This window comes from Pristis pectinata, chromosome 16 (assembly GCF_009764475.1).
Source record: "Pristis pectinata isolate sPriPec2 chromosome 16, sPriPec2.1.pri, whole genome shotgun sequence".
Lineage (NCBI taxonomy): Eukaryota > Metazoa > Chordata > Chondrichthyes > Rhinopristiformes > Pristidae > Pristis > Pristis pectinata.
The window spans coordinates 21,699,372-21,987,729 of NC_067420.1; the positions used below are offsets into that span (position 1 = coordinate 21,699,372).

General features: G+C 39.0%; 2 protein-coding genes and 1 long non-coding RNA gene across 3 annotated transcripts; 2 read left to right on the forward strand and 1 right to left on the reverse strand.

Moving 5' to 3' along the window:
- Positions 1 to 1,063: 1,063 nt before the first annotated feature.
- gdap1l1 (ganglioside induced differentiation associated protein 1-like 1) lies at positions 1,064 to 46,547 on the reverse strand. Its single transcript, XM_052031095.1, has 6 exons — positions 46,234 to 46,547; positions 33,608 to 33,800; positions 22,032 to 22,205; positions 10,521 to 10,615; positions 7,304 to 7,418; positions 1,064 to 4,072 (listed from the first exon to the last, which is right to left on the reverse strand). The coding sequence occupies exons 1-6, from the start codon at positions 46,429 to 46,431 to the stop codon at positions 3,729 to 3,731; spliced, it is 1,119 nt and encodes a 372-aa protein (XP_051887055.1). The 5' UTR covers positions 46,432 to 46,547; the 3' UTR covers positions 1,064 to 3,728.
- LOC127578728 (uncharacterized) lies at positions 46,513 to 50,230 on the forward strand. Its single transcript, XR_007957565.1, has 3 exons — positions 46,513 to 46,557; positions 49,429 to 49,507; positions 50,024 to 50,230. It is a non-coding gene; the product is annotated as an uncharacterized LOC127578728 (long non-coding RNA).
- A 12,010-nt stretch (positions 50,231 to 62,240) lies between these two features.
- jph2 (junctophilin 2) lies at positions 62,241 to 141,588 on the forward strand. Its single transcript, XM_052031087.1, has 6 exons — positions 62,241 to 62,770; positions 72,066 to 72,861; positions 121,773 to 121,891; positions 128,991 to 129,937; positions 135,189 to 135,281; positions 135,425 to 141,588. The coding sequence occupies exons 1-5, from the start codon at positions 62,392 to 62,394 to the stop codon at positions 135,267 to 135,269; spliced, it is 2,322 nt and encodes a 773-aa protein (XP_051887047.1). The 5' UTR covers positions 62,241 to 62,391; the 3' UTR covers positions 135,270 to 135,281; positions 135,425 to 141,588.
- The last annotated feature ends 146,770 nt before the right edge of the window (positions 141,589 to 288,358 follow it).

A 288,358-nucleotide genomic window follows, 5' to 3' on the forward strand; every position in this document is an offset into this window, starting at 1 on the left:
AGTTGTTATTTGTGAATGAACAAAACTAGCCTAAAATTTGAAACAAAGTTGTAAGGACATTTTAGTTCTGGCCTCATGAATCTACATGTTCAACACTTTTGGTGCCTAATTCTATGGTTTAATGTTGATTGAGTAATGATTCAGAAATGTACGAAGGATATCACACATTTCATCAACCAGCTTTCTGTTAATTGAAACACAGGAGGCTGCAGGTGCTGGAAATATGGATCAACATATAAAGGAGCTGGAGGAACTCAGCGGGTCAGGCTCAGGTTTGTTTCAATTGTGCTGGCAAGTTAATCTTCCATAATGGACATTAAGCTTGAATTTACTAAAACACTAGAATGGAGTTAGAACTGATAGATTCTTGTCTTTTATGTGTGAAGTGAATGGTTTTTTTCCAAAAGTGAAGCTAGAAAACTAATTGGACATTGAGCTTATTGTGAATTATTATTACATTATCTTACCTTACCTTATAACAATTACCCTATTAAGTGGAATACACCAATTGGACAAGGTGTATTTACCACTATGATTATTTGTTCTTTGTTAATTTTTAAACTTTAAAGAAAATTTATGAGGCATTTGACTTAATATCTTCAATACCTAAATTAGGTAAATACACTGTGAGTGTGATACTGAACTGTCAGGTTAATAGATCTATGCTGGCGCCTAATTTTCTGTTGGGGCAGTAGTCACTCATCACATGTGGCCACTGTAGCTCTGGACTATTCAGTCATGGTTTCTGTTTCTCTTTGTTACACCTGGACATCAAATGAAAGCAAGATCAGACTTGGCTGTGATGGACCATGGTTGAACACTCTGGTAAGATTTACTATTTAGCTTGTACATCAAAACCGTACCCCATTATTAGTTATTGCTTTCAAAGGAAGTGTGCGTGGGCATCACAGGGATAAAGCAGATAAAATATGGTGCATGTTTAAAAGAAAGGAAAATATAATGTCTGTAAACTTCACAAGATCACAAGACAAGGGAGCAGAAGCAGGCCATTCGGCCCATCGAGTCTGCTCCAAGGAAAAGGGAAAAAAAGAAATGGGGAATGGGGGGGGGGGGGGAAGAAAAAAAAACCTATTCTAATCCCAATTTCCGGCCTTATCCCCATATCCCTTGATACCCTGACTATTTAGATATCTATCTATCTCCTCTTTGAACGCCCCCACTGATCTGGCCTCCACTGCTGTACATGGCAAAGAGTTCCACAAATTCACCACCCTCTGGCTAAAGAAATTTCTCCTCATCTCTGTTTTGAAACTGTGCCCTCTAATTCTAAGATTGTGCCCTCTGGTCCTGGACTCACCCACCAAGGGAAACAGCCTAGCCACATCTACTCTGTCCTTTCCTATCAACATTTTAAATGTTGCTATGAGGTCCCCTCTCATTCTTCTGTACTCCAGTGAGTACAGTCCAAAAGCCGACAAACGCTCATCATACGTAAGCCCTTTCATTCCTGGAATCATCCTCGTAAATCTCCTCTGAACCCTCTCCAACGTCAGCACATCCTTCCTAAGATGTGGGGCCCAAAACTGCGCACAGTATTCCAAATGAGGCCTCACTAGTGCCCCATAGAGCCTCGTCAACACTTCCTTACTTTTATACACTATACCTCTCGAAATGAATGCCAACATAGCATTTACTTTCTTTACCACCGATCCGACCTGGTGGTTAACCTTTAAGGTATCCTGCACGAGTACTCCCAAGTCCCTTTGTACTTCCGTACTTTGAATTTTCTCTCCTTCTAGATAATAATCTGCCCGCTTATTTCTGTTTCCAAAGTGTACAACTGCGCATTTCTCAACATTGAATCTCATCTGCCATTTCCTTGCCCATTCTCCTAAACTGTCTAGGTCTCTCTGCAACCTTCCTATCTCCTCAATACTCCCTACTCCTCCACCTATCTTGGTGTCATCCGCAAACTTAGCCACAAAACCATTTATTCCATCATCCAAATCGTTAATGTACAAGGTAAAAAGGAGCGGCCCCAACGCTGACCCCTGCAGCACACCTCTAGTAACCGGTGGCCAACCAGAACTAGATCCTTTTATTTCCACTCTTTGCTTCCTGCCAACCAGCCAATGCTCCACCCATTCTGTTATCCTACCCGTAATTCCCTGACCTCTCATCTTATTAATCAGTCTCTTATGAGGCACCTTATCGAAGGCCTTTTGAAAGTCTAAATACACAACATCTACCGCCTCTCCCTTATCCACCCTACCTGTGATTTCTTCAAAAAAACTCCAATAGGTTGGTCAGGCAGGATCTTCCCTTCACAAAACCATGTTGGCTAGGACCTATCTTGCCTTGCGCCTCTAGGTATTCCGTAACCCCATCCTTGAGGATAGATTCCAATAACTTTCCCACCACTGACGTCAGACTAATAGGTCTGTAATTTCCTTTATGCTGCCTCCCTCCTTTCTTATACAGTGGAACTACATTTGCGACCCTCCAGTCCTCCGGAACCATGCCGGAATCTATCGATTCCTGGAAAATTTTCACCAATGCCTCCGCTATCTCTAATGCCACCTCCTTCAGAACCCGGGGATGCACCTCATCCGGTCCGGGAGACTTATCAGTCTTTAGTCCATTTAGTTTTCCTAGCACCTTCTCCCTAGTAATCTTAACTGAACTCAGTTCCATTTCGTGAGACTCCTGACTAACCGGCACATTGCTGATGTCCTCCACGGTGAAGACTGATGCAAAATATTCATTCAATTCCTCTGCCATCTCTCTATCATCCATCATAATATCTCCTGCACCGTTATCACTTTCCTGAAGAAACTGCACACTGATTTAGCAAATTACAGTACAAAAAACAGGTAAGGACCCAACACATGAAACTCCCAGGATGGTCAACTCCTGAAGTTAGCTGGTAGGTATAATATAGCTGCCAAGTGGAAGCAAGTCCCACAGAGAAGGAACGCTGAATAAAACACTTTGATTATCAGCTAACTCCAAAATAAGTGAACATGGACTGCAAAAGGCCAGAGTGCAGGTGGTATAATTTCTGTCTGAACAAGAAAACGATACTAAAAACCCTGACGGGGGATTATGCTCATTGTTTTCAAACTAAATTTACCTTTTAATTATAGTCAAATAAGTGCACTTTATTTTGTTCATTCATGAATGTTAACTTCATCATGTTCCAGTACGAATTGAGTTTACAATTCATTCAATGGTTTAATGAAATGTGTTGGCCTGAAGTAGACTGAAGGTGATCCACTAACATCCATTAAAGCAAACTTCAATGAGAGAAATAAAATGTTTCCAGTGTGGTCTTGAATATATTTGATCACATAATGAACAGAGTGACTTGGTAGAAGTTAATAACGTAGCTAATGGAAATTAAATTTAAATTTCAGTCCAACTCACCACAGCCTGTTTATTTCTAAATTCTGTCAATAGGACAGGGCTTTGCTGGATTTTCTAGATCTTAGAATGTAGTATACAATGCACTTTCCTGTCACTTGATTAGCTGTCTGGTGTTATTTATGCAGCTTAGTGAAGTGCTGGCCTAAAGTTTGCATGGAAAATAAAAACCAATTATTTTTTTAAAGAAACAGCAGTTAAAGTATATGTGCTGTATAATATACCATCCTATTGCATGGAATGTTAACAGTACTACAGAATTCACCTAGTGAAATTATTCACATATTTTAAAACATTCCATAATATCACACATTACACAGGCCACAGAATTACATTTACTATTGTTACATATACTTTTTCTTGAGATACCAATAAGCAAAATATCCCATTCCGCCTAGGGTTCCCATTAAAAATGAGGCACCAAAGAAAGAAGGTGGTTTTCTTTTCACAAGGCGGAATGCATTAGGTAAAACAGCTGACAGCAGTGTAGTGTGTATGTCTCCTAAAACCTTTCGAAATGCAGTACGTTTCTGCACTCTCTCAAAATATACTTGCAAATTGGGTCGATCTGCATTTCCCCAGTACTTTTTTGCGAGCCCCAGGAACCTGAGGCGATGTAACGTTGCTCCAAGGGAGATATCAGCTAAGGTAAAATCTGATCCACACAACCAGGTTTCACACTTCTGGCCTAAAATACAAAGGGATACAAAATATTGCAAGAAATCTTGCCTTTCAAACTTCAACATTACAATTTGCTTATCATTTCATAGAACAATAATATTTGAATATGAAAGAGCATAAATAACATTTTTAAAGATAATGCTAAATAAACAAATCAAGCAAACTTTCTGGCATTGTACCTTATCTTTTTTTTAAGAATGACACATGTGCAATACCGAGAAACTTGTTTAAATCTAAATGATTGCCAATTGAAGTCAAATGAAATTGTTAAAGAAAATATCTCAGCTCCTGAAATGAGTGAGTCATATGGTGCAAGAATGCAGTTTACTCATTTGTCAGGGTTGGTAATGCATTATATATGCAAATTCAGTGCAAAAGGCACAATTAAACTATAATGAACAGCAAATACTGAAGCTACTGAATTTAAAAAAGCATATATTTTATTAAACAAAATCATGATGTGCTTTTGTCATCAGTTTATAAAATGTGGTAAAGTTAGCTGCTTAGATTCAAACATAATACAGAGATGATATATTGTATAATTTACACTTAAAAAGGGTGAGATTTAAGTTTTGATTATTCTGCACAATTGTTGAGCATTTTTTCTGTATGGTCTTGTAAATCATTCTACAACCAACATAACCTGCCAAATCAATCTTTTCCAATTGTTCTTTTCCACTGAGTTCCTCCAGTTTTTGTGTATTGCTCCAGACTCCAGCATCTGCAGTCTATTTTGTCATCACTTTTCTATTGCTAAGCTTAGAGAGACTGTCCTCGGTTGGGGTTAATCTTTTATTACAAAAAGTAAATGGTAATGGTTCTCTCACCTCCCCTATACCTTTCTCCACAGAGGTGTCCCAATGACCTAACCCCAACAGTTTTTCTGTGTTATTCCCTGATTTCATGACCTTCGGGTATGGGGTCAACTTCCTTGTGGTAAGTACCTCTACCTATACAGCCTTTATTACAACCTTTATTCTCTCGGATTAATTGTCCAACATTTAATCTTTAAATAATTATTTTCTCCAGCTAGATGAACAAAGCCATCACTGTAGCCACTTGGTAAATACTTTATTCCTTTCCAGAGGCACTATTCTGTTTTCTTTCCTCAGTCACTGAAATACTCAATTTGTAATGTGTCTACTAAACATCACATTAGCCTTTATTCCCCTTAGAAAAAAGGGCTTAGTTCCCCAATCTTTATTTTCCTAGTTAGAATTTTACTCCTCTAAAATTTAAGTAGGTCTTTTGTACATTCTGTGGCCCTGAAGTTTTATCTTCCTGGAAGAAGGCACCAAGAACTTCCCATAAAGGCCAAAACAATAAATTTTGTTTGGCATTACTTCAAACCAAGAACCACATACTTCTTATTGTAACAAAATTGTAAGTGTGACAATATCAGTTTTTACTTAATTGACTACTTTGGCCAATAAAGCTATGTTATATTAGACCACTTTTGTCATAAGAACAAGCAACTCTTACAGCTAGTGATAAGACTGGAGTAGTTTGTTTTCTTTTAATAATGGAATTGCTTTTTTGAAAGTCAATAAAATAATGGACATGGTGCTATGCATGGTTCATTCTGAGGGCTAATGTGATTAATATGGCTGCAATAAGCTTAGAAGATGCAAATAACAATACAGCATCATCTTTTATTCTTCCTTGAGGGCACAGAGAACCCCCTTGTTTGGATTATAACTATAAAACTGAGCAATAATAAGAAAAATCTGAATATTTGTTAAGAAATTGAAATTTGAGTGAAAAGCAATAAACTGCTGGTGCTGGAAACCTGACATCAAACTGACATGTTTTATCTGCTCCACTCTCCACCTGTACTGCATGACCTGCTGAGTATTTTCTGGTTTTATTTTAATTATAATATGATCAATTTTAAAGTTATATTTATTAAATGGAAATACTAAATTTAGCTGGTATAATTTTTATGTTCTGACACCAGGAAAGTACTGCAATTTCAATATTGATTTAAAAATGTTACTCTATTAAATTTAAATCAATTATTAGACCAATCTCAATTTACTCTTGGTTTTATCTTTGAATTGTATATATTTGAATAATGCAACTTCTGTACTATTGTCATTAACTGCCGTGTGAATTTCAATCTTTGCAACTTTAATAACTTGTGTAAGCTTTTTTTAAAAAAAGTGGTTAAAGGATTCAACAGAAAGAAAGAAGAGAAAATAAAACTACTTGAAAGAACAGCAAAGGAGAAATGGAGATGTTCTTGTACATTTTCCCAAATATGGTTAGTTGTTTATGCAAGATTAAAGCTTCATATGGGCAAATCTGGAGTATGGAATATGACAAATTAATAAGCACATATAAATTTAATGATGCTGATCTTGAGTATGCTCTTAAAAACAACTATGTTAAAATAGATCTATCTAGTTTTTATAAACTAAGAGCTTGCAGATACAATCAGCATTGGAATGTTGAATCCCAGACATCCAGACTTGAAGAATTTCACCATGGAAAGCTGAATCCCTTTCTGGCTGGTTTAAAATCACCTCTCGTAAAAGGTACATTCTATGTAACGTCAATCAGTGACAGGATGGTCTCTCAGTTTTGATTTCCCTGGGGAAGAGAGTGGAGTGGGGTGGGGGAGTGCTGGTTGTGGTGGAAGTGGTGAAGTGATGGTGAAGGTCTCAGGATCTCCCAGGAGATTGACAGTTGACGTTTCAGGTTGAGATCCTTCATCTGGACTGGCGGGCCTCGACCTGAAATGTCAACTGTCCATTTCCCTCCACAGATGCTGACTGACCCACTGAGATCCTCTAGTATCTTGTTTGTTGCTCCAAGTTCTATCATTTCCAGTCTCTTGTGTCTCCCAGGAAACTGCATGATTTTTATGTGGGATGGTTTTGTGTATATTATAATACACAAGATATCACAGTTGCACAGGATGAGCAGAGCATACCAATGGGTCTTTTCACATCTGCCACTGCTCATAAGAACATGGCCTCTTTTGCTATATTTAATAGATTACTAAATAACTTTACTGGCAAATTGTGTGTGTGTTTTGTGTTTGAAACAAAAGCAAGAAGTGATCTTTGCCAGTTAAGACAATTATCAGATAGAATACTAAAGTACATTGAAGTGCATTTTAAAAACAATTGCTGTTCGGAAATATTAATTTTATGTTTCCTATTTAAATATACTTAAACTTTATTATTTTCATATTATCATTTAACTGCAAATACTCCTTTTCACAAGGTCATACCTGCAAATTCATGCTTCCTCTGTTCAAGCTCTGCTTCCACTTGATCTAAAACTTTCCCTAACTCAGTAAGAATTTTCTTCAAATTGTTCACGTCATCATGGTCCAATATCTTGGCCTACACAGAATGTGAAAGAAACTGCTGTTACTGTGATTCAACCTTATTTGGTAACAACTAAACTATTTGTTTTGTTCATTTTGACCAGTGGCGTGGGTGAGCTGTATGACATTATCCAACGAGTTGATAGGACTGTTGAATTGGGCAAGGCAGTACATTTGCCCACTCTCACAAGTAAGAAGCTCTGGTTACTGGCCTCAAACTGTTGATAGCATCTTAATTAAAACATTTCTAATGATACAGTCAGTTATTTTCCTTTATTACTATTATCTGATGGGAGTGTTTGAATGAACCCCTGAGTTCTTTTCTTGTTCAAATGTTAAAAGTTTCAAAATATAGCTTAGGAGTATATGCATTGATGGGTGACGAGTCACTGATGAGTCACGAGTCTGTTGATTCCAGTGTGCAATCCATGCAGAGGTGAACAACATGGATTTGGTGTAAATCATGCTGCCAAACCACACATAAATGGAGCAAACTCATAAAATGCATCTATTATACAGAGGGGCGCACTTGAAAGGAATACTTGGGAGAGTGAGTACCAAGGCACAAAGGATCCGTTTTATGTTACACATGCTTGCTGTGTAACATATAGCAAAGCCCAACAACTATATGGTGAGCAGCTCAATTGCAGGAATAGGTGGTGAAGGAAACAGAGGAAGGAAGGCTAAATCCTTCCTTTATCCCAGGGTGATCCATGAAGAATGACTGCAGCTCTAGTAAACAACACAATTCACCCTCGTACATAACCACATTGAAGCAAGTGCCACGATATTGCCTGTCTACTATTCCTGCATTATCACTTCAATAGCTATATCATGTCTAGTAGTGGCCTCCTGATTTTTAGAGTGGGAGACAGAGATGGCTTTAGAGGATGAATTTTGGCAGCTTTGGGCATAATAGGCCCAAGTATGACTGTACTCTCTTAGTATAGGTGACAGCAGTCGGCGTGGTTGGTTGATAATTGGAATAACAGCTGTGAGAGAATGAATGATATATTCCTAAGAGAGGGTACCAGGTTTGTGCTCTGTGGAGCCACTGCCATAAGTTATCCTCGACTTGAGGGGACTGCTAAGAGAAAAGAAATGCCCCAAGAGCTGTGCCACTTGTATGCTAGTAATCTGTGAGAGGAAGGTTTGCTGGGCTGCTGTGACACTTTGCACAATGCGATTCACAGACTTTGTCTGTGGTTTGATGTAGTGTGGCAGTACTCTGAGCTTCCATGGTAGCGTTCTCCTTGTGCAGCTATGGAATCTGCAACATTAATCATTAGTCACTCCATCATGGTTGGGTCCATGTCAACACCTAGAGTTGTCTGTGGTTTCCCAGCTTGATAGGAGAGGGTTCAAGTTCTGCATGTTCAAGGTGCTGTGCCAATTTGCTCCCAGGTTCCTCTGTGCTCCTTGGCTTTGAAAAGTCTGCAAAAAAAAATCTGCATCCAATGGACCAAGCTTTACATTGCACATGTCCAATGGCCTATTCATAGGCTGCTCCATCTAGGTTTTCATCTGAGAAGCCGTAAGCAGAACTTGTGTATGACCCATGCATCTGGTGAACTGGGACCCAAGATATCTTTTTGCCTTTCTCCATGTTCAGATTCTCACAGCTGATCCCACCTCCTAACTTACCATTACATTATTTTTCTCAGAATCTGAACTGGTATCAGAAGAATAAAATTGAATTTGATATAATAAGTTAGTATTATAACATTACTGATTGCAGTTTCTGCATGTTAGTTTATTTTCCTATTGTCTTGGTAATTGTAGTTTATGACAATTCCATTTTGCTGAGAATAAGGTCTGCTTCACTTTATGCTGATCCAGTGACAGGTTGAAATGTGACTTGTGTCTCATGTTCAAAAAGTAGCTGAATGTGCATATAACAACATAACTGCAGGCTTGTGGCCCAGTCAAAATACTGCACCTGGGGCCGACCTGAAGTGATTTTAAGTTGAATTAAGATGAAGGAGCTGTGTGGAAACTCCCCATAGTCATTTTTTAAAACAAATAACTATCATAAATCCTGGGTTCATCCTGTCCAACTGGGTGGAGAGATCCACCAGAGGGGGCAGCCCTGGGAGTCCACAACATTGACTCCAGACCACAAGAAATCACATGACACCAAGTTAAACATGGGCAAAGAAACCTCCTTTTGATTATCACTTACTGTCTTCAATAACTGCTCTTCTAAGGTGTCATAGAGTTAGAGAGCATGGAAGCAGACCCTTTGGCCCAGCTTGTCCATGCCAACCAAGCTGCCAATCTGAGATAGCCCTATTTGACTGTGTTTGGCCCATATCCCTCTAAACCTTTCCTATCATGTACCTATCTGAATGCCTTTAAAACATTGTAATTGTACCCAGATCTACCACCCTTTGGCAGTTCGTTCTACAAAACATACCATGCTCAGTGTGAAAAAGTTGCCCCTCAGGTCCCTTTTAAATTCCACCCCCCCCCCCCCCCTCCACCTCCTCACCTTAAAACTATGCCCTTTAGTTTTAGATTCCCTTGCCCTGGGGAAAAGACTGTGACCATTCACCCTACCCCTCATGATTTAATATACCTCTTTAAGGTCACCCCTCAGCCTCTTATGCTCCAGGGCAAAGCCCAACCTATTCAGTCTCTCCTCAAAACTCAAGTCCTCTAGTCCCAGTAACATCCATGTTGGACAACATTGGGAAGAGGCCTTAAAAGTGGCAAGGATACAGAATGAACTAAGTAGAAGGGATGTTCTCAGTAGAAGGAACATTCATCACCAGGAGTTGCTTGGTAGCACCAATGTGTTGGCCATCCCGAAGGCCGTAGATGCTAGAGTGGATCTAAGGAAGGAAGTGAGTGAACCAACAGGAGGTATAAACTTAGTAAGCATCCTCACCCATCAAACAGTGCCAGACACATCGGTCCATGAATAGTGCTGGTAGAAGTCACCATCATGCAGTCCTTGAAGAAACAAGGTCCATCTTCACACTGAGGACACCCTTCATCATGTTGTGTGGTACTACAATTATGCTAAATCGGATAGACTCAGAATAGATCTACTTAACCTGAAAAGTGATAGGTTTATTTCCAAAAACATGCTGAAAGAAAACTTGGTTTGTATTACCATTAGTTTTTTTTGTTTGGAAAGATATGGCTCTGTGAGTTGAGGTTGTTCTTGGTCGAGCTTCAACAATTCTGCAGCAGTGTTTACTAAATGCCCTGTGAAAAGGAAAGAAAATAATACTTTTACCTATCACACCTTGTGCAGTACAGTTAAAAAATAGTACATAATAGTATGGGTAACCATTCCCTCAGCAGATACTCTTATTTATCTACTAAAACAGGTGCTTAATTACTACTTTATCAATTAGATTCTACAGAGGTTTGAAATCCTAACAATACCAGGGAAAACTGTGGGAAAATACTAATATAGTTATTATTTCATTTTTAAGTTGATTATATCAAGTGCTGTGCTTTGAAGCAAAATCTTGGAGCATCTTTTCCCAAAACTAAAATTGCTTGAGAGAAATCGTTCCAGTGGAGTTTATTTGACTATCTGATGTTCAAATTAATTGCAGTGAACTTTGGCTATTTATCCACATTGTATAATATGAATGAAAAATATCAACCTATGTCAAATGAAACCATAGCAGAATCATATGGCTACAAAATTTAGTCTTCTATTTAAATTAATGCTATTTTTACAATAAGCTTTGTTCTTTCATCATTGCATTATATTTAATGAAAAGCTTCTGACACAGCAAATGCTGCAACTATACAAATAATTGAAGTCTTTTAAGCAGTTGATAGGATCATCCAAACATAACAGCCCATTTTCACACCAACAGCATTTTATATGCATTGAAGTAAATCAAGACTACTGGACAATCTGGATTAAGTAAAACAAACACAGAAATTACTTTAATGACATGAATTATTTCTGAAAAAAATTGGCAACAAAGCCAAACTAGAGTGCTGTTGATGGTCAATGAGGATCGAGAGCGAGGGTACACAAATCCATGTGTCAGATTTTAAAGTACTAACAAAAAAAATGAGTAAATAAATAAGAATAGAATAATGGCTGGAAGAAGCTCAATTGCAAAAGCAAAGTTGGGCAAGATCAGGTTCCATGCTGGATAACATGTTGGGAAAAGTCTGCCCAAAACCTGTATGTATTCTACATGGAATATGTAAATAATTATTTACAGGCTAGGTCTGGTAAAAGTTGATTTTTTAAAACTGGATATTGATTTGAAAATATTGTTACAAACTTATTTTTTCAATAATAACTGATATTCAGTTAAGTTTTAAGTCTTTCATTTGTTTTTTTGATGTAAAGGATGTCAGTTTTGCTTTTTAAGATGTCTTTACTCTTTAATTGCTTGAGTATTGTTAGTAGATTCTGCATTACAATGTTCCATCAATCAAAGTGATGAAGGCAGAAAGTGCACAGGGAGTTCCCAAAATCTTCACATTTTAAAAGGGAAGACATACATGTGAGAGTACACCTACAGTTATGTGGCTATTGTTACCTCCCTGCCAATCACATTAACTGGCCCAGGTAGTCCTTCCCACACATCTCAGGAATTTGCATCTCAGTTTCCAATTCTCTCTTTGGCAGAGGAGACTGGCACTGAGGAACAGACAGCTTGTAGGACAGAAATAGCTCCTCGCGTGGGTGTGAAGGTCATTATGAAATCAAATTTCTATGTTGCAGAATCGTTCCAATCCCACCACCAGTGACAGACATCACGTCAGGCAGTCCATCAGTTATCCATAAAGCAAATCTGTAAAGTTATGCAAATTGAGCCCCTTGCTGAATAGAGTTTTTTGGACTGGTCTGCCCATGCACATCATTTTCTCTGTGGAAAGGAGACATCAAGTCCAGAGTATAACTGTTGTCACCCATGTATCTTTATACATCACTGAGCTTAACAGTTACCTTTTACTAACAGAGTGGACTGTTGTTGTTTTGGGGAGACCTTAGAGTGCACAACCATACAATCCTGTTCGATTTTCAGACAAGAAACCTGGTCCCCAACATTTATAAGGTAGACACACACTTCATGAGAAGGGAGGTGTAACTAGCAAGGCAAACTAGAATTCATGTCACATTTACAGATGGGTCACATTGAACTTTTTTTTTGTGAAGCTTCATATCTTGGCCAGTAGCCATTCAGATTAAAAGGTCAAATGTCTGTTGGCAATGGATGTGGAGTTAGTGATTGTGGGAGAGTCAGAGAAGATACCTGAGGGGTATGTAGAAAGGATTGCAAGCTTTGAAATGATCGGGGATGTCCAATCTCAGGTGGCGGTTGAATTAAAATTCATATCCCTACTTCCGCCAAAATGAGATGCTTCGCTATTCCATCGTGCCCACAGCCTTCAGTTCATGCCTTAACATTGGGTTTCTTTTACTTATGGTGGACATTCCATTCCCCTTCTCTTTTCCTGACCCCGACCCACTTGGTAAAAGCTAATAAATATGTAAAATTGATTTTGGATCTTCATATTGTTTGGAACAAAAACTTATATTCAAGCACATACATAAATGTCCCACCAGGGAATGTAATTACCTAGAAAGATAATTGATGACATACTTATTCTGCTGTTATGGAATTCAGTTCCTGAAGTTGGATTGATTAGTCCAGAAACTATGCAGGAGGCAATACTCTACTATTATACTACACCACTTAAGGCTTTCTATTAGACCATCAACATAGTGCATACAAATGTCGACCCTAGACTAAAATACCAATCTAAATGCCAGCCCCTCTCTACCACATAAGAAATGAAATGGAATTGTGCTTCATTTAACTCCCACAGATAAAAAGGGCAATTAACAGCTAGAAGTAATAAAGGACAAGACTCCAAGATCACCTTGCACTTATATTTATGCTGAAGAAAACATTCAGGGTCCAATAAATGAAAACTTAAAAAAAAAACTGCAAATGCTGGAAATCTGAAACAAAATCAGAAAATGTTGGAAGAACTCAGCTGGTCAGGCATCATCTGTGGATAGAAGAACAGTTAATACTTCAAATGAGACCTGCTGCCATTCTGATTGTGTTCCATTGCTGATTCCTGATTCCAGTGGGAGAAGTGCCTACTTCCTGCAGTTCCCCCCAGCAGTGGAATCTTTTAACCGAATCTGCTCCACTTTAGACCCAATGCAAGTTCAATGACTTCATTCATTTTAATAGAAAGGAATGGCTCCAGGGACATAGGAACATTTCAGATAATTTGCATATTTTGAATGAATTAAGTTAAAGTCACTGAGAAATACAGCACGGAAACAGGCCTCTTTGCCCATCAACTCTGCACCGACCATCAGCCACCCATTTTGCACTAATCCTACATCGATCCCATTTTCTATTCTCCCCACATTCTCTTCAACTCCCCCCAGATTCTACCACTCACCTGCACACAATGGGCAATTTACAGGCAACAATTAACTTACTAACCCACGTCTTTGGGATGTGGAAGGAAACCCAGAGCACCGAGGGGAACTGTACACGGTCACAGGGAGAACATGGAAAATCCACACAGACAGCACTTGGATTAAACCCAGTTCTCTGGCACTGCAAGGCAGCAGCTCTACCAGCTGTGCCACAGCACTGCCCACATTTCAAAGGGTTTAAATGGTGATGTAAATCCATTTTATTGTTTTAATCATTTTCTCGTATTTCAAATATGTTTAACTTTGTTAACTTTTTCAGTTGTTTATGTTTTTCATTTTTTTTTAATGCTGACAAAGAAGGGGGACATTTGGCCCATTGGGTCCATGCTGCTTTCCAGGAGAGCAATCCCATTTGTCCCATTCCCTCTCCCTATATTTCCTGGCACTTCTGCAACTTATTCGCTCTCACACATGCCCATCAACTCCACCTTGATTCTTTTTGCCTACTCTAAAGAATAATGTACAGTGGTCCATTAACCTATCAACACATTTTTGGAAAGTGGGAGGAACCCAGGGGAAACACACACAGTCACAGAGATAACACTCAAACTGCACAAACTGTGCCCGAGTTCAGCATTTGACTGGAGCCATGAGGCAGCAACACTAACTGCTTTGTCCGCCATACTGCACTGTGATTATTTTTAAATAGGTTTTGAATATTTTTCAATATTTGTGTGTATCAGATATATTTGCATAAATTCCAAACTCTTTGATAGTTTTGATAGCTGCTAAGCATGGGGCTGAACTTGCATTTTTGTTACAGAGTCCCTCTGCACAGATGCCTGGACAGCCACAGGTTTATCTTTGTGCCCATATATCCAGGGAGTGTGGATCATTGCAACGTTGACCTCAGTGTCTTTCAAGCAGCAACTAACTGCCTATTGATTCTGTGGTAATTGTAAGTACAGTGCTGTGGTGAGCTCCTTGGCTTGTCTTTTGATGAAAGGGCCATGTACAGGGCCTTGCTTTCTTCAGAGACCAACATGAAGGTTTGCATAGACAAGTTGAGCAATTGGTGGGAAGTTGTCTGAATCTGTTTCGGGCAGGCCCTTAAAGGTGAAGCACTATATTTTAATTTTAAATTTGTTCTCGCCCATCCCTAGATACCCTAAGGCCATGAGCATTAAACCACACAGTGCAAGAAGGGAGTCACATAGGCACTACAAGTAGAGGAGTACATTCCTCCCATGAAATATATCACTTGGGTTGTTGAGACAAAGCAACAGTTTTGGTGGAGCCCTTTGAAGTTTCCCAACTTGCAGTATGGTTGGGATTAGAAAAGCAGGATCTCTTATCGTTCAAGTTCCTTCAAAGATCTTTTTATTTGCAAAGATTATCTGCCTTCACCTGGGTCTCCAGCCTTAAGTCTGTAATTCTGTCTCTTTCTTCCTTTTGAGATCCTCCCTGAAACCCAAGCTTTTGACTATGCTTTTATAAAATTCCAGACATTTTATTTCAACTAAGGTCCTGGATCCTTTAATAGCCAGGAGAGTAGAATCTTCCAGTGTATGGAATTTCCAAACTATAGTGATCGGCACGGTAGTGTATGGCAGGCACAGTAGAGTAGCGGTTAGCATTACGCCATTACAGCGCCAGGGACCCGGGTTCAATTCCGGCTGCTGTCTGTAAGGAGTTTGTACGTTCTCCCTGTGTCTGTGTGGGTTTCCTCCGGGTGCTCCGGTTTCCTCCCACATTCCAAAGATGTACGGGTTAGGAAGTTGTGGGCATGCTATGTTGGCGCCGGAAGCGTGGCGAATCTTGCGAGCTGCCCCCAGAACACTCTACGCAAAAGATGTATTTCACTGTGTGTTTCAATATACATGTGACTAACAAAATATATCTTATCTTTTTGTCATGGTTAGTCTTGTCCAGTAGTCTATAAGGGAGGGCCAGGCTGATATTCTAAATAAATTCTATATGTGTAAAACATATTTTAAACACACATAGCCAGATACTGATATTCCCCATCACATATGAAAACACAAACGCTAACATTTATTAGTTGTCTAATTTCTGTTCACAGTGCTACTGAGCAATAGGAGTGCAATAATGCTTATTTAAATTGCAGGGAACTCTTCCTTGTGGTTTTATGTGTTTGACAGCATAGTGTGCTAGTAATCCTTTTTAGTCTTTATCTCTCTGCAGACTCATGATATTAATGTAGGCCTGTACTCAGAAAGCAATTCAAATATAAATTGGTTTACAATTTACACTAAGTTTCAATTATTAAAAAAAACTGCTTGACATCTTATTCTTGTCCTCCCCCTGAATATGCTGCCCAAGGGCAGCAACATGCCTAGATGGAAAATAGGGTGCTGTTCCATGAGTTCTGGTAATTCTTTTACAGAATATTTCTGTTCAGTCTGCAAGGGTGACCTGAGCTTCCAATCCCCTGTCTCTTAATTTTCTACCCCACTCCCCCACCACCCCCAGGCCCTGCCTTTGGCCTCCTATACTGTTCCACTGAAGCTCAACAAAAGTTTAAAGAATGGCACCTCATTTTCATGCTGGGCATGTTGCAACCCTTAGGATTTAATATTGAGTTCAACAATTTACAATAACTTGCCTTTTCTGTTTGTGTTAGAATTGGTCAGTTCTAATAAAAGGTCATTAACTCCGTGTTTTTCCACAGATGTTGTCTCAGCTGTTGCGTGTTTCCAACATTCTCTTTTGTTTCAGATTTCCAGCAAGTGCTATGTTCTGCATCTCACATTCAGCATGTTCTTTTGTCTTCCCCTTTCATTTACCTATGAACTAGATGACAGCAAGAACGTTGTGTCTCCTGGGCAACCTTGGCCTCTACCCAATCACAGACATCCCGTTTGTTCTCTCTGTCTCTTCCCTTCTCTGCAAATTAAGAACCACTTGATTTTACTTTTCTAGTTCTGATTGACCTGAGATGTGTACTTTATGTCTTTCTCCAGATACTGCCTGGCCTGCTGAGTATTGTAAAAATCTTCTGATTTTATTATGAGGGCAAATTACCTGGCTAAGGGATTGAATCTGACAGAATGGGGTAATATTTATGTTAAGCAAGAATTTCTAACTTTCCAAAATAGAATGGCATATCATTTTTAAAAATGGATGACTCTCATAATTAATCAGAATGGAGTAAAGATATTTAGATTCCTATGAATGGGAGCATATGCTAGAACAAAAGAAAATCTGATGTTAGCAATAATTAGAACATGACCTACAGTTATTGTGAATTTTGGAAAAGGCATATGAAACAGCCCTGTAGCATTTGGATGTCTTAGTTATGGAAAATATCCTGTGGGTGGGTTGAAGAATAGGAAAAGATATGTCATATTAACAGATTCATCTAGACATGCAGATATTTTAGGAACACTTCTGTAGAAGCAAGTTCAATTTATCTAAAGAAACCATGAGAAAAATATCTAGTACCCATTCTGGTTCAAAAATAGCAAATTAAATTATCATCAAATCTAGAAAGAAGTGACCAGCTAACATAATTAATAGATATGTTTGGTAGAACATTTTAATTAGCAATGGTGGCACTTTGCTAGACTCTAAAGATATCCACAGATTATTAAGTAAAGAGGCATGTTCGTGGCAGAAGACATTCCTCTATCCTTGTATGGCAGTAGTGAATTAGAAACTTCAAGGGGATAAACACAAAAGTTGATCCTTCTGAGTGACTTCACTGCATTGGAATTTGTGCTATTTACCAACTAAGCCAAAAAAGCATATTACGTTTCAACTTGAGATATATCTCATGGTTGAAAATCTATTAATTCTATTAAATATAGCCTGTTATTGCATGCAAAGAATTCCCATTACAAGTTCTCTCCACCAATAATTAATTCTATGACAAAGGATTGAAGTTTTAGAACATTAACCTTTAAAAATTTTCTTTTCCAGTCACACTAAGTGGAGAATGTACAATGGCCTCTCCTTGTCTTAATGCTCAAAGGTTTGTTTATGTTTCTATGGTTCTCATTCCACTTCCTTTTCTTTGTTCTCTCATAAATTACCTAACTGGGAGATGATTGTTAAGTATTCACTGCTTTTACTTGGCAATCCATATTGATTATATGATGCAACCTTGAAAGCTAAGGACTGCAGAAAAAAGCACTGCAGAAAGGCTTGATCAGGCTGCAGTTTTAAAGATGACATGAAAGGAGAAGAGGGAACTGGAGGGAGGTGGATTTAAGGAGGCAACTTCACACAGGTTGCCATAAAAAGGAGTTGGAACATTTGGAACATGGAGGAGGACATTGTTAAAGGACAGAGTTCTGCAAAGGTTGCAATGGTTAAAAAAATGATTAAGGGAAAAGCCTTGAATGGATTTTTTTTTAGAGGCACACAGACCTGAATCCACTAGACGGCAGCAAATTTAGGCATTGACCTTATCTAATATTGGTGTGTACTCCTTTAAGAAACGTACAAAGAATCTGGATGGTTATTTTTGGATGTTTGTTTTCTTTTTTGTTTACTTTATTAAATACGGGATTTAACATATATGGCTTTTGAGATATTGGATGTGTACCCATTTAAGAAATGCACTATATGACAACTGCCCTCCCTCCCTCCCCTCCCCCCCACATTATTAGTATTGAACAGACTGGAACCATTGTCTGGTGGGTATGCACACAAAAAAGCACTAATGCTCTCTTCCTTTCTACAAGTTCTTTTGTTTAATAAAATACTTTGTTTAATTTAATCCTTCAGTATCTCTGGGAGACATACTGATAGAAAAAACTTGGTGTGGAATAGAATATGGAGGGCAAAGTTTTGGATTAGTTAAATTTGCCAAGGATGGAGGATGGAAGATCAGCTAGGAAAACTCTGGGAAGTTGAATATAAAGGTTTGGACAAGGCTTTCCACAGCAATTAGAACAGAATGTCAGAAATTTACAGCATAGAAAGAGGCCCATCATCGCTGGGTAGGTTGAAGATAAGCAGTACACAGCCTAGTTCCAGTTTTCAAAAATAAGTATGTAACTATCTGTAAATGGCCTGGCTCTGGGGTAGATAAATAATGGGGTCATTCTACATAATTGGAAACAGTTAGGCTTTGCAATGGGCAAGATATAGGACTGGAAAAGCAGTTCAAGTCTGAACCAGAGGTCAAAGTTGTAAATATCCTGTTTCAACTGAGAAAGTGGTTGGGGGTGAGGTGGAATAAATCAATACCGGTATGGAAATATTGGTCAAGGTGATAGATGGTGACTACGAACTTACAATGCTTAGCTGAAGGAAGTGATTGGAATCTGACAACACAAACAATGGCTGATGAGATGGAACAATGCAGGATTGCTGAGCCCATTCATTTGAATAGAGAGGATGGGCTATGAGAGGGAAAGGGTAATATAGATCTTTTTAATTAATTGTTTTCTCTACAGTTTTTATTTGTTAAGTATTTTTACATATTTTTAAGTATTTTAGTTATTTATTTTTTAATATTTGCAAAAAATGTTTAACTGATTTTTAACAGTATTTGAATGTCAGGAATATTCAGAAACTTTATATGACCTTAAGAGGTTTCACAGCTGGCAAAGTCTGGGGTATGGTTTTGCCAGCTGTTTGAAGTTACCAATGGGCAAGCCACAAAATGTTAAAAAGTCCATAATTGATTTCAAATGATAATTTCCAGAAATGTGTGCTGTCCTTACTTAGTCTGAAATGAATATGTATATAAGTCATCCATGTGAATTGTACAATCTCAACCAACCCCAAGAATTTTGCAGATAATCATTTTCATGTATAACAAAAAAATGTAGGTGGATGAGACAGCCAATTTCCACAGACATCATGAGATAATGTGTAGTTAATTTGTAGTGGCAATATATATTCTGGAATAAATGTTGGTCAAAAAATTTAGAGTAACTTCCTGTTCATCTTCGAATAGCACCAGGGATCTTCTATATTAATTTGAACAAGTACATTAGATTCTGCTTTAATGTTCCATCTACTATGGTTACTTTTAACTTGTGCTGTATTGATGTTAAGAACAGCTCATTTTGGATACACAAGGGCTCCACCAAGGGCTCACCAGAACAGTTGGAGCATCACAAAGTTGGTTGCGAGGAGCTGTCAGTGCATTGTGGTTGATGGCAAAACGCCCAGGGTAGGGGAAATTGTTGACTCTGCTAGCATGTCCCAGGAGGAGAGAAGTCCAAATGAGAAATAGAAATCAATAAAGCCATCTTAAAAAAAACTGAATACAATTTGCACATCATTTAATGGATTAGCACTTTTGGAAGACAGGCACAGAGGCAAACAGGGAGACTGAGAATTTCACAATTATTAACATCACGTAAATTGGAATTATGATTATGTCAGGGGAGCGGGAAGGTCATAGTGACAAATCTCTAATTGCAACTTTGTGGACTGGATTCATTCGACAAGAAGACTATTGGTTATTTTTTTCCAAATTAACTGTGATAAATAAAAAAAAATATACACTGTGCAGCAATGATTTTGTTAACAGAGTAGTTATACAAGCAAATTTACTACCTCTTCATCTCTTTAGCATGTCTGTGCTTTTAATAAATGCAGAACATTGCACCAAAACCAAAGTTTGAAATTTGACTGTGTAAATATTCTGAGAACAAAGTATTATTTTGGGAGTTTTAGTTTTGTCAAGCTATGTTTTGTAGTTAAGCCATGGAAAGCTGACTGCTTCTCACAATAACTTGGTATATGTACATGCATATGCACATAAGTACATACATACATAAGTGCTATAATCATGATTTCAGAATTATTTCTGTCTGCAGTCTTTGTTGAAGGTTAATCGAAGGACATTTTGATCTATTTACGGGTCATCAGCATGAATACTTTGATGCATAATAGATAATCTAAGATGACAAATCAAAATGCTCAGATATCAACCTTCAATATCCATTAAGGCAGAAAATAATATATGATAATTCAAAGCCTTATCAGGAGTAAGAGGAATAGACTTATAGTCGTAGGGGATTTCAATTACCCCTTTATTAGTTAGGATTGTCTTTGCATTTGACATTATTACTCTAATGAAAGAATTTAAAATGATGGCTATTTCAAAAAGATTCTATATTTGGTTCACTGTGTTCTAACATAAGCAAGCAATAAAGTAGTATTGCCAAATTTGTCAACTTACCATGACATTGTCCAAAAGTATTTTGAAGTATTTAAGCCTGGGAATTTTCTTGGAGAAGCTGTCATAATTTTGGAGGAAGCACTGGTTACATTACTTGTGTAAATAGTGTTAACTGCTGCACTTCTAGCACAGTAATGATGTTAAGTTGGAAGGATATCCTGGGCACATGTTATTTTGAATTGATCATAACATTTAATAATGCAGCAACTATTGTTTTTTATATTTGTTCTTGTGTGTCGGGAAAAATTATCAAGAGAGTATTTATCTCCAATTCTTTGTTGCTCTGAGTATACAAAATAATTAGTATAATGTGTTGTGGAACTGAGGGAGATAGAATCATAAAGCAGCAAGATCAGAAGATGGCCTTTAGCATTGGCTCTATAAAAGAGCAACCCAATTTGTCACAGTTCCCTATTTCTTCTGCTCATAAATTCAAGATACCTTGTGCTTTATGATGTGCTTTGCTAACTTGTTCCACCACCTTCAAAACATTTTCTACAAACATGCCAGGTTTGCACAAACATGCAAATGTGTGAAGTTGGAAACTGGAGTACATGTGGAAAACCCATGCAGTCACAGGATGAACATACAAACTCCACACGGACAGCACCGGAGGTCAGGATTGAACCTGTGTTGCTGGAGCTGTGAGATAGCAGCTCTATTAGCTGTGCCGCTGTGCCATTTATTACGGTTTTGACAAAATCCTCCTTTAGTATCCTCCATTAAATATTTATTTTGTCTTTTAATCAGGCTATAAACTCTTCTGTTTTTTTTTACTGTTAATATACAATAGAAGACAGAGCCCAATCCACACAGAGGTATCAGAATCAATTTGCTGAAGAATATTAATAAAAGAGTGAAGACATTTTTGAAAGCAGCAAACTGATAAAATGACATTTTCTGGTTCTAGCCCACCAATTACCAAATGTATTTATTTCAACACCTTCGAAATTAGCACTTGCTCCAACAATTGTCAATTACCAACCTTGTACAACTGCTAGACAATTGTACTTGGAAGCCAGTCTTTTTCCAAAGTGTTTACATTTTGTGCTTGTGCATTAACTTACTGCGGATTTCAGCTGTGGCATACTTTGGGATCATGGATTCCGTGGTCAATTCTGGATGAAGAATACAACCATGAGTGTAGGCATCCATTGGAAGGGAATCAAGCAGGTCTTTAAAGTGTTGCATTCTGGAATATGTAAGGCTTCCTGCTTCTGGAATTAACCTTGCATAGTTTTCTGTAAGTGAAATAACATAAATCAGGCATTGCCAAAAAAAGATTTTGGTCCTTCTATTTCGTTAGGATTATATAATTACTAAAGTCTGCAACTATGTAATTACACTGAACATTTCAATCAAGTAACTTTATTAAATAAAATGCATTTCAACAGCAATTTAAAAATGCACCCACACAAAATAATGTTCTAATAACTTAACTCTGTCTTGGTAAGTAACAGCTAAACAGATCTCACATAATTAACACCCACACATAAAAGTTAAACCAACACTCCCCAAAACCCCTAGCGGTTTCCAGCCTTTAGAATTTAATACATGATTATGTGATGTTCTTAAAGGCCAAATTAAATTTAGCCCTTCTAAATCAATCAGCGTTAGCAAAGCACTGTAATTAAACTATCATTTTTTATTTGTATTTCTTGGTTAATCATATGTAGCTTGCATACTTCAGAATGTATAGCAATACTCTATAGTACAATAATATATCTGAATATATCTGCAAGATATATTGAACTGTTCATTATGAGTGGTAAACATAATAGATTGAATGCCGTTAACTCAATTATTTTTTTTCCAGTCTATATTTATCTACATTTAAATAAGACTATTTCCTACCTCGCACTGATGAATAAATATAAAAAATATAATATTGATTGTAATTACTTAGAACCAGTAAACAAATTACAATTATCAACAGATAAAATCATCAATGTAGAAAAATGTTTTTACTATGTTGTTTCCTAATACTTTTTAACTTGAGCTGTTGTAGCTTGTATAGGTATTATTTTATATAGGTATTATTATATAGGTACAGTATATATAATATAGGTATTATTATTATATAGGAAATTTCTATATTGACTTATTGACCTAGAAATTGCAGTGTATAATATTGGTGCTTGATGCTTATAACAATGCAAATGATGCAAGTTTGGATTTTACGGTCTGGAGTACATGCATGAAACTAACTAATGATAGTGAATAAAACTACCCATGAAGATTGACCCTATTCTTTGTAAACAGGTGCCTTTTATATGGGGTCACTGGAGTTTAGCAACAATGACATTTATAAGCTAAGTGAGCAGCCAACCAGAATAAAGAATTCTGACAGGCATCAATGAAGAAAGTAAAGATCACTAACTTTATTTAGCTTTTAAAACAATTTGTAGAAGGCAAAATAAAGATTGGGATATACTCACTGAATAAAGATAGGAGCTGAAATATAATAAACACTTTAGGAAACTTACTGAACTTGCGAATGTTGCTCTAAAGAAATAATAATACACACATAGAAAATTAGATTTTTTTTCAGGGCCAGAGAGATTGTTCAGCAGTAGTTATGTCTTAGAGCATCATTAAAAAAATATAGTTATAGTTCTTCAAAAAGGCTCAGCATTTATTCTAGGTTCTTTATTACAATCAAAGTAGTGGAGAAAGAAGTTGAAGTTTATGTCCACTTGCTAATTCTGAGTTGATTGCTTCTGCAAAACCAAAATATGCTGCTGAAGAATACAGTATTATTGGCAGCAATTTCCAGATTTCCACATTTAACTTTGAAATTTTAAACACCAAAAATTGTTGGCAGTTTTACAGAATAGTTGTCTCCCCATCATTATACGTACAAATTCAGGGCTATTATTTTTTACACTCTTGTCAACTGTAGTTTCTAGGTTATTACATTCAAATGAATTTCTTTCATTTCAATGTGAGGATGATTTTCACAGAACTGGTTAGGTGCAGTATTAAAAAAATGGCTGTCTAAATGTTCACTACAAACTTGCATATGTAAACATTTTCCCCATTGAATCTATGTTACATAAAGTTCCTTGAACTGCATTTTCTTGACTTTGGTAAAGCAGATTCTCAGATGAGTATGAAAAACAGTCATGTTTAGTCAGAATAACAAAGTTCTAATGACAAATAAACATGTACAATAATTCAAGCTTTCGATTTAATTAATCAGCTAAAATGAAGTCATCACCAGCGCTGGTGCACATAGAAGTCTCAGACTATTTGCTCTTGTCAAAAAGTATTTTTCTTCCATGTGACTGTGTCCCAGTAAAGTCTCTTCAATCACAATAAAAGATGAACCCGAATTTAACAATGAATAAGAAGCTGTAAAATTCAACAACATTTAGCACAAGTTGCAATTGCACATTTACAAAAAGGATAAATGGAAAACTATCAGTGTAATGGAGGTAACAATCTTGGTGCTCTAATGACCATAACCTATTTGAGAGTTTCTCAAAATATTTGTGATATTATCACACTTGTTCAATTCTGTAAATTTGTTGACAAAATAAACCAGGCAAATACCAAATGCAATCATCCATTAAGCTGTAATATTGATACAAACTGATTTTTTTTCATTGTACTCAACTTCAAAGGCAGGAGACAACTTGAGAATTCATCTTCAGTTGTTAAATAAATATTTCATTAACAACAGAAAAATTACAAAAAATAGATCATTACAAAATTCAGCAGGAAATGAGTTAAACAAAAATAAAATTTGATTTAAAATAAATACATTGTATAAATAGGAATGATAAATAGGAATGATAAAGAGGAAAAAAAAATAGAAAAATGAGTTACATACAGGCAGCATTGCCAATATGGGAATTTCAGCTTTACAAATGGGGAAAGGCATTGTTAGCAACTTTGAGTGGAGTATTAGTGAAAAGAAACAGCTTGAGGCAACTTTCAGTTAATGTTTCAAACCTTAAATAGAACCAAATGTTCCTAATAAAAGTAAATATGAATGATAGAATTGATATTAATAAACTTCAGACTAAGCACATGTCATTGACATAAAAATTTTAATAGATATAAGAGATTTGATTTTGATACAAAAAATGTTATCCCATTTTACTTAGAAAATGAGAAAAATTTAAATGAGGAAGATGAACAAAAGGATTTTGAAGTATAAAAAGCACAAATTACTAAAGAAGGCAGAGGGTAGGTTGAGTGCAAATCCTGTCTAAACTCTTCAAAATTATATAAACTTTATAGAGTAGATACCAAAGGAATGTTTCCACATCTGAGGCATAGCAAAATTACATACCACAGATAACCACCTAACCAGCAAATAGGGAATTTGAACAAAACCTCTGCCCAGATGGTGAGAATGTGGAATTTGCTGCCACAAGAAGTGATGGAGGTGAATATTATGCATATATTCAAAAGGAGGCTAATTAAACAAATAAAGGGAAGAGAAAGGAAAGGAGAGTTATGCTGTTTGAGTTAGATAAGGAAAGAAGGGAGGAGAGTCAAGTAGAGCACAAATGCCAGCATGGACCATGTGGACTGAATGGCCTTCTTCTGGGCTGCATATTTCTATCTAATTCTAAGTAAGTTTAAAGAATTAGCAGGGAAAGAAAGGAAAAAAGTCACCCAGTAGAGGGGGTGGCCTGAGTACACAGTGAAAGATCCAATAATCTGTTCAACAGTCTCCCCAGCTTTCCCTATTGGTTTCTTCATTTAACTGGCTGCTTCTTGTTAAGTGTTGCTCCTCCTCCATGTTGTTGCTGTATCTCCTGGCTCTTCAGATAATGAAGACTAGGCCAAATTCCCTTCTCGTCCATTTCTTCTGTTCCAGCCTTCTTGCCTTTTGATCCCATCTCCTCTGCATCTCTATACCCCAACTGTTGTGTTTCCACAGCAATTCCAGTTCTCATCTCATTTCTTTTACCATATCTGATTTCTATCACTGAAATCCCACCCAATGTAAGCTTATACTCACAATGACACAGAGGAAGACCATTCGGCTCAATAGGTCCAAGCCAGCTCCTAGTGAAGCTAGGAGCACTGTTTGAGAATAAAGGGTAGGACATTTAGGACTGAGATGAGGAGGAATTTCTTCACTAAGAAGGTGGTGAACCTTTGGAATTCTGTCCCCTGGAAGGCTGTGGAGGCTCAGTCATAGTGTTCATTCAAGAGAGATTGTTAGATTTTGGGGTATTAAGTAGCTTAAGGGATTTAGGGATAATGCTGGATAATGGTGCTAAGGTAAAAGATCAGACATGAATTGTGGGACTAGTGTCCCACAAGGATCGGTTCTGGGACCTCTACTTTTGTGATATTTATTAATGACTTAGATGAGGGGGTGGAAGGGTGGGTTAGCAAGTTTGCAGATGACACAAAAATCGGTGGTGTTGTGGATAGTGTGGAGGACTGTCGAAGCTTACAGAAGGATATTGATAGGATGCAGAGCTGGGCTGACAAGTGGCAGATGGAGTTCAATCCGGAGAAGTGTGAAGTGGTACACTTTGGAAGGATAAGCTCCAAGGCGAAATACAGGGTAAATGGTAGGATTATGGGCAGTGTAGAGGAGCAGAGGGATCTGGGGGTTCATATCCACAGATCACTGAAAGTTGCCACACAGGTGGATAGGTTAGTTAAGAAAGCTTATGGGGTGTTAGCTTTCATAAGTCGTGGGATCGAGTTTAAGAGCCATGAAGTAATGATGCTGCTTTACAAAACTCTGGTTAGATCACACTTAGAGTACTGTGTCCAGTTCTAGTCACCTCATTATAGGAAGGATGTGGAGGTGTTGGAGATGGTGCAGAGGAGATTTACCAGGATGCTGCCTGGATTGGAGAGTATGGATTATGAGGAGAGACTATAGGGCTTTACTCATTGGAGAGCAGGAGGATGAGGGGAGACATGATAGAGGTGTACAAAATATTAAGAGGAATAGATAGAGTGGACAGCCAGCGCTTCTTTCCCAGGGCACCAATGCTCAATACAAGAGGGCATGGCTTTAGGGTAATGGCGGGGAAGTTCAAGGGAGACGACAGAGGGAGGTTTTTCACCCAGAGAGTGGTTGGTGCATGTAATGCACTGCCTGGGGTAGTGGTGGAGGCTGATACATTGGTCAAGTTCAAGAGATTGTTAGATAAGCATATGGAGGAATTTAAGATACAGGGATATGTGGGAGGAAGGGGTTAGTTAGTCTTAGGAGTGGTTTGAAGGTTGGCACAACATGGTGGGCTGAAGGTCCTATTCTATGGTGCTATGGAATTGATGAATGGTGGAGTAGGCTCAAAGGACCGGATGGATTACTCCTGCTCCTGTTTGACATATTCCAATGAAAGAGAATTTCTTTTTTGGAAAGGACCTTTGTTCAAAGTATTGCATGGAGCAAAAAATGGACAACAAAATTTTGTCAGATAAATTAATAAAGACATTTTTAATGCTATGGAAAGAAACTCTTGATCTAAAGTCTCCCTACATTAATCTGTTGATGCCTTTGCATGTCCTGTTGTTTCAACTGGCTGGGAATATCCACCTGCTGAGCTAGTCAGAATACTGATGTTGTTCCTAAACATTAAAATAAAACTAGCACTGGACTTTCTTTCTTTTGAGTTTTTTTGTAATGGCTAATTTTCATAAGGCACTAATTATGTCATTTGATATGTGGGTGGCTGTTCTGATTAATCATTAGAAAAGAGAAATGAAATAAAAAGGCAGTATAATGACAGGGCATTTAGGGCTGCTGCCGCATAGCTCCAAGAACCTGAATTTCAATGCTGTGGGAAATTTGCATGTTCTCCCTGTGACCATGTGGGTTTTCTACAGGTGCTCTAAAGACAGGCTGGTAGGTTAGTTGGCTTTTGTAAATTGCCCCTAGTGTAGGTGGTGGTGGGAGAATCAGACGGAGTTGATGGGCATGTGAGAAAAAATATTGTCTCAAAGAAATATGAATATATTAATCTATTATATGGTGGTAGGAAAATATTTAATTTTTAATATTTGTGCAAAGGAAAGGAGAACATCCCTCTGAACATTCAAAGCTTAGTTGCTGGGTCTTCAGTGGAAAAGGATACTGAGCAAGATGTAAAGTAGTCTACTGATTTAGTATCTTTCTTTACATAGCAACCTAGCAATAATTATTAAAATTGCACACAGTGTATGGAAAAAAAGTTCAAGTTCCATTTTGGGTAGCTGTGGACACTGGATTGCCTTGTTTTACTAGCTTTGAATTGCTCCTATGGTGAGTACAGAGTTTCCCTGATGTAGAGCCAATGAGCAAGGGGAAGTGCAAAACTGGGTCAAAGGACAACCAATATGTGGATCCAGCATTCAAAGTCAAGGGTCAAAGTCAGAGACAAAGTTCAGATCAAGATCTGGGATCGGTAAGTCAGGTCCAGGAATTGTGGAGCCAAGGATTATGGTGGTTGGGTCTCGAGATAAAAGGCTGGAGTGGAAGTCAGATGAGTGAAGTTGGTTATGAAGCTGTAGCCTGTGAGAGGAGGCTAGAAATTGGGGATTAACTTGAATTTCTGTTGTTTTATAACAAGTGGGAAACACTCTATAACCCTTTATTGAAAGCAATCCCTTTGATGATCTCGATTGGGCCACCTTCAAATCTTTTCTCACTACAACTAGGAAATTAACCTTCGTATGCTTCACTCTTAACAACATGCTAGCTTCTATTAAAATGAGACAAATATCCCAAGAGATGAAAAGAAGTGTGACCAACTAATTTAACTGAAGTTCTTTGATAAGATCTGGGTAGTTATTTTTCAAATTAGACTTTATCCTTTCAGTCTCTGGAATTCTGAAGCCAAAAACAATTTTGTACAAACTAGTTTAAAAATTCTTTTCACGTATCAAATATCAGCAATTTAGATGAAATTATTCACTGAAAGGTGTTCTCCTTTAAATAATTCATTTTGTCTGCTGCTATTCATGTATCTGATGCAATTTAGTGCTTCATTTAGAGTTTATTTCCTTATCTATTGATTTCTGTTTTTCAGGTTTCAGATGTCAGTGAAAGAAATTGTATCCTGATCTTCAGGAGGGTAATTCAGCCAATGGTCTTGCCTTGCCAAGGAAAAATGGGAACAATTAAACTCTGCAAATTTTGCAGTTTCAAAGGTAGTTCAATGCTGTTGTTTTAATGTTCATTGTATATTTGAATATCATGAAATGAGATTATGCTTGATCACCCATTGGCCCATTTTAAAATTTATTTAAAGGTGGTATCTTTAAATCAGTATTAGTAGCAGAGCTCCCAATATGCATCAGGATGAACTTTAGTAGCTTTGAAGTTTGGAATTGTTTTGTGAAATTGAATTGATACATGATATGATATTGGGCTTAAGTATATTTACCTCTGGCCAGCAGTTTGGTAGCAAACAACACATGGCGATGCCCCCCTCATGGGTCAGATTGTCCCTGACTTGTATATCTGCACATTGAAATGGGGAAGACAGGTTCAAGTTGGGGGTCAGAGTTTAGCACTTCCAGTCTCCTGCTCTGCTTGGTGATGACTCCAGCAACAACACACAAACACACTTGAGTTGAAGAGCCTGGATGCAATTCCACACTGGACCCTCCACTTTTATAATTTATTCCTCAGCCATAATTAAAAGGTATGTGCAGTTAACTTAATTGTTTATTTTTCTTTGTACTTTTTAACTAATCTCTAATAGTATAAGGGTTTTCTGACCAAGTGTATTATTTTTTCAATAATTTAATTTTTTCTACTTATTTAAATCTACTGTTCTGAAATATCTCTGACAATTAAACATTGCTTCCACCTTGCTAATATTAAAAGCCATCAGAGCAATCCAGAGGCAGGATCCAGGATCTACTGCCTGAGGTCTAGTCACTGCTCACTGTCCACTCAAGACTTGCCAGATAGCTGAGGTATCTAGGCCTCCAGCTCAAGTGGTTTCACAGCATCATGAAAGGTGTGATTGGGCTGGGGGAGTGGTGCTTGGAGGGCTTGGAGGATTGGGGGTAAGGGTTGGGGAATGCAAGCAAGTTTTGGTGGTGGGCTGAATCAAATTCAGCTTTGGCCTTTAAACTAATCCACTGCTGCACTTGCTAAATCTGTACCTTTATGGATTTTTTGCCAAAAAAACAGAGGAATAAATTCCCAAACTCCCTGTTTGAAGGGAGTCATATTGGTTGGCTATTAGAAATTGATATGTTTTTATTTAATTTGTTTGGTTGAAAAGTGAGGGAGGGAGTTGGGGGGTGGGGGGGAGTTGGGACCCAAAGTAGCAGTCTAACAGATGAGAAAGTTGAAGCAAATATTGAAGTTAGATCAAACATGTCCAAGTTGGCAGGGGCAGGACAGGGAGTGTGGAAGGTCTGATAGGCTAAACAGCATTTACTTTACTCCATGCTCTGAATTTATCTACATTACCTCACAAGTAAGTTAGACAAATTCAGAGCAATGGACTGGCACATGGGATTGTGATATTATAGCTATTGCTTAAACATGGTTGAGGGATGGGCAGGACTGGTAGCTTAATGTTCCAAGGTATCAATTCTTCTGGTGGGACAGAGGTGGAGCTGAGAGAAGAAGAAGAACATCACAGCAGTACTTGGAAAGGATATCCTGGGCGAACATCCAGTGAGGTCATATGGGTAGAACTTAGAAATAAGAAAGGGGTGATCACTTTGATAGGATTATACTAAAGGCCCTCCAATAGTCAGCGGGAATTAGAGGAGCAAATATGTATGGAAATTACAGGTAGGTAAAGGGATAATAGAGTTGGTGATATTAACTTCCCTAATATTGACTGACACTATCTTACTGCTAAAGAATTTGGTGAAGCAGAATTTGTTAAGTGTGTCCAGGAAAGTCTTCTGAAGCAATTATGTAAATGGCATCAGCAGAGAAAAGGCAACATTCAACCTCCTCATAGGAAATGAGGCTGGGCAAGTGGTTGATGTGTCAGTGGGGGACTACTTTGGGACCAGTGACCGCAATTCTATTACTTTTAAGATAGTAATAGAAAAAAATATGACTGGTCCTCAAGTTGAAGTCTTAAATTGGGGGAAGGCTAATTTCGATGGCATCAGGCAGGAATTCGCAGAAGTGATTGGGAGAGGCTATTTGCATGCAAAGAGATGTCTGGGAAGTAGGAGGCTTTCAAGAGTGAAATAGGAAGAGTTTGGGGCCAGCAAGATTAGGGAATCTTTGTTGATGAGGGATATCAAGGGTCTGGTCAGGAAAAATAAGGCATATGTCATGTTTACACAGCTGGGATCAAGCAAGCCTCTTGGGGAGCATAAGGGATGTAGAAGTACACTTAAGAAAGAGATTAAGAGGCATAAAGGGGCCATGAGATATCCCTGGTAGACAAGATGTACAAAAATCTTAAAACATTCCATAAGTATATTAAGAGAAAAAGAGTAGCGAAAGTATAGGCCCCTTTAAGGATCTGTGAGGCAAACTATGTACGGAACCACAGGAAATGAATGAGGTCTTAAATGAATACTTCTCTGTATTTACTGTGGAGAAGGACATGGAAGCTAGTGAGTTTAAGGAGGTGGTGTTGGAGGTCTTGAAGCGCATAAAGGTGGATATATCCCCCATGTGTCACCCGCCTGACCAGGTGTATCCTATGATGTTATGGGAAACAAAGAAGGAGTTTGCTGGGGCCTTGGTAGTGATTTTTGTATCTTCGTTAGCCACAGACTTGAAGATAGCTAATGTTCTGCCTTTATTTAAGAAGGGATAAACCACAGAACTATAGGCTGGTGAGACTCATATCAGTGGTGAGATAGTTATTGGAAGGGATTCTGAGAGACAGGAATTATTTGTATTTGTAAAGGCAAGGACTGATTAGGGCTTTGTTTGTGGGAAATTCATGTCTTATGAATTTGATTAATTTTTTTGAAAAGGTGACCAAGAGGATTGACAAGGGCAGGCAGTAGACATTGTAAGAATTAAGACATGTTACAGTTGTACAAAACATTTTGTTGGGCTAACTTGGAGTATTGTGTACAGTTCTGGTTACCATACTATAGGAAGGACATAATTAAGCTAGAGAAGGTGCAGAATAGGTTCACACGGATGTTGCTTGGAATGGAGGGCTTGAGTTATCAGGCGAGATTGGATAAGCTAGGTGTGTTTCCCATGGTAGGAATGTCTTAAACTAGGGGGCATAGGTTTAAGGTGAGATGGAGGAAGTTTGAAAGGGATCTTAGGGGTAAATTTTTCTAGATAGTATCTGGAGTGAGCTGCCAGAAGAGGTGGTGGAGGAAAGAACAGTAACAACATTTAAGCAGCCTCTTGATAGATACTTGAATGAGCAAAGCATAGGTGGGTATGGAATTAATGCAAGCAAGTGGGATTATTATGGATGGGCATGACAGCAGCCACAGATGCAGTGGACCGAATGGCCTGTTTCTATGCTGTACAACTCCATGACCCTATGTCCAAATTTCTGGCAAGCTCCCAAGCAGTTCACCATTAGTAATGTTAAGTTTGCACCAACAGCCTTCACATTTTCAAGAACGAGTAAGTTGTTCTGATTAATAAAAGGGTTTTTGAATTGTCTTCAAATTCGGAAGATCATTTATTTACACTTTCTTGTTAAAACCAAAAATATTTGAATTTATTTTTCCCATTCCAAAACTGGTAAAGCCACTGAAAGAAATGGAACAAGCAAATTCAAGAGGATGGGAATCAATGCAGAGGCAGAAGGGGAAGGGGTGCAGTTATCCTACATAGCTATTGGTCTGGAATATCCCTACATTTAGCCATGGCATGGTAGACAACCGCCAGTGAAGTATATGTGAGTCAATGCATTTCTGGCATCAGTGCCTGTACTTTGCACTGCAGAAGTGCTGGACGTCAGATTGCAACTGACCTCCTAGTCCCCTGCTCCACTCCGGACTGAGTCCAAGAGTAGAGCTCAGTCACGTTGAGTAGAGGAGTCAGATACATTTTGGATCTGATAAATACCAGTTGTAGGCACACAAATTAACTTACACAACAATGCACTCCTCCTCACCTCCAGAAACAAGCATTGTTGAAGGAAGCATTTTATGTACATTTGATCAAGTTGATCACAATACTATTCTCCCTTCATTAGTGTCCCTAATTTATTTTTAAGGAAAATAGAATTAATGTTTATTAACATTCTCTGAGTTCAAAGATTTCTGTAGACTTTGTTGTATATGAATTAAAATGCAATTTATAATATCACTGGGCAACTATCCACACATGACTGAAACTATTTAACAAATAAAACTACAAGCAAAAGGTGAACTCCCTAATTTCTGTCAAATATATTGTATATAAAAGTGTTTTAAAAATGTAAGAGGATGATTTCTTACATGTACTGACCATGCAGCAGAACAGGAGGTCAGTTGTCTCCAGTACTTACCAAACCTCTGTGGTGCAATGTGCAGGCATGGAAAGTCAAAGATAGGCTGACTCACAAAGAACACTTTGCTGCCAGCTCTCCACTGAGACATCAGCTAAAGGTAAGGATATCTCAGAGCAATACCTACATGTGGTTACTGTATACCTCCTCTTTCCTCCTCCACACTGATTGTCATGTAGTTATTACACTTACTATTAATGGTTTAAAAAGAATATTTCATATTCTGTTCTCTAAATGCTGTTATGTAATGATGAGTAATAAGATTTTACCTCCCACAAAGGTCTTCTCCAGATAATCAATAATTTGGTTGTAATCACTGATGATATTGTCCCCATGGATTACCACTGGCACTTCTTCACCTAAGTTCAGCCGCATAAACCATGGTTCTTTATGTTCAGTTAATGGTAAACTAACATCTCGTTCATCACACTGCACGCCTTTCTCTGCAATCAGTAAACGAACCTGAAACAAAGAGACAGTTTTCAGATGTCTTGTTAATGATATGAAACAAATGTAAATCGATACTGAATTAATGATGAAGTTAGGGTTAGTGTATGTATTCACTGGAGATTTGAGAGACTTTGCAATGACCTCTGTCTAATTCATCTCATTGTCTCTACTGGTGGTTCCAATGATTTGATTCATTCTTCTCATCCACAGTTCCTCTATTGGTGCAGCTTCCATCCCCGGGTCCTTTCCACGTCATTGATTCTAATAAAGAATATTGGCATCAGAAGTGAATTCTGAATCATATTTCATGCTGAGATAAATAATACATTGCACAAATATGCACAGGGCTAATTTCTTCAGGAGGCAACTTGGATAGTTTGAATACTTTAATTTGCGTGGCTAGCATGTGCTTCACAGGAAGGTTATTACTGGCACAGTGGGCTTTATTTTTGAAACTAATAGTAAATTTGTGAAAGTAAAGCCCGAGTAGAGATAAGCCGTTTCACTGTACTCTGAAAATAATGAGATTGTTACTAAAATTAACCAGTTGAGTAATATAGTCAGCATGTTACTACATCCTCCTAATATCTTTCGGGGTAATGTAATTAACTTGATCATTTCTTACCTTAGCCACTCTAGCTCCTCGCTCCAAGGTAACTTAACTTTCTGGTTGTACCTTCAGCAATCCCATTAAAGACCACTTTACCCACTTCAAGTATTCAGAAGACTAATCACATGTGGGTGTATTGTGGTAGTCACATGCCATCCAGTTCAGTAACAGAGTCAGGCAAAGTTCTTTTCAGGTAGGGGACTGGAACAATTAAGTAATTTTTTTTATCAACATGGCAACGTATATTTGATTGTTATTAACATTGGATTGATTGTGGATTCATTTCTGTGCCATGAAAAGCAAGTTCAAATTGACTGGTTGAAACTCTCTATATATCACCATATCTTGGTGTAGTAGACAATATTTTTCTAAAGGTTCGGCTATGTATTTCTATTTTCCACACAATACATCCTTTATAGGGGAGTTGTGATGATGAAAATAATAATAGAGCAGGTGCTGGAAGTCTGAAATAAATCAGAAAATGCTCAAAATACTCAAGAGGTAAAGCAGCATCAGTGACAAAAAAAAAGCGTTAATGCTTCATCAGAACTGGGAAACAAGGAAACACTTCAATTTTAAGCTGCAGAAGAGTGGGGAGGGGATGGATAGGATAAAGGGAATACCTCTGAGGCCAGAGTTGGCATGGGGAGAGGCTCCAGATGGTCAATTGGTTGGTAGGTTATTGAGGAGAGTGAGCAAGCAAATCTGAACCAAGGGACATAAAAGCTATTAGATGAGAGCAGTCAGAGATGATACTCAGTTAGATGACCTTGGATGATGGTCAGAGTAAAGCAGATGATGATTAGGGTTGTTCTGACAATGGGAGGAGGGATAAATGATTCTGAGAAGCGTGTGTTACTGAATAGTTAGTTCCTGGAGGATACACCTTCTAGAGTTGTAAGCATATCTCACTCAGAGATTCAGACCTTCTTGCCTACTGTCAATTAAAAGATTTCACATGGCCAGTGGCCATAAATAGAATGACTTTTGAAATGATGGCAGGCAGCCTTGTTACACCGACATTTTTCCTCCAAGCAGATTGACCAGAGGCCGTTCACCCAATTCTACTTAAACCAGAAATGGGGTTGTAAGACAATTGTTTCCCATTTAAATTCTTACATGCTCCCAATGCATCCTTTCTTGGGAGTTTAGATTCAGCCCTACATTTCAAAAATCCTTCACTAGCTACGAAGCACTTTAGGATGTCCTGAAAATGTGAAGGATGCTACATAAGAGCAATTTTATTCTGATGTTGCAATTTTTAAAATGGCATTGATTCATAATGGTTTTGAATACATGTAAAACATATAATGTAAATGTAGCCTTAATGCTCTGTCTCATTTCTGTATCACAAAAAAGAGAGGCATTTATTAGAATAAAGTACAGTGAGAAACAAAAAGTTTAACTATAGAGGTCCTCTCCAGGTTACGAACACTCGATTTATGGACATCTCGTACATATGAACGAACATTTGAGAGACCGGCGGCATGGAAAGGAATAGATTTGCCAGCTGCTGTGGGGTTGCAGGCATCTTCTGCCAGGTGGGAGCAGGGCATTTCTGTGTGCCTTTTCTCCGCTGCACCCCCCCCCCCCCACCACCTCCCCCCCACCGAGCCACAACAATCTTGGGCTGGGCCAAACCAAGCAGAGCTGGGGGTACTGAGCAGACTCACTCCTCACTCACTGAGTCAGTGAGGCCAGCTAGCAGCTGCTCTTCCTGCAACTGCTCGCTCTCCTGTGACTGCTGTTTGCATGATCCTCTCCCACACACTGTTTTACTGCTTTCGTTCATTTCCAATTTACAAATAGTTTGAGTTATGAATAGTTCTCAGGAACAGAACCCTGTTGTAACCTGGGGACTGTCTATAAAGTGGGTAACTAGGAAGTAGGATTAATGAGGCTCTCAGCAAAGTCTATTGCATTATCTGATCTTGCATAAACTTACTGCTGACTTGTAAATGTTATACTGACCTCTAAAAGTAACATGATATTTGTTAGGCATTTTCAGAGCAAGCAGATCAGTTGCACAAATTTGAGTTCATTTATTAATCTCAGAAATCATGCAATTAGGGTTATTTGACCCATCAACCTGGTATTTCCACAGACCACATAGAATATGTGCAATGGGAGGAGGAGGCTCTATTAATATCCCCAACCCAATGATGGCAAGGCCCAGCCTGTGAGTGCTGAAGACAAGGATCAAGCATTCACAGCCATGTTCAGTAGTGCCAAATAGATGATCCATCTTGGCTACCTCCTGAGGACACCACTTTCACAGAATCCAGTCTCCAGCCAACTTGGTTCACTTCATATGATTTTGAGAAACAGCTGAGAGCACTGGTTATGGCAAAGACTATGCGACTGAATGACATTCCACCTGTAGTACTAAAACCTGTGCTCCAGAACAAGTTGCACCTCTCTTTCAGTACAATTACAACACAGGTGTTTACCTGACAATGGTAGAGTCCACAAAAAGCAGGACATATCCAATTCTGCTAATTATCACCCAATCATCTACAAGATGATGGAAGCTGTCATCAACAGTGTTTTCACTGCAGGAGTTTCATAGACAGTGTTCCAGGTCTAGCCATCTTCAGCTGCTTCATCAATGTGTTCTTCCCGATATCATAAGGTCAAAAGTGGGGTGTTTGCTGATGATCAAATAATGTTCATATTCATTCTCAACTCCTCAGCAAATGATACATCCAAGTCTGCATGCAGCAAGACCTAGTCATATTCATGCATGAGATGATGAGTGGCAAGCAACATTCCCACCACAGAAGTGCCAAGCAATGACCATCTCCAACATGAGTCGAACCACTCACGCTGACAATCAATGGCATAACCATTGTTGAGTCTCTCACCATTAATATCCTGCAAAGTCAAAAGTCAAACTCAAAGTCAATTTTATTGACATATGCACAGCTATGCACAGGTGCAATGAAAAACTTAACTTGCAGCAGCATCACAGGCCCATAGCATCATATAAGCATCATTCACAAGAAAAACATAAACATAAATGATGCCCAGTTCTTATAAGAAGATCGCCATTGGCCTGAAACTCAACTAAACCAGCCACATTAATGCTGTTTCTACAAGAGCAGATCAGAAGTTGGGTGCACTCTGGTGATTGACTCACCTCTTGACAACCTAAAGCATTTTCACCATCTACTGCAAGTCAGGACATGATGGAATATTCTGCACTTGCCTGAATGAGTGCAGCAACAACATCCTAAGAAGCTCAACACCATCCACGACAAAGCCCCCCACTTTAATTTGCAGCTTATCCACCACCCTAAACTTTCATTCCTCTCATAACTTGGCACATTGTGGCTGCAGTATGTACCATCTAAGAATGCACTGCGATTACTCACCCAGGCTACTCCGACAGAACCTCCCAAGCTAATGACCTCTACCACAAAGGACAAGGTCAGAAGATACATGGGAACACCAACATCTGCTGAGTACCCTCCAAGTTGCACACTACCTAGACTTGGAAATATATTGCCAGTCCTTCACCATAAGGACCACCACTTTCTCAAGGAGAACTAGGGATGGGAAATAAATGCTGGCCTCGCCAGCAATGCTCAGATCACAAGAATGAATTAAAACAAACGAGAAGTCCTATTAGGGATTCTATTCATCTTATTCTCTTAAATGAAAATTACTCATAAGATTAACACAGAATATCCATCAGTCCACATTTCCACCAATCAGCACAGGCTGGCTTCCATGGGCATCACCTTTCACTGCCCAAACTTTACAATACAATGCCAAAGAACCAGTTAGACCCTGAATTCTTCAACCCTGATTCCTCCCCAAAATGTTATTCAATTCAGTGATATAAAACATGATTGATGCAAGCTGTGATATTAACCAATGGTCTACAACACAACCATTTACAATGAAGACTAGTGTCAAATAAGGTTGAGTCATTGCTCTATACTCTTATCAATATTTCTTGCTGCAGCATTGTACTCACCTCCAGCAACCTTTCTCCAAGTGTAAAGCACATCTTCAGAACTAACGTGAAACTGTTCAACTTATAACAACTACTCTTTAAAACCAAGTTTACATGAAACTCAGTAGGTGAGCTTCAGTATGCAGATAACACTTGCATTTGTGAAAGCTGAGCGGCCGAGCCCCAAGCCATTGTCGATGCATACAAGAGGATGGACCTCACACTTAATATTCACAAGACAAAGCTCATCCACCAAATTGCCCCCGACAAGAAATGTTTATGGCAAGACTCCGGAAAACATGGACCACCTCCTATATCTTGGAGGCCACTTCTCAATGAAGGCAGCCACTGATGATGAAGTTCATTGCACCAGCACAGCCTTTGGTTGACTGAGGAAAAAGGTATTTGAAGATTAAGATCTCAGACCTGGCACAAATGTCAAGGTCTACTGGGCATGTAGGAAGGCAGCAGTGATCCGAGACTTGGATTACCACTAGCAAGCATCTCAAAGCCCTGGAAAAATACAACCAAGGCTACCTCCACAAAATCCTCCAAACTCATTGGAAGAACAAATGAACCAATGTCAGTGTTTTTTCTAACACTGACATTAATTCCAACATCCCCAGCATTGAGGCCCAGGTTACCCACAGTAAGCAACATTGGGTAGGCCTGATCGTTCACTTGCTTGAGACAAGACTCCCAAAACAGAGGGTAGACGAGGATAGTGCATTTGATACTGTTGATTTGGAGTTTAGCAAGGTCACATGTAGCCATGATCAAACATAATATATAAAAGCCCATAGAGTCAAAGGAAAGTTTGGAAAATTAATCCAAAATTGTCAGAGTAGTAGGAAGCAAAGAGTAAGTATTGATGGTGTTTTAAAACCTGGAAGGCAGTCTATAACAATGTTCCATAGGGCTTTGTGCTAGGGCTCATGCTTTTCATGATATATGTTAAAATTTTGGTCCAAAATGTAAGTAGCATGATTAGGAACTTTGTGGATGATACTAAATTTTACCATGTGGTTGTAATGAGAGAGTAAGGTATGGACTTTAGGAAGGTATCAGTTGGTTGCTCAAATGGAATTTAATTCAGAAAACTATAACGTAATCTATTTGGGGGAGCTCAATCAAGCCAAAGGAATATAGAAAAAATGGTAGGATACTAAGAAGTATAGGCGATCAGATAGTAGTGCACATTTATAAATTCCTGAAGATAACAGGACACGTAGATAAAATGCTAAGGAACCAGGCAAGGTATTTTCACTTATAGGTCTGAGCAATGAGAACAGGGATTATGTTTTCATACCTTTAGCTAAAGCTTCTGGATTACACATCCAGTAACATAACCACTTTAACCATAAATCACTGGCCAGCCTATAGTCACCACAATTCAGCATGGATGTGACAGCACTCATGTGGGTTCAGAAAAGATTGATAAAGATGTCAAGAGGACCAGAAAATTGTAGTTTTTAGGTTATAGGTTGAGGATTTTTTTTCAGAAGAGAGGAGGATCATGCTTGAATTAATTGAATTTTGTAAAAAAATGAGACCCCCCATATAGAATGGGTCGGAAGTTCTTCCCTTAGCGTATAGGTCAGTAACTAGAGGTTATGGACATAAGGTTTTTTCTGGAAGGAATAGAAAATAAGTTCAAGATAATTTGTTTCAACTATGGGGTGATAGGTGTCTAAACTCAACAACTAAAAGGGCTGGTAGAGAGAAAAACCTTCATCACTGTAAAAAGTACTCATTTGAGTATTGTTTGAACTGCTGTGCCAACAAGGCTTAGGAGCAAGAAAGTACTAATTGCCTTGATATTCCTTTTTCAGTTAGGATGAACACATTGATATAAGCAGTCACCATCCATGTCACAAATTTCTATGATTCCATTATATAGATTTCTAATTATTGTCTCTGAAACCAGAGTTGCATAGTTGTAGGCACAATGTGCCTCATGCAATCTACATTCAGATAATGATCATCATTACTGAAGCAAGCCTATTTTTTCAAAAAAGAATTAGTTATATTTAATTGAATTTAAATGTTCCAGCCAGTAGGGTGGGGTATAAATATCTCCATCACATTAGTCAAGGCTGCTTGCAAGTTCAGTGAAACAATCATTTTTGTTAAAGAATTGCAACAGTATTAATCAGTTTGGCCAATACCTCATGTACTCCTATTTTAAACAGTGTGTGCTGGAATAATGGTGAAAAAAAATTACATTCAGGTTAGCCATAGGAACATCTGAATAGAATGAACAGAATGATATTTTGAAATGAACATTATTTAAGAACAACACCTTGATTAAGCAGTCACCTTCAAATAGGATATTGTTGAGTAAACTGGTCATACATATCTAATGTGCAGTCCACAATATGAAGTTTAGGACCTGGAATATCAGACCCTCATGGACAATCTCAAAATTGACAGATCTGAACGCTAATCTGCTATCATAGTTTGGGAGCTCATACGCTTTGACACTGACATCACCATCATCACACTGAATGAGAAACCACAGGCAGGAGGTGACCAGTTTAAAGAACAAGGCAATGGGTACACCATCTTCTGGAGAGGAAAACAAGAAGAGGAATCCCATTAAGAATGAGCTGGTCTGTTATCTCAGCAATTCCCCAGTTGCCTTATGATCCATTGGCTCACTCTAACATGGAACCAACATGCTCCTGTCATCAATGTGTATGCCATAAACCTGGAAGCTTCAGATGAAACCAAGGAAGACTTCTACTTTAACTGACAAAACGGCCTGGTCCATTTCATAAAGCGAGAGAACCAATCCTCCTGGGTAACTTCAATACCAGGGTGAAAATGGACTCAACTTGTTGGTAAGGCATGATCAGCAAGGAAGAAGTAGGGAAGGATAACTTCAACAGGGTCCTTCTCTTGACAAAATGCTTGGAGCATGACCTCATAATTACAAACACCCTGTTTTGTCAGAGTGAGAAGCAGAAGATATAATGGCAACACCTGAGTCAAGGCACCACTTCGATTACTATCATTATCTGAGCCACAGACTGCAAAGATGTTCACTTCACCTGTGTCACGACAGGCACCATTGACTGCTGGATGGACCACCACCTGATCCGCTCTCTTATCTCCATCAATCTGACCCCAAAACATGAGCAACAACAGAAGTGTTGCTGCAAGAAGATCAATACCGAAGTTCTTGTGCACCCAACAAAGGCAACTCTTCTCAGACAGCACCTCACAGACACCCTGTCAACTGCCAGCCAACATGAGTTACAGAACTCCCACAGCTTATGGGCTGACCTGAAGTCTGCCATAATTGTTATCTATGAAGAGACTCTTGGTTTCTCGACCAAAAGGAACCAGAATGGGTTTGAGGAGATCAAGGACCTAGCCAACCACAAATGTGAGGCATTCCTGGATTAGAAGCTCCATTTTTACTCAAGAGAAAAGAAACAGTTCTACAGGCACCTGAAGGCAGTCCAACAGAAACCCCATGACCCAATGAACAGATGCTGGATGGAGAGAGTACAAAAAGCACCGCACTGATGGCCGAGGTTCTTAAGTGCTGTAATACCATTTACAGTCCAAACACCAAAGGCCCTATGCTACTGAGGGTGATGAACAGAGGTCTAGTCATCAGGGGTATAGAGGCCAACAATGCCTGCTGACAGGAACACTTCAAAGATGTCCTCAACCACGACTCTGTCCTTGACGTGAACACCCTAGACTCCATTGCACAGCAACCTATTCCACCAACCTTGCTGCTACCCCTGACCAACAGGGAGTCGAGAATGCTATACTTGAACACAAAGATAACAAAGCTTCAGAAGTGACATTATCTCTGCTGAAATCCTAAAACTTAGTGTAAAGTGCTCCAGGCACAAATACATAATCAGGGAAGAGGAGAATATACCAGGAGATCTCAGAGCTGCCATAATTGAAACCATCTTCAAGAAAGGAGACAACTGAATGTTGTAAGCACTATGGGGTCTCCCTGCTGATTGATACAGGGAAAGTGATCTCAGCTGCCTCCTCCCAAAGCTGCTCCCTAAATGACAATGAGGATTTTGTGGCTCTATAGACATACCCGACGTGATCTTCACTGAGCGGCAATTTCAAGGAAAATGCATGGAACAAGCACCGTCCACTACACTTGGCCTTCTTCAACCTTACTAAAGTCATTGACTCCATTAGTCTGCCCAGAGAAATTTATCTACATCTTACGTATGCCTCACGATGGCATGCAAGCCATGATACCAACTGTCAGGAATAATTTTGAGAACCTTGAAACTATGCATCAGGAGCCCATCAGTATCCTGCATAAGTGGTGGAAGGAATAGCCCACTGCACAAACTACTTACCTACCTGCTCCATCAGCCACCTCCTGCCCCATCTGTGGAAAGTTTGTGCTTCCCACATTGGCCTCGTTACTCACCTCAGAAACCACAAAAATCAGAATGGAAATAAGTCAACTTCAAGCCCAAGTAGTGGCAAAGAAGGAAATAATAAGACCAACAGAAAGTATTTTATAAAGCTACACATATAGATGAATGAACCCTTCAGGTAAACACTAACCACATTGATGTTCAAAACTTGCATTCATGTTTGGATTGGGAATATACTAAACAATACATGCCACTTGGATTTGGCAGCTATCCGAATACAAAGGGGCAGTGTAGTACAATGGGAGCAATTGGTAGAGGTTGTTTTGCAGATGTTTAGTGTAAAGCCCATTCTCTCATATGCTTCAATGATATCTTGGAGTTTGGCCTCGGAATATGCACAAATATTAGTACTGCCTGTGCACTGAAGCTTGATATCAGTGGTCAGAGTGACCTTGGTTCTGGAGCGGTGGTGAAGTGGTTGAACAGTTTCCCATTAGTCCCATAGATTAACCACTTCAACAGGAAGTTTGTCAGAGATGCAATGCAATATTGAAGTGAGAAAGATTGAGAAAAGGATTGGAGCAATGACACAGCTTGCATCTGAATAACTCAATGGTAAACACATTAGTCCGAATCATAGCTTGCATCCCATCGGATGATAGATGTTGAAAGGTAACCAATTTCTGAGGGCTGCCAAATTTGAGAAGGAATCTCCAGTCTTTCTCAGTTGATAGGCAAAGTCTTTTGTCAGAGTAAAACATCTGTAATATAGTGGTTGGTGCTGCTCCACATGTATTTTTCTTGGAGGAATCATGCAATTCTGCCTCTTCATGGATGGAATTAACATCAGGACCATGGAGTTGCACTTTGGCCATTGTGAGGAGATGATTGAGAAGAACCTTTGCAGTGACTTTATTTATAGAAGACAGCAATGAGACCCCTGTGTAGTTACTACAATCATATTTGTCTCCTTTCTTGGTCAAGAGGTCCCTGGATGTAAGTGATGAAGCTGTAATTTGTATCCAAAAGTTTCTCTCTGAGGTTACTCTTGTGGGTATTTCTTCTCGTAGAGAGTGGTGAATCTCCGGAATTCCCTGACCCAGAGAGTTGTGGAGCTGAGCTTATTAGAAGTATTTAAAGTGGAGGTAGATACATTTTTGAAAGATTGTGGGGGGGGGGGGGGAATTGAGGGGAGCTGGGATTTGTTACAGAGAAGGAGTTGAGGTCTGGGGTGGATCAGCCATGATTGTATTGAACAGTGGAGCAGGTGTGGTGGGCTGAATGGCCTACTTCTGCTCATATTTTCTTTTGTGCTCCTGTGTGTTAAGTTTTGGAACTTCAGCAGAGATTCTTCAGCTCTTGGAAAACCTTTTTTCTAGCCCAAGCACCCTAGGGTCCACCTTACTGAGAGCCAGATTGGAGGAGAGTTTACCAAGGACAGAGAGTCAATCAGCAACTGCTGAAAGGAGCATTTTGATTAACTCCTCAACTGAGACTCTCTATTGACACAATTGTCCTCGATTCTTTCCCACAAAATACCATCTAGCCCAGTGTCACTCCCAATCCAGACTAGCATGAGATTGAAGAGATTCTATGTCAACTGAAAACATCTGGGCTTTTTAAATCCGGTCTTTGTACCTCCTCATGTCAAACTTCCAGGTTAATATATGTTTACAGTGATGCAAAATTTCAAAAAAGAAAAAAAATGTAACAAAAACTGGGGTCTCCCTGGTGATTGTGGTGGATAGCACACTGGGTCAATATAAAAAGGCATGTATTATCTTTAAAAACTTGGTTTAGGAAAACGGCTATGTATAGTTTTTGATTAGAAAACATAGCAAACATATGACTGATAAAATGTTAAAAATGTCAAAAATGTCTACTTTGGTTTCAGAGAAACCACTTTATCTTACAATTTGTAAAGTAAATATTTACTTAGTCTGACTAATTTTAAGTTATATGTAGCATATTGGAGAGTTGGGTTAAAGTACATATATGCGAGTAATTTCATATTGGTTTTGATACACCTGACTACAGGTGCAGTATTAGTTATTAAACAGGTCTTTAGTAATCAAAGAACCAAAGGAATGAAGGCCACATTGGTGAAGATTAATGATATGGATGTGTCAGAGAAAATGACATTGGCATATTTCAGGAACATAATTTCCATGATCCAACACAACAGTAGAGGATAAATCCCCTTGTTAACAAATAGTTCACTGCAGTATTGGATCAGTAACATTAAAAACTTAGGGCAAGGCTTGTATGTAACATTTCCGGTCAAAGCTCAATACAGCAGAATCAAATTTTAATGTGTATGCGGGAGAAGTGCATATTGGTGAAAATGATGTGTGCATTGATACTTCAAGGTCCAGTACAAGACAGAATTCCAGTCAATGTTCAAATGACCTCAAAAGACAGAAGAGCTGTTCATATTCAATATCTGAATGTGAGATTGGATTCATTTATACTCTTTCAGTCACATAAAGTATGCAAAATTGCTTCTTTTTAAATTGCCGTGTTTCCTAATAAAAATGTTTGTCTGCTGTACCAGCACTTGTTCATATTGCACTCAAAGGCAAAGGAAAATCCCCCTCATACCAGTGTTACCGATCAGGAACTATGCTTGATTTTAAAATCTTATACGTGTGTTAAAAATGTCGTGTGCAGACTTCTTTTACTTCCTGCAATTCTGCCAATGTTGGGGAACGAATGGAATTCTCCCGTGCATCCCAATGATCAGGTCAAACACCTTAAAGGACGTTTTTAAATGTATCTAAATTAGCCAACAAAAACCGAGAGCAAGTCAGAAATCTTTATACATGTCCTAGAAAGCAGATGTGGACACGGCAGGGGTCAACATTTGAGAGAAAATAATGGAATGACATTCAGAATCAACCTGCACCGGAAGATCTAATGTCGCTTGATGAAATCTAATTGCAATGCCTTATTGTCTTATAATGCGAGACGTACGGAAGTGTTTACATTGCCTCGTTCTTCTCACGGTTTTACCCGTATGCTGGTTCCACTAGCACGACCATCCAAATGCCACACACGATCATCTAAGGAATTACTAAACCTTTGTCTGCATTATGCAACAATGCGATTGTGTACAGGTGCTCCTGTGAAGAGGGGAGCTCTCTACATTATCCCATGCTTTTATTTTTCGAGACATGTTTGGGCATTGCTGCAGTTTTCCTCCAAATGACATTCCTCAAGTAAAACGAAAATCAATGATCAGTTTCACCATCTTCAGTAAAAATCTTTCACATTACCTCCTACGAAGCATCAGCATATTGTAATGAAAGCAACAAGGCGAAATCTGCAGATTGTAAGCACGCGCTGTTGGAAATAATCAGTAAAAATTCTGGTATTTTCTTCTTGTGAATAAAAACAAAGTAAGTGTATTAAATAAAGAGTGTCAACACATACAACGTTATAAGGGTATTCCAGCTCTATTGTTGTGCACCCTTGTTACCTACAGCGAACTACAGTGTTTACCTTCTGTGAGCTGAAAGACTGAGTCCAATGATACAAGACGATACCGTCGCCGTCTTTTTCGTTTTTATCGGAGAGAAACCCCGCCTGTTCTTGAGCCGGGGTGCTGCTTTGTTCGCCCTCGTTGATTTTCCCATCGTTTTCAGTTGCTGAGATCGGCCACCAGCTACAGTTCGAGGCAGGAGAATTCTGAGACGCCATGACAGAAGGAAAAAGGGCGAGAAACGAGGTGGGGAAGCATCAGCCTCAGCATCAGCACCAGAACCAGAAACAGGAAGAGACCCAACAACCTCCAACCTGTCACAGCATTTGATATGTATAGAGTGTGTACGTGGGCGTGCATGTTTCTGTTTATTTTAGAGTTAAGATAATCTAAGAACTTACATTAGAAAGTAATAATTGTTGATAATTATAGTATATTTGCAATCATTGGGATAGGCTGCCTAAATACTACATTGCAGAATGGAACATCCAATGGCTGTGTGCAGTTCAGTAGATTTCCATTTAATTATGCTCATACTTGTGGATAACTTGCAGATGAAAGCCTATCATTGATGCTTGAAGAGTCCAATAGGAGCACCCTGCCAGTATAGGTTCAAAAAGAGCTAACCAGACCAATGTCACTTTTGCCTTTTAATCCGTCACCTTGTAGACTACAGCAGATTAAATGCTCTTCCAGGTGCTTTTTGAATGTGTTGTAGTTTTCTGCCACTACCACCCTCAGGTAAGGAATTCCAGGCTCCCATCACTTTTAGGGTGACAATGTTTTATATCATCTCTCCCCCAAATCTTCTACCTATTGCTCCTATCTATGACCTCAATGCTAAGAGGAATAACTTCTTCCCATTCACATTATTCCGCGTAATTTTATACTTTCTTCTAAAGAAAACAGCCTGAGACAAGCCAATCTCTCTTCATTACTAAGTATTCTCAGTCCTGCCAACATTATCACAAATCTTATCTGTATTTTTTTCTAATGCTATTGCATCTTTATTGTCACAAATGTGTAGAAAGGTGGGGCTGAGTGTTGAGGGTGGATGGCTGAATGCAAACAAGGACATAGGTACCTCCATCCATAATTATCAAAAAAACTCATGAGGCCATTGACATGTACTCATCAGTTTACCCTTAACATTAAGGGCATGCCTGCATCATGTAACATAGTGCCAGAACCATTCACATTGCTATAGTAGCAGCCTAGTAGTCTGCACGGTTCTAGCTTGGCCTCCCTACACACGTATTCAATGGCCCATATCTTGCACCTGCTGAATGAAGTTCAGATTTACCTGTTGTGATTCCCCAGAGAAAACTTGTGGTCAGAGCTAGCTTGATTCCTGTACATAGCCTTGTGCATTGATTAAACTTCCTTTGATATAATGGGATCATATGTTAGGGTAAGAAAAATACTTGTTTATGAAAATGGTGAAAACACTCCTTAGCTGGCGGTCAAAACTGAAATTCAACGTATAAATGAATACTAAAACTATTTACAAAATCAAAGATGTAAAAAACTAAAGAAATAATAAAGAACTTTATGCACTTAAGTACTTCTTTTTCCCTTTGCAGATGATTACAGCAAGTGAGCAGTTCTCCAATCCCCTAGGTAGAGGACAGAGAGATATGGAAAATGACAGCCAGCACTTCTGCCATTTCCTTCCTTGTTTCTCTTAACAGCCAGAGATACATTTTATCCAGGTCTGGACTCTTGAGCTCACGATCTACTGTATCTCATTGTGACCTCGCACCTTACTGTCTACCTGCACTGCACTTTCTCTGTAGATGTGACACTTTATTCTGCTCTCTGTTATTGTTTTACCTTGTACTACCTCAATGCACCTCATTGATCTATATGGACAGTATGCAAGACAAGCTCTTCACTGTACCTCAGTACATTTGACAATAATAAACCAATCTACCAATATTAGTTTTGTTTTAAATATACAATATTCTAAAATAATTTTCTCCATATTTTATATAATTTCTAATATTTCACACATCATTAATTATAATGCCTGTACCATTTCCCTCTTTTATGATGCAAAGTATCAAGTTGGAACCAAACCCATGTTTTCTATTTCCTCGTGATTACCTTTTCCCTCTCTCCAATAGATTCTAGACTTCCTTTTATAATCCTATAATAAATAACTGAACTTAATTACTCAATTATGCACATACTGGCTGATTATTTTTATTGTCTCTAGTATTAAATATTAACAACAAGGGAGTATTAGAATGAATTAATTTATTTGTATCTCAGGCATATTTTCTGTTTGTCATTTAACAGTGACAACCTTTATGTTTGTAAAACACCTCTGGGTCTTGCTTGCCAATATTTTTTTTATGTCCTCTCTTTACCTTCCTCTTTCTTTTGATTTTATCTTCCTCTCTTGCAATTCCTATACTCCTCTGAGCCCGCTGCAGAATTGAAGCCTCAGAATTTGGCTTCCCTTTTAAGCATTTTCCTCTCCTTTATGCTTCTTGACATCCAGGGAGTCAGGATTTTGGAATTCTACCCTATTTCTTAGTAGGAGTCTCACCTCTTTTTTCAAACAAACAATTGTAATTTTTTTGTCCTGGCATTCAAAATGGTTGATGGTGTTCAACTTTAGCCAAATGCAGCATATTATCTGTGGTAGTGTGGACCCTGTAACAATACTTTTAATTGTATGTATGATTTTGTTTGAGTATAAATGTTCTGACATTATCCTTCGCTTTATCATTCAAGATATACGTGCATGCAGTAGAAAAGAACTGCATTAGAGGATGGAATCTCACAACATAAGAATATTGCCATGATCAGCATAGCACAAATTTTACCAAAATAAGAACAAACATTTGAAACTTAAGAAAAGGACTAAATCTGTGTATTAAGTGTCTTTGTAACTTCTCTATCTGGCACGTATTAAGGCAAACCAAACCTTATTGCGACCCTCGGTCTTTATTACATTAGTCAATAACTAATAGGCCAACGATCAAACATCATAATTAACCTCAGTCTTTTGGGTCATAGATGGAGAAAAAAGGGTCAAGGTTTCCATTCTAAATCTGTATTCAGTGTCTCCTATTCTAGGCATCAGGTGGGGGCTAGAGTGGACACAAATGTGTTCTGCATGGATATGGCACTAAAACTTCAATTCTGCAGAGTCAGAGTCAGCCTGATACACTGAGTATTCTGTTATTTTTTTGTTTGCATTTCAGATTTCCAGCATCTGCAATATTTTATTTTTGGACACAAATATGGAAGAATTTGTGAGCGGCTTTGAGCAAGTCTCATTTGGTATGTTTCTAATTAGTCTGCAGATTTAATATTATTCTCGACCTCATACATTTATCCTTTGAGTCAGCTACTGTAAAGTTGACTTTCCAATGTCAATCTGCAATGCTTGAGTTATTTTGGAGGAGATCAGTATGATAATCATTCATTTATAAACATAGACCAGGACTTAAAACTTTAATGGGTTGTGAAGGAACAAGTATTGGATCATCTGACCATTAGATACACAGCATGGTTTTCTTTTACATTGTCTTCAAAGCAAAAAAAGGATTTTGCAATGTGATCAATCTAATATTTTAATTATATGTAATTCATGTTGAATTTTTTGACAGAGATGTTTATTCCCTCTTAAGTTATCTCTTTTCTTCCCTGCAGATCTAATCTTGCATGCCTGTGATTGTGCCTGGACCATGGTTAATTTCAATTTTTGTTCCTTTCTCCATTAAGTAAGATGATCTATTAAATGATGATAGGTCCTCCATCAGCAACTTAAATTTAAATTTTATATTTTATTTACAGTGTGATAACAGGCCCTTCCGGCCTAACGAGTCCACGCCGCCCATTTTTTAAACCCAAATTGACCTACCCGTACGTCTTTTAGAATGTGGGAGGAAACCGGAACACCTGGAGGAAACCCACGCAGACATGGGAGAACGTACAAACTCCTTACAGACAGCGACGGGACTCGAACACCAATTGCTGGCGCTGTAATAGTGTCGTGCTAACCGCTACGCTACCGTGCCGCCCACTCTAAACTTTATTTCAATACCTTCACATTCCTTAGAAGATGTGCCTCTTAAACACATTTTTTTTAAACGTTCCATTCACTCCTCCTTAATAAACCATTTCTTTGGGCCTCTGAACATCCTCTGAACAGTTTGGGTGTCAAAAATAGTCTGTAATTTTGCTAAGTGAAACTTCTTTCATGCTCATTTCAATATGAACTTAATCAGGGTAAGTCATTACTGATTTATTGCAAGGATTATTTTTGGTGTCTTATATAAATATATATCAAGAATGCATAATAAAAACGTTTAAATTACTTGATTTTACAACAATTGCAAATAAGTTAATAAAATCCTTGCTGCTGTCTCGAATCTTAAGTAATGGCAACAGGAGAGTGATAGATTCAACTTTAATGATCTTTTGCCTCAGCTCAGGTTCTTTTATTTTTCATTAGATACAATAACCTTCATTTAACCTTGATGAACTTAGGTGTTCCCAGTTCCAACCAGAAATAAGAGCCAGGGCCCGAACATGAAAAAGTAGTCTGTTCTGACTCTCCAATCACAGATATCTACATTTCCCTGCAATAAATCCTTTTGAAGTGAAGTGGAACAGGAATCATTTTAGATTTCATTTACAACTGTTATGTCCTCTCATTGTCAGATAAGTTACAGATACTCACTACTAGGCTTCTTGGAGGATATACTGACACCACTCAGAGAAAACTGATGATAAGGGGCAGCACAGGATAATAAAGCATGTAAACTAATGCATGTTCATTCAGTAAAAATTTATAGACAATTAGTTTACCTTTCAACTCTTGTTTAAAGCTATATTTTGTATTGGTCGATGGTAACAAAGAAATAATTAACCTAGATTTTCCAGTGGCAAAATGACACTGATGGATATTGACCACAGAGAACCAGTGGTCTATGTGGGGTATATGTGACTTTTTCCAATTTGCTCTCAGGTGCCAATTCATTGGAAATGTCTGGCATTCAGCATCCATAATGTTGTTCATCTGACTGAGCAGTTAATCAGATTAAAGAAATCTCACAGACAACAAACCAGGAAGGAAGAGGCACAATTATTTGCCAATATTTTAAAGATTTTATAGAGAACTGAATGAAAGCTGCAACATATATATCATGGATTAAGCTGTTATATATATTTTTAGAAATGTTGTTATTTAAAATAAATCGTGTTTTTAAATAATTATCTGAGAGAATTAAATTGAGGTAGATAAATAATATATTTTAGAATTATAGAGATCGTTAAGCAGTGACTATGGCTTAATATAGCATTAAGAAAATTACCGTGGCCTCCTGTTATCAAGATATTTTCAAGTTCTTAAATACCTCAAGTTCACACCAATTCAACTGATTTCTCATTGTAGGGGTAATAAAATAGCACAGTCTGCATAGGACTGCTGAATTATTGACAACAACTTTGTGATTTCTATGTTAAACTGTGCCAGCATGGAAATCCCAAATAAAAACAGAAAATGATGGAAAAATTCAGCAGCATCTGTGGAAATAGAAACAATTAATGTTTCAAGTCGAAGATCCTTCATCAGAACTGAAGTTTTGATCCCAAAGTTTATGTCAGTTTCATAGTTTAATCATGCTGAATGTCAATAGTTTTACCATTATTAAAACTGCAAAACCTAGGTCACATTTTCTCAATTTATCACATTTTGGTACATCATCCTTGGTGACGAAATTCACATTCCCATATTTTTAGAATTTTTAAAATGTGTTAAGTGCTATTAACATCATTACTCAAATGGCTTATTGAATCTGTTTATAACAAGAGCATATCTGAAGAGAAAAGAGAGTAAATTCTGTAGCTTAGTGGTTTCTGATGTATACATTGAAGTGTCCTTGTTGGAATAAGTATTTGATGCAAAAAGCTATTTGGCCTATAACCAAAGATAAAATTTGCAGGATGAAATAATTATGTAACATTTCCCTACTCTCAAAAATAATTTACAATCATTTCCAGGTTATTGTTATATTAAAGTCACCACTAGAGATAAAAATCTCGTTTTTTTTTAACTGAAGTCAAGTCAGATACAGCTGGAAACACAACAAGTGCATTAATATCAATAGAGGAAAAACAGAATCTTATTTTAGGGCTGACCTTTTCTCAGGAGGAAAAGAAACAACAGCTCAAAGTGTCTGATTAGTGGGTGACACATAAAAGGTCCAGGAGGTGAATGCCCATTTTCATGGATATTACCCTGTTCTCAGGCCAGATTACATCAAGCTTGACAATATAAGCTTACTGCACAAAATGCCACAATTGATAAAAGCATTGGCATGAGCATAATTAACATTTGTTATCAACATTCAAAACTGATAGATCATGATTTCAATCAGCATAAAGGATGTTGAATCCAATTCTGCTAATTTGGACACCACACTCTGGACTGTACTCTCTTTTAACATGTTACAGGTAATGATGCAGTCAATAGCATGAAGGACCACTCACTCCCACCCAACTGCATCCTGTAAAGGATTATCAGAATTTACATATTAGTTGCTGGGTTATTTCTTCTGAAGGTTGCCATAATTGATTCCGGTTTCAAAAATCTGGCATGTACTACAGTGCTTTACTGATGACTTCAAGCTTTTTGCAGAAGCCAGCCACTCCAAGACATGGGTGCACAAATAACCTTCCTTTTAGCCTTGAATTTGACTAGAAGAATGAAGAGAAGTCAGGCAGAGTAGGACAAATCGCTAGAAGATAGGGGAGAAAGAATGGAAGGAAGGCTTTTGGCCCATATCTACCTACGGTTTGCCAATGTCTCGGATCCAAACTTTAGTAGACAATATTTGTGTTCCCTGTGTCTTAAGGAAGACAAATTAGAAATTTAGACAATTCAGGAAATTTAGCATCTGCTGCAAACACACCTCCAAGCAGGGTAAGGATCACATTGCTAGTGGATCAGAAAACCAAGTTGTTGCCACAGGGAACAATATAACTGACGACTCTTCCACTAGATTACCTTGGCTATGAGCAGTTATAGAACCATAGAACCATAGAACAATATAGCACAAAACAGGCCCTTCAGCCCACCATGCTGTGCCAACCTTCAAATCACTCCTAAGACTATCTAACCCCTTCCTCCCACATATCCTTCTATCTTAAATTTCTCCATATGCTTATGAGTTTGGCTACATTGAGGCTTATGTAGAAGATGTTAGCAGATGCAATATACTGCTGCAAGATTGGAGATCATTAAGAAAATGCCACATCTCATAAAGAAGCTGACAGACCAAGTTTAGGATTTTACAAGGATTACAGCTTTTTTTGTGCACAGTGCTAATGAATGTACATTGTGTTGTGTGCACCTCCTGTATCTGAACTAAACACAATTTGACTTCCTCACCTTCATACTGGTGTATTTCCAAAGTCACCATATCATCCATTTCAGTGCCTGGTAACCTGACAACAATCACACTGCATTCATTCTAGAGGTCCTCTCTGCCACCTTTGCTTCTATAACCTCAGAAAACCAAGTTGTTGCCATAGGGAACAATATAACTGACGACTCTTCCACTATCTTGGCAAATATGCACATCAGGCATGCGATGAAAGCCAAGCTGCCACAAGAACTCTAACAGAGCAGGCCTTTGAAATCCTAAAGCAAATATTTTTCAGTCTGGAGACCTCTAGAGGCTGACGGGGTCTCAAGTTTTAAACTATAATAAATTGCTGTAAATTACACAACCTCATCATGAGGGAACTCCTATCAGGTAACAAGTCAAGGATGGAGAGTATGAGGAAGAGGAGGAGGAAGAGGAAAATGGAGAGGGAATGGTGGAAATGAAAAGGTGGTTGTAACCCAGACAGCACCAACCTTCTCGAGGTGCACCCTATCATATAATTCAAGAGGGATAACAGAAAGCTTCACCTAATACTCTCTTCAACAATAGATTCATACTCTACATCTTTTCTTTGGCATTGACCTTCGAAATGTCCACTTGGTCATCAGTGCAAAATTAAAAGACAACACAAAATACACATTCCAATTCAAAATTATAATTTAAAAAATCCCATTTTGCATACATAAGTGATTATCCTTATATATTCCCTTAATGTATCTTTCATGTGTCTTGGTCTTCCCACCAAATTAAACCTGGTTACACATCTCCTTCCCCAGTTAATTCCTGCTGTTTCTATTTATACACTACTTCTGAAGCAAGAAAGACAGTGCACCAAAAACAATATGTAAGGTGATTGCATGATTTGGCTGTCATGAGCAAACAGCTACCAGTGTGTGCATCTTGCGAGATGTGGGTTTGAGGCTTGTATCAATGATAATTGTGTGAGAATAGGGTTCAGCATATGGGTTCTGTTTGATAGAGATTAGTTATTGAGCAATGAAAATGTGATGAAGTGAAGAGTTTCTGAGGTTAATTGTGCAATTGGTAGAATATAACATTCAAAGATACATTCACTGACCATAACAGTATGTACGGCATTATATCCAGATTCTTGGAGCTATATTCCAGGTATCGATTTCCATCCTTAATGTTTCCCAGTTCCTTATCATCATGTATCTACAGGGCCTCCTATCCCCACAGAGATAAGATATTGATCCCCATGTCCACTTCCTTCATTCAGCAAAAGCTGGTTCCAAACTGTCCCAGTTACTCTTTCTCAGGTCAGATCCATTTGTAGAATAAATCCCAGCACCTCCTCTAGTCACATTTCAGATCTCCTTTAAAATGATATAGACTAGCTTGAAGTGATGCAAATGAGAAACCATGTAGGTGCTCCTGCTGATGTACACAATTAATTAACAATTATCATGAAAAGCACTGGTTGAATACTGTCATTATAATGACCAAGAGGTGTGCAGTTGCCATGCTGTCTGCCCTCCACTTCATGCCCCTAGGAATTTGGGAAATACCCAACTCAGCGTGCAGCTCATGTGTCAATTGAGGTCAATGATTAGAGCCAGGATAAATATGTATACGGGTAACTAGGACAGAGAAAAGCAATTTGCGAGTATGAGTTGAAGACTTGGGGCAACTCACCAGTTCTAAGCAGTGGTCTATAAATGAAATTGCTTGAATGCCAGCTGAAGACTTCTAAAGATTGCATCGGAAGGTGGAAATCAAGGAAAGGGTGGGCAATGGCCAATAACAGTCCAACAATGTGCAGCAGACAAGAGCACTCCTACTCTCTTGAATCGGTAATAAGGTATTTAAAAGACACGTCTAGAAATTCACTTGTCAGTAGTGTTAAACACAGACATACGGCATCTGTATATTGCGCTCTGCCTGTGAAGTTCAGTTCTATTGATTTCAATGGATTGATTTTCAGAGGCACAGTACAATGTGCTGATGTTAATTCATAGGGGGCCAGAAGTTCATTCCAGCAACTCTGCTGAAAATTGGCTTAACTGGACGAGAGCAGCATTACACATATTTCTGGGGGTTTTATCACCTATTGAGAAAGTTATCTCCTCATTATTTTGTTGGATTTTCATTCTCCCTAGCACATTATTTCTAGCATAACCCTAGCAAAATATATTTATAGCATGACTTGGTCAGGTTAGTGAAGAATGATGCCTGCAGAAAAACATGCTTTCTGTAGGTACTGCTCTTCATCAACCTGTCCAGGTTCACTGACACTCACTCGCCACAGCTCCCACCTCACCCTCCCACTATTTTAGCATTCATTCATTCAGTAGCAATATTCCCTTGGAAGAGTGTTGCTCGTATTGTAGGTTTGCATCTGCAGACTAACAGTTGTGAGAATCTGCCACACATCAGTTGACAACAATACACTGAGTGGTGTTGCATAGGGAAAGCTGGCAAAATTGTTCTGTGAACTTTGTATACAAACTACATGGTCGTATTATGACTTTCACAAACTCTAGTAGGGTAACCCACAATGCTGTTTAAGGCAAGAGGGATCCAAGGCAACCTGGATCCAAAACTGGCTTGGTGATAAGAGGCTGAGAGTAGTGGTGGAAGGATTTTTTTTCTGATTAGAAGTTTGTGACTTGAGGTGTACCTCAGGGACCAGTGCTGGGATCTTTGTTGTCTGTGATTTGCTATTGGATAGGAATGTAGGATGACACGAATATTAGCAGTGCTGTGAATAGCGAGGAAAGTTGTCCAAGGGTATAGCAGGATATAGATCAATTGGAAAGTTGGATGGAGTGTTGGCAGATGGAATTTAAATCCAGATCAGTGCGAGGTGATGCATTTTGGGAAGTCAAATAGGGGTAGGACTTACACAATACATGGTAAGGCATTAAGGAATGTTGATGAACAGAGGCACCTTGGTGTCCAAGTACATAGTCCCCTGAAAGTGGTAACACAGGTGGTAAAGAAGGCATAGGGCATGCTTGCTTCATAGGTCAGGGCATAAAATACAAGACTTAGGACAATATGCTGCAACTTTCAAAAACACTGATTAGGCCGCACTTGGGAGTATTGTGTGTGATTCTGTTCGCCACATTATAGGAAGGATGTAGATGTGCTGGAGATAGTGCAGAGGATGTTGATTGGAGTGAAGGACTTTAGTTATGGGGAGAGATTGGATAGATTGTGCATATTTTCCCTGGAGTGAAGGAGGCTGAGCAGTGGCCTGATAGAAGTATATAAGATTATGAAAGGCATAGATAGGGTTGATAAGTCAAAATCTTCTTCCCATGGTAGATTTATCAAAAACAAGGGGGTATGGTTTTAACGTGAGAGGCAGGAGACTTAAAGGGAATCTTAGGGGTGTGTTTTACCCGCTGCCTGAGGATGTGGTGGAATCAGGTACAATTATAATGTTTAAGAGTCAGTTAGACAGACAATTAAATAGGCAAGACAGAGAAGGATGTGGTTCTAATGTGGGATTAGTGTAAATGGGCAAAAACATCAGCATCAGCATGGTGGGCTGAAGGGCTCATTTCTGTGCCATACAACTCTCTGACTACAACACCAAGCAATGACATGGAGCTATTTTCAGGCCAGCAGATTTCATTGCCACTGACCAAGGAAACACTTCTTGGGAACCACTGAACTTGAGCACCAGAAATATAAGAAATTTCAAGAACTAATTTCACAAAAATACCGTGCACTGATCTTAACTCCTATTTCAGAATGTCAATTGAATAACTGATTCAATATGGTTACACTATTCCAACAAAAAATGAGGTGTGTATGGCAGCCTCCATATTTTATCCTGAAGCACCTATTTTATACCTGCAGACTGGTGACAGTCTCTGACTCTTTTCAACCTACAGGCATTAACGTGTCTTTGGTACTTAAACAAAGTTAATATTTTTAATGTTTCACTCAGTATTTATCATAACTTAAACATCACAATGCAGGTATGATATCAGATATACGGAGATATACTGTGGTTCCACAGTCTGCCAAAATTTGCTCAGGCTAAATTTGCTGCAGGACTGAATTACTCTGCATTATGTTAACTGGAGCTGTTCCTGAATCATTCACAATATAACCAGAATACAGAGCAGTAAAGAGTGTCCAATGCGTCCATTTGGACCTTGATTCTTGATGCTTGTCTGGTATGTGTGAATAAAGCAATTAAGATTCAAGCTAAAAATTAAAAGGTAGTTAAAATGTTCCAAAAGCAAAAGTACAAGATTGTTATTGGACAATAATGCTATGAGAAATATTTTAGGATCTCTAAACTGCTGCCTAATCTGATATTTTGTCAGACCATGACTTATTTATTGCTAGCATCTTTAGAAAATGTGTTAGAAACTGAAACATTGCAATATCTGACTGATCCATGAAAGCCTTCTGTCAAATTAAATAACAAAAGTTTAGTTAAACATATATGTACCTTCTGAGTTAACAGGCTACTGCTTTTGTTGATTTACATTGATATTTATATGTAATGTTAATTGGAGGTGCATATCAAACCATTGACAGAAGAGAGTTAGTGTTATAATTGTCCCATACATCACTGTAATCCCCCTGTTACAGTCAGAGCATTCACCTTGCCATATCAGAATGGGTAACTATGGGGTGTCAAATGCACATATAATTATGTATAAAGCACAAAAACTTATTTAACTTAGGGTCTCATTCTTCTCAGTCATTGCGATATGGATACCAATGACATGGTAATGGTTGAAATAACCAGCAGCTTATTATTTTGACTGTGCAGGGAAAAGATAAATCAGAAAGTAAAGGATTAGGTAAAAGAAACATCATCCCAACAATGCAAATCTCTGTGGCTGCAACATTTGCCAGGCTATGATCATTACTGAGTTGGAGAGATCTGTCTGAGTTTCTCATTTGTGTAGCATGCTTTTTAGAATCAAGCATAACTTATTTTGGAGTTAAGCATATTTTATCCAGGAAAAAAGAAATCCATTAATGAGAGACCCTGTTGTTCTTTCTCCATAGATGCTGCCAAACACTCTGAGAATTTCCAGAATATTCTGCTTTTATTTCGTAGTTTATGGGTTTTGATCATAATACTTACAGTTCATTTCATCGAGATCTCTGAAATTTCTCTCTTGAAACATTGTGCAACCTTTAATTATAATCATATAGTACTAACTTCACCAACAAATTCTTAATAGCATGAATGCAGTAATCAAAGAGCATTGGGAACAAGTGATCAGAGAAAAGACCCATGATGCCTGGTCTCTATCCCGTTACTGCACTTTTGGCAAACCGGGTCAGATGAACCTTTGCTTAAAACAGATGGTAGCTTAATTATCCTGTATAAATGATTTAGCAACACTGTTCTGTCACCTCCTGCATCTTTTTTACAGGTCAATGCTGCTTTGCATCAACAGCCATTGAAGTGACTTCCAGGGCTGCCAAGTCCTCATTAATACAGTTGCATGGACATAGAAGTCAAAGAAAAGACACATAAATTTTGACTACGTATGATCTATGTTTTATTTATCTTTTCTCCTTGACAGATTCTTTGGCTTTATTTTTGCTAATATTTTTATATAAATGTATAGTAGATGATCAATCGATAATTTCCCTGAATGGCTTTCAGAGGCCAGGTAAGAATCAAACATATTATGGTGGAGCTATATGCAAGTCTGGCTTCCTTCTCTTCAGAGATTTTCTTCATCTAGGGCTATTCATGAACCAGTTGGGTTTCAACAACATTACAGCAGGTTTATGCTCACAATTAACAGGAATGTTTCAACTGCAGAATTCCTCCCATTAACTGAATTTAAATTCCACTGCAGCTGTGGTGGGATTTGAACTTATGTCTCAGAATCATCAACCCGGGCCAATGGATTGTTAGACCAGTAAACTCATTCTGAAAAAATTCTAACTAAGGGTCTTCAACTTGTAACATTGGCCTCAGGTCTGACGAAGAGTCTTCAACTTAAAACATTAGCTCTGTTTCTCTTCCCACAGATGTGGCCTGATCAGGATTTTCTGTTTCATTTCAGATTTTCAGCATCTGTATTTTTTTATTTTCAGTAAATTAATCACTATGTTACCATTCTGCTGTTTCTAGTGATAATTCCACTGGTTGAAATCTAGTGAAAGGACCAGCAAAAGGATTTCAATAAATGCTATGTTCCTTCACTGGTATTCATATTGCAACATCTGCAGTAAAAGAAAAACTGGTCAGATTTCACATTAGTTATTGTACATGGAGAACTCCAGTTCTCAAACTGTTGTAACACAGCATGTCTGATACCAGATGTATCCAAAATCCTGACTAACAAATATGCTGTTTAGTTCTTTTTTTTCGGGAGAAGCAGCTGTTGTCAGAAAGTATAAATTGTATACAAACAAGAACTAACCTTCAAACTGTCTCCATATGTGAAGTACAAGCAGTAATCAGTTTTGAAATTCCAAAGTCAACTGCATTAACAAACACAGTGTATTGCATTAATCAACCGCATTAAAAAAAACCCTCTATGAAGAGGGTAGGCTACTGGCTCACAGTAGGAGGCCACTTAACAGATATGCTTTGGAAACTGACATGACCATGAGACATTTTAATATGCATCGGTCAAATGTACAAACAATAGGGCAATGTAAATTGCCCTAAATCAAACCAGGCATCAGACATCTTGAACTAAGATATTTTGTACCATCATGACAGAGATCAAGGAAAATTCCAGACTGGTAATTTTGCCACCTAGTACATCAGAGTTGGCATGTGCTAAGATGTGCTCCCATTGTAAATGTATAATTCTATGGAACCATTTGTCCACACCCAAAATATTGAAGTAAACTATGTAGTGGAATCCATTGAAATGGTATTAAATTATCTTTGTACGTAAAGAGTATAAAAACTCAATGTACTTCAGGGAGATTCTAACAAGCAGGATAATCCCACCAGAGCTGCCCTGAATCTCTGCTTTACTGAAACTACAGTTCCAGTTTCCATATGGTTCTTTCAAAGTTATGTTTTACTTCATGAAAGAAGTCTTGTGAGGTTGATTGCCAGCTATCTAAGGCTGACTGGACCACTGAGCAATGTCCTGACAGTCATACCTGCAGGCAATGTCAAACTTACCTGATGACAACTGTGGAAAAAGTGCTTTCACACGTTCTGGCCAAGAGAATACCAAGTCAAAGTTTTACATCTCCCTTAAAAACGACTAGAGCTAACATGGATCAGAATCAGCCAGCTAGACTGTTCTATGGTTTCCTTAGTGTTTGTTATGCCACACAACGATTTTATTTTTTTTAAATAAACCCATCACATTTTATATGGAACAGTGCACAACTGCTGAAGCTATTTTAATATATGTCTATATAGTATTTAATTTTGTATCAATACTTATTTTGTTGCTGGATTACTGAAATTCGGATGTAATTTTCTCTGTTCGCGAGAGGGGGCTCCTTGCCTGGCGATCTATATTAATAAAAACATCCACATTTGTGCTCATACTGGGTTCCTCGCCCTGAAAAGAACAAAATCGTAATGAGCTAGCACTGCGTGCGGCAGAAGCAAAATATTAGTACGTGAACTGCTTGCATACCTTGGGAATGTATATGTAATATAACTGGTAATATACTCTACAATGCACAAGACACCCACTTACATTTTAGTTTATTACCTCTGGAAACGACAGTTCCACCACATTACTCACCGGTGCACCCTAATAAACCATTTAAGGGTTGAAGCAAACATGGTAATTGCAGGAAAACGCACTTTTAAAATGTAATCTAATTTTGAAAATTTACAATAATGTTGTTAAAACTGGAATTATAGCATGCGGAAGATTACGTGACTGGGGGAAATTAATTATACTTTGATTGGAGCATGAGTTATCACCCCGCCTTGCAGTGACCAGAATTGCAGGATCCTCCCACTCGCGATTCGGGACAACCGTTTACGTCTCGAACACTTGAAAGCTATCTGATCAACGTGTTTAGCATTCACAACCACTTCAAAATAGAAAATGATTATTTCAAAACACGTACAATGAAAAAAAAGATTTAATTGGGAGAGTGGGAAATTGACAGGAAGGCTTTGGAAACAGGCATGTCAGTGCAAACTATTCCCAGGATATTTAATTGGTGCTAATTTTCTGGGAAAACCGAATAGAAAACAAAACAGAGTTGCAGTGCTACGTTCTGAAAATTACAGTGTATTGTGATCTAATAAAACATGTCTCAATTAAAACCCAATAACGGGAATGGTGCGATTATTTATGAATCTACAAGGATACAATTAATGGAATTGTACAAGGCATGAAAGGCACCGATGGGGAAGACGACGCTTTTAATATCACCATGTATGTTTTTTTTAAAAAAGTAAATAGAATTACACTTTTTGCATTGTAAGCTCACTGTTTGAAATATTAATCCAGCCCCTTACGGTGCTGTTGGTAATGTTTTAAAAAAAGCGTTTGCGGAGATTGTTGATTGGGCTTTATTTTTGGAACCGAATGTGATCTGATAGCCTTGTTAGGTATGTTATAACATTCCGGTTGTGTGGTGAGATGGAGAAGTGGGGTCAGCCACTCAGCTGCCTCCCGTTCCCCCAATGACGTCTGGCTGTTCGGTGGGGAGAGGCGCCGCACACTCGGCTACCAGGTGCACGGAGCCCCCGTCCCCGTCTCCTGCCCCACTGAACATTCATCAATTCGAACACGATTCCTGTCCTTGCATACATAAAGTAACCCCTTTCTGATTCTTTGCTGCTGGCGGCGGGCGGCATCCGTTTCATGCATGAGTGGAGGAAGATTTGATTTCGACGATGGAGGGGCGTACTGTGGAGGATGGGAAGGCGGCAAGGCGCACGGCCACGGCATCTGCACCGGCCCCAAGGGCCAGGGCGAGTACTCGGGCTCCTGGAACTACGGCTTCGAGGTGGTCGGCGTCTACACCTGGCCCAGCGGCAACACCTACGAGGGTTACTGGTCTCAGGGCAAAAGGCACGGCCTGGGCTTGGAGACGAAGGGGCGCTGGGTGTACAAAGGCGAGTGGACGCACGGCTTCAAGGGCAGGTACGGGGTCAGGCAGAGCCAGGCGAGCGGCGCCAGGTACGAGGGCACCTGGAACAACGGCCTCCAGGACGGCTACGGTACCGAGAAGTACGCGGATGGAGGTAAGATCGCCCCCCCCCAATATGTGTTGCCGGTCTCAAATTCTATCAAATTCCAATTTACATTAAAAGAAGCAACGCATCTAACACTAACACGCCTGCATGCTGTGTTATTATCATGATACATCTACATGTTGCACAGTGTTAGGAACATTGCCGTTTGAAATTTTATTTTTCACGTTCTTTTCCCTTCCTGTGGGTTCAGATGTTTTCTTTTGAATTGCTTGCTGGCCTCCTGTCAACGTTATTTGTGATTTCTTTTCCCCCCGGTTGTCATGGTAACGGTATCAACACGAAACACGAGTTCAGAACTGAATGTAAACTAAATACTTTTCTACAAATTAACAGACCCAATAGGTTATTGTGAAGATTGTTACTTAACTCATGTGGTGTATCGCCGCTTCCAGATATCCAGAAATCAACATTTTAGAAGATAACATTTTATTTATATGGACGTTAATATATTTTTGAAGAAATAGGAATTGATGTCTAGGGGAAAATTAATTCTTGTCACTTGTTAATCTCCAATTGTGAGAGCGTAGCTTTGAATTTTGGACAGACAGTGTGATGGGCCCTTACAGAAAACTGGGATGAAAAAAAAACTTTATCAGTAGGTGTCGATTTATCATCCACTTAATGCAGATATTTGTAAATATGATCATGATGAGGAGGAGCGAATTCTTGTATTTCATATTTCTCCTTGGCAACTAGAGATCAATAACATTAAAAGGAAAATAGGCCATTCAGCCCATCTTTTGTCAGCATTTGACCTTCCTGATGGCAAATAGATAAGAACACAAGAAAATAGGAGCAGGGGTAGGCCACCCGCCCACCTAAGTGCGCCCCACCATTCAATATGATCATTGGCTGATCTACCCTGCCCCCCCCGCCTTAACTCCTCCTCTATGTCAGATCCCCACGTCGTCCTAATTATATTAATATCCCTCCAAGCACCTTCCGTCATCAACCTATCCAATTATCCTTACATACATTTGGTCTCAGTTAGAAGTGAATTCCACATTATCTCCTACAATGGTATCAATAGATTTCTTATGCACCCTTCTTTGTATTTCTTATGTTTAATTTTTATCCTTTGCCTCCATTTTTGCCATCTTGTCCGGTGGAAATTCAATTCCGTACATTTTTATACCAGCTGATAAACTATGTTGTTCTTATGAATAAAAGTGAGTTTTTTTTTCCAGTTCTTTCATTATACATAATAAACACCTTTGTGAATCTGTGATATATTCTCTCTAAAACCTCAACATATGCAGTACCGTATGGAGCACAATAGTGTACAGAGTATTTCAGCTGAAGTGTTATTAATATTTAATTAAGGCTTAAAATTACCTCTAAATCTTAATATTTTCTCTTTCATTATCAAATATAGCATTTCTTTGTCAACTTCCTTTTCAACCTGGGAAACTGTTTTAGAAGTTTTTTGCAAAATCTCTCTACTTGTCCACAGAACTGAGACCGTATATATAGTTTAACCACTGTCATATATTTCCCAAAATATATCATTTCACACTTAATGGCACAGAGTTCCAATTGCCACTTTTTAAACTTTTTCCATTTCATCAATATCCTTTCATTGTTTCCTTTGGTTTTCTAAGTACTTATCAGTGTCCCCTACAATGGTATCATCTGCAAATTTTTAACACCACTTAGACTTGTATCCAAATCATTATGTATACACTAAAACTAATTGGCCCAGAACTGAATCTTGTGAGATTTGATTCATCATTATGATTCATTATGAAAATCTGTCCATTACTGCTTGTCTGTTTTCCCCCTTTCTTCCCTCTGATTCCATATTCCTTAATCTTCTCTCTAAATGTCACCTTGTCAAATGTTTTTCTACAGTCCATATACACAGTAGATGGCTGTTATTAAAGTATGCAGCACTGAGTAATTTGTTTTGTAAGGAGTTCTTCATTGGCTATTCTCCTGCAATATCTGAAGGATCTCCCCTCCTCTTCTCTGAATTGAGTGAATTGACCAAATTTTTACTATTTCTTTCAGCAAGAAGCATTCTCAAAGTACATCAAAATTATTAAACAATTTTATTCTAGGGAAAAAAGTTTATTCACTTCTACGAAACACATGTCTTAATCTTGCATTTTCTCCTGACTTTCTTGTCCTGATCAGAAGAGTTATTACCCTAATAGGAGTTTTAATGGAGCTACAGTGGGCTGTCTTTCTGCCAAGTCTCTAGCTTGCTGTTTCTATATTGCATAAATGTTTCCTCTTGCATCTTGACCTTTTAACCTAATCTCCTAGGCTTTGCGTGCATAAAAATGGTCCATAAATACATTTATATTTTTCAGTAATTAATTATATTTCAGTAATTTCTAATCCTCTGAAATTCCATAATTAAATAGATAGTGATAGGGGAAAATTTACAGTTGATATTTTCATTTAGAACTTGGGTTATTTATTAAAGTCATCATTGACAGCTTGGAAGATGAGTACAAAGCTTTTAGTTAATATATAGCCAAAAACTAATGCACAATGGTCATCAGGTGCAATAATGATTCAAAGTGAGGTGATACTGAATCAACATGAAATAAATTCTCAAGTAGCTACCTTGATTTAATCTTTTTAAATCAAATTATTCTCAAACCAACATTTCAAAATGTATTAGAGGTATTAAGGTTTGTAATTCAGACTTGCAATTTAGACCTGGCATCAAGGAAATAACAAATACTGAGCATCAGAGTCTATTAAATATCTGGTAATCTCAATCAGAATTTACACATTTGGTATCAGATATTAGTTAAAATAGTTAAAAGGAAATTCTATTTTTCCCATTAATAAATCACAATTATTGAATCTGTAAATATTTAAAATTTCTTCTCTTTGTTATGAGCGAATCAACATTTGCTCTCATACTATTGTAATAGCTAATCAATGCATCTAAATTTGTTAAATATTCCAACTTATGTAACAAATTTGCCATTGTGTACTGTGTGCACTAAACAGTGATACTGCTAGAGGTGTTGGCCAGTTTCCATGGTAACTATCGAAACCATACTGCATCAACTCCAACTGCAATATTGTACTGCAGTAAATGACTGTCTTTGAAAGAAATTATTAATTTATATTTTAGCAAGACTGAAAATACTGCAATAAATGATTCTTCAAGTTACTACACATATAATATAAAATTTTGAAATCAGTATAAGCACTTGGTGATAGAAAAGGACAATTTTGGTTATCTAAATCAGTTCAGCAGATGCTAGATTACACTTTCATTCTCATTTCAACAACGTATTAAAAACCTGCATTCTGAAAATTCACAACTTAAACTGAAAACCACAATGAATAATGTATCAGATGAATTAGAGCCCTTCCAAACTCATTCCAGATGTTGTTTAGTTTTCACACTTTATAATAGACATCAGAGAAGTAACAAATTCTATTCATTATCTATTAAGTAGTTGTTAATATCATCCCTAATGTACAGGGAGCTGCTAGTTATACAAAATCATGGCAATCAAACATTAAATAAGCATATCTTGTTGGTGTTAATATAATCAATTTACAGATGTATGGTTTCCCTATTATAGCATCACAGAGAAGACCTTTATTTCTTACTTTTGTTTATGCAGTATTCTTTAGTGTATTAAAACCAATCAGCTGTCAGGCTTCATTATTGATATTACTCTGGCATCTGGAACATGGAATACAAGGGCGCAAGATTTAGTCCTTCACCCATGCCCAATGAGTTCATGGCTAATCTGTGGCTTAACTCCATATACTTGCATTTCCCGAATATCCCTCAATATCTTTAATTATGAAAAATCCATCATTCTCAGATTTAAATCGACTACACATCATTTGCTGTTTGCAGGAGTTCCAAGTTTCTATTACCTGCTGACAGAAGAAATGTTTCCAATCTCACCTAGTTCTTATTAATATCTTGGCAATGTATCAACCCCTAACCAGCTAATTTCCTAAGAATACAGCCTGGTTTGTATGATTTTTCCTCAGAATTGAACTTTGAAGTCCTGATTTTATTTAGGCAAATTGATGCTGCTCAAGCTTGTATATCCTTCCCAAGATATGGTGTGCAGAACAGTACTTCAGGTATGGTCTAACCATGGTTTGTATAACTGTAGTATAAATTTTGCCCCTTTGTACACCAGTCTTCTAGATATAAAGCCTAGCATTCCATTAACCTTGTTAGTTATTTTCTGTATCTATCTGTGGCAATTTATTGATCTCAGTACATGGACCTCTAGTCTCTGGATCTCCACTGGCTCTAACTGTTTACCATTTGTAAAATACTCCGTTCTAACCTTTTTGGATATCAAGAGGATAACCTCACATTTGCCACAGTTTAGTTCATTCATTTCTTTTGTTAATTTCTGTTTGTAATTCAAAACTTCCATCTATGCCTACCTATCCATCTATGACCACCTGTCTTGGTGTCATCAACAAACTTGGGATATTTTGCTTTATTGATTTACAAATATAGGTGATTTATAAATATACTGAAGACAGATAAAGATTTATAAATATACTGAATACAGATAATTATTTGTAAATATACTGCATAGTTGTTGCCCCTACACAGATCTGAGTTGGAAGATGGTGGTTTCAAGTCCCTGTCTAGAGATTTGAGTGCATAATTTATATTGACACATGTTGAAATTGCAGCTTTTCAGATTAGTCTTTAAACACCTGTGGATTATAGGAGATCTAATGCTACACAAATTGTGCACATAAGAAAAGAGTGTCCTTTTATTCTAGACAATATTTATACTTCAATCAAAAGCACCGAAAAATTATATGGTCATCGTTATCTTAGAATCTTGCTTTGAGCAGATAGTTGTTGCACTTCTTCATCACAACAACGGCTACACCTTAGAGTAGTTGCAAAGCACTTTGGGATGTCTGGAGATTATTAAAAGTCCAATGTAAATGCAAGTTTTTTTTCTTCCTTTCTGCTGTTTGCATCATTCCATCTTGCACCTTATATTATTTTTAAACAGTATGAGTTTCTGGTTATAATTAGTCAGATTGAATCATGCTAAAGAGATGTTAAAATGACAACCAAAGGATACAGTGCTTTATTTTAGAAGAAATAGTACTAATTTAAATTTGATTCAAAGTAAATATGCTGTAATAGAGTATGTAACCACCTTCAGGAGTTTGCACTTTCTCATGCATAGAAGTTTAGTTCAGGATTTTGTACCTACAATATGTTGTGTCAAACAAACGGGTTAATCTCTGATCTCCAATTAAGAGAGTGAGGCAGAATTTGTCTTGGGCAATATTTCTCAACATCCTATCAACAGCTACCTTTCATTACATCAAAACAACTGAATATAAAGGGGTGTAGCATGTGGCTTTTGAAGTACTGCCTGTTTTCTGCTGGCATCCAGAGCATTTTTTCTACGTAGGTAGGCTTGCATCTTATTTATAAGAGTCTGTGACAACCAGGCCTTTCTCCTCAAGTTACTGCTTTTGTAAAAATCCTTGTTGATTGTAACAATATATTGTTAGGGACAGCTTTCAAGGCCAATTTTTGTAGCTCAAACATGAGCAGACACCAAGGTTTGATATTGTGACACCATCAATTCCCATTCAATTATAAGATAATTTTAGACTTCCATAAACATCTGACAAAAGTTAATCAACTTGCATCATTAACTCAGTTTTTCTTTGTCCATTGTTGCCAACTGGGCTGCTGAGTATGTCCAGCAGTCACTTTCACTTCAGATTTCCAGCTACTGCTCTGTTCTGTATCTCAGTTACAGCAATGTTTTCTTTCTTCCTTTGCCTCCTCTATTTACACCTCCCCCAAACAACAGTTCAACTATGACTAACAAACTTTCACCACCCTCTCTCTGACAGCACCAATAGCATCTGTACCACCTGGATTCTCGTAATTTCCACCCTATTGCAAATATGCCTCTTGTTCCTTCCACTACTCCTCTTCTCTGGAAAACTAGAATGCACTTGATTCCTTATATTTCCCAGTCCTGATGAAAGGTTGGACCTGAAATGTTTACCGCCTTTCTTTCCAGAACTGCAGTCTATCTTGTGGAGTATTCCTAGCATTTTCTGTTTTCATTTCTAGTTTTGTTGCTTTTAAATCATGAACATCCAGATTTGTGGTCTATTGCCATATTAAATGTTGTCACACAATCTTCCATAAGTAAAATAGTTATTATCATTGCAAGGGCCTACTGGACAATGTTCATGATTCAACACTGGCTACCTTTGTTCTTTTCTCAAGTGGACTATTTTAAATTTTAATATTTCTTACTTTTTCAATTTGTATAGCCATTGTTAACCTTGTACTAAACAGCTCATCATTTGCCACTAACTTCCAAATTAAAAGTCACAGTATTTACTTTGCAATATTTTGGATGGTTTTTTTTTACTTGTAAGAGTTTATAACCATCTCTTGTTTCTACTTTATGATGATTGAATATATTGTAAAGGTTAAGTTGGGCAATGTTGGGAACAGCCACAACTGACGCTTTATTAATAAGCAAATGAATCATTGGTCTCTACCCTGACACCTGCCTGACCATGCAGAAATGGAGGTAGTTAAGTCAGGAACTTGCACACTTCCTTTCTGACCTGATCTGACTGCTTATAATTTTAAACTGCTGGCAGAAAGAACACATACCAAACCACAGAGGTCTTATTAGATACAAAAGGCAATCAGGCTGTGATAAAACTGGGGATATCTGTGTGTTTTACTTCTAGAAGAGTGACCAATTTTAGAGAATTGAAGTGGGGATAATAAACTACTGTTCACAGGTGATGACTCCAGACGTATTAGGGCATTTCTGATCTCCTCTAATTTCTGCACTTCTGTTCTAACTCTCTCTCCTCCCAGCAAGAAAAAGGCAGGCAGGATTTCCCTCATTTTCATCTTCCATTGCACCAGTCTCCACATTCAATGGATTATTCTCCATAACTTCTACCACCTCTGATAGGATTCTACCATCTGATACTTCTTCTCCCTACCCCTTTCAGCATTCCAAGGAGAAAATTCTCTTTACAACTCCCTGATTCACTCCCTTCCCGAGGTGTTTTCACATACTATCATAGGAGATGCAACACCTGTCCATTTATCACTTCCTCTCCCATCATCCAGCGACCCATCTTCTGGATGTCACAGCAATGCAGTTGCAATTTTTCCAATTTACTCTATTCATTGCTTTGTTTAAAATATAGATTGGGGGAAAAATAAACACATTGGGTGACTACCTTGCCGAACGTTTCACGTCACTTTGATTTTGGGTCCCACTCCTACTCTGATCTGTTTTTGGCTATTGTACGCTTATGGAACAACACCTCATCTTTCATTGGGGTACACTGCAGCCCATGAAACTGAACCCATTTTCAGGTAACCTCCCATGTCTTCCCTCCCACTTCACAGATGCAGTTGAACTTTTCTGTTTCAATTTTTTATCTTAATGTCTCAGATTGCTTTTTTTTTAAAAGAGTATCTGTTACCTTCACAACTTTGGTCTGCACCCCGTCTGTACTCTCCACAACGTTCCCCTGCTGACCCCCCCCCACCCCCCACAAATTAAAATGCACCTGTTTGCTCACTTTCCCCGTTCTGAAATATCGATTCTGTTTCTCTTCTCATTGATGTTGGTGGACCTGCTGAGTGCTCCCAGTATTTTAAATTTTTGTCAGAGAATTTCTGGTTTTCTCAGTTACTAAATTGTATTTTCTGCAAAAATCAGTTTCCACACTTATAAATTCAAAACCAACAAATAATTGAACCTATTGGGCTTTAAAATAATAATATAGTTCTGGAATTTGTGTGATGCTGATTTATTCATTTTTCAATTTTTTCTCCACCCTATTCATTCACTTGCCTTTAAAGAAACTTCACACCATTTGATTCAGCTAAGTTAACATTAAGTAAATTGAGATGCCATTTAAATTACAATAAGGACTAAGCTCCAGAATTACATGGACATTATAGCACAGAAATTTAAAACAGGCTTTCGCCCACTAGTACAGGCAAATGTTGATGCTTCTCAAATGCATTACCTCATCTTAACATCATAAACTGTTTTTCTCTTTTATCTTCTTAATAAACTCCCCCATTTGAAAGTATCTATGCTACTTGCATTATCTACTTTAAATAGTATAGAGGTTTCGCATTCTGATTGAAGAAAAATCCCCCGAATTCCCTATTGGATTTAGTAGTATCTTGTCCTTAGCTGATCCTTAGTTTTGGCTTCACATATGGAAATATTATCAATACATCTACCTTGCCAAATCCCTTTATCATTTTAAATATCTTTGTTAAGTTAGCCCTCATCCTTCTATTTCTTAAAAAGGATTCCAACCTATTTAGTCTTTACAGATAGTTAACATCTGACTTCATCCACATAAGTCAATGGTCTAGATTTTGATGTTAACAACGAGCTACCTGTACTTCACGCTGACTTGTGTATATACTTACGTAATTCTTATTTAGGATCTTAAACTTGCTGGGAAAAAAGACATCCAGATCCCCAACGGTGTGACCCAAAGTGATAATGGGATCTAGGATGTGTTTGAAGCATAATTTAGGAAGTCTTGGGCCAAGCCATTAGTCAAAAAGTTGAATAAAAATTTGACATGCCACTTGGCTTGGCCAGCCGTCAAACCTAGCAAAATGATTTGAATATTTCCAATAAAAGCAATAAAATGTAAAATTCCAAAATATTAAAAATAAACAACAAATACTAAAGTCCGGCCCGAAACATTTGACCAAAACTAAATGTGCAGTAAAATGGAAATTAACCTGATACTTTTTTTCCGTTCCTCTAGCTGGCGCTGCATCAAGAAATTGGCGGCAAAGAGCAGCTAGCAAATTTGGAACGTTGCATTCGCCCGGACATGTGCTAGGATGCTGTGTGCTGTCACTTCGCTGGGGAAATGCTGCATTTGCACATTGGGCTTCCTCGCTTATTGTAAAACTTAGGTTATTGTTTTGCACCTTAAGCAGAGGCCCCACACCCTTCAAATAATTTGGGAACCAATCAAGAAGGGCGTCTTGATGTTCCATTTTAATTGTTAGATTAATGAAAAGATGCGCTTCCAGAGCAAATTTCACCCTCTTTTAACAAATTTTATAAAAACATATTGGCAGGTAAATTGCGAGCAGCAAGGGCGTGCAATGAGGTATACACCAAGATACATCTGTTTTGTTGGTTGGCAACATCATCCACATACGTGGGCTACCTGATCAAATGTCTTTTATTTGACAATAGTTGAGGCTGTTGAGTAAACGGTGTTGTTATCTGTGTGGTTGCATTTCCAGGTACATACCAGGGCCAGTTCACAGGAGGGATGCGCCATGGCTATGGAGTGCGCCAGAGTGTTCCGTATGGGATGGCCACCATGATCCGTTCGCCTTTGCGGACCTCGCTCACCTCGCTGCGCAGCGAGCACAGCAACGGCGCGGTGCTGCAACACGAGCCTCCCGCCGACTCACTGGCGGTGGCCACACCCGCCGCCGCCGCCACCCTGGGGCCGAGCCGCGGCGGCTTCGCGCTCAGCCTGCACAGCGCCGGCGACGCCGAGCAGAAGCCCAAGAGGAAGGGACTGTTCCGAAGGGCCTCGCTGCTCGGCAAGCTGAGGAAGAGCGAGTCCAAGAGCTCCCTGGCCAGCCAGAGGAGTAAGCTGAGCTTCTTGAAGAGCGACGCCGGCCTCAGCTCCGCCGCCAGCGACGCCAACTCCACCGTAAGCCTGGGCGAGGGCGGCGCCGACGACTTCCCGCCCATCGAGGCCGACATCGACGCCACGACCACCGAGAGCTACATGGGCGAGTGGAAGAGCGACAAGCGCTCGGGTTACGGCGTCAGCGAGCGGTCCAGCGGCCTCAAGTACGAGGGCGAGTGGCACGACAACCTGCGACATGGCTACGGCTGCACCACCTTCCCGGACGGCCGCAAGGAGGAGGGCAAGTATAAGAACAATGTGCTGGTCAAGGGCAAGAAGAAGCACCTCATCCCCCTGAGGACCAACAAGCTGCGGGAAAAGGTGGAAAGGAGTATGGAAGGAGCGCAGAGGGCAGCGGCCATAGCCAGGCAGAAGTCAGAGATTGCATTGTCCAGGTAAGTCTCTCAAAGCTCTTGTGCCAAATTCATTGCCAGCCATTGCAGTAGTTCATTACAGATAGTTCAGGTGTCAGAACACTACAGAATGCCCCTGGAACAAGTGGCATCAGCAGTGATGCTAAGGTTTGGGATGGTAAGCAGCGGTAAGTTCACTACTGAGGGTATTTCTTTTCCAGGATGTGAGTGTCACTGGCAAGCCTGGCATTTATTGTGCATCCCTAACTGAGAACATGGTGGTGAACCATCTCATTGAACAAGTGTAAATTCTTCTGTGTGGAGATTCTCTCTCACTTCTGTTGAGTAGTGAATGCTAGTATTTGGATCCAGTGATTGTGAAGGATTAGTGATACTGTTCTAATTAAAGTGGCGTGCTTCTTGGAAGAAAACCTTTGGGTGCTGGCATTCCCATTATAGTAGGAATCTTAAACAAATTTAAGCTAATAAATGTTCCAGAAGGCAGTATTAACTTTGCTCCTCATTTTTCACCATTGTTATGGCAAAAGTTTAAAAATAAACTTCATTATTGCATTGTGTACCTTCTTAATATTTGAGCTAAAGACAGAATATTTCTGAAAGGTGGAAATTTGAAATAAAACAGAAAATGCAGGAAATATTCAGCTAGTCGACTAGCATCTATAGAGAAACAGTGTTACGTTTCTGATTGATCTTCAGAGCTGGAAAAAATAGAACACACGTTTCGAGGTGCAGAAGAAGTGGGGAGGAATGAAGCGAACAAAAAGGTGTCTGATCTGGTGCCTGGCAGATGGGATTGAATGACAAAAGTGGTGATGGAGTTGGGTGAAAGAGGATGGTAAATGCATTAATGGATAACAGGATGCAGGTCTAGAAGAGGTAGGTGGAAGCAGAGAAATAACATCTGAAATTACCAGAAGAAAAAGAAGCCGTGAATGTTTGAAATGTGGCATACAAAGGCTGGAATTGCTGTTTATTTGGAATTGTTGAATTTATTGCCAAATCCAGAAGGATGTAATGTGCCTAGTAGGATGATGAGGTGTTCATTGTTCTGACAAAGACTGATGTAAGCTCAATGTGGGAGGCTGAATACCTTGTGTATATATAATTTTATATATGAATTGTTTCTAAACTGATGTCATGAATGGAACATACAAAGAAGTGTATGATTAGAAATTAGATTGTGGAGTGTGCTGTTTTTAGATGTTCTCTGAACATTTTTGTGCAAAAATCTTCATACCTGGTTATTATGTAAGGATAGCATACCTTGGGAAATACAACTGACCTTTGTGATATTCTCCAATGTGCATCAGAAATTTGACTTCATGGTATGCAAATGAAGTAGCATGTCTTTCAGTCCTTGTGTATTGGGTGCTTCCATGGTGGTCCCACTAGGAGTACTGCACAAATTGGATGGACATTGGAGGCAGTGCATACGTGATTGGTAACCCTGAAGAAGGAGGAGAAAGGTTAATATTTTTAGACTAAATCTCCCAAGAGTGCTCAGGGAGCCACGTTCTCATCGTCAGCTCACTTGGTAGCAAAGAGTCCAGTGACTAAGGTTTTCTAAGTCAATGTAACAAAGCAGATCTATAGCTGTGCACCTCCGGAACTGATCTGCCCACAGAGGGTATTGCCACCCTCAATTTCACATCATCTGAATCACTCCAGACAGTTGTGGCCGATCCATACCAGTTAGCTGCACATTGTTGCATTAGGGAGGTTACTGATGCTATTCGACCCAAGGAAAATGGACTTGGTATTGAGACAATTAGACTGAACAAGGTCATAGTATTTTAGACCATTTTTTGCCTCCTGAAGATTTATTGATTGATGTGCTTGGGGTTGTCCTTCAGATATCTTCATCTGCAGAGGCTATCAATCCTTGACTCTGCAATTTATGTTGATCGTGAAAAAAAGTTCTCATGGCAATACTATAATTGGGTGAATTTGCATTATGGTCTGTGTTGCTTGACTTATTTCAGGTACTGCCTGCTCAAGAAGCTGGATCTTGAGATGAGCCCCATCTCCTCCTTCCTCGGCTTCTGATTCCTGTCTATACTCCAGCAAGTTCAACTAAATTGTATTTTAGTGAATCCCAAGGCTCATATGGACCCAGCCAAGAAAGTCGAGGAGGAGAAGGAATAGCAGGTGATCTTATTAGATGAGAAAGGGGTAGTCTCTCAGAGCATAACACCAGGACCAGTTTATTTACTGGCATTATGATCTGAGAGATTCTCCCTTTGTTATTTAACAAGATCATCTGCTATTCCTTGAGAACCCCACTAGAACTCCACTTCACTATCTTAGAAAATGAGTGGAAATGATGGGTCACATTCACTTCACTTGCTTTTGGTATTCTCTTGGCAAACATGGAAAGAGATTATTGACTGATTTCTAATCTGCACTTCAGCTGGTGTATTCATCACCTGTTGGTTCTGAAGGTCTTAACCATTGTTACACTGAAACCTTAAAGATGCTTGCACATTGGGCATCTTCCACCAAGAGCATTGCTCGTCCACCTCTGTTAAGCAAATAACAGGGATTTAAAAGCAGCTTCAATAAGATTCTCTGCCTCAAGCAGCCTGTCATTCCTGATGCTCATAGTTACAGAGATTCAGCACATGTGGTTTCATCATTAGCATATGGAGTCAATAGGATTTGTGAGAATACAAAGAAGAATCATTCATTCCAATAAAATGGAATTGTTAAAAAGTTTTGACTTTTTTAAAATCTGTGTAGCTGAGAAGACAATAATAGAAGTATAATTGGTAATATCACTTGTCATATCATTTCAAGGCTAAACAAGATTGTATCACAATGCCATTACCAGACTTGACAGCTGGACATCCATGTTATTTAACAGAGTATCAGGAATAGCATTGAGGCTTTAGGAAACTGTTATTTGAGAGACCAGCAAGGAACCATACATTGTGCTTTCCAGTGCCCTTGGAAAATCAATATCACTGCATGGTTCACTGTTACAGAAACGCTGTGCTTTATAGAGCATGAGACCAAAATATTGATCATCAATGGTGCAGGCAATGCCGATTAATGAATGGTGCATGACATTGGATATGCTCATCCATTGTTATGAGTAACTTGCCAAGGTTCTCAGCATGATGTGGTAAATGTCTGAGCTAGGCGAGTACAAGAAAGGCATCTATTCCATTCATACGTTTCAGTTTACAGTTGAGAAATTCAATTAAAGTGATCTCTGAAATGTGCAAAACAAACAATTGATCTTTATCTCACCAGAAAGCCTCAATAATTGTGCTTCTGATTATATGAGTGAACAAATCTACTACTTGTCTTAAACCTTTACTCATATGCCGGAGATTTGGCTGCACATCCAGCCTTCAGGATGCTTTCATCTCTCAGTTATACATAGGATTATTGTTTATAACTTACTTCAGCAGAAGCTGCATTAATGGGTTAGTGACAAAGATGAGCTCCCTCTGGATGGTCTAATGGAATCTGCTGTGACGTGATGGGCAGCAGGAATTTCATCATCAGTATTTGCCTTCATTCAGTGGTGGCTCCTGAGGTATGGAAAGTGGACCACATTTTCCGGGGTCATGTTGTGGATATGAATTGCAGATGAGGCAGTGTTGCGCAGCAGGAGCAGTACAGTACAGCATGTGTAGATTGGTAGAGGATCTTTGTTTAGCAAATGTTTGATATAAGGCTCATTCTCACGTGACTGAGGTGGCGATGTTCAAGTATGTGTATACACACAAGTTTCGCATAATTATTACAGATTGGTGATCAAGTTGACTGTTCCTGATTCTGGAATGGAGGCAATCTGGTTCAGTGGGTTTCCATTGATCCTGTAGATTCACTCCACTCCAGGGCGTTTGTTGGAGGTGTCCTGCAATACAGGTCCCCCCAAGCATATGAATGCCTGATTTATGGACAGCTTCAGATTATGAATGGTTCACAGGAGTGGAACCCTGCCATAACCTGGGACTGTATTGCAGCAAGAAAGATGGAGAAAAGAATTGGAGCAATGATGCAGTCTTGTTTCACTCCAGTATTCAGTGAACCTGTTGGTGAGAATTACAGATTGCATCTCATCATGCAGCAGAGGTAGAAAGGTAACACATTTTTGAGGGCAGGCAGTTACGAGGAAGATTCTCCCTAGTCTTTTTCACTTGACAGTAATGTCAAAAAAAAACTTGCCAATGATGGTTGATACTGTCCCTGCATTTTTCTGGGAGTTGTTGCTCAGTGAATATCATGTCCATTGTGCCTCTTAATGGTCACAATCCACATTGCAATTTTCAGATCAATTATTTTGCCACTAGTAGGAGGCAGTTGAGAACCCCGGTAATAACTTTCCAGGTGGCTGATCCCAGGGAGACCTCTTTATAGCTACTGCAAACAAATCTGTCACCTTTTGCGAAAGTTGCCATCATTGAAGGTGCATTGGCATGTCCTCCTCTGCTCACCAGTGGGAGGTGAATTTGTTTCTGAAGTTCCTCTGTAAAGTTTCAGAACTTCACTCTCCTGAAGGCCATGTTAATGTTCAGTTGGTGCATTGCCTTTTCAGCCCCTTTTGTGTTAGGGTAGTTAGTTCCTGTATCTTGTGGTTGTTCTCATCAAACCAGTCGTGATGTTTTTGGGTAGAGGACTCAAGAATGCCTTCACATCTACTAATTATGCTAAACATCAGGACAGTCATGCATTGTGGATACTCCGTGGCTCTTGTGGGTTGGGAATTGTTGGGTTGTCTCTCAGGTCCTATCTGCGATGAGCTACCTTTGTGGGGACCTTAACTTTCAACATTGATTTTCTTTGGTGGATTTTTTTGGGGCTATGTTAATGAAGGTGAGAGTGGATTAGGCAGTAGTGTGGCAATCATTGGTACCTATCGTGGCATGAGTGATACAGACATGCTCGTGGCATCTTGCTTGGACAATGGTATTATTGTGATGAGGTCCAATGCCTGAATCGTGGGTGTTGCCATGAGGTCTTGTGCTCATATCTCTGATGAAATGGTCAAGCATTTTGTCCAGAAGATCCACAATGCCAATATAACATTCTCATGACCAGGAAGACAATGGGCAGTGTATCTGCAGTAACCCAGCTGCGTCAAAGCCTCCAAACCATTACCAATACTGTCTGCTCCCTGATATCAAAATTGTGTTCCTGGTCAGTTCTTGAAGAATAGCAGTCTTCTCCCAGATGGCAAAAGTGGCCTTCTAAGATATGTATGATGTTCAACTGAGGCTTGAAGACTTTTGCTACATTTTGTGTCTTGATGGAAGCAGACAGCTCCATCAGCCTGTAAGTGAAAATGCCAATGCCATCTGGTATTGAGTCGTGCAAAAGTTACCAATGGAAACAGCTATATAATTTCCTATGCATGAACTGTGGCAAGTGATTGCATATAAACTCCTGCATAAGCTGACTTAAATTTGCTCATGTATCCATAATAGCCTTTTTTGTTTGTTATCTTTACCAAAATCTTTTGGGAGAGTAGTGAAGTGCAATCTCTTCATTTGTGGAATTAGCACTATACTCTCTGGCCTAATTAATGCCAAGTGTTACTCCATGCAAAAGATGTGCTTCTAAACTAGCTTGTTCAGCCTTCAGTATTATTATCTGAATTGGTGTTTTTTTTATATATAGTATCAGATGCAGTGAAAAGGTGTCTTCATCTTTCTGCAAAGTGGTGCTCCTTTCCAGATAGTTGGGATGGCTGGGTGGTGTGGAAGGGTGGGAATCCTTGGGTGTTAAGAGTCAGTAGGGCGTTAAAACACAAAATATTTTCTGGTCTTTGCGAATGAATGGCCAGGACATGTGCATGTAAATATAGACACAACACATTTTGCTGTGATGCAGTTCAAGCAGATACTTTCATACCAAAATATCCAAAACATCGTCATTAGCTGTGCCAGGGTCTAAGTTATTCCAGTGTCTGAAAGAAGAAGAACACTATTCTTTGACCTGGTGTGCTACTGTCTCTGAAAGGTTCTCCCTCTGTTTGATGTTAGAGATGCTTGTTTTGAACAGTGTGTGTATGCATGAGGTGGGTGTATGTAGGAGGGTTGATTACAGCATTTACCTCTACATAGCTGCTCAGATCATGGAATTTAATGCACTATTTCCCCTGGCTGTGGGATGATTCATCTCCTACTGTCATTTCTTACCTGCTCTGGGTGACCTCCAGCCATAGAGGATCTATCTCCTACACTCTTTCTCCTGTGTCAGGTTGTGTAGATCACTATGAAACAGAGGGCATGATCCCTTCTCTCATGTTTTTTTTGCTGCTATTTGAGAGGAGGTTTAAGGAACAAATGCTCTGATGTGTTTAGTGGAGAATGCCCTTTAGGAGATGGAGCCTTGACACCAATTAACTTAGGAATGGGTGACGGGTGCGCTAATTTCAAGTACTAATTGTTGACATGTTTGCAGATTATCATTTCAGTTGTGTTGGACAATCCAAACATTTACTTTAGGACTGACTCTCGTGACCAGGCTGTGTTGGTCTGATGAGTCATGAGAGTAGTGCAGAATCAATACTTTTTAGAAAGTCAGAGAGCTGAGGGGAGTAGAGTCCCAGCCATATCTTCAGGAGGTGGGGGGAACTGGAAATATTTCATAAAACAGCCTTTCTATGCACAAGATTTCTTTGAGTATTACAGCATGCCCCAGTGACTTAGCTGTTAAAATGTACAATAGGATCCTAATAACATAATTGGATATCAGTTTGCACTTATCCATAAGTCAGGCAGATGTCTTGGTCACTTAAAAAAAAAACTTAATGTGATGACATACTGATGAAGTGGGAACAGGACAGAAAGCCCTACTGACTCTTGTTTGACTTCTACCTTCTCTCACCTTGCCCTGTGCTCTGTTTGTCTTGGTCAGCTGTTGAACTGCAAATACTTTTCCAAGCTCACCCAATTAATCTTTTCTCTTTCTATTCTTTGTGATGCTATTAACTGGGACACTGTTTCCTCTGGTACCATTTTCGACTTGTTTGCAGCTATGCCTTATTTTATTCCCCAACAATTCTATGAAATGAGGCCATTTTGCTGATCGGCTGGCTTTTGGAGAGCAACCAGATCAGTTTCATTTCTCTATTTATTTTCCCATAGACCTACAAATTATTTTCACTCAAGGGCCTACCCATTTCCCTCTTGAAAGCTCTGGTTGATTGTTTCTTTCACCCCTGACAGGCAGTGAGTTTCAGACCATAATTAACTTCTGCAGAGCAAAATAAAAACAAATTTTCTTGTTTTTCCCCTTTTTATCTTTTGACCAAATTTTTAAATTTGTGCCCCTTAGTTCTTGAAGATGTCTACCAAACCTTCTGTCAACTTTCTTACCTGTGAAAGCACTGCTGGTTGCTCTGGTCTGACCTTCTTGTTGAAATTCCTCATCCCTGGAACCATTTCAGTAAATCTTTTCTGCACCCTCTCGAGGACTTTTCCATCCTTCAAAAAGCATGGTGAGCATAGTTAGGCAGATTACTCCACTTGTGGCCTGGCCAATGTTTTATAGAAGTTAACTTTCCTCCTTTTGTACCATATGCTTTATATTTATCCCAAGATCTTGTACATTTTTGTGCACATATATATCCCAATTCCTCTGTTTCCACACAACCTTTAGGACAGTGTCATTTAGATAAGATCTTTATTAGTCACATGTATATTTCTTTCATTCTTTGTGCCACAGTGTATAGTTTCAAACTTCTCTAAATTTCATTTGCGACACATCTGCCTATTCTGTTAGTTTATCGAAATCTTCTTGCAAGCTGTTACTGTTCTGCTCACTCTATCACACTTTCACAGTTTTGCATAAGATAAAATTTGCACCATTGGAGAAGATCACTGTCCATCACCTTCCAGTTTTAAAAGTAACTGCTTGCCACTTCTCCCTGTTTTCTGCCTTCTGAAAGCCAATTTCTTATCCATGTTGTTACTGATCCTTTAATTCCATGGGCCTCCATTTTCTGTGGAATTTTAATGAATGCCTTTTCAAAATCCAGGTGAATGACATTTACTGCATTCCCCTCATCAGCCTTCTCCATTATCTCATCAAAAAATTAATTCTCCCTAAGTCTTTTCCCACCTATTTTCATATCATCATTAGGACTGAGACAAGGATAAAGTTCTTTACATTTTAAATAGTGGAATTCTCTCTTTCAGGGCTGTGAATCCTCACTTGTTGAGTACATTCAGTGCTGATGTAGTAGACTTTTGGATACTCTGGTTGTAGGTATGGTCAGGAAAATGTATGTGGTACAGGATCAGCTTTTGAATGGTGAAGGAGGTTTCAGGAGTATATGGCTACTTCTTCCTTCTGGTTTGTACACTTTTCTCTGATTTCTTAGCAGAATTACATTATATCACCGTTTTCAGTCTATATAATTACCAAAATCAAACTTGACTTCATAGCCAATATAGTATTCTGGAGTACTAACATATGACAGTAGAGAGTTTGGCGAGGTTTAATATTTCCTTTAAATTATAATGCTGCTTTTGGTGGGAAAATCATAGAAAGTACTGTCTGGACTGAACTCACCATTTTCTAATGGCAAATTAGTGCGCTTTTGGGAGTATGGTCTATTTGGTCTACTCCCAATCAGGGTATTTAATAGACATTATTCTTAAAAATGTTGTAGCAGGTGTTAATATAATTTATAGGAAAAATATAAAACATCAAGACTAAACTGACATTTTTCACAACTGTTTGATCTGACACTTTGGTTATTTATTTCTGGTGTGTAGATTTGTAAAGTTCTTTGGATGCCCCATGGAACATTTAGAAATGTTCAAAGTAAAGTTTTGTTCCAAGCTTAAGTTCTGCTGTGTACAATGTAAGATTTAAGAGTTTTTGAAACTCCCTTCCTATTACTGGATCCCCTTAGAATGTTTGGGTAAGGGTTTTGATGTGTTTTCTCAGTTACTGTTGTCACTTTTACATCAATATAAAACAATTTTGCGTAAAATTGGCAGAGTTTACTACCTTGAATACACGTTAGATCAATCTTTTTCTGGAAGATAGTCATGTTAGGAAAGTCACTGACAGAAATGAAAGACTCACACTTCAAGTACTTGTTGAAGCCAGTTATTTTTCTCTGTAAAGACAGTTCCTTAGGGATCTTGACATTTATGTGCTGAAAAATATTTATTATGTGTGTAAGTGTATATCTTCAATGGAAAAGAAAATAGAATAAATTGGCTTCCGAGTCACTACCAGATACTTGTGCTCTGGCAAATTTCATCCCAGTGTGTTTGGGTGAGGAGGCAAGAAACTAGGCAAAAGTGCTTAATTTTTTTTGGTATCTGGAGTGACTTATTAATGATTGTCGTGTGGTTACCAATGACCACTTTGGTCATGGAACTAGTGCTTGCGAATTAATTTGTACCTAACATCCAAGACATCAGGAGCTAATGGATTGGCCCTGAATCAGGAAATATGTTTCCTTTGCATTCTGTGTTTAGTGCAGAGCAAGTAAAGGAAAATTGCAAGGTTGAAGCCAGGTCCAGGAGATCATAGAGGAGAAATGGCAGGGGCCGGGTGGAAGAGGGTTGTGGATTTAAAAGGATTTTGGGCAAAGGTTAGATGCTGACAGTCAGTGAATACTGTTGAGCTGTCTTGAAAGATGCAACCAGACCTGCTGAGTATTTCCAGCATTTTCTATTTTTATTTTTAATTTCCAGCATCTGTGGTGTTTTCTTTTTGGGACTCACTTACTTGGAAAATGTGTGGGGATTTATTACTCAGTTAACATAACAAATTTGGGTTGTCTGGTACCATGTTATTGTTTGTGGAGTATGTTTTGTGCAAATTAGTTGCTGCATTTTCTATATTCCAATGTTTTTTTAAAAGTTATTGTCTGTGAAGTGACTGGGATATCCTGTTAAGTACAACATAAAGGCAAATTCCCATTTAGTTAAATCTCTCCTCTCCTGAAAAAAATGTGAAATGTTAATAATTTGCAGCTCCTTGTTGTTGAGTTTTTTACTTATTTCTACCAGGCACAACAGTACAATCCAAACATGATTGAAGAAAGGACCACAAAAGTTTGGGGAAATTTTAAATGTGCATTACTATCTAGCTTTGTTTAGCCACTCCTTCACTGCTCTGTACAAAATTGACCATGCTCTAGAATCAAATTTGAGAATTTGGATTCGAAAGGCTCTTTAAATTGTGTTCATTTTTGGAGATGTGTAGTGATTGTTGGGCATCTTTTTAACACGTTTTCTTTGTATTCAAAAGTAGTTACTTAAAAATACACAGGTCCAACAATGAAATAATTTAAATGCTATTAAAGTTATTTTCAGCAATTTAATAATCAGACTACTCCCGTCGAACTGAAACTCATTAAAGGAGTTTATTTTAGTTGATCAATTTTCAATTTTACAAATAAAACTGCATCGTAACCACTCTTAAATACATCAAAGAACAATTATAATTGACAATTTACAACAAGAGACAATGATATTCTGTGACATTGCTTAATCATGTTGGATCATGGAAGATTTTACATTTGTGACAATGGAAGTTTGAGGCTGAACCTTACTGGTCTGATATCTGATGAATTTTGATTACCTTTCCCAATCCTGGTCCAACCTTCACCACTGATGGTATCTATTCTTTGGGTGAATTTATTTGATTTTCACTTTTCCTTTCAGACAGAAAAAAACCTTTATTGGATTCAGTCCTGATGCAGGGTTTTGACCCAAAACAACATCAACAATTCCTTTTCTCCCCCCCACTGGGCTCCTCTAACAGAATGTTGCTACAGATTCCAGCATCTGTAGTCTCTTGTGTCTCCTCTTTGGATTCATTTTAGCTTCTAGCTTTAGCATTTGGTGAGTCTTTCAACCTTTCTCTTTGGATACATCTGTGTTTCCAGCCAAGGGTTTTGGTTAAGATGTTGCTTTCCTCATATTGTGACTTCCTACTTTTTTTCTAGGTGACACCAAAACTGCACATATTACTTCAGGTATGGTCTCATGAAGGCCCAGTAACATGACACCCTTGCTCTTGTATTCAAAACCTCCTTGTTATAAAGGCCAACTTAACATTTGTTTTGCTACATTAAAATCCTTTTAATACATGCAGTTTTCATTAGAAAGGCTACTATGGAAAAACTTGCTTGGTTCCCCACCCCCCACCATTCCCTCCCCACCATATCCCATTCTCGCTGCATCCTCTTACCATTTCCTTTACTAGCAGAGAAGCACAAACATGGCTGCAGAGATTATCATGACCAACATAATTCCAAAATTTTTATTTGCACCACAAAACTAGATCCTTGACTGTTTTGGAATATTTCTCCTGTTGTGATTTTTTTTGTGTGAAGTCAAATCTCTGCATTGCAAATTTTATCTAGCAGACGCTCTTTATTATCCTCCTCTTGGGCAACCTGCAAAGATACTGTCAGGCAGCTCTTTGAAATGCCAATTATATTCTTTTAATGCAGTTATTCAGCTGTAGAAGAATGTACTGCAGTATGTGTTATTAAAAATAACTGCCATTTCAAGCTTAGTTCAACTTTTGTTCTTCAGTTTTGCAGTTGAGAAAATAATTAAAATCTATGGTGATCCATGGAAGAGAACAAGTCTAGTTAATAGAACAAAGCAGATAACTCTCATGTAAATTTCTGGCAACACAGTGTTTTGTTGGCCAAGAATGACATCGATGTCTTACAGCATAGTTATGTATAACAGTAAATTTTGACAAAAATATACACTAAAATGATAGGCTTAAAAAAATTAAAATGCTGAAGCCAACAGTAAAATCCTGGGATTGTTTTTGCCTAAACTTTGGCTTCAAAATAGCTTTTAAGAAAAACTAATGCACATCCTGGCTTGAAGATTGAGTCTATAAATTAGTTCAAATTTTAGAAATCAAATTATTCTTCCAAGTCTGCAAGGGTATTGAGTTTTGAAGCAGGAGGAAATCTAAGGTTCACTATCTAAGGATAAGACACACTTTGCTATTATTGGAGAGTAATAGATTGTTTTCAAAAAGGAAAGCTTGCAATTTCATGAAATGTGAAGGCTCTGTGATCAAAGGTTTGTGAGAGTACAAATAATTCTGTAATTGCATATTTTAGTAAAACTCCTGATAACAGTTGATGTTAAGGATATTACAAAAATGTGTCCTTGGATATAATTGGTACTGTAGTGTTTTTTTATATATATGGCTGTTTGGGTAATGGAAATTTGCCCTTACAGAATTCACAAATAATTACCCAAAAATTTGAGGTATGGAATATAATTCATTCTCATGGAATTTACGTGGGGGGAGAAAGGTAAATAATTTTTTTAATATCACCTTGTGTTTCTTGATACATGCGCAGATGATGTGGCTTGTTGTTATAGACTGTTTTTTTTAGGAATGCAAGGCCCCCCCATTACTTGGAGGCTTGGAGGTTGCCTGTATTGTAGAGGGAGTTATATAAATGCACATTATTGTTGAATTCTATTCAAGCTGATTTAATTAAGACTTGACAAAGTGCAAAGTGGTAACTAAATTTAACTAGACAGCCTGATGCAGACAAAGAATGCACTGAATCTTACCAAGAAGGACTCCCTCCACACCACCCCCCCCCCCCCCCCCCCCCAATTCCTAGTGATTATCATGCAATGTCTTTTGTCTCAGACAGGAACACCTGGGCAAAGCAAATCTTTTAAACATAAAACAAAAAAAAATCCTAATTATTCTTAGATATTTAATTTGAAGTTCATGCAAATGGAAAAAAGAATAACTTTTGCATAAGGTTGAGTTACTGAGGTGACTCGTTTTTTTTCAGAAATCAGTAACTTGACAGATGACTGCAAGTCAAAAGATGTATATTTGGTTGAATGGCTTTGTAGCACTTTGTGCACTGCGCAATCTCAGTGGCAGTTTGTTTTTACCTCTTAGCAGAAGTAAACCTGAACTGTGAACTGTCACATTGGCACTGCATTGTTTGATTGATTCACCAATAAATTGGTGGAGAGTTGCTGAAGGCCTGACTGCAACATATGGTCTAGCTGGCTTTTGTCAGTCAACAGCTCCATCTGTGGAAGCATTCAGATAAAGATTAAGTTGCCTTTTTTTTTCTTCTGTATTATCATATAATTTCTGTTTATGGTGCAGATTGCCACTTGGTGCAGTAACAGCTGCCATGTTGCCACTTGCTGTGTGAACAAATTGTTAACAATTTTATCTATATTTTCTGTATCCTTGGTCAGTGTGCATTGGAAATTGGAGATAATTTACTGTGATTTTCTGATATGCTACGGGAAAGAATGAGAAACCTTGACATAGATGAGAAAAAAAGTGTTATTGTCTACCATTATTATATGGCTGGAAACTGCCGATGGAACCAGAGGCAGATGCAGTTCACACTCCCATTTTATTATTGTTCTTGTGATGGTGTCTAGATGGTATCAAATGAATTGTTGGATTTCTGCAGTGTCATTTTGTGAGTGGTTAATATCGGTTAAGCTGGCTATCTCTATTAAAACTATGGTAATACCTTTAAAGGGGAAGAATTCATTATCTGCAATTGATGGTGGAAGTGGTTAGAGAGGTTTCATCTTGGAACAGGACAGAGTTGGCATCCTTATTTTTAAACATTTCATTGGATAAGGAGGAAAGGAAGAGAAGTCTTCACTTGAATGGGACTGGGATTACTGGTATTATGATTTTAGATAAAAAGCCTTTTGACACTATTTGCTGCTGCAGAGTAACAGTTCTACACATTGTTTCTTCCTGCTTATCATTATTTAAATTGTGATACTACCCTCACTTGACCCCTCCCTTCCCACTATTTAGTTTAAAACTTTCTCTATAGCCGTAATGACTTAATGAGTTTATTTTCTATTGACAAATGAAGAATTAGTGGGGAAAAGTGATCCATCCATGGCTATTTAAAGAAGCTGATGGTAGTATTAGATTTAAGGAAAAGGTTTAAAAGTACTGTGATATTGGCATTGCATTGTCTGATTGATTCACCAATAATTGGTGGAGAGTTGCTGAAGGCCTGACTGCAATATATGGTCTAGCTGGCTTTTGTCAGTCAATTATTCTTAGAATAATTTTTAATTTGAAGTTCATGCAAATGAAACAAAACACTTTTGTATAATAAATGTTAAGTTACTAAAGGGATTTAGATGCTGATTCCTTTTTTTCAGAAAGCAGTATTTTGACAGACGAAGGTTGAATGGCTTTGTTGCACTTTGTGCTCTGGGCAATATCAGTGGCAGTTTTTGCCTCTCAGCAGAAGTAAAGCTGAACTGTGAACTGCATTCTGATTCACCAATAAATTAGTGGCAAGTTGTGTATTTGGTTGAAATATACTAGTAGTAGTAGATTGGATGATTGGGAGAGCTTTAGAAAACAACAAAGGATGACTAAATGCCTGATAGGAAAGGAGAAAATGGGTGTTCAAGCATGTGGGTGATTAGTTGTTAGGAGATTAGTTGATGTGCATATGATTTTGGCCCTGACTAGATTATAAATATTGTATGGAATGATTTTTGTTTGTCCTATAGTCATGAATTGATTGGCAGTACTGAAAAAGTAAATGGGACCTTGGTAGAATGAGACACATTAGTTTGTTCTGAACACTAATGGATTGTGGATGTTGCTGGAGGACAACATTGAATGATCATCCTTAATTACCCACGAGGATGTGATGGTAATCTTTATTACTTGTGGCTAAGGAACTCATATACTGCTGTTAGGTTGGAAGTTGCAGCATTTTATCACAAAAGAAGTGCCCTTGGAGTTCTGACTGAAGTCAGGAGCCAAGTGTTTTGGGGTTAACACTTGTTGCCCAACAACTATCTATTTGTTTGTTGCGATTGTAGGGTTATGGCAGGCACAGCAGCCTGATTAAGTATCTAGGAATCTCACATTCTTTAATGCCTTGTATTGGCCATGATGATTTTCTAGCGATGGTCACCATAGTATTTGTGCATTAAGGGAATGAAATCCCCTGCCGTCCAACTTTCTAGTTAATATCTGGTTTATTTGGTGGAACTCCTAAGGCTATGTGGGTCAAACCATCACTCCCTTGCACCATAGTGAGGCTGGGTTGTCCACAAAGCTGCAAGCCTTTGCTGCCTGGTGCTTTACTTGAAGAGGATATGAATCCTCCTCTCCTTGAATAAAATGTCTTTGTCATCTTCCTTGTGCAAACATAGATCCTGCCTGGAAGGTGCTGGTAAGGGACACTGTCACCTTAACTGAGGCAGGCAGGGCATTGTTGTGGAGGTCTCCATAAACACCACCTCAGAGAAGGATAGTCTCCTTGCCATCTCTGCTACTGGAATATTGTGGCAGGATGGATCCTCCTGCCTTTTCTGAGAGTTTTGTCTTTGAGCTCTCTCTTCCCTCTTGTCACTTCAGAATCACAGTAGGTGACCAACTCAGCTGTAAATTCCAGCTTTTGCCATAGCTGCACCCATACACAATAAGTTTTTTGATAGAAGCTTCTGTATAGAAGGGACAGAATATATAAATGCTGGTGGGTCACTGGTGTTGGATGCTTGCTGTGTCAGCCATGTACTTGTCTGTGGCTTTAATTTGAGCCCTGGAGGGAGAAAAGTGAGTGTCAACATCAAATTGGATAAAAATAGGCTTGCGTAGAAAACATCTTCATGTTGTTTGCCCTCTTAAGTAAAGATTAGATATTGCAGCTTTGGGCAGAATGAATGTGGAGAGGCAGGATTGGATTTGAGGAAATTTAGATTGTTTGTGTAGTACTGTCATTTCCCTTGCTTGTAACACAGTGCACTCTGTAAATGTTTTACTAAAGGGTCACAAGGAATAATGCCAAATAAAGACAAGAAGCAGACTGAGTGCAGCATTGTGATAAATCACAGTCAGCCTGATAAATTTTAGGATTGCAAGAAACTTGTATGGACCAGTAGACCATTGTTTGTAATTTGCTTTTTGGTTATCACTAAATAGAATGTTAAAAACAGAGAATATTTTAAAGATCTAACTAATTCTTTCAAGTAAAGTTATTGTTGCTGATATGTCAGGATTACTCGGTAAATTTTAAACTGTGTTGATTGCCAAGTCCTCTTTTGGTAGGACAAGGTTTTGTTAATTTCACTTATTTTTGATTTGAAATTTAGTTTTGTTTTTAAAAACTTTTAACTTTTGGAAATAAAATAAATGCTATCCTGTGGTAAAGTTTGACCAAAATAACATGATATACAGCACTCTCGTCAGCTCCTTCAAACCACTGTAATCCCTTCCCAGTTGATTCTCTGGTTGCAATCAAATGCTTAGTGCTAGTACATGCTTTATACAGCTAGAAATGAGTGTCTCCTTCGGCTAGTCAAGCAGGGTGAAAATGACGCACAAAATTCCTAGAGTCAGCAGCAAGCCCTTACTAAATAAGGCAATGCGCAAGCTAGTTTATCATAGCAAAAGGAGAATGCAACAGCTGATAGTCGACATCTGCTCCTATTTCCATTTAGTACTTAGATCCACACAGAGGCATTTCTCCTTTGTAGCTCTGGTGATCAGACTGGGGCACACATCAGAATGCAAAGCACTCAAAAGTTAGAGCCAAAATCAAGCAGTTACATTATATTGATTCTGTTTGACCTCTTTCCCCATTTATTAAGCAGAGAGCAACATTCATAATAAAATTATTTTTTTCAAGTAATGTTATTTCCCATTTGTTTACACTTTGGAAAGGTTATAAACATTCATAAATTTATTTACTCACTAGATGCAAAAACCTAAAGCATCTTAAAGTTTGAAAGTCAGTTGCAGCTAGACCTGTGTGTTTCTAGCATTTTCTGTTTTCATCTTAGATTTGCAGTATCTGCAGTTTTTTAGTTTTGAAATGGATTTTTTAGCTAATGGTACATTTGAAAAGTACGTTTGCAGCTGTGTTACTTTAATATGGCAAGACTAGCCTCCAAAAATGCTTCCTTTTAATGAATTAATTAATGTTGTATATCCTTGTATGGAACAGATATGTCAGTTGATAAATCAATAATGTTGATGCTGCATTAGATTTAACTAAATTTTTAGGTTTTTGTTTGTATAAACCAGCAGACTTTTCTACTTCTGTTTTCAGTTTGTGGATCAGAATGTAATGATAGTACCCATGCAGCAGAGTAGCTGATGAAGAAGGGGAAATACTGATCCTCTTGAAATGCAACTTGTTAAACATCTGATACAACTCGGTGCTGAAAATCTAGCTGCAGGAAGAAATCTAAGTGGTGTGTAATTTTTAAAGCACTGATGATCACACTCTAGCCCAGAATCAGCAGCTATACAATATGTGGTGGAGCCTGCAGAAAATGGTTAGCAACCAGAGTGCTTGGATTGCCACACAATGCACAACTCAAATAGATCTAGTGCTGGTAGATTCTCAGCAATCTCTTACTGAAACAAAACAATACACGTATGTTTTGCTTCAGATCATGTATTACTTGAAGTAACGCATGATCTGAAACAACACGTGTATTACTCAAACTGCTGATGTCATTTGTACCCTACCCACTAGAGGATGCATGACTCATGCACTTGAACAGAATTTATCATTGTAATCTTTGTAGGAGCTCAGCACAAATTGATAATGGATAACATGTATAATCCTATATGTTTTGGAGACATGGATTCGAAGCACTAGAGAGGTACCAGCAATTTAGTCTCTGGAAAACCTTCCAAACCTATTGTTAGGATAAATGAACCAATGAAAGCAAGCTCTCCCAAGCCAGCATCCCAACTTCAAAGCCATAAATAGGCTCATCCAGTTTCGATGGCTGTATCATCTGCATGCCCAACACTAGACTGCTAAAACATGCTATGCATTCTGAGTTTAACAATGGTAAAAGATTTACAGGACCCCAGAGAAAACTCGTCAAGGATGTTCTCAAAGCCTCATTGGAAAAAAAAATGTAACATCCTGATTAACAGTGGTCAAAGCAAAGCCAAGGAGGGAGTAGAAAATCTCCCAAGCAACTGACCTACTTGCCCTGTCAAACACCTTTTCTTCACCTGTGGCAGAGTGTAATGGATCCTGCCAGGTCTTATCAGACATCTCAGAACCCACAGAAATGGAGTGGGAGCAAATCATCCTTTACTCTGAGGAATGTCTATTAAGATGAAAATACTATTACCTATTAGTATTATATATTCTAAAATGGACCCTGCATTTAGGGTCTGTGTAGGGTAAAAAGGGTAAACAACAAAATTAAAGGCGGTTTAAATGAATTCACATAGGATTCATAGCTAGATTGATGAATTGATGGCCCAAGTAGAAGTAAATGGATGTTACAGAGATGTGGTTGCAAAGTGACCAAGACTGGGTGTTGATTATTCTGGCATACATTACAAAGGGAAAGGAGATGGTGTAGTTCAATTAATAAAGGTGAGATTTGTGAAAATTGATCTTGCCCTGAAAGATCGAGAAATGAAAGATCATGAATGGAGAAGAAATAGCAGCCCACCCCAGTGTTAGCTGTACAGAAGGGCAGCATATAAATCAAGAAATAATGGGGGCTTTGTAAGAAGTCATCTTCAGTCTCCACATTGGCAAAAATGATCTGGAAGATAAGCTCATGGACTCTCATTCTAAGAAAGTGTCTTGAAAAATGTTATGGAATCAACCAGTGAACAGGTTGATTCTATAGCTGATCATGTGTAATGAAACAAATTGATTTGTGATCTCGTAATAAGCAATCCCCTGGGGAAGAGTGGTTGTAATTTGATAGAATCTCACATTCAGTTTGAAAATGAGACACTTGGGTCTAAAACTGTGTGCCTTGATCATAAATAAAGGTAATTCGAGAAGTCTGAATGAAAAGGTAGATTAGGAAAATAGATGAGAAGGTAAGATGATGGATGATGAGCAGTGAGGCTTACAGGAGTGAGATAGATTGGCTGGCTGAGTGGTGTCGCATCAACAACATCACACTCAACATCAGCAAGACCAAGGAAGTGATTGTGGACTTCAGCAAGGAGAAGTCAGGTGAACACACACCTGTCCTCATTGAGGGGTCAGCGGTGGATAGAGTGAGCAGCTCAAGTTCCTGGACCTAACACATTGATGCAATCACAAAGGCACACCAGCAGCTCTACTTCATTAAGAGTTTGAGGAGATTTGATATGTCACTAAAGGCTCTTTATAAATTTCTACATATGTACAGTGGAGAGCATCCTGACTGGTTGCATCACAGTGTGGTATGGAGGCTCCAATGCACAGGATCGCAAGACGTTGCAGAGGGTTATAGACTCGGCCATCTCCATCGTGGACACTATCCTCCCCACCATCAAGGATATCTTCAGGAGGTGGTGCCTCAAGAAGGAGGCTTCTGTCATTAAGAACCCTCACCATCTGGGACACACTCTCTCCTCGTTAATACCACCAGGGAGGAGGTACAGGAGCATGAAGACCCAAACTCAACAATTCAGGAACAGCTTCTTCTCCTCCACCATCAGATTTCTGAACGATCCATGAACCCATGAACACTACCTCATTATTCCTTTTTCTCTGCACTATATTTATTTTTGTAATTTATAGATGTTATGTCTTTTGCACTTTACTCTTGCTGCTAAACAACAAATTTCACATCCTATGTCAGTGATAATCTGATTCTGATGTTGATGGATAGTTAGGGAAATATTTCATAATGTTCATCAAAGTTTCTATTATTAAAAGCTCATTTTGGGGAAAATATTATAGAAATCACAAAAAGATGAAAGTTTTTTTTCTTGCACATACAGTACGTGGTTTTAAAAACCACTGGATTTAATGCGAGCACCAGTGCCCACTTATTTTCTGTTTGCTCAGCTGTTCATGTGTAAGCTCACTGTTTACTCTTGTTTTCACCTCTCTTCTTCCCACTGTGTCCATCTACTGCCATCTACCCAACTTGAATTTGGTACAGAAATTGAAAAAATGAAATGTCTGCATAGCTGAGAGCTTGGATTTTATTTTCAAAACAATGAAAACATAATTGATAAAAGATTGCTATGGTACAACAAAACCAGGAGAGGGAAGTGATGCATGGTTAAACTAAACAAAATAGAAGTTGCTGTTTAGGATGAATAGCTCCATCATTCATTGTATGAAAACAATTCAGAATTTCAACACTGCATTCCTACCTATTCTCCATTACCCTCAATTCCCATATAATCCAAATATCTGCCTACCTCTGCCTCGAATATGTTCAGTGACTGACCTCTGCAGCTCTTGGCATGGAGAAATCTAAAGATTCACAACACTCTAGGGGAAGAAATTCCCTTCATCATCATATTAAATATGTAATCCCATATTCCAAAACTTTTTTGAATGTCTGCCACATCATTAAAACTCTTTGAGCAATATGGGTTGGTATATTGAACCATCAGTGTCATTTATTGCATCCAGTGTGGCCTCCTCTACATTGGTGAGACCCAATGCAGATTGGGGGATCACTTTGTTGAGCACCTTCGCTTTGTTCACTGGACCAGCTGGGATCTCCTGGTGGCCAGCCAATTTAATTCCACTTCCCATTCCCACACCGACATGTCTGTTCATGGCCTCCTCTCTTGCCAAGTTGAGGCTAGATGCAGATTAGAGAACAGCACCTCATATTCTGCCTTGGTAGTCTCCAATCTGACGGCATGAACTTTGATTTCTCTAACTTCCGGTAACCACTCCCCTCTGTCCCCTTTTTTCCCTTTATCCCACCGTCACCCCATCTCTTTCCCCTCCCCTGTCCTTTCGATCAGCCCATCACCCACATATTCCTCTCTCTGGTTCCCCTCCTCACCTCCTTCCCTTTTATTCTATGGTCCACTGTCCTCTCCCATCAGATTCCATCTTCTTCAGCCCTTTGTCACTTCCACCTACCACCTCCCAACTTCTTGCATTATTCCCACTCTCCCCCTCCCTCACCTATCACCCCCCCCTCACCTGGATCCACCTATTTCCCCCCCACTAGCTCTTGCTCCACCCTTTCCCTTTCCTCCTCCCCTCCCCCCACCCCCTCACTTTTTTGTACTGGCTATCTCCCACTTTCTTTCCAGTCTTGATGAAGGGTCTTAGCCTGAGACATCAACTGTCCATTTCCCTCCAGAAGTGCTGCCTGACCCGCTGAGTTCATCCAGCATTTTGAATCATTCTTTCAGGTTTTAATTGTTGAAAATATTGAAATGCAAGCATTTTCTTTTCTATTTTTTTCCTTTGCATCCTTTATTTCTCTTCTGCTCTTATTTCTTGTGCAGTGTGAGATTTGGTATTGATTCCTTCTCTGTTCGTGTGTTGTTCATTTCATAATTCTTCAATCTCATTAGTTTTTATGCTTATTTATTCGGGTTCCAGATGCCTATTTATCACCCAATGATGATATCAACAATTTACTAAACAAACAATTGAAGTTATATTTTGGAAGGGGATAGCTAACAAATGGCAACACCTTTGGAAGGGTTGCTCCAGCAAAACCTGACTTAGAGCCAAATACTGATCTTAGTTCTAATTTTGGTGAGAATAGAAGAAGATTTATAAGAAGGTTAAGTTAGGATTTGCAAAGATTATGTGGAGCAACCACAAAATGGTAAAATTCTTACCAAATATTACTGATTTACTCCTGCTTGACATTATAAGGGTACAAATTAGCATATCTATAATAATTGGAAGATATCTCTATTCCACATTATTAAAAACAACTTGCTGTTGCAACTCAGCAAATGCTGGATTGAATATTTTATAGCACTTTGGGCTTGAAATTTGCCCTTGACAATGGACAAATGTGAATAGCTGCTAATTTTATACTTTGTCTAATTTTCCCTTCTTGTAAAAAAAACTAAGATCAAGTGGCAAATGAAATGAACTTTGAATTTGCTATTTGTTCTGAGATTATATAGAATGAATTAATATTCAATTCAGTTACCTGAAAAATTGCCTGAACATTTGAAAATGCCTGAACATTGTAAATGAGAGATAATTGATAGTTAAATCTTTTTATTGTAAAACGTATTTAAATTTCCTGTAATAACGATCCAAGTATACAAAAACATCTCAAACTAATGTTTGCATGATTTCCATTCAAATGAATAATTTGAATTAACTACAATATTAAAAAAAATAAGCAGTAGCTAACTTGTAATATTACTATATGTTTGTTGGATGTCCAGTCTAAGAACATACTGTACCTAATTTAGTCCCTGTGGACATATTAGTAAATTCTTGTGCCGTTAGTGATGCTATTTATGCACTGTGTGAATGCAAAGATGATGTTCTTCAGCTTGATTCCCATAGACAAAAACGTACAGAAAGAATAGATGCACCGTAAACATATCAGATCAAAATTTCCTCTTGAGTTTTTTTTATCAACTTATCTTGAGAGACAGGATGACTTTAAATTAATCTTTGATTTGACACAAATTAGCTGATCTGAATTGAAGTGATCCAGTGTTACCTCACATGGCCAAGGGTTCGAGGTTAAGTGTGGGAAAATTTACTGGAGTTTTTTTTCTCTTAAGCACCATTCACTACCAGAAGATAAAATGTAAATATCAGCTGAGATCAGAATTAGGTTTGTAGTTCACACTTGTGCACTTTATTGCAGTTAAGACCACACAATTCATGTAGGCCTTCTGCTTCATGAAATTATTTCCTGGAAATAATTGTTGATAGAACCTAAATTCTTAATGTTCCAAACCATTGCAATTCAGCATGCACTGTGACTTGTGTGAATTGAACAATCAGAAGGCCAAGGTTAAATTTGTTTTCTTGGTTTCCCTGACACAGCTGATCTTCTGGAGCTAACTTGTTTTCTTCTTTGCCAAGACCCCAAAGTGAATATGGTTCGGGTGGGAGGTGGCTGTCAGGAGGGGGAAGAGTGTGGACCAATAATGATCCAGAAGCATACAACAGCTATATTTTAATATCACAATCAATTACTAATGATCACTCTAAAACATTTCAAATATTGTTTCTTCCAGGCTCAGCAACTTTTTAAAGATTTTGGGTTTTTTGTTTTTGGCATTCTCCAGTGACCCCATGAAGGACTATTGGTTCAGCTGCTCAAGATCCAGAAATGGCAGTTGGAATATGTGGAGTGCTGCAACCAGGGAAAAGATATTTAGGAATTTAAGTAACTTTGCCGTTTATCCGAAATGAGTGACCTTATTTCAGTATGGAAATGAGGCTCCTGCATTGACTTCAATACAAAATTACCAAGTTAAAGACCCTGACTAATTCGGCATTGGCCAAACTACCATGGAGATTGGGTGCAGTTCCCAATACCACCTATATGGTTTACTTTTATCGCAAGACCATCAAAGTGGGTGGAATAATACATTTAGATCCTGACACCTTTGAAGGGGAAAGGATGAAATGTTTAGGGTTGTGGTAGGTGCAGGGAAAATGCCTACTATGAATTAAAATTTGTATTTTAATTGAACAATTCCAATCTCATCAGCTATGGCTCCCAGTTCTAAAGTGTTATTCTTGCTCTAGATAGTCATAATGGAACGATTTCTTGAGTATTTGTTCGAGGTGATAACGAGGTTGTGTAATTTATTACCACCCTCAACATGACAGTGGCTTTGGGCATCATCTTTGGAATGCATGATTTTGTTTCGTGTTTCCTTGATTTTTTTTTGCTTCCAAGTTAAGAGTTGTTTCTGTGATGATGTTCAGTTTCAGCAGCAGTAGGTATCCAGAATATATCCAGAAAAGTAGGAAAGGTCTGGATCAGTAGACAGCCAGAAAATGTAAGACCTGTTGATTGCTCCTGTGGGATATATCGTTTACTAGCTGATCTAAGGGTGCTCTTTTACTTATGGACATGTGTAATGTTACAATATTTGAAACATTTGCAGAGTAATCACTAGTAGTTCACTGTGGAATTAAAATATAGCTGTTCGATGGTACATGTTTAAAAAAAAAGTCTGGATCACATTCTATCATGTCACTGATGCAAGATCTTTCAGCTTATTCATTTTTGATAATATGTTGTCAGTGTTTTATCACAAGAGATTTTAGTTAACTTCTAAATTTTACGAATAGACTTTTGGTTTAATTGCATGTATTCTCAGCCTTTAATTCTAATTGACAATTCCAGTCCATGTCCTCACTACTAACTGTGAAGATGCTGTGTGAAATACAGTTTAAAAAATATTGACACAGTTGGTACTGGCCAAGAAGAAATTAAGAATGGGGAAAGGATTGTTAGAAACAAAGAAAAACTGTTCATGGAGGCTGAAGACATTGGTATATCTCGAAATGAATACCCTTTGGTCATTTTTCACAAAAGGTTGATGAAAAAGACATCGTAGTTGTGTTGTTATGTAATTATAATAAAGAACTACAGTTCCCAGCAGGCAATGCAAGGGGTCACATGGGGGAACAGGAAGTGGCTGGAAAGAGCGGGAAAAGCCAGCCAGCCTGGTGTTGTAAGTCTGTGCAGTCTGTTATCTTGTTGTTTTTTCAATAAATATTCCGATTTTAAACCCACGCCAAGTTCGTCTTGTGATGAAGAACAAACATAACATGGTGTCAGAAGTTGGTGTGAGGTCTGAACAAAGAAAGTAAATGAATACTGTGTGCAATTGAGAAAGAGACTCAGTGAGTATGAAAGAAAAGGTGTAAAAAGACAGAGAAAAAGCCGGCCGGCGTGGCGAAGGAGCACGTTGTTCCTGAAGTTCAGCAGTCACCGGATTTGCCAAGAGACATTCAGGTGAGAGGCCGAGAGTTCCCGTTATGGATAAGCTAAGTCCTCCCAAGCCTATGCAGTTTACTGGCAATCTAGCCGATAACTGGAAATGCTTCAAACAGCGATTCAACATATATTTAGATGCTAGTGGAGTAGGAAGGAACAATGAAAACTTGAAAGCGTCTATTTTTCTGCACGTGATTGGCGAAGGTGGTTTGGACATCTATAACAGCTTTCAAATTGATGAGACAGCTTTTGAGTTGGGCACCTTGATGGAAAAAATTGAGGAATATTTTATCCCAAGTAAAAAATCACATTTGAGAGAGAGAAATTCTTTTCCTGTGACCAGAAACAAGGTGTTAGCTTCAACCAATACTTAGCTGAGCTTCACACACTGAGTAAGTCTTGTGAATTTGGAGATTTGAGAAACTCACTAGTTAAAGACAGAATAGTTTGTGGAATTCCAGATAATGGACTCAGAGAAAGACTGTTGTGTGAAAAAGATTTGACCCTGGAAAAGGCGGTGAATATGTGTAGGTCAGCAGAAACCACACGAGCACAAGCTAAGGAGCTGTACAGAGCAGACACAACAGTACATGCTGTGAAAACAGAGAAGCAGCTCCCAAGGCGTTTCCGAAAGCAACAGCAAATCAAAGAGGAAGGCTCAAATAGCAAATGCAGCAGATGTGGAGGTAAACACCTTCCAAAGATGTGCCCTGCTTATGGGAAGTCCTGCAATAGCTGTGGGAAGAAGAATCACTTTGCAAGGTGCTGCAAAGCTGGAGCTAACGAGAAAGGTGCACACAGTTGATGAGAAAATGGAGAAATTCTTTGTGGATTCTGTACAGACTGGCTGCTGGTAAAACAGAATGGATTGTTCCAGTAACTGTGAATGAGACAGTAATTCCATTCAAGCTTGACACCAGAGCTCAGGTGAATCTGTTATCCATGGATGATTATAAGACTCTCACAGTAAAGAGTAAGATTTACCCTGTGAATTTAAAAGTGACAGGCTACACTGGAGAGAAAATTCCAGTAAAAGGGGTCTGTATGGTGACCTTTAAGCACAAAGGTCAGCACTTAAAATCACAGCTACTGATTGTAGAAAAGACAGTACAGCCAATATTAGGTCTGAGTGCATGTGAAAAGCTCAACCTAGTGAAAAGAGTTTTCATAGTAGCTTCACATACCAAAGTTGACCACACAACAGTCATGGAAGAGTATGCAGATGTCGTTGAGGGGCTCGAATGCTTACCTAGTGTACACAAAATTCACATAGATGAGGCAGTGGCTCCTGTTGTCCATGCATGCAGGAAAGTTCTGTTTCAACTAGGAGATAAAAAACAAGAACTAGCACGCATTGAATGAATGAATGTCGTACAGAAAATTGAAGAACCAACAGATTGGGTGAGTTCACTGGTCATTGTGCAAAAGAAAAATGGAGCATTGCGGATATGTCTAGACCCAAGAGATCTCAATAAAGCCATCAAGAGAGCATTTTAAATTGCCAACACGGGAGGAGATTGTGTCCCAGTTCTCAGGTGCCAAATGGTTTAGCAAGCTCGACACATCGTCTGGGTTTTGGCAGATGAAGCAAGTTCGTGACTGTGTACTTTTAACACACCACAGGGAAGGTATCACTATCTTCAGCTGCCATATGGGATCCTGTCCGCACTAGAAGTCTACCATAAAACCATCCACATGATTTTTGAGGCATACCTGTTGTTGAGACCATGATGGATGACATCTTCGTCTGGGAGTCCACCAAGGAGGAACATGATACTCGACTGAGACAAGTGCTTGACATGACAAGGAATGTCAATTTGAAATTAAATAAAGAGAAATGTGAGTTTGGTGTGAAGACACTGACCTTCTTAGAAGATGTCATATCTGAAGAGGGAGTGAAGCCTGACCCAAGAAAGATGTCAGCCATTAAAAACATGGAGAGGCCTCAAAACAAAGAGGAGGTGAGACGTTTCTTAGGGATGGTGACTTACCTGGCTAAGTTCATCCCTCGACTGTCAACAGTGTCAGCATCACTTGGGTGTCTCCTTGAGCAACAAAATGAATGGATTTGGTCTCATGAGCAAGAAGAGTGTTTCCAGACGTTGAAAAGGGTCCTAACTGAAGAGCCCGTGCTGAAGTTTTATGATCTGGAAAGGTGTATCAGGATATCAGCTGATGCGTCCCGGCACAGCCTTGGATCATTACTACCGCAGCAGCATGATGGCAAATGGCAACCAGTGGCTTATGCATCAAGGGCTTTAACAAGTGCGGAAGCCAACTGTGTACAAATAGAGAAAGAGCTTCTCGCCACTACATATGCATGTGAAAGGTTCCATCAGTACATCAATGGGCAAGCTATTGAAGTGGAGACAGACCATAAACCATTGGTCTCAATTATGTCCAAACTACAGCAAATGTTGATAAGGCTGCAGAAATATGATGTGAAGATGATCTAAACACTGGGAAAATGTATGTTTGCTGCTGATGCTCTGTCTCGAGCAGTCGACAAGACAGAAAAAAGTGACCAACAGGTTAATGCAGATATACAGGCCTATGTTGACATGATAGTCACCTCTCTTCCAGTATCTCTGGATAGAAGAGAGCAGATTAGGAAAGCAGCAGGGAGGCAGATGAAACAATGAAAGTACTCAAGGATACAATATGAAAAGGATGGCCAGCAGCAAAGGATGACTGTCCAATGTGTATTTGGGATTATTGGGCATGTGAGCTGAACTGTCAGTAGTGAAAGATAGGGTTTTCAAAAGGAACAGGTTTGTGATTCCAGTGTCACTACGCAAGGAGATGCTCCGGAAGATACATGAAGGACATCTTGGAGAAGAAAAATGTAAACGTAGAGCACGTGAAGTGATGTACTGGCTAAGGATGAACCAAGGCATCAGCCGGACTACTGCTTCATGTGAAATATGCCTTACCTACAGACCAAAGCAGCAAACAGAACCACTTACACCACACCCTGTACCAGACAGGCCGTATTTCAAAGTTGGAGTGGATTTGTTTGACTGTAATGGGAAGAGCCATATTGTTGTAACAGACTACTTTTCCAATTACCCAGAGGTTGCGACACTGCACTCAGCGTCCAGCAAAGCAGTTATCATGTTCCTGAAAGCTGTGTTTGTGAGGCATGGAGTTCAATGTGAAGTAGTATCAGACAATGGTCCACAATTTTTGAGCAGTGAATTTGAATCGTTTGCTAATGTTTGGGGGTTTCGACATATAACCTCAAGCCCACATCACCCAAAATCTAATGGCCTAGCAGAGTTCAGTTAAGGTGGTGAAGGGTCTCATGAAGAAAGCGCAAGATGGACGAGAGGTTTTCCATAGAAGTCTAATGACTTACAGAAGTGCGCCACTGCGGAATGGCCTTTCACCAGCCCAAATGCTGATGGGTCGACGCATATGCACTAACCTTCCAATACATGAAAACCTGTTGACACCTGAAGGAGCACACAAGGTCAAACAGGCTAAAGAGGAAGGGAAAGAAAAACAGAAACAGAATCATGACAAGACAGCGAAAAGCCTTCCAGTCCTGAAGCCTGGGGATCAAGTACGAATCCGAGATCATGATTCTGGCACATGGTCCATGCAAGGAATTGTGCAAGAGGAAGTAAATCCACATTCATACCAGATCCAGGTGGAGTGGGGGACATCTCTGAGGAGGAACCGTGTGGATCTACGACCACAAGCTCCAACCCATGGTTGTGACCTGTCTCCTGTCAGTACACCAAAGGGGCCAGCATATGGAGAAAGTGATCATGAGTTCCCAGGAAAACACCAATGCAGCAAATGAAAGCAACACACCTGCAGAAACAAGTACCAGACCAAAAAGGACCATTAAAACCACCTGAGACTGATTGAAAGCTGCTGAGTGGACAAGGGTTCTTGGCAAGTTTATAAGGACAAAGTATTGTGTTTGTTTTTTCTTTACGGGGGAAGATGTGTTGTTATGTAGTTATTAAAAAAAAAAGAACTACAGTTCCCAGTAGGCAATGCAAGGGGTCACATGGGGCAACAGGAAGTGGCTGGAAAGAGCGGGAAAAGCAGCCAGCCTGGTGTTGTAAGTCTGTGCAGTCTGTTGTTTTGTTTTTTCAATAAATGTTCCGATGTTAAACCCACACCAAGTTTGTCTTGTGATGAAGAACAAACAGTAGTCAAGTTGAAATTGAGTGAATATTAAATATGGTTTAAAAATACATAAATCACTAGGGCCTAATAAAGATTATATGGCGGAGTGAAGGAGGAAACTGTGGAAGCCCTGGCCACCATTCTTTGGCTTCTGGCATTGTGCTGGAGGGATGGGAAGATTTGATAGTCTGGTTTTGGTGTTTAAAGAGGAAAGGGATGAAAAGAAGTAAGAGAGCTATTTCTGGCTTATGTGCCAGATATTTGATGTAGATCATCATTCAGAAAGGGGCAGACTAATTAAGGACAGTCAGTGTGGATTTTTAAGGGAAGGCTGTGTTAAGTACAGAGGGTCAATAAGGACAGCACACTTGACATGTCTACATGGATTTTAACAATGTGTTTTATTAGGTCCACATAACAGACTGATCAGAGAAATAAAAACCCATGAGAACCCAGAGGCAGCAGCAGGATTCTGATCTGAAATGTTGGCAATTCCTTCTCCCCCCCCCCCACGGATGCTGCTCCAGCAGTTTTATTTACAATTACAGCTTTGCTTGAACGAGGTGTTTAAGAGTTTGGCATGGTGCACAGGTACTCCACTCATACTATTTGTATTAAAATCAGCATCTTTAATAAACATGGTGTGCTTTGGTACACAGACTACAAACATGTGATGTGCATTTAAAGGGAATTAAAGACATAGCTCATATTAGTGAGATACAGGAGGCTTGATTTGTGCAGTATTATATTTGTAATCCCTAATGATTTCTATCTACTCAATAGTTACTTCCTTCAGTCAGTAAAACCTCTCCTAGTGTTTCTTTCTGCTGCCATTCCCCCATTCTCTTACTCAGTCCATCCGCTTTCCTACATTTGTTTGCCCTGGTAGTTCTGCTGAACTATGAAACTGTTGTGGCGACTCACCGTTTAGTCGGGCGAACCGGCTCGGCAGTTGGGTTGCGCGGCGTCGGAGCGACGAGGCCCAAGATGGCAGCGGGACTCGTCTTTCCCGAGCGACGGGGAGAACCCGCGCGTGGGAAAGTCTTGATGACGTAGTACTTACGTCATTGCCGGTTGCTTTGGGCGGGAACAGTCTCCCTTAAAGGGCCCGCGCAAGGCGGGAAAATAAACCACTTCTGTTCGACAACCCTCCGACTAGCGTCTTGTTTTATTTCGCGGTAGCAACCGCTACACTGTGATGAAAATCAGAGAAAGAAACTGCATTCTACCAGCTTGTGACAGTTCACCATGCCATGACTGGCTGTTTGTATGTTTTGCACTCTAAAACACAGATGGTATCAAATTTATATAATGCATCAATTGCAGCTTTGAAACTGTTCAAAATATGTTTAGGGTGTCAGTAAACATTCAGTAAGACCAATTTATTAAAGCCTATGTTTATACTACACTCTGCTTAGACTACTGCTGGGAGTCTAACACCTCAAGGCTTTAGTACACTCGATGATCATTTGAGTTATAAGAGAATTTTCTGATTTTGCACTCTGTCGGGAGCCTCAGCCACCAAGAGCATGCATATAGAAGATAGAATTTTTGTACAACCTGTACACATTTTGACTGAGTGTAGCTCTGTACTGGAAGCAAAGCATTGGAAAAACTCCGTTCCATATTTTTACCTTTCTATTGCAAATGTTTGTAATAATGCAGAAAAAAAGGCAATGTTAATACAACCTTTTGCTTTGATTATGCCACAAGAGCCATCTTTGTTTAATGATTTAATTATGCCTTGGGATGCAATGAGATGTGAATTTATTGTCTCTCTACAGCAATTCCCACTCTACAGCAATAAAGGTATTTTTGATACCTTGCTTTGATTTCAATTTACCTGGGTGGATGTGTTTTCATCTTATTAATAGTGACCCATCTCCAATTGTTTATTTTTACCTTGGAGTCTATATTCTTTTGTATAGCTATTATAAGCATATTATGTTCACTGTTTCCTGGATGTTTCACCACTGGCTCTATTTGATGTGACTCATTTTTCAGAACCAAATCCGGAAATGCCCTTTTCCTCACTAGGCCAGTGATATACCGATTACAAAAGTTCTGCCGAACAAGCTTCAGAAACTCCTCCCCATCTTTTCCTCTTATGTTATTAATATCCCAGTCTATATTTGGAAATTGAAATGCCCCATTATTGCCACTATATGACTTTTGCACTTCTCTGCAATTCTCCTGTAAATTTGTTTCTCAATATCCTTCCCACTAGTTGGTGGCTAATAGAATGCTCCCAGAACTATTATTACTCCTCCGTTAAGTTTTCATTCTAGACGGATAAATTCTGTCCTTGATTGTTCCATGGGATCCTCCCTCCCTAGCACAGCAACATTCTTCTTAATCTTACTTTACCCTCCTTTCTTCCCTTTCCTATGTTTCTTAAACAGCTTGTCTTCAGGAGTATTTAGAACTCATTCCAAGTATGTTTTTGCCACAATATCATTACCCCACACAGTTAATTCTACTTGTAGCCAGCCAACCTTGCTTAATATACCTAATGGATGCACAGTAAATCAATCTTAATGCTTGTTGTACACCCTCTTTATCTAAAAACTTGCTATTTCTTGTTCTCGTGTTGGTTTCCTTCCCTACTCCTTTTTGAAATAGTTTTCTTCTTTTCCGTGCTACCTTCCTGTGCCTATTACCCTGTCAAATTAATTTGAACTTCTTCCTCCCCTTCCCATGCACACCCCACCGTACTAGTGGACCTTCCTGTAGGGCACTACTTTGTTGAGGTGCAATCTATCCAGTCTACACCAATCCCAACTCCCTAGAAGTCGACTGCCCTTCCCCTAGCACCACCTCTCTAGCCACCTGTTTACCTGTGCTGTCCTCTTATTTCATCATCACTTGGTGCACGATACAGAGTGATCCAGAGACTACCACCTTTTGAACTACTGCTTCTGAATCGCTTTTCTCACCCCTTAAAATCTGCACACAGGATGAATATGGGCTGTGAAACTCTGGCTATTCACCCTCTCCTCCAGAATTTTTTTGTAACCACTCAGTAATACCCGCAATCCTGGCATCAGGAGTCATTCAGTCTGGCAGCAGAATTATTCTTTGTTTTGGACTTTCCCATGTATGTTTATGCATTGCAAGATTGTTTGAAGATCACATTGCGGAGGTGGATGAAAGGGCAGCTGGGTACTGTAGCAGGTGGATTATGAATCACTTTTGCTTCTTGTGCCCCACAAGCAGCCCAAGAAAAGCACTCGTTGATCCATTCTGTCTGTAATTGCTGATGTCTCTGAAACCCAGAAATTTAGTCCCCTCTGTCTTTTAAAGTTAATTTTTAGTTAATGCAATGGTACGTAGCTTGCTTAAAATGTATTTTTTTACATCACTGACCTTTCTCCTACAAGTAAGTTGCTTGGTTGCATTCTGGATATCTTAGGACAGAAATGGGCACAGAAGGTGGGTCTGAGAAGGTGTTTCAAATATTCCTTACCCACCCATTTGTGCACATGGATATTGGTTAAGAGTTGCTACTTCCGCACAAACCCACCCAGGAAATTCAATTTTTACTGCAGCTGGAACACACTGGGATGATGTGTATTTGCAATCTGCCCATTGTTGCTGAGGTTAGTCCTGTGCCATTTTGAGACTGGCACCTTATTTACTTGGTAACTCATTTCTCTTACAATGTTAAAACTTTTAAAAATAAAATGTTTTGAAATTGCATCATATGCCCATTATTCTGCCATAAATTTTAAAGACTATCTCCTCGTCTTCTCCTGTCAGACAATGTTAAGACTACAATTTTTATGGGCAAGATAATGGATGCATGACACAATTTTCCAACTATTTATTTCTATAAGAAGAAAAATAGACCAGAAATAAACAGCCAAGTGACTTCAGTACAAATATAAATTTGGTTGTGTAATTAAGTTCCCATTGGTTGAATTTTTGCATGAACTTTCAAATTTAAGTCTGCTGTTTTCAAGAAGATTGTTATAACTGCTGTGACAGTGTATGGAGAAGTACTTGTCCTTTGTGACAGCTGTTCAAAATGCATGGTAGCCAAAAGTCCTGTTGCACATTTTAATTATAAATTGTGTGCATTGCTGCAGTATATTGTGGTTACTAGCACATTGTGTATAAATTAATTTGTGTAATTCTAAGTGGTACTGTAGTCTTATGATATTGGTGATATCTTACATAATTGGTGATATGGACGGCACAGTAGTGTACCAGTTAGTGTAATGCTATTACAGCACCAACGATCTGGGTTCAATTCCCACCGCTGTCTGTAAGGAGTTTATACGTTCTCCCTGTGTCTGTGTGGGTTTCCTCCAGGTGCTTCGGTTTCCTCTCGCGTTCCAAAGACATACTGGTTAGGAAGTTGTGGGCATGCTACGTTGGTGCTGGAAACTGCCACACTTGCGGGCTGCGCCCAGCACGTTCTACGCAAGAGATGCATTTCACTGTGTTTCGATGTACAGTACATGTGACTAATAAAGATATCTTGTCTTATCTTAATCACCAAATATATGTGTAATCTAGCAATATGCAGACATAAGTAGAAATGAGATCAAATCAGTAACAATAAAGTATTCAATTTCCTGATTTTCAATCAAAGTCTAAAGGGGAAGACATGTAAGATCCCATAATTATTTTATCTTTTGGTTAACTTAATTTTCTTTCTAATGTATCTGCCACAGTATTACATAATTATAGCCTTCAGATGAAGCAGGATTTCAGGGAAGAAGGAGGCAATAGGACCAAGGCACGTAATTTAGTCCCCCAAATTAAATATTTTAATCCATATTTTTATATTTTCATTATAAAGTTCTTTTTCTGCATTTACAATACAATCTGCCTTGTGCTGTAATTATACATCCTGGTAGATTGTTGCTGCGACTGTAATTCAAGTGATCAGAAACAAAGCAATTTAGTAATCTGCTGCAAATTTTACCATTGATAGTCTTGATTAATGCAAATCAAAAAAAAATCCTGATGTTGGAAATCTGAGATTAAAACAATGCTTCTTTTTCCTCTTTTTTTCTTAATTATTTTCATGAAGGAGTCAAGCTATGCATGCAACTCACTCACCCAGATGGGTTCTAAGAGGGAGATGTGCTTAACTAATATTAAGTTTATTCAATAGCTTTTTGCTCCACTTCTGCAAATGCTATTCTTGATGTTAATTGTTTTTTTTTCTTTTTTTACTTCAAAAGGTGATGGGGATATTTGTGTAGAGGAAAAAACTTAATATTTCTGAAAAATCACTTGAAACACCAACAATACTTGCAAGGTTAAGAGTCCCGTGCTTATAGAAGGGCAGCTTCAAAAGCATCATGTGGTTTGCTTCTAAAGCTTCTTGGTTAGTATTTCATGGTTGAAGTGGTAATATGGAAGGGAGTGCAGCAGATACCAGAGGGGGAGAAACTGTAACTATCTTTATTCAACTGATCTGCAAGCGTTTCAGTGACTGAAGACAAGCCGTGTTTTGGACTTCATATCAGCACAGAGTTACATTTATAGTGCCATCTGTTGTGAGGTAACCTGTACTTTAGAGATTGCTCTACCAATGTCAAGGGGACTATGTCCCCTAATTTTTCTAACTTCTCAAGCAGTTACAGTATTAAGCCATTCATGCATTGAATAAGTGATATATTGATATACATGGTAAACTACTTTCATCTCTCTTTGCTGTTTAAAAAATGCCAGAAACAGTTTAATATGCCTCACCAATGTTACCAGATACATAATTTTTCCAAAATTAGATGAGGTTTTGAATATTAGCATGTTGTTTTGCCTTTGCACCTTTTTGATTTACAAAATGAGGGATTAACGGGCAAGGCCAGCATTTATTGCCATCCTCTATTTCCTTGAGAAAGTATTGGTCAACAAGTAGCTTAAACCACTGTAGCCCAGGATGAAGAGTTGTTGCTCTGGTATTGGAGCAGAAAACTTTGGAATCAACAGTTAAGAGAATTTAACTCATAATCTCGATTGAGGTTTCAGCGTAATTCAAAAGCAGGTGAATGTTCTGATTTTTGGAGAGACCTTCCAGTGTTTCATTGCATATTTTGCCTCTAACAGTCTGAGGGTCTTTTGAGTCTACTGGAAAACATTTACTTATACCCACAGTAAAAGGTTCCAGGTACTCTGTGTAGGAGATTCTCACAGGGCATTCTGTTGAATAGAATTTAAAGAAAATGAGCAATGCAGGAAGGAGAAAAAACAGAATGAAGAAGCTATTGAGGTCATAATTCCTTAAAATATGTTGCAGATTACATTGAACCTATAAGGACCTTGGTGAGGATTACAGTTTCAAACTTGTTGCCACACTGATGTGTCTTAAACAAATAAGTTTTAACAAATATGCCTGTAGTCTTGATTGTGATGGCTGTACTTATATGGCATATGAAGCAGCTGTATGTAAAATGTGCAATATCACCAAAGGTTCTACTGAGGTATGGATTCAAAAGGTAATTCTCCAACTTTTTAGGGGAGCTAGGAAATTCACCCAGATCAGCATGTTATCAAGGTAGCAACGTGAAAGCCAAACAACCCTTACAGCATTTTCACATTTGCCAATCCAGATAGTATTCATTGATTTGTTCTGAGTTTCTACTTTGAATCCACTTAACCTTAATGCCTGCTTAATATTTAAATGTGTGTGGTAGTAATTATTATGTATAACTTTTTTAGGATATTAATGGGCAAAATTTCCTTGAATAGTATCACCCGCATTTACTGTATTAATATGTCAGTATTAAAGAAACTGTTTTCAGTGTTTCCCAGACGTAACAAAGGCATTGATGAAGGATTCATAGGTCAATGAGTTGAAGCAAAAGAGAGTTGGTAACATTACAGAGGTGGAAGTCATAGGTCTTGAAGATGGCATGGATATGACATCATGCTTTCTCATATCTGTCTAACATCCAGTGTGAACTGTGCATGTGCAGAATTGTCATCCTAACTAGATGTTGGGAAGGACTAAAGCCATGGTCTTTAATTCTGTCATAGAGTCAGTGACTAGGGAATAGAGCTTCTCTTTCTTCTTGCAAGTGGTCTGAAGAGGGACTGAGGCGAAGAACTTTTGGAAGGGAATTCCAGAGATTAAGAAAAGTACTTGCAGAGCTTGAATCAGAGCAGTATGTGTTTCTAACCTACGCATCCCTTTCGACCTCAAATTAAATTTCAGTTCTCGTATTCGTGCCATCTCCTAAGACCACCTTTTTTTTTACCTGTGACAGATTGCCCAATTTGCCTCCTGCCTGCCTCAACTCTCTTCTGATGCCTTTATTAAGGGCTTTTGTTATCTTTGGACTGACTATTCTATCGCACTTCTGCTCTCTGTGAACAGAAGTCATCTATAACTCTTCTGCCTTTGTCCTACCTCCCACAAGTCATATTTACCCATTTATTACATGCCTGCATTGGATCCTAGCTAAACAAAGCCTTCATTTTAGCATTCTTGTACTTTTCAAATCTCTTCCTGGCTACCCCCTTCCTTAACTCTGTTATCTCCAAGCACACAACCCTCAAAAATAATCTGCTTTGGTCTAATTCTAGCCTCTTGAGCATCTCCAAATTTAACAGCTGAACCATTATCTGACATTTTTTCAGCTGCCAAGGCCCTAACCTCTGGGATTCCCCTCCAAAAGCTCTTCACCCCATCACCCACTTTTCTGCTTTTAAGGCACTACTTAAAAACTATTTCTTTGACCAAGCTTTTGGATATGAGCCTTGCTTTCTCCTTGCGTGATCAGGGATAAATGTTTTGATCAATACCAAAGTGAAACAAAGATTACTTCTTCAGTTCTGTAGTGACCTTGTTACCTAATTATATAATGAGTTTGAAGCTTTGATTCCTTGCCAGTTTTTTTTTCTTGGCTCTGCTTGTGCTTCTCCACTACATTCTCACGCTCTCTAGCTCCACATCACAGGCGATCAAGTATTGAATTCAAGCATAGCTCTTGTACATTTTAATACGAGTTTATTAACATACTGATAACCTTCATGAAAATGGCTAAGAATTAGAGAAACAATGAAGTGCGGTCTACTGTGTGATAGGATTTCTAATTTCTCTACTCCAACTTCCTTCATCGTCCTGCGTTAGAGCACTGATAGTTGCTATTAAACTTCTTTTGTGGATTTCAGTCTTTCACTGGTTGTCTTTTCTTTAAATGTGAGCCCTGGTATTGACTGTCCTTCAGCTATTTGACCAAGAGTTCATGGCTTTAGAGCTCCCCAGACAAATGTGGGTTTTCCATCAAAAGCTGTTGGATAAAAATCAAGAATTAGAAATGTAACTGAGTTTACATTCTCTTGACCTTTGGTTCGGTTGCTATTGAAAGCAGGCCTGTCGCTGAGGATGGCCAACTTAAATTTTACCCAGTGCAACTAAAATCAGAATACTTTTAAGTACCTATAGCTCTCATACAATCAGTAATATTTTGGCCAAATTAAGCTGGCTGTGCCTTTTGGAACTGCTGATGTTCAGCCACTTCCAGGTAGAAAAATGTGGTTGTGCTAAATGACAGATGCTGGCAAGTCTGTTGATATTCCATCTCTTGACTCCAGATTTGAGTAGGATCAGTCCCCAATCATTTGTGGAATAGATAAGTAATTAACTTCATTTTTTTTTACTTAATTTATTTTATTTTATTGTCTTTCTTTTAATGTGTTTTAATTTTCATTGATTTGTATTTAAAAAAAAACTTTTTAATTGCAAAGCAGGTTTAATAGTCTATAAATATCAGAGGCATTAAAAATCTGTTGGAAAGTCCTGGCAACTTTGACCGTAGCTTCTGCCCTCTGCCTAGTTACTTGTTAGGGTCATGGAGTCAAACAACACAGATACAGGCTTTTCAGCCCCTTCATGGGAGGTTCATCCAGAAGATTAAGATGCATGGGAGCCAAGGTGAATTTGGCTGTTTTAGATTCAGAGCTGGCTTGACCGTAGAAGACAGAAGGTAGTGGTCGATGAGACTTATTCTAGCTGGAGGTCTGTGACTAGTGGCGTTCTTCAGGGATCCATACTGGGACCTCTGCTGTTTGTGATGTATATAATTGACCCGGATGAAAATGTATATGGGTGGGTTAGTAAATTTGCAGATGATACGAAGATACTGGCAAAGGATACAGCGGGATATAGATCAGTTGCAGATATGGGTGGAGAAATAGCAGATGGAGTTCAACATGGCCAAATGTGAAGTGTTGCACCTTGGGAGATCAAACATAAAGAGACAGTACACTGTTAATGGCAAGACCCTCAACAGTGTTGATGAGCAGAGGGATCTTAGGGTCCAAGTTCGTAGCTCCCTGAAAGTGGTTACACAGGTTGATAGGGTGGTAAAGAAGGCATATAGCATTAGTCGAGGCATTGAGTTCAAGGGTCAGGAAGTTATCTGCAGCTTTATAAAACTTCAGTTAGGCCGCATCTGGTGTATTGGATTCAGTTCTGGTCGCCCCATTATGGGAAGGATGTCGAGGCTTTGGAGAAGGTACCAAGAAGCTCTCTGGATTAGAGGGCATGTGCTATGAGGATAGGTTGGACAAACTTGGATTGTTTTCTCTGGAGCGGCGGAGGCTGAAAGGAGATCTGATAGAGGTTTATAAGATTATGAGAGGCATAGATATAGACGGCCAGTATCTTTTCCCCAGGATTGAAATGTTTAATACCAGAGGGCATGCATTTAAGGTGAGAAGGGGTAAGTTCAAAAGAGATACGCAGGGCAAGTTTTTTTTACACAGAGTGGTGGGTGCCTGGAATGTGCTGTCTGGGGTGGTGGTGGAGGTCAGTACGATAGGGGTGTTCAAGAAGCTCTTGGATAGTCGCATGAATGTGAGGGAAATGGTAGGATATGGACATTGTGTAGGCAGAAGGGATTAGTTTAATTGGGCATTTTATTACTAATGTAATTGGTTCAGCACAACATTGTGGGCCGAAGGGCCAGTTCCTATGCTGTACTGTTCTATGTACCGTCAAGCACCAGTTTACACTAATCCTTCACTCATTCCAATTTATTCTCCCCACATTCCCAGGGTCCCCCCAGATTCTACCATGCATCTACACACTAGGGGCCATTTAGAGTGGCCAATTAACCTACCAACCCATACATCTTGCGGATGTGGGAGAAACTGGAACACCAAGAGAAAATTCTTGTGGTAACAGAAAGAATATCCAAACTCCATGCAGACAACACTGGAGGTCAAGATTGAACCTGGGTCACTGGAGCAGTGAAGGAGCAGCTCTACTCCACTGTGCTGTCCCTTACTCGGCCCCTCCAGATCTGGCCCAGGTGTGGGCAGCAATGGACCATGGGTGACAGAACTGGGTAATGAACTAAATCCAATTAGTTTGGATCCGTTTCTTTAATTGAACTACTTTTAAATAATGTCAGCTGCATTTCTGTTTTCATTAAACATGTAACTGATAATTTTGACTATAAATCCACTGAGTGATATTGAGGGGAAAACAAAACATTTGAGAAATAAATTCAGTTAGCACACTGTAGCAAATGAGGGTAACTTTAGTACTGCCAGTCTGGTGGTGAATAGAAGGCATGGAGGCCATTAAAATTGAGCAGATCTCTTATCCCTTTCACTTACAGTTTTGTGCTGGGAACCTGGATTACAGTATCTAACACATCAGTCCTAAGGTATTATCCTAGTAGAATGTACACAAAGGCCTTTCCTATGCAGTCTTTTAGGATAAATTTTTAGACTTCTTTATTAGTCACGTGTACATCGAAACACACCAGTGAAATGCATCTTTTTGCATAGAGTGTTCTGGGGGCAGCCCACAAGTGTCGCCATGCTTCCGGCGCCAACATAGCATGCCCACAACTTCCTAACCCGTACCTCTCTGGAATGTGGGAGGAAACCCACGCAGTCACGGGGAGAATGTACAAACTCCTTACAGACAGCGGCCGGAATTGAACCCCGGTCGCTGGTGCTGTAATAGTGTTATGCTAACCACTACACTACCATGTCTGCACATAATCTATTGGAGACCAGTTTTAGGATCATGCAGGTGAGATAGAAATGATCACATTGGCTGAGAAACCTCGCGGTGGGGAGACAATTTCACGACGGGATGTTGAGATTGGAGTTGGATATTTGGACAAGAGAGAGTATCCTTGTGATGGGTTGAAGGAGAGAAGACAACAAGTTGGGTGGAGGTGGGGAATACCAGGGAGCATGGGAAGAGGGCAGATGATCTGGAATTGGGGAGAGAAACGATTGATGATTAGAGTGAATGCCAAGAAGATTATCAGTGCAGCCTGGAGATGTAGGTGGGGATGGGGGTTGTGGTTAAGGCCATAATTAACAATAGAAAGTTAAAGGAGTAACTGAAATGGGGTAGGATGTGTTCCTAGTACTTCCTGGCAATGGCCAAGATAGGTAATAAAGACCAAAAGTATTTAAGTGCTGCTTGTTGTTATCAAAAGATCAGTAATAGTTCATGAATACAACATCAAAATAAATGGTGTTGAACTCCATTTAAACATCACCATGCATGCCTAGTAACCTTGACCCAGATCTAAAATTTGGAAGTGGACCTAAATGCTCACCGAGTTCCTGACTGGATTAAGTGATTGGGTTTTTAAATTGGTGGTGTAGCACAGAAAATATGTGCACTTCAATGTCGAATTTTGAGACTTGGTTGTTTCCCATTCTATTTAAGTTCCATAATCCTATTCTTGCAGAGAAGCTGCACTTGAATGATATACCTTTCAGTAAACTGTAAGTTTATAGTTCCAGTTCTTGGGACCCTTTAATTTTGTAGCTTTAAATATTTTGAAATCAGTAATATTAATCAAAATGATACAATGCAATTAATATTAAAATGCAGACCACATGAGAAGGTTAAATTATTATTCATACAAGTTCATTAATGTTGAATATTCTAACAATTTATGTAATGTTGCTTCACATTACTTCAGACCTGGCAATTATTGATGTCTGCTGTAGCTTTCTTGGATCAGAAGGTTGTGCATTTAAATGTAATTTCAGAAGTTTGAATATAAAAAATCTGAGCTGTCACTCCAGTGTAATGCACAGGACCTCGCTTAATGCTCAGGACGAGTTCCCAGGAGAATGCTAATGGAATCGGCGCTAAAGGGAGTCATTATAGCATTAATATGTGTGTTACTGATGTGTTGGAAACCTGGTGTGAGCTCCTATCCTCTTTAACACTTAAAGTAATAGATCGCCCAAGGCTTTGTCTGGAGATGCTGCCTGTGAGGGCTGGTGTTGGGCAGGCTGGGGCGAAACTGAGCATCTTTCATCAGTCTGTCAAAATGTGGAGCAGATGTTGTTAGCTCCCAGCAAAGGCCCACACCTACTATGCTGACTTGGGGTGCAATCCTGAGCCCTGTATCTCAGAGCTAAGCAGCCACATGGCTGACCGCATCCCGCCCAACACTAGCCCTTGTATACAGGCTCTGCCACAGGAGTGGGTGTTTGCACCAGAATTCCAGGCACGGCAGTATGCATCACACAGCTTAAGCTGATAACATTTTATAACTTTTAGCGGGGTACATACCTATGACTGAACTTCAGGACTGAGAGCAATGTCAGGTGGGTAACGGTAAGAGTTGCACCATTGTAATGAGGAATTGTTGCATCATTAGGTAATCGTAGCTCTTCCAAATTCTGAAATGAAATACAGATGATCATTTGTTAACTTACATAGTTTATTTAAATAAGGACAGTGACTGCTGAATCTTTTTGTTGGATGAAGCCCATGTTTGCATTTGTACCAAGATTTGCACTTCAGATCTCCATTAATTTTGGTAACTCTTGACATTTTGTTGTTTTCTGCTTGCTAAGTGTCATTTCAACAATACATTATTGCCTCCCATGCTGTCATTAATTAATTAGACATTATACTTGGCTCAATGGTAGGATGTTCATTTTGGAGTCAGATGATTGTGGGTTTAAATCCGTTATTAATTGGGCTGATGTTAGTCTGTCATGGAGGGAGTGCTGCATGGTTGGAGGTGCCATCTTTTGGATGAGATGTTAAACTGAGGCCCCCATTATCCTGTTCAAAGAAGAGCAGGAAATCCTCCCTCATACTCTGGTCATTATTTATACAATCTGTCCCTTATTCATACTGTGAACTGATTAGCATGTCTAATTAGGCTAACAATTAATTTCTGATTATGACATTTTCTCTCTGGTGAATACAAGGAATGCTCACTATATTCTCCTACCATTTTCTAAAGTTAGGAAATTTATTGTCTAGAAATTCTTTATATCCCTGATACTGGGAGCACTTGAGATGACACCATTCCTTGTGACCATTGTTGGGCAATTTGGGGCTGTGTTGTCCTGGGAGTGACCATTTATCTGCACTCCTGGGACAATCTAATCTTATCACAACAGCACTGAACAGCTAAGGAACCTGCTTACCTTTAAGCCTTTGGGCTTTCTTACCTCTGCCCTTTACAGCAAACACCCCGGCCACACCTTCTCTCTCACCTTTACCATCTGCTTGATCCTAAATCCCAATCTACATAAGATTACGCAGGATATACAGCGTGGAAACCAGCCAGTCAGCCCAACAGTCCATGTTGGCATTTATGTTCCACTCAAGCCTCCTTGCATCTTTCCTCATTTCTTCTGAATTCCTGTTAGATTTCTTAGTGACTATCATAATGATGGCCTCCAGTTGTGCTTATCCTCAAGTGAAAATAATCACTATCAAAAGTCTTCATAATTTTAAATACCACTCACCCCTCGGATAACTCTTCTCAAGAGGAAAAAAGGACTCAGTCTATTCATCCTTTCCTGGTCTGTATGCCCTTGCATTTCTGGTATCATCCTTGGAAATTTGGTCTGCACTATATCCTTTTAATAGATAGAATTGTATGCAATATTCTTAACTGTGGTGTAATAAAGGTTTAAAAACCAAAGTTTAGGCTAACCTCCCTGCTTTTCAATTCTGTCCCTCTAGAAATAAATAATTTTTTATGGTCATGCTCAGTTGTGGTGCAGGTTTTAGTCTTTAGTATATTTGTAATCCTGTAACCCACCCAGACTTGCCTTTTGAATAGGGAGTTTCAAGCGCCAATTATTTGATTGTTCAAAATCATAAATGTCCTCCTGTAATTTGTTGGAGTCTTCCTTATTCTTGACTACCCCCCACAAACTGATATCACCTACAGATTTATAAATCATATTTTTAATTGCGATTTACGTAGTTAAGTACATTTTGAACAGTAGCAGCAGTTCCTGCACAGCACTCGCTGCCTTCTGCCTGAGAATAGCTACTTTGTACCCAACTCTCTGCTTTGTAACCTGAAACTATTTACAATCTTCTCTGCAACTTGTCCTGGACTCTGCATTCTCTAACTTTATTCTTTAGTCTATGGTCCCTTTTGAAAATGTAGATGCATCATATCAATTGCATAAACACTATCGCCTCTCTGTTTTGTCCTCAAAAAAAAAATTCCATTAGGGTGGTGAAGCAGGACTTTTCCTTTTCCTTCCACAGATGTTAAGTTACCTGCTCTGTAATTCTGTGGCCATGTTCCATACCCCTTCTTAAATAATAGGTGCCTTGAAAGCCATCTGCCAGTCATAGAGAAATACAGAATGGAAACAGGATCTTTGGCCCAACTTGTCCATGCTGACCAAGATGCCCATATCCCTCAATAACCTTTCCTATCCATGTACCTGTCCAAATGTCTATTAAATGTTGTTGTTGTTGTACTTGCCTCAACCACTTCTTCTGGCAGCTTGTTCCATATATGCACCACCCTCTGTGTGAAGAAGTTGCCCCCTCACAACCGTTTTAAATCCTTCCCCTCTGACCTTGAACCTGTACCCTCCTGTTTTTGATTCCTTTTCCCTGGGGTGGGTGGTGGGGGGGGGGGGGAGGCTGTGTGCATTCACCTTATCTATGCTCCTATTGATTTTATACTCCTCTATGAGGCCACCCCTTGGTCTCTTGCACTCCAAGGAATAAAGTCCTAGCCTGCCCAACCTCTCCTTGTGACACTGGCTCTCGAGTCCTGGCAACATTCTCATAGATAGTCTTTGTACTCTTTCCAGCTTAAACTTTCCTGTAACAGTGTAACCAAGACATCTTTCCTATAACAGGGTAACCAAAACCATGCATAATACTCCATTCCTCTGGCTCCACACCTTTTTTTAAAATGTTATTCAATGTGTGTAACAACGACTCTTATATAGATTATTTTAAAATGCAGGCATGCAATCCATCTACACCAGGGGTTTTATTCTATTTCAGTTTGATTTGCTTATTAAATGTACTACTTTATCTATTTTAGAGGCACTCATTTCTTTATCTGTCTCATCATACAATGTTCAATCAAGTTCATTTGCTCTAACTCCCTGCTAAATATGAAAGTGAGATAATTACATACCTTTGCCTTTTTTCACCGTCATTTCCTGTGGTATTCTCCTGTTTTTCCCTTAAGGCCCTATTCCAATCTCACCATTCCTGTTTTATTGATGTGTGTGTGAAATGTTTTGCTATTTTGTTTTGTATTCCTTGATAATTTATTTCATAGCTCCTATTTGCCTTCTTTCCTAATTCCTTTGCATTCTCTCCTATAACACACTCCTCTGATGTCTATGTACTTAATGTATGTTTGCTTACCTACAATTGTGTCTTTAGTCATTCATAGAATCTTGTGTGTTGAACTTGTTCTTTTCTTTTAATGGAATATATTTTTCCTGCATTCTGAACATTATTTTTACATGCTTCCCATTCTTGACTCCCAACATGCAAATCACCAACCTTGCAGTCGAGCCCCTGCCTGCAACGCTTCACCTTCTATGAGCTTCGGAGTACTTTTTTTTCAGCCATCGATTTATTCAAGGAACAAAAGTCAGAGTCATGGAGATAAAGCGCACAGCAACAGGCCTTTCAGCCCACCAAGTCCATGCCGACCATCACCCACCCATTTACACCAATCTAACTGGATAGCTTTACCAAAGCAGATAGTGCTGTTGCCCACAGCTTCAATGACCTGGGTTTGCTCCTGACTACAGGTGCTGCCTGTGTGAAATTTATATGATCTTCATGGCCATCTGGGTTTTCCTTGGTACTTCTGTTTTCTTCCACGTTCTAAAGACTTGTTAGTTGGTAAGTCAATTGACTAAATTACCCCTTGTGTAGCTGGATGATAGGAGAATCAGGGTGAGTTAATGGCCAATATCAGTTCACAAATGATTAATGTCCCCTTTCGAAATGGTCTGAAGCACAAGTAGTGTTTGCCAACATCTACTTTTTGACAAACAGCAGGTCTCTTGGCTGAAGCTAGCTTGTCTTTTCAGTAAGTCTTGAAGATTATGTGTAGATGATGCATGTTCGAGTGCACTCACAGAAATTAGTTGTTTTGGCCAGACTATGTATCCATTACATTTTGTTCAAGTTAGCAAACCAAATTGGAGTTTTGACCATTATTAGCACATTATTGTTAAATAGTTTTTTTTGTATTTTTTATTTTGAAGGGGTTAAGGCGTTTATAATGGATTTCCCTAACAAATAACAATTTTTATAAGATTCAACTGGATCACTAGCTTTTAATATACATATGATAACACTTCAAATAAACAACATAAATTAATCAAAGAAACTGTAATGTTCCAAAATGGGCATTTCTTGCTATCACTGATCCTTTGTAGGGAAAGAAAAACAGAATAGATTTGATTCTCATTGTAGGTAATTTAAAAATCTGTATGAAATGAAAACTGACAATTCCTTCTTTCTCACCCCGAGCTTTTCATGTGTACCTCTTCAACACTCTGTTTTGGAATGTCAGAAACAAAGGGATAGAAAAGTTCTTTTCATCCTCCCCAGATAGAGGAAAGGAGCAAAAATATCTTATCAAGGGTCAGTCATTCTCAAAAGTGGATGCTACTATTTATCAGTGGTATGAGGTGCTATATCCATTCCTCACACTGATTCTTGGCCCACAGTTGTAAATATTTTTCCTGAGAGAGAATTTTCAGACTGCGTGTTCCCAAAGTGGTACATAATGTCTATGAACCTCGTGCTAGGTATTAAGGCACATTCTGCACAATCTTCTGGTATCTAAATCAAGGTGCCCATCAAACAATAAGCACTGTACATCCAATTTTCCTAAGAGGTAGATTTCCTGCCAAATGCAGCAAATTCTGGCAATAGATATTTCTATTACATTGAAGTGCAGTAAGTACAGTTACATCTCTAATCTCCAGCATTATTTTAATTTTTGATAATGTTTACTGTTACTGTTTTTATTTGTATCATTGAAAAATCCAAATTAGGTAACACTATCTATAATCAGATGAGGTTAATTAACATTTGATGTTAATGCCTCAGTGGCAATAAAGCAGGGCACTTCCATCACATTCCAAAAATTAAAAGTATTTCACACAAAATATTTCTTCTCTTGTAGGGGATTATGAAAAAACATCCATGAAGTGTTTTTTTTGTGAACTTGAATGGTTAGAGCAGAATATGCTTATATTCTTGATTCCTCCTAACAGTTCCACTCCCCTCACCTGCACATTAAAGCAATCCCTCTGTGAACTACAATGCCATCAGTGAACAGTAGGTTTAAACTAACTAATGGTAATTAGAATAGTTCCTACAGACAATGGTGGAACCAGTTTTTCTATGCAGAGATGCAATTATACCAATGCTACTTTCAACTGTGGATTAATGACTTTTCATTTATTCATTTTTAACCACTCAATGTAATTTAAAGAAGATGTATTTTGATTTACTGTATACACAATAATAAGTCTATATGGGGATGCTTGGGATAATCCCCAGCTAGTTATTAGATATGTTACATGTCGATCTGAGTTAACAATTTTTTTCTCTATATCTGGCCAATTTGTGTTTATAAAAAAAATTAGTGAAATAATTTCAGTTATCAGCCCAATCAGTATATCAATAAAATTGAAATTTTGCTATGTCTTGAAAATAATTTTCATTGCTTTTAAATGGTCTTCAGTTCAGATGTTGTGTAAATATGTGTACAAAGACAGGTCTCAATGTGGGTTTAAATTTTAGCATAAGGGTTACTTCTATCCTTACAATTCATAGTCTGAAATACTGGTCAATTACTCTCAGATATATCCAGTTGAAAAAAAAATACTGGGCCAGATGGTCTTTGCCTTTAGCTGGTGATGTTGCGGGAAGCTACAGGATGTATGCTACTCACTGTGACTTCTGCGCCTGTGTAGTCAAACATGGGAGTGAAATGAGCTGGAAGTGGAATGCTGGTGCACCTGACCTCCTCCTCCATTACATTACTTGTCATTTGAGTCCAGTATCAATGTGCTGAAGAGATGGACTTTACATGCCGCCCATCAGCTTTGCACCAGGGATGGTGGCGTAAGAACCAGAAACCCATCCATTTGAAAGGGGTCATCGGTTCTAATTTTTAAAAAAAGGTTTGTGTAGATAACTAGTTTACTTATTTAATTATTTGCTGGCATTTTGAAGTCTTTAATTAACATGACTTAAATACTTTTTGAATAGTTTTTGATTGCCTTACTGTTAGTAAGCTAAAATCAGATCCAAAAGCCATCAACAATGGTGAGCAATCAAAGACTGTCAAAGCCTTCTGGGGCAGCATTTTTGGATTTAGTGCCTCAAGCCGCCTTGTTGCTGAGAGCCTATTGTTCCTTGCCTTCATCTCCCAGGTACTGGGGCTGAATCGGCTCTCTGTATCCAACAATATTTAGTGCAGACAGGCGGGTATATCAGGCTGAGAGTTTGGGCAGCTGGTCATCTAGCCCTTTGTTTACTTTATGCTCATATTATTACTGAAGGCTTGCAATATTTGAAGGAGAGAAAGAAAAGTAATTAATATGTAACCTTTTCATTCTTTTTAATATTACAGGCAATGCTCTAAATACTCTGTAGGCCAGCCAGCACACATGAAAAGAGAGAGAGAGAGTTAATATATCTGGTTGGTGATCTTTCATCGGGACAGGATAAAGTTAGCAATAAACAATCTTTAATGTACGATGTGAGTGGGGAGAGAAGTGAATGGGGAAGATCAAAAATTAGGTGGAAAGGAAGATGGAGTGTTGAGAAGGGGTGATAGTGGTCATAACGGGACAGTTAAAGAAGCAAGAGACCAGTCTAGTGAAGGTATCACTGAGAATCAAAACCATAACCAGAAATTACCAGAGGATAGTACCAGGGATGCTGGAATTATGAATTATTCCCCATTTCTCTCTCCCCGCAGATGCTACCTGGCCTGCAGAATATTTGTGACATTTTCTATTTAATTTCAGTATTTATGTTATTTTATTTTTGTATATTCCATTTTACTAAATATCCACTACATTGATTTTTACAAGTACCTTCAAGATATCATGTCTACCCAACCACTTCCTTCTGATATGTGAACTCCAGAACCTGCCAGACTTAGTCTGACATTGTAAAATTTGGGTCTGAGATTAAAAACAGACTGAATGTAAATCCAGTACTCAGTTGTATAGTGGGTTTGTGGTTCTCATGCCAGTCATCCCTGGTGCAAAACTGAGGGGCTATGTGCATAGTACATCCAGCCCACAGTAGGCTCATGGCAGCAAGTTATTTAAAGAAAAAGTAACAACAAATCTATGTGAAAGAAAATAAGGCAAACTTCTAGTCATGAAAGAAGACAAAATAATTAAGGCTTTTATGACCTCCAAGTTGACATTTTATAACTGTTTAAAAAGATTTTTCCTACTGGCTTGACATGGATAAATTTTGTAAATGTTACTATGTACATAAAGTGTTATTAAAAATTGGGTTGGTTTATATAAGTCTGGTAACTTCTCCATGAAGACCTACTGGTAGTTAGCTACAATTTCAACTTGGGTGTCACACAAATTTTTATTAAGAAAACTGATTTTCAGTGTAATTTCCCTATGGACTATATATTGTTTGTTTCCTCATGCAATTCCTTGTGGTAAGTTTCTGATTTTTGACTCAAATAGAGAAGGAAAAATGACAGTTATGCCTTTTCCAGGATAGAGAAAATAAAAGCAAGTGGTCCTTCCATGGCAAAGTCTACTGAAGTTATGGAGGCTGTGACATCTGCATCTTGGGACTAATGCTGTGTACTTTATTAATGTCAGTGGATTTAGTATGCAGTTCATGCTTTTAAGTCTTAATTTATAAGGACCTTTAACTTTTCCCTTCAGGTCTTCACATGCTAAAACAAAGGCTGAAGCAGCAGATCAGGCTTCCCATGCTGCAAGCAATGAATCCAGTATTGCAAGGGCAATCGCCAGGGAGCTATCTCCAACTTTTTACCAACCAGGTACATTTTATAATTTAAAATTATGTGGACATTTTGATTTAAAATCAAACGGATTCTTCCATAGAATGGGGAACAGTTAAATTAACACATTGAGTAACTTTGCTCTAGGTTGATGGGTCAAATGCCCTACTTTCAGATCATGGCACCTTAAATTCCTTTGCAAAGATTGTGTAGTATTTATACATTCGTTGATTTAACAAGCCCCTTTCTCCCAGTGAAGTACCAATTACATTAAATTACAAGAGGAATTCTAGGTCTATGTCAAATCCATTTTAAAAGATCTGCTTGAAATATAATTGATCTGCCTCTACACAATATCTTACTGAGTTTTCTTAGAATTGTGTACTTAGAATGAGTGTGTGTGTGATTGTGGATGGGTGTGGAAATGGTGGTGCTGGTGAGAGGATCAAGGAGGGAAAGGAATAGATGAATAGATTTTCTCTGGGAAGTCAGGAAGTATGGGTTTCCGAACAAAAGTTACATCTTGTGTTTCTCTGTTACTTCCTGCACAATAGCCTGTTGTGTAATTAGGATGGTATTCCTAATGTGAGAAGGAATCTGTTGAATGCATTTGACTCTGGGAATAGGGGAAAGGTGGAATGTTGGCTGAAAGTGAGGGTCTGATTTCATGCAGGCAAGCTTATTAGGTTTTGAGGAGCATACATCACCTACTGGCTTATAAGCATCTCAATAAAGGCATTTACGTCATGGCCCCAGAACTTGCTGGCTGCTTTAAATGCTGAAATTCCTAAGGCCCAGGAATTATGGCCTGAATGAATATATAAATACAAGTATTAATATGGAGGCATGAAGCTTTTTTTTAAACAAAAAGACTTCTGTGACCAATCCTTATCTTAAGAAAATATTGCTTGCTCTCACATCGACTCTCCTCCCTAGCTCCAAATCATCATTCTCACCTTTATCCAATAAAACCAAAAGCGGACAGGTGTTTTATAAGTTTTTAGTTTTTGACCATACACATCCTTAAATATAGGGCTGGATTGTGTTCAGTGTGACGTGCGTCACACATTCAGTCTCCATGTGATCTCCGCGGCTGCACAACCCTACTGCAACCTCAAGTCCAGTTCAGTTGGAGGACCTGCTGTTGTGCCTGCCTATGAAGTGAAGCAGTCCATGAACAGCAATTAGGTCCCAGGTGATGGATCCTGAAACTCTAGCCAGAGCTCTCATTATGGCCTTCTGACAGCAAAGGCCTTTCCAGATCTTTCTAAATGTCTTTATAATTTGAGACATTTAAAAACAATTGAAATAGATCTAAATAATTACAAATGAAATTTTTTAAAAAATTAAACACCTAATTTAATTTTGTTTTAATTAAAAAAAATGTACCTTTTTATTTACCTCCTTCCGTTTAGGTCTCCAACCCTATTTCAAATAAGTAGGGTTGTGTTAGATTGAGCATACACAGTACATACAGAAGTCAGGAAAGTGCTGCACCTCAGTCGTTGTCCTCTTCCACACATCTGTTGATCCAGGGGTTCAAAAAAAGAGTGTAGGGAAAATCTACAGAGCAGGCAGTTTAACCTCCATGGTGAGATGAGCTTTGGAGACTGATAGGGGAAAGAATTAGCAGTCACTTAGATAAGTCTGGATTGAATAGGGAAAGGTAACAAGGCAAGACGTATCTAACTTAGTGGAATTATGGTGAAGTAACAGAGAGGATGTTTGTGGAACTGTGGTTGATGTGATATATATGGGCTTCCAAAAGATATTTGACAAAGTGCCATATAGTATTAGGCTTGTCACCAAGATTGAAGGCCATAAAACAACTCTAACAGCATGGTTAGAAAATCTTAAAAGGTAACAAAAACCAAAGTGGTAACCTGTTATTCTTTAAAAAGCACTATTAAGACTCCTCATTGTTGAATACCTGTTGAGTCATGCAAGTGCACAAATATCACAGAGTGGTTAGTATGGAAGGCGACTGTTTGTCCTGTTGAATATGTACCAATTCATGCAAGAGCTATCCAACTATTCCTGCTGCCCTGCCCTCTCCCCGTAGGTCTGCAACTTCTTTCCTTTTGGGCACTTGTCCAGTTCCCTTTTGAATCTAACCATTGGCTCTGCTGCACTATTACTCTTAGCAATGCGTTCTACATCATAACTATTTATTGCAAAACAAGAGTTAGTTACTGGTTTATTTGTTTCTAGTTGCTGCTACAATTTTAGATTGTTTCTACAGGATAATTCTGCAGGTGCTGAAATACTTCCTTGCTGATGACTTCTAGCCTTCATGAAGGAGGTCATCACTGAAGTCATTTCAGCCTCAAGACTCTTCATCAGAACTCGTGAAGGGTCTTTAATCTGAAGCTCTAATTCTGTACTCTTTCCAATAATGCTGCCAGTTGCCGGGTGTTTCCAGCATTTTCTGTTTCTGCTCTGCCTGCATCCATTGAGAGCCATACTGCTGCAATAGTGAAGTCTTACTGGTTTGCTGAAGCAATGATTCTGATATCTGTCTACCTTGAAGGCACCCCACTGTGTTCAGCTGAGTGTGTCTCAAGATTCGCCATGATATATGGCATGCTACAGAGACTTGTTATGAGAGAAACAGACCCATTACCATCATCACCACAGGTGAGGTAAGGAAGGAAGCCTGCATCCTAGGCTCCCTTTATTGTTCTGACTGTATGTGAAGAACTGATTCAAGTGCCATGTCTAATTTAATAAATAATCAACAAGCACAAATATAAATACTTCAATCCATTTTGATACATTGAATGATTGGGAGGTGTACAGTAATTAAAATAGACAGTAAATGGTCTTTAGCCAACTTGTTCCACTTTCAGCAAATCAGCAGCTGCTGTAATGAGGTAAGTTTGTTTAATCCAATTTGGATAATTTTCACATTGACCGCATGATTTATTTATGACTGGCAAAAATGTGAATCCTGGGCACATGGCCATTTGAAATGGAGCTGCCTTTGTACTCTGCCAGTTTTGGGTTCCACATCAGTTGATAGGGAACCCTGACCAGACTAAAGATTGTGATTTAAGATTCTTTGCTTAGCCAGTAAAAACAATCACATGCGTTCAAGTCTTATTCAAGAGAATTCTTTACATCACGTGCTTTCTGCCTGCCGATCATAAGGCATGTGATTATATAAAATTGTTGCACTTTTTTTTTGTTAATATGGACATAAAATTCTTTAGTGCTTTCACATGTTGAAGTGGTACACTGTGGAATGCTGCACCCCTTTGGTGCATGGCGATGAGGATGCCATATTCTTCTACGTATGATATTGTGCAGTAGAACTGGCCTTGTCTTCACATGAGTAGTGAGGAGCAGGTGGAGCATGCCTCCCTCCGCTGGCAGGGGAGCACTTTGACTGGAGGCAGCTTTGGCCTAGACACTGAAAAGATCTCAGTGAAAAGGCAGGCAACTTCCTCTGCTTCCTCTGATATAAACCTTTGCTTGCCTTTTTCCAGACGACTGATTTCTCCCATTCATTTGCATTGGCACCACACTACATACACCAGCTTTAACTTGGCACAGGCTCAGTGGGCTGCTTTGCCAGCCAGAGAGCTGAGAAGTCAGGAAGTTTACAATGACCCAGTGGACACCGTGAGGATCCACTAATGCAACATAAGGGCAGTGAAAAGTGCCAACACCAATCTAAGCCCACATCAGTACTGGATCTCAGAAAACTGGCTAAATCCCAGCACTTGCACTGGTATTAGGGATAAACCCTTGGTTCAGTGTTTTAAGTCAATGACCTCATGAATGTCATTGACCTGAAATATTAAATGATTCTCTTTCCATGGATGCTGCTTGACTATCATAGATAGATGCTTTGATCACTCTTTAATGCAATTTCTGATCCTGTTTAAACTTGTGCATGTTGAATATGGTTGGAATTATAAAGAGTGATGTTAGTTTGTGTTTTATCTTGGAGTTGCCAATCACACCCCACCTGAAAATCAATTAGGAAATTGAATTAGCTTTAACATTTTATTATGGTCAATCTTTTTAATAAATAAGTGTGGCATTGAAATGAGAAACTTGAGTAGAAACGCCTTTTCTCATTCTCCCAGCTGTGATGCCTTATTTGGGCATTATATTCAAGGGCCTTGTTGAAAGCGTGTGCTAACACGGAAGTCCCAAACTTCCTAAGAGGTCCATGCAGTTTTCATTACCAAAGTGCTCTGATGTTGGACTCCTCATGAGCCCAGCTCTGGAATGCCAACTTCAGCAGTTACTCTGCAAAATCTGTCTGCTGAGCCCATGCCACGTTAGACTTGGCACAGATTCTACAACTCTATTCAATTTAATGGAGAAGAAGGGCTACAAAAGAAAGATAAGAATAAAGTTATTTGCATTGTATTAATTGTAAATGTTTTTAAAACAATGTTCATCATTTTTTTTGTTTAATTTGCTCATAATTTAAAAATATAAAGAGATATTTACAAACATTTCAAACATTTTTACAACTTTGGCAGCCGGTTCAACCTGGGATTCGCAATTAAATTCAGCCATGTGTGGAAGGGTAACCCTCACTTCCCAAAGCACAATTGTCCAACATTTGTTGAAGGGTGGAATAGTGGAGGAGTGGTTGATGGCTAGAGGATAAAGGCATCATGTCTGTTGGTTTGCCAAGCTGAGTTGGATCTACATGGTTTGGTGATCATCAGTATATTTGATATTAATAGAGTGAACAGCTCCCTTATTAGTGCCTAGGTCCTATAGGAAGAGTGATAATTAAATATTACATTTGTTCTAGAAATAACCTTTTTAAGCCTGAAATTAAAGCCTTAGACAACTTTTTCCTTACATTATGCAATTGGCTTAATTTAAATCTAAGTGGGGTAAAATATATAAATGTAGGTGAAGAGAAATGAAGAAATACTTAATTTTTAAAAGATAACCAAAAATTGAAGTCAAAGAAAATTGAATTTGAAAATAAGTCAGAAAGAAATGTAAACAAATTGTTTAAAAAAAACATAAATGCAATACCACTGGAGGCAGAAGAAATTATAATGATGAAACAAGGAAGCTCCTGTGAGAGTGAAAAACTTCAAATTAGTTGCTGTTAGGAAAGGGCAGCTTCTGGCAAAGGTCTCAGCAAATCCCCTAAATCTGATGTCTAGAAGCTAGAGTTCTAAGCACAGTCGGTGTAGAGATGGTATGTACATTAGCAGTGATCTTTCAGGATTTCTTAAGTGATCCCAACAAATTGGAAGTAGCTAGTAGCAACACTGCTTTTCAAGAAAGGAGGGTTAGGGACCAATTAGTCTGACAGCATTTGATGGTGGGGGGCATTATTAAGAAAGTGGTATTAGGGAACTTGGAAAATCATGACATAATTATGCAGATTCAGCTTAATTTTATGAGATGGAAATCATGTTTGACAAATCTAATGAAGTTTGTGAGGCGTAACCAAAAAGGTAAGTGAGGAATAACCAGTGGAAGTGGTATAGCTGGAGGTGACTCCAATGGGCACCCTTGGGACAACATAGTCTTTACAGTGCTCTATGGATTAGCATGTCTGCCAGGTAAACAAACTAACTAATTCTTCGTGGCCATGCTACCCGACCTGCATCAACACTTGCTCCAGGCCCCAAATTCAATCCCAACTCTGGAATCAATTGGCTCCAATTCTTTGATCTGCTACCCCCCTCATTGATCCCCACCATTCAAACTGCCTGTCCCAATTTTAACTCACCCATACCCCAATCAATCACTCATCATAATCGGTTCCTCATTGGTGGTTAGGTCTTACAGGGAAGAGTGATAATTAAATATTACATTTTCTAATTTTAAACTACCACCACCTGGAATCATAAAGGAATTTGACAATAAGATTGATAATTTTTAAGTTTGTGCCACAGAGACTGGAAGTCGGTATAGCTTAGTGACCACAGAGTAATAGTATGTGAATAGATAGCAGGAATTTGCATGAGCTGTGGATTAGAATGGGTGCAGGGTGGTAGGCCAGCCAGCAGAGCACTGGAGTTGTTTGTTCCTGCAATGTAACCAGTATTGCCAGGTATTATTTATCATCCATTTCTGGCTATTGTTGGGTCTCTCCATTGCCACACATTGGGAGTATGCAGAGGTCCTGCACAACCAGCAGTAGGAACTAACCATCTCATAAGTTGCCTAGCCACCAAGGTTGAAGGGTTCAGCAACAGTTGATCTGGGGCAGGACGGAGTGGGTGATGGCTTGATTAGGTGCACTCCCAGCTGCTTTAGTGTCTCTCTGTAAATAAAGTTCCATATCCCTACTAGTCAACTGCTATACACCCTTGACATTCTTCCTTAGTTGTGTTGGGCTAAACTGAATAAAAGCCCCAGTAGTGGCTGTTAGAACTTTAGTATAACAACCTTGTCATATAAACCAGAGGACGTTGTTCCTTTTTGAACAGCCTTCTCATGATACTATTGAAGCAAGTTTCACCATTCTGTTGGACCATTGTTCTATCAGTCTATTTTTCCTTGATGTCTACAACCTGCACTTTTTAAATACAGAATACTAAGACAGGTAACCCAAATCTGACATTCAATGATTATGACTCCACAGCAAGAGGTGAGATCAAATAAAATAAATTGTGTTATTTATGACCATGTAAGAAAGAGATGTCCATTGAATTTTTCATGGAAGGTATTTAATAATATCCTTCCCAAGAACAACACACTTCACCCATGATGACTTCAGAGTGTTCAAGGATGGATGATAAATAAAACTTGGCATACTGGTCATATTGCACGAATAATGGATGTAATTTTCTGCATGTATGCATGTGGCAGTTGATCTTGTACTTATATTCTCCAGACAGATTGCCAGTAAACTTTGGTCTAAGGAAAAATGATAATAGTTTTCCCAATATGTGCTGGTGGTGGGTGAAATTCAAGTGATGCTGCTCATTGTCAACCTAACATTTGGGATTACTTGACAGCTCACTGCAATGCAGTTCCATTTTCATAGAGACTGATCTTTGATTATTTTCTTTTATGGGTGACCTTGAGCTACTTCCGTGAAAAGGTTATTAGAACTATCATATTTACACTGAAGTAATGTAGAACAATCTACACATGCTGAAATTATACTGAATGGCTCGCAATAATTTGTATTTTTCAGGTCCAGAATATCAAAAGAGAAAACTGCTGCAAGAATTGGTAGAGAATGGGGATAATGTGGAAAATACTGACCAAGAACCCCCATCAATAGAAGAGCCTTCACCTACCCCACCAGAGAGTCCTGGAATCCATGAGAAAGCCACAACTCCACTTGAGTCATCTCCTGCTGTCACTCCTTCACCAAGCCCCGTGGAGACGCCACCAGAAGTCCGAAAGGTTAGAGAATCAAATCTCAAGATGGAGAACTCCAGCTACTTGAGTCCAGGCACTTGGAATGGGGAGCAAAATAAAAGCAGGAGCCTCACAAGTAGCCGATCCAACAGTCATCCTGGAGCACCTTCTGATTTATTGACAGTGCAGATTGAGAACAGATCAACTGCCAGCAGCCGGAATCTATCGAGGAGTTCTAGCCATCAAAGTAACAGAAGGACACCAATTAAAATGGAGGAACAGCTGCAAAACAGCTGTGATTTGGACATAAAACCCTTGGAAAGGATTGAAAGTAAACCTAGCACAACTCAAAAGAATAAACCAAGAGAACCCATCCCACCTAGTCGTAAGACTGATGCACAGTTCCATGAAAGTTATCACAGTTATGCTGTACGGCCGCAAGTAGGTCCCCCTCCATTGGATTTATTGGATGATGAAGTTCCCATCCCATCATTGTCCTTCAAGAAAGAAGTAATCCCAGAAAAACCCTCAGTACTAGAACCAAAATCAGAGGTCAAAATGAAAAAAGCAGTACCGGAATTGGAACCAAAGCCAAAACCTCGGGTGCAAGAAGCTGCACCACGTCCCAAACAGGAGAAACAGCTACATGCTCAGCCAGAATCCAGACCTCAGCCCAAGCCAGAACCCAAACCTGCACCAAAACCAGTGTCAAAACCAGTACCTAAATTAGAAAAGCAATCTGAAATGGAAGGGAAGGAGGTAGAACCATTTGATCAGGTGAGTTTATCATGTTGCCAAATGAATGAAGCATGGACTTACAAACAGACCTTTCATTTCAGACGATTATACTCTGACACAATGTAGGTTATGGGGCAGCCTGACCAACTTCTGACTTCATAAATCGTCCTTGTACATTTTTATATTTTCCTTTAGGATTGAGTTGTTAAACAGGTGAGCTACATTGGCATTTGCATGTTATCAAGGATTCAGTGGAAAATATATATAAAACTGCATAATTTTTAAAAATCATACCTTTATCCATAAAAATAACTGACTTATAATCATTGTAGTTACTATACCATCTCTCAGCACAGCAGTTGATGGCAAACCTCCACCTCCCCATCAGAGCACCATGTCAGTGAAACATGGGAAGTGAGACTAATTTTTTTAAAATTATTGTACAATACGCATTTTGAGCATTTTTCAATGCAACTCCAACTTTATTCCATCTATGCCAGAGACTGTTCCTGTGGTCTTTTTGTGGTCATCAGGTACTAACTCTTCAAATAAGCATTTTTAAGAATGACCATATAATGCATTGAAAGTTTTATTTTTGCCTAAAGTTCAGTTTTTCATTCTACCCTGTACTGATGAGTAGCAGTTTGCTGAACTAGCCAATCACAATTTTTAATAAACGCTTTAATTTTCTCTTTTGAGTCAAAGTGCTCCACTCCTATTATCTCTATGACTCATTTATGAAAGTCAAAGACATATTCCACATTAAAATGCAATTTATTTCATTTCCATGGAGAGGCTTGGAGCAAGGATAAAGGCAGTTTGAATTTACAGTGGAGTGCACAATGAGATCCCAGTGTTTCATAACCCACAATAAAGTAGAATAAGAATAATTAAGCAGTATTCCATTGGCAGCCCTCATTTCATTAGCCATGGTATCAAAAGGAACAAGATTTTTTTTTTTGCACCAAATAAACCTTAATATGCCTGTCACTTGTCTTCCACCAGCCCACTGGGTGAAGTTCTACCTAGTTTTGTTCCCCAGCCACAGCTAAGAAGAATGTTGGCAGCTAAATAGACTTGAAAGTAATAGTGATTTTCAGCCCATGCATGATACAGGTTTCCTGTTAGCAACAGTGGGCTTCTATGAGAAGCCTTGCAATTCATTTTTCTTAAGTAGTGTTTTTAAGCTATTTCATCAACCAACACTAACCACTTTTAATATCATTTAGCAATCTTATTGCCTGCAACAAATTACATGACTAACCTGACTGGTATTTTGTTTAAGAAGTTCTGAACACATGCTGCCAAAACTATGCCAAAGTTGGGATTGGGATTCTGTGGATCTCTGCTTATTTTTTCTTAACAATCTAACTGTTTCCATGGTAGCCATGACCATTATTTTTGAGCATGTTGCTTCTTCAGTGAAAATGTTGGAACAGAACAGTCACGGCCTAGAAATTAGATTGCATAACACTAGTTATTTCAGTGCTACACAGTTAACCATTTCTGGGTCATACTAAACTGCAGTGGGCAGAGGCCAGTCTCACTTAGTCTCTCCACACAAGTCAAACTTAGTGATCAATTTTCGTAACAAAAGTGATCACATGGCATATAAAAATCTTGCACTGTGCAAGTATGGGAACTGGAAACTCCGTGTCTCCCAACCAAGACTCCTCCCTACAATTGGAATTCTACACCTCGTCAAGTTCAGGACCAATGTTGATTGCCCAGCTTCCCCAGGAACAACCGTCATTGGCACTCTTCGGAAAACTTGGACTTCACAGTGCAGTGCTGGAATGGAATCTTTCTTGCCTTTTTTTTTCCCCTTGATCCCTCCTTTCCCACACACATATTTCCTGGGGCTCTATTCTCCAAGTTAACCCATCTTTTCTACTGATGGCCCCAGACTGGCCCACATGTGCCTCCAGACCCACCAATGTGGTTGACTCTCAGCTGCCTCCTCAGCTCAGTTGAAATTTGGGGATGGGCAATGAATGCCAGCCTTTCACAAATGTCTACATTGCATAAATAAATAGAGCTCAGCCTCCCCCACTGACCAATTATTTGAATGGCAAACTGAGCCACAGGCCTGATCGAGTCTGCAGTGATGGGCCCTCTCTTCTCCTTGGTCCTTGGATATTCAGTAGAGGGCACTGACACTTCTGTAACAGTTGTTAGTGTGCCACCGTGACCACCAGTGTATCCAATAGTACACACTGGAATTTTTTGGTCCATGCATTGTTTCTTGAACATCTGTATTACAATGTGAATGCAAGAAAAAAAAATGAACCTCATAAAAGCTAGAAAGATAAACAATTAAACCAATTGCATGAGACCAATAGGCATTAGATCAATGTGTGAGCCAAACTGCAATATTAGAACCAAATGACATCAAAAAATAATTCAGGTAGAAATCAAAAAGAAACATGAAATGTAATCTGGATGATACTATAAAAGAACTGCCTAGACATAGGGCAATATTACCTAATCCTTTAGTTGTTAATAACATGTAGCTAATTAGGAATGTGTGTCTGGCAAATTGTACTTTTGATTAGAGAATAATGTACATGTTGGTCATATGGTCTCACCACTCACTAGTATGACACAGTCATCCTTTATCACCCTTTCTGTGGATTTGTTTGAAACTTGATAAGATATGAAGTAAAATTAGTAATTTTTTGATGATTAAATGAGTTTCATTTCTTTTGTTTACTGCCTTTTGGTTATATATTTAAATGGTAAAAATATGTAAAATTATTGATAACAAATATCATATTAAAAAGATGATGCCCAGTATTTAATCAAAAAATTTTGGTTGGACATGATTTCTGTAAGAAGAAGTTACTTTAAATCTATTCTCAATATATCATTTAAGTCAGTGGAATGCTGTTGTTTTGTGCCACTGAGCTTAATGTTTAGTCTCATTTCAACATGTTATTGCACTCAGAAAATTTATTAGTGGTATAACAAAGAATGAATAAATAGACAGTTTATTTGTTTTCACCAGTTTTTTTTCCCCATGCAATTAGCAGTTCATTTTTCTGATGGCTGACAGTTACACTGAACTATATCTTGATTGCAATGGGTTTTGCAAGCAGAGGGAGAGATCTTGATTGGGAAACTGGTAGTGTAGGGCTAGAAATCTCATTGTACAGTGCCACATTTTGATGTGCCATAAGATAGTCTTTGATGCAAAAAGCAATCAGTAGGGTTGATTTATGTGGAGAGATTTAGTAAAATTATTGTATGTTCCAGTTTAGAAGAATGAGTTGCGATCTTATAGAAACAAGATTCTGAGAGGGTTTGACAGAGTAGACAAGAAAATGGAGAAACATTTGAGGCTATTTTCTTTGGTAGGAAAAAAAATGGAATTTTTAAAATGGTAAGAAACTGATAAATGTTGGGCATGCAAAGGGATTTGGGGCAGAGCACATTGCGGATACCAGGACTGAAGCACAAAAAGCACAGAATTCTTACTGTGGTTATACCTCTTTGGTGAGACCATAGCCTGATTGTCGTGTGTCCGCTTAGTGCCTGTACAAAGGATACATTTGGGTGCAGTGCACATTTAGTAGATTGATTCCTGGGTGAGAGGGATGTCCTTCATGGAAGGATTGAACAAAGTTGGCCCAAACTTGATGAGCTTACAAGAGTGAAATATTGAGAATGAGGTGTCTCATTGACACAAGGTCCTGAGAGAATTGACTAAGAAACTACTGAGAAGCTGTTTCTGCTAACTGGAGGGTCAGAAACCGGAGGGCACAATCTCAGAATAAGGGCTTGGCAATGTACAACTGACAAAAGGAGATACTACTTTATTCAGAGAGTTGTAAGTCTTTGGAACTTGCTATTCTAGAGGGCTGTGGATGCTCAGTTGTTGAGCATATTCAACATTGAGACTTGCAGACTTATTTTGGACAAGGAGGGAATTGGACGATATGCTGATTAATGCAAAGTTGGACTAATATGGGTGCACAGCCAACTCCTGTTTTGATGTCTTTTGTTATGATATTTGTCTGATTTGTGCTGAATTTAGGCAGTAGTTCCAGAGGCAACCAAGAGCAGGCTGGCTCAAGGACCATTTGGCCTGCTAGCTGAGAGCTATTCAAAAATATCCATCTTTTTATTTTGAAAATCAGATTAGTTACTGGTTGGGTATTAAATGAGCATTGATTTGAGCCCTTTCTAGATGGAGCAAAGGTACTAGGAATTGAAGACACCTAGAAACTCAGGACATGTGGTACAACAATATAAAACGTGAACGCATAATTTGCAAGATGCAAAGATCACACCCATGGAGTGTCTGTGATGGGCTAATGACAAAAGCTTTGGGGGGACGGGGGGGAGAAGAGGAGTTAGGGAGAGGGAGGGGTGGAGGTATGCCTCCTTTGACATTCAGCGACATGCAAAAAGGATTGAAGTCAATTATCTGTAGCCTTTTTTAAAATGTAATTTAAATTTTAAAAAAATATTTTTTTTTCCTGTGCCACCTCATCTGCAGGCCTGGAATCCTCAATACAAGCACTAAACTTGGCATATGACTGGCTTTGTGATTTCCCTAATGTAGTTCTGCAGGATGCCAGTGAGACCAGGCTGTGCTGTCAGATTCCATGTGGAGTGCAGCAGCAAAACACAGTGACAGAAAAAGTTACATACTATTGTGTCGTGGCTGATTTACAGTGGCTGAGTTACTGGATTACCAGCCAGGAGTCTGGACCATAGGTCCATTTTGAATGGTGGAAGGGCAACTTGCATACATGTAATTAAATGCAGATGGAATTAATAAAACAAGCAATGCCAGCCCCTTGTAACAATAACATGAAGGTTGTGGATTGTCATACAAAAGAAAGTCGGGCTCATGGTGTCGGAAATCCTGCCATCTTTTCTTACTCTGACCCATATGTGATTCCAGACCCACCAATATGGTTGTGGTCTTTCACCTCCATTGCACAGAAAGCAGAATATTTTCAAAAATATCTTTTTTAAACGTATGGTCAGATAATGCTATTGCAAGAATATCTGACTATTTCTAATCCTGTAAAGACTGTATGACATGAAAGATGCCCATTCCAGATTACTGAATTGTCTTTCTTATAAGATTCGTGCTAAAATGAAATAAATATTTTGCCCATTAGTTCTAAAATGAGTATTGGAAAATATTGGCATTGTGTAATTTTTTTTTAAAAAGGTAATATTTTCACCTTTTTGAAAGAACAGGTGATGAAGAATATTTCAGTCTAGGAACTGTGGCTTAAAACCAGGACATTGATATTTTTAAAATTTATTTCAGGGACCTAATACCGTTATGATTGCCATGGTCATTTTACTGAACATTGGCTTGGCCATCTTGTTTGTGCATTTCCTCACATGATTTGTTTCTGAGGTAAGAAGCACATTTTACTACACTACTCGTCTATATAAAAAAAACATTTATGGTAGTACAGTTAAAAGCCCAAGATTTTCTTGTAACAATACTTATAACATTAACATGCTTTATTTTTAAAATTCTATATGACCTCTTTGCAGAAGCCTGTGTGTTCCGTCTGTTGTTGAGAATAAGGAAGATGAATTTTGGAAGATTGTACATCCTGCAAGACTTGACACTGGAGACACTGCAGAAACTGATTACAGTGGCCCTTCTTGAAGGATCCCCTGATCTGTTTTCCATCACCAGTTTGTGCCCTACAGTTTTGCAAATGAGATACATTGGGAGACGTACATCTGAGCTGAATTTATTTGTAGAAACTAACAGCTGCCTTACTTTTGCCTGTGTTTATATTATACAGTACTAGCTGCCAAGGATTGTGCTCGAAAGCTTGAATTATTCTATTGTACAAAGGAAGTTGGGGACTCGGGTGGGGGGGGAAGAGAGAGAAAAACAGATTCTTATGGTTCTATTTCATAAACAAAAAGTTGAGTTAGTTCAGGGAGATCTTGCTCATGTATTTTTGTAGCTTGATGACTTTTTGGTTAAAATGAGTAAAGAAAAATGATTTTCAATATGGATATAACTATACATATTTAACATACTTAACTGAAAGATCTAGGGCTATATTTTCCTCTGTTCACTATTTCTGGTTTTAAAAAAAAGTTAATTGGTGTTCCCTAGTTTAGACTCCTCTTTTACTACTTAAAAAGACCTTCAGATGAAAGCACTCCCTTTAGAGAGCGACTTTTGGAAAAGGAAACGTGGATGCCATGCACTGCATTCATAGGGCTTTTTATATGTCATGAAGGGAAATGTTGGTCTACTGTGAATTTTTAATTAATTTTTCTCACTTTATTACTATTCTAATCAGATGAGTAAGAGAACAGTGATTCATGTTTGTTGCATGTTTTAACAATGTGCTGTTTATAAATCACATTTTTAAACTAATTATACTGTCCTGCCATAAACAGCATGCATTTTTGAATAACACTGTAATCATCTAAAGAGAATGCACAGATTTGCTCTTAACATCATTTTGCTTTCAGATTTAAATTGATTAAAAACTCATGGAAGACCAAAACTACTTTGCAACAAAATTTAACACTTCATATTTTGAATGCCATGTTAGTTAGAAATTGTGTACCTACAGTTTGTAACCATATATTTTTGAGAAGATTTTTTGGCACTTTGAGAAGTTGTATATCATTAAGGTACAAATCACAGACATTTAAAAAAAAAATGCCTAACAGTATTTCTGCCAGTATATTCAAAGTGGGAAAAGTCAGATTAAACCAGAAATTTCACACAGTACTTGCTAATTAATTGCTTGCAGATTAGTATTTTTCTTCTTTTTGCTAAAATACAAAATGTTACGAGCTGTCTTTCTTCCTTTTCTCTGCATGTGCGCACTTTGTAGAATGTTAGCATAGATGGTTTTAAGCCTTGTTTCACATGTAACAAGGTATATATGCTTTTGTGTGGATATACATTCAGGACTGTTTTTTGCTTTGTAAGATTTATATATAAAAAGTATAAAATTACCTCAGAGACGCATGCTTCTCCAAAATTTTGATTGAAATGCTTATTTGGTATTTTCAGGTCTTACTACAATTTGAATAATTTCACCAGCCACGTTGAACATTTATCTTCCAAATATTTATTCATTTCTATAAATGTTATTAAATACTGTCTTGTTAGGTATTTCTACATGAAGAACTTTGTGGAATGTGCTCATATAAATCAGAATGTATTTATAATTTACGGCTTATAATGGTTTAGAAAATTTCCTTCATGAGTTGAGTATCCAAGATATCCTATAGTATTATTCTTGTGAGGCTGTATTCTTTCACTGCCATATGATGTGATGTGATAATTAATTGAAGTGAAATGAGTTGAAAGTAATGTAATTGATCCACAAGGCATTTATTGCTTTGATATTATAAACCAAGAAAGAATTAGTGCCTTAAACAGCAGATATTTCCTATCACAAAATACTTCTGACATTGAATTTTCATTTAAAATGACCATTTTAAATCAGCAGTGCTTCTGAATTTAAAAGCTCTATTTTGAATGAAATGTCTTATAATCTTATGACATTTAGTTCTAGATCCAGCTGATCTTGTTACAAATTGTACTATCTGAGAAAGGTTATAAATTACAATGATCTCCTAGAACTTGTCATTCTCCAAAGCTCTGCTTTGTATGGTTCTTTTTAGAATGTTTCTTTTGACAAGTTAAAATAGGAAGGTTGATTTGAAATTCTTTTGGACATTGACAGGTTGTCCATCCCAACCCATCCCTTCCTTCTCTTTCCACCATATCCTCATCTTTTTCTTTACCTTGTTAGTGACTTTGATTTCAGCCATTATAATTTAAAGTCGGCTATCTTCTTGACTGTTTTATAACTGAGGAACTTGCAAAAAGATGTGACTGATATTAACTAACTGAACTTTGCATTAACAAAGAGATGATGAGGACATTAGACTTATGGCCTGCGTAGCACAGATTTGCTGACTACAGCTTTTAACAATGGCCTTTAAAAACACCAAAGCACCTGTCAATTTCAGGTGATGAACTTCCATTATGCAAATCAAAATTTTATAATATGGTTAGGTATCCAATTGCAGATTTAGGAGATGTGTGAGGGAATCATTCACTGTCTACAGTTCAGTCATCGGGCTGTTTAATCTGGGGCAGCATAAGGAGATCACTGGCTGAGGCAGTGGGTCTAAAGATTTTTCCAAGTCACATTTTTGTGTGCCAGGAGGAGTGAATGGTGCTGTTCACTGGTCTGTTGCTGCCCTGGACTCATCTCCTACTCACCCCACTTGCCACTTCCTGTACACACGAACAGCATCAAACCCCTGAATCTTTTCTGTTTCCAGGCCTCAAGAATGCCTCTGGCCTCCACCAAGCAAGAACAGGGTTATGGTGGGTGGAGGTGGTTGTTGTATATTCTGCTGGAAACTTGGAGTTGTTTTCTTGTCCAGAAGTGTTTAATTAATGCAAAGATTATACCCAACTTGTACCTGCATTTTAAAGCCAACTTTCTTAATCCATAGCAACTGATTATTCCACACCATCCAAAATTGAAAGTTACTTTTGTAATTGTTGCACAGGGTCAAGTTGTGGAGATCTTTGCCAAACCATCCTATAAATGTTGCAGTGGTTGATGTGTTTCGGTCTTTTCTATGTATGGAATCTAAATTTGAAATTATTTTTAAATTTGCACTTGAATGTATAATATGTTTTGGGAGGGAAAATATTTTTTCAAAGACCAGTTATACCTTTGATGTTAAGTAATGTGCAGAAGTAAAAGCTAACACAAACTTATAAAAAATTTAAAAAATAACAATTTTAAACCATAACTCTATCTCCATGAAAATATCAAAGTAGTTTTGTTGAGATATTCAAGAAAATATACAATCGCTTCTCTTTTGTGGGACCCACAATGAATTGCAGTAATATTTGAAATGATTCTGATTGAATACGTAAATTATTTTGGCAGGTTAACCAAATTTTTTCTGACTTTGAACTGGTAAGTGAATTTAAGAGATAATGGGCCATATTCATTGGTTGCTTGTCATCTGCCCTTGGACAATAGGTTGTAAATTTTTTGTAAAGCAAGTTACTGAAAGTGTGAGCTGATAACAGTACAATGTGAGAAACCAAGCATCTAGGACCCAAATGAAAAGGGTAAGAAACTGTGTCCTTAACAAACCTGTTTGATGGTTTATGAAGTGAACATTTCATGAAGATTGAGAAGGAAATGCATGTCAGAAGGAGTGAATTCAATGTCAGCCAAGGTTCAGAAAGAGAAATATAGAGAGGAAAAGGAAGATTTGATTATGAGCAAATGAAAAAAAATAAAGAGAAATTTACCACTTCTAAAATCTCCAACAATTGAAATCCTGAATGAAGGAGATTCCTTATTGTAATGCTTAATTTTAGTACCAGACAAGTAATTACATTTATCATGCTAGTATAAGGGTGCTTGGACTGAAGTGGGCAAGATTTAATTTTTTGTGGCGAGTTTAATTCTTATCTACTGTGGAAATACAGGAAATGTATGCCATTCAATTTCAGTGGTTAACCAGGCTGCAAGATGCAAACCTGATGCATGCAAGTGGAAGCCTGTTCCATATAATAAAATTGATCACTTTTATTGTAGGAAAATATGTCCATTTCATCAACTCAGCCAGATTAGAACACAGAACTAAACAATTGTAAACTTCAATTCTGACATACTGGATTTATTGTCACCAATATTTGTCACATATAAAAAAATAACGAGAAGCACTGTATGATAAAAGATAATCTAAATTCCAAATAGTTAAATCATACTTTTGGCAAAATGACTTCATGTTTTTGATTTTGAAAGCAATCAGTACAGTTGATTTTGAATATAATATTAATTTGTGGTACTATTTTATGCAAGTTTCAATGTATTTCATGACTCTTGAAATTCCAATTACTTGATATTCAGTAGTTTTCTGGATTGGTGCTGAGGCCTGGAGAGGAATTTAAATTTACTTTTGGAGCAGCATGTTATGCACACACAAACATGCACTCCTATGCATGTATCCTTAATGTGATTAATGATTGTGTGGAGCAGGACAACTCAACTCTGCCAAAAAATGCTGCATTATTTTAAATGTAACATTGTTTACAATAGAATACAACAGCCGTTAAGATGCTTTTATAATCCAAAGGCATGACTCAAATTAAATCTTGCTTCCTCCACTTAGTTACTATTACAGTATATGAATCAAAATGGCACTTGGTTTGCATTCCACTGATACTTGAACTTGATATCAGCTTTAATTGTGTTTTAAGCCCATTTTTTCACTCTTCCAGGACAAGGTTTTTGTCACTTGTACAGGAACCATGAGAGACTTTCAGTGCGACAAGTCTGTTGTAGGGACGTAACAATTAAGATACAGAAGCAGATTCATGCTCTGCCACTCAGTAAGAGCAAGGCTGATCTTTTACCTCACTGTCACTTTCCTGCACCAACTCCAAGGCCCTTTGCTTCCCCTAATATCCAAAATTTTATCAGTCTCTATCTTGACAATACCCAGCATCTGGACTACCATGACCCTTTGGGAGAATTCCAAAAGTTCATTATGCTCTGTGTGAAGAAGTTTCTTCTCATCTCTGAATGGCTAATACCTAATTTTTGGGACTATGATCCCTACATCTATCCTGTCAAGCCAGTAATAGTTTTGTATATTTCAAATGAGTTCATCTCTCACCTTATTTACTCGGCCAATATCTGTAGTGACATGGATTACAACTTGTGGAAATTTATGGCTACTAAACATAGATTTAACATTAATACTGTTTTGCCTCTGACTGTTTGAACTTGTGTTCCTTGTATTTCTTGAAGAATAGCAAGAGTTACAGGAATTTTGAGTTTCTTTATTTCAACTGTTGCTTACAGTAGCATAAGTATTGGTATTTAATAGAATTTGCAATACAAGGTCCTAACAGCAATTAACTTTATAATATTGGGTTTTCTCCCAAATGCAGCAATAGTGAAGTTCTTAATAAATGTAACCTACAACTTTATCAGGACTTGCAATTCAAAAACTAAATCATGGTTAGGGTCAGAACAGACTGGATAGATTTTCTTTTGGTTTAATAGAAATTTGGAACCAATTGAGTTTTTGTTTTGCTGCATCTCTGAAATGAAAAGCTTAGTGTTATTACTTCAGATTTGGGTCAGATTGGATTGATAACTATATGCTCATTGTTAATGTTTTTAAATTTTTTGAAACCTAATGAGCTATGTGATTTTTACAAGATTTGCATTACATTGTGTAGGACCGAAGAAAGTGATAGAGCAATTTCAAACTATTTTTATTATTGCAATTGATAGGGTTTAGTTGAATAAGATTTTAATCAGTCTGACAAAGAGGTCATTGAAAATGATGGAAAAAATAAGAGATTGCACCTCAAGTTTTTCCTACAAAGAAATGAAGCTGGTGAATAGCCCAAATAATTTATATTCTTGGTAACTTCACATCTCAAACATATTAACTAATGTACAGTAAGTATTTTAAACAAATTAAAGTTTTGAATGTTGTATTACCCTCTGTTTCATCATATTGCATTGCCAAATCTTCCAAGTGAAAAAAATGCCTCAAGTTCCCACAGGCAAAGAATTTGGTATGAGCACTATAAACACTGTACAAAACTAAAACCTTGTTAGTTTATTTTATGGAGATATTAATGTTTTCTTATTTCTTAATCATACAGATTTTTCTTTTCACATATGCTATTAAATAAACATTTTTCATTCTTTGGATTCTTTGTATTGATCCTTTGTTCAAAATCTTAATGTTTTCTGCTAAAAGTTGACATTGTGTACTTGCTTATTGTGGGTGTTCTATAAGTAACTTGAGAATCCCTGAGGGTTTCAAAACTACTCAAATATTGCTATTCAGTGGCAACCACCAAACGTATCCTTCCCCAACAAGTACTGGCTCATCTTTGATATACCACTTCCACAGTCAAAATACACACCTGCCTAGTGGCTGCCAATGAGAAAGATTACAGGTCCACCAGCATTTAGATCATGCATTCCACTTTAGTAAAACTGCAGAGAAACTACATGAATAAATATGATACCAATCTGTGCAAGAAGGCTAATGACAAGGTGACCAGAAGTCTGAATAACAGAAGTTTTAGCAACTGTTTTAAATAGAGAAAGGCAGAAGTTTAGCAGATTATTACCCAGGTGGCCAAAGAAACAGTCACCAATGATAGTGTCATGTAGATTGGAAAACTGAATACAGCATTCCAGAATTCTTAAATGGGAATCATCCTCAGTTTATTTCATTTATCAATTGGTCAGTATCCTGGAATTCCCTCAGGGGAATGCTATTAAACCCAAGGCCTGCAAAACTACAACATAGGAAGTAGTTCCCCCACTACATCAATGCAACTAAACAGAGAAATAGGAAATAAATATGACCATGCTGCTGTCACCCATACATTCGGGCAATAGAAGTAAATTGCATATTGGAAAAATAGCATCAGGATGCACAGTGGTCCAGTGATCTTGGGTGCTGCTTGTGTGGCGTTTGTACATTTTCCCTGTAACTATTTGGGTTTCCTCCATGTGTTCCATTTTCCTCCTACATCGTAAAGATGTGGTGAAAGGTTAATTGGCTGCAGTAAATTACTCCTGGTAATGGGTAAGTGCCAACGTAAATCAAAGTGGAGTTGATGAGCTTGGAGAAAGAATATGTTGCAGGGTTACAGGGAAGTAAGGACTGACAAGATTGCTCTGCTGGGACCTGGCATGGACCCAATGGGCTGAATGGTCATCTGATGTAATAAGTTAGCAGAGCATTGGAATTAACACTAAATCCTCTTGCATTAAGTGCTAGGCAGAGAATCTGATCCATAAGACTCAAGTTCTACTTCCAACACATTTTCTGCCAGTATAGATTTCCACTTGGAGCACAGAAACAGCTCTCAAGGCTTTCACTAACCTTTACCCAAGGGTGGGTAAAATAAATTGGCATAAATTCTATAGGGAAAAGCTGCATTTAGTGATAACACTGATGCTAGGCAGACTGGATGATTGCTCCAGCAAGCCAGTAACCAACCCTTATTTTCCTTCAAAGTCCCAGCAGAGGTGCTGAGGCAAGGTCAATAAATTCATATTAATTGAAATAATGGATTTAGCTGACAGCTCAGTCGAGCTGTACACTTATGTTAAAAAAAACCTATTGGAGTCAAGTCTGGTGAATGCACCATAGTAAGTGACTGAGATTGATTTTATGCACATAATTTTTATATAACTATCCTCAATTTCCTACACTTTCCTGTGGATATTACAGCATCTTATTTTAACAAAAGCAGGACAGTGTCAGTCATTTTTTGTTCCCTCCCTTAAGTAGATTGAGTACATTGACTGCCATTCAATTGAATGTTTGCTAGCGGAGCAGACCACCTGGCACACAACTCATTGGATGACACAATGCTGTCAATAGACACTCTAGGTAAAATACATTAAAATCACTTGAAAGTCACTGGAGAAGGATTCAGTAGTTGGTATGTGGTAACTGACATTAACTCTAAACAATGCACTTTTAGTATTAACTAAAAACAGAACATCCTGGGGTGGGGGGGGGGGGGGGGTGGTGGTGGAGAATAGATCTTTAAGCACAATTAAAGATAAAGGAGATAAAATTGATTTAACCTGTATTTTTCATCATGAAAAGCAAGGAGCAATTTTCATTATTTGTGCCTTACTTTCTTGCCGCAGTTGAGCTGCCTGCACTGTTTGTGCGGTAGTCCTTCACCTCATGAGACAAAAAAAAATCGACCCTGCAATTTAAAGGTACCTACACCTTAAAGCCAATTGAAACAGTAAATCCCAAATGGAAACAGTCAAAATGACTGTTGGTGTTACAAGGTTCACAGAATGGCTGAAACTGTATTGAAGGTCTGAGTCTAGAAGTATGAGCGATTGTTCTTCCAACTGGGACCTAAAGATTCATCAAGATGTAACCTGACAACCACTGTAATCAGTCACAGAGTAGGACAATGTTAGGGGCTTTATTGTCAGGTTCTGGGTGCAGTGCAGAAATGTAATCATTGTCTCTGACTTTCTGCTGAGTTCCAACTCCTCAAGCCTTCCTTCCATCACTAAGACCATAAGACAGGGAGCAGAATTAGGCCATTCAGCCCATCAAGTCTACACTACCATTTGATCATGCTGATTTATTTTTCCCTCTCAACTTCCACTCACAGTACACATTTCATGTAGCTTCCTTTTCTGCTACTCCTTTCACCACTGTTTTCCTCACTTCTCCACACCCCTGCCATCTTTCATTGTGCTTTGACATTAATCATCTGATCTCCAGTTATCACACAAAGACCTTTCCACTTCACTCCACTTCAGACTTACAGCCTTAACGGGGCTCCGAAAGAGCAGACCAGGAAGGGGGAGCACACAAAGATGAAATATCACTTAAGTTTGCCTAAAAGGCACCTGTTCAACATCTAACACCCTGCACAATTCAGGGGGAAGTAAAAGAGGTCTGTACTGGCAGACTAACAGGAACAAAGACAGAGGGAGCACACACAAAAACAATAGTCTGCAAGCAGTTTGCTGGAAGGAGAGCTCACATCATCAGCTGGCCACAGAGCACAGACGAAGACTTCAATGGCTCTGCTTAGAGGTTCCTGCTGTATCCCCAACATCTTTTGTAAACACACTGTAGTGCCTGCCAGCAACCAATACATCATAACAGAACACATCAATATACATCATTGAATTCTGATGTTGGTTTTACATAAATATACAGCTTAAATAAGTTGTCAGCTAACTCCATTAGTTCAATTAAGCTGATTCTATTGACCTTGCTTTGACACTGAGGACTCTATAAAGAAACATGAGGGTTGGTTGGTGGCTTGCTGGATCAACCCTCTGGCTCCAGAATTGGAACAGGCAGCTGCTCTTACATAAGGAACCACAAGAGGTCAGGCTACCACCTGCTGCCATCTGTCAAGAGAGTTGTCTGCTAGGAAGCTGACACTTGGCAAATGGGAAAGTGATGATCCTGAAATAACTAGTGGTATTACTAAATGCCAGTATTAAATAGCAGACGGTGGCAGCTAGAAAGTCATTGACATCTAATGATATATAACCATACCTAGCTCAGGTTCTGAATTTACTCATTTGCATTTACCTATTAGACATCAGACAGTTTGACTTAGTGCCATTTTATTCATCTTCAATAGGGACCTCCTTTTAAATGTCAAATCATTAAATGGAAAAGCAACACAGTATTTTTAACACACAGCTGCTTTACATGTTCACTACCACACTGAAATTTTCTACATTCCAGCTCAGACAATAGATTGAACAACCTTTGTATTCTCTTTTCATACTGGTCTATTACTTTTTGAATGTGCATTTGAGTAGTAATTGACACAGTTAACCGTCTTAAGGTCTCAACAATATTTGTGCAGGTTATCCAAAGCAATACAAAGTTTTAGTTTTATCTATTTAATATTTAAAGAATTCTAAGACCAGATGCCTGGTTTTATTGCTAGTACATGAACAAAATCTAAATATAATTTAGATTGTTAATATTCCAAGCAGCTACTAATGTCATTTCACAAATCCAGTAACAATGTTCAAAGAAATAATCTTATCATCAAGATCCTATTAGTAATCAAACTGTTAGAGTCTTGGAACACTGAGATCCTTGTATTTGTTTTTAATTTTTCTTGAACATTTAATTAAATATTCAATTTGGGGGTAGAGAATTGAAAGTAGTACTGATCTCAGACAGAAATTGAAATAAAAGAAAGTATGTTCTGGAATGGTTACTATTGCTGCTTCTCATGTTAATTTGGCTCTTTCAATCCATTAGTTTTAGCAAGTTTTTCAAGCTGTTACAAAGCTCTACCCCCTGTGGCCATGGCTGATGGGAAGGCAAATGCTTTTGATTCATTATAGTTGAAATCAAATGCTTCTGTGCATTAATTTCCATACATTGCAATATAAAATATAAATAAATAATTTTGCAAGATTATATATTTTAGGATTCAGTAAACATTTCTTTAATATACAGTAATTGGTGATCAACCTCTTTGGCTCTTCTCACTTTAAGTCAAACTTCATGGGAAATGAGATAGCGGCACAAATCATGTCATTATTACATAACAACAAAGAAAAATGGCTGTATAGTGGTCAGAAAATAAAGTTTGTGTTAGTTTGAAGCCTGTCCAGCTTTTGGACTATTTGTTTATTTATTTATTGGGATCTAGGCATCAGTGCCAGGGCTTACATTTACTGCCCACCCCAAGATGCCCTTCTGAAGGTAAAAATGAGCAGCCTTCTTGAACCACAGCAATTCTTCTGGTAATTGGTAATTGGCTTATGTGAAGCTACTCTCCCAGTATTTTGCGCAGGGAGTTTTAAGATGTAGACCCAAATGAGAGGAATGTGCAGGTGATGACTGTTCCTAAGCACTACTGCCCTTGTCCTTCTTCGTGGCAGAGACCAAAGGTTTGGGTAGTACTGTTGGAGTTACCTAGGCAAGGCAACACTTTGTATACATTACACATTGTAGCTATGGGACACCAATGGTGTAAGGAGTAAATGCGTAGAGTGATTGATGGAATGCCAGTTAAGGGGTTGGTTTGTCCAGGATATTTTCAAACTTCTTGAGAATTGTTGGAATTCCACTCTTCAGGCGAGTGGAGAGTATTCCAAACACACTCCTAACTAGTATCCTGTAAATGGAAAGACTTTGTGGTATCAAGAAATGAATCACTTGCATGAGGATACCTAGCCTTTGAAATGTTCTTGCAGAGCAGCATTTATGTGGCTGTTCAAGTAGTCAACAGTGACCTCCAGGATGATGATAGTGGAAGACTTGGTGATGGCAATGCCATTGAGTGTCAAGGGTAGATGGCTAGATTTTTTCTTGTTGGAGATGGTCATAGTTTGGCACTTTTGTGACTGTTACTTACCTCATCATCCATATCTGAATGTTGTCTGGGTCTCATTTCATGCAGACATGGATCTCTAAACCTGCTGAGGACTTGAAGATTGTGCAATTTTCCATAAACATCCCTACTTTTGACCTTATGATAGAAGGAAGGTCATTGATGAAATAGTTGAAGAAGTTGGGCCTAGGGCATTGCCCCAAGGAACTCCTTCAATGAAGTCTTGGGCTGGATGTTTGACCTCCAACAACCACAATTAACTTCCTTTATTTATGATATGACCAGAACCATTGGGACTATTTCCCGCTGAAGCCCATTGACTTCAGTTTTTATGCCACATTCAGTCAAAAGCTCAGATGTTCTTCTTATATGGGTTTCCTGCACAAAAGATACTACAGAATGATTCATTATCAAGGAACATGGACAAGCAGCCACATCACTTGTATCACTTAAATACACTGCAATTGATGGATGAGAATTATTAATATCTCTGAAGGGAACAGTAGATGATCCTATATTCCCCACTGACAAAGACGTATAACCAGTAAATGAATTGAACTCCTTGTTCCTGATATTAGGTGAATAGGTTTACAGTAATTAAAGTAACCTCAAAATATCTTTAGATTTACTTCAGTAAATGGGCCTTCGTTCAAAATGGAACAATTTTCTATGCTTAGTATAGATTATTACATAATTAAGTCAATTTAATAACAATTTAATCACAGAAAGGGGTAGGGAAACTAACAAAAATACGTAGTGAGTGAGATAATTCAGCTAATTATGTTCAAATCTCAATATTTCTAGTATAGATGTGTCTGTATTCAATGCTCTGTTGGTATGAAGCTGTAATTCAAAGTTATTTGTGCCAGTAGCTGGTCACCTACTGCAACTCCTGGTCATAAATAAGAAGCGCAGATTCCAATGTACCAAACTGTACCAATTATATTTGCATGCAGAAATAAATGGGAGACAGGAGAGTGCAGAGGTACATGTAAGGTGTGACCAAGGCAGAGACATGAAGATCTGATGGATTTAACACAAGGATCTCATTAGAATTGAAAAACAAGAAACTAAAGTTGCTGGAAATCTAAAATAAAAAAGGCAAAATGCTGGAAACACTCAGCAGGTCAGGCTTCTGTGGAAGAATTCTTTTGATTCTTCCCAGAAAGCTGGGCAGGTGGAGGGAAGGAATGAATGCCCCTTCTACCCCTCCTGATGCTTAATGACTGGAAGCAACTGATTCTCTTCTGCAGGCAGAAATTCATTTGGTCATAGCACAGAAACATACCCTTCAGACCAACTCATCCATGCTGACTGTTACGCCTATCTATGCTAATCCCATTTTCCTGCATTAGACCTGTATCCCTTTAGTCCTTTCCTATCCAAGTACCTATCCATATACCTTTTAAACACTAACTATATCTGCATCTACCACTTCCTTTGGAAGCTTGTTCCAAATAACCACCACCATCTGTGCGAAAAACTTGCCCCTCAGACCTCCTTTAAATATCTCCCTTCTTACCTTAAACCTATATCCACTAGTTTTACACTCCCTTTCCTCAGAAAAAGACTCTGTCTATGCCCCTCATAATTTTATAATCTTATATAAGTCACGCATCAGCCTCCTATGCTTCATTGAGAATAAAACTAGCCTATCCATTTTCTCGGTAAAAGTAAACCCCTCCTTTTCAGTCAACATCCTGGTGAATTTCTTTTTCACTCTTTCTACCGCATCCGTCCTGAAGTTTGGTGACTAGAACCACACACAATACTCCATAGCCTGACCAACCTTTTGTACAGCTACAACAGGATATCCCAACTCTTATACTCAGTGCCTCAACCTATGAAGACAAGCATGTCAAACACCATCTTCACTAACATATGCACCTGCATCTCAATTTTCAGGGACCAATGAACTTGCACCCCATTCCCTCTGCACATCAATACTCGTGAAGACCCTGCCATTTACTGTACATGTCCTGTTAGTATTTGATTTCCCAATATGCAGTAGCTAGCATCTGTTACGATTTAATCCAGCTCCTAATTGCACTTTGGGAGCCTAATTTAAAAATGTCAATATAATGTCTCATCTTCCAAGTGAAAATGACACCTGGGCTTTTTACATTTTTAATCCTCACCCACCTTCTTCAGCTTCTGGTGATGATGGTGGGGTGGGGATGTGTTATTGTTGAGGCTTATGCTTCAGTTGTCAGATTCTGTGCTAGATATCTTCCCATGGGGATCTTGTATCCACAAATTCAAGTGCAACGTTTCCTGGTGGCTGTGTGGTCAAACTATGACGTGATCCTAACTCTTCCTTCAAAAGTAAAATTCTACAGATGCTGGAAATCTGTAATAAAAACACTGATACATCACAGCAGATCAGTCAGCATTCTTTCTTTAGAACAGATTTTCTTTTCCCACTACACAGCCATTCTAATGCAAAAGTGCTCCCATATGAATACGTCCCCATGGAATCAGTCTTCAATCCATTGCCTACTGTATTGACAGAAATACATGGGGAATATTCCGCTTGACTCAATAATAACATGTTTTCTCCTGCATTATCCAGTTTTTGAAAATAAGCCACAATTTGCTTTTTCAATAATGATCGGTATTACAGAGAAATACTTTTTAACTACCTCTTTCAAATCTGACCTGCGTCACGCTTAAAGTTGCAGTCAAACATTGCTACTGACTCCAAAATTATACACAAATTTGTGAGTGAGAGATACTCTCCCACTCCAGAGAATACTACCTAAAGAAGATATTGAATTCATCTTCTTCTTACAAAGCTACTAACTACAAAACTCAGAATGGGTTAGATGTTATAACCTTAAGGAAGAGGTAACATAACAATATGATGCAACCCTATCTTGATGGGGGACAACGTTGATACAGAATGGATAAACAATTGCCAATGCATCAATGACATTAACAGAGAAAGAGATGAAATATGTACAAACTGAGAAGGAGCCCTTGGCAGCTAGGTTTCCCTGTGACAAGTTTGGAGCATCCTTCTACGGAAGGAAGATGGTGACTATTGGAACAAATTGCCATCTGTTGGAAAAATTGTTTTTGAACAACAAAATAATCAAAGAATGCTGCTGAGATTACAAAAGTTTGTTTTTCCCAAAATAGTGTATAAAATATTGGCAGATAGACTGAGCAGAGCATAGCTGCCAGAAGTTAGCACCTGAGATTTTACATCTGAGCTGAAAGAAATTGACCACTTGAAACACTTCCAGTTGGTACTGCACTGTGGGAACAACTTATTCATGTCACTGCAGGTGATCCAGTTCAGAAGCAAGTGTGAGTTTGATTAAGAGAGGAGAAATATCGCATGAGAGTAAATTTGGAATGAATATAAGTGGATTGTAGAGTCTTCCACAGGTATGTAAAAAGGAAAAGGTCAGTGAAGACAAATGTAGATTCCTTGCAGTCAGAAAGAAGGAAATTTATAATGAGGAACAAAGAAATGACAGAGAAATTAAATACTTTGGTTCTGTCTTCATAGAAATGCTACCAAATTAGAAGTCTAATAACAAAGTAGAATTAAAGGAAGTTAATATAAGCAAAAAAAGCGTTGGAGATGCCATTGGGATTGAAAGCTGATAAATCCCCAAAGTCTAATAATCTGCATCCCAAATTACTAAAAGAGGTATCCACAGAAATAATGGATGCATTGGTTATCAATTTCCAAAATTCTATCAATTATGGAACAGTTCCTGCAGATTGGAGATTGGCCAATGTAACCCCACTATTTAAAAAATGTTAGAGAGAAAAAAAAACTACTTAGTCTATATCAGTAGAGGAGAAAATGTTGAAGTGTTGTGATAATAAAACATTTAGAAAATATCAATGGGATTAGGCAAAATCAACATGGATTCATGGAAGGGAAATAGTGTTTGACAAACATACTCAAGTGTTTTATGGATGTAATTGGTAGGATAGGTAAGAGAATCAATGAAATTTCAGATAAAGTCCCACATGAGAGATTAGTGTGCTAAATTAAAGCACATGCTAATGAGAGTAATATACTGGCATAGATTGAAAATTGATTGACAGACAAAAAAACGAGTAGAAAAAAAATATTTTCTCAGGAGGGCAGTTGGTGATTAGTGGGGTACCGCAGGGATAAGTGCTTGGGCCGATGCCATGATTTGGATGAGTAAACTGAATGTTACATTTCTGAGTTTGCCGACAGTATTAAACTGTGTAGAATTGTAAGTTAAGAAAACACAAAGAGGCTTCATGGGAATTTAGACAAGTTGAGTTAGTGGGCAAATACATGGCATGTACAGTATAATCTGGATAAATGTGATGTTATCCACTTCAATAGAAAAAAACAGAGAGGTGACTATTTAATTGGTGATAGTTTGGGAAATATTAAGCCCAATGTCAGTTGTCCATTCAGAACATATTGACATGAAAAATTGTGTTCACAAAGTACAACATTGTCTCTATTGGCCAAGGACAACTTCTGAGCTGAAACTAGACATTTCCCGGGGTGCTATTTGTTTGACACATTGAAGTTTGCCAAGATAGGAACCTTTACTTCAACACAGTCTGGACTGTGGACAAAGGCAGGTGCTGATCTTTGTGAATAACAAGGCTGTGATGTACGATTATCACTGCAATTTTATTAGAAGGCTAGACTTACTTAAGCCACTAGTAGTGTTTGAAAGGACATGAAATATCCTTGGAACATAAGATTAAGGACAATCCTAGGTAATTCTGTAATTAGAAGAATAGCAAAAGAGGAACTAGGGAAAGATTGGATCCCCTCAGGGACCAAAGGGGTAATGTATGTGTGGAGCCAGGGGATGTGGGCAAGGTCCTAACTGAATACTTCTCATCTGTGTTCACCTAGGAGAAAGACGTGCAGGATAGTAAATTGAGGGAGGGATATATTGATTGTCTGGACCAAATAATTATTAAGAAGGTGGAGGTGTTAGATGTCTTGGAACACATAAGGGTGGATAAATCCCCAGGGCCATAAGAGATCTATCCCAGAATGATATGGAAGACAAGAGAGGAGATTACTAGGGCCTTGATGGAGATTTTTGCATTTTCATTAGCCACAGGTAAGGTACCAGAAGACTGGAGGATGGCTAATGTTCTTCCTTTCCTTAAGAAGGGTAGCAGGGATAAGACAGGTTGGTAACCTTACAACAGTGGTAGGGAAATTATTGGAGAAAAGCCTAAGGGATGGGATTTATGTTCATTTGGTAAGGAAGAGACTAATTAGGGATAGTCAGCATGGCTTTGTGAGAAGGTAAATCCTGTTTCATTAAGTCGATTGAGTTGTTTTTGAGGAGGGTAACAAAGGAGATTGATCCATAAAGCAGTCATCCAATCTGTGTTTGATTTCTCCAATCTAGAAGCAATCACTTCATGAACACCAAATGTAGTAGACTGGATTGGAAGGACTGTTTGGGTTTCTGGTTGGTGGGAAGAGATAAAGGGTTTTGCATCTCCTGTGGTTGCATGGGAAGTGCTGTCACGTACCAGCAACAAAAAAACCCTCTGAGTCACGTATAAGTGGTAAGGACTATTTTATTAATAACTACATGATAATAAGAAAAATAAAAGTAAAAATGTTAGAATGTTAGAAGTAAAAATGTTAGATTTTAAACATTAATCCCAAAAACTAAACTCGAAGTGTGTGTGTGGCAAATTCCCAAACTCCAAGTCCAAGAATGGTTCTTAAAGTTCAGTTCGGCAAGCCGTAAGGTGAAACGTGAGCAAAGGCTTCTTCAACAACCACCGTTGACTGAAGACAAAACGTAGATGTAGAGAGAAAATAGAGAGTAATTATGAAATCCAAATTTTCCACTTGGAACTCATACGACACCTCAGTGTCTACTCAGCAGTGACCACTCCACCACTTTCTTCCGAAGCATCTGCCACCCCAAAAGGCACTCGAATCGTGGCCGTCCACACAAATACCTGTTTCCTTCTACAGGTCAACAACAAAGTGAACTCTACTGCTTTGTTCCGAAGTATCTGCCACCTCGAAAGGCATTCGAGACGTGGCCATCCACGCAAATACCTGTTTCCCACTACAGGTTAATGACAAAGTGGACTCCACCGGATTATTCCAAAAATCCATACGTGGATTGTAGTGACAGACACAGTTACTGTTTTCCATCCATCAATAGAGAAACGAGCAGGCTGGTGTCTCTCTCTCTCTCTCTCTCTCCCCTCCCCTGACTGACTCCGACTGACTGCTTCAAAAACGTCATTACGTCCTTTATCTTCTGTTGTCATCATCACGCCACACACACACACACACACTACTCTGTCTTAAAGGGACATTCACCAATAGTAACCTAGTCCGTAACAGTGCCAGGAAAAGAGCAGTGGTTGTTGGAGATGGAAGAGTGGAGCAAACATTCAGAATGCTGAAATGGGAGAAGAAAGTAAGATGTGTCTGGTGGTTGAAGGTGGCAGAAAATGAAAAGGATGGTCCTTTGAATGTGGAGGCTGGTGGGATGGAAATTGTGAAATAATGGAAAACGTACCTGTGTTTTGGCCAGCAAGAGAGGGAATGAGAGTGGAGATGTGAGAAATAGACGGGCCACATTTAAAATTGTCAGGCCATGGTTAAGTAAAATGGAAGACATCTCAGAGGCATTTGAGTGAAAGACCCCTTGAACATCAGAACCACCTGGGTAGTATTGACCTCACTGTATCAGAGAAATTCCTTTTCCCCACTCTCTGTAATTTAAAACTAACTCATTTTCTTCCTTTCCTAGTTTTATGGGAGGCCTTTAACCTGAAACGTTAACTCTGTTTCTCCTTCCACAGATGCCCCCTGAACAGCTGAGCATTTCCAACATTTCCTGTTTCTATTTAAAATAATGATTGCTGGATTTCGAATACCAGAAGTCCTAGATACTGATAATGAAAGGCAATTTACATCCACAGAACTTGCATTGTTTGCTCAGACATGGAGTTCTTTGACAAAAGAAATGACATACCTCTATAAAACTGAGAATGCTACCAAAACTTTTAAGAGGCTTTTCACAAAATGCAAAAAGTCTGGTAAATCTGAATTTTTAGTTTTCTGAATCTATTGCCCAAATAATAGAGGGCATCCCAAACATAATACATTTGTTTTTAAATGTCTTGGTAAGACAGTATATTAAGTTGTTGTTTATCTTCTCTCATCCGTATATAATGCTTCTTTATCAACTTCTGGAAAAGCAAATGTAAATTAATAGTCAACTTGGTTGACACCATGACCACCTCCCCCAAACCACATAAGCATTCAGTCTCTCCACCACCAAAGCACCATAGCTGTAGTGTGTATCATCTATAGTATACAATAATGTTACGCACCCAGTCTGCTTTGACAATACCTCTCAAACCTGTAACCTCTTTCACTAGGAAAGGCTAAGTTAGTATGCATGTTGTACCACTACCATCCTTCAGGTTCCCTACCAAATCACGCTTCACCCTAACTTGGGCAGGATCTTTCATTGTCATTGGATGTAAATCAACAACACGTAGTAGTAATGAAGTATTGCAATGGTTCAAAAAGGTAGCTCACCATCACAAAAAAATAGGGATGGGCAATAAATGCTGACTTTCCAACAACACAAAGTCAGGCAGCATCACCGACAACAGCGCATCCCTTCCCAATGAGCTTAACGCATCCTATGCATGTTTTGAACAGAAGGGGATTGGAATGTCACCACCCATCCTGACAGCCTCCAGTGCACCTGAACCCACAGCCACCGTTGCAGTCTTCTGGAGAGTGAACCTGCAGAATGCAACAGGTCCAGATGGCGTCCCTGGCTGTGTCCTCAGATCCTGTGCAGATCAGCTAGTGGGGGTATTTGCAGACATTTTTAATCTCTCCCTGCATCACTCTGAGGTTCCCACCTGCTTTAAGAAGACTCAGTAAGTATTATCCCGGTACCTAAGAAAAACAAGGTAACATGCCTGAATGATTACCGCCTGGTGGCTCTCACATCCACCATCATGAAGTGCTTCGAGAGATTGGTTATGGCACATGTTAACTCCAGCCTCCCAGACAACCTCGACTCACTGCAATTCACCTACCGCTGAAACAGGTCCATGGTGAACGCTGTCTCCCTGGCCCTACATTCATCTCTGGAGCATCTAGACAGTAAAGGCACCTACGTTAGACTATAGTTTATCGACTACAGTTCTGCCTTCAATACTATAATTCCAGGCAAACTCATCACCAAACTCCTAAACCTGAGACTCAACACCTCCCTTTGCAACTGGATCCTCGACTTCCTGACCAATCAGTAAGGATAGGCAGCAACACCTCCGCCACGATTATTCTCAACACTGGTGCCCCACAAGGCTGTATCCTCAGCCCTCTACTCTACTCCCTATACACCCATAACTGTGTGGCCAGATTCTGCTCCAACTCCATCTACAAGTTTGCAGATGATACCGCTGTAGTAGGCTGTATCTCAAATAACGATGAGTCAGAGTACAGAAAGGAGATAGAGAGCCTAGTAACATGGTGTTATGGCAACAGCAACCTTTCCCTCAATGTCAGCAAAACAGGAGAGCTGGTCATTGACTTCAGGAATGGGGGTGATGCACATGCTCCTGTTTACATCAGCGGTGCTAAGGTGAAGATGTATGAGAGTTTCAAGTTCCTAGAAGTGAACATGAGCCATTGTCTGTCCTGGTCCAACCACAATGACATAACGGCCAAGAAAGCTCACCAGCGCTTCTACTTCCTCAGGAAGCTAAAGAAATTTGGCATATCCCCTTTGACCCTCACCAAGTTTTATCGATGCACCACAGAAAGCATCCTCTCTGGATGCATCACGGCTTGGTATGGCAACTGTTCTGCCCGTGACTGTAAGAAACTGCAGAGTGTTGTGGACACAGTTCAGCACATCACAGAAACCAGCTTCCCCTCCATGGACTTTGTCTGTACTTCTCGCTGCCTCGGTAAAGCAGCCAGCATAATCAAAGATCCCACCCACCCTGGACATTCTCTCTTCTCTCCCCTCCCATCGGGTAGACAATACAAAAGCCTGAGGGCACGTACCACCAGGCTCAAGGACAGCTATCCTGCTGTTATAAGACTATTGAATGGTTCCCTTTTATGATAAGATGGGGTCTTGACCTCACAATCTACCTTGTTGTGACCTTGCACCTTACTGTCGACGTGCATTGCACTTTCTCTGTACTGTAACACTTTATTCTGCACTCTGTTGTTGTTTACCTTGTACTATGTTAATGCACTGTTGTAATGAATTGAGCTGCATGGATGGTATGCAAGACAAGTTTTTCACTGTACTTCGGTACATGTGACAATAATAAACCAGTTTACACCTTCATTTCTGTAAATGAATAAAAGGAAATAAAATGTAGTGGAAATAAAACCATTTTGTGTTCGGTAAAGTCATTAATGTGGAAGTGGTGACAATTCTGCAGCTATTTAAATCAGACTGAAAAACAAAGTTAAGCGCCACTGACCTAAATAATCATAAGCTTTATAAGCATCTCTTCTGTACGAGTAAAGATGCATAGATAAATAGGAAAATGGCCGTGACACAAAAACTTCACTCAGTTATTATAATTTGACTTCAAGTGGATTTTTTTTGGTTATATTTCAGTGAACATTTCAAGGTTTCACCTTTTATAAAAATCACCATTACCTGTGGCATGCGTGTTAATTAGATTTGGTAAATCCAGCAGTTCAGAACCATTACTTCATACTTATGGTTGTTCAGGCAAAATTGTCCACTTTAAAAAAGAAAATCATATGAAAAATTATTAAACTACTGGCCTTCAATTTCATTAACATAGATAAGGTCATCCTGGCAGGAGCCAGATGGATCATTCAGACAATGTTAATAGAATGTAGTTAAAGCCTGCAACTTTGATTGATGAGCTGCAAATGTTTGTCACAACAATATCTATTTTTAAGATTTCAGCAAAAGTGAAGACTGATGAAAGAGCAAAATTTTCTTTAAGTAATTGTTTTGTTCATCAACTAATGCCAGCCATTCAAAGTACCAAAAATACTCCCACTGTTTCATTATCATTTCCTCAATATTGACATCCCAGGATTTTTTGGGACCAGCACTATTAGTTCATCATTAATCGTTTGGTGCTACTTGACATTTTAAACAAGGTGAGTGAGCCCAAAATCTAACAATGACTCAGAATTAAACAAGTCAGAATATTTCAACTTAGTATTACCCTACTGAAAGAAAGAGCTTAATGGGTCACTTTCCCACCCCCAACTACCTGACTAGGCTGCAAGACTGAGAAGATATATCTGACGATTTACACCCCATGACAGGTCAATCCCTCTTACTATCAATATCGATTGAGTTTCAAAAGCTTTGCAGTGCAGATGCCAAAGTATGAAATGATAGATGTAACTGATATCATCCTCTTCTAAAGTGGTCAAGTGGACGATAAAACCAACTACTGTTCTGCCTGCTCCCCAGGTCTCTATCCCCAGCTTCCTTCAGGGACAATGAGTGGTTTCTGGCTACAATCTAAAACACTTCACATCAATTCCCAATACAGGCCCTCCTCTGGTTCCTGAGAACTACTCATAACCTGAACAGTTCACAAGCTGGAAATGTGGCTGCCCAGAAATATATTTAGATAAAAACATAGCAAAACCAAAGGAAATGTGTAATTAAACCAGGACGTTTAACTCAACCATTCAGACTTATCTGCAAGATGCAAAGAAATTGCCACAGACCAAGTTCCCACACGGCAGAAGATGCCTGCAGCCGCACAGCAGCCGGCAAATCCATCCTGCTGGTCTCTCAAATGCTCATTTATGACCTGGGGAGAACCTCTATAGGAGAAAATATACTAGAAATAAATTCAAATAGGAAAGATTCTTCCAGCACATGGAAAGTTTTGGAAGACAGCTTCAGGACATTGCAACATTGATAGACGTTAGTGTGAAGGGAGGTAGGAATTAGAATAGTGCTTTGAAAAAAATTTTATTCAAACATTTGCGATGGATTTTGGGTGAAAATAAAGAACTGCACCCTCAAACCTCACCCTCACAAGCCATGAACTGTGCCCTCATACCAACCAAATTCACCTCTTAGAAGCATCATTGCCCAACAACTGTTGCTAGGCACACAATGTGCTATACACTACACTGAGCCACACAGACGATGAAAGATTCAAGTCCTGGGTTGTTGCGGAACCCTGGTACCAATAGCCTCTGTACACCTGCCCTCCATCAGGCAGAAAATCAGCTGTGATTCTGTCTCTTATTTATTATTCTACAACCCTGTTTGAAGGGAAATGGGTGAGAGAAGTACTGGGGTTGGCACTGATCTCACTATCACAAGGGTTCACATTCCAAGGGGAACACAAGCACCAGAAGCAGGAGTAGACCAGCTGGCCCCTCAAACCTGCCCCACCATTCAAGAAGATGATGGCCAATGAATTCCTGTCCTCAAAGCCACCTTCCTGCTCTCCCCCCATACCCCTCAACTCTCTTGTGGTTTAAACATCTGTCAATTTCCATGCTGAATATTTTCAGTGATATTCCATCCACAGATTTCGGGAGTAGACAATTCCAAACAGTCACTATTCTTGGAGAAAAGTAATTCCTCTATTTACCATCTGAAATGGATGACCACCTATTATGAAACTTTGCCCCCTGGTTTTAGATATCCTCCCCCCTCCCAGAGAAAACATCCTCTCAGCATCATCCTGTCAATACCCCTCAGGATCTTGTGTTTCAATGAGATCACTTCTCATTCTTCTATACTCCAGCGAGAGAATATAAGAACATAAGAAATAGGAGCAGGAATAGGCCATCCGGCCCGTTGAGCCTGCTCTGCCATTCAATAAGATCATGGCTGATCTGGCCGTAGACTCAGATCCACCTGTCTGCCTTTTCCCCATGACCCTTAATTCCCGTACTATGCTAAAATCTATCTAACTGTGTCTTAAATATATTTAATGAGGTAGCATCTACTGCTTCCCTGGGCAGAGAATTCCACAGATTCACCACTCCCTGGGAAAAGCAGTTCCTCTTCATCTCCATCCCAAATCTACTCCCTGAATCTTGAGGCTGTCCTCTAGTTCTAGTCCCACCTACCAGTGGAAGCTACCTTCCTGCCTCCATCTTATCTATCCCTTTCATAATTTTATATGTTTCTATAAGATCCTCTCTCATTATCACAACTAGTTCAGCCTTTCTTTATATGCTAACTCCTTCATTCCAGGAATCAACCTAATGAACCATCTCCACAAGTCCCTATTGCAAACACATCTTTCTTTAAATATGGAGTTAAAAACAGTATGCAGTATTCCAGGTGTGGTCCCACCAGTGCCCTGTAAAGTTGCAGCTAAACCTTCTGACTTTTATACACCATCCCCCTTGCAATAAACATCAACATTTCATTAGATTTTCTACGTACTTATCTGCATGCTAACCTTTTGTGTTTTATGTACTAGACCCCAAATTCCCATTGTATAGCAACATTTTGTAGTCTTGTTCCTTTTAGATAATGATTTGCTTTATCTTGCTTCTTCCAAAATGGATAAACTCAGGTTTTCGCACATTAACCCCCCCCCATCTGTCAACATTGATCCACATTTTTCCTTTTGGAAACATAGAAACAGAGAAAACCTACAGCACAATTCAGGCCCTTCGGCCCACAAAGCTGTGCCGAACACGCCCCTACCTTAGAAATTACTAGGCTTACCTATAGCCCTCTATTTTTCTCAGCTCCATGTACTTATCCAAAAGTCCCTTAAAAGACCCTATCGTATCTGCTTCCACCACCATTGCCAGTAGACTATTCCAAGTATTCACCACTCTCTGAGTAAAAAACTTACCCCTGACGTCTCCTCTATACCTACTCCCCAGCACCTTAAACCTATGTCCTCTTGTGGCAACCATTTCAGCCCTGGCTCTTTGTGTCCTTCCCTCAATTTATTAACCCAACTACCTTTGCATCTTTGGTGCTTCGAGGGGCGGGTGGCGGGCAGCATCGGTGAAAACCATCTGTGCAAAAGTCAACTCAGTGGGCACTGGGCCAACACTTGAATCAGTTCATTTTCTGCTCTGCCTAGTCTAGGCTCTTGGTGGCGCTGCAGCACAAGTTTCTGCTGTTAATACCGCAGAACCTGATGGTGATGGCTAATTTAATACACCTTGAACTTTTTAAATGCAAAACTTTGATTGTTTTGAGTCTCTCTGCCTGGATCAAAAGTTAAGCATGAAGGATCTTTTATCCACAAAGTATTGTCATGGCTCGTATTCCATCTACAGTGTAGACTGGGTTTATAAAATTAAGATCGTCAATTACTGGCTTTCCTTATTCCCAAAAAAGTGCCCAAGTTAATAGTGTGAGGCCCTGTTGTGGGACATTTGAGTCTCAAGTTGCATTGGGAGGTGGAGACTATGAATGCTTGCAGCGTTGAATTGAGGTGGGAAGAAATCCCCAGGGTCCAAATGACCAATTTCTCCGGTGTCTCTTGCAGAAAGTGTGTGCAGTTTGGTTGACTATGCTCTTGAGATACTAGTTGTTCTCCATTGTCTGTGCTGAAGCTGGAAGGTGGTATGAAGGAAATACACATTTATACTCCCATAATCATTTAAACTTCCTTTGCAAATTAAACATTTCTTCCAAATCATGAACCAAAATCAATACTGACAGCCTACGTCCTAGTTAGTGGGAATGCAGGGAGTCGCAGAGCATCACAGGGCAAAGACTTATGAGGGACCCAACGTTGACCACTTCATCTCACTCATCCTAAAAATATCCCATCCCAGGTGACAGTGACTGTTCTTGATATTAAAGCGATATTTCATTGCGTGTGGCATCAACATGTCCTGGCAGATCAGAAGTCAAAGGGCATGAAGGAGAAAACACTTAATTGCTTTTAAAGAAAGATGATACTAGTTATTAGAGGTCAGTCATTAACCTCAAGATATCACTGCAGGAATTCCTCAAGATAGTATTTTAGGCCTAACTATTTTTCAGTTGCTCCATCAATGACTTTCCTTCCAACTGATGATTGCACATTGTTCTGCTCCAGTTGTAGTTCCTCAGAAAATGAACCAGCCCATGCCTGAGTGCAATAGGACCAAGACAGCATTCAGGAATGGGTTAATGAGTGGCAAGTAATATCTGCACAATACGAGTGCCTATGATCATCTCCAACACCACCTACCCTTGACATTCAACAACATTACCCTTGGTGAGACCCAATCAGAAGTCACCACTTGCAAATTCTCCTCTGTGTCACAAACCCTTCTGAGCTGTAAATATATTGTGTTTCCTTCATAATTACTGAGTCTAACTCCAGGAATCCTCACCCAATAGCATTGTTGAAAACCTTCACCAGAAAAAAAAAATTAGCATTTTAACAGCTACCTAGGTGTGCAGAAGCTTAAAGGCCCATTAGGAATGGACAATAAATTCTGGCCTTTTCTCTAAGAAACATGTTATCAACTGCTTCTAGTGATCAAATGATGACATAACCTGAAATGGCTTTAAACATTGATGTAAAGATATAAAATGCAGGAAAAACTCAGCAGCTCAGGAGGCATTTGTGAGAAGAGGAACAGTTAATGTTTCAGGTTGAAAACCCTTCATCAGAACTGAGAAAGAGAGAAAACAAATTATTTTAGGTAGCTAAGTTGGGGGAGTGCAATATGTCTGTGATAGGGTGAAATAATTATAGCCATTACATGGGCAGTTAAGCTCCTTTAATCTGTGTAATATGTTGCTACACACTGAGACAATTAATAAAGCTGTTCAGCTGTCAGCATTTTTTACTCAATAAACAGAATGAGCTGCTATGATAACCAGTAACGCCCACAAATCAAAGATGAGAAAAATAAATCACATATGCCAACTACTTCTTCTCTTATTTGTACAGTCATGGGCCAGAGTCAGTCAGGTTATTGTACTTCTTCAAGGAAGGTTTGAGTAAATCCTTGAATCTTTTCCTCTGCCTGCCTTGTGATGTCTTCCCATGGCAGAGCTCACAATAGGGCTTGTTTCAGGCAACAGGTATGAAAGCAATGTGGCTGGCCAACATAGCTGGCCAAGTGTAACTAGGGCCTCCATGCCAGGGATGTTGGCTTAGGGTGGTTTGAATATCCTCCCAGCAAAGTTAGAGGATTTTGCAGGGGTGGTGTTGGAGGTATTTTTCCAATATCTTGAGAGGCCTGCTCTAGATAGTCCACGTCTCTGAAGCATGTTGAAGGACATGCATGTGTGATATAAGAAGCAGACCACTTTGCAAACTATCCATTAGCCTGACCTATCAGTCACTACCTGCCCATCTATGGAAGGCTGCGGTTCCCACATTAGCCTCATCAGCCACCTCAGCCACCACAAAACTGGAGTAGTAGCAAGTCAAAAATTAATCTCAAGGGACAGCCTAAGAAGGAAGATTCTACGTCACTGTTCTTCAAGTTTCTGTCTTTAGTCTCCTCAAAGTTTTCTTTCTTCAACTACTTTTAAAGAGCAAAACTGAATGTCTGGCCGATCCCTTTTTCTGAAGGAATGAACAGACCCTTCTGTGGAGCTAAAGATTATTTATAACCTGCTCTATGCAATAACATACTGCTAAACTGAATAATTTGGTCAAGATCCTTGGAATAAACTTGTGATAAAAACACAACATAATTGTTACTTCGGTGCAAAACTAAAACAATCTGCTGGAGGAACTCAGCGGATTGAGCAGCATCTGTGGGGGGAAAGGAATTGTCCATGTTCCGGTTTGAAATCCTGCATCGGGTTGCTCCTTTGCTCCATATTTCAGCATCTGCAGTCTCTTGTGTCTCTATTTTACAATTTTTACTTTCTCCTGTACAATTAGGGTCATATGTTCTATAAGATGAGTGCAACTTATCTTATAGGAGGGAATAAAAGCTTCTTCAGGACTTCAAGGATAAAAAAAGGATTTCCGTGACAAATCACTGTGGAAAAAGAGCCCTGTGGAGTGTGGGATCCAGCTATGGATCATCTCCCGGAGTCTGACTCTTCCCCAGTGCTGATTTCCCTTGATTATCATCTTTTAAAAAATATAATGACTTTCAAGGGTATTCCATTACTTTTCTTTCCCAGGAGAAGTTGATTCATAGAGAGGTGCATGCCTTCTCTCTCTTGTTTCTGAATTTGATAGCCATGAAGTCAGTACCTTGACAGTTAATTCACCATTCTACAATAATTTTACACATCCTAAATTGCAGTAATTTGATTTGATTTGATTTCATTTAGCCACACCTGTCAGAAGTTGATGACAGTAAATTAAAATTGTGTTGAAAATAAACATGAACCTAAATTCCGAATGGAACCAGAAACTCTATTTTCTATGCAACTTTAATACTGTCCACATGATGGCATCAATGTACATTATTTCACTGACTACTTCTCTACTTATCTGCCTACTTAATTATGACACTGGTTTTTCATATAATGCACAGCTTCTGTAATACAATTTCTACTGCTTTATTGGTCTTCAGTGACTCTTAATTATCAGAATTATACTTTCTCCAAATGTACTCCAACTTGCTATTTGTATCTCAGAGTAAGTATATTTCTACACTTTCTCTTCTGATGTACTTTCTCTTGCCCTTCTACCGAATCATTTCTTGAACCACGCATATGTAAATGTCATGAAAGAACTATTTAACAGTGCAGAGAAGTTTGTGCATGACTATAAAGTTGAACCTGTTATATGAAATGGAACATTCAGACATATTTGGAGGAACTCAGCGTGTCAAGCAGCATCTGTGGCAGGAAAGGAATTGTTGACATTTTGGGTTGAAACCCTGCATCAGAATATGTGTCTCCACTCAGTTTTTTTTACATGTCAGATTATATCAGTATCAACATCAGACCTTGAATACTGAAATAAGATGGGAAACTGGAAGCATGTGAGTGTTAGTACTGCAGGTGTAAATTGAAAATTAGTCACCCAAGAAAAATGACGGATTAGGGGTTCTTGAAAAAGTGATAAGGTTGGTTTCAGTGAGAGAAATTGTAACTTGTGTGGATCCAATCATTGCAGAGAGAAGTTCATTACTGAATGCAAGTCAGACAGGAAAGAACTAAGCTAAATGATTTGATGGAATGGGCAACAATGGACTATTTCAGTTCTCATGTACACACCCAAAAGCATGGAGGTCATGGTTTTAAACCTTCTGAAATTAGAAAACCTAAATGAGAGATAGAAGGTTCAAAAATTCAGGTTATCAGAAATCATGCTTCATTGGTACTGGTTGAGTGTGGCCACACCACTTCTTTTAATAAACTAAACCAGGACAAACATAATCCTAATCCTGGGTGAAAAATAGGATTTCTCAGGGACCCTGTCCCATCCATAGAGGATCACTGATGAAAAGTCCAGGGAACCTTAAAACAAATGTGCTCACGGCTCAGCCCTCAAATGCAGACCTGTTGTTTTATCAGTGATGGAACTGGTGAACTGGTTGTCTAATCACCTAAATGGAAGCAGCTTTGTGGGAGTTGTTGAATAGAGGTTCCTGGTGATGGTTTGGTTTGTTTTAGCTTGGTTCTGGGAAATCTTGACATTAACATTTTACTTAAAATAACTTTAATGCGATGTCAAATCCATACATGTTTCCAGATGAAAATACATGTTTGCTATGGATAATATAGAAGCAAATAAGTTAGGCACCACAGAGCATAGGATCAGAAAAATATATGGTAGAGAAGAAAGGTCATTCAATCTATTATAACTTTGCTGATAGCTCCCAATGTTGGAAAGCATGGATTTTCCTGCAGTCTCAGATGGAATTAAGAGAAATTTGGATTTCAGATGCTCCCCTTGTCCTTAGTAAATCACACCCAGAATAAAGATGAACCAAGACCAGAATCCTCTCCCAAGTAAACATAAAAAGCATCAAAGTTCATTCAGCACCAACTTCATTGGGCCAGATACTTGTTCACTGAAGCATTCCAAAGCATAAGCTTTACATTCAACATCCAAAACCACCTTCTGACAATAAGACTCACAGTGAAACCCTGGCAAGTGTGGACTACTCCTCATATTTTGGGAGCCACCTGACAGTGAATCCAGACTTCGCTGATGAACTTCACTACCACCTTCAATGTACCAGCACAGTCTTTGGGCAATTGAGGAAAAGGGATGGAACAGCACTGGAACACCTCGGACCAACTCTTGCACTACCATGGACTTGTCTCTGATTGTGTCCTTTGTTTTTTCACTAATGTCTTGTTTTTGCAGGGTCTTTTTTTCCCTCCGTCTTCACTGCCCAGTATAATTTATGTTCTGTGTGTTGTCTGTACCTATGATGCTGCTGCATGTTTTTCTTTGTACCTGTACTTCACCAGACTTGTGCACATGACAATAAACTTGACTTGACTCGGATGGTTGAAGATCAAATCCCAAACCTGATACAGAACTCATGTTCTACCAGGCACTAGTGATCCCTGCTCTCCTTTGTGCTTCTGAGACCCAAACCATCTACAGCAGGCACCTCAAAGCACTGGAAAAATATACCATTAATGCTGTCTCAGCAAATTTCTCCAGATTTGCTGGAAGTTTCTGCTCCTGGCCAACATTCCCAGCATTGAGACCTAGTTTATATTCAGATGGTTCTTTTGGGCAGGCTACATCAACTGCCAGTCCAACTGTACACACTAAAGACATTATTCTGAGCTCTCTCAAGGGAAGAAATTACCAGGTTGACAGCAGAAACATTTCAAGGATATGCTCAAAGCCTCTGAAAAACTGCAATAGCTCCACCAGCTCCGGAGAACACTCAAAGAGGAAATGGAGCATTTGGAATGTATTGAAAACTTTGGGAGTGCACGGAAGTCCTACAGAAGGAGTAGACTACCTCACGAACCATCTAACCCTCAGCTCACCAGGCACATCCCGCCCCAACTGTGGAAAAGTTAATGATTCCTACATTGGTGTCAAAGTTCATCCCAGAACCCATAAAACAAGAGTGGAAGCAAGTGACCCTTGGTCCCAAAGGACTGCTTAAGCACAAAGAGGCCCCAAAGCTGTGCATACAGGCTGTGTGCCAACATTATCATAGAACATCAATCCAGTAGCACAAGATATTTAATGTCCTGACCAGTGCAGGAGAAATAGGAAAACTAGGACTTTTTAACTCTCTCTCCATGGATCCACGTCAGTGATTATATTTTATATAGAATGTCAGGTTTTTACTTATTTTGAGCTTCCCATCTGTTCTACCTACAGCAATGTTTTGAAATTCTCCTGACAAGTTATTCTTTTAAAGCTTCCAAATTCTCATAGAAGCTACTGCTGTTAGTATTGCTCCCAATGAATTAAAATATATACATATAAAACATGCAGATGCTGGAAATCTGAAATAAAAAAAACAGTACACTTGTTAAATATCGGAATCCCTTAGGTTTAAGAATACCAGCCAATGGATCATTTATATAACCATAGCCTCTGGTACTCTTATTATTTTAGCAGTGTGTATTAATTTAGCTGCATCGTATTGTGGAGCTCAATAAATCATCTATGGTAGATATGGCAATATTCCCTTTTTACAAAAACAGATGAAAAAATGAAAAGTACTTTTTAATATTGGTGTGATTACACACTGTTCAGCCCACACTTTGCTTTCAGCACTCATGAGATGGTCACGTGGCTCCCAATGCCTTGCCAACCTTGTTACTGAGGCTATTCTGCAAAATGGAACAGGCTGAGAGCAGCAAATAGGCATAAGCTAATTCACTTTTTATTAAAAAATAAATGTATTTATTCATTCATTTTTTGAGATCAGGGCTTTACTGGCAAGATTGGCACTTATTGACCATCCCTCATTGCCCACGAAGATGGTGGTTCTTGAATCTTCTTGAACTGCTGCACTTCCTCTGTTGAAGGGACTCCCACAGCAGAGCTGGGGAGTGAGTTCAAGGATCCAGCAACGATGAAGGACCATCGATATGTTTCCAAATCAGAATGGTGTGTGACTCGGAGGGGAGCAAGCATGTGGTGTTCCCATGTGCATGTTGGCCCTGTTCTTTTTTGAGGTTGAGATTGTGAGTCCAAGAGGTGCTATTGGAGTAGCCGAGTGTATATTGTAAACAGCGCACATGGTGCACCATAATTGGAGGAGATGAATGTTTAGGTTGGTGAATGGGCAACCAAACAAACTTGTAGCTTTACCGTGACTGTTTCTCGAGATCCCAATAAATGAATTGGTTTAGTGTTTATTTACAGAGCTGTCAGGCTAAGCAGGAAATTATAGCCACATTCTTTAGCAACTGTTTGCTAGACATATTACAAATATCATACATAATAAAAAATGTCTCCACTCAAACATTATGGGTTGATTGTAAATTATTTACAAATATTTACAATATATTTACAAGGCACCAAACCATTCTGGTAGCAATGGTTTATAATTCATTCTGGCTGCTGCCACATCCTTGTAATTCACCAGACTACATCAGGGTAAAAAGATGATGAGGACTTGGAGCAGCTGAAGAAAGGCTGTACCCTCTAATAATTTGTGAATTATGTCCTTTCTACTTAGTTTGGAAGGAAACATTTGTACTGCATTGAAAACTGGTGGAGCATGAAAGAGGCTGCAACACAAGTCAATATATGCAGAAAATCAGCTAGCTGGGGGAAATAATTTTCTGCCTAACTAAAGGGTGAGAGGATTTGTAAAAGCCTAAAGGACCAAGAAATTATGTGCCAGGAACAAGATTACAAAGTTGAAATATTACTTTGGCTTAAAGGAGAACTCATTCTTTGTAAAGTCAAGGTATTCCTAGTTCATATTTTAACTGTACTATTGTTGAAACTTTAAGTGTTATATGTACAAGTGAATACTTATAGCCCTCATAGAAATGTAGAGCACAGATGAAGGCCAATCAACCCATTGTGTTTGTGCTAGCATAGGAGCTGTCATGCCTAATATTTTCTGGCTTGTGGTCTGAGGCCTTGTAGGATATAGAATTTCAAATTCTTATTAAAGTATCCTGGGGTTTCTGCCTCTATTAACCTCTCAGGCAGGATTTCTAGACCTTTATCCTTGCAATAAGTGTAAGAATTGATTTAGTGTTTACGTATAGATGGAAATTGTATTGGTCTGGTTGAAAAAACAAATGACAGAAACAGACTTTATTCCCACCAAAATGCTTGGAATATCAAGGAAGGAAAGAGTGAATGGCATAATGAACTGCAATATAATTCCACTTCAGTCTCTTCAAGTCCATAAAGTCTCTTCCACAACCTCAGCATATCACGAAGAGCCAAAGCTAATGAAAGATTTCTGAAGTGTAGCCAGTATTGTGACATAGGGAGGTGCAGTAGCCAAGTATCTCATGTCTCAGGAGGAATAATTAAATAAATGGGTATTACTATATTAGCTCAGATTTTGTTATGGCTCGGTATCCAACAGCATCTGCCAATAGTTAAATGCATTTATGCATATTCAGACTTTGAACATTTTTAAGTGGTAAATTGCTTGAAACTTGAGCTGGTACTGTCACAGAAAAGGAAAATGGATCATTGTGATGCGAGTGTGAAAGCACCCATATTTCTCGATGAGCAACCAAACGAGAAATACTGTAAACAGAAGAAAAATGGAAAAGTAAGTCTAAATTAGTTGGTGAATTCTGAGTTGATGAATTGCCAAATTAGGTAGAAAAAGAGAAATAAAGGAAAGAAAATTCTGATGAAAGACTATTGATCTGAAATGTTAACACTGTTTCTCCCTCCACAGATGCTACCTGATGTATTTACAGATTTCTTGTTTTCTTCCCTGATTTCCAACATCTGCAGTTTTTAGCTTTACAATTAAGGAAAGATTGAACTGAAGGTTACAAAAGAAAAAAAAATTAAGCATAATTTGACATTTTTAAAGTCTCTAATAACAAATGCAACACAAAAGAATAAGTTTCCACACTTATGGGGGTTCATTTTCAACACTAGAGAAGTTGACTGGCAGTAATTAACACATCACATCATCATATTGAAGCATAAGCTTGCACTGTCAAGACAGATCTGTCTAGTAATTGTCCAGAGTGAATCTACCATAAAAATACAAGAAATTTACCCGACTTTAAGTGTGGCCAATAGCATGTAAGACTGCAAAATGCTGTTTTTGCACAGCAGCACAGAATTGACAGCAATCCTTCCTTTGAGTTTAATTGCACATCTGCTCTTCAGTGTAACATTTACCCAAAATGGCAAGCCTTAATTCTTATAATTTTGAAAGAAAATTCTGGCCAGTGTTTTCATATGTGCTATATATAAAGTCGAACTTAGCAGAAGTTGTGTGGACTTAGTCATTGTCTAAATTTCCTGTTATTTCCATAGGCATTCTAAATGTCAATGCAAGCTATCAATATTTGATAGCTGTGGCAAAAGGGCAAGTGATTCTTTTCTGTTTTCTCATGGAGGGGTTAATTGAATAGATCATTTTGGAGAGTTTTTTCTTCTCGAGGACATTAGAATTTTGATCCGGTAGCTTGCACTTAATTACTCATTCATTTGTTACCGTGTGGATGTCTATCTCTGGCATGAGGAGTAGTTTCCTGAACTGGAATTATATCTTAACTCATTATTTACTGAACTAAAGTCTCTACAATCATCACTTCTTTGGTTTGTTTTGTTTAGCTAGCCTTTTACCTTTGTATTCTGTGTTGTAAAATGTATTGGCTACTATCAGATAGGGCTAGAGAATTTAAATTCTCCTAACAAAGTTAAAAGGAAACATCTTCATCCTCTTTGCACATTGAACTCCCTTGTCACTGGAGCTTTCCCTCGATTCTCAGAGATTTTGTTCACTTCTATCTAGTTGTGGAGAATGATAAAATTAAGTACGCTAATATTGAGAATGAACATTGTGAACAAAATCCTCAAGAGTTATTTACAGCAACTAGCAGAGCAATTTTTCTCAGCAAACTTGGCTTCCCTTCTACTGTGGTTGATGGAGCCCTCTCTCGCATTTCCTCGGTTTCTCAGACTTCTGCTCTTACCCCTGCTCCCTCCAGACAAAACAGAAGTAGAGTTCCCCAAGTCCTCATCTTTCACCCCACTAGCCCGTCATTTGTCATTTCCACTGGCTGCAATGAGATCCCACTACTAGCTACAACTCCTCCTCCTCACCCCTTTCTGCAGGGACCACTCCCTCCGTGAATCCCTGGTCCGTTCATCCTCCCCACCCATGCCTCCCTGACCCCTGCCATTCTCACCAGCAACTGCAGGAGATATGACACTTGTTCCTACATCTCTTCCCTCACCACCTCCTCCCTCACTACCTAAATAGTTCCTCCAGATGAGGCAAAGATTCAAGTGCACCTCCTCCAACCTCGTCTACTGCATTTAGCGCTCCCAATGTGGCCTCGTCTACATTGGCGAGACCAAGCGCAGACTGGGCAATTGACTTGCAGAGTACCTACTCTCTGTCTGCAGTGGCCATCCCGAGCTCCCAGTCGCATGTCATTTCAATCCCCCTTCCCATTCCCACACCGACCTGTCCATCTTTGGCCTTCTCCACTTCCAGAGTGAGGCCCAACGCAAACTAGAGGAACAATGCCTCATGTTCCAACCTGGGTAGTCTACAACCTGATGGTATGAACATTGAATTTTCCAATTTCAGGTAACCCTCACCTTCAGTGTGTTTCCCCCCTTCTGATCCTCCTCAGATCCTCCCATTTTTTGTCCCCTTTTCCATACCACTCTTCCCCCAAGGACCCATCACCCATTTCCGTTCCCCTGCTGGTTCCATCCACCTACTACCCACACTTCTTGCCCACTTCTGGTCCTATCTACTCTTTACCTCTCCCCTAATGGTTCCTATTATTACCTTCCTTATCAGATTCAAGCACTGGTAGCCTTTGTGCTGCTGCTCATTACGCTTGCAGCTGGGCCAATAAATTTGGGGACTGTTAGGAAGGAGATCAGTGGCTGGGGAATGAGTATACTTGTTCCTCACCTTGCCTTGTCCAGTCTGGCACCATGCTGAGAAGATCCAGTTGTCTTGGGAGTGCCCACTATTGATTGTTCCCAGAACACTGTGCTATAATTTCTCCAAAATGAAGTAAATTGAAGTGCGTCTAATGTGGAAATCACAAGTGTGACACGTCTCGAAGTGCCTGGTTGAATTTCAAGAGCAATGTAAATTAACCTGGAGACAGGTAGCCATGTTTTCAAATGTGTGGCATAGAAATAAACTAAACAATGATCTAAACAAGAAATTATAATCAGTTGTGTTAGCTGGATCATTGCAATCCGATTCAGCAGGGTTGGTGTCAAATCAACATTGCTCAAAGGGTCACAGCATGCTCTGCATACCTTCCACACACATGCACAACACTCCTTTTATTGCAATATTCAATGTGCTGAGGAACAGAATTACACTAAGTAACTTGTGACTTATAGCAAGCTGGCTCCCAAGCTAGCAAAAAAACCCAGGAGTACATAGCCTGATTTCATGGCCTTAGACTTTTCGATCTTGAGAGGAAAACCTTGAGTGATTATTTATACAGGTATTAAATGGAATGGATAAAAATAAACCTACACTAACCCTTCAAACTGTATTGCAAGTGGGGACAAGGATTCTAGTGAGTAAAAGGCAAATTTAAGATTGATGTCAGAAAACTCTTTGTACAGTAATCAATACTTAGAATGAATTTCTAGATAGAACCAAACATTTTGAGAAAATCTGAGACAAAGGCAATAACTTTGCAAAGGGTATTGCTGCACTTTCCAGAACAGATGGCTGGAGTGGCCAAGATTCTTCCAAATGTATCTTGTAAAAATTCAAAAGCGTACAGTATGCAAACTCATTAAACATTGAAATTTCACTAATTAATAAACCATAGCCCTCTACTGCGGCAAAAGTACAAAGGTTCTGCACATCAGTTACTTTTTCAACTAGTTCACAGGCTGTTCTGATCTCCAGAACAAAGAAAAACCACAATCAGTGTATTTTTAATGAAATCCATCAGAGTTTCAATTTTACTGAGTTTGAAGGTTAAGAGCAGTTTTCTAGATGCAGGTTGTATCTTCCATTGTAATTTTCCCCTTCTAGTCATTATTCATCAGCTTTATAAATCACCACAGTATCATAATTGCCTTCATAAATGAGACTAAAACAAATGGCTTAAGTTCATGATTGCAGTAAGAGAGAGATCTTTGAATATGGCAAGACAATCTGACTAGAAAATTAAAATATGTATGGGATTCTTGCCTTTATTAATAGAGGCAAAAAAATGCTAAAACAAGGAAGTTATGGTAAATGCTGATGTAACATTCACTGAAGTATTATGTTGAAAATTGGGCAGCACACTGTCAGACACAGCTGGAGATTTAGTGGAATGATACCAGGGATGGGGGATTTTTGTTATGGGGAGTCTTGAAAAGCTGATTTTGGTCTCCTTTGAGCAGAAGACATGAGAAGATTTAATAGCAATGTTGAAAATTATTAATGATTCAGATATAGTAAATAAGGAGAATTTCCTTTCAGTGCTTGAAAGATTGCTAACTAGAGGAATAAATAGTTACATTAACTAGAAACAACATAAAGAAACTTTTATTTTGTTCCCATGCAGTGAATTGTGATCTGGAACTTGTGTCTGAACGTAGTGGAAGCAGATTTAACAGGAGCTTTCAAAAGAGAATTAGAGTACATAGAATTACAAAGAATATACAGCACAGAAACAGCCTTCTCATCCAAAAAGGTCTTGCCAGCGTTTATACTCTTTCCAATCTTCTTATGCTTTAGTTGTGTCAAAATACCCATGATGAATATTGAGTGGCAAAATTTGCAAGTTTATGACAAAAAAAAATGGGGCTGTGTTTTCAAGGAGGCAGCAATGACACAATGAGCTGACTGGCTTTCTTTGATACTTTATTTGGTGATTGTATCAGAAATAACTGAGAATTTTTTTTCCCCCACTGTGACCATTGCGACCAGATAAGGCATAGTAAAATTCTTGGAGATCAGTTGCTATCTTTTCTGAGTGAAACAGATGCTCTACTTTAAAAACCCCAGGTCTAAGTATGATCTTTGTCTCCAATTCTTGTAATTCATATTTTGACCAAAATTAACTTGTCTGATAAATACATTGATTTCTATATGACCTTGTCAATGCCATGTAAAACTGTTATATACAAAAGTATGATCAAAATTGTATTACATTTTGTGATTCTATCCCAAATGGTCTTCTGTTGGTTTATTTCACAAAAATACTGGTACCGTGGGCCTAGAGGATAGATTATGACTTCCCCCACCCCCCCCCCGTTATAAACCCTATCCATCCCTTTTAAATAGAATGTAGACACAATAGCTTACTCAGAAAGCTGCATGTAGAATAGTTGTTTGAGTTTGTGAGCTATTAGCAAGAAGTTGCATTAAAAGGGAAAACAAGGACTTAAGTGGTGAGAGGAAAGTTAGCCTTTTATAAAATGATTTATTTTTAAATTTAGAAATGGATTAGTATTTACATTTTTAACTAATTCTGGCAAGTAAAATAAAAAAATACAATAATTGAAAGAGTACAAAAGCAATCGTGTTTAAATATTTAATGGTTATGTACATGTGAATTTAGGAGTGTTTGAATCTAGCCATTTAGTGTTTTCTTTTTTTCCTATTTCATTTCAGGAGATTGAGATAATCTATTGTTTAGCTTGAGTCAGGCATTCTTATGTATTCTAGTCTTAGCTCCAACGAAACATTCAGGATGTGAATCTTCACAAAAAAGCCTGATTAAAGAGAAATATTGCATTTACGATTCATCATCTATCGATTCTTCCTCCATCTATGATAAAGTACAGAGAGACCTTTAATTTCATACTTGTATTATTAATAAAAGGAATATGTTACGCAATGGTTTTTTCATTGTAAGGAGACAGGGCCAAAGTACCAAAGGTGCAAAGGAAACCAATTGTTGTTTTGGCATCTCTAATAAACTATATTCTATCACATCCTTCATGATCATACAATTATTTTTTAAAATCACCAACAATGAAATAAATAAAAATTTTCTTGGTTAATATTTGTTCCAGAAATCTGAAGTGTTTGTTGAGAAATTGAAGAAACCAGCTAGATTGTGAAACTTGGGCATTATATAATGATCTTGATTCTTGGATAAAACCACGTTGAATTTGTCGGAGCAAATGGAAAGGCCGCGCTGAGTTGGTGTTCAAAATAACGGACGATTTATTAAAAACTGGTGCACACCTGGAGCTCAGTCAAAGCTGATCTACTTGAGTGCATATTTGGTACAGCTTTTACATTCTCAGCTGACAAGATTACACAGAAACTTGACTAATAGGTTTGGGTAACAGAATGATGACTACAGAAAAATGAAGCCCTGATTACAGAATAAAATGATTATCCACAAGTCTAACAGTAAATCCAATATTCTATTATAATGGGTGTACACTATAACATAATTAACGAAGCTCCAGAAACTTTGGTGTCATTACTGCTGCAGTCCACGTCTCTACCCTTAGGCTTGTCTGCGGTTCCCTGTCACTACGTTAGCACAATCCACCTCCTTATTTACTAGTTATTAGCCCTCACTATTCTTTTCCCTACAACAGATATTATTTAGCATTGTGGACAATTTACAAATAATCCTTTTTATAGAAGTTTCCTGGGGCTGAATATTCCCTTGTAAAATGAGAAGGATGCATTAAAGTTTGTTAAATTGGAACGATTGTAAGTTACAATGAACAACATTTCAATACTTACTTTGTATTTTAAATAATAGAATAAATGTCAGAGCTGTAGTTCTATACTTGGATGATAATACATGCAAACATTTTACAGTAATCGACTTTACATTAAAATATTGCACCTATTGGTTTTAATATTTCTGTCAAATCATTAAATTTGTATAGCTGTGAAAATTGTGTTCTATATTTAAACACAAACCAAGATACTTCCACAATATTTCTGCCATTACTTTAGCAGTGACATTTTCCATTTCTAGCTTGTAATAATATTTCAATTCAAGTGGAGTAAAGACCTTTTCTGGATCTAATGCAGTTTTAAAAATTGATTCTATTAATAGTAGTGTTTGAATCAAGATCTTAATAAGACTGCTTAATAATGTTAATTAACTGGCTTCAACATTGGTAACCCTGGCAAAGTATGAAACTTTAATGAAAGATTCTAAGCATACATTATACTAATCCTGATTATTCATTATTGATAACACCATTACAGTATGCCATCTTTAGAGCTTGTTTCCAGCAGACATGCCAGTCCTATGTATGATTCTGATACAATTGTAGAACTTCTTTTTAGATATTGACTAATTATCTCAAGTCCACTTTTTCACTTGATTCCCATACTCCTCATATCCCTTAGTAACCAAACGTCTATCAATCTCAGTGGCAATACAAAGGAGATCAGAAGATTTCAGAACACTTGAGCACAGAATCAGTGATAGTTTTGTTGGGTGGTAGCCAACCTTGAAGGCTCCTGTGGCTTCTATTTATAATTGTTGAGTATATTCAACGGTTAGCATCTACTGCCCTCCGAGGTACTCATGGTAACTGGGAGCTTGGGGGTTTGTGGTCACTAATCTATACACTGAAAAGGAGAAATCCAAATTTCTTGTCATGGTTATGGAGGGAGGCTGGTTGAGCCTTTGTTCAAGGAAGAAACAAAGGGACCATTCTGGTAGGATGAAGATGCAAAGGGATCTGACATCCACAGAGAAATTGAGAATGGTGAAACCAGGAAACTGGAAAATATTGAAGTAGTGATCAGATGTATTGCAGGTATGGATAGGGAAAAAGTAATGGTTAAAAGGAGATGATACGACAGGAATAATGTGCTCTATAGAAAAAGAACTGACTGAAACAATAGTTCTACAAGGACAATCGAGCCTACTTTTGGAAACAGTAAACAGTATAGTTTATACAGATGGGTACCTAGGGAAGAGCCCCAGAGAAGAGGAACTTAACATTATGACAAGCTTACAATTATTTGGGTTTGAGCACAGAGATTCCTCTGTCCACCGGTATTTACTACCAGTTTCCAAGCATAGGTTTCCCTTTTGGTTCCTGAGGGGACTTACTCTTTCCCTAACTACCCTCTTGCATCTAATATTTATAAGAGGTTTTGGGATTCTCCTTAATCCTGCCTGCCAAGACCATTTCATCTCTTCTTTTTGCCCTCCTAATTTCTTTCTAAAGTTGTCTCTTACATCCCCTATAAACTTCAAAACCAAATGCCTTTACTGACTTATGCTTCCTTCTTATTTCTAGCCAAACCTTCAATTTCATTTGTTAACCATGAGACAGTATTGTGTGCATTGGCCAAATGTACACATAACAGGGCTATGTTAGGCTACAGTAATACCGCATCCTTGACCACAGAGAGTGAAATGCAACATCTATCAGTGCCAAGAAACAATAGATCAAGGTCTTGGCATTGGAACTAGGCATGAGACACCTTGTAATGCTAAGATATTTTACACCGTCCAAGATATAGGTGGCCCTATATCTCCAGCCCAGAGTGAGATGAGGGGAGGTTCCAGATTGGCTCAGTTGCCATTTGGCACCTCAAACATAGTCATGTTTATTCTGCTAATCAATACCTGGGTGTTTATGTATTCAGGGAGACTCTCCTCATAATAATGCAATGAAAGAAGTTTTAGATGTCTGGATTTTATCCTCTGAAGTTTTTTGAATTTTTTAGATGTGAACTCTCTTGTGTCAACAAAGTGCTTAATGGTTTTGTCACTTAAGATTTGTTGTCATTGTAAATGTATATTTCTATGGACTATTTGTTCACATTGAGCACTACACATTATAACCGTTATAATTGTGTGTGATCTCTGGTTATTATATTTGTATATAAATGGTATAAAGATTTCATATCCATTTGGTTTTGGGAGATTCTTCCACCTAGTGTCCCCTGCATATTTGCTTGTGCTGAATGAAGGCCTTTTCCATCTGCAACTCCAGGCTTCAAGAGGCTCTCTCAACCACACAACTTGGTTTACAGGGATGGAGGGATTTTAGCTGCAATATTAGGTTGAAGAAGATAAAATGTTGGCACAACATTGTGGGCCGAAGGGCCTGTACTGTGCTGTAGTGTTCTATGTTCTAAAATGGGAGTATACTTCTTGGAGCAAACCAGATTATGATAAGTTTGAAAAGGATAAATAAAGGAAAGCTGTTCCCATTGGCTGGTAGTACAATAGCTAAAGGACACAGATTTCAAGTTTTGAGCAAGGAGATGTGCGAGGCAAGGTTTTTTTCCCCCCATATACAGAGAGTGGTGGGGTCCTGGAACACACTACCAGGGGTGGTGGTAGAGACAGATAGCATAGGAGCCTTTAAGAGACTCTTAGATAGGCACGTGAATATGCAGAGAAGAGAAGGATATTGTCAATGTACAAGGAAGAGGGATTAGATTAATTAGGAATTATTGGTTTAATCAGTTTGGAACAATATCATGAGCTGAAGGGCCTGTCCTGTGCTGTACTGTTCTATGTTCCATGATCATAATGTAGTGTAAAATGAGCTAAAAACTCAATTGAAGTAGCATGCATGGAAATTTAACATGAATGTATTATGCAGTACACCAATACATTGTGGAACTTGTGAAAGTTCCCAAAGGAATACTTAATATACCTGGAGTTATTTATCACAGTGTATGTTCCAATTAATATTACATTACAACAGAATGCAGATTTATAAAAAGTACGATGGAACATGTGTAAATTCAATAGCTGATTTAGTTATTCAGTCCTTTGATAATTCATTTTCTACCCTTTTACTGGTTTGGATGGGCACCATGAAAAGTTCTTTTCACATCAAATAGTTGATTTGAAGCTTTTGAATAGGTCATTTTATCCTCTTTGTATCCTGTGGAGCACTGTTCATGACGTTTCCATTGGAATTCACCTGTTCCCTGGGCTGGTAGTAAGACACAAAGAGAGATTAAGAGCAATGGGAGAGCAATCTTTTGCTTCTGCCAGTCTTTGCTCTTTTCCCCCTGCCTGAATGACCCGAGTCACACTGGGATACCACTTCAAAGGCACAAATTGCCCTCTTATATGTTGCATAAGTGGCCATTCATTGTGGCCAGCGAATGTCAGAAGGAATCTCAATTTGTCATTGCAGAGTACTCACAATCAAGTCTACTCTAGTGTTTAGCTGATACAGTGAACACTTTTAACTCCCTATGTATGACAATCTATCATGAGATTTGATCATTTCTGTAAATAATATACCAACATTAATCAATGATACATGCTTTGTTTCATCCAATTCACTACTTTGATTTAGAAGGATCACTTTTTCCAGGAATTTGCTGTATTAACCTGGGGAAGTTAAGTTTCTTAGAGCAAGAAATTGCAGATGCTGGAAATCTGAAAAACAGGAAAATCCTGCAAGCACTCAGCAGGTCAGGCAATTTTCTTCTGTGTGATGATAATTAATTGAAGATTTTTCTTTATGATTGCAGTTGTTCAATTTTTGTCCTTGATTAAGCACAATTATAGGAAACAAGAGTAGAGATGTTTTAAAAATGGTATTTCTAGGAAAGTTACAACATTTTTCAACCAGTGATTATCTTGGATACAAGGAACATTGTGGCTCATAATAACATTAATACCCAGATTTTCTGATAACAGTGTCAATTAAGGTGTCCTGATACAATTGGGGGTTGGATATGATAACACTCAGGAGATCCTTGCAGATAGATTAAAGTGGAGACACAAGAGACTGCAGATGCTTGAAATCTGGAGCAACAGACAAAGGAAGCTGAAGGAAGTCAATGGGTCAGGCAGCATCTATGGAGGGAAATAACAGTCGACATTTCAGCTCGAAACCCTTCATGAAGATAGATTACATTGGACCTGAGTGGGTCCTTTACAAGGGACGGTTATCTATAGACAATAACTGAAATGATTATGGGAGATTAGTTTAAGGACAGTTTTATCTATAAAAAAAAGTAACCAAATGTAATACTTTTTAAAATGAATGACATTCCTTCCCTGGATTATTAAATAATTGTGGTTACTGTCACTGCTGAACATTACAAGAAAGATCCATATTGAAGGCTGTGACAACTGTGATCTAAGCAAATTAAACAAATCGAAAGCAGTTACTTCTAATGACAGTTAAAATTTTAAAATCAGTATTGACATGTAATCAGTTTAGATCTATTTTCAGTATTTACTCTGGTAGCTTTGTGCCAGTGTTTTTTTGCATCAGATGGATTTATTGGTCCTGAACTGCCATCATGATAATATAAAGCTGACAGCACCAATGGATTTCTGTACACCTGCAGTGAGGCACAGATATTCAAAAGCTGCCATCAGTAATGGTCAAATCCTCTACAGGTATGTTGGTTCTTTGGTGTTGCTGGTTACTAAGCAAATACCAGGAGGTCGAGCTGCCAAATTTACAGAGATATTCTCATTTATAAATTTAAGTAATTGTAAATTCACTTAGCCTCTAAATCCTATCTAAGAAATTACTCACTGTAAGTTGCAATCAATACCTCTGAAGCATCCACTCTAAACATTGAAGTCCAATGGATAACTTTTTTTCCCAATACCTCATGCATACCTGATCTCACATCCTGTTCTGAAATTCTTAACTCAACAAAATTGTCTTCATTGGAATGCATAAATCTTACATATTTTAAACAACATTAAAACTTTACACAGAGCCAATAACTCTCAACTACTACTGTACAATTCATTGAATCATAGAACAGTACAGCACAATACAGGCCCTTCAGCCCACAATGTTGTGCCGACCTTTAGACCTCACCTTGGACTATCTAACCTCTACCTCCCCCATATCCCTCTATTTTAAATTCCTCCAAATGCTTATCTAGCAATCTCTTGAATTTGACCAAAGTACCTGCCTGCACCATTACCCCAGGCAGCACATTCCATGCCCCAACCACTCTCTGGGTAAAAAAAACCTTCCTCTGATATGTACCTTGAACTTCCCACCCATTACTTTAAAGCCATGCCCTCTTGTATTGAGCAATGGTGCCCTGGGAAAGAGGCACTGGCTCTCTACTCTATCTATTCCTCTTAATATTTTGTACACCTCTATCATGTCTCCTCTCATCCTCCTTCTCTCCAACAGTTTGCCCCAGTGTTAGTGTTAGTGGTTATAGTTGCTTTCAAAATTAATAAGATGGCTATAAGTTTATTGTTCTTAACAGCAGGCTAAAGTGTGCAATATTCCAGGATCCACCACCACATTTATCCATTTCTACTGTGTGTACAGTATCCCAGTGGGACTGTTCCAAATTTTTGTTCCTTTACATTGAAGGTAAATGTTTGCTCATTTACATTGAAGGTATTTGCACTGCCATCTTTAAGGCAGTAACTTGTTCATGGTAATTTGGCACGTCCCCCAAAGACAATTATAGCTTTGGACTACCTTTAGCCCTATTGGCTCCATAACGTCCATAGCAAGACCTGTTCCTTGCAGACTTCTGGCCTTTTGTATTTGCACAGGCTCCTTGCTTCCCACCAAACCTTCCTCAGTTGTGAGGAAGACAACCACATCTTCATTATCAATTCTGTGGGCTTATTCACTGCCTGCATCTCTAAAATGTTTGCACCTTGCATACTTTAGACAAACTGCCTTGGTGTCATCTCCATACATGCTGGCTTGAATGTTGAGTCCAACTTATGAAATAGTTTCACCTGAATTCTCTTATTCACCAATCTGTACATCAGATTAAACACTATGGGGTCACGTACAAAGATCTAGAAATGATGCTTTTTTGTTTGCTTCCTCTGCCCGACCACATTCTAGTTACTAGATCACTGTTCTAGTTAGAGAAATTCCCTATTTATTAGCATCAATAGGACATTGTCCTATTACTGTTTCAAACACCAACATCCTAAATTCACTGGCAGTGTAATGTTCATGGGCTCAGTAGTGTTGTCTATTACCAAAGCAAATAACAGAGGTAGAGGGATCAACATAACAATATTTAGTGAAGGCAGGAAACTCAATCAACAGGAACGTCTTAGTTTCAAATCCTGGGCTTCTGTACCTCCCTCTGCAACTCGATCCTTGACTTCCATATCGGGTGACCACGGTCAGTGTAGATCTGTAATAACATATCTGCCTCGCTGACTATTCACACAGGTGCACATCAAGGATGACCTCTTCTCAGTACTATCATTAGGGAAGAGGTTCAGGAGCCTGAAGACCCACACTCAATGATTTAGGAACAGCTTCTTCCCCTCTGCCATCAGATTTCTGAACGGGCCATGAATACAACCTTATTATCCCTTTTAGCATTATTTATTTGTTTATTTAGTTAGTGATTTGTAGTAATTTTAATGTTTTTGCACTGTACTGCTGCTGCAAAACAACAAACTTTGCGTCATAAGTCAGTGATAATAAATCTGCTTCTGATAAAAGGTGAAAGGTCGTACAACATGTTACACTCAGATTTAAGGTATACTTGCATTAGAAACAACCATTTCAGAATTATGGTTTGAGATAATGTACTAAATTAAGAAAACCTACAGAATGCAAGGGCACTTATTGATAATTGAATTAGATTATTTGATAATCGAATTAGATTCACTTGGTAAAAATTTGAGGTCTATCATTTAATTTAAAAATGATGTTTAGTAAAATGAGAAACATTAATGCAAGAAAAATGAATGAATGTTTGCACTCAGTGCAAGGTCAGGCATGGTATTTCAAAAGTAGGCATTGACCCCAATTTTCAAAATAGTGCCACAGGTAGAAGCAATGTAATAATGATATTTGAGACCTCCAGAAAGGCAGGGCTAACTTAGTGGCTAAATCCTTGTAAACGTAGTTTTAACTCAAGACATGCATCCACAAGCATCTACAGCAATGTTCCAAACTTGTTGCATTCAGAACATGCTAACCCTGCAAGAATTTTAAGTTTCAAGGAGATCCAGGAAGCGAAGACATTTATTGTGGTGTTCTGATCAATATTTATCCCTAAAACAGACTACCTGCTCATTGCAATATTGTTATTTGTGGAAGATTCCTGTGTTCAATTTAGCTACTGCATCTCCTGCATCATGACTACACTTATAATGTGCTTTATTTTCCCCACAAAGTAGTTCAAGGTCTCCTGAATTTGTGAACTGCACTATGCAAATGCATGGTTTTTCTTTTCTATACTATGAAGGAAAACTTGAATGCAGATTTCCATATCAAACATATCAGCTATATTACCACAACTAAAGGATATACAGTATATAGTAATCAACCCATTGTACTTATTACTGTTCCCTTCCCTTCTACAAATCCTCCAGAGTATTTGTCCTGTTCTTGTTGATGCAATAAGCAGGTGTCGGTGTTGTTATAATGGCTTTAATATCAAATGATCATCATCCTAGATTGCTTTGGAATGAAACAAAAATGTAGCATCACTCATGACTCCAAAGTGCTTTGCAGTCAATGAAATAGTTTCCAGAGAATGACAAGTGATATAACATACAACCAAATAATCTACAGCACAATGTTTCAAAGAGAAAAAGAGATGAAATTTGTCTTTAATGTGTATGAGTGAGGGCTAAATATTGATCAAGACGCTGATGAACTATTATGCAAGAACTTTGACAGCTCTGATTCACCAATGTCCTATAGGGGAGGAAATCTGCCATCCTTGTCCAATTTGGCTTATACTGTACGTGCCTCCAAAGCACCAATGTGATTGACTCCTTAGTTCATGGGAAATTAAGAATAGATATTAAATGCTGGCATTGCCAGAGACATCCACAAACTAATGAATGAATGGATAAAATCTGAGATACAATGATTTTAATTCTACCAAAAGACAGCTGCATAGAACTTAGATCACATAGTATTAAGTTTTTGTGCAAATTATAAACCAGTTTCAATGAAAAATAAATTGTATGTTAAAACTGGGGACTTACTGAGAGTTGCATGGTGAATAATTTTCTTTATGGGTTCTCCACACACTTGTTTACCAGAAGGAGCCCAGACTTGTACAGTAGCACAACTGGACACCTTTTCTAGGATTTTCATTTACACATGTGTGGCTCATGGATAACACAGGCTACATGTGCAGAAGTTTATGTTGCCTATTTCAATGTTACTTAAACTTAAATTTGTTTATCAGTCTTGGCCCTTAAAGTTTTGTGCTAGTAATCTGCCCAAGGCAAGTTCCCAACTTCAGCTTTAAACTCTCACCTGACACCCCCTACATTATGCCAACATTGCGTCTCCCCAACTGGTTAAATGATCCCCACCACTGATCCTTAATAGTTGACTATTACATCCAACCCCCACTCTCCCCCCCCCCCCCCACCTAAACAACTCATTTCCCTGACCTGACCCCTCTGCCACCTCCTGGACAACCTGTTTTGGTCCTGGTCACCGACTCCCATAAATGAGCCACAACCCTCCATCCAATCTCCCACTGTCCCCTTTCAGACCCCTCCCCCTCTTCTTGAACATACTTCATCTTTTTTTTGTTCTCTCTGCAAAAGGGAAGGCCTATTCAGTGGCATAATTTAAATCTCCTGCATTTATGAACCTTTGAGCAGTGGACCCTGAAGCAAAATGATTTTTCGGCCAGACACGCATTGATAGATTAATACACCATTCAATTTCTTGGCAAGCACCTCTCATAGTCTCATTTAGGAATTCAATTGAGTGCATAATCTAGAATTGACTATCATTTTAGTTCACTAATGAGGGACTGTCTCCATGAAACAAAGTGCAGTTGCAATTTCCAGGGAATGCAATGAAACAAAGATTTTCTGGGTTAATTGCTTTCGTGGTCAAAGGAAGAGCAATCAAAATGTAGTACAGAAACATCATATGAATACACAAATGCAAAGAATCAGAAAAGTATTTATATTAATTTGGCAGCTGTACATCATCCTACAATCATTCACTTTTTGGTCATTTGTACCATGTTTTTAAATAATAACTGGAGACTGAAAGAGAAGTTTACACAATTCAAAACCCAGTTTCCAGCAGAAGTAAAAGGGCAAAGTTCATAAAGAACTCTATATTTCCTCCTGAAACTATATTGCTCAGTCAGGGAATAACCATTCATTTGAAAGCAAATTTTAACTCCATCATTTGATAAGGTACCTATTGATAACTTCAACCTGCAAAGCAACTAGAATCTGCATGGCTGACTGCTCAGAAAAATGAGATTTCCCAAGACTTTACTTCTGATTGCTTCGTGTTGTGACAGATGATCAGTACTGCTTTAGTGAGGACTAAGACTTTGGAAACAAGTATGTTGTATTTCCAGTGAAGTAAGAGGAAGTAAAAAAAGTAGGGAAATTCATCACTAAATTAACCTCATTTTAATGTAATAATTATTGAAAGGAATTTGGTATTTCAAGTCAAAAGATTCAATGATCTTTCTTTTCAAAATGATCATTGATTGAAAAATTCAAATTCATTTACATGGCAAAGCCAGAGTATGAAAATGAATTTTAAAATAGATTTTTCAATTCTTTATTGCCAGCGTAGATAAATGATTTAATTTATACTTCAATATATCATCTGTACAATGCCAATTATAATCAAATTAGCAAAAGTACACAGCAGTGAGCAATGTAACAAGGAATCCAATTTACTGACTTTGTAATAACCAGGATGAATTTTTCAAAGTTACATGAATTTGGAATCCTGTCATTTCCCACATGATTTTGCTGCAGCTTTTGGATGAAATTAGTGGTATGTTTTCTGTGGGGAATGTGCTTTTGAGGGGGAGGGTGTTGTCCGATCTGCTGCTGCACCATTGGCTTTCATGCTGTGTTACCAGTGTTCCTGTCAAAACTCTGCTGGGCAATTCCCACACAATTTTTAGGTGAAATAAAACTGAAGCATGTATTAAAACAGCAAAGCAGTGAAAAATGTTCCAGGTCAATTTAAACATTGTAAAGACCAAGCAAAAGCTTCCAGATATATTTTTTACATACATATATATATATGTATATATATTATATACATACACATACACACACACTCACTTTTAGAGATCCTATTATCTAATCCTTTATTAAAAGATCAATGGCTCAATGTGTTTTGTTCTCCATGGATGTGCCCCATTTGCTGATTTTCTTCAGTATTTTGTTTTTATTTCAAATTTCCTGCATCCATGTTATTTTTCTTTATTGTAGGTTAAACCCTTTAACTGTCTGTGTATCTGATCACTTAGTCTTTATTTTATCTATAAATCTAGCTAATTAGATTTATATTTTCTGTGTGATGGCATTTCATAATTTATTCACCATGTTAAATAGTCCACTTCCCTTTGTGTTTGAACTTTTGCTCCTTCATCACAGTAAACAATTTATCTGGATTTTTTTTTCTGTCAGATCTCTCTTTAATCTCAAAACCATCAAGAAAGGCATAAAACTACTTCCTTATTCTGAACAAGCCACTGTATATTAAGGCTTGAATTTTTCTTGACGTGGCCCCCAGTACACAGTTGTAATTTTCATAGATTCGAGGTGGAAGGTGCATAACAGCTTTTGGTATTAATAAAAGAAGCAGTTTTAAGAAACTTAATAATCCTAACAATATACTTATGTAAAAATAAAGCTTCTAAATTATCAGGGAAACACCAAAGCCTGGAAGATTAATGCATTGATACAAGCAGCAAGCCTCCTTTATGTTAATAGAAAATGACTAATCAGAAAATATAATTTCCTCAGCATTATATGCTTCACCAAATTAACCAGAATTTGGTACGGACTAGGTACACCGAGTGAATTAGGAGGTGTCAGCTTTCACTTGGGCCCACTATGAGGCCCTGATGATCAACCAGGAATTATGCCACCTTTCCATCCACAGCAAGGATGCCCATAATCACCCAGCAATATCAGGTCAACATCAGTCTTAAAATTACATCTCAAACAGTAGGGTGATCTCCTACACCACTGAAGAACAACAGGAACATGCTAAAGCTGCCTTACTTTATCCACACTCCCTACATAGAGTAAATAAGATCACTGTTAACTGAAGCACAACAAATCAACCAACAGATCACTGCTTTTCCTCTATCGCCACTGTCACATGTGTGACTTATGTCTCACCTGGTGCTGAATCCAACGGCATCCATTGTGAAGCTGGTGCGTATGTTGATTGGAGAATGCAAGGTTCTACCTTCTTCTAGTCCAAAGGTAATGCTAATAGGATGATTCTCTTGGACTGTTATGGCATGAAACAAATAATAATTAGAGTATTGGTTGTAAGAAACATCACCAAGTACCTTATCTTACAATTTACTGTGATCTAAACTTCAGTATGTGAAAAGAAGGAAAACAGATACAGGCATCATGTTTCTGTTTCTACCTCAATACTTTATATATTCATACTCTACTGCCCAGGGTGACCTCCTCCGAAGAAACGATTTCTGAGCTATTTTCTATTGTAACTGGATATGTCACTTGAATGAATAACAATGAGACCCACAGGAGGGGGAAGCAGTGTTCCACTTAGCTAAGGAAGAAATTTGGACTTTTGTGCCCGATTTATACTCCATACTTTTGGCATTAGTGTGGTCAAAAGTGGTTCATATTATTGCTGAACTGTAGATGAATTGAGCTGTATTCAGCTTTGCTTACCTGGCCATAAGACGGAGACACTGATAATAATTCAATAAAGTACCAGAATTGTAAGGGTGCATAGATATGGCTACCAGAAATGATCAAAACTAAGATTAAGACAAAATGTCCTACATATAGTTACCTTCCAAAGTGCAAAAATATTATTGTTCTCAAAGAACTGTCACTGTAATGTGTAATTTCTTTACTTCTTTTTATGGATCACTTTGAGCTGTTCTTTCTGAAGATATTCAGCACATTCTAACATTTTCATTCTAATTATCATTTGCAGCAGCTGCTGCTAGTCAACTGTCTCCAGAATGAGGGAAATTAGGACATGTAATACAATGAATAAAGGACAGGTTTTGCCATAACATTTTCCAGCAGAAAAATACCTCATTACATTCATATCTGTAACTAAGCAACTGAGCTGATAAAAAGTAAATAACATGTGATATTACAAAATAACATTTAATGTTAAGAAATAATGTATAAAAGCTAAAAACAATTATATTTGCAGTATGAACAGCTATATTGTTAAATACAAAAAGAAGGCAGTGTGCATTAGTTTGTCATGTGTACATTATGGACTGTGCAAGCCACATTTGATGGAAACAATTGCCAAGATCAAAGCTGGGTGTTCACAAATATATCACAGGAATACAGGGTAGATTTTCTAAATATGCATTACCAATGAAAAATATATCAGGAACTCATAGAAGCACCATCCATTAAATTCTGTCCTCTAACCCATACCCCCCACCCCAGAAAAAAGGCAACATGCACGATTTCCTGATTGGTTCTATTCTAGTCAGTAAACATGAAAAAAATAAAAAAAAGAGAGAATTGCACTTACATTGATGTCTCAAACTATTTAACAACTAATCAACTGCTGTTCAAACTCTAATCACTATGGCAATGTAGAAAAACATGACAGCAATTTGGATTCCTGCCATCATAGCCAAGATTAACAGTTGGATGTATTCAAAGAAAGAGAACAATGTTGGTCCAAAGTCTTAAATCAGTGAAGGATTAATTGTTCTCAGTGTGCTATTAATAATAAAAAGTTGCAAATTTAGGATATGAAGTTTTCAACCCATGAGAAAGGCCTTGATGGAATGGACAAGGGGACATACTTTGTTTTGAGTGTGAGAATAAGCTAAGGAGTTCAATTAACTAACTCAACCTCAAAGGAATGACATTTCCACATTGCATTATTTTATATTGCATCATGCACAATTCACAAAATCAGATGATAAGTTGTCTTATTAAGCCCATTCACCTCATCAAGAAATCAAAGAAACATTACATTAAATCTCCATAACTACAATAACTCCAGGCAACAACCAGCACACATATAAAAAACATTCCAGAATTTGCACAGGATTGATGGACAGACATCCGATTCCCCTCAAGATGAGAGAAGGGAAAAGGAAAGGGGAATGACATTAGCAAGCAGGTCACTCTTTCCAGTACACTTTCAAACACTCATTTCAAGAATAGTGCTGGCGATGTATTGAGAGAGAATGTTTGAATGCAGCAGTGGTGGTGGGGGGGGGGGGGGGGGGGGGAGGGGGGAGGTGGAAGGTAGCAGAGTCCTCCAGAAAAACCACACAGATTACTGAAGAACCATGCAGGCAGAGGAAACCTTGTGCAATGAACACTGACAGCAGGTGAGGGTACAAGTTCCCTTTATGAATGCCTGCACTTAATGGAGCAGAGTACTGGACCCAAATGCCTCTTCTGGGGGCTAATGCAAAAAGTTGCATATTATATATATGAACAATTCCCCACTTTGCCAAATTGAAGGTTTTTTTTTAACTTCTACAATGCAGCAATCAGCTGCAAAGTGTTATATGCCACATATCAGCAATGACTGCCCACAATAATCCTGAGACAAGGTTTGAAAGATAAAAGACAACCCTGACTGGAAGAGCAGTGCAGGCTCCTGCATGAGGTTGCACCTTGGTGCAGCATCATTACCATCTATGTGATGGAAGATGCCACCAGAAGCAAATGTTACTGTTGTATGATTATTGATGTGATTTGGGCAGTACAGATGTCAGAAAAGTGCATGGAATTTTCAACCTAAACTTCCTTATTAATGACTGCTATCAACTCTCATTGAAATGTATGCAATACTTATTAACATTATCTTTTGGGTGGTGTGCAGACAAATTTATGGCAAGTTGTAGGAGGGATTCAATTTTCTCCTTATTACAGGTGGGTGGAAGGCATTGTTGGGAAGTCAACAGTTATTGAACATCTTTAATTGTCGGTGAATGAGGAATAGAAATGGTTTTCTGACGTATACTGGTAGAAAAGGTGCAGGTTCCCACTGCCCTGCTCATGGTCAGTGGCATCAATATCAGTGAGCATTTGCAATGTTGGGAATTTGTTTTCCTAGTGAGCAGTCTGCAGATTTGGCATTCACCTTGCAGGCATATACAGGTGGCTGTTGTGTTTGTTTATCTGAGTGGTGCAGGTTGAAGCTTCTCCATTTGATGGTGAGCTGTACATGAGTTGTTGCACAAAGCACTCTACAGGCACCTTGTTGGTGCCAGTCAACTACAGAAGTTCAGGGTGATTGATGGGGTAGTAATGCAGTGGGCTGCATTATGTTGAATAATTTAAAGTTTCTGCATTATCCTGGAAGCTGAATATTGATCGGATGTGTGAAAAAGAATGCTTTAGAAATAGAAGAATGGCATAAATTGGCTGTAGAGGATTCTTTTTATTACACATTGTCTGGAACATATGTAACAAAAGGAGGAGAAATTCCAACTCTAATAAAACAGACATTTTGCTGGTCTTTCAGCATTTCTCAATAAGTCCAACGGTAATTCTTCCTTTCACATCTCAAAACAAAAGCAATGATGCAAAAAAGCAGATGCCACGTGGCCATCGTTCTCACTTACTAAATTGAAAGAATGGTTCTATAATTTTGGCAACCATTCTAAAAGTCCAAAACTAAAAGCCATAATGATAGTGTATAATCCCTACAGAATCAGGAGCACCAATCCCTTCTGGAAAAAGTTTGACCCCAAACGGTCCTTTATCCTGGACAGAAAGTTTCAGTGACGTTCTCTCTAATACTTATTTTAAAGAATTAACATTGTTGTGCCCTCCAAATGCAAGTGGTTACAAACACCCTGACTAGAAAGCAACAATCTGCTGGAGGAACTCAGTGGGTTGAGCAGCATCTGTAGGGGTGGGGGTGGGAAAAGAAGGAATTGTCAACTTTTCTGGTCAAATCCATGTATCAAGAGGAGAGAGATAGCCAGTATAAAAAGAGAAGAGGGGCAGAGCGGAGACATGAGCCCAAGGTGATTGGTGGACTGAGGAGGGGTGAAAGATGATGGGCAGGTTCTGCCAGGTAGGGGATGGGGAGATGGGGGGGGGGGGTCAAGGTGGGGGAGGTGGTGGAGTGGATTTAGGGGATTCCAACCTTCATCCTTCCCTTCCCCCTCACCTCGCTCCATTTGCCTCTCACTTTGTCTGTCTGCTTCCATCTATCCTCCACTTGCCACTGTCCCCCAACTCCATTCCCCTACACCACCTGGCATAACCTGCCTGTTATTTTTCACCTCACTGTCCACCAATCACCTTGGGCTCTTGTCTCACCACTCCCCCTCTCCATCTCTGCTCACTGTCTTCTGTCCAGGAAGAAAGAATTCTTCCAGCATCAGAAGTCTCTTGTGTCTCAAACCTAACAATAAAAAAAAATCATTGCTGAAATGTTGCTGAAATGTTGGCTCATTGATGTGCAGTGTTTACCAGTTAGTTAACTCTCTTCCTCTGTGTTGCGCCAATCATTTAGGTGCACTTTGGAAGCAAGTGGAGGAAACTAAGCCCCGTCATTATATCAGTATTTGAAAACAAGATTGAAACCATATTTCAAAAGAATATTCAAATTTTCATCTGAATCGTGAAATTTGTATAATGTATTAGCAGAGATACTGATCCATTTACACTGACTTTTCCAAAGCTTTTGCTTACAAGACAAAATGGAAAGATAACTGAGAATTCAATAGACATATTGACCTTCCTCACAGTAGTAAATCTTTCATTTCTTGGTTGATACAGTCCATCTTCCTCCTTCAGACATGCAGGGTATTTATTATTACCTTCACTACTTCAGTTAGTGAGTATGAAAGTCAGTAAGACCTGAAATTTTTGTAAGAGCCAAAGATATCACATAGCTTAGCAATCCATTTTTCCTTTAGATGGTGTGTAATGGCTTATTGATTTCAACTCTGCAAATGAAAGTGTCTTGTATCTGGCCAGTTTTGCTCTAAGCATCTCAACTTGTTCCATTCCTTCATATCTCAATTAAAATCCTCAGTCTCCACTTCCCATCCAGGTAACAAATGTATTCTCCCTGAGGTGATCTCATTGGCTTTCTCTCCAGTCCCTGCATCAGTGATTTTAAACTAATCATGCTCTCCCCTTCCAGTTCACTGCCCTTCTCTCCTCACTTTTGCTTTTCTCTCCAATGTAAACTCGATCTGTATTCATAACCAGTCCTGTGTATTCCCCATCTCACATGCTTTTAACATGTCAGAGTGGCACTTCCTTACAACAATCTTCACCCTCAATCTTCCCTCTTTGATCCCTACTTCCTCCCACATACAGCACTGTAAAGAATTTTGTGCCCATTTTTTTATAAAAGCACTTTGTTTGCAATGATGTAGTGTTTGACCCTCTTTCTACAGTGAAGAATCTGCATAATTATGCACTCTCACTTTTCTAATCCCCATTAAACTTGTTATTTTCTCTCGCTTTAGTCATTCCTCATCCCTGCCACCTTGCCCAAAGGACACCAACATGAATGGATGTGCAAACAACATTGAGTCATTCACTAGCAGATTTGGCTGGACCAGAAAATGACAATAAGATGGAATCTTGACCTCACAATCCACCTTGTTATGACCTTGCACCTTATTGTCTACCTGCACTGCACTTTCTGTAACTGTAACACATTATTCTGCATTCTGTTTTGTTTTACCTTGTACTACCTCAATGTACTGTGTAATGAATTGATCTGCATGAACAGTTGCAAGACAAGTTTTTCACTGTACCTCAGTATATGTCATAATAATAAACCAATTTACCAATTTTTGCATTTCTTCCCCATTTTCAGCTGTAAAAATATGCAAAGAGCTCATGGGCTTCTTTCTCTAAGGATCAGCTGCTTCTGTTGGTTTCCTTCCTACCATAGTCCACAAGATCAAATTTCCTTTTAAGTTTCCCACTCCTCTCCACCTCTAGACCTAAAGGTTCACGTTCCCCAATGTCTCCCTTGTTCCTGTGAAGTCTTCTCAGAGATCACCTTGTCCATTGGATCCATCTCTTCCTTTTCTTAGAAAGTCCCATGGAACAATGTTTCCACTCTAGTTATGTGGGTTGTGAGGTGACTGATGAAACTCACAAGACTGCAGATCCTGGCTTGGGTTGAACAGGAATTGTTTGACCAGGTGTGCGAGGGCACTTTGCCCAGTGCATTCTTTCTGCCGTTTGCACTGGGATTCTGCATGCTCCTTACAAATGGACTCAAGTCTCTCAGTGCCACCCCAACTGCTCCCTCCCTATTGGAATGATCACGGACAATGATCTTTCCCACTAGACAATGGAAATATTACACATTTTCAGGGAGGTATTGAGAACATCTTGAATATTTTCTTCTGCTAATCTCTTCCCATGACTGAGCTCAGAATAGTGGTGTCTATTTCAGGAGCCTGGTGTCAGGCATGTGGACACCATGACCTGGCTATCAGAGCTGACTGAATGTAATTGGAGCCCCAGTGCTGTGGATGTTGGTTCAATTATCCAGCCAATAGATATGGAGGGATTTGCAGGGACAGTGTCAGTGACCTTTCTCTAGTGCTTGGTTTACTTAATCCACTTCTCAGAGTTGGGTGACTGCTGCCTGGCAGGCCCTAAACTTTGCACCAGATTTGATATCCTGATTTTCAAAAAACTCTTCCTTAGACGGCCAAAGGCTGCACTGGTGAGCTGAAGGTGGCGTTGAATTTCATCATCAACATTCGTTGAGAGGTTACACTTGAGATATAGGAGGTGGTCCACGTTTCCCTGCTGCTGCTGTTACTACTTCACTTACCCACTGAAAAGTTAACCACCCATATTTCAGATTCCCTTTTAGTTGTTACTGGTCACCACTCCAGAAAGGGAGAAGACAGGGTGGAGCTCAAGCCGACCTGAAAAGGTGTTGGCCTGGCAGACCGTGTAGGCTAAACCAGGATAAGAGAAGGTATCTTTAATAGTCACATGTACATTGTAACACAGTGAAATGCATCTTTTATGTAGAGTGTTCTGGGCACAGCCCGCAAGTGTCGCCACACTTCTGGCGCCAATGTAGCATGCCCACAACTTCCTAACCTGTACGTCTTTGGAATGTGGGAGGAAACCAGAGCACGCAGAGGAAACCCACGCAGACACAACCCACGCAGACACAGGGAGAACGTGCAAACTCCTTACAGACAGGGGCTGGAATTGAACTCAGGTCACTGGCACTGTTATGGTGTTATACTAACTGCTCCACTACCATAATGAATGCACAACAGTAATCGGCCATTGGGCGAAGCAGGAAGAGTAGGGTGATTGGAAGTAGACTACGGAAGGTGAAGAGGTTCAGAGTGATAAGCCAGCACACCAGGCAGGGGGAAGCATGAACAGTCTGAGAAGACAAAGCAAAGTGAGAGTGAACTTCAAGGGGGCACAGGTCACAGGCAGCAGGAGATAACACGGAGGCAGCAGGATGATCCGGAGTAGAACTAGCAAACTGGGTGCAGAAGTGACGGCATGGCGGACCTGAAAGGGAGAAGCTGGGGTGTGGTGCTTGGGCAGACCTGAATGAGTGGTGGCCTGGCGGACCGTGCAGGGTAAACCAGGAGCAGGGATGGGCAGAACGAAAGGGCAACTAAGTGAGGACTGCGCAACAACGATCAGCGGCAGGGTGATTGGAAATAGACTGGGCAATCTGGAAAGGGTGCAGACATGGCAGAGTGAAGCACAAATCTGTGCTGGTAAATGGGATTCGTGTACAGGCGCAAGAGCAGCATAGACATGTTGGGCCGAAGGGCCTGTTTCTGTGCTGTATGATTCCATGACTCTTGGACTAATATGTATTGTTGGAGTATGTTGCATGCAGGTTTAAGGTGAGAGGGGAAGGATTTAAAGGGGACCTAGGGACAAGGTTTTCCTCACACAGCAGGTGGTGGGTTAATGGAGTGAGCTGCCAGAGGAAGTGCAGTTGGGTACAATTACACCATTTAATAGACATTTGGTCAGGTTCATGGATAGGAAAGGTTTAGAAGGATAGGGGCCAAATGCAGACAGATGGGAGTAGCTCAGATAGGCACCTTGGTCAGCATGGACAAGTTGGGCCAAAAGGCTTGTTTCCATGCTGTATAACTCTACGATTCCTCAGATACCAGTTCCTTCCTTCAAATCTAATGTTGTAACCCCTAAAGAAACCACTTAGTTTCTACCCGTGCAAACTATCCACTCTTCTGGAATCTCCCTCTTCGCTCCAGTCCTGCCATGTGTTATCACCCCAATCATTCCCACCAAAAAGACTAGCCATGTCTGAGATAAACTTCTCTCATAATCCTTCACACAATTCCATTCAATCCATCACCACCATCACCCTGCTGGGTGGGACTGCACTTACCTGCTTATAAACAAGGCTGGAGAATCAAATTACTTTTTAATTCCCCTTTCTAATACTATGATCTCTGACGTCCCTAATGATCGATGCTTGCCCCACATCTATTTTCTCACCAACCCCAGACAATGTCTACAGCAAGATCAGTGTCAGTTTCCACAAGAATCCTGATAATACCCTGCTCTAACTCGACATTATTTCTCTCAACCCCTTCACTGTCTCAAAACTGGCAGATTGCTTGTTCAGCACCAGTATTAGAGGAACAAAATATGCAGCTAAATACTAAGAAAACTAAAATGACTCTTTTTGGTCCCTGTTCATAGTCAGAACTTAAATCTCTCTGGGATGACACCTCCAATACTAACTGAGCTTTCCTGTTTTCTAATGGTACATAATCTATCAAAGTCCTAAATTCTAGAATTCTAAACCTCTGTTCTTCTCCGTTTCCCTTTCATCCTTACATATATTGATCAAGCTTTTGGCTATCTGGCCCAATGTTGTTCAAATTCAGCTTTGTTTGATAGCATCCCTGTGAAGAACTTCAAGACTCAACTTAGAGTTTGCTACCCAAATGTAAGAATCTTCTGCTGCTAAAGAGGGACAACCGCACTCATTTTGCCACTGGAACAAGTTACCAAATATGGTAGGTCACAAGCAAAAACAGTTGTTCCCTTTCTCACACTTTGGCAAGGTATACATATTTTTTAAAAAAAAATCACATATGAAAAATTCTTGTTCACATGCATGACTGGGTTACATAATTACAGAACCTTTCCAACTCGTGTTGAAGTAGCAACTATAATGGAAGGTTAAAAATACCAATAGAATGTGCGACAAATAGGTCAGCACTTGCAACTGATCCTGCATCACCTGAAATCTACACTTGGCAATTTGGTAACAGTTACTACAATTATTTGCAAGAGGATTTTGTACAATTTGTTTTAAACTAACAATTTGATGCAACTGTTTCCAAGAATAAACAGTTATGGAATGAAAAGTAGAGGATAGACAGGTGGAGGATGGACAGAAGAAGAGGATAGATGGAGAGCAGAATGGACAGATGAAGGTATAAAATGACAGAGGGGTTAGGTGGGTGAACAGCTGGTAGACAGACAAAGTGATGCAAATGGAAAGAATTCCTCTTTATTGAAAATACTAGTGTGAAAACTGGAAAAGAATTCTCTCTATGTTTTAATGCTGATTCTGCATCCACAGTCCTGCCAGATATCATAGAACCACAGAACAGTACAGAATAATACAGGTTCTTCAGCCCACCACGTTGTGCTGACCTTTAAACCTCACCTAAGACTATCTAAACCCTTCCTCCCACATTTCCCCCTATTTTAAATTCCTCCATATGCTTATCTAACAATCTCTTGAATTTGACCAAAGTACCTGCCTCCACCACCACCCCAGGCAGCGCATTACATGCCCCAGCCACTCTCTGGGTAAAAAACCTCCCTCTGATATTTCCCTTGAACTTCCCACCCATTACTTTAAAGCCATGCCCTCTTGTATTGAGGATTGGTGCGCTGGGAAAGAGGTGCTGGCTGTCCACACCATCTATTCCTCTTAATATTTTGTTTACCTCTATCATGTCTCCTCTCATCCTCCTTCTCTCCAAAGAATAAAGCCCTAGCTCCCTTAGTCTCTCCTCATAATGCATACTCTACAAACCAGGCAGCATCCTGGTAAATCTCCTCTGCACCCTTTCCAACACTTCCACATCCTTCCTATAATGAGGCGACCAGAACTGGACACAGTACTCCAAGTGTGGTCTAACCAGAGTTTTGTAGAGCTGCATCATTACCTCGCCGCTCTTAAACTTGATCCAACGACTTATGAAAGTTAACATCCCATGAGCTTTTTTAACTACCCTATCCACCTGCGAGGCAACTTTCAGTGATCTGTTGATATGAACCCCCAGATCCCTCTGCTCCTCCCCACTACCCAGAATCCTGCCATTAACCTTGTACTCTGCCTTGGAGTTTGTCCTTCCAAACTGTACCACCTCACACTTCTCTGGATTGAACTCCATCTGCCACTTGTCAGCCCAGCTCTGCATCCTATCAATATCCCTCTGTAATCTTCGACAGTCCTCCACACTATCCACAACACCACCGATCTTTGTGTTGTCTACAAACTTGCCAACCCACCCTTCCACCCCCTCATCCAGGTCATTAATAAATATCACGAAAAGTAGAGGTCCCAGAACCGATCCTTGTGGGACACCGCTAGTCACAGCCCTCCAATCTGAATGCACTCCCTCCACCACAACCTGCTGCTTTCTACAGGCAAGCCAATTCTGAATCTGCATGGCCAAGCTTCCCTGTATCCCATACCCTCTGACCTTCTGAAGAAGCCTACCACGTGGAACCTTGTCAAATGCCTTACTAAAATCCATGTAGACCACATCTACTGCACTACCCTCATCAATCTGCCTGGTCACCTCCTCAAAGAATCCTATCAGGCTTGTGAGGCAAGATCTTCCCTTCACAAAGCCATGCTCACTGTCCCTAATCAGTCCATGATTCTCTAAATGCTCATAGATCCTATCTCCAGGAACCCTTTCCAACAGCTTGCCCACCACAGACGCAAGGCTCACTGGTCTGTAATTCCCTGGACTATCCCTACTACCTTTTTTGAACAAGGGGACAACATTTGCCACCCTCCAATCCTCTGGTACCATTCTCGTGGACAACGAGGACTCAAAGATCCCAGCCAACGTTTCAGCAATCTCCTCCCTCCTCTCACGGAGCAGCCTGGGGAATATTTTGTCAGGCCCCCAGGACTTATCTGTCCTAATATTTTCTAACAGCTCCAATACATTCTCTCTCGATATCTACATACTCTAGAACATTAACCTTACCAACACTGTCCTCAGAGTCATCCAGGCCCCTCTCCTTGGTGAATACTGAAGAGAAGTATTCATTGAGAACATTCATATCCAAAGCAGAAAGATGATTTAGTCAAATCAGAGCTATGCTCTGTGGCCAGAAAATATGTTTGGCTCTATCCAAGTTAATATTGCAGCCATGTTTCAAAATGCACAAACATACATACACCTGTAAAATTGTTGAGCATCACAATAAAAATTGCTTTCCTTTTAAATGGACATTTTCTATGTGGGAATATGTAATGGTTGCAAGGAACAGCACCGAGAAAATGGTGGATGAAATATGTAACAAACATGGCATATGCTCTAATGGTTGGTGTCACTTTAAGAATTGTTTTGTGATCAACACCTCCCCAACACAACATTGTTTACTGTGGAACTTGCTGGGCAGTCCATTTCTGTGAAGAAAGCTACAGTAAGAACATTATCTTGACAAAGCTTTATTTACTGAATATCCTCATTAGTTTGAATTATGGAGTATTTTCCAGAGAGCGAGAGCGAGAGCAATGAAACAAAAATATAAATTTGATAGTTCAAGGTACAAGAGTTGAAGATCAGATTTTAGTTTGAATAGAACATTACTGAGTTTACTGCAAGTTTATCACTGAATTTACTGTGAGACAGTCTGCTAACATAGTAGAATGTGCAAGAAAAATGTACTTTGAAACTGCAATGTGTTTACTGATAAATTCTTTTATTAACTGTATCCTCGTCTTAAATCAAACATGACATGGTTATCATCAGACTCAAGATGAAGGATTCTCCCAAGCTGCAGTTCTCAGCAGTTGGAAGGGAATTTGTTCAGGGGGATGTCAGGGTCCTAACATAACAATGTCAGAATGTCTTTTAAGAGCTGGGATGGTAAAAGTGACCATTTGGGTAGAATCCAGTACAGCAGTAGCTATAGTTTTCTTTTCATCAATGGATGTTGCTGGCTACTTATGATTCTGCAGAAGTTTTCAGTAAAATATTTCAAACTGGAATTTATGCCAATCAATATTCCACGTGAATCTTTAATGGTCATGACTTTCTGCTTCAAAGCTGATAATTATCTAAAATAAAGCAAAAAATTTAACTCCTCCAGAAAAATAAGATTGACACATCATACAAATACATACAACAAACAAAGTGCACAACATTTCTATTCCAGTGACTGATTATAGTGGTCCTGAAGAATAGGGGACTGTGGACCTGAGCAGTTACTCCAAGCCAGAGCAACAATGGATTAACCAGGGAAACATGGGCTGGCTGCAGGTCTGGGCTGTTGGATGCCACTGCACATACTTAGGCACCTCTGGTTTATAGTGTGTAGAGACATGAAGAACCTGGAAGTAGAATTACAGACTGCAATCTGCAAGTCCCCAATTTCAACTAATAAGATTTTTTTCTTAGAAATGCATAGAGCATATCAAAATTGTACTATGCAATAGAATTTCCAGGCCAGGGAACATTGCATAACATCCCTTTTTTTTGCTCTCAAGCTAAGGAACTTCAATCTGATTGTGCTCACAGCTGGGGAATTTCTTTTATAATCAAGATAATGGTAACTACTCATTTGGAGCTGGCTAAACAGTTATCAGGAGTACTGACACATTGTGCAAACAGCACAGATTACATTTTCTCTCTCTAACCAGTATATTAGCTTCAAAATGTATGAAGTATACAAATTTATATTGGAGCTTCTGTCACAGACACCTACATTAGACTATTGTTTATTGACTACAGCTCTGCCTTCAATATAATAATCCCAAGTAAGCTTGTCACCAAACTCCGAGACCTAGGACTCAACACCTCTCTCTGTAACTGGATCCTTGACTTTCTAACAAACAGACCACAATCAGAGGATAGGCAGCAATTCCTCCTGCACGATTATTCTCAACACTGGTGCCCAACAAGGCTGCATCCTCAGCCCTCTACTCCCTATACACTCATGACTGTGTGGCCAACTTCTGCCCTAACCCCATCTACAAGTTTGCAGATGATACCACTGTTGTAGGCCATATCTCAAACTGCGATGAGTCAGAGTACAGGAAGGAGATAAAGACCTTAGTGAAATGGTGTCATGACAACAATCTTTCCCTCAATGTCAACAAAACAAAAGAGCTGGTCATTGACTTCAGGAAAGGGGGTGGTGTACATTCACCTGTCTACATCAATGGTGCTGAGGTCGAGAGGGTTGAGCGCTTCAAGTTCCTGGGAGTGAACATCACCAACAGCCTGTCCTGGTCAAATCACGTAGAAGCCACGGACAAGAAAGCTCACTAGTGCCTCTACTTCCTCAGGAGGCTAAAGAAATTTGGTTTGTCCCCTTTGACTCTCACCAACTTTTACAGATGCACCATAGAAAGCATCCTATCTGGATGTATCACGGCTTGGTACGGCAACTGCTCTGCTCAGGACCGCAAGAAAACTGCAGAGAGTTGTGGACAAAGCCCAGTGCATTACGGACACCAGCCTCCCCTCCTTGGACTCTGTCTTTACCTCTTGTTGTCGTGGCGAAGCAGCCAGCATAATCAAAGACCCCACCCACTCGGGTCATTCTCCCTTCTCTCCTATCGGGTAGAAGATACAGGAGCCTGAAGGCATGTACCTCCAGACTTAAGGACCGCTTCTACCCCACTGTGATAAGACTATTGAACAGTTCCTTTATACAATAAGATGGACTATGACCTCACGATCTACCGTGTTGTGACCTTGCACTTTATTGCTCAGCACTTTCTCTGTAGCTGTGACACTTTACTCTGTACTGTTATGGTTTTACCTGTACTATATCAATGCACTCTGTACTGACTCAATGTAACTGCACTGTGTAATGAATTGACCTGTATGATTGGTTTGTAAGAAAAGCTTTTCACTGTACCTCGGTACAAGTGACAATAATAAATCAGTACAAATGTTTGCCTAAAAACAGGAATATCTGACTTGCAGTCCAGGAAACCTTTACCAGAAGCTTACTTTTCATTTTAAAGTACACAAAATAATTTGTTGACAACTAATAAGGATCCTCATTAGATTTTTTTTGTAAGATATTGCATGCTTTATATTTAGCAATTTTCCAAGTAGAATTGTTTGAACTTTTTGAATAGTTAAATTTAGTTAATCTGCAGTTTCCAAGGCCACAGTATATTCCTTGAAGAGAACAAACATATACAGTATATCATGGAAAGCAGAACACAGCGCATGGCAAGCCACTAGAAGACCGACTTGATGGGCTAAAAAGCTGCTGAGTTCAGCTCAGCAAAACCAAAATAATACTCATCTACTGCAAACTCATTTAAGAATCTCAAGGATAACTGTTGAGAATGCAGGCTGTAGTAAAGAGAAGAATTCAGAAATAAACCACAATAGGGTCAAGAGAAGAAATCTTCATAATTAAGGAAGGTGACTTTGGAGATGGCAGAAAAGAAAAAAAATCAAAAAATTTACTAAATCATTTTAAAGGTCTAGATGGCTTTCACTTCATTTTTCACTTATGATTCAAATATGAGAGTACAGACACCCATCAATGACTGATAGGAATCTGGGCTGACCATATTTCTTTGTAAATGAATAATAAAACCTTCAGCAATTTAATCATCTATATTGCTACTGTTTTAACTATTAAGGCACGGATAGTAAAGGTAGAGTATTAAATTGTGGAAGGACTGGGAGTTCAATGGCCTTTAAATTTAACTTGTATTATCCCAGTTTAATAGGGATTGTCCTCAGCAACTCTAATAGTGTAAAATCCTGCACTCTAGAATCAGTTTATTTGGATGAAACCACAAGACGAGTGTCAAATGAATTTTGTACTAATATTCACAGTCATTTATAAATACTTCGAGAAGTATTGAGACTGATTTACACAGAAATTATGTACAAACAAAGTATATACAGTACATTAAGGAACAGCTTATTTCAGTTATTCAGGTGGACCTTGACTTAGCCCACTTATAATCCAGCTGGAAATTGGTCTGACTCTCATGTATATGCTTAAACATTGAGCCCATTTAAGAAATTAAGACACACATGTAACATTGGTCCTGGAGGAATTGGTGCCAAGTTCCTCTAGTAGACTGTTTGTTGCTCCAGATTCCGGCATCTGTGGTCTTCTATGTCCAAATGTAACATTGGTGTTGTTCAACTCCCTGGTCTGTATACCCTTGGTCACATTGACCTTTATTTGGGCACTTAAAGCATCAGACTTATTTTTCAACCAAAGCATTACAAAATTTATCAAAAATGAATTTATTGATTGTCCAGTTAAATACAACCTACTCTGGAGCTTCTTTTCACTGCCTATTTGATGGCTCTGCAATTTCTTTGTTTGTAAAATGACTGAGACTAGATTCCCAACCAACAAAGGGGCTGCTGTATTTGCTACTCAATGTCCCTCCTTGCCTTTCTCTGATTTTGGCTTTAGAATATGTAGAAGTCTGAGGAAAGGCAGCAGGTAGTTAGTGGCAAATTAACAGAAAGACTTCTTTCATTGTAAAGAGTATGACTCAAAGTAATTATCTGATGGTAGGGATAGGTTTGCTGCAAATGCAGTTAAATATTGAAACTATTTTGTGCCACATGCTGGTTACCTGGCTGAGGGATGTTAATCAGCATCCCCCTTTAATAATACCAGTTAAATTTCCCCAGATGGCATTGACATAAACTATTTCTGGCTATATTGTTAAGATGGCTGTGGGGTCTTCAAGGTGTCAGTGATTAGGAGAGGTTGATTCCTTTTCAGATAAAGAATCAAAAGTTCGGTCAAGGAAGTGGTACAAAGTAGAGCTACCAACTTTGCAGTGGAAGATTATTTGGGCTTCTTAGCACAAGGTTTCTCGGATAGTCAACATTTTGAAGTCACTTTTTAATAATTCTTTGCTACCGTTTTGTGCCACTGTCAAATGATTAGAAGATGATGGTGCCTGCAGTTACAAATGTCACTCTGCACAAAGAAGCCAGATTTCATCCTGTATAGCAAATTAATTTAATACTTTTTAATGCAAGTGACTCAACTTAGAATGGGACTGGATTTTGGCATGAAGAACCAAATGCCAAATGATAATGAATGCAATCAATCTGAAAGTACAATGATGGGCAGAAAAATGTTTGGAATAAATACATTTTAATGCATGAAATAAGCTATAACTAATGCCAAACAGTACCTTTCGGGTGACAGGGTTGGTGAAATATTGGAGTCCGGTATGAACTAATTGATTGAAATACATTGCCTTGGATGGACAGGATGCAGGACTGCATTCTATTTTTTTTTTGAACTCTTTCATTTATTCTCAAATTCATATTAAAAGACATAAACCAATCTGGACACATGGAATCATTCTTAGTGTCAAGGCCAGCCTGTTTATTGGCAAAAATAATTTTATTTATCCAACAAGAAAGTATACAAATCAATCAAACTGTTGCATTTGAACCTGAAAAATGAAGATTGAATTGATGGCAGATCTGCAAGTCTATCCTGACTTAAATATCACACAGATAGAATTTTCATGAACTACTGATGATTCATTTTTCAACAGATGAGAGTTTTCACATTGAATTGCAAAGTTGATAATCTCTCTTAAAATTGACACAAGCAGAAAACCTTAGCATGCCAATATAGTATACATACAAAAATAATTTAGATCTCTGAACTGTCCAAAAAGATATTACTCTATGGTTGCTGTACTTTTGACATGTTCTAGTTTGTCACATATTCTAGCTGTCCTGCAAAATTGCAAGCTAAAGCAATATACCAAAGCAGCTGGCTGCCAAGATTAATTTTATATTAAACTAGATTTCAATTCTAAGCCTAATGATTATTTATAAATAAAAAATATCACATTTTGTAGTAGGAGTTGTACTGGGTCATGGAATACCAAGAGTAGGCACCTCTAAACACTGGGGAGATACCACCATCACCGTCTCTACAAAATCCTTCAAATCTACTGGCAGCTTCATTGAACCAAAGCCATTGACCTCTCTCATACTGAGGCCCCAGTTACACACAGCCAGCGCCATGGGGCAGGTCCTGGAGAAGACATTCTATTCAGAGTTCTGTCATGAAAGAGATGACTAGCTGGGCAGGGGAAACAATTCAAGGGTATTCCCAAAGTCTCCTTGAAAATGTAACCTTGCCATGGACTCCTAGGCCATAGTGGATTTTTACAGTCTTCCAATTAAAATAAGTAAAAGATTTACATTACCATTGGAGGGAAGAGCACACTTTCTTCCTTAGATGCAGAACCAGAGATTTACACCTCACCTGGAGATTACTATTCCTCCAGGAATTTTGTGTTATCATTTTATTGGAAATCCTATTGAAGCTGTAAAACTCCCTAGTCACTGCTTGAATGTCCATCATACCAATTATTGTATTGATTTTGCAGTCTTACATTGTCATAAAAATTTATGGTATCAAAAGGAGGAAATGCAGTTCACACTTCCCATGCTGAATAAGAAAGAGGTAGTATGGCTGATCCCACCGACCAACCCTTGGACTGTGGCCCTAAAGGTTATAGCTCTCTAAGTGTTCTAGGTACCTTTATAAATGTGATGAGGAGTCCACCTCCATTTGTCTTTCATATTGTACTCCAGGCCCCCACAGACTATATTTGCCCTTATCTGCCCATTACATTTTTTTAATAGATACTTCAAGTTACTTGCCTTTAAAGGAAACTGGTTCTTCCTGCCCACCTTGACAAGCACTGGCACAAGTTAATAAATTTCAATTAAGCTTGCACTCATTTCCTTCTTTCAACAAAATGAAATACACCATCCAAGATCATCTTTCCTCAAAACTAAAGTTCCTTCTGCTTTTCTTAGAACCTGCTGTGGAATGCACAGAAAAAGCAGGTAATTTCTCCCCTTCTCCAAAAAGCTATCCTTACAGCTTCCCTTCATCATCGGCTAACCCCTCCACATAGTTATCTTAACAAGTATTGTGGCTTGAATCTACAAACCTGCTACTTTATAATCAGCAGGAATCCTATAAATGGTGCTCAATATCTCTTTATGAAAGTGCATGGTATATATTGTGTCTCTTTGATTATGGCAAGGTTGGAATGTTTGTCCCTGTAGTACACACTTGTTATTTGGACCTGGATTCCTATCAAAACTAATTCAAAGAGAGTGACTTTAAAATTTCTATTCTCATATAAATGAAGGATTACACAATTTTTGCACAAGTTTTGCATAAAGGTCAAACTCTTGCAAATAATAATTATTTCCCTGTGTCACACAGGTCATATGATAGCAAAAGACTATATTTCAATTTAGAGAAAATACAAGTAGTAGAAATAAATATTGGGAGACAACATTGATCACTTGCTATCCCTCCTTTTACGGTAATTGTTTAAAGTAAAAAATGTACCCCAGATTCAACACAGGTTGTTGAACACAAGTCAATGCAACTTGAAAAATATGAAAGTTACTGTATTGTTATATTTAACATCAGGGAGGACAAGCTTTAAAAGTCACATTTTTCTTTAAGTTGATTTCTGCTTATATACAGGTTTAGTACATTTGATTCATGGATATATCAAATGACTGTGCAAAAGGCAAGGGATCCCTTCAGCATGTGGTGGGGTCATCAATTTTCTCCATGTCATTGAAATGCAAGGTAGTAAACATTGCTCAATAACAATTCACAATTCTACCTGACAGAATCATGGAAATGTAAGACATTGAAGAAAGCCATCCTAGCCCATACATGCCCATTTGTGGATTAGAATTTAGGTTATACTCACATCAGCACTCTCACTTTTTTGCCTTTAAGAGCTCATCCAGGAACTTTTTAAGACATGTTGAGGGCTCCTGCCTCAATCTCCCTTTAAGGCAGGGAGCCTCAGACTCTCACCACACTTTGATGGAAAACTTTATCCTTAACCCTTCAAATAAATTACCTTAACTCATGTGTTTTTTTTAATTTTTCTACAAAACCCTTTTCTATAGCACCTTCAAACTCTCATACCTTTATATAGCTAAAACTTATCGCCTCTCAATCTTCCTCGTTACAAAGTAAACTACCCTGACCAATTCCTCAATTAAAACTCTCCAACCCTGGTGATAATTTCTTGGGTGTTGGTGAGTGGTGGATTTGAATGAGATCTGGGTAAATACCTGCCTTAAAGGGAACCCAACTACTCTAAAAATGGGCTTCACTGACACTGGAGCACATCATTTAGTATTTCTTGCTGACAACACCTTCCATCACATTGTTGATGTTTGAGAGTGGACTAATGGGGTTATCATTAGCTAAATTTGATCCATGCAGGATAAATGCTTGTTTTGCAGATGAACTGAAGCTACAAAAAATTGATGACTCTCTAAATGCCAACAGTGGATTGGGGTGGGAGGGGAGTTGGGAAGAAAGGATGGCTGATAGAGCAGGCAAGGAGAGAAAGGGTGTTGTTGTCAGGGTCAGTACACACCACCTCCAAACATTGAATTATCCATGTATGCTTGACTAGTAGTTGCACCATTGGGGTCTATTTTTGACACTTTGGCAGTGCTGATGTCAAATTAACATTGCTCCATTTGTGTACTTTTGGCATGTGTGGGTGTCACACATTAACAACTGTCGTGAGCAATGTGACTCACAATAAAATTAAGCGTGTATTAGTCATGATACCGGAATCACTTTGAAACTGAAGCACCAAAATAATGGACACAGCTAAACTTAATTTTACAGCTCAAGTTTTTAGAATTCTGAATGAATGGTGGTTAATATAAATCAAGGGAAAGGTCATGGAAGGGGCCTATAGTTAGAGTGTAGTAATCATTCATTCACAAAGAATGAATGGCCACCTTGTCACAGACCCCTGCAGATGTGACATTATGTTTCCCACAGCCCTTGCATTTGCTGGGCTTCAGTCTGAGAACATACTTCCTTCCAATAAATAGAAAAGTGAAAGTTTTTGCATTTAGAGCTTCCAATCCTGGCACACAGAGAATGCTTGAGAAGCAACAACTTGTCTTCCCGGCATCCGTTAACCTAAAAAACTACACAAAGATGATGAATAGCTCCAAAAAGCTGACCTGAACAAAAGCACTGCTTTATGGTGGCTGAATAATTGAATTCTCTTTTATTGCACTGGAATTCCAAAATTCTCGCCAATAATTTGCAATACATTGGATTGGTATTTATTGTAACTTGTACCTAAGATAAACATACAGTCAGCAATAAATGATGATCAATCAATTTTTGGTATCTCAAGCTCCTTTGATTGAATGAAAAGTTGAGATAATGGACAATCCAATTAAATGTTTTCATTAAAAATGATAAAATTAGTTCATATATTGTTGGATGTATAAATTCTGATTCTGGGAATTTTTTGATGACCTTCTGTCAGAACTGGAAGAAGTTACAGAGTTATAGAGTTCTGTAGCACAGAAACAGGCCCTTCGGCCCACCACATCCCTGCTGACCTTTTTGCCCATCTATGCGAATCCCATTTGTCTGCATTAGGTCTGTACCCTTCTATGCCTTGCCTATTTAATTGCCTGTCTGATTATCTGATTGTATCTGACTCCATCAACTCCTCTGGCAATGAGTTCCAGATATCATCCACTCTCCATGGAAAGAAAAACTTTCCCTTCAAATCTCCTTTAACTTTTCCTTCCTCTCATCATGAACTTTTAGTTTTTGAATCCCAATATCGGAAAAAAGGTTCTTATTTACCATTTCTATATGGATCTTATAATTGTATATACCGCATCAGCTCACCCCCTCAGCCTTCTTCACTCCAGGGAAAGCAAGACCAACCAATCTAATCTTTCCCTATAACTGAAGTCCTCCAATCCAGGTAGCAACTGGTGAATTTGCTTTGCATTGTCTCCAACATAACCACATCCTTCCTGCAGTGTGCTGACCAGACGTGCAGTTATAGATAAACCTGTTCCTGAACAAGTAGGAGGCCGGATAAAAAAAGAGAGAAATATATAGAGATGACATGACAGGAGGCAGGCGAGATCAAATGACAAGAGAGATGATGTGTAAGGCTAAAGAAAAGCAATAGGACATGAGATGGAAATAGCAGAGGTGTAAGTGACACCAGAAAACCCACTACCAAATCCTGCTGTCTGAAACATGGGAGCAATGGATAAAATCTGAATTTGTTGAACTCACTGTTGTATCTACAAAACTGTAACTGGTTCCATCAGAAGGTGAGGCATTGTTCTGTAAGCTCCCCTTGAGGTTGATTAGAACATTATAGGAGGCTGAGGACCAAGATGTTACAGTGGGGTCAAGGAGAGAACAATAAAATGGCAAATAACTTGGACATTCAGCAGAAGTTTTCAGCAATGAGATCACAATCTGCATTTAGTTTCTGCAGTGTAGTGAATTCAGTACACTAAATTGAAAGAAATATAAGAAAGGCACTGATAGAAGTTTAAGATCAGTATGGCATCTCCAGTGCATTCACAAAAATACATTCTGCAACCTGAGCAGACAAATGGTGTTTGTATCATAGAGTTAGCTTCACTTTGAAATTGGCTGTACATGGTATCCAAAGAGCAACTTACAACAGCCTTGTACATTACAAACAGTGCAAACAGGATGTGAAAAAGCAACGATATCCCAAACCTCAAGCACATTTTCCATGGCTGCAAATCAGTCCTTGCAGTTCACATCAGAAAGAATATTTTCACAGAAAACACCGGCATGTTTTTACCCTTGTTGATGCCTACAGGCCAATTTCACCATATGAATGTAACTGGTGCTAGGAATGCACGTCAGAAGAATCAGAATCAGGTTTCTTATCAATGACATATGTTGTGAAATTTGTTGTTTTGCAGCAGCTGTACAGTGCGAGACATAAAAATTACCATAAGTTACAAAAACAAATAAATAGTGCAAAAGAGGAATAACAGGGTAGTGTTCATGTGTTCATGGACTGTTCAGAAATCTGATAGCGGAGGGGAAGAAACTTTTCCTGAAATGGAGAGTGTGGGTCTTCAGGCTCCTGTACCTCCTCCCGGATGGTAGTAACATAAAGAGGGCATGTCCTGGATGATAAGGGTCCTTAATGGTAGATGCCGCCCTCTTGAGGCACCGCCTCTTGAAAATGTCCTCAATGGCGGAAAGGGTTGTGCCTGTGATGGAGCTGGCTGAGTCTACAACCCTCTGCAGCCTCTTGCGATCCTGCACATTGGAGCCTCCGTACCAGTCAGAATGCTCCCCACTGTACATCTGCAGAAATTTGCAAGAGTCTTTGGTGACATAGCAAATCTCCTCAAACTCTGAATGAAGTAGAGCCTCTGGCGTGCCTTCTTCATGGTTGCATCAATGTGTTGGGCCCAGGATAGATCCTCTGAGATGTTGACGTCCAGGAACTTTGAAGCTGCTCACCTTTCCACTGCTGACCCCTTAATGAGGACTGATGTGTGTTCTCCTGACCTCCCCTTCCTCAAGTCCACAATCAATTGCTTGGTCTTGCTGACATTAAGTGCGAGGTTGTTGTTGCAACACCACTCAACCAGTCAATCTATCTCATTCCTGTACGGTTCCTCGTTGCTATCTGAGATTCTGCCAACAACACTGGTGTCATTTGTGAATTTATAGATGGCTTTTGAGCTGTGCCGAGCCACACGGTCATGAATATAGAGAGAGTAGAGCAGTGGGCTAAGCACACATCCTTGAGGTGCACCTGTGTTGATGGTCATTTGTTCTGACTGTAAGCCTGAAAGCATCTTCTCATACTAGCAGTGCAGAAAAGCAATCAATGATTTGGGAAGTTTTTAAAAGTTTCTCTAGCATTTTAAAGTAAAGCTTCTCTAGGATTCGAAGATGTTTGTTATTGCAGAATGTTGGTTACTGCACACTCTGTTCGGGATGTTACAAAGCATACTTACAGAGGAGACACTCATTTCTGGTTAGGATTTTATTACATTGATTTAGAGAACTTCAAACACAAGGAACTAAAATCCAGAAAAAAAAACATACCATTACTCTCTGGAGTTTCTTATTGGATAATCTACCTAATTCATGACAGGAAAAAAGATGCATCAAAACTCGAAAGTTACCATGTGATTTTTTTTTTAATTTACTACTATGAGACTGATTACTTGATGGCAGTAGTTCTGTCCAACGAGAAAGAATGAATATCTGTTCCATAATGTGAGCGGATAAAGCAGAAAAGTAATAGATCTCAAGATGTTTACCCGTACATTATCAATAAATATATTTCCCAAAAAACATTGCATCACAGGAGAAAATCTGGTTAGACCACACTTAGAGTACCGTGTCCAGTTCTGGTCGCTTCATTATAGGAAGGATGTGGAGGCATTGGAGAGGGTGCAGAGGAGATTTACCAGGATGCTGCCTGGATTAGAGAGTATGGATTATGAGGAGAGACTAAAGGAGCTAGGGCTTTACTCATTGGAGAGAAGGAGGATGAGAGGAGACATGATAGAGGTATACAAAATATTGACAGGAATAGATAGAGTGGACACCCAGCACCTCTTTCCCAGGGCACTAATGCTCAATACAAGAGGACATGGCTTTAAGGTAATGGGTAGGAAGTTCAAGGGAGATGTCAGAGGGAGGTTTTTCACCCAGAGAGTGGTTTGTACATGAAATATGCTGCCTGGGGTGGTGGTGGAGGCTGATAGGTTGGTCAAGTTCAAGAGATTGTTAGGTAAGCATATGGAGGAATTTAAAATAGAGGGATATGTGGGAGGAAGGAGTTAGATAGGCTTAGGTGTGGTTTGAAGGTTGGCACAACATGGTGGGCCGAAGGGCCTGTATTGCGCTGTATTGTTCTATGGTTCTTAAAATGCATATGATCATTATTGACAAGTGTAGGATAATGATTCCATGCATTATCCCTTCTATCCTTAGCCCAAGAAGCCTCTTCTTCTTAATCCTTTACACTGTAAATCTTTGTCATTCAAAAACTCTGCACACAAGTACAATAATGATAAAAGGTACTTTCTCTACAGTTTGAATAATGTTTGTGAATTATTAAGTCAAATTAATTTTGGTTTGGAAATTTTGGTTTGGAAATCAAGAAGATTAAAAATTAACCTCTTAAAATTCTATAATTTATCAGCGATCATATCCGATCCCCACTAGAACGTATTGTTTGTTTTGAAGGTAGTAAATTGCTCATGGACCATTACATTCAGGACAAATCTGATATATTTATTTACTGAATAATTGCACAAAAAATAAAGCATGTGATTAAGTCTCACCTATGAACATTTAATGTAATGTAAGAGCAGAAATCCATAACAGAACCATAGATCTTGTCTTTCACACTGCCTAATTCCCCATCCAATGCAGTCAGTTTCTCTACTAAATAATGTACTGCTCTGAACATATTGTGCCCAAAAGGAATACTCCAAATATGGTGGCATCTGCACCTCATCCACCCCGCTGAGCCACTGCTGAACCTGACTAACCATAACCTTTCAGTTGTCCTTCAAATATTTATGGCATGCTAATATCTATTGGAATAAGCATTGAAATAATTGGAATAATTTCAAATCTCATCTCTCACTGCAACCTTCAAGATTATGGCAGTTTTGAATATTGAGAATATTTGACAGCTTTTATTTTAATTTTGAAAATAAACATATAGAATATTTAATTTTATTGTTTGTGCAATGAACTCAGTTTGGTTTAACAATTGAACACAAACAACCTTTGCACCAACTATACAGTCGATATATCAATATTTATATATCAATACAATGCACAGGTAGCACCCCAACATTTATTTGCTATCTATGAGGGCACAATGGACATCAGCATGCATTAAATATTCAGAGGACCACATGTAGCAACAATCAGGTCGATTTAAATCATGTGACCAGCAGAAGTTATAACCAAATATGATAATTGTAACTTACCTGTATTACAGCAAAAGCATACCACAAACACAATAAATAACAAATGATAACATCCAGAGGTGAAAGTAAGCCTGTACAATATTCCAATAAGCAAGTGGCTAATGCTATGTCAGAGATATATATGAAATTTATGTTACTTTCACCCCGATAACATTTAATAATTACTATAAAATAGTTCAGATCTGATATGATAAGGATATTCATTTAATTTTAATAATGACTATCAGGAATAAAACTTGTTCACCTGTGAAAGAACATATTCCAACTGATTTTCTTAAACAAAATAAATGCAAAGCACCACAATGAAGGTATATGAGTTGCTTATCTATCAATTTATGTACATAACCGTTAATATTGAATATACTAAACAGGTAGAGAAACTTTGGAAATACATCCTGACTACTAAATTACAAATATGCACTCAATGTCCTGGCATTTGCCCCAAAAAGGCAGATGGGTTGTTAGAACATCACATTGGAAAACAATCCTCCTAATGACACCAGCAAAGTGAAGACTAATTTTGTAAAGTTGAAATTTAAATGTCTGATTTTCACAAGTTCATGAAAGATGCATCTGAAGATAATAAGTTGAGACCTGGCAAAGAGCTTTACTTCCTCATTTCATATTTGCTGCTGACTTGCTTCTTCCACTATCCTATCCATATTTCCATATTCCCCTACAGAACAAAAGGAAGCTATTTGGCCCATCAATTCTATGCTGGCTCATGGAGAAATACCACTCCCCCACTAACTTTCTCTGTAACATGTTCTTCTCATATTCACATCAACCCCTCTCAGAGTCTACCACCTACCTTCTCTAGGGGGCAATTACAGTGGCCAATTAGTCTTCCAAACAGCATGTCTTTGAAACATGGGAGGAAATCTTCAGGGAGAATGTCCAAACTCCACACTATCAGCATTGGATGTCAGATTTGAATCCAGGTTGCTGGGGCTATGAGGCAGCAACTCTTTCAGCTACGCCACTGTGCTGCAGTGGGATAAGAATTTGGCCACTGTCCTTCTTTAAAGGATGGCATTCTCTTACTGAAAGCTGGGCAATATTGCTAAAAGTGTCATGCATTAGCAGAATTTTATATTATAATGATAAAAACAAGAGTCTGAATGACCTCAGGTTAAGTGGAATAAATGCAATATTGGAATCAGAATCAGGTTTATTATCACTGATATATGTCATGAAATTTGTTGTTTTGTGGCAGCAGTACAGTGCAAGACATAAAGACATAAAAATTACTATAAGTTACAAAAATAAATAAATAATGCAAAGGAGGAATAATGAGGTAGTGTTCATGGGTTCACGGACCGTTCAGAAATCTGATGGTGGAGGGGAAGGAGCTGTTTAAGAAAATACAGTAGTAAAACTTTCCACTCATTTCTATGCTTTCTCTGAGGGTATAATACACATTAACTTGTGCCTTGAATATCTAGAGGACAGCAGATTTTATTGGGTTTATTTAAATAATGTGACCAGCGAGAGGCATGTCGGATAATTGTAACTTATTTTGCTAACTGGTAATTTATACCACAGACATGATAGATGACAGAATGCAACATTTAACAATTAAATTTGTAGTGCAAATTCAAATGAGAAAAGTACCAATATAAATGATGTCAACACCAAAGGAATTATTTAACTGTAATCATTGGAGTAGATTGAAAATAATTTTAATGATGAAAGGCAAGAAAATCCCCCTGATTGGAAAGAATATATCTTAACCAATTTTCTCTAATTTTGTGACATTTGTTTAAATAAAATAACTGTAAGCTCTGTTACAGAGAGATGCAGCACAGAAACAGGCTCTTCCGCCTATTGAGTCCATGTCACTATCAACCACACATTTACTCTAATTTGGCATTAATCCCATTTTTTATTCTTTCCATATTCTCATCATCTCCCCCCAGATTCCATGACCCATCTACTTTGAAGGAGCAATTTACAGTGGCCAGTTAATATACCAACTCCTATGTCTTTGGGATGTGGGAGGGAACTAGAGCACCTGGAAGGACATGCAAACTTCACACAGAGAGCTTCTGAAGTCAGGTTTGAACCTAAAACTCTGGTGCTGTGATGCAGCTGCTCTACCAGCTGTGTCACTGTGTTATTGTGATGAAATTTATATTAGTATTCATCAGAATAAAACCGGATGTACAGATAACTTATAAGAGTGAAAAGGAATCCTACTCCATTAGAAAGACCTAACTGCATCTCGATTATTCTCTGGAAAAGAAAAAGGACATTTCTCTTCTTCTTTGATGAATCTTACAAGAAAAATCTGAGAGCTTCTCCCATTTTAAGCCATACGGCTTCCGCCCTCTAAAGTTTTAGGGGCAAATCTTCAGGAAGTCTGGAGGGAACCATCATTTTACAGCCATTCAAACTAAATTATGTCCCAGATTTACAGGAATCTGCCATAAATCTGGGATTATACTGAGGAAGCATATCTCTGATCTGACCTGGTCAGATACGGAATTAAATTAGAGACATTGGAGACCCCATTCATTGCAATGGAGATTGATAGTTTGCTGACTGAGGTGATAGGCTTTTTTTGAAACAAAGCTTTAACTTATCTATTCTTAAGTGTGTAAATCTGTCTTCACATATTTTTCACATTTTACAAACGTAAGTAATTTTTACAATTATTTGTCAGTTTTAATAATTTTATTATGTTTACTCATAGGCTTTGAGAGAAACTAGTTGCACCTCCAGCTCCGATTTCTGCTGGATATTTTGGGGATGGACCTCAGCAGTACGCTAACTGAGGTTTCCTTGCCATCTGGAGATCATTGTCTGTCCAAGAGTATTGACGACCAACCAGATTTTCCACTTGAGCTGGACCAGATGGGCCATGGGCCAGATACAGCACAAAATGACTCATCTTTATAACCTCTAAATTAATGACATTTTATAAAAGAATTCAGTCCAAAGACATCTTTTTATATTTGCTAATGAAATGATAATATTAAATAGTAAACTTGAGCAGAAAATGTTCTCTGGCCATTGTCTAAGTGAATTGTCAATGCTGTTTTAAAGGCTTGCATTGCTCAGTATTGCTGCCAATTACACAAGCCTGTTCTCCTTCACTTAATCTGAGTTAAACCTTGGCATTTTTCTCATATCAACTCAAATGGTTGAGTACTTGACAGCACCAGTGACGTTATATCTTCTAACTATGGTTCTTCAGATTTGTTTGCTAGTATGTGATTAGATTCATCTGTTCTTGGCTAAGCCAGCAGATGGTGCATTACACAGCAACAAGCTGTTCACACTCATGAAGATAAAGCACATGCCTCATTGGTTCCAAAGGCATTGGAATATGGAATGTAACTTGGACAGCCCTGTGCTCCCAGTTGGAGGAAAAATGCATGTTGGTAGTTACAAAATAGAGCAGAATTAACCCCAGGAAGCAATAAAGCAGCCACACTATTCTGTTATTGCACAAAGTGGATACAAGTAATGCAAAATATCCTTCAGGTTTTAGTAACCAATTGTTGTTGAGTCAGTGATTTGTTTCAGTACAGAATCTGGATGATGAAATGCAAGTTCATCAAAATTACCGCTTGATTCCTACATCATTGTAGATTAACAGCCAAAACATGTTTGCTAGTAATAATTCAAGGTGCAGTGATGTTCCTAATTGATCAAAGCATTGCAGTATCATATTTTCAAAACATCTGTGATGAAATTTGGTCATCGTAGTTTAAATAACCAGACTCCAAATGTGAATGAATGGATGCATGTGGGCTGTTTGTTTCAAGTCTTGCATGTCACATTTGTATTTATTTAAACCCATATCGTCAGCTGGTTTGATTACATTCATTTAGAGATGCAATCATTTTTGGAATTTACGATTAGCAATTTAGTGCTCAGAGTCTTAATCTGCTTGCATTTAATATTCATCCCTGTGTAATCCTTTTGTAATGCGATCTCCCCTCTTGGCTACTTTTTGATTACTTTCTTTTGAATTTCTTTGTGGTTTTAAGGTATTCCAAGATTACAAAGCAGTCAAGGTGAATATTTTCACTTAAATTTGTTCTTTATCTCTACCTACTTTCTTTTGTCTTTTATTTTTTTTATTATAAGTTTTGAAAATATGTTAATACTTTGCTTCCTAAAGAATAGTGTTTTCATTATCACTGGCAGAAACCTAGTTGAATACTTAGCTTTGGAAAATGAATTCATAAACATTTGAAATAATCAAAGTCATACAAAATGTTTGTAGACTTTGTCCTCTCTCCTACTCTTTGTTGGCATAATCTTATCAATAGATATTTTGATACTAGATAGGTGACCTGAGTGGCAACAAAGCAAAGATAAATATTTGGAGACAAATGCTTATATATAAATCTTTGTTGAGATTGGTAGGTTTCTGAGGCCTCAGGAGGATTGTCTCCTGCTGTTTAATAGCCACCACACCTCACTTCTTATGCTTTAAGCAGCCCTTAACTTCAAGGATGACTTGCTTCCAGTTCTATACGTTTTGAGCTGGTTAAAGTATCATATGTAGGACAGATGGATTGGTTGCTTTGGATGTTATGTGCCCCATCTGTTTGTGCATGGGTCCCATCAGTGATACTCCAACTTCCCAGATGCTGTTTCTCCACTCTGATTGGTGATAAGCTAGGGATTCCCATAAAGATGTTATAATTTTTCAAGGACATTTTAACAATGTATTTGAAACATTTTCTCTGACATCCTGAAAACTTCTCTGTGAATAGAGTGCTTTCTTTGGGATTCTGGTTTCAGGCAAGACAATGTGGCATACCTACCGGAGCTGGTTAAGTATGATCGAAGTCTCAGTGCTGGGGATGTTAGCCTGGGAGAGAATGCTGATGTTGATTCACCCGTGGAGACAAAGTTGATAGTAACATCCCAGTGCTTTGCGATACCTAGTATAGCTTGCCCCATGTATTTGAAGCATCCAGGAAGGTGGAGATAATTGCTAATCAGTAGACTATGATTTTGGTGGCTGGTTTGACAACTTTGTCTTTGAACACTCTCTTCTGCAGACAGCCAATGACCCAGTTGATACACTGAAGGAGGCAATGAATTTTGCCATTAATAGGAATGAGCCTCTTACTAGAGTGGAGATGAAGAAGATTGAGCAGTATTCTATTCCTCCTGAAGATTAACTCCACTCCAGCGGGGATGTTTTTGGACACGGGATGGAGTATTGCAGTGAAACATAATGAGAAGATGGTAGGAGTGGGATGGGTATATGGTGGACTCATTAGTTAGGATCATGTTTGCATGATATCATGTAGCAGACACAGAATGAGAAGGATTTCTAGGAACTGCTAAATTTGAGAAGAATTCTCCATAGACCGTCTAGGTTTTTGGAAGATTAATAAATGGAATGAACTCTGGTTGGCGCTGCTCTCCATTTTCCCTCTTAATAGATGGAATCTGTGTTTCGACTCAGTGAGGATACAATTGAAAAAATTTGCAATGATAATAACAATGACTACTTGGGCAGGACACCTGAAAGTCTAATTGCATATGGAGCTGATTTCCATTGAGAGTAAACTCACTCAGCCAAGGAGTAAAAACAGAGTAAAATGTCACATTCATGGTGACCAAAGCTGAACTGTGAAAGCATGCAGTGCATACTTCTCTTTGATTTTGAAACTTCAATATTCATGAGGGTTTTAGAGCTTCTGGTTGAGCCTGGTGCACAAAACTAAAAGAATAGTTAGCCCATCTGGTGTACAAATTCATCTGGCATGAAAACAGATGCCAAGGGAAAAATGAGGGGGCATTTGCATTCATAGATAATACACCAAGAACAGCCTCAAGATGCAAAAGAATGTGATTTTCAGATTTTTTAATCCCAGTGGTACCTTGTGCTGAAATGTTTGATTACATTTGTTCTTTGAAACAGCAATATTATAAAAAATGATTTAGTACTGCTGAAATCTGTGATCTTCAGCACTAAGACAAGTTCAGCATATGCCTAGGAACACCAGCATCACTAAGACACACACAGTCCCAAATGCTATGCTGTTGCTGGGTCAGAATGCTGGAACAACCTTTCCTGGAGTGCACTGCACAGCAAGCAGCTGTAGAAGAAAATAACACAATAAAACTGACAAAATAAATAAATACATCTTCCTTAATTTAGAACTACAGGAAGGAGTTAAGATGGCTGAAGCTGGAAGTTTTATCATTCATTGTACATGAACTTTTAAAAATTTGACATTTGCTCCTCATAGACGACAGTGTAGGTTTTTAATTTACAACAACAAATGGATATTAATTTACTGTTAGGATGTGCTGTGGGTGTAAGTATCTAAAGAGATGGCTATTTAGATAGATGTTGCGATTCAGGAAAAGCAATAAATTGCCTGTAATTATATTATCTGAATTGAGTTGTAAAGTTGCTGCACTGTTATTGTACTTACACATCAATGAGCATCTTCTGTCAAGCAGTTTGGCTAATAACATGACACATTTAACTAAGAAAACTTGTGGTTATGTAGGAGTCTCCATTTCACTTCAATGCTCATATTTTGTCAGAAAAGCAAGTCAGAGATATTGACACCATATCTAATTAGTTTCCAATGATTGCTGGTTCAAATCCACATGACATATAAACACTTGGTACAAATTTCTCCCAGTGAATCCTCTGTGATGCCGATTCGAGAAGTATCATGTGTCATAAGTTCTCCTCTTGTTGCCAGGCCATTCATTGAGATAAGCACTGTTCGTAAACTAACACATTGTTGCAGATCTTCCACTGTCCTGATGTCAGCTGTTATCTGCTCCTTGGACGCACACTGGTTGTTCAGGAGTGGTTGTGGGTGCAGAGTTCTGCTGGGAGGCTGGGCTAGCTCTTGACAAATTAGTGAGAAACAGGCCTTCTCCACACCACAGTTTTGACAGCCAGTGATGCTTTGCTCCTAAGTTCAAACACCATATAAATTGACATTCACAAGTATTCAAAATCAGTCTGGAACTGTAAAAAATGTTGATGTTATTAAAAATTTAAAGGTTAATAGACTAAGAATAAACACACACACATGCACTTAAAATTAAACTGATTATATCAACTGAAATGCTTTACCCATTTTCTCTCAATCATTTGAATGGGCCCACTATATCTGAACTGAGAGCTGAGAAATCTGCAAAAGTTTTTATTGACCAGAGATTCCACGAGTAGTCTAGTAGAACAGCAAAGATATCTCACTATTGGCAACATGCTAAACTGAAGACTACGCTATAGATTCCATTTGGGAATTGTCTGGTGATGGGCACATCCCAGTGGATCTTGCCCAGAAATTAAAAGACAGTACTGAGGAAATAGAGTGAACTCAGTGATGAACAAGAGAAAATGGAAGATTAAAATTCAAGGTTATGTCTATATATCTGTGAAGAGGCAGAGTTTCTGGTGTTTGCACAAGGTTCATACATTAGTGAATTAGTAACTCTTTCAAATTAGCTATAAGTGGCTTATCAAGTGTCTAGGGAAGCCAGTATTCATGAATTGTTCTTAAGCTGGTCAATTTAGCATCGTTTCAGTTAGCTGCTTTGAATGGATTTCAAAATAGTTAAATGCGAGATCGTGCAAGTTGGTTCCGAAAATGATAAAACAGTATTCTTTCTAAATGTGAAATGTTAGAAACAATAGAGGTCTAAGTGTTTAAAGAGACTTGAAGGTTCAAATACATCGATAAATAGGGTGTCATTGATAGCTGCGGAAAATAATTCTAAAGGCTAATGAAATTCTATATACAAAGGACTAGGATGCAGGGAGGTTGAAGCTATGCTGTAATTTAAAAAAATCCTGGTCAGATTATACTGGAGTGTTCTTAATTAGGCTATTTATCCTAATCTGTCCTGCTATGCCAATATCTCACATATTAATTTCTTGGTTCAATAATTTCTGTCTTTTCAGATCCCTTTTGCTGGTAGATTCCAAAGAATGATTCTAACTCTTGGAATGTTTTATTTCATTTTATTCATTTCGGAACCACAATTTATATGGCCTTTTCTCACTGCACCCTTCATGTTACTTTCCAGTTTAAAGTCCTTTTGATTTTCCACTTGTGGGGTAAACAAATCTACATTAATCTTGAAGAAATCCAATAGGGAATTCAGAAAAAAGATTTTTCTCCTGTGAGTGGTGAGAATGTGGTGTTAACTCCTGCATAGAGTGGTTGAAGTTTATTGTTGACAATATAAAACAGAGGCTTGATAAGCATGTAAAAGGAGAATGGAAGGGAGGTTTTTACCCTGCACATCCTGTGTAGTTGCAGTAGTGTCCAGCAGGTGCCCGGTGTTCACAACAGAAGTTGCGCAATGTGGTATAATCTTAAATATGGGAATTTCAGTGTAGTGCTTTCAAACTCATCACTATTCAAACACAGCATGTGTTGTTTCCAAAGCCTGGCCATTGTACAAGCAAGTGGAGAATGATGCTCAAATCAAACCAGTTAATGCAGTTGCACCAGGGAACATCTCCTTATCTCAGAAAAGCAGCTGAGACCAGTCTCCAGAACACAATCCTTCACACAAAAAAAAACTGGGAAATCCACAGAGAGATTCTCTGAAAAACAAATCCACATTATCAGTTTAATTGCTATCAGGTGAGAGTCGCTTTGTGGACACATAGTAAATAAACATACCTGGAAGCTGACTATCAGATGGCATCAACTGATTAAATATAATTATTGCCTCAGGTTTACCAGCTGATTCATTTTTCTGACAACTTTCAATTCCGCCTGGACTTGGACAGAAAGACTGAACAACTTTCAACCTATTATGAAAATATTGAAATTATATAAAAAACTTATCTAAAATGGAAGTGCGCAGGGGTCCCTTGCCAATTTGATGAGGTCTATCACAGAATGATTTACATTGTGCAGAGAGTGTAAACTCTTGTGGTTATAAACAGTGTAATTGTGAGCCTTTTGCACATTTACACATAACTGAAAGCAAACTGAGAACTAACCTACATGACATGCCTGGAGCTCTTAAAAGAAATTTTCAACTGGAACCACTGACACAACTTGGGACTTTTTCAACAGGTTCACCCCAATACAAACATTGGTACAGGAACATTGTTCCTCTGATCGGGGACTGGAGACTACGATGGCAGCTGTGGATCAGAAATATTGAAGGTCTCAGCTGAACAATAGCAGAAATCTGGCCCATTATTGTATCTGACTTGAATCCCTTATTGCCATCCATAATAGACACAAAATGAAGATACGGTGGGGTTTTCTACTTTAAAAAGCAATAGAACAGGCCTGCATCACTTTGTTAGCTCCTGCTTTTCTGTTTTTCTGTTTGTGAGGCACTGTGTTTTCTCACTGTTGTTGGACAACAGTTCAATCCTACAAGTGCACTGAATGACAACTGCTGCCCCTGGTGTATGTCAAGTATTCTTTGTCTTCAGGCAGGTTAAGTAAACTGGCACATGATGGGAAGTCTCAGTGTTGGCTAATCACTGGTGCAGCTCATCCAGTTTTCCTCATCTATCATGCAATAAGTCCTACTCAGTCATAACTCATATCAATGCAGGTCTACAACAGCCCTTCAAATGTGTCTCAATTTACACTGTCCACTCCAAATTGATTCTATTTTGAACTTCCACCCAGCTTCTCCTTGCCACTCCCTAATGGGTTCAGCAGTCTTAAAGAATCAAAGTCACTTGACCTTGATTTTCAAGGAACCAATTCACAATTTGCAGACTAAATAATCAGAGGAGGTGCACAAGGAGGTTCAGCCAGCAGTTTGCTGGACCAAAGGCACTGGGATAGGTTGTGATAGGCACAATAATGGAGGTTTCGGTGATAATGGCCTAAATAATGCTGCAGCTTTAAAGCGGTTTTGGTTTGGTATTTATTTTAAGCTGTTCCAAATTGGATTTGATTTGAATCTCTCAAGCAAGAAAGCATCTGCTACAGGATTAACCAAGGTTACCATGGCTGAGTATTCCTATTAGCCTGCTGCATTGCTTTGGAGTAAACTAGCAGGTTCTGTTGGAAGTTCTGTTTTCATAGAACTGAATTCTCACTCAAAGGTTTAATAGCAATTTCCATAAATGGACTTTTCTCTGTAATACTGGTGTCATCATTCCAGTAATGAGCATTAAAATGACCCCTTTTTTTTTTACTGAATTAAACATATTTTTAAAATTATATTTACACAGATTATACACAGATATTCACAAATATTATATACAGATCAGAGCTATTTTGGATTAGTAAAGTAATAATAAAATTACACTGCAGGTCCATTCCAGCTTATGTACAGCTCGTACAAACGAACGAGCATTTGGGAGTCTGACAGGCTAGATTTGCCAGCTGCTGCAGGCACTTTCTGCCATATGGGAACTCCGTTCACAGCCGCAGTTCCAACTTGTGAACCACTGAAGAACTTTCATAACCTGGCGAGGACCAGTAGAACTCTGATATTCCATGTTTCAGAAATTGCAATGGTTTGGATATGGCTCACCAGGGCCACCTTCCCATGATTCCTTTAAACACACCATTTCCCACACGCCTTTTAAACTCACCCGTGGTCTGTTCCCATGCTCCATTTGAACTCACTGGTGCCCCATTCCCACACTCCTCTTAAACTCACTGAGGGCCTGTTCCAGTGCTCCCTTTAAGCTCACCTGGTTCATTAGAAAATTAATTATACAACTGCGTGACATCTGAGAAAAGGTGAATTACAAATATGTTGGCGTATAAACAGGAGGAATATCCAATAATATGGAAAATCTGCCAGTAAAGTCTCAAGGGTGCTGGATTATTGAAATTCTACTGCAAATAGTAATTGAAAACTCAATCATTTTACACATATTAAAAGTACAGTTTAATTTCAATTTATAAATGAAACAGTAGTGACAAAGAACTTTGTGGGGCACATAATCTCAATATTGATATTTGCATATTAAGTGTATAGAAACGTACTTTTTCTGTTGCTATCATTATAGGATGAGAAGCACTGTTGGTGAGGACCTTTTTGATTGTTATGAGGGCTTTATTCCCTTGATTAACAGTGGCATGTATATGTAAATAGGATTTACCTATACTGTGCGCAGCTAATTTCTCATAAAACAGATGTGATTAAACAATGTCAATCAGATTTGCTTGACTATTTCTGTCAAACAAAGCTGATCTATTCAAATCTGTGAAAAAGTCTATTTTAGCTCATATGTTTCAACGTAATGAACTCTGAAGGTATAAATGGTCAAGAGGTGAGCAAGATATTCTATGTGCAGAAAGCAACACTGATTATATTAAATGAGAACTTAAAGTTAGTTCCTTAAATAGCACGGGAGTTATCTGAAATTTTGTTATTAGTTGTGAACACCATAAATTGTGACACCAACTAGTACAACAGTGGCAAGAGATCTGCAAAATTTAATGGAAAATTAATTGCAAATATGTCATAGAAAGGATAGTTGAAAACCAAAGTGATCAGAAACATTCTTTTACACAATTATAATGTAATTTCTTTTTACATTATCGTTGATCATGAGATCCCGTAGTTGAGTGCTATTTTAATCTCCATTATCTCACTAGAACATCTTACTTAAGCTACTATTATGTGCACTAAGCAATTAACATATTCAAAAATTGCTCTTTTCACTGAACAGTGAGACGTTGTTCAAGTGCAGATTGATGAACTGTGAATGTTGAACAAAGATCATGGGTTGCATCCGAGAGCTCCAATTAATGTTAGTATTGGAGAAAACGTGGTGAACACCTTTGATATCGTTGAGTACATCACTGATGGTGGAAATATATCAGACATGCTAAGGTCAACTGTGCAAGGAAAGGCCCAGATCAATTTCTCAATGGGTACAATTTCATCTGGAAATCATGCCCAGGGTTTGTGCATAAAACTGGATGCTAACAGATCAAGTTTCTGGTAGATGGCTCTCTGTAACAGGAATCCTCAAACATCTATATGAAAGGGAGTGACAATTAATTATTTTCCAGTGAAAGGAATTTGAAAGCATTCAATTGATACCATTTTGCCAATTTCCTGCTTTTCTTTCTACAGATGGGAGTGAATCCTGATGATGCATAATAAACTCCAGAACAGTGGAATAACTCACCTATTTATCCAATTTTGCTTGTGCGCTTAGTTATTATTAAGCATGTAAACATAATTATGCAAAAACACTGCCTGGAATATTACAACAAAGAGACAACTAACATAAATCTTTTCATTGATTCAGTAATTACTTTTCTGAGCTCATTGCCATGCTTTTGATTTTCATTAACCAGGTTCACACAGAAAGGATTCAAAAAAGATTAACGGTGATTGAAACAAAAAGAGAACACACATTTTAGAAAAAAGAGTACACAATACTACATTAAAAAATGATGGAGATGTTGATTTACATCTCACACTGAAATAACTGCATTCTACATGATTGGCATTAGTTTTATGAATTATGTCTCCTGGAAAGAAATATGCACAGGTAGGTAGGTCAACAGATATATTCCCTTGACACAGAAAGTGTTTTTTAATAAAGGAAGAAATATTAAACCATGTGTATTAACTCTTTTGTGTCTGGATTTTTAAAAAAGTAATTTGATAAGGTGCCACAAAATAAATTGTTAAATAAATAAAAGTTTGGAGTAAAATTTTAACATGCACAGAGCTGGTTAACAGGCAGCAAACAGAATTAAGAATAATTGGTTCATTTTCTAAGGAGATGCCACAAGGATCATTGCTGGATCATCAGCTATTTACAATCTATAATAATGCCTTAGGGCAGGTTATAGTGTATCCAAGATTGCTGATGATAGAAAGATAAGTGGGAAAGTGAGCCATGGCATGAGGGATTTGCTAAAGGATATAGACATGTTAAATGATTGGGATAGAAGTGGACAGATGGAGTATAATGTCAAGATGTTTTATATGGTGATAAACTAGTATTGTTTAGTGAACAGAGAGATGTCAATATGCAGGTCCATGAGACACAAAGTTAATATGTAGATACAGCAAGCAATTAGAAAGGCAAATGATTTATCGGTGTTTGAATTTTGCAAGGGATTTGAAGAAACACGACAGAGAAATCTTGCTGCAGTTTTAGAACACACTCACTATGAACAGTTTTGCCCCCTATACCCAAGGGATAGATATGGAGGCAGTGGACCATTGATTCCTGGGATGAGGCGCTTTTTCCTAAAGGAGGAATTAAATAGTCAGGATTTATGCTCACTGGAATTTAGATCAATGAGAGGTGATCTCATTGAAACATAAAATATTCTGAGAGGGATTGACAGGTACATACCTGAAGAATGCTTCCTCTGGATGAAAAGTCAATGATTTAAAAGGACTAGACTCAGGATAAAGGCCCAGCCAGTTTGAACAGAGAGAAAAAGAACTTCCTTAACTCAGCAGATTGTGAATCTTTGATATTCTTTACTCTTGGGATGCAGTGGATGCCTCGTCATTGATTCTTGAGATAAGCTAGACTTTTAGACATAAAATCATGTGATAAGGGAATTGGGCAGGAAAGTGGACTTTAAACAAAGGATAAGCTATGATCTCATTGATGGCAAAGCAGGTTCGGAGGTTGTTTGGTTTAGTCATGCTTCCCTTATGTTCCACTCTCAGCTTTGAATGTTGATGACTTGGAATCCACTTGTAAGTGCAAATAACATTATTGAATCTGAGAGCTATATACAGCAGATCTAAATATCTCATGTTTTATCTCAGAAGATTTACTTTTTGGATGGTGACCCTAAATTGTGCTGGCCATGTTAAAGAACATGTTTATTGTTTGAAGAGCAGTGTCAATTTATTGTCTTGGATAATGTTCTCTCTTCATCCAGCACAACCAAAGGGATACAGGTGAACAAATCACTTAAAGCAACATCACACACCATCAAAGCATTTAAAACTTTTTACTTTTTATTTATACAGCATGGTAACCGGCCCTTCCAGCCCAACGAGTCTGCGCCACCCATTTAAACCCATGTTAACCCACCCATATGTTTTTGGAATGTGGGAAGAAACCGGAGCACCCAGAGGAAACCTAAGCAGACATGGGGAGAACATACAAACTCCTTACAGACTGCGATGGGAATTGAACCCTGATTGCTGGCACTGTAATAGTGTTACGCTAACTGCTACAAAACTTGTGTAGGAGGTTATGTAGAGTTGTCATAGAATCATACAGCACAGGAACAGGTATTTTTGGCCCACCTCGTCCATGCTGACACTGATGTCTATCTATACTAGTCCAATTTTCCCACAATTTGTCTTTGCTCCTTATAACTTTTCTATCCATGCACCTGTCTAAATGTCTTTTAAATAGTGTATTTCTATCTGCCTCTATCACTGCCTATGGCACCTTGTTGCACATATTCATTATCCTGTGTGGAAAAACTCACCCCTCAGATCTATTTTAAGTTTCTCCCCTCTCACTTTAAACCTGTGCCCTCTAATTCTAGACTCCCCTGCCCTTAGAAAAAGATTCCAACTATCTATCCTATCGACTGTATGCCCAACATAATATTATAAACCTCAATGAAGTTACTCCTCAGTCTCGTACATTCCAGTAGGAAGAAATGAAGCCTGCCCAATCTCTCCTTATAACTACAGCCCTTCATTCCAGGCAGCAGTTTGTCGAATCTCTTCTGCACTCTCTCTATTGCTGCCACATCCTTCCTGTAATGTTGCAACCAGTATTGTTCACAATACTCAAGTGCAGTTTTACCAATGTTGTGTACAACTGTAAAATGACGTCCCAACTCTTATACTGAATCCCTTGGCCCATGAAGCCAAGCAAGCAAATGTTTTTCTGTTCATGATACTTTCATCATTTACTATTAAAATGGATCATCTAACATTAATATTTTAACTAAATGACAGGACAAGCTGTGAGATCTCTTACAGTGAAGATGGGCAGACATAACTTCTCAAAAGGAACTCATTGTGAAATAAGTGGCACATGTATTATTTCCGATGCCATCCCAAGAATTGTGCCATCTGACACTGATCTATATGCATGTATTACAGTAATATTTAGGGTAGAACGTAACAGAGAGTCTGTCTGAGAAGTTCTACCCTGTGTGTAGTGGGCACACTAAAATGCTGTTTGCTTCTCTGTTTTCTCTTCTTGTTTAATGAAGAACATTTTAATTTAAATAACTGGTCATTCTCCAGTATGTTAGTGAGTGAATGAAAGAAGATGCTGAGACAGCTCTGGAAGGAATATATAATGCCCACAGGAGTTTGCTACTTAAATATTGTGTATTAAAAATGATACAATGCAATGTATTAAAATATCGAAAAGACAGCTATTAAATTAGATGGTAAAGACTGTAATCATGACCTTAGAGTAGATATCTGGGTTGTGACACTGTAGCTCAGCACATTAATGTATCCCCCAAGGCTAGCACTTAATAAAATATCTAAATAATGAAAAGACCTACTAAATTATTTTGTAGTTAATTCTGTGGCAAATCTGCTTTAAAGCAAATCATTCTATGAAAGATCATTGACATGAAATATTAAATCTCTTTCTCTCTCCACATGTATTACCTGGCCTGCTGAATATTCTCAGCATTCTTTTTTTTATTTCAGATTTGCAAGAAATTCAGTAATTTGCTTTTATATCCGATGACATTTATTGTATTTATGTGTTTTTAATAGTTCCTTCAAGTAGCTCGGATTTTTAAATTAAGAAATTAAACTAACTTTGGGAAAACCCCAGCTCTATTCCCCAGTATGTAATAAGTTAATTAATTTTAAGTGGGCTAAAGTAACTATTTATAGTGTCAACATGTTTTATGATCCTCAGACAAGAGGTGAAACCTCTTAATAACTTAAGAAATCTTTAGTGTAAATTCACTTTTGTATTCATCAGGCTGGATTATATCATACCTAATGCCTGCCAAACTGCCGGAACAAGTCTCACACATGAAGAATCCACACTTGACTAAGATACCAAATGGCTCCTTTGGAACCATATCCTAGTATGAAATAAATAATTCCAGACAAATCATACAGAACCATACAATTTCACAGCCCAGTAGGAAGCTACTAAGCGCAATATGAGAGTACACACATTGAGCTAGCTAAATTCTTATTCTTTGACCAGGAAGAAGCTATGTTTATACGTACTTCCAGTCTACAAACTATAACCATCTGTGGTCACACTTAATGATGCTTTTCCATTATCAATTATTATGCCATATTAATAATGCAAACCAAGGCATACACTCACCATGGTGTATTATACCCCCTTGTCAGTGCTGGCACTGTATTACCTTACATTCCCAACTCTCAGCCCAAGTTGTCTTCTGTTTCCCAACATGCCACAGCCACCTAACCATAATTAATAATATAAACATCACTGTAAATGTGATAGGAATATGACTTTAAAATGGGAGACTGAGTATATCTGGATGCTTTGGACCTTTAATTCTGGGCCTTAAGGTTACGGACCAGAAATGAGATTGTCAAGTTTTTTTTTTACTGAGAACGAAGTGACCCAAATTATAAAAAATCAGTGGCTTTGTGTGAGCAGAAGGAGATTATGGTTTTCTGACATGCTAACACATGGACAACCCTGAACATGCACTGGTACTGATGCTGCTTGCACAGTTTTGATGATGAAGCAGGAGTGGGATTTCACAGCACCTATAAACTTTGTGACTTAAAGGGAGCCTAACTGAGCAGCTCGCAGGCCAATGTGGGGAACTCAGCTCAGGTTGTCTGCCTAGAATAGAAGATGCTCTCTTTCTGGGCTGCTAATCCCATCCCACATATTTGGAATAATCTCATCATCCTCCCAAGCATGTGTCCTTCTCCTGACCCACTCTAACCCAGCCAACAATCTACCTATGTGACTCAAACTACCAACTGAAGAACCAGCTACCAGTCCTTCTCCATTCTCAACTTGTGATCCCATTCTCAGCTCTCCTTGACCAGCCCAGCTATCTTTAACTAGTAATTCAGCACCCCTATGATTACCCCCTCAACTAATGATCTATCCCCTCAACTAATGATCTGACCCAATCCTTGTTACTAAGGCATACTCTTGTTTTTCAATCCTATCTCCTTGACATCTGATACTACCCTTTACCCCCAGCTACTGATCAAACTGCAAACCCCAACTACCAAGAGCAACTACCAACCATGATGAGCAGTCTATTTACCCCAGGCTACAAGGCTGTATCCTAACTAACAAATCTACTTCACAGCCCAACCTCCTCCTCAACTAGCAATGACAAACATTATCCTCCCCCATTCACAGTTCTATCATTTATAATCCCCCGCAGCTGATATCTGCCCCAAACCCATTATACATCCCATTTCAGTTCCCTGGTCCCATCTCCCCGTGACTGCACCCTGACAATGAACCTGACCACCAACTTCCTCTGTGTGCTTCATACTCTGTGTTCAGTAGCACATAGTGCCTCAAGTCTGATGTGCTATGGAATTTTCCAGTGACAGACAAAAGTGACCCTCTATGAACTGACTAACATGACTTCAGAGGAACTGACCATGTTCTAGGCCAACACCTCCTTATGTGCAGCACCACAAGGTATGAACTAATAAAATTAAAACCTTTAGCCTTTTTAAAATTATGATTCGTTCAACGTCTTCTGGGAGATACTTTTGTAACATAGCAACCCATTGAATAAAATATAATTAGAGACCTTTCCAATTTTTAGAGGACACACCCAAGATGAGTTCCTTTGATTTACCTTCTTGAAATCTCTCTGTTTTGTAAGTCAGATTCCCTCTTAACTTTTTGTTCTAAAAAGAGCTGCAGTTTCTCTGAAAAGCTGAAGTATCTTACTTCAGTGCTTTTGTGCCGGCCTTTCATCTTGTAACCTCCACAAACTTGAACTTATCCAAGTATTGCTGCTCATATCTAACTCACACCAAAGTATATAGTAATGGCTTGTAAATCCAACCCTGAACAACTAACTGGAGAATTGCTAGCAACCTGTCTTCTTCACAGGTAGGAAATTTTTTCAACAGTGAAGTACAGAGAGGGAATTTTCATAATCTCAAAGCTGATTCAGTGAGAGCAGAATAAACATTTAGCATCTAGGTGACTGGTAGAAATGGCAGAAGAAGAAAGATTTCAAAAATCAAGTACAATAAATGACGAGACTGTAAAAACGAACATTGATACAGCATTGGATTTCTTTACCATGGATAAAGATATCTACGGCAGGTAATTCAGCCATCTTCCTTTAACTGAATTAGTCCCCAGACATATTTGAAGTACAAAAGGTACAATGGATCACAATCTTGACATGGTAGGGAGATTTGGATTGTACGAATGAATCCTAATGTGATGCTTTCTGGAGTCCAGCATTCCTGGTAGGGTCACTCATGCCAATTCTGAATTGACTCAATATCCAACAGCGAAGTAAAGGGATAAAGGGGGTTCACTTCTCATTGGCTGGTTGGAGATTTACTTTTGGTCCTGTGGCTCTAATTGAAAAGTAATTGAAAATATGCTGATTGAAATGTAGATAAAGTGTCAATTTCAGATCAAGAAGTAACTACATTACCAAAGACCACATACAGTTAAGATCTAAACATCTGAGACAGCCAATTAGCAGACTAAACTTGTTATTGCAGAATAAATGAGAAATACTATTTCAAAACAGTGTGATATATTTGTATGTAAATATGTAAGTGATTGATGTGTGCATGTGACTTGACATCAAGATCAATATTATTTATTATTAGTCTAAAACAAAGTGTGAGATATCGTTAGTCTAAGATAAAGTATACACATATTCTGAAGCTTCTGAAGTCTCCTAGAGATCATCATAGAGTGTACTCATTAGCAATACAAGACTTGCTTACAGACCATCTCTAAACACACTGCAATCACCACTGCTGTTGCAGCATTGAGAGCTTCCAATTGGTCTATCACATCTTCTGTCAACTGTTCTGAAAATTTAAACATACATCTCTCTGGTTCTCTGGGTTTGATGGTGGCCAGTGTCCCTCCAAAGAGATAAAAAAGATTCTCCCACAAATTTTACTGATCTTGGTGCTCTAAATAGAAACTTGGCAGAAGGTCTACACAAGGAAATTGCAAGTAAGAAAAGCAGCTTTGAATGACATGAGTTTTCTGGTGTTAGCATGCATCCAAATCAACACCATCCTCCAACAGAATGGCCCTGAATTTTTCAGCTATGTTACCTCTTTACATTGCTGTTACTTACTACATATTTGCTCACACTTCTCTTACTTCCTGCTATATTTAATAAATGCACAGGAGACAGTGCACACCTTCTTCAGCAGGTGTAATTGTCCTCTGGATAAGTGATTCTATATTGAAATGAAAGTTACACATCATTAACCAGTCGACTTTCAACTATTTGCCTGAATAATGATATGGAGCAGAAAAGGTGAACCTTCAGAATATGGTCCACTGCTCACATACCTGCTATGCCTTGGACAAATAGATAATCTGTTCCAATAATTAAAAAGATTAATGGTACATAGCTGACCAATGTCTTTCACCTGTAGATAAGGTTTATTCTGTTTGTTTAACAATGAATTACCTTCACTTCATCAATCTATTTTTTGTTGAAGAATATCATGAAACTATAGTGTAAAATCTATTTAGTTCCTCTAATTTCCATAAAAGACATTCAACTAAATCACTTCAAGATAAATCATGTGTGCTTTGGCTAATAGCTCCTGAGATCAGGAAAAGGAAAGGAATTGGATTTATATTTCTTCGAGCTACAGTCTTTGCAGATTTTCTCCATTGATTTTTCATTTAACCTTGGAGCTGACAGAAAATATGCATCTTGATGAAAGTTCAACTATGAAGAGCAGGATGAAGATACCAGGCAACATATATTATCAAATGTATAAAAGCTCCATTTGGGAGATGGATAGCTCCTTGGTAAGCTTCAAATAGATAAAACAATGTTTCTATTCAGAATCATATAACTGCATCCACGGCACAGCTAAAGAATGTTCATCTGATAATTAGATCAGCTGGTAATTAAATATACTTTATCAACCTTTTGATAATCTCAATTTTCTGATGATACATTGGGAACATTTGGCACACAAGGTCTGCTGTCAGATTACATCTAACTAGTTGTTCTAAAGCAAGGCAAAATTGACTGCTCATGATTAAATGGGGCTGAGAAGCTTAAGAGAAGTCAGTCTTTATTAAATTAGGAATGTGGTTAAATTACTCTGCCTAAAATACAGGACTTGGGGTCAATTCCCACAAGCAGGTGGGTATTTTAAAGTCAGCCAATTAAATATCTGGAAAAGAAGTCCAGACCCAGCAGTAGTGACTGTGACACTTCACCAGATTTTCCTTACTTTACAGCTCCAAATGGTCAATTAATGCAATAGCTTGAGGAGGGATTTGTCATCAGTAAATGATCGTGAACTTCATTGCCTTGAAGTGAGAATCCATTAGTTCATCTCCCTGCTCATTGCATGCTGGATTGATCAAAATATAGTGATTAGTTACAATGGTAATTAGTCACTATCGCTATTGAACAGCATTGTAGTGGCACAGTAGTGTAGTAGTTAGCATAACATTATTACAGCGCCAGCGACCCGGGTTCAATTCCCACTACTGTCTGTAAGGAGTTTGTATGTTCTGTCCGTGTCTGTGTGGGTTTCCTCCGGGTGCTCCAGTTTCCTCCCACATTCCAAAGATGTACAGGTTGGGAAGTTGTGGGTATGCTGTGTTGGCGCCAGAAGAGTGGTGACACTTGCGGGCTGCCCCCAGAACACTCCACGTAAAGATGCATTTCACTGTGAGTTTCGATGTACATGTGACTAATAAAGATATCTTATCTTATCCAAAGCATTCAAGGTGTCAATTATTGTTTACACCTCCAGAGCAGAGATCCTTCAAGGCAAGTGTACCTTGTGTGAAGCTAGATGCCACTTCTTAGGAAATAAAAAATAGGTGCTGCAGAAGTCAGTTAAGTAACTGGGGTAAATATTTATTTATTGATATGTTAAAATCAGTACAAGTGCATCAGCAAAGAAGGATGTGAAGAAATATTATGCTTCATCTCTTGGCCGTTTATTGCTGTTAGAGGAAATGTTGGAAACGAAACATAGAAGTAAAGGAAATATTCTTCTCCCCAGATTCTGGTAGTTGGAGCATACTCAGTGGACTTTGGAAGAGAGCTGATTCGTGTACATACAGTTCTGAAACTCCCCAGTCAAATTTCCCAATGAAAGGTGAATGCTCCTTTAAATGGCAAGTGAAGCAAGAAAGTAGCTCATGTTCTTAATTTTATTGAGACCACCCCCAATCATTGTGCAGATCTTCAGCTCCAATTTTATATTGATGTAGGTTGTATATGTTCCAGATGATGATGGGAATCATTAGGACTGTGTCTGATACTGGGAAAACATCAGGAGTCCTAATGTGGATTTTGCCAAGAAATCTCAGCCCAATTTTGTGATTGACACAATGTTGGTTCGATTTCACCCCAAAATGCTCATGCAGTTTTAGGTTGTGGAGCACTTAAAAAAAAACTGTCTGGTTTCTAGGCTTCTGTATAATATGATGGCACCATTAAACATTGAGTGGAAAAACAAGACTCATGATTCAGCAGTTTAACATTAGGAGCTCAGTACAAGAAGCAATTGTTATTTATGCACTTATCCATTGGAGGATGTAGATTTTAATAGAATCTCAACACAAGGTTGTCCTCCAGAATTTTGAAGTTCACTTTGACTATCACATTTCTTCCTCCTTAATTTGGATGAAAGTGTACATAAAATGCATATGGTCTAATTTTAGATAGAAGTGCAAACATTTGACTATGTAGAAATTCAGTCCATCTGGTGTTTTCCCAAATGACATTCCTCACTTTGCACTGGAACTTTTGCAGTGGATGGTAGCATCCCATTTTGAGCATTCTCTCCTTCACAACATTGGTTTCAGGAGAAGCTGAGGAAATTCCTAGTTCTGCCACTTGCTCAACTGGTTTGAAGTGCTGATTACAAGCATGTTGTGATGTTCCTTCTGCTTTGCATGTTTTGGACACACAGGGGCACTATGTTCTTCAAACCTAAATGTGTTCTGAAACGCCTGTTCATTTATAACACAGCAGGTCATAGAGCCATGGAGAGATACAGCACAGAAACAGGCCCTACAGACAATCAAGTCCATGCCAACCATCAAGCACCCACTTACAGTAACCCTACCTTCTCATGTTTTATTCTCCTGCATTCTCATCAACTCCTCTCCAGATTCTACTGCTTACCTACATAGCAGGGACAATTTAGATGGCCTATTAACCTGCCAACCCACATGTCTTGGGGATGTAGGAAGAAACTGAAGTACCCAGAGAAAACCCACAAAGGTAAGGAGAACGGGCAAACTCCAGAAAGGTAGCAGATGAGGTCAGGATTGAACCCAGGTTTCTTATGCTGGAAGGCAGTGGCTCTACCAGCTGTGCCACTGTGTCTGCCCTGTGGTTAGATGTGGTCTATTGCAGTAGTGAAATAAGAAACATGAAATTTTTGTCTCAGTTTCACTGGTAAGAAACATGAAATTTTTGTCTCAGTTTCACTGAACAGCAAAGTCTGTTGTCTTTAAGAAGTCATGTTGAGATCATTTTTCATTTTCAACATGTAAAAATTTGTCCTGTGAACTGCTTTTCCAATATACAAACCATTCAATTTACATTCTATTTAATCATTTCTGGCTGTTCCTGTGGACATAATGATCTTTGGTTATTATTATTCAGCAAAGAGCAATGAGGTCCACTGGTAATGGCAAAAATTACTTATTCCTGCAACCTCCATCAGAACAGATTGACCAGCCAATTTGCTGTAAGTAACTTGCTGGTTCATGTACCAACTTGATGCAGTTGCACCTCTAGACCAGGTAATTGCTTGTGGAGATCTTTGGAACAAGATAATGGGTGAAACAAATGAAAGGTTTATCTTTTCATTTGAAACAGCATGCTTTTTACTATAATAAATTTCAGGTTATTGCACCTATTCAAATGCAATCTCACACTAAGCAAGGTAAGATTTTATTCAATGGGATTTGTAGAAATTGATTTTGTGTACTCATTTGTAGACTGTTGGAAGGAGGTGGAAATCTATTAAAAGATGCTGACAGAAAAAAAAGCAAGGAGCACAAAATTCATGCTGCCTGCTCCTTATCATGATTTTATTACTCAGCTTGCACTGGTCCAGCTATCACTTCACTGGTGCATCAGCAAGGGAAAAGTTTGTATTGCATAAAGCCAGCTGGCACAGTCTTAAAGCTGAGATGTATTGGATCTGCACCATGTGCTGAAAGCTTTTTCAGAAATGATTGAAGTTTGGGAGAAGCTACGACAATGGGAATGGGTTCCAATATATGTGAATACTGCATTGATGGAAAGGATGGCATGGGGATGCAAGTCTTATATTGAGTAAGCCAAGAAGCCTTCCTAACACACGTTGGAATGAAAGTGGGAGGAAGTAGCTCTATAGGTCAGTGTGAATACTTGCCTAGAGTACCTGGATGCAGTGCAGCAAAGAATTCAGTGAAGTGACCTCAGACATGGTGAAAATTCATGAATACATCTTGAAAAGTTATATTCCTCCTAAAGTGCCACTAGCTTCACACACTACTCAATCGTGCAGCTACCGATAAATTCTACCAAACAGGATTTGTTTGAACATTCATCAGCTCACCTTCATTTACTCACCATGACTTGAAGTCTTACATCTACATCTCAGAGCTTGCATCCACTCCCAGCTAATCAACAACCGAATCACATCATCCAGGCATCACATATTACACATTACTCACCAACGTACTTTCTCTCTCTTGCAAGGCAAAATGGTGCATAATTGGCCTGAACACCATCAAACTAATGGGTGACAGACACAGTGAGGTAGTGTTAACTCTCTGCAGGTGAAGGTTTGTGTAAATGATGAACTATTACAGGATCTCTGGCCAGCAATGGTCCAAGACCACGGAAGATGGTGGAAAGTTTATTTGTAATCTCCTTAGAATCCATTTCATCCTCAATTCATAACCTTCTTCTGAGTTACAAGCTGCAGAGAATGCAAGCAGCTTTTTAATAGTCTTATCACCACTCATACTTGATGCAGTTCTCCATTTAACAAACATAAACAAGCCTGGTGAGATAGTGGCAGAAAAGCAAGAAAGGCTGAGGACAACACCGTCACTTGACCTGACAACAGGAGCTACAGGCTCAGATACACTTTCCATATTGAAAGTGTTAGTGTAAAGGAGAGATCAGCATATGGCCAGTCATCAGGTATGATTGATTTGCATCAGTTCAATGGAGAACTTTAGCCCAAGTGCCAGGCAGCCCAGAGAGTGTGGTTTCACAGCACCTCTGCTCAGAGGGTCTAGACGTGTATGTGGCATTTACAGGCTGGAAGAAATCCTGAGTTCACTCTGCTGAGTGCTGTAGGACTCTTCCAGAGTGGTTCAGGCGACAGAGTCATTGCCTTGTATACATCCATTCAGATTCTCAGTGTTGGTATGGTATTCAGTAGACACAGGTTGCTCTTGGGTGGAGAAGTTGTACATGGTATCAAGAGCCACATTGCCAGCAATGACCTACAGTATGTGACCTCCCTTACACAAAAATATTCAGCAAATCATGTTGTGTTACAGACATCTCCAGTACCAGCCTGGAATTAGAGGACATACAGATTGCTCCATGACCTTAGCACTCGATGGCAAGGCTTTATGCCATTGAGTGCTAAGGTGGAGTTGTGGCCAGATCTGGCTGTAAACCTCTCTAAGCATGTTCCTACTGAATGGCGGATCGGTCTTCCATTGCTCATCTTTGAGGTCCACATTGCAGAATTAATGTCTGAAGATGCTTGATGGATATGGTCTCCTGCTGAGAACAGCTCTTCCCATCCTCCTCCTCTTTCTAGTAAGTCATTGTTCTGTGTGTCCTCATTTGGTATTGGTTTATTATTGTCACTTGTACCGAGGTACAGTGAAAAATTTGTCTTGCATACCCTTCGTACAGATCAATTCATTACACAGTGCATTGAGGTAGTACAGGGTAAAAACAATAACAGAACACAGAGTAAAGTGTCACAGCTAGAGAGGAAGTGCATGCAGGTAGACAATAAGGCGCAAGGTCATAACAAGGTAGATTGTGAAGTCAAGAGTGCATCTCATCGTATAAGGGAACTGTTCAATAGTCTTATCACAATGGGACAGAAGCTGTCCCTGAGCCTGGTGGTATGTGCCCTCAGGCTCCTGTATCTTCTGCCTGATGAGAGAGGGCAGAAGAGAGAATGACCCAGGTGGGTGGGCTCTTTGATTATGTTGGCTGCTTCACCAAGGCAGTGAGAGGTATAGACAGAGTCCATGGAGGGGAGGCTGTTTCCATGATGTGCTGGGCTGTGTTCACAACTCTCGGCAGTTTCTTGTAGTCCTGGGCAGAGCAGTTGCCATACCAAGCCGTGATGAATCCAGATAGGATGCTTTCTATAGGTCATCGATAAGAGTTGGTGAGTGTCAAAGGGGACATGCCAAATTTCTTTAGCCTCCTGAGGAGCTAGAGGAGCTGGTGAGCTCTCTTGGCTGTGAGATCAACGTGGTTGGACCAGGACAGGCTATTGATGATGTTCACTCCTAGAAACTTGAAGCTCTCGACCTCAGCACCATTGATGTAGACAGGTGTATGTACAGCCCCCCTTTCCTGAAGTCAATGACCAGCTCTTTTGTTTTGCTGACATTGAGGGAAAGGTTGTTTTCAAGACACCATGTCACTAAGCTCTCTATCTCCTTCCTGTACTCCGACTCATCGTTATTTGAGATACGGCCCACTACAGTGGTATCATCTGCAAACTTGTAGATGGGGTTAGAGCAGAATATGGCCACACAGTTATGAGTATATAGGGACTAGAGTAGAGGGCTGAAGACGCAGTCTTGTAGGGCACCAGTGTTGAGAATAATTGTGGTGGAGGTATTGCTGCCTATCCTCACTGATTCTGGTGTGTTGATCAGAAAGTCAAGGATCCAGTTGCAGAGGGAGGTGTTGAGTTCCAGGTCTCAGAGTTTGGAGATGAGTTTGCTTGGAATTATAGTATTGAAGATGGAGCTGTAGTCAATAAACAATAGTCTAACGTAGATGTCTTTACTGTCCAGGTGCTCCAGCGTGTAGGGCCAGGGAGACCTGTTTCGGCAGTAGGTGAAATACAGTGGGTCGAGGTTTTCTGGGAGGCTGGAGTTAATGCATGCCATGACCAGCCTCTCGAAGCACTTCATGATGGTGGATGTCAGAGCCACCAGTCGGTAGTCAATAAGGCAAGTTATCTTGTTTTTCTTGGGTACCGGGATGATAGTGGTCTTCTTGAAACAGGTGGGAAACTTAGATTGAAGCAGCGAGAAGTTAAATATGTCTGCAAATACCCCCACCAGCTGATCAGCACAATATCTGAGCACTTGGCCAGGGACACCATCCAGGCCAGATGCTTTCTGTGGTTTCAATCTCTGGAACACTGATCTTACGTCCTTGACGGTGGCCATGGGTTTACTTGCATTGGAGGCTGTCAGGGTGGGTGGTGACAAACCAATCCCCTTCTGTTCAAAACATGCATAAAATGTGTTAAGCTCATCAGGAAGGGATGCACTGTTGTTGACTATGTTGTCCAACTTTGTTTTGTAGCCCGTTATCGCATGTAAGCCCTGCCACAACTGATGGCTGGGCTGGGACTCTAATTTGAATCGGTATAGTCTCTTGGTATCTCTGATAGCTTTACAGAAGTCATATCTCTATTTCTTATGAAGGTCAGAGTCACCTGAATGGAATGCAGCAGTCCTCGACTTCAGTAGGGAGTGGATCTCCCAGTTCATGCATGTTTTCTGGTTTGGGAACAGCCATATTGTCCTCTTTGCTACACAGTCATTTTTCTGAAATGCTGTGCTGGCTGTAGACTTTAGCAACTCTAATAATGTCAAGAATGTCTAACTGCTTCAAAGCAACACTCAGTAGAAATCGATCTGCAAGAAACCTGCAAATAGTCTTTAAACATCATGGATGGGGTTGGGGTGGAAAGTCTTTCCTGCTATTGTGCATATTGAACATTTGAACATATGGCATTGGAACATAACTGAATTTCAAAAAGGAGCACTGGCATGAAGTCAGAATTGCATGCTGATTGGCATTATGAAGTGTCTACTCGGCTTGTTTCCATTGCTTGATAGCACTTCGTGTTCTAGCAGTTTCCCAATGTGGTGGCTGGCGCAAGTTATGTTACAAATATGAGCACATGCATTGGATGCCAGTAGAAGAAAACCAGCACCCATATGACCCAAGCAACAGATGCTGCACAGCCAAACTTTGCAGTCATAAATCAAATCATATTTTAATAGCAAAGTTTTTGGATATGGTACAAATTTTCAGACCTAATCTATAAAACCATCTTTATGATTTACATTTCATTTATAAATAGGAATTGTAAAGATTTATGATAGGAGGTATACTTTGATTTCTTTCAATGAAACCAATTGCAAATTATATGAAGTCAATCAGTTGTTGATTCACAGCTCATGTTACACAGTTATCAGATTCAATGATTCAGTTATCAGATTCAATCAATTGACCTGTACAATCGGTTTGTAAGACAAGCTTTTCACTGTACCTCAGTACAAGTGGCAATAATAAACCAATACCAATGTTCAAAATGGATTAGATGACAAAATTAATTATGAACATTGATTGCAGAATTGTCCTGTAGCTTGGGTGCAATGATTGATGTTTGCTCACTGAAGGAGTGACACTTAAAAAGTCTCCGTGCATAATTAACTGACATAAATGCTCAAATGCATAAGCCTTGATTTTGATTCAAACTGTATGAGCTTCTGAAAAAGGTTCAGGCAGGAGGAGTGGAAAAGGGCAACTGTTTAAAACTGGGATGAGGAGGAAATCCTTCTCTCAGTGGAATGAATCCTAAGAATTCTCTCCCTCAAAGGACTGTGGGTGCTGAGTCAGCAGATACATTCCAAGCTGAGAGATACAGTATATTTTTGGACTGTAAGGGAATTCACTGTTATAGAGATTGGACAGGAAAGCAAGCTAAGATTTCTGATCAAATCTTCATCATCTTATTGAATGGGAGAGCAGACTCAGTGCTACTCCTGCCATTTCTTATGTTCTAATCATGGAAATTGTGAAAAGTTGGGCAGATAATGTTAGCTGTTCAAATCTGACACTAGGGTCACAGAGTATATCACTATACTGAAGGAAGCGTTTAGGTCAATCTGGACGATTGCAGAAGAAAGGTCACAAGATGGAGCTGAAATATATTCCAGAGAATGACCAGAGAGGGATCTATCTAAAAAAAGTCCTCAGACTATTCAGAGGCAAGGATGCAAGAAAAACAAGAATAAGGTTATCAAATGTATTTCAAAATATTCCTGAAAACATTTTAAATAGACAAGGTAAATGAGTAGCGTTGGTGGCTTATGCAATCATGTACAGTCATGTACCAAGACTGTTGCACTAATGATAAATTCCAAGTACCTAAGCTGAACATGAACCATCTGTTAGCAACATTGACTGAAGTATTTCTTGCATTCTTTAAAATTTAACCAACCATACTGTTAATTTACTTATTATAGATCCATCAATAAGGTAATATTTACATTTAGTGAAATTCATTTGATTTTTTAAAATGATTTTGGCAAGAAATAGTTTTCTCATTGGTGTGCAATGTTCCGACAGTAATTGATTTGATTTTTGTAACTATTAATTTACTTTGGATGAGTTAATAGAAAACACCTTAAGTAATCTAATAAAAAAAAGAAAATAAATCTCTAAATGCCTAACTCCAGAACAACCAGAAATAAAAACAATGTTCGATACACTTTGATCAACATTTCTTTCCAGTTCACAGATTTATCAATGCAATCTTTTCTGCATTCAACGAGTAAATGACTATTCCTACCAAATAAGTACATCTCACTTGCCTTTATACATCTTGTCCAGCCTGTTCAACCTCTTGGTGCCAGTATCTGAGATAGTGCTAGGAATTATCAAGCATTACAATTTAGTATTCTCCCTTCTCCTCTTGTGAAATGTTGCCTGCACATGAGATTAGCAAATGTGGTGTGTGGGGGAGACTGGGCAGACAGAGCCAGCAAATGTGGAACTGTGTATGGAGAGCATATCCTTTGCTATTAGATAAACATGGGTGAAAAATCTCCTGTACATACTTGCATACATTGTATATCAATCACATCTTCATTTCTAGCAATGTTAATGGTCAGTGTGAGCCCAATGCACACAGAGGAAGACTTTCCCTTTCAGCTTTAGGGACCGGTAGTATTTTCCGCCACTCAGTTGGGAGAGGCCTGTTGGAAGATAAAAGGGGTAAGTTAATATTAAAGTCTTGTAATGACATGCTTATGTTCGAATTCTAGTGACTGTGTTCAATTTGTGATTCAAGCTGCGCAAAGAAAGATTAAGGCAGAAGGATAGTAATGGGCAGCTGTGGAAAGGGCTATCGCAGTGGGACAGGTGTCTGTGGGCATTAGTTCGGAGGGGTGAGCCAACGCAGTCACAAGGGATCATTGTAAATGAGAGACCACTGTGAAATTGACTCAACTTGTAAGATCATGGAACTTCTTTTGAGTTGTTCCCACATGTAAGAGGAATGAGTCGGGGTATTATTTCAGCAGCCATGTCATACTGCCTTTCCTTTCTGCTCTGGGTGTCCTCTGGGCACACAGACCAAGTCACACATCTCATCTGCTTTTTTTTTTGTATTCACCATAGGATTTGTCCAAGTCAGCAAAGCCACTCTCTCCCCTAGACAATCTCCTTTGAAGGCATCCAGCACATAAAGTACACTCCCAACAGTACTGGGACTTAGAGTACCTTTTAAGGGCTGAATTCTGACATCATTAGTGAAGGAAGGGTCAGCAGGTACTGAGCAACTAATAATCATGCCACCCATTAACTACTCAAAGCCACTCACAATATGTGTAAGCATTATCCCAGGATGATAATCAAGTGCTTTGACTACTGCACCAACCTGAATAGCTGAAAATTAACAGTGCAGTGCATCTGTGGTGCTCCCATTGGGGAAAGTTTCAATTTCTAGGCATTTGTCTTTAGGAAACTGTTTGTTGATGCCCTCTTATTGGCTAAATCCCTAGCTGGGAAACCCAATGGGATGAAGGGCCACTCCCATTCTCATGGTACTTTTCCATGCAACTCTGGGAGATGCAACACCTGTCCTTTTACTCCTCCCTCCACCAGGGCTACAAACAGCATCTCCAGATGAAGCAGCAATTCATTTGCATTTCTTCCATAACAGCATTTTGTTTTTGGTGCTCACAAAGTAGTCTCCTGTACATTAGAGAACCAAATGCAGTTTGGGTGACTATTTTGCAGAATGTCTCCACTGAGTGTGTAAGGGGCAATTTGAGCTTTCTCATTTTGAGTCATTTTCATGTTAATTCTCAAACCCACTCATAACCTGACCTCTGTCTTCAGTTTCCTATATTGCTCAAGGACTAGCACTATGCTGGGCTATGCTGCGGCCCTCAGGACTTAACCTGATTTAACAATTTCAGGTAATTTCCCCTCTCTGTTTCAATGTATTTCTTATTTTTTTTCTCTTCTCTCTAACTGACAGTTTTTAAATAATTGCTGCCTTGAAAATGTTGGTCTTCATCCCATCACAGACATTCCCACTGTTCTCTCCAACTTGCCCCTCTCTGCAAATTAAAATATACTTGTTTTCTTACTTTTCCTGTTCTGATGAAGGGTCCTTGACATAATGTCCACACATTTTCCACCCCACTGATGCTGCTTGACCTGCTGAGTGCTTCCAACATTCTCGGTTTTTGTTTTGGATTTCTTTGATCCAAAATCTTTGATATCGTTTCTCCACACTTGAATTTCAAAGGTAATAGCGAAACGTCTTTTTCCCAGGGTAGAAATGTCAAATACTAGAGGGCGTAGCGTTAAGGTGGGGTGGGGGGGGGGGGGGGGGGAGATTTTAAAAGGAAATTGAAAAGGCAAGGGTTTTTTTGACACAGAAAGTGATGGGTGCCTGGAACACACTGCCAGGGGAGGCAGTGGAAGCAGATACAGTAGCAAAGTTTAAGCAGCATTTAAACAGGCACAAGAACAGTTAGGGAATAGATGGTTACAGACCATGAGCAGGCAGATGGGATTTAGTTTACTTTGGCATCATGGTTGGCACAGACTTCGTGGACCGATGGACCTGTTTCTGTGTTGTTCCATGTTCCAGGTTTTAGCGTCTCTTTCCTTGTGAATTTTTGAAAGATTTCTTCCTTATATCTGATATGACAATAGTCCATTACAGAAGCATGTTAACTCTCAATCACCATTAATATTCTACTGGTGTTGCCACACAACAAGGAAAAACATGACAAATTTTGGAGTCTGTCTCATATTCATGCAAATTTTTAAAGGCAACTGGGTATGAATTTTCACTGCAATTAAATTAAACAGGAAGGTTAATTATAAAAGATATACTATTTAGAAAAGTACCTTCAATTGTAACAATGTAATTTTATTTAGTTGCAGGGGAGTGACTTTTTTCTTTGCTCAGTCACAATTTTTAGATGGAAGAGCATCATCGAAAAATAGAGTCAAATTTTCAAAAATTTCTAATTCAGACACATCCAGATGTATAAAGGACAACTTTTTTTTGATAACTCTTTGAATATGAGTTTGAAAATTCAGATATGGAGCAAAGCAGGCAACCCATAAACTATGTGCGTGTTTTGGACTCTAACAGCCATTTCCACTGACACTTATTAATTTCAAATGAATCAAAGAATGGATGAATAAGCCTACATCACCTGAAGTTATTGCCTTGTGCTGAATGATCTGAATACTCTCTTTTTGAAGAAATGGGTCCTTGCAGACTAGGCAAGCTATGAACTTGCTTATCATCTATGATTGCAATTTCTTGCACATTGCCAGAGAGAAATCAATTATGGAAGCTCTGCTGGCCTTCTCCCCCACCATTTTAAACTCAAGGTTGAGGCCAATTATAACATCTATACTGAAAGCATCCAAGATTGTATTAATTGGGGAGAATGAGGCTTTCCTGATCAAAAGGGTTCAATGCACTACTGGGCAGTTTTATCTTGAGTTAGGGAGCCTATGTGAACAAAACATAGGGAATATTTAGTGATCTATAATATTTGAAGCCAAACTAGCCATGTCATTATGTGTATATTCTTTCTGTCATAAACACATGCAGGGTTACATTGTCAAGCATTGGTTTGCTTCTATTGAAATGTTCTCACTAACTCTTCAACAAGACAAGAGGAAAAGTCTACACTTTCAACAATTTCATCTTGCAATTATCTTCCCTAGTTGCCTCAATGATAATATACAAAACTCAGGGTTCTGATCATAATAATGATTTGTCTCTTGCTCACATATTTTCCATACGATGTGACTGAGGTTTTCCACTGATTATTTTAATGCCATGGTGCCAATTTACATCTTATTCCCTATCCCCCACCCACACCCAATTTTGAACGGTAATGAGATTGAAAGCTTTAAAACGACTCATACAATTTCAAGGTAAGTGCATTAGCTCTTTGAAATGCCATAAATGTAATGTTATTTTGCTGGGGGCCATTGGAAGAATATCAAAAATGCTCTGGTCCCTTCAGCCCACAGACAACATTGAGGATTCCAGACATAAATACTAAAAAGCAGTTACCATACATTACTGGGAGAGACCTACCTTCCCAAAGGTAGCTTATATCAACAACTGTCTGGTGGCCACAATGCTTTGTGAGTATTTGTGTAATCGCTATGCTGAAAAGTGCTTCGGAGTTCACTGAAACTCAGAAAGTCGTGCTTTACTTACCATTGTATGAAAGCAAGAATGGGAGGAGGATCAGGAAGCTGCTTATCTGGGCCAACTGTATCAGACTCTGGCAAACTGTACGGGAAGAAGTGGACTAATCTGGCTTTTCATTCTGAATCACCAACAGGCAGAAACCAAAATGATGGAAACGCTCATCACGTCAGGCAGCATCTGTGGAAAGAGAAACCAAGTTAATATTTCAGTTGATGATCCTTCTTCTGAACTGTTCCAATGATGGGTTTTCAACTTGAAATATTAACTCTGTCTCATTTCATGGATCCAGTGTTTCCAGCATTTCCCATTTAATTTCAAAATTAATGTTGCAGTTCTATAAAACTCTGGTTAGACCACACTTAGAGTATTGTGTTCAGTTCAGTTCTGGTCACCTCATTATAGAAAGATGTGGAAGCTTTCGAGAGGCTGCAGAGGAGATTTACCAGGATGCTGCCTGGATTAGAGAACATGTCTTATGAGGAAAGGTTGAGTGAGCTCAGGCTTTTCTCTTTGGAGAGGAGGAGGATGAGAGGTGACTTGATAGAAGTATATAAGATAATGAGAGGCAGATATAGAATGGACAACCAGCACCTTTCTCCCAGAGCGACAATGGCCAATATCAGAGGACATCCGTTTAAAATGAGTGGAGGAAAGTTTAGGGGAGATGTTGAAGGTAGGCTTTAATTAAACTGAGAGTGGCAGGTGCCTGGAATGCACTGCCAGTAGTGGTGGTAGAGGCTGATACAATAGGGACACTTAAGAGACTCTTAGATAGGCACATGGATGTAAGAAAAATGGAGGGTTATGGGCTGTGTAGGAGGGAAGGGTTAGATTGATTGTGGAGTAGGTTTATATAGGTTGGCACAACATTGTGGGCCAAATGGCCCGTACTGTGCCCTACTGTTCTTTGTTCCACGTTCTAATTCCGGCATCTGCAGTATTTTTTGATTTTTAAAAGGTAAAAGCCATTTGTTGCAAAGACATTAGTGAGTATCGTGATGTAATTGAGCTTGTATGTGTGCTAATGAAGCAATAAGTAGCTGAAAGCTGAAATCTGATAAACCTTCAACCAAGATTGTTGAAGTGGCGATCTATTTTTCAAAAAACGTTCTTCCTTCTCCACTTTATGACACATTTACTTTATTTTTAAGGACACAGAAGAAATAAATTGAAACACATATTTTGTACTTCTATGCTAAAATGCCTAATCTAAAACAGTTATTTTTTGTAATTCTGTACTTTCAATATAGCTTCAATATAAGACCATAAGACATAGGAGTAGAATTAGGCCATTCAGCCCATCGAGTCTGCTCTACCATTTGATCATGGCTGATTTAGTTTTCCCCCTCAACCCCATTCTCCTGCCTTCTCCCCATAACCTTTGACACCCTTACTAATCGAGAACCTATCAACCTCCACTTTAAATATACCCAATGACTTGGCCTCCACAGCAGTCTGTAGCAATGAATTCCACAGATTCACCACCCTCTGGCTAAAGAAATTCCTCCTCATCTCTGTTCTAAAGGGACATTCTTCTATTATGAGGCTGTGCCCTCTGGTCCTAGACTCTCCCATCACTGGAAATATCCTCTCGTCTACTCTATCCAAGCTTTTCAATATTCCATAGGTTTCAATGAAATCCCCCCTCATCCTTCTAAACTCCAGTGAGTACAGGCCCAGTGCCACCAACGCTCCACATACATTAACCCTTTCATTCCCAGTATCATTCTTGTAAACCTTCTCTGGACCCTCTCCAATGCCAACATATCCTTCCTTGGATATAGGGGCCAACAGTGCTCACAGTACTCTAAATGTGGTCTGACCAATGCCTTATAAAGCCTCAGCATTACACCCTTATATTCTAGTCCTCTTAAAATGAATGCTAACATTGCATTTACCTTTCTTACTACTGACTCAACCTGCAAGTTAACCTTTTGGGAATCCTGCACTAGAACCATTTAGAAAATAGTCTATGCCTTTATTCCTTCTACCAAAGTGCATGACTGTACACTTACTTCCCTACACTGTATCCCATCTGCCACTTTTACCCATTCTCCCAAACTGTCCAAGTCCTTCTGCAGACTCCTTAGTTCTCAACACCACTTGCCCCTCCACCTATTTTGTATCATCCGCAAACTTGGTCACAAAGCCAACAATTCCATTATCCAGATCATATAACATAAAAAGTAGCAGACTCAACCCAACCCCTGTGGTACACCCCTAGTCATAGAAGCCAACCAGAAAAGGCCCCCTTTATTCCCACTCTTTGGCTGACTGGCAGAAGGCAATCTTCTATCCATGCTGGTACATTTCCCATAATACCATGGTCTCCTATCATGAGTTGCACCTTGTCAGAGGCCTTCTGAAAATCCAAGTTAACAACATTCACTGTCTCTCCTTTTCCTATCCTGCCTGTTACTTCCTCAAAGAATTCCAGATTTGTCAAGCAAGATGTCCCCTTAAGGAAACTATGCTGACCTCGGCTTATCTTATCATGTGCTTCCAAGTACCTCTAAACCTCATCCTTATTAATGGACTCTACCATCTTACCAACCACTGAAGTCAGGCTAACTGGCCTATAATTTCCTGTCTTTTGCCTCTCTCCCTCCTTAAAGAGTGGAGTGACATGGGATTTTCCAGTCCTCTGGAATCATTCCTGAACCTAGTGATTCTTGAAAGTTCACTACTAATGTATCAACAATCTCTTCAGCTACCTCTTTCAGAACCCTGGGGCGTAGTCCGTCTGGTCCAGGTGACTTATCTACCTTCAGACCTTTCAGCTTCCCAAGCAAGCGACTACACTCACATCTGTCCCGACTCTCGAAATTCTGGAATGCTCCTGGTATCTTCCACAGTGAAGACTGAGGCAAAATATTTAATTAGTTCATCCACTATTTCTTCCTTGCCCATTACTACCTCTCCAGTGTCATTTTTCAGTGGTCTGATGTCCGTTCTTGCCTCTTTTACTCTTTATATATCTGAAAAAACTTTTGGTATCCTCTTTTATATTATTGGCTAGCTTACCTTCATATTTTGCTGCCTTATTGCTTTTTTAGTTGCCTTCTGTTGGTTTTTAAAAGCTTCCCAATCCTCTAGCTTCCCACTAATTTTTGCAATATTGTCTGCTCTTTTGGTTTTATGCTGTCTTTGACTTCCCTTCTCAGATACGGTTGCCTCATGCTTCCTTTAGAATGCTGCTGCTTCTTTGGGATGAACCGATCCTGTGCCTTCCAAATTACTCCTGCCATTGCTGCTCTACCATCCCTTTTAGGGTCCCCTTCCAATCAACCTTGGCCAGCTCCTCTTTCATGCCTCTGTAGTTACCTTTACTAAACTGTGATACTGATACATCTGATTTTAGCTTCTCCCTCTCAAAGTGCAGGATGAATTCTATCATATTATGATCACTGCTTCCTGTGGGTTCCTTTACCTTAAGCTCCCTAATCACACCTGGTTTATTGCACAACACCATAATTTCCTTTTCCCTAGTGGGCTCGACCACAAGCTGCTCTAAAAAGCCATCTCATAGGCATTCTACAAATTCCTTCTCTTGGAATCCAGTATCAACCTGATTTTCCCAGTCTACCTACATATTGAAATCCCCCATGACCACCCTAACATTGCCCTTTCTACATGCCTTTTCTATCTCCTGTTGTAATTTGTACCCCACATCCTGGCTACTATTCGGAGGCCTGTATTTTACTCCCATCAGGGTCTTTTTACCCTTGCAGTTTCTTAACTCTACCCACAAGGATTCTACATCTTCTGATCCTATGTCACTTCTCGCTAATGATTTGATTTCATTTTTTACTAACAGAGCCACCCCACCCCCTCTGCCCACCTGCCTGTCTTTTCGATAGGATGTGTATCCTTGGATGTTTAGCTCCCAGCCGTGATCTTCTTTTAGCCATGCCACTGTGATGCCCACAACGTCATACCCGCCAATTTCTAACTGCGCAATGTGCTCATCTACCTTATTTCATCTACTGCGTGCATTCAAATACAACACCTTCAGTCCTGTATTCACACCCTTCTTCTCAAGTTTGTCTCCATGTTGCCTGAAGTTAAATCCTTATCCCTTTCAAAACTTTATCCTATTCTTTATTCTAGAGAATTCAGTAATCTCTCCTGCACTCTCCTTCCCTTTTACTTTATCCATACTGTTCCAATCTGTTGAACCCACCCCCATACTATTTAGTTTAAAGCCCTATCCACGTGATTCGCCAGGACCCTGGTCCCCGCATGGCTCAGGTGGAGCCCGTCCCATCGGAACAGCTCCCTCCTTCCCCAATACTGGTGCCAATGTCCCACGAATATAACTTTTCTACTATTCTTGTGTTATTTCCAAGAGTGACCTGAGAACCAGAATGGGACAAAGTCGTTGTGTGTGTTATGGGACTGAGGGGCTCTCACCCAGTTGCAGCTGATTCTTGGTATGAACCTACTTTGGACTGGATTTCTGGAACAGGCTTGTCTTGGCTTTCATGTAAATGGTGAATGGACAGACCCTCATGCTCTCCATCACTAACATTGTCAGATGCAATGGGAGACAAAAGATCTCTCCATGGTTTCAGTGATTTCACATTCAAACCTGACCTCTCATGTTGTCTCTGTGGAGTCTGCACGTTCTCCCTGTACCTGCATGAGTGCTCCAGTTTCCTCCAGGTCCCAAGATGTGTAGGTCCATAGGTTAATTGACCACTGTAAGTTCCCTCCTAGTGAGTAGTAGAAACTAAGGGTAGATGGGAATGCAGGGAGAATAAAGTAGGATTAGTGAAAATAGCCATCACAGATTTTGTGGGCCGAAAGGCCTGATTCCATGCTGTATGACTATGACTCCAAGACAGAATGATTGAGCCCAATCCTACCCTTTGAGGCACATGTGCTAAATGGCATGACAGAGCTAAACTAGGAGATGTGGTATGCAGTTTATGTGACTGTAATAAGCAATTTCTCAGGTGTTCCATAAAAAATAAAGATGATGGTAACGTGAAGAATGTGGCAGAGGATCTGTCAGAGAGAATTAATGAGGTAACATCAGTAGAATTAATGCTCAGAACAACTTTTTCCTCTTCCTTTACTGCCATAAAGAATCCCTAGGTATAACTACATGAAAGGAAATCAGGCAAGGAAGATTGCATGCTCTCTATTTCTTCTCTTGGGTGTTATACTAAGTACTGGCATGATGCTGTTGGCCCTCTTGCAAGAAAACTCCCCCTGGCTTATCCAAATGAGGACAGAACTTGTCACATACAATTAAAGATTTTTGACAAGATCACTGCCTTTGCCAAGTTCAAATCCATTGCACTACAGTCCTGTCCTTCAATAGTCATCAATCAGCCATATTTTTATTCTCCCATCTGATGTGAGTACCATTCCCAATTCCCCTTGACTGAATGTCTTGTTAGGACACTGCAAAAAAAAGTTAAGAATCAGCCACATTGCTGTAGGCTGGTAGTCAAATATAATTCTAGCTGAGCAACAGTGTCAATCTACTTCCCTACGGTAAATCAGTGAACCAGATGGTTTCATGGTTACTATGACTAATAGTGGCTTTTACTTTGATTAACTGAATTTAAGTTCATTAGCTGCCATGGTAAGATTTGAATTTGTGTTTGGATCTTTAATCAAGATCTTTCAATGTTGGTCCAGTAATTCAGCTGACATAAAACAATCCTGGAAACATTTCAGCAGGTCAAGCAGCATCTGTGGAAAGAGAAGCAGAGGAAAGAGAAGCAGAGTTAACTTTTCAAGTTGAAAATCCTTCATCAGAATTGGGAAAGAGATTACCATGGAAATAAGTCAACTGGTTAAAAGGTACATTTAGAGGGTGATTACCTTTCTTAGTCTTTGTTGTATTGGTAATAGAAGCTCAGGCTGTACTAATGCAGACAGAATAATTTAACCAATATCACGGATGGAGAACTTGCAGCAGAAATGGCCAATTGTAATTCAGAGAGACAAAGTGAGTTACCTAAAGTTAGAGAATTTGATATCAGATCCAGAAGACTACCGAGTACCCAGATGGAAGATAAGGTGTTAAAACTCAAGCATCATTGTAACAATGTGGGTCACAGACAGCTAGGTCAGAGTGGGAGTGGGAGTGTGACTGTGAATTACAGTAGGCAACAGGAAGCGTGGTCACTTCAGCAGACTGAACACAGATGCTCTGTAAAGTGATATCCCAATCTGTGTTTGACTTCTCTAATGTAGAGAAGACCACTCTGAACACTGAATGCAGTACATTACATTGGAAGACATGCAAGTAAATCATTCCTTCACCTGGAAAGACTGTTTGGGAAGATTTAAAGGAAAATATTACACCTCCTGTGGTTACATGGGAGATGCCACAAGATGGAGTGAGGAAGGCGGGGTTAGAAGAGTGGATCAGGGAGTGGTGGAGAGAGCAGTCCTTCCAAAATACTGAAAGGGAAGTGGAGGGAATCCTGCTGGAGCTGGTGGAATACCTGAAGGATGATCCGTTGAATGCGGAGGCTGGTGGGGAGAACAGAGGAACTCTGTCCTGCTCTGTGCATAGCGATTAGTATAACGCTATTACGGCACCAGTGACCTGGATTCCATTCCCGCTGCTGTTTGTAAGGAGTTTGTATGTTCTCCCCATGACTGCGTGGGTTTCCTCCAGGTGCTCAGTTTCCTCCCATATTCTGAAGATGTACGGGTTAGGAACCGTGGGCATGCTATGTTGGCAGCGGAAGAGTGGTGACGCTCGCTGGCTGCCCCCAGCACATTCTCAGTAATGCAAAAAGATGCATTTCACTCTGTTTCGATGTACATGTGACTAATAAATAAATATCTTACATCTTATCTTAAAGAAGCATCGTGGAAAATAAATGAGATGGGATCCTGGGCTTCATCCACTGTGGTGGAGGGGAAGCCATGGTTCAGAAAGAAGGAAAACATATCAGAGGGAACTGTGCAGAAAGTCTCATCATCAGTGCAAGTATAACAGAGGAGGAGGAACTAGGAGAATGGAATGGTATCCTTAAAGTTGGCAGGGTGGGAAGTATAGTGAAGATAACTATAGGAGTCTGTGGCCCTGTAATTGGTTTGTGGTGAATCTATCTTCTGAGATGGAGGCAAAGAGGTCCAGAAGTGAAAAGTCAGAGATAGACATATGAAGGTGGGAACAGAGTGGAAATTGGCAGCAAAAATAAAAGATATTTTGGAGTTCTGCTTGTGTGCAGGAAGCAGGACAAACACAGTGATCAATACTCAGAGGTCTTAGCTTTGTTCCCCTACATCCTCATCTAGATGAATTCTGAACTGCCATGACATTGAACTCTACTTCCACTACCTCTACCTTCATGCCCATTTCTTTGTCCAGACTGTGAACTTTCTCCCATTTCCAGAATTCCCGATCTACCTGAACCCCCTTCCTCTGGATTCACCCTCTGGTTTATTCATTGCTAACTGCCGATGGGATGCTAACTGCCTTGAATTTTCCATCCCTTCACTCACTCTAACCAACCCCCTTCTGAACTTGTGCGCTGCTCACCAAGAACCACTATCACTATCAAACCTGCCAACAAGGTTGGTGTTTTTGTGGTCTGGCAAACCACTCGATCTGATCTTTACCCACTAGAGTAGAACCTTCCAGTTCAATGTCTCCTTTCCTGGATCCCACCATTTGTGCAGCTTCTCAATTACTTCAATCTTCTCCTACAGTTATCAGGCTTAAGAACTCGAGCACAGAATTTTCTAATTATTTGAACACTTCATCTTCTCTACTTCTTTCATCTTAGGTGCTGTCCTGAACTACAACGCTTGACTGCTCAACCTTACATTTCTCAGTACAAGAGAAACTAATGTTTCAAATCACACTGTAGTACTTATAGTCAGACTTAAGAAAATAAATATATTGGTGTCATGATTGGCAATTTAGTTAAACACTAAACTATATGAACATAATGAAGTAAAATTTAAAGTTTTCTTGAAGAATTTGATGTTTCAGATTTAGCTTCTAATAAGTAATTAAAGTTCCACAAAGATTCAGCCAACCATGGAATTGAAGAGGATACTTCAACTGAGATCAGCCATTCGATCATTCAAGTAACACTGGTGTCAATAATAATCAGCTCACTGAGACTACTGTTCTTAAGAGAAGATGGACAGATTATTATCCTTGGCATAAAGGCCAAGAGGAAAATGAAGTGTCCAAGCAATTCTTCCTGCCTGTTTTCCCTCTAAATGTAGTCCTTAGGGGATACTTTTTGCTTTGTGAAATAAGAGAAACATTGGTATGATGCAATACTTCTGTCTATAGCTCTTGCTGCCTTGGTGAAGCAGCCAGCATAATTAAAGACCCCACCCACCCAGGTCATTCTCTCTTCTCTCCTCTCCCATCAGGCAGAAGATACAGGAGCCTGAGGGCACATACCACCAGGCTCAGGACACTGATAAGACTATTGAGTTGTTCCCTTATACTTTGTTGTGACCTTACACCTTATTGTCTACCTGCAATGCACTTCCTTATAGCTGTAACACTTTACTCTGTACTCGGTTATTGTTTTTTTTAAAACTGTTCTACATCAATGCACTCTTTACTAACTCAATGTATCTGCACTGTGTAATGAATTGATCCGTACAAACGGTATGCAAGACAAGTTTTTCACTGTACCTCAGTACAAGTGACAATAGTAAACCAATACTTCTATGGACTATAATTGACATCTCATTGGAACATTTTGCAGCTTAAGTACAGACAATTAGGAAACATTAATAGAACCAAGTTCAAATTTTTAGAATATTTACTGTAACAGAAAGGATATCATAATTTTAAGACCACTTTTACCATTGGAAGGTCAGTTGAAGTTAAAAAGAATCCAATACTTACTCCTGTGACCCTTCTCTAACTTTAACCAGGAATATGTATGATGTAAAATTTATGATAAAAACATGCTTTAGTACTACAGAGTAAACCATTGTTTTCATAGTTAACTGGGTTATTTACAGAAAGGTGTTAGGAAGTGGCTTGTTTCATCTTTTTAATGAATTATTAATCAATTTATTTATTTGTCACATGTACATCAAAACACAGTGAAATGCATCTTTTTGCATTACTGAGAATGTGCTGGGGCAGCCCACAAGTGTCGCCACTCTTCCAGCACCAACATAGTATGCCTACAACTCCTAACCTGTACATCTTTGGAATGTGGGAGGAAACAGGACCACCTGGAGGAAACCTATACAGACACGGAGAATGTACAAACTCTTTACAGACAGTGGTGAGATTGGATCAAACAATTATCATGGACCAGTAAAAAAAATTAAATAGCCTTAGATTTATTCCACAAAATCCTATCAAAATTTAACAAACTTTTGAACAAACAAGTTGGCAATCGATTCAACATAATTCACAGTTGATTCCATGTATTACATTCCTTGCAAAAAAAGCACACAAGGTACTAGAATCCAACAAATTACTGAACTTACTTAGCTGAGTGTTAATTTCACAAATAAAATGAAAATCTAATTTACCACAAGATTTGCAAATGGTGTCATGAATGATTGATCTGATACTGTCATGAATGAATCTGATATTGAAGAACTGATAACAGGTCTTGACTTTCTTCTAAATAGATCATGCATAGTAAACTGTAGAACCTGGTGGGGCAGGAGGAAGATCAATATGTTGAGCTGGGCAGTAGCATCATGCCATATGGAGTTTGAGGGAGATTCCTGAATAATCAAATGTAAATTAAGGATTTACCTTAGAGAAATCCCAATCCAGCATCACACTCTCAATGCAATTTAGTCTGTTTCTTCAAAATATTTCAAAAACAAACATTGCAATGTTGTTATCACTTGTGTGACTATTATAGAAACATCAGTTGATATGGATGCCTTATGGCAGAAATCACCTGGTCAAATTTCTGGAATAGTGTAAAGTGACCTGGAATTAATGTCTGAAAAAAGTTTGAGATTAAATCACTAGATCTTATTTTGAAAAATATTTTCATATAATTTGCCCTTTCTGTGCTCCTCACCACACATCTTTCATGATTTTAAGGCCTTAAATTGTACTAAGTTTCTTTTCCTTACTTTATTTTCATACTTCACTGCATTATCATTACTGCCTCTCTCTAAACAGAGATTTTTGTAGATTTTTATATTTACTGTTTCCAAAACAGGACACAATAAAAGTTTTTATTTTGGATAATCTTGAGAAGTGTTGGCCCTCTAATTTAACCATGGCAAAAATAGTTTATGGGGAGTGATGGAGGATTTTGACTAACTCTTCAAACTATGCCAGGGTATTCAAAGCAAGTGCAAATGAGGAGAATCTAACTTGCCTCTTTATTCCAGGTGGCAAGCAAGGGGTCAAGAGGAACTGGGTACGGGAGCAGGGGGATCTGGTCAAGGGAAAGCAGCGACAACAGCACAAAAATGGTAGACCCGGATCAATGACAAAAAATCAGGTTGAGTGAAAGGAGATGTTTTGAGCCTGTTCCTGCCAGGTTGGCAAGGCTAAAATTCCACCCCTCTAAAACTGTGTCTTCAAAATCTAATTTTTCAAATTATGCTTAAATGACTCAATGAACTTCACTTGGCATCCATGTAAATACACCAGTCAGAATTTATAATTTGGGGAATGATAACATCAGCTGGACTCAAAATAGAAATGCATTGTTAATTAATGATTTGTGTACCACTAAGTAAAGATCACAAAGGTTAATGACTGAGAAATGCAAGCATTATTCTTTCTTCACAAGTATTTGCTGAATTTACATGTTCATCTAACACTATACTCAATTTGAGAAATGTATTTGTAATATTATTACTATTCTTGTCAAAATGAGCAACTCAAAGACCTCAAATTCCAGCTTACACAAGAAGCACAAGAGTTCCCCACTTGGCCCCTTAAGTCTCCATCCTGTAACTTTGGTCGGAAAGACTACTGCAGCAAGAGGCCATCCAATATTCATTGAGTGTTTAAGCTGCTATTTTAGAACCTCTCACTCAACAGCATTGAGAAAGGGACTAAACATAATTGGCCTATACCCTTGAAAATCAAAAATAAACACAAATGTTAGAATTCTGAAATAAAAACAAAACGTTGGAAATGCTTATCAGATCACTCAGCATTTGTGGAGACAAATATAATTAATGTTTCAGGTCAATGATCCTCTTTCAGAACATTTATTCTTGCTCAATTAACTCCTTCGTGATTTTTTTCTGTTATTACCTCATCCTTGAAATAAAAATGAATTTATCATACAAAATTAAGCATATTATAGCCATGCTTTGTGACATGTTCTCTGTAACAGCTCTCCTTATTGTTAAGGTTTCAGCAAGAGGTTTCTGAAACCTGACAGCTCAGAAAGATAAATTCTAAGTAACTTTAGATTGTCTGGCTACCAGGAAACAGAATAGTCATAAATGAATCTTTGGTGGCAAGGTGTAACAAACAGTATACCATAGGGAATGATGCTGCCGGGGCCTTAACTTTTTTTTACTGTAAAGATGTAAATAAACTGGATGAGGGCATCAAAAGTATAGTTACTAAATTTGCAGCTGACACAAAAGTAGGTAGAAAGACAAGTTGTGATGAAGACATAAGGCAGCTACAAAGGCATATAGAAAAGTTAAGTGGGTGGGCAAATGGAGTATTTTTCTTTCTTTTAATTTGCATTCAGAATATCAGCATTTATTGTCCATCCCCAATTGTCCTCAAGTAGATGGCAGCCCCACAGTGCTGTTAGATGGGGAGTTCAAGGACCTAGATCAATGATAACATTTTTGCACGTCAGGATGGTGTGTACCTTGAAGGGGAAATCTTCAGGTGGTGGTGTTCAAATGTTATAGCTGCCCTTGTCTTTCTTGCTAGTAGAGGTCAAGGGTTTTGGAGATGCTGTTGTGGCAGCCTGGTGAATAACTGCAGTTGCAAAATCTGTAGTTGTTATTTTGTATATGGTATTTTGTAGATAATGCCAAGAAATGTGAAATCAGCTAATCTGACAGGAAAAACAAACAAAGCACATATCAAACTGGCAAGGGACTGCAGATCTTGAGATGCAGAGGAATCTTGGTGGCCTAATGCATTATGTGCAAAAGGTTAATGTGCAGATTATAGCAAAAAAGTAGAAAAAACATGTTTATTGCCAAGGGAATTGAAAAGAAAAACAGTGAGGTTATGCTTCAATTACATAGGGCATTGGCAAGGCTGTATCTGGAATACCATCTACAGTAATGCTCTCAATTGAGAAGGGATGAAAATACATTTGAAGATTTACTAGACTAATAATTGGAATGGGCAGAATATCTTATGAGGAAAGGTTAGGAAGGCTCAACTTTTAACCATTGAAGTTTAGAAGGGTGAGAGCATACTTGACAGGATGGATGTAGAGATGTTTCCTCCTATGGAGGAATTTAAAATCAGGAGTTATAGGTTAAATACAAGAGGCTGTCCATTTAAGAGAGTGGTAATACTTTTTTTTTTCCCTTTTCAGATGATGGCAAGTCTTTGGTACCATTGCAATACCTCCAGCATGATTATCCTCAACACTGGTACCCCACAAAGCTGTGTCCTCAGCCCTCTACTCCCTATACACTCATGACTGTGGCCAGATTCTGCTCTAACCACATCTACAAGTTTGCAGATGATATCACTGTTGTAGGCTGTATCTCAAACAGCAATGAGTCAGAATACAGGAAGGAGATAGAGAGCTTAGTGGCATGGTGTCATGACAACAACCTTTCCTTCAATATCAACAAAAGAGCTGGTCATTGACTTCAGGAAAGGGGGCAGTGTACATGCACTTGTCTACATCAATGGTGCTGAGGTCGAGAGAGTTGAGAGCTTCAAGTTCCTGGGAGTGATCACCAGCAGCCTGTCCTGGTCCAATCACATAGATCCCATGGCCAAGAAACCTCACCAGCACTTCTACTTCCTCAGGAAGCTAAAATTTGGCATGTCCCCTTTGATTCTCACCAACTTTTATCAAGGCACCATAGAAAGCATCCTATCTGGATGTATCATGGCATGGTGCTCTGCCCAGGACCGCAAGAAACCGCAGAGTTGTGGACACAGCCCAGCGCATCACGGACACCAGCCTCCCCTCCTTGGACTCTACCTCTGTGTCTTGGTGAAGCAGCCAGCATAATCAAAGACCCCACCCACCCAGGTCATTCTCTCTTCTCTCCTCTTCCATCGGGTAGAAGATACAGGAGCCTGAGGGCACGTACCACCAGACTTAAGGACAGCTTCTACCCCACTGTGATAAGACTATTGAACAGTTCCCTTCTGACCTCAATCTACCTTGTTGTGCCCTTGCACCTTATTACACTGCACTTTCTCTGTAGATGTGACACTTTACTCTGTACTGTTATTGCTTTTACCTGTACTATGTCAATGCACTCTGGACTAACCCAATCTAACTGCACTGTGTAATGAACTGATCTGTACGTTCGGTATGCAAGACAAGTATTTCACTGTACCTTGGTACAAGTGACAATAATAAACCAATACCAAATGACAGGGGAGCAGAGATTTTGGATACTTTAAAGGCAGAGGTAGATAGGGATTTGATAAGGATTGGGCCAAAGGATTACTGCAGTTGGATAGGAATACAGTCATGGTTACAGTTAGATCTGCCATGATCTTATCAAATGGCAGAGCAGGCTCAGGGGGTGAAGCTGTCCACTCCTGCTCCTAATTGCAAGTGTTCTCATGATCATTTAGTGAAATTATACAAGATGTTGAGAGACCACATCTGGAATATTACATTCAAATCTAATCTTAGTACCCAAGGATATAGTTGCAAAAGAGCATGAAAACAAAGGTTTACCAGATTGATTCCAAAATGGGATTCTCCTGTGGAGAGAGATTAAGTAAAATGATTGTTTTTCTTAGTAATGAATAATATTCCTCAAATTATGTCACATATTCCCACATGAACCAATTAATATTCCAGCTTCACAAGCTACATTTCTTCTTTTAGTGAGGTTTGAATGAGGTGAAGCAATTTAATGGAAAGAATAGGAGGACTGCTCTGTTCATATGATACAGGCTCAAATGTGCTAAAGCTGCAAAGATAATTGGATACACATATCAGGAAAAAGTGACACGTGTTTTTAAGGGTACAGATAGTCATTCAAGTAGTGAGGGTCATTTCTACAGGAATAGAATTGAAAAGCAGAGATATTGTCCTCGAATATCATGCCAGCAGCAAACCACCTGTTATTATGTAGTTATAATAAAGAACTACAGTTCCCAGCAGACAATGCAAGGGGTCACATGGGGAATAGGAAGTGGTTGGAAAGAGCGGGAAAAAGCAGCCAGCCTGTCTGTTGTAAGTCTGTGCAGTCTGTTGTTTTAATAAATGTTCAGATGTTAAACCCACGCCAAGTTTGTCTTGTGATGAAGAACAAAACATGTGTCAGAAGTTGGTGTGTGGTCTGAACAAGGAAAGTAAACAAATATTGTGTGCAATTGAGAAAGAGACTCAGTGAGTATGAAAGAAAAGCTGTTAAAAGACAGAGAAAATGCCAGCCAGCATGGCAAAGGAGCACATTGTTCCTGAAGTTCAGCAGTCACTGGATTTGTCAAGAGATTCAGGAGAGAGGCCGAGAGTTCCCGTTATGGATAAGCCAAGTCCTCCCAAGCCTATGCAGTTTACTGGCAATCTAGCCGATAATTGGAAATGCTTCAAACAGCGATTCAACATATCCTTAGATGCTAGTGGAGCAGAAAGGAACGATGAAAACTTGAAAGTGTCTATTTTTCTGCACGTGATTGGCAAAGGTGTTTTGGACATCTATAACAGCTTTCAAATTGATGAGACAGCTTTTGAGTTGGGCACCCCTTGATGAAAAAATTGAGGAATATTTTATCCCAAGTAAAAACATCATTTGAGAGAGAGAAATTGTTTTCCTGTGACCAGAAACAAGGTATCAGCTTCAACCAATACTTAGCTGAGCTTCACACACTGAGTAAGTCTTGTGAATTTGGAGATTTGAGAAACTCACTAGTTAAAGACAGAATGGTTTGTGGAATTCCAGATAATGGACTCAGAGAAAGACTGTTGCGTGAAAAAGATTTGACCCTGGAAAAGGCAGTGAATATGTGTAGGTCAGCAGAAACCACACGAGCACAAGCTAAGGAGCTGTACAGAGCAGACACAACAGTACATGCTGTGAAAACAGAAGCAGCTCCCAAGGTGTTTCCAAAAGCAACAGCAAGTCAAAGAGGAAGGCTCAAATAGCAAATGCAGCAGATGTGGAGGTAAACACCTTCCAAAGATGTGCCCTGCTTATGGGAAGTCCTGCAATAGCTGTGGGAAGAAGAATCACTTTGCAAGGTGCTGTAAAGCTGGGGCTAAGAAAGGTGCACACAGTTGATGAGAAAATGGAGGAATTCTTTGTGGATTCTGTACAGACTGTGGCTGCTGGTAAAACAGAATGGATTGTTCCACTAACTTTGAATGAGACAGTAATCCCATTCAAACTTGACACTGGAGCTCAGGTGAATCAATTATCCATGGATGATTATAAGACTCTCACAGTAAAGAGTAAGATTTACCCTGTGAATTTAAAAGTGACAGGCTACACTGGAGAGAAAATTCCAGTAAAGGGGTCTGTATGGTGACCTTTAAGCACGAAGGTCAGCATTTAAAATCACAGCTACTGATTGCAGAAAAGAGTACAGCCAATATTAGGTCTGAGTGCATGTGAAAAGCCCAACCTAGTGAAAAGAGTTTTCATAGTAGTTTCACATACCAAAGATGACCACTCAACACTCATGGAAGAGTATGCAGATGTCTTTGAGGGGCTCGGATGCTTACCTGGTGTACACAAAATTCACATAGATAAGGTAGTGTCTCCTGTTGTCCATGCATGCAGGAAAGTTCCGTTTCAACTTAGAGATAAACTTAAAGAACTAGCAGACATGGAACAAGTGAATGTCATACAGAAAATTGAAGAACGAACAGATTGGGTGAGTTCACTGGTCATTGTGCAAAAGAAAAATGGAGCATTGCGGATTGTCTAGACCCAAGAGATCTCAATAAAGCCATCAAGAGAGCATTTTAAATTGCCAACACGGGAGGAGATTGTGTCCCGGTTCTCAGGTGCCAAATGGTTTAGCAAGCTCACATCGTCTGGGTTTTGGCAGATGAAGCAAGTTTGTGACTGTGTACTTTTAACACACCACAGGGAAGGTATCACTATCTTCAGATGCCATATGGGATCCTGTCTGCACTAGAAGTCTACCATAAAACCATCCACATGATTTTTGAGGCATACCTGGTGTCGAGACCATGATGGATGATATCATCGTCTGGGGGTCCACCAAGGAGGAACATGATACTTGACTGAGACAAGTGCTTGACATGACAAGGAACATCAATTTGAAATTAAATAAAGAGAAATGTGAGTTTGGTGTGAAGACACTGACCTTCTTAGAAGATGTCATATCTGAAGAGGGAGTGAAGCCTGACCCAAGAAAGATGTCAGCCATTGAAAACATAGAGGGGCCTCAAAACAGAGGAGGTGAGACGTTTCTTAGGGATGGCGACTTACCTGGCTAAGTTCATCCCTCGACTGTCAGTGTCAGCACCACTTAGGTCACTCCTTGAGCAACAAAATGAATGGATTTGGTCTAATGAGCAAGAAGAGTGTTTCCAGATGTTGAAAAGGGTCCTAACTGAAGAGCCCATGCTGAAGTTATGATCTGGAAAGGTGTATCAGGATATCAGCTGATGAGTCCCAGCACAGCCTTGGATCAGTACTACTGCAGCAGCATGATGGCAAATGGCAACCAGTGGCCTATGCATCAAAGGCTTTAACAAGTGCAGAAGCCAACTACGTACAAATAGAGAAAGAGCTTCTCACCACTACATATGCATGTGAAAGGTTCCATCAGTACATCTATGGGAAAGCTATTGAAGTGGAGACAGACCATAAACCATTGGTCTCAATTATGTCCAAACTACAACACATGTTGATAAGGCTGCAGAAATATGTGAAGATGATCTACACACTGGGAAAATGTATGTTTGCTGCTGATGCTCTGTCTTGAGCAGTCCACAAGACAGAAAAAAGTGACCAACAGGTTAATGCAGATATACAGGACTATGTTGACATGATAGTCACCTCTCTTCCAGTATCTCTGGGTAGAACAGAGCAGATTAGGAAAGCAGAAGAGAGGCAGATGAAACAATGAAAGTACTCAAGGATACAATATGGAAAGGATGGCCAGCAGCAAAGGATGACTGTCCAATGTGTATTTGGGATTATTGGGCACGCAGAGCTGAACTGTCATTCATGAAAGATATGGTTTTCAAAGGGAACAGGTTTGTGATTCCAGTGTCACTACGCAAGGAGATGCTCCAGAAGATACACGAAAGGCATCTTGGGGAGGAAAAATGTAAATGTAGAGCACGTGAAGTGATGTACTGGCCAAGAATGAACCAAGACATCAGCCAGACTACTGCTTCATGTGAAATATGCCTTACCTACAGACCAAAGCAGCAAACAGAACCACTTACACCACACCCTGTACCAGACAGGCTGTATTTCAAAGTTGTAATTTCAAAGACTGTAATGGGAAGAGCCATATTGTTGTAACAGACTACTTTTCCAATTACCCATAGGTTGCAGCACTGCAATCAACATCCAACAAAGCAGTTATCATGTTCCTGAAGGCTGTGTTTGTGAGGCATGGATTTCCATGTAAAGTTGTATCAGACAATGGTCCACAATTTGAGCAGTGAATTCGAACCCCTTGCCAATGTTTGGGGGGGGTTTCGACACAACTTCAAGCCCACATCACTCAAAATCTAATGGCCTAGCAGAGAGTTCAGTTAAGGTGGTAAAGGGTCTCATGAAGAAAGTGCAAGATGGACGAGAGGTTTTCCATGGAAGTCTAATGATTTACAGAAGTGCGCCACTACAGAACAGCCTTTCACCAGTCCAAATGCTGATGGGTCGATGCATATGCTCTAACCTTCCAATACATGAAAACCTGTTGACACCTGAAGGAGCACACAAGGTCAAACAGGCTAAAGAGGAAGGGAAAGAAAAACGGTAACACAACAAGACAGCAAAAAGCCTACCAGTCCTGAAGCCTGGGGATCCAGTACGAATCCGAGATCATGGTACTGGCACATGGTCCGTGCAAGTTGTGCAAGAGGAAGTAAATCCACATTCATACAGATCCAGACGGAGTGAGGGACACCTCTGAGGAGGAACCGTGTGGATCTACGACCACAAGCTCCAACCCATGGCAGTGACCTGTCTCCTGTCATTACACCAAAAGGGCCAGCATCTGGAGAAAATGAACATGTGGACCAGAGTTCCCAGGAAAACACCAATGCAGAAAATGACAGCAACACACCTGTGGAAACAAGCACCAGACCAAAAAGGACCATAAAACCACCTCAGACTGATTAAATGCTGCTGAGTGGACAAGGGTTCTTGGCAGGTTTAAGGACAAAGTATTGTTTGTTTTTTTTTGAAAGGGGGAAGATGTGTTATTATGTGTTATGTAGTTATAACAAAGAACTACAGTTCCCAGCCGGCAATACAAGGGGTCACATGGGGGAACAGGAAGTGGCTGGAAAGAGTGGGAAAAAGCAGCCAGCCTGTCTGTTGTAAGTCTGTGCAGTCTGTTGTTGTCATTTAATAAATGTTCAGATGTTAAACCCGTGCCAAGTTTGTCTCGTGATGAAGAACAAACATAACACCACCAGCCTTTGATGCTTGCTCACACTGACATCAAGTGGATCATCCATTGAAAACTTTCTTACAGAAGGTGCCCTGATACTCACCTTTGCAAGACAAGGCCTCCTGGAGGCAAATCCCATTGCATAACAGCACCAGAGCAAGACCCACTCAAAAATCCTGAACAAACGTTGGCAGCTGGTTAGACCAGCAGTCAAGTCTGTCAAGAACAATAGAATGTTTCTGCATGTCATTCCTCAACATTCAAAACTTCTGAAAACAATTAAAAGTCAGACTATTAAAAAGTTATGAAAATTGAAACACTTGGGAAAAAGATGAAACATTTAACTAAATGACAGAAATAGATATTACCCAATGCTTGATTTCTTCACAACTGTTCCTCTCCATTGAAATGACTTGAGTTTTTGTACTTGTGCCAACTCTAAACCGGTAAAGGTACAGAGGACATACCCTGGCGCAATTGTGAGGAACTGCACATTCCATTACTAAACTCCATTAAATGAAAAGTTAATAGCTCCACATGAAACTATTGGCATTTCTCAGGAAAATACCAAGCAATTATGTTAACTTTTCATCATACCTTAATTACATCATACTTGCATAACACCACACGGTTTGGCCTCCATATCATTTAAAAAGAGACACCAGAGAAGGTGGAAAATTATCTTTATAAAGATGTCCAAAACTAAAGGTAGTTATTATCTGGCTGAACCAAGGACACCTATCAATCCAAATGCAATCCATTTAAATTCAATTATGCAAACTTAAAACAAAACAATCAAAATGCCATGACTTAATTTTCAAAGTTTGTAATCAGCTAATGAGTTTAGGCCAATTGTAAAGCAGATTACAGCTTTACAATATTACCTTTATTAGAATTGTGTTTAGGAGCACTGATTTGTCTTAAAATTCCAAGTTATCTTAAATGTTGAGCTTTGGGCTTTGGGAATTGATGACAATTTCAAATAAGAGAATAAGAAGAACATTTCTGGGTCAGTAAACTATTATTTCAAACGTGAGATTTGTAAAAAGTCTGATCTGCAAGTGTGAATCAAATGTATCTCCCATTACCATCCTTGTTTGAATGTCCATTTATGTAGTGATATACCAAGTTAATTATGTTAGGAGGTCATTCTTGAAGATGGATTGCAGTCTGTGCTTTGCTATAGGATTTACAGAATCTTTGTGTTATGAGTGGTGGTGTTAAGCTGTTTGCAGCGCTTCCAAAAGGACAATGATGCCAGTTTCTGAAAGAATAGGTAAACAGAAATGCTGATTTGTCCTTAAATTACAAGTTCTCAGATCCTTTGCTCTGGATAAATGTACCGGTATTATTATCCAGTCAGCTTGGTTAAATCTTACTTCCTTAGTCTCAGTAAAATTTCCATATTTGGGTGTGATTTAAATGTTTGGCTGCCACTAGTTGGCATAGAAATGCAATCTGATTTCTGATTGTCACTTCTTTCTCATTGCCATCTGGATGTTGAGGTTTTTTTTAAAGGAGCTAACTGTCTACATACAATGGCTGTAGACAAATGAAGATAACACTTCCAAAAACATCAATCTGATAAGTCAAAGGTATGTCAAAACACCCTCTTATACACCATAGATTATTAAAAAATTCATTCAATGGGTCAATCTGCTTGACAGGAGTGAGATTAATTCATCTCTGTATAGTGTCAATAATCAAGAAAAAACAATGTAAGTGCTCTGTGCTGATTTTATGTTGTTGATAAGTGCAAACCACATATATCAGATGGTGATTCATTCCCTTGAATACTTAATTCTCTCTGGACAAAATCACAAGCTAATTTCTCCCAGTGATCTATTTGTGAGTCACGATCTTTCTCACAATATTCTTACATTACTTAGCCATTCAGTACATATCAAAATTCTATCCAGCTACTGATTCCACTTTGAAGATTTCCATTGGTAATATTATAACATTTTCATGGCACCCTTAACTGAGTAAAATAGTTCTACATATTTTATGGAAGGGTATTCAAAAATTAAATTGATGCCAAACCACATTAACAGATATTTGTACAGGAAAGAGTATGTTTAGAGAGTATTTTAAAGAAAGATATAATAAGGTACTATTTAGGATGGAGTACCAGAGTTTATTGCAACAGGCAGCTAAAGGTACAACCATTAATTAAAATTAGTGACATGCAAGAGGCCGGAAAAGGGAGATTACAGAGATTTGAGGGTTGGAGGCGCTTACAGGCAGAGGAAGGGATGACACCAGAGAAGGATTTCAAAACAAGGTTGAGAAATTAAAAAACAGACTTTGTTGGATCAGGAGCTGGAGGATTGGGGATGGTGGCTGCGTTGGGCTTGGAGAGAGTTGGAATACAGTCAACAATGAGCTCTAGGGTAATGTGGAGATTGACCAGGAAAGCACTGGAATAATATGGTCTAGATTGACCAAAGGTAAAGAGAGTTAGCAGCAGGAGGACTCAGGCAGGACAGAAATATACATTGTAGAGCGTGAAAAAGACTACTTTGATTATGAGAGGGCAGGAAGTTAGAAGTTCAGGCATTTGTCAGTGAAAGAGATAAAACCGAGCCTGTAATGCAGAGTTTACGGCAGTGACCTGAAACAAATTTTCCATTTCCCCTAAAATTGAATTCGATTGAATTTGTTCCTAAAATTCTGGATGTCAGACAAGCATCCCTCTTTTCCTCCGTTTCAATCATATCCACTTTCTGCATAATTAATACTTGGAGCAATACATCCTCATAATAGAAATGTATGGAATACAAGCGACTATAGCAACTACAAATGTTAAAGACATCTTGACTTAAAGATTGCACTGAACCATATTAGGCATACTGTGGTTACTGCTTGGTGTGCCTACAACTTTCCTCAAATGAGGAACAGATTCCTAGCCTCTAGCTGTGTGTAACTTTGGCTCTGATCCATGACATAATTACAGAAGAATATAAGCAATAGGAGCAAGAGTAGGCCAGTCAACCCTTCAAACCATCAACAAGATCATGGCTGATCCTCTACCTTGAACCAAATGTTCCTGACTTTTGTATCCCTTGGTTCCTATAATATCCAGTAATCCATTGATTTGTTTTGAATGCAATCAATGACTGGGCCCCCACAGCCTCCAGGGAAGAGAGGGCCAAAGATTCACCCTCCTGAATGGTTTCCAGTCCCACAATGTGAATACTCCAGTCCCTGACTGTCCATTGCTCACTTCTTCAACAATAGCAGTAACTGGTTGGTTTTGTATTAGCATTTTATCTCTGGTCTGTTAAGGCACTGACTCCATTATACTATAACCAGAGACCCCCAAAATCTGAGGATCCACAGAACTCACTGTTCTTGTGCAGTGTGTGTCCATTCCACCAACTAAATGCCCAAAAATGGGTAGACCACATTTCTGGGACTCAAATTTCTTCACACATATAACCAGATGCTCAAAAGATTAATGACAAATCAATTTCAGCTCACATCAGAAGCATCATTACATTCCTTATCCTCCTTTTCATTTAACTTTTCAGGTTATTACATTGTTTTTTTGCCATTCTCTCCATGATCAACAGTTATGTATCTACCCATTCTAGATATTATACATTCCAAAATGCCATCTATCAATATGCTTTGATTTATTTCTGGTATTGAAACGACTTCCAGCCACATTATATTAATGCCTATTCTCAGTGCTAGAGAATAATTGTCTTAACAAAACAAATCTCTTAGCTACAGCTCCAATTGAAAGATTAACATGATTACAAATTGGGCTGAATATTCCAATTGAATTTCAATCATCTTGTCTTTATAGTTATGTAGATTTTCTGCTTCATCTGAATCAGAGTGAACACTTTATATATGCCAATATCCTTGCCACTTGCAACTGCCTTAGTTACATGTTTTTGATTAACATCAGGCATGTATAATGTTGCTTTTCTATGTCACATTTTATGTATACAAAAAAAATCCACCACTCTGCCTATTGGTTTTGTGCCTGTCTTTGCAAAGGCAATTTAGAGGAGGAATGAGGACTTTTTTTTTCCACCCAAAGAAGAACTCACTGCCTTGAAAGATGGTGGACATAGAAACCCACTTTGCATTAAAGAATACCTGGAAGAGTATTTGAAGTAGTTCATCTCAGCTGGTTCTGGGAGAAGAAATAAAACAGTCAGGGCTCTTGCTCCCATCTCCCACCCTGGTGATTTTTGCAGGAATGATGTACCCTGGAAGAGAACAGGAATAGAATGGATTAGAATTCTTTCATACATTACACAGTCCGGCAGCACTCATTAACCACTAAATAGTCCGACAGGCAGAGAATCTTTGCCTGCCTGAGTCACAGGGATTTGGTACCTGTGGATCTATCTTTTAGCATGAGTCAGCAGCTCTGAAAGGGATAGAGGGGGGAAAAATGCTTTCCTTTTCATAATATAATGGGCTATTCAAAACTAAAAAAAGAAATTCATCTTTGTTTGTGACTGGCTTTTTGAATAGGAACTGTCATTACAGCACAATTTACCAAGACCTCATTTTATTTTGGTAGCCTTTTGGCTGCATAAAGATGATGACTGAAGGTAATATTTTATAATGACATTGGCTGAATTGAGCATCAGCATAATCTCTATAGGGTATAACTGTTGCAGTTTCAGTCATTTGTAATCAAGGTTTAGTTTTATGTTTGGAATACATAAGAATTAATTTAAAGTCATTAAAATATGAAATACATATCTCATGAAACATTTATAAGCCAGTGATAACTAGTTGCAAAAGTATTATTATTGAACTTGCCAAATATTTAACATTAACACTATAAACCCTGTGAAGCTTCACCAAAATCAGAATTCAACAGATGTTCAATATTGAAACTTCAAGCAACAAATGATTGTAGCTTTGAAAATACAAGAGTAGATTGATTTGCTCCCAATGTGAATAGACATGGTACTGAACCTATTTAAGGAGGAGAAGACTAAATGATTTTGGTTAACAGTGTCATTTAGTAAGGTTAAGGAAGGGATAAGAAGATGGTTGACTGCAAAATTCAATGACAATTTCTGAAGCAAACATTGTCTTGGAAATCCTAATGAAGGGAAAGAGCATTGCACTTTGTAGCTTCCAATCCTGGAATGAAAGTGGGTTTCCAGTAGTATCTGCAAACAGCATATATAACATTATTTTGACCTTATATATCTATCCATATGAAACATTAGTACTTCTGTGGTCAATTGATTGACAAATATGAAATGGAATAAGGTTAAAAATGGGTAGAGATACAACAAAATGAGTTTCAGCCCCATTTTCAGATTGGTAACAAATTTTTCATTCAAAACTTGAAGTTGCTATTGAGTAATTCAGCAACTTAACAGCAATTAGAGCAGCTTCCAAAACCAATTGTCTTTCTTCCTCAATTTCCATTTCAGTTTTCTGCCTTCTCCCATTAAAGGAAGAATTGGAGGAGAAAGTGATTCTCTGTGGAACTATATTTTAGATGCCATGCGGTCTCAAGAAAGAAATTCGAGTTTCACTGGGAAATATGGAAAATGCTATTATGGTAATGGGCACCAACTAGAAGTGTAAGACCTGCCTTAACTTCACACAACTGAACACTTATCAGAAAAGGATTCAAGCCCCAGCCCCCCAACCAGACCTACTTAAGGGATTCATAAACAACTTCACTTACACTTGTGCTGGTACAATTGCACATAAGTGCTTTCTTTTACATGGTTAATATCTGCCTAATTCACAAAGACCTGCCACTGAAGTTCTTTTGTTGTTTTAAAGGTTTATGGTGAAACGAGGTATTTGTAGAGAACATTTGCAGAGAACATTTGCTCTTGAAATTGAACCTACATGGGAGAATAAAAAGAGGACTCTCAGAGTAGAAAAGCTAGAGGGGTTGGGGTAGGTCTGTCAGTGGGATGCTGTTTTTATTAAGGGCCTTTTGGGGGTAATTCTCTCAACTCAACCAGGATTAATGTCAGAGATATTTTCAATAGAGATGTCATGGCTGAAATCAGCTAAAACTGAATCCCAAAGCAATGCAAAGTCATTATTGCCTATGGTTGTCAAGGTGACCACAGTTCTTAATCTCTATGTAGACTCCTCCTTTTTCGTTCGCCAAGAGATTTCAGCAACATTTTGAACGTTTGCTACTGATTGAATGCATCATCTCTTTACAAAGAGATGTTCTCCTGCATGATCAAAGTAGTTGGAACATGACCAATCATTTAAAAGAATTCCAGATCTCCACTTTGGAGAAAAGGTGCCGCTGGATGCCTTATGAGCCAAAAAGAGATTTCACTTCCTCAGTGAGTGTATGAATCCTAACAGAGGCAGGTGCCCTAGTGGTCATTGCTTCTCTGTTATATTGTAGTCCTCTGTGCCATCTGTGTACCTGTTAGTGAAAGACTAACCACTGGACAATGGGAGTTATTTATTCACAGCATGTGTAGGGACTCGTGTGGAACACAGACACGCATGCACATGCACACAGGCAAGCTTTGACAGCCACATATTTAAAAACAACTTTAGAGGGCAAACCATTGACCTCCCCAGCAGTAGTTTTATATCTGGATGAGCCTTGCAGTATCAGGATTTGTAGTACTATAATACTTGCTCATCCAGCTGGATATTGTGAGGTTGCAGGTCTTGCTGACACCTATCAGTTGAGAAGCTGAGGACCAATAACCTAATGAAATTTAGCAGTAAGTGGAAATGGAGGAACATAAAAGGCAGCTAGAACAGTGATCCCTCTGTCTAGACTCTGTAGTCAAATAATTCTTAAGAAACATCCACCACATTTATAGCACATCTGCCATAATGAAACATCCTATAATCATTTACCAGTTGAATTATCAAGGATTTTGACATTGAGCTATGTAAGGAAATATTAAGGTAGATAAACAAAAGGTAGTTCAGAAAAGGCAGTTTTAAAGGGAGAGAGAGGGGTTCGGAGGGAGAAATGTTCGCCCAAAGTAGCTGAAGACAAGCTGTAAACAATGGAAGCACTGAAATCGAGAAAGTGCAAAATGCTGTGGGTAGACGAGGGCAAAGGTCTCAGAGACTCATGGGATGAGGGGGAAAATTGGGGAGATGTGCAGGTGCATGGCCATGGGGGACAGGGGTGGGGGGAATTTGAAAACAAGAATGAGAATGTTAAAACAGAACCAGTAGCCAGTGTTGATCAGGGTTAATGGCCAGGTGGGATTTGGTGTAATTTAAGATATGGATAATTATACCTCTACAATAACCAGTGTTATTCTCTTTATCCATCTTTTATTAGTGACTGCCACATTGCCCTCTTTCTGACAATACAAAACTAAACACTCCAGAAAATATACATTCTAATCTAATTTTATAAATTCAATGTGAGACATCCAAAAATAAATAAATTCCTGTTTACCTGTCTTCCACGTGCCTTTGCCTGCCTCAATACTTCCGCAAGCTACCTCCCCAGTAGCTCTATCTTGGGTGCTGGAAGGCTGGTGACTTCAATTGAAAAGACTGCAGATGGCTTTGGTGACCTCAAGCAGCTCGAAAATGTAAAAAAAAATTGACAACATTTGTGAGGGGAGAGAAGAAAGTAGGAAGACTGAGGGAGATACACAGTGAGAAGGTGGAGCAGGAAGACTAATACCCTCGTCGTTGATTCATCCATCTCTCCAGCCTAACCAGTTGTTACCCATTATAACATTTTCTATGATGGCCAGAAATGTCACAAATTTAATGTGCTGCCTGCAACTCAGTGAATGGACTCTGATTATCCATGTACTTCTGGAATTAGGCAATTCGTTCTCAACCTCTCATTTAAATTAATAATAGTTTTAGGGTTGCACTGGTATCCTAATAGATAGATAAATGAGTTGTCCATTGCATTAATGAGACACTGTGAAGAAGTAACTCATTAATGCAAAGTGACTACGACTTGGAGTCTGTTGAACCCTGCTGATAACACAGGTATACAAGAGAAAAGCAAGAGCTTTGCTGCAGTGAAGGAGTCCATAGTTGAATAGTCTGCTGTGACTCGCTATCCAGGCTTACAAATTAGAGGGGTGACATTTATAGAACTGTTAGCAACAAATAGCTTGTCATACTCTTTACCCAAATATTCCAACCTTCCAATCTGTTGCTTCTGAACAAGTACCTACAAGAGCAAGAATTAAAATTAAAAGGCATGCAATATTGATAGTGAGAAAGAGCTGCAGAGAAAAGGAAAAAAGTTAAATTCATATAAGTAAATGAATAAAGTAGTTTTGTATTGAACCATTTTGATCCACACATCTATGTGTTTATTTTCTTCATGAACTGACATTGCAGTGGAATCTACTATAATTGACAGTCTTGTGATTACATGAGAAAGAAAAATCAAACAGATTTAAAAATATTGTAGATTCAGAGCTTTAATTCAGGAAGTTTTTTTTAAACATTGATTTTGTTTTAAGTGTCTTATTATTCCAAAAGGCTGGTACTGCAGAAGGAAAACTACTATTTCAATTCAAATCTTAATTCCAGCAAGATTAGTTTCAAAATAAGTGTGGAGTGAAGCAGTGGAAGAGCAGCTGAAGAATTGCCATCTGGTAAAGCTTTATGTTTGGGTCTATTTTTAATCAATTTTTGTCAATCTTTCAGAGGAATATTAACAATGTCCGTATGTTAACTGAAAGGGATTATTTTCTTCCAAATGCTCCTAAGAATAAGTCTAGCAATGTAATTCCATTGTTATATTTTGGCTACAAGACAAAGTAATATAGTATTTTCCAATTTGATTCAAAGGAGAACTCATGAGAAAGGACCTTGGAAATATAGAATTGCTAAATACAAGGTTAATGGCAGGACTCTTAGCAGTGTGGAGGAACAGAAGGATCTTGGGGTCCATGTCCATAGATCCCTCAAGGTTGCCACGCAGGTCGATTGGTTTGTTAAGAAGGTGTATGAAGTGTTAGCCTTCATTAGTCAGGGTATTGAGTTCAAGAGCCACGAGGTGATGTTGCAGCTCTATAGAACTCTGGTCAGACCACACTTGGAGTATTGTGTTCCGTTCTGGTCGCCTCATTATAGGAAGAATGTGGAAGCTTTAGAGAAGGTACAGAGGAGATTTACCAGGATGCTGCCTGGATTGGAGAGCATGTCTTATGAGGATAGGTTGAGCGAGCTAGGGCTTTTCTCTTTGGAGAGGAGGAGGATGAGAGGTGACTTGATAGAGGTGTACAAGATAAGAGGCATAGACTGAGTGGACAATCAGACTTTTTCCCCAGTGTGACAATGGCTAACACAAGGGATATAATTTTAAGGTGATTGGAGGAAGGTATAAGGGGATGTCAGGGGTAAGTTTTTTTTTTAAATACAGAGAATGGTGGGTGCATGGAACACACTGTGGGCAGAGGTTGTGGGGGCAGATACATTAGGGACATTTAAGAGACTCTTAGATAGACACATGAATGATAGAAAAATGGAGAACTATGTGGGAAGGAAGGGTTAGATAGATCTTAGAGCAGGATAAAATGTCAGCACAACATTGTGGGCCAACGGGCCTGTACTGTGTTGTAATGTTCTATATCCTATGTTCTAAATCGACAGAAGCCACACTTCACCAGTAGATTCTGCTTGTTTCTTTATGATGCAATATTTTTCTCAGTCCTTATATCCATGCTTTGCACACTATTTGAGTGATGTCTCCCAAATTATGTGCACATGTAGCAACACTAAACCAAATTAAAACATTCCCTAAAGAAAGTGAATTGACCTGTTTCTCATCTGCCTCTCCTACTCATCATTAAGATGGCTTCGGATGTATGCCATTAATTTATTTAGGTCTTAACTTCAGGGAACCAAATCAAAGAAAATATTTTACCTTTGGACTGCTGAGAAAATAACCATTATTTAGTATGAAGCAAAACTGCATGACAACAGGGGAAAAAATAGAAAGTTATAAGAGATTATTCTCTTTAATAGCATCTCCCAAACATGGAACCTCTCCCATCCAGATGAACATCAAATTTAAACATGTATACCGTGATTCAACCGTAACATTTCACAAAAAGGCAATATTGAAGAAAAATCATAATTTTATAATTATTGGACAAATAGTAATTTGCCTATTTGAATTTAGCACTGTAATGGTGTTTAAAGTAGTTAAACATAGCTGATATACAAGAACAATTATTGTTAACCAACCTAATGCTGGTATAAGCATGCATGAGATGAAAAATTACTGTAATGTCTTACACATCTTCCACAGTACTCTAGTGCAGGTTTTATGAACAATTATTTCTCCTCAGACAGAACAGTGCACAAAGAAGAGTGCTTTAATTCCAGTGTTTCCATTTTTCCTCTATTATGAATTTTAAACATTTTGAAGGTTTCATATAGAAAGTAAGAGCCTTTTTATTTAGTGAAGTTCCATCTAAAAATGCAGTAATGAGGACATGAGCAGTTAAAGTAATCAGATGTTATGATCTGTTGGCATGCTCAGCCAAGCCTCAGAAATAGAATTAGTGAGTGATAAAAGCTTTTGGCAACGAGTTAGGTTTCAATGCAGGGCTCTGATGAGAAGGAAGCTGAATAAATGAAGAGTAGATAGGGAATTCCAGAGGATGGGACGTGCAAACTGAAATACGTGGAAATAAGGGAAGAAAGGAAGAAAGTGAACAAGAGACTGTGGTAATGAAAACGAGGAACAGTGGGAGTTTCAGCGGTGGAATGTGTTTGTTATGTTATCACCTTGAACTTGTCCTTTCTTTGGATAAGTTACTGTTTGTCACATTCAGTGAATGATGATACAAGACGTCTTTGAACTACTTACAAGCCTAAAGTGTACTCATCCTCCATCTTGGCAACACACTGATGTTGTTTCACCATGAAAAGGCACTGCATATCAAAACATTGCTTACATTTTTTTTTATATTTGTTTGAATATTCTGATTTCCACATTCACTGGAGAATTCATACTGCTACAGTTCCAAAAAGCCTAAATACATTTACATACTTTAGTGTCCATGCAACACAAGTGGAAAAAAATAAAATGTTGGCCTTACAGCACAAAATTCCAACATGTTTTCAATCCTACAACAGAGGCAACCTGTCCCCATCTCTGAAACCCCTCCGGCCCCCACAGCCCCCTCTGAACTCATTGGGTCAAGCAGCATCAGTGGAGGCAAAGGTTTGGTCAATGTTTCAGGTTGAGAGACAGTGTCGAGGGAAGATAGTCAGTAATACAAAGGAGAAGGAGGAGTGAGACTGTTTGGTGATAGGTAGAACCAGATGGGGGTGGGGGTGGGGGTGGATGAGGATGATGGAGCCAGGCAGGGGCAAGAGAGAGGGGATTGTTGAGAGAAGCTGGTGGGTGACAGGTGGAACCGGATAAGTTGGGTGGGGGGGGGGGGGTGGAAAGAGGGGTAGATTAGGTGATTCGAGTCAGAGTGAAGGGAGTACGAGTAGAGACAGAGGCTGGTAGGTGATAAGTAGAACTAGATAAAGGAAGGATGATGGGCATAAGATCCAGGTGAGGGAGGAGATGGGAAAGGTGAACCGGGGGGAAGAAACTCAGCTGGATAGGTATATGGGTGATGGGCAGATAGAACCAGGCAGTGGAGGGTAATGAGTCTTGGTAATGGAGATTGTGGGGGGGAGGGGAGGGGAGGGTGGTGGTAGGTGAACATAAGGAGAGAGAGAACCTTTGACTGGAGTATGAAAGGAATACAGGAGAGTGGGTTACTTAAAACTGGAAAATTCAGTGTTCATATCATTGGGTTATAAGCTACTCAAGTGGAATATGAGGTGTTGTTCTTCTTGATACTTCCAATTCTCTGGTTGCAACCACCTCATCTTCACCATGGAAGTCCAGTCTTTATACACCTCCATTCCCCTCAGGGTCTTGGGGCCCTCCACTTCTTTCTGGAACAAAGACCCAATCAGTTCCCCTCCACCAACACTTATTCACCTGGCAGAACTTGTTCTTAACCTTAACAACTTCTCTTTCATTTCCTCCCACTTTCTATAAATTAACCATGTAGCTATGAACACTCGCATGGACCCAAGCTACACCTGTTTTTTTGTTGGTTATGTGGAACAGTCCTTGCTCCAGATTTACTCTGGCACTCCTCCACAACTTTCTCTGCTACATCGACAACTGCATTAGTGCTGCTTCCAGCACTTGTGCAGAACTTGTCAATTTTATCACCTTTGCCACCGACTTGCTCCCTGCCGTCAAATTCACCTGAACTATTTCTTTACTTCCCTTCACTTTCTGGATCTGTCTCCATCTCAGGAGACAAACTAGCTACCAATATCTACTGTAACCCCCAAGGACTCCCACAGCTACATTGACTACACCTCTTCCCAACCCATCTCCTTTAAAGATGCCACCCCTTTCTCAGTTTCTCTGGCGTCCTCTGTTAACTCATCATTAGATTCAGATTGCCATAGCTCTTCTGCAGATTTTCAGATGATACAAATCTTGTGGTATATAACATTTTTCTCAAAATACACCTCAAAGGATCTTGGTCATGGCAACTGTTTAATGACTGTAGATTTCCATATCATTCTTGATAGTAATGTCATTGAATTCTTACTACATTTGGTTTAAAGGGTGAGATCTCCTTATCTATCCTATTGTAACAGAAACTTTGCATTCCCATCCCTCAGTTTGTCTGCTATTACATTTGGAATTTGTTGTTCTGATTAGATAGTTCATTAATCTTTGAGCAGGGCTAGACATGAACAATGGCACTGATTTTTTTTCTGCGAGGAGACTGAAGTATGTTCTGTAAGTGTTTTTTTTCTTTCTCAGAAGCAAGTTGGCTGCTTTTTCACAACATTTTCTGCCTCTCAGTTGGATTGTGGATGGTGGATTGTGGATGGTGTGATGTTGTAAGAATGCAAACTCAGCTAAAGTGAATTGAGGGCCATTTGTTACCACTTTGTCTAGAACACCTTATCTGACACACTAAACCTTCAGCTTCTGAATGATGGCTGAAGATGTAATTGAATCAAGTGATCAAGTTCTAAGAAACTGCAAAAATAATCAACCAGGCAATTCTTAACCATGAAGATATTTACCGCTCCCTTTGTCCAAGGTCTGTCTGGCACTTCATGTTGTAGCCTGGACTCTTTCTGTTGCTTTGCCTTCAGAGATGCACATCTCACATTTTCATGTGAAGTTTCTCACTCTGTTCAATTCTGGCCAGTACACAAATTTGTGATCTCTCCTCAAACAGCTGTTTTCTCCCAGATGTGATGACTGTGTACTATAGCATTTCTCTTCTCATGGAATTAGTCAGCACCATTCTTTCACTCTGAAAAGCAATCCAGAGGTACTGAGCACATCCGAAAAATGGGGCACAGTGTGGGAGCTCAGTGGCTTCTCTGGCTGTACTCTCATAGCAACTACATGTACTTCCTCCAACCTTGTAACAAGGGATGTGCTCTCCTTTCGCAAGAGGTAAATCCTTCAACATATTCACTTGATCCAATGTTTTGTGTCTGTGATCTACCCTTCCTGAGTGAGGTATGCATACTTAGTGTATGGGCAATGTACATCTTACTGCCTGAATGGTGGACAAACAGAGCAGGATTAGTCATTGTGGTCTGTGCTTTGCTGGAGATTCTTCATCATAATCACTTCAAGGGTTTTGTGATCAGTCTACACATGTGCACATCTTCTGACAGATCTGAACTGCTCTGTTCAGATCTGGTAGGCCATTTTCAATTGTGTACTGGTGGAAGTTTCCAAGTACAAATCTCACAGCCAATAGCTCTTTTTCCACATTGAATGCAGTGTCTCAGTTACCGTCAGAGCTCTGCTTGCACATACTTTAGGATGGTGATCATGTGAGATGGCTGCCCCAGTCACCTACTCTGAGGCATTGGTTTGTAGTATCAGGTCTTTTCTGTCAAAGTAGCAAAACACTGGCTCTGATGTGACTGTCTTTTCAATTCATTAGACTACTTTCTCATGGATGTCCATTTAACATATTTTTCCTTGTTATTTGTTTTAGTGGTTCATTTACCTCACCCAGGAGCCAAACATACAAAATCCAACTGAAGAAATAATTACTAGTGCAGGGTTTCAACCCAAAATGTCAACAACTCCTTTACTCTCACAGATGTTGCTCGACCTGCTGAATTCCTCCAGCAGTTTGTTTGTTGCTCCAAGTTCCAACATCTACATTCTCGTGTCTCTCTAAAGGAATAATTCATTGCGCAACAATGAATCTGGAAACTTCTGTTGAACCTGACCTTCCCACCATTTTGTTCACCTTTGCTGAATATTGTTTGAGCTCATCGACAGTAACCTCATGACTCATGAAGGAATCATCCTTCAGATTGAACTCTAGCATCTGTATGATGGACTTCAACTGCTTTGCTTTGAATCTCTTCATGAAGGCTCTGATCTTTCATCATCTGTCTTTGCAACAATGTCCTTCTCCAAAGATTGGAGTATCATGTTATGGTCTTTATGCAAATAAGCTCTTCAAGTATCTGATCCAGCTTTTTCTGAAGTTTTCTGGTGTGGTACTGATCCCACAGGACATCTCTGGCCATTGGTAGTTCTCAAAAGTTCTGTGGAAAACTTACAAAAGAAATCTCATTTTCAAGGCCTACATGCCAAAAGCAATTGTTGGCATCCAGCAATTTGGTGTGTCACCAAAGACTCTGACAAATTTCTATAGGTGTACAGTGGAGAGCATTCTGACTGGTTGCATCACCGCCTGGTATGGACCCTCCAATGTACAGGATCGCAAGATGCTGCAGAGGGCTGTAGACTCAGCCAGCTCCACCACAGGCACAACCCTCCCCACCATCGAGGACATCTTCAAGAGGTGGTGCCTCAAGAAGGCAGCATGCATCACTAAGGACCCTCACCATCCAGACGTGCCTTCTTCTCGTTATTATCATCAGGGAGGAGGTACAGGAGCCTGAAGAGACTAACTTAACAATTCAGGTACAGCTTCTTCCCCTCTGCCATCATATTTCTAAATGATCCATGAGCCCATGAACACTACCTCATTATTCCTTTTTCCCCTTGCACTATGTAATTTATAGATTTTTATGTATTTGCCCTGTACTGCTGCCACAAAACAATAAATTTCACATCATATCTCAAAGATAATAAATCAGATTCTGAGCACACTGAAAGTTTATGTTCTATTTAGACTTGGCAGGACATGTTCAATTTTCAGGTCACGTGAATCCAAACAGATCCTCAGCTTGTCTTATCCACATACATAAAGCTGGATACCCTGGGAGTACCTGGTAGTGCAATGATTTCTATTTCTGCCAGTCTCTGAAGTTTGACTTTCAGTTTCTCTTTGAAAATTACTGCAAGATGTAGAACCATTAGATTTCTCTCATCTGATACTAGATGATATTTTCCCTTGAGCTTTCCAGTTCTTTCAAATACATCTGCATATTAATTTGAGAGTTGCTTCTTGTTACATGAAAAACTTGCATCTGCAGTAGACTGTATTTCCAGGAGTTTCTCTATCTGAACAGTAATTAAATCCATTTGCTGGGCTGCATGGCTGCCAAGGATTGGAACACAGATCTTCAAGTACAAACTTTGTATTTTTTCTTCTATTTTTGGGTTTCTCATTTTCAGCTTGCATTTGGCCAGTGACATCACTGTTAAATGAATTTTTAGCACTTGTTTTGTCTTCAACCTTCCTGGTAAACTTCTCACCGTCTGCTTGGAAATATAATCCTCTTTCTTTAACTTGCATAGAGGCAAATATTTGTGCTGGGTACTTGGATTCATCTACTCCTTATACAGGTTCTATTCTTCTCTGCCTGGGTTCAGTGTTATGACTTTGATCTCATCATACTCTTCCTCAGATATCTCACAGGAATTGTCGTCAACCTGTGCAACATCATGAGCTGGCCTTATCCCTTTACCACTCACCTTCTCTTTGCATATTTTACATTTTTGCTGCTCTTCCCTTCTGAGCTTCTGCTGTTTTAATCAGAACCACCATGTGGTCACAAACCAACTCAGAAATTCTGGCTTCGGGCAGTTCTGAGACCCTATAGGATTTGAACCACTTTACCAGTTCCAAGCCTGTTTTTCTCAAGGGAAAATCCATCAATCCTGCAAGTCAGATTCTGGACACAACCTGGTCACTGGTTTGTGTTTAGTCAAATGTCTCTGCACATGTTTGACATCTCCTGAAAAAATGAATCTGTCCTCCACCTACCTCATTATAAGGATGGCAGTAATTCAAAGGTTTTGAAAACTTCCTCCACTCATGCTCAGCAGTGCTGGAGCTGGTTAGTGGAGCTGGGAGAAACCCTATAATTTAGAGTCCTGATGAAGTGTCTCAACCTGAAACATCAACTGTTTATTTCCCTCTGATAGATGCTGCCAGACCTGCTGAGTTCCTTCAGCATTTTGTGTGTATTGCTCCAATGTTCAGCAGAATGCTCTGTCTTGGTGACTAGATACAACTACATCTTCACCTTTGTTCTGACCACTTTATTAACCATTGACATAGAAAAAAAATTCTTTGTTCCATTGCTTCCTCAAAGCCCTGCTTCTGAGATGCCTTTATCTGTTCCATCTTCCACTTCCCAGGTCAATAATATATTATTGAATGGAAGAGAAACAAGTCTTTTTTTTTTTACAGTCACTAATTTTAATGAATGCCACCTCAATAGAGTTCTATCAGTTGGCATACAGCCCTATGGTTATAGGTATTCTGTTTCAGCAGATGAGAGCAAAATTCAGTCTCTTTCAAGTGTTGCAATACACCTTTTTTCCTACAGTGCAGTGTTTCTCAATAGCAAGGCAGTGTTCAAAATCAAACCACACAAGGCTGATATAACATGATCAAAACACTTCTGTCACCAGTGGCTTGTTCTTCCTTTTACTAAATTGCTCCTTGTCACATACTGCGTGTTCTTGTTGAGTCGGATTCTAAGATCTCAGCTTCTATATCTTTGCAATGTGGCCATCTTCCATCTGTGCAACACAATGACCTAGTATTAGCTTGGGACTTGGCAAGGTAGTGATCCATCTCCTATGGCCAGTGGAAGATATTTTACAGGAGTCCATGAAGATTTTAGGAATCTGTAAATTAGTAAATTAAAGGATCTGGAATGACTAATTGAACTGAGATGCTATATTCCCCTGGATAGTGGTGCTCATCTCTTGCATCCATTACACTTTAAAATCACAGAACAGGGTTTTGATCAGGTAATAAAGAGAGCCCTGATGATAAAGCACAGATGTTTCCCAAAAGAACAACCACTAGAAATAGAAGAAAAATCACACACTAATTATTTTCTAAGCTCTGAAAACACCAGTTCAGTACAATACAATTCTATAATGTACTGAAAACGTTTTTAATTTAATTACTTGAACAAATTTAAGCTGGGTTGTTGATGTGAAAATAACTGGTTTTGAAATTTAAAAAAATTAAAGTTGCTTTTGTTTAAAAATGTTCCAAACACAAACTTCCTGACCTGATTTCCAAGTTTGTGAAATCATTATTAACTTGATCCTTGAATTAATCTATGCATTTAAGAAGTCAGCGTTGGCCTTTTGTTGTTGTTTGCTCTTGGCTCTGTCATTTGCAAATACAAGCCCCGTGTATAATATAACCTGACATTTCAATGTAGTTGTGAGGAAGTGATGTCTAGCTGGAAGGGTTACAGTTAAGCCAAGATTAAACTGAGACCACATTCAACTGGATGGAAAATTCTCATTAATACTATTAGTAGCCATTCTTCTGATATCCAGGCCAATAGTTGTCCCTCAAATAACATTGCCAGAAGGGTAATCTAGGTATTTATTACTGTGACAGCTGGTGGAATCTTTATTTGTTCCTGCAGCCGCCATAATAAAGCTCACTATATTTTACTTTATTTTTGCTGAGATGGCCTTGGGATGTCTTGAGGACATAATGAGGAACTATGTAAATGTGAGCTCTCCCATGTTGCTTATCTTGAGAAATATTCAAATTCAAAATTGTACTTTAGGCACAAATAATATATAAAATTTGTCACTTTAAGGAAAGCATCACACAAACTTGATTTATAAAATATTTCTGGAATTATTCTGCAGGTGAACAAAAGGATAAAACCTCCCTAAATGGATCCTTGACTTTCTAACCAACAGACCTCAGTGAGGATAGGCAGCAATACCTCCGGCATGATTATTCTCAACACTGGTGCCCCACAAGGCTGCATCCTCAGCCCTCTACTCTACTCCCTGTACACCCATGACTATGGCAAGATTCTGCTCTAACTCCATCTACAAGTTTGCAGATGATACCACTGTTGTAGGCCGTATCTCAGTGATGAGTTGGAGTACAGAAAGGAGATAGAGAGCTTATTGGAATGGTGTCGTGACAACAACCTTTCCCTCAATGTCAACAAAATGAAAGAGCTTGTTATTGACTTCAGGAAAGGGGGCGGTGTACATGCACCTGTCTACATCAATGGTTCTGAGGTTGAGTGCTTCAAGTTCCTGGGCATGAACATCAACAGCCTGTCCTGGTCAAATCACATACAGTAGATGCCATGGTCAAGAAAGCTCACCAGCACTTCCTACTTCATCAAGAGGCTAAAGATGACTCTCACCAACTTTTACCAATGCACCATAGAAAGCATCCTATCTGGATGTATCATGGCTTGGTATGGCAACTGCTCTGCCCAAGACCCCAAGCTGCAAAGAGTTGTGTACACAGCCCAGCACATCATGGACACCAGCCTCCCCTCCTTGGACTGTCTTCACCTCTCGCTGTCTTGGTGAAACAGCCAGCATAATCAAAGACCCCACCCACCCAAGACGTTCTCGCTTTTCTCTTCCGTTGGGTAGAAGATACAGGAGCCTGAGGCCACGCACCACCAGACTTAAGGACAGCTTCTACCCCACTGTGATAAGACTATTGAACGGTTCCCTTATACAATGAGATGGACTATGACCTCACGATCTACCTTGTTGTGACCTTGCACCTTATTGCACTGCACTCTCTGTAGCTGTGACACTTTACTCTGTACTGTTATTGGTTTTACCTATACTACATCAGTGGACTCTGTACTAACTCAATGTAACTGCACTGTGTAATGAATTGACCTGTACGATTGCTATGCAAGACAAATTTTTCCACTGTACCTTGGTATAAGTGACAATAATAAACCAATACACATTATCAAGATAATTAAATAATTATAGAATCAGAACAGTACAGCACAATACAGGCCCTTCGGCCCACAATATTGTGCCGACCTCTAAACCTTGCCTAACTATCCAACCCCTTCCTCCCACATATCCCTCTATTTTAAATTCCTCTATTTTAAATTCATCCATATGCTTATCTAGCAATCTCTTGAATTTGACTAATGTACCTGCCTCCACCACTGCTCCAGGCAACATATTCATGCCCCAACCACTCTCTGGGTAAAGAACCTCCCTCTGATATCTCCCTTGAACCTTCCACCCATTACTTTAAAACCATGCCCTCTTGTATTGAGCATTGGTGCCCTGGGAAAGAGGTGCTGGCTGTCCACTCTATCTATTCCTCTTAATATTTTGTTTACCTCTATCATGTCTCCCCTCATACTCCTTCTCTCCAATGAATAAAGCCCTAGTTCCCTTAGTCTCTCCTCATAATCCACACTTTCCAAACCAGGCAGCATCCTGGTAAATCTCCTCTGCACCCTTTCCAATGCTTCCACATCCTTCCTGTAATGAGGCGACTAGAACTGGACAAGTACGCCAAGTGTGGTCTAACCAGAGTTTTGTAGAGCTGCATCATTACCTCGCGGCTCTTAAACACGATCCCACAACTTATGAAAGCTAACATCCAATAAGCTTTCTTAATTACCCTATTCACCTGTGAGGCAACTTTCAGGGATCTGTGGATATGAACCCCCAGATCCCTCTGCTCCTCCACACTACCCAGAATCCTGCCATTAGCTTTGTACTCTGCCTTGGAGTTTGTCCTTCCAAAGTGTACCACTTCACATTTCTCCAGATTGAACTCCATCTGCCACTTCAGCCCAGCTTTGCATCCTAACAATGTCCCTCTGCAATCTTCAACAGTCCTCCACACTATCCACAACACCACCAACCTTTGTCGTCTGCAAACTTGCTAACCCACCCTTCTACCCCCCTCATCCAGGTCATTAATAAAAATCACGAAATGTAGAGGTCCCAGAACTGATCTTTGCGGGACACCATTAGTCACAACCCTCCATTCTGAATGCACTCCCTCCACCACAACCCTGTGCTTTCTACAGGCAAGCCAATTTTGAATCCACACGGCCAAGCCTCCCTGGATCTCATGCCCTCTGACCTTCTGAAGCCTAACATAATACTGTACTTGCATCGTGGAGCATAAGCATTCTACCCAGCTCCATGGAAATAGAGGGAAGCTGCTATGCCCACCAATTCTGGGGTTGGCTTTTCCTCCCACCCGTTTCTCATCATCCCTTTGCCCTGCCTCAAGACTCCACACAACTTCCAAACCTAACCTTTGATGGGTGGGCAGCTCTGCAGCATTGCAAACTTCATAGATATTTTGAATAGAAATCTAAGTTCAAGTACCACAACTCATGCCCTAATAATTTGTAATTTTTATCTTCTGTCTCATCTGCTGGTCCAATATTTCACTATTTCTCTTCCCAATGTTTCTCTTCTGCAACATCTGTATGTCTGTGATTGGCCTTTGCTTAATGACACATGTCTGTTTGATATCTGTGACACAAACTCCCATTCACTGATTGTCTTTGCACTTGTAAGCCTATGTTCTGTTTTGTTCCATTCAAGCCTGTTTTGAAGTCCCTCCATGACCTTGGGCTACCATCTTTGTCCACAAGTTTATAACTCTCATAGACCTGTTCTTCCAGTTCTTGTGCATCCCCAGTTTTCATTGCACCATCATCAGCATCTATTTCTCCAGGTGCCCAGGTCATGCACCCTGAAATTCCCTTCCCAAACCTTTAAATGTTTCTCTTTCCTCTAACTTATTTAAAACCTACCCCTCTGACTAAGAATTAGATCATCTGATCTACTATCTCTTTATGTATCTTGGTGTTAAATTTTGCTAGTTAGCACTCTTGTGAAGTGCTTTGGGATGTTTCACCATGATTGATGCAAGTTGTTGCTAATACAAACACTGCCCTATCAACTCATTTCACAGTTGTCTTGTGCATTTGAATTGGGTAACCAAGGACAGCTTCTTAAAATATCATGTGATAACATTAAAGATACATGATTATATGGTCAAAATGCATTGGTCTACACATGTGAAAGTGACATGGTAACAAGTAGATGAATTACATTTGTTCTAATTAGATCTGTGGACTAAGGTTATCATACAAAGCAATATATTTTCATGGCTCTGCATCTTGTTTGTCCCATAGTATATTATCAAACCCAACCTTTATTCATTACAAAGGCCCCTTAGAACATAGAACACTACGGCACAGTACAGGCCCTTTGGTCCACAATGTTGTGCCAACATTTTATCCTGTTCTAAGATCTATCTAACCCTTCCTTCCCACATAGACACATGAATGATAGAAAAATGGAGGACTATCTAAGAGTCTCTTAAATGTCCCTAATGTATCTGCCCCCACAACCTCTGCTGGCAGTGTATTCCATGCACCCACCATTCTCTGAAAAAAAACTTACCCGACATCCCCCTTATACTTTCCTCCAATCACCTTAAAATTATATCCCCTTGTGTTAGCCATTGTCACCTTGGGAAAAAGTCTGACTGTCCACTCAATCTATGCCTCTTATCTTCTTGTACACCTCTATCAGGTCACCTCTCATCCTCCTCTCCAAAGAGAACAGCCCTAGCTCACTCAACCTATCCTCATAAGACATGCTCTCCAATCTAGGCAATATCCTGGTAAATCTCCTCTGCACCCTCTCTAAAGCTTCCACATCCTTTCTATAATGAGGTGACCAGAACTGAACTCAATACTCCAAGTGTGGTCTGACCAGAGTTCTATAGAGCTGCAACATCACCTCATGGCTTTTGAACTCAATACCCCAACTAAGGCCAACATACCATACACCTTCTTAACAACCCTATCAACCTGCGTGGCAACCTTGAGGGATCTATGGACATGGACCCCAAGATCCCTCTGTTCCTCCACACTGCTAAGAGTCCTGCCATTAACCTTGTATTCTGCCTTCAAATTCAATTTCCCCAAAGTGTATCACTTCTCACTTATCCGGGTTGAACTCCATCTGCCACTTCAGCCCAGCTCTACAACAGGATGTTGATAAAATGCAATCTAAAGCAACCTTCTACACTATCCACAACACCACAAGCCTTTGTATCATCAGCAAACTTACTAACCCAACCTTCCATATCCTCATCCAAGTCATTTATAAAAATCACAAAGAGCAGGGGTCCCAGAACAGATCACTGCAGAACACCACTGGTCACCGACCTCCAGGCAGAATACACTCCATCTACCACCACCCTCTCTTCTATGGGCGAGAGAATTCTGAATCCACACAGCCATGTTGCCCTTGATCCCATGCCTCCTGACTCTCCGAATAAACCTTCCATGAGGAACCTTAACAAATGCCTTACTAAAATCCACATACACTGCTCTATATTCATCAATGTGCTTTGTCACATCCTCAAAATTCAATTAGGCTTGTACAGCACATCTGCCCCTCACAAAGCCATGCTGACTGTCCCCAGTCAGCCTATGCTTCTCTAAATGCCCTTAATTCTAACTCTACTAAAATCAATTACCAGCAACTTTCCCTCACCCTCATGCAGCAAAATCTATTGCTGGATTCAATTTCTCTAATGTTCTCTTCCTCATGCCAACCAACCAATACCCCCAACAACCACTCAGCTCCTCTCTGCCCACAACTTCTCCAGCATTCCATCATCCATTCACTATAAATCCATTCAAAAATTAGCTACAAAGGTTTCTTTACAGCACTTACTTTACTGTCAAGCAATAGTTTCCTATCTGCTCATGAACTGAGTATAAAAATCTTCATCTTTGTCTTCAAAATCATTCAACTGATTCTTACATTGTTTGCAATCTTTTGATACCTTCTAGCTTTCATCAGCCCAAATCTGTACATTATCTCTTGACCCTAAACTGCCTGTCACAATTTTCATCCTCTTAGGTCTTTAGAATTTTTCAAACTATTTTGCATCTTCATAACTCTCTTTTAAAACCTATCAGCATGCATTTTACTGCACCAGATCTATTTACATTTTTTTCTCCCCAAAAAATAATTTGGAATGTGTTCTCTATTGAAGGCTTGCAAAAAAAATAAAGCTGTGGTGAGGAATATCACAAAACACACCAGTGTTAAATATCATAGAACATAGAACAGTACAGCAGAGTATGGGCTCTTCAGCCCATGATGTTGTGTTATATAAACCTACTCTGTGATCAATCTAACCCTTCCCTCCTACACAGCCCATAACCCTCCATTTTTCTTACATCCATGTGCCTATTTAAGAGTCTTTAAAATGTCCACATTGTATCAACCTCTACCACCACCCCTGGCAGTGCATTCCAGGCACTCACCACTCTCCGTGTAAAAAATCTACTTCTGACATCTCCCCCAAACTTTCCTCCACTCACCTTAAACCGATGTCCTCTGCTGTTGGCCATTGCAACCTTGGGGAAAAGATGCTGGCTGTCCACTATGCCCCTCATAATCTTATACACCTCTATTAAGTCGCCTCTCATCCTGCATTGTTCCAAGGAGAAAATCCCGAGCTCGCTCAACCTTTCCTCATCAGACCTGTTCTCTAATCCACGCAGCATCCTGGTAAATCTCCTCTGCACCCTCTAAAGCCTCCACATCCTTCCTATAATGAGGTGACCAGAACTGAACACAATACTGCAAGTGTGGTCTAATCAGTCATACAGAGCTGCAACATTACCTCGCGGCTCTTGAACTCAATCCCCTGACTAATGAAGGCCAGCACACCATACGCCTTCTTAACCACCCTATCAACTTGCACGGAAACTTTGAGGGATCTATGGACACTGCTAAGAATCCTGCCATTAACCTTGTACTCTGCCTTCATTTTCATTTTTCCAATGTGTATCCCTTCGCACTTTTCCCGATTGAACTGCATCTGCCACTTCAGCCCAACTTTGTATCCTGTTGTAACCTACAACAACCTTCTACACTATCCACAACACCTCCAACCTTCATGTCATCTGCAAACTTACCAATCCATTCCTCATCCAAGTCAATTATTAAAAAAATCAAAGAGCAGGGGTCCCAGAACCACTAGTCACCGACCTCCAGGCAGAATACTCTCCATCTACTACCACCCTCTGCCTTCTGTGGACAAGCCAATTCCAAATCCATGCAATCAAGTTTCCATGGATCCCATGCCTCATGATTTTCTGGATGAGCCTGCCATGGGGAATCTTGTCAAATGCCTTACTAAAGTCCATATACACCACATCAACCACTCTACCTTTATCAATTTGTTTTGTCACCTCCTCGAAAAAACTCAGTTAGGCTTGTGAGGCATCAAAGCCATGCTGACTATCCTGAATAAGACTATACTTCTCCAAATGCTCATAAATCCTGTTCCTAAGAATCCTCTCCAATAGTTTGCCCAGAACTGACGCGAGACTCACTGGTCTATAATTCCCAGGATTATCCCTATTACCTTTCTTGAACAAGGGAACAACATTCTTTCTGGGTTAATGATTAAATTAAAATTATTTGTTACCCTCCAGATTTAGTTTTTTGCAAATTAACTAATATATCAAAGATTCCCATGATACAGAATAAACTGTCTGTGAGCAGTCAATTCAATTTTCAATGTAGCTCTAGTAATCTATTTAGAATGAGAACTTGTCCAAGAAACATTTCTAGTAGGTTGACATATATATCTGTCACACAGAAATCAAAATGCAATGAATTCAGAGCTTGAAAACAGTAGGGAAAATGCTGATTCTTTAAAAAAATGCCAGGAAGAAAGTACATCATAAGCATTATCATCAAGCTGTATATAAAACTAATTAAATCCTCATTTAGCCCTTGTACACAATTATCATTTAAAACACTAGGGTAATGAGCTTCAGACTCACCAGTATTACAATTCATTTTTATTATTCAGCATTCATTCCTAAAATAATGCCAAAGAATAAGCACGTCAGAAACCACTTGCATCTTGATAGATCCGATCACTTATTTAAGATGCAAAGAAGCATACAATAGGTTCTTTTCACCTCAGTGCATAAAGGAACCAAGGACACATGATCAGTGTTAGAAATTTTCACACATAGCACTTCAGCTTCTTTAATGAAGCATCTTTTGTCAGTTGCCCAGTTATATCTTTTTATACTAGTTGCTACTTCCCTGCTATTCAACACTTCTGTCTCCTTATTTCTTCATTTCAACTCTTTTCAATTTGATTCCGTTTCTCGTTTCAAGAGTCAGAATTTGCTGAAAAATAATAGTATCTGAACTAATACACTTATTAATATGCAAATTGGCTGGCAACTGTGGTAAGGAAGATATAGTCCATGAACTGCAAATAAAAAAACTGCAGATGCTGGAAATCTAAAATAAAAACTGAAAATACTCAACAGGTCAGGTTGCCTCTGAACAGTTGACAAAGGGGCTCTGACCCGAAAAGTTGATTCTGTTTCTCTTCCCACAAATGCAGCCAGATCTGGTATTTCCAGCATTTTGTTTTTTGTTTTAGATATTCCATAACTGTAAATTGCCACAAATTACTAAAGAACTAGGCAACCCTGCCATCAGTTTTGTGATAACATCTTGCTGCCCATAAAGAACTCATTTACATTTTATGTTACATTTGGTAATTAACAACTTAAGCACTCTTACAACATGCTGATTGTCAATTATGACCAATTTCCCATAAACCTAATGGTAAAAGCATGGAATATCATTCCATTGGGTAATGAATTGTTGCTGTAGATTTGTCAGATTCAAATCTGTTTAGATGGGTACTCACGAGCAGATAACAAAACACCAGTCCTGATGCAGGGTTTCCAACCTGAAATGTTGACAATTCCTTTCCCCTCAGATACTGCTTGACCTGAGGAGTTCCTCCAGCAGATTGTTTGTTACTAATCCCT

Excerpts from the sequence above, each read along its gene's own strand:
- gdap1l1 (XM_052031095.1), bottom strand. The coding sequence starts at position 46,431 with ATGGCGTCTCAGAATTCTCCTGCCTCGAACTGTAGCTGGTGGCCGATC. Across the intron at positions 10,616-22,031 it reads TGCCACAGCTGAAATCCGCA|GGCATTTAGTAAACACTGCT; the intron begins GTAAGTTAATGC and ends TCCTTTTCACAG. Across the intron at positions 4,073-7,303 it reads GAGGAAGCATGAATTTGCAG|GCCAGAAGTGTGAAACCTGG; the intron begins GTATGACCTTGT and ends TTTGTATTTTAG.
- jph2 (XM_052031087.1), top strand. The coding sequence starts at position 62,392 with ATGAGTGGAGGAAGATTTGATTTCGACGATGGAGGGGCGTACTGTGGA. Across the intron at positions 121,892-128,990 it reads TCCAACTTTTTACCAACCAG|GTCCAGAATATCAAAAGAGA; the intron begins GTACATTTTATA and ends TGTATTTTTCAG. Across the intron at positions 129,938-135,188 it reads AGGTAGAACCATTTGATCAG|GGACCTAATACCGTTATGAT; the intron begins GTGAGTTTATCA and ends AATTTATTTCAG.